This window comes from Rhea pennata, chromosome 16, assembly GCF_028389875.1.
Source record: "Rhea pennata isolate bPtePen1 chromosome 16, bPtePen1.pri, whole genome shotgun sequence".
NCBI classification, from domain to species: Eukaryota; Metazoa; Chordata; class Aves; order Rheiformes; family Rheidae; genus Rhea; species Rhea pennata.
In genome coordinates this window covers 1,284,235-1,528,027 of record NC_084678.1, presented here as the reverse complement: position 1 = coordinate 1,528,027, position 243,793 = coordinate 1,284,235, and the positions used below count along the sequence as shown (strand labels likewise).

General features: G+C 41.4%; 4 protein-coding genes across 21 annotated transcripts; 2 read left to right on the top strand and 2 right to left on the bottom strand.

Moving 5' to 3' along the window:
- Positions 1-717: 717 nt before the first annotated feature.
- Positions 718-74,545, top strand: PHF20 (PHD finger protein 20). Of its 12 annotated transcripts, XM_062588959.1 has the most exons (22): positions 718-822; positions 3,116-3,154; positions 7,516-7,570; positions 9,225-9,326; positions 13,981-14,095; positions 21,082-21,253; positions 21,481-21,565; positions 22,930-23,009; positions 27,656-28,043; positions 28,466-28,573; positions 29,546-29,725; positions 30,537-30,710; positions 38,719-38,994; positions 48,419-48,604; positions 51,632-51,730; positions 53,978-54,139; positions 56,136-56,305; positions 60,959-61,058; positions 64,379-64,574; positions 67,485-67,884; positions 69,376-69,559; positions 71,716-74,545. In XM_062588959.1, the coding sequence occupies exons 5-22, from the start codon at positions 14,013-14,015 to the stop codon at positions 71,856-71,858; spliced, it is 3,186 nt and encodes a 1,061-aa protein (XP_062444943.1). In that variant the 5' UTR covers positions 718-822; positions 3,116-3,154; positions 7,516-7,570; positions 9,225-9,326; positions 13,981-14,012; the 3' UTR covers positions 71,859-74,545. The 12 variants fall into 12 exon arrangements, with proteins under 12 accessions (XP_062444943.1, XP_062444946.1, XP_062444940.1 ...); XM_062588962.1 differs by lacking the exon at positions 3,116-3,154 and having other exon boundaries at positions 51,635-51,730; XM_062588956.1 differs by lacking the exon at positions 3,116-3,154.
- A 7,194-nt stretch (positions 74,546-81,739) lies between these two features.
- Positions 81,740-83,676, bottom strand: SLA2 (Src like adaptor 2). The gene is made up of 7 exons (XM_062589363.1): positions 83,595-83,676; positions 83,362-83,461; positions 83,178-83,264; positions 82,852-82,955; positions 82,371-82,520; positions 82,097-82,229; positions 81,740-81,985 (listed from the first exon to the last, which is right to left on the bottom strand). Exons 1-7 carry the CDS (start codon positions 83,674-83,676, stop codon positions 81,829-81,831), a joined length of 813 nt encoding a protein of 270 aa, XP_062445347.1. The 3' UTR covers positions 81,740-81,828.
- Positions 83,677-86,886: 3,210 nt separating this feature from the next.
- NDRG3 (NDRG family member 3) lies at positions 86,887-152,055 on the bottom strand. Of its 2 annotated transcripts, none has more exons than XM_062589585.1 (16): positions 152,009-152,055; positions 120,991-121,096; positions 117,564-117,599; positions 102,951-103,056; positions 100,952-101,072; positions 100,368-100,430; positions 99,978-100,038; positions 97,819-97,905; positions 97,197-97,253; positions 95,620-95,723; positions 95,083-95,148; positions 93,253-93,304; positions 91,760-91,807; positions 91,048-91,083; positions 90,908-90,959; positions 86,887-88,474 (listed from the first exon to the last, which is right to left on the bottom strand). In XM_062589585.1, the coding sequence occupies exons 2-16, from the start codon at positions 121,045-121,047 to the stop codon at positions 88,296-88,298; spliced, it is 1,125 nt and encodes a 374-aa protein (XP_062445569.1). In that variant the 5' UTR covers positions 121,048-121,096; positions 152,009-152,055; the 3' UTR covers positions 86,887-88,295. The 2 variants fall into 2 exon arrangements, with proteins under 2 accessions (XP_062445569.1, XP_062445570.1); XM_062589586.1 differs by lacking the exon at positions 152,009-152,055 and adding an exon at positions 136,811-136,861.
- Positions 152,056-164,148: 12,093 nt separating this feature from the next.
- RALGAPB (Ral GTPase activating protein non-catalytic subunit beta) lies at positions 164,149-233,526 on the top strand. 6 transcript variants are annotated; one of them, XM_062589126.1, is made up of 30 exons: positions 164,149-164,259; positions 171,564-171,776; positions 172,414-172,616; positions 177,857-178,020; positions 178,727-178,913; positions 182,336-182,467; positions 183,556-183,734; positions 187,521-187,669; positions 187,780-187,996; positions 196,197-196,398; positions 197,852-198,019; positions 199,129-199,243; positions 199,573-199,720; positions 201,825-201,889; positions 202,077-202,209; positions 204,284-204,405; positions 206,823-207,005; positions 208,081-208,232; positions 209,713-209,900; positions 211,732-211,838; positions 213,511-213,663; positions 214,288-214,497; positions 215,507-215,665; positions 218,556-218,721; positions 221,187-221,309; positions 222,505-222,641; positions 223,945-224,053; positions 226,300-226,378; positions 226,929-227,077; positions 229,133-233,526. In XM_062589126.1, the coding sequence occupies exons 2-30, from the start codon at positions 171,594-171,596 to the stop codon at positions 229,324-229,326; spliced, it is 4,476 nt and encodes a 1,491-aa protein (XP_062445110.1). In that variant the 5' UTR covers positions 164,149-164,259; positions 171,564-171,593; the 3' UTR covers positions 229,327-233,526. The 6 variants fall into 6 exon arrangements, with proteins under 6 accessions (XP_062445110.1, XP_062445109.1, XP_062445111.1 ...); XM_062589125.1 differs by having other exon boundaries at positions 204,272-204,405; XM_062589127.1 differs by lacking the exons at positions 226,929-227,077; positions 229,133-233,526 and adding an exon at positions 222,726-222,852 and having other exon boundaries at positions 204,272-204,405.
- Positions 233,527-243,793: the final 10,267 nt, after the last annotated feature.

Below are 243,793 nucleotides of genomic sequence, written 5' to 3'. Positions count from 1 at the left end.
TGAACCAGCAATCTGAGCAATGAAGTTCATGGTGGACCAAAACTGTCAGTCTGCTTTCATTTTTTGCTCATATTTCTTTCTTTCTTTCTTTTTTGAAGATTAAAGTGTTTTCCTTTACACTTTATCTGAAAGGAAGAGCCTGTTACACTTCCAGTCCTGTGTGTGAGCAGCTCAAATTGCTCCCTCAAAGCCTGCGTCTGGGTTCAGCGAGCACAGCAGCTCTCGGGCTCAGCCCCTCTGAAATGCTGCCTGCGTCCACAAACGCTAAGCCTCTGCAACGTGGCCTAGCGCTTTCTGATACAGCAGTATGGATATTTTCCTTCCATTTTTCCCTGTTTTAGCCAACAAGACCAAGCTTCTGGCCCTCTCGCGTGCAAGAGAAGCTTGCAAAGGGGAGCTGCAGAGCCACTTCGGGGCTTTGGGCCCGTCTGTGACCAGCGCCACAGCGGGAGAGGCACCAGGTCACCCCCGCTGAGGGAGTCGGAGGCCAGGCCTCAGGTCAAGAAGGCACCGTTCCCACGGCGAATCTAAATTTGCCGGGCAGCGGCGGCTCCCGCCGCTGCCGCCTCACGGCGCAGCCCCCACAGCGCGCCTCGCTCGCTTGCGAAACTGCCGCCGCCGCCGCCGCCGCGCGGGGCCCCTGAGCCCCGCCCCGGCCGCCCGCGAGGCCCCGCCCCTCCCTCGCGGCGGCTGGCGGCGCCGCAGCCGTGGCGGCCATTTTGTGGCGCTGCTCGGTCGGTGGCGCTGGGCTCGGCGCGCGGAGCGGGGTCCGGGCGGCGGTTTAGCTTCTTTCTAACCCCTTTTTCCCGTACAGATTCCTCGGTAAGCGAGCAGCAGCGTCCGGGCGGGCCGGGGCCGGCCGGTCCCGCACCGCCTGCCCCGCGCTGCGAGCCCTGCGGCGGGGCGAGGGGAGGGAGGCCGGGCGCGGCGCGGCGCGGCGCGGCTGGCACGCGTCCCCGCGCACAAAGGGCCGCGCCGCGCCGGAGCGGGCGGCTCCTCCCGCGCGGTCCCGCCGCGCTCGGCGCCCGATGGCGGCCGCCGGCGTCGGTGGGCAGGCGCCGCTGCCGCCTCGCCGCGGCCTGGCGCGCTGAGGCCGGGGGCGCTGCGCCGCGGGCTGCGGCTCCGCCCGCGGCCGGCGCCCGCGGAGCTGCGCGGCGCGGGCAGGTGAGTATGTGCGCGGCGAGGGGCCCGGCCGGCGGGGGCGCCGCGTGACCTTGCCGCGGGGCCGTGGCGGCGGCGGCCGTGGCTGGGCGGCGCCGCGGTGGGCCGCGGCCCGGAGCGGCGGCGAGCGGCCTTGCGGCGCGGGTGGGGGCGCGGCGGCGCCCGGCGGGGGCGTTGGCGGCGCCTCGGCCCGGTGGCGCGGCAGGAAGCGGCGCGGGGCGCTCCCGGCGCCGGCGGCCACCTCTCGCTGGGCCCCCGGGCATGAAGCAGGAAAAACCTTGCACGGGGCAAGATACCGGCCCTGCAAAGTGTTTATCGTCACCGGTGTTGATTTCCGTAGGTCGTACAGTTTGCTAGAATCTTACTGTGTCTGCTGCAGGATACAGTGCATCTCCATCCTTGTGCTTTCTGTCGCTTTCGGAAAGCCTTTAAAGAAGGGAAGACATCTTGCAGTGGTCCAAAAGTTACCTCGTGTTACAGCTGTTTAGCATGCATGATGGGGAGGCACTGTATTCTTTTTGCCAGCAGGCATGAGTTCTGCTACGGTTTATTGCTCCCCAAATGGATTATTGGACCAGTTGGCTTGCAACATACCTGTGTACTGTAGTGGTATTAGGACTAGATTAGTTGACAGCCTCCTTCAATGCAATTTTGGGAAACTTTTAAATCTTTACTTGAAGTCTTCCCAGTGCCAGAAATGCTTCTGTGATCTCAGGCTAGTGTTTCTAGTTTAAACTTGTGAAAACAGATCGAAAGGGATGTTTGAGTGTGGTTGAGTCCAAACTTTAAAATTCTTGACATCTGTCAGTGTACGTAGTTTAATAGTGTATGGTGTAACAGATGAAACCCGTCTTACTATGCTAAAAAGTAACTTGAAACAACTTCTTGTAGGTGTCTGCAGAGTCTTGTAACTGAGAAACTCTATGACAGAAATAATTTTGATCTGGGTTTGTTTGTCTGTAGGTGAGCAAAGAATGCTAAGAATGCTTTACAGGACCTATTTCCGAAAAGTCAGCTGAGAAGAGCTACAACAAAGATCATACGTAGTATGATTCTCTTGTAAATTTTCTTATCTCTTAATAGTTCTGTAGTTGAAGATTTGGAGGAATACTTGTTATTTGACTTAAGTCAGTTTGTGGGAGAGTTCAGTTTACGTTCTGACTGACTTTGTTAGTATTTCCTAAATGGAAATAAAATTTTACTTGAGTATTCTGAGAGTAAAATCAGTTTGCCTGCAGTCCAGGGTGATTGATTAAGGTCAGGTTGAGAATGAGCCTGGAATATTAATCGCTTGTAACAGCGCACATGTCTTGGTTGAAATATAAGTAGCATATAATTAATTCTTACCTTTAATTGGATAAGTTCTCTGAAGCCGCTTCTTTTGCTCTTGTAGTTCCTGGATAACGTAGGCAATGATATTGACCTAAATTCTTCCCCTTGTTCAGGAAAGGGTGCAATCTCTAATTTATTAGTAGGGGATGTTAAATTCTGTTTAACTGCATCTTTGATATAAAACTGCATCTCTGGAAACTAAATGCTGTCTGTGGTTGTAATTTGTCAGACCTTGACGTAAGCTGACATTGTCACTATAGAAAAGCCATACTGTCACTTCTGTTCTAATTTCTGTCCATATGGCACTGTTCTGTGCAGATGTGAGCACTTGGGCTACAACATTGTGAGCTGAGCTAAAGAATGTGTGTGGGGGAGGGCTTATTGTTTGGCCCTGCAAGTAGTTGTCCTCAGTCAGTATATAAACTGCGTTCTTGATTCTTGCCTAATTGTGTGGGTGCATTTTTTTTAATTGCAGATATTTTCAATTTACTGTTACATTTATATGGAGAAGTCTTGTGAAGCGTCTGTAGCAGTTCGGTTAACAGTTGCACAAGTCTACTCTCCTTTTTCTACTTTTTTATTACTTACCATTTTCAAACTTTTCTTCCTTGTTTGCCCACAGGATTATTTTGTGCTTCCTGTAGGAAGAGACTTTCTTCAGGTACGAAATAGTGACCTTAGTGCTGTCGTTTTGTGCTTACTGTCAAAATACTAGTGTCTACATGGCCTATGTTTTCCAAAAAGTTTTTGGCACTGCTGACTTTTCAGGCAGTGTTCTTGTAAAAAGCATTTATTTTGTGTATGCATGCACCAAATTTAAGTGATCATTTGTGTATAGATGTATAATGTGGCTATTCTTACTGCAGGTACATGTGGCTGAAAATAGTGCATGTTAGTGTGCAACACAAATTGTTTTTTGAGGGCTGTAAATTTGGCGACATGCCTTTTTTCAGTCTTTTACCAGACTTGAGTACTTCTGGCCAGCCTTGTTTGAATACAGCCTGCCTTGTCTGTCCTAGTACTGCATTACTATTTGATTTACAAAATTGGTCAGAAGAAAATAGCACTATCTCAGTCTTTAAAGTGTGGTGTGTTTTTGTGTGTTGTTTGTTTGTTTTGATGAAGTCAGCACCAGAGAGCTTTCCTGTTCTTCTTGCTGAGATTAAAACACTAATTTCAAAACAATTTTCTCCTATGACTTCTCTCCCAAGGAAATGGAAACTGTTCCGTAGCTCCAAATAGTGTAGTAGTTCTGCTCTTTCTGTAGGAAAAATTATCTCAAGCATCTTTACTGCTCCAACTATAGAACTGGGTATCTTTAGCTGATAGGCCTAAAAGGCATTGCAGTTGTTTAAGTGAGGATTTTTAGTTAGCCTTAAAGCTGAAATCTAGACTGCTTGTGTAACGTAGTAGAGATTCCAAATGCACTAGACATTTAATGATTCCTCACCATAGTGAAAAATGCTAATGACTTGATTCATAGTATTTATATAAGTCCTCTGCCAAGATTGCAGCTCTCTCCTGTCAGTATTGCTGTCATCAGCCTTGAAAATCATGCACTGCTTTCTCTGCTGTCTTTTCCATCTCTAAGCTACAAGATGAGTCTAGAAGCAGCCTGTAAGTGTACCCCTTTCCTTCCTTTCTGAAAAAACCTGCAGAATTGCCTCTTTCTTGCAGTGTGGAACACATTCTATCTGCTTCATGTCTGTCTTAAACGAAGAGCTGATTTTTTTTGTTGAACCTTATAGCAGTGGAACTTGCACTGTTTCCATTTAACTGAAGGTCAGTGTTCATCAACAAAATACCAAGTCCTTTATCAAGAAGTAGGGTAGCTTTGATCCTGCCCACTCAGGAAGCATTCAGGTAATGAAACTGAGACTCCCATATCTGATTGTTAGGACAGTAGATACTGTCTGGCTGTAAACAGTGGCTGAATGGATTTGCAGCAGCCGGTATCTCAGGTGATATAAATTATCTGTGGAAAATGGTTCTCAAACTTTCTATAGACTTTTTTTTCAGACAGACTTTTAAGAGTCAGAAGTCCAGTTACAGCTGCAGTTACTGTTATTAGATCATTTTTGTGCTTTCCTACTCAGTTCTTACATTTTCAATCTTGGTCTTTTCCTCTGATAGCTAAAATACATGTTGATGCTTACTGATGAGAAAAATCTTAGGTTCAACAATTTGCTACAAACGTATGGGTGTACTGTTTGAACATCCAGAACAACTTCAAAGCCAGGGATAGGGCATCTGGTCCAAATTGAAGAGTTTGCTGGCCATTAGATACTTAAGTATTTAATTTAATTTAGTATTTAATTTCTTAATACTAAATTTCTGTGCTATTGCAAACATCTTCTGTCGGTTTATTGAAACTTGGAAACAATGCAGTAAATGTCATGATTCAGTAAAACTGTGGTCATCTGGAATCTCTTAAAAATGGGCTTTTCTAGAATGTCTAGGTGCTCCTTCCAGAAATGACATAGATGATAATACTTAAATGTCACTTAATAATGAAATATTTGTACTAAATTTAAAGCTTTGACACCAATTGAAAAATGGTATTAGACTCAGTAATCTAAGGGTTGTGACCAAACAGAAAGTAGTTAGGTAAATTGATTCCTCCTTTTTTTTAAAGGGTATGCTCTTTTAAGAAAAAATCTGCTGTCTTTACAATTTTGTGAGTTTGTCTTGTCAGTTTTGAGCACAAGCTCACATGTCTTGCAAGGCCACTCTCTTAGCAGCTAGCAGCTTGTCTATTCAACAGAGTCAACCTAAATAAAATACTTTAATGTGGTCCCAGTATAAGAAAGTTTATCCTAGGATAGGTCAGGAATGCAAATCTGTCCACTTCTTTCTTTCTCTGTTTTCATTCTTTTTTTTTACAAAAAGGTCATAGGACCATTGGGCAGGGCAACAGGGTCTTTTTGAAGTCAGTAATACTTAGTACGTTTGGCATCAGGCAGTGTTTTTAGCCAATGCTAATACACTTTTTCAGTTCAGGTAGACTATCAGGAAGAACTGTGTTGGGGTGCCTGATCTGCAGGCTAAATCAGGCCTCTCAGAACATTTCAGGTGGTCTATAGCCTGTTTTCTGATGTTCTCCTGAAGTCTGCAGGAGCCTTACATATAGCGAATGGAATGGCTTTGTGGGTGAAGAAACTGTTCTGAACAAATTAAAAGCTTACGTGACCAAAAAGCGAATCCCTCTGTAGTGTGATGGATGTAGTTCCTGCAGCTGAGGATGTCTCAGTTGATGGAGGAGGAGTGCATTTTGGCAGTTGTTGGTTCACATGGCTGGATGGGCATGGTATGCTCATTGCAACATGGATTGATATGATGAACTTTGTCACAGTTTGCAGACCATGACCGCTGAGTGCTCTGTAAGAAATTATGAAGATTGGTAGAGCAGTCTGCAGGTTTTTTCATTTGTTACACATTTTAACTCCTTATTTCCTTGAGAGGATTCTTACTGTTTAAGATGTTAACTTACACCTCAGAGTATGCCTCACACTGAGTTTGTTCCTCCTTAATCAAGAAGTTCTAAAACTGTAGGTGTAGTAGGGATCTAAAATTGCCAGAAAATTTTCAATAAAAGAATTTCAGTTCATCTTAATTTTTTCCTGTTTTTCCTCAGGCTACTATTTGTTGCAGTTGGAATTATTTCTAAATGCAAGATTGTTTCTGTGTCTCTTAATCATTAAAAAGGATAGACTTTTTTAAAATATATCTTGAAAAGCCATGCTTACTAAATTAGAGCATATCTGTAATTTGAACTTTTTGAAGGCACTGTGACTAAATACATCAGCTTAGGTTTTTGTTTTTAAACTTTCCTAATAAGTCATCTTTTAGTACAGATTATTTATCTTAACCGTGATGATATCACAGCAGAAGTCCACTAGTATGAGTAGAAACTGTATGTTGCAGCAGAAATGATGACTTCAGTTTTGTGAATCCCAGTCTCTTGTAATTAGTTTGCAGAAGAAATTTGTGCTTCCAAATCTAGAATACTCAAGCATTTTGACATTTTGGTGCAGAGTAGGTGCTCTTGTTTTTGTTTATGGCTGGATTGCTTGTACTTGGATATTAGAGAATTGAAATTTCCTCTTTTAAAGCTTCTGTCCTCTGAATTAAAGTATGTTTGCATGATAGGAATATAATTGATGCAATGACATTTGTGTGGGTTTTTCAGTAGCAGTTCTCATTAAACTCATAGGAGGAGGAGATGGTATTAGATTCATCACAGAGTAGTTGCAATTAAGAATTGGTGACTGTTTCAGATGTATTTGCTTGAAAATCTTTTATGCCAAATAGTGGTGGATTGAAAAGTTGGGAAAGGAGTTAAGAATTTTTATAACTTGGAGAAACAGAGGAAGGGAAATTAAAAAAAAAAGAGAGAGAAAAGAAAAACAAGAAACATCAGGAGCTCTTGTTCTCCATTGGAAGAGAAGTTGAACACATGTGCTTGCACATTTGTGATTGCTGGATCTTTAGTCAGTTATTTTATTCTAGGACCCCTATGTTTTCAGTAATTTACAAGGTAAAACTGCCTACAGTCTGTAACTTCTTTAAGTACAGTTTGGTCTATGCGATAGGTTTGACATGTCAGTAGTTCTTTCTACTCCACATATCTGCGGACAGTACCTCAAATTTCGAGTTACTCACGTACACAAGGTTTGGTAGTGAAATTGTCTGCTTGCTTAGCTTGTTCTGAGGTATCTGGTGTGCCAAAGTAGGAGTAGCTAGCTGTAAACTTCCTGATGGCTTATGTTTGGCAAGGGATAAGTAAATGAGGGAAAAAAATTGATGAGGTTATGAAAACAGGCGTGGGGGGGGGGGCTCTATTTCTAATTTGGATGGTAGTAGCCTGCTGACAGTCAGTATTGAAATACTTACAGAGAATTTGACCTTTTAGAGTGGTCAGTGTATGCTAAAGTATTGACTATTGAGTGGGTGTTTTTCTAAACTCTAAAATACCTACCTTTGTCTCAGAATTCATATGACTTTTTTTTTTCTTCCCTGTAGTTGTACATAAATACTTGGAATGCCTGCACCTTTATAAGCAACGAGTTTCTTCTTGGTGAGTATAAGTGCAGATACTCAATTTTGTTAATTGTAGCTCTGCTTTCTTTAATCTGTTGAGGTTGTTTGCAAAAATTAGAAAAACCCTGACATTTAAAGTCACCATGGAAAATATTTCTCTAAATTTAATCTTTATATTCTTAGAACAGAGCTTGCAGATTCTTAATTGGAGAAAATACGACAGTTTGATTAAAGTAGATATTCTTGAAAATAATATATGTCATTTAGGAAACAAATGTCTTATTTCATATGACTTTAAACAAAACAGAAAAACTTCCCAAATCTATTTGCTTGCTCAGTATTTTAGAGTGTCTTTATCATTACAGTGTGTTACGAAAAAACAGACGAAACTAGAACAGCCAAATGAGATGATCAAATGACTGAAAAAAAAGAATGCTCACTTCTTTAATTGCACTTGGTAATAGATTTTATTATAGAAGATTGCTTTTTCTCTGTTCTGTTGAATTACCTATGTTTATAATTTCTGCTTCTATGTTGGTCTGTCCCAGTCTCCACACGACCACACAGTTGTGTGGGATATTGTTGAGAGGATGCAAATGACATTCTCAAAATGCCCTTTAATCTAGGAGAGAGTATGAAGCTCTTGATCTAGAGAGGTGTAACTTACGTCTGCTGATAGCTCTTCACGTTTGTTGCTAAATGCTTTAAGTCTTAGTTTCTGCCTACAGAGGAGAGCAGATGTAGCTTTTCATGATGTTACAGCTTTGCTGGTCTGCTTATGTAAACTGGAGGAAACTATGGGTCTGAAATGAGATGATAAGCCTTGTGCTCTGAGTAAATATTTTAGCCTTAAGGAGTTACCTATACAGTATTCTTGTTAGAAATTCTTGTTAATTATAAGCATTAATTCAGGATCCAATTTCCAGTGTTGTGTTGTTCAGTGAAGAATTTACTTCCTATGCTGTGGATGATTGTCTTGGAAACTTGTAAAGAAAGGAGTAGTGTTGGTTAAGATCTAGTTGAGGATCCTGCGTAGTGCAGATAAGAACAACTGCATGCAATCCATTGTCTTGTTTGGAATGTGTTCTTTGGATATAAGTGTGGAGGAGCTGCATTATTCCTGGAAGTTTGTTGCAATGTCTAATTGTTGTCTTGTCCGTTTGGAATTTTTGCTGTTTCTGTTCCTATTGCATTAGAAGACTTGATTGAAGGTCTGAAGCATTGCGGTTGAAATACCAGTGATAAGGACGTGTGTGAATTATGGTTGTGTCCTGAAAACTTTCTAATTTTACTATGAAATGGTATGCATAAGCAAAACATGAGGCAGAAGTAGAGAAATCCTTAGGTTAATAGTATAGAAACAATTCCTTAGTTATATATAACTGACGTGTTTTAGTCATGCTTTTTTAATATGTAGGGTAAAATACAGTGAGGCATACTTCATGGTGGCAGTGATACTGTAGCCAAAATCTGGTAGGCAGAGCACAGGCAGATGTTTTTGTCTGTGGAGAATAGTCTGTTCTAATCAGCCTCCTAAGTCAATGCCAAAGCAATTTAAAAAAAAAATAGTACTTAAATATTTGTGAGAATTATACTGTTTTCATAAGATGCCATTGGGATTGTATAATGTAATGGTGTCTGTAAATACTGTTTTGCAGTCTGACATAGCCATTACCTTTTCTCATCTGCAGGTGTGTGGTTTCAGCACAGCATGGCTGTGGTCATCCACTTGCAAGGTCTTCCGATTGTGGTGGGGACAATGGACTTCTCTGGAGTGACCATTCCTGATGGGGGTGCGCATATTGTAGGGGGTGAACTGGGTGAGGCTTTCATTGTTTTACCCACAGATGAAGATGAAAGGCTTGGTATGATGTAAGCCAGTGGTGTAAGTGAAAGGTCAAAAGTAGCTATTGCTGAGCAATAAGAACTTACCTTTAAAACATGATTGGACTCAGTCCTTGACAGTTCCAAAATGTGCACTTATATATGACGGCAATTTTGGAACGCTCTCTAGTGCTGGAGTGAATGGTAGAGTCAGCTTATGTTTTATGGAATCTGCTGTTACCTGTCCTGGCATAGTAACTGCTTATACTGCTCTATATTAAGAAAACAAAATATACCTGTTTCTTTTATTACCTGTATAGGAACTAAATTTCAAATCTTGGGGTTACCTTTAGTAGACCAGTATTCAGCTATACCCGTGCAGCATCACCTGTGAAAACAGGGCTATCTATTGCTAGTTCTTTTACTCTGGCAGTGTTGTCAGTGCTTTTATTAACCCAGCACCTGTACTACCCACCTTACCTCCTGTTCTTTGTAGTCCTCCTAAATCACCAGTGATGTGGAATGACTCTTAGGAATCTGACAGCACACTTACCATGCTGAGTGAATTTAATGCGGTTTTCCTCCAAATAGTTATATATTTTTAATTTCTGTTTGCATAAACTATCGGAGTGTTACCATGCTATTTTATCAGTCCAGAAAACTAAGGTTATTCATAAAGTACCTTTTTGCAGTATTTGGCTCTGGGGATTTCTCCCCCCCCCCCCATAGATATGTTAAAGAATGAAGGAGATGAGGCTGAATTGTGGAAGTGAATTTGCTTTCTTGTGAGCTGCTTATGAAGTACTGAGTTGAAACAGTACTGAGTTTGGAAGTGAAACTGATACCAAGGCAGAGTTTTTCTTGACAGAGTCAATGTGTAGAGAATGGTTTGATTGTTCTTTCCAATGCTTTAGAAAGCACTGTTTGCAAACGTAGACCAGAGTTTGAAAAAGATAGTGGTCACACTCACTTGCTCCCAGAGGGAAAATAAGAGACCATTATTACTGAATGAGAAGGTTTGCCAAAACTGCCTGCCTATACCCTATATGGTAATATGAAAGACTCTTCAGTTTTTAGAGGAACAGGCTTCTATGGAAACTGATATACCAGGCTTAGGGATAAACACTGATAGAGCTTAAAACAGAAAAGCATAGGAACTGGTACAGATTAAGGTATGCAAGATCTGTGCTCTTAACAGAAAATTTGTTTTAAAAGACAAAAATCATTGATCCCCAAAGGGATCAATATTAATGTACGCATATTCTTCTTTGCATTTTCCCTGTTATAAATACTTCTTCCTGATTGGTACCTTTAAGTTGTTGAATAATCTTCTAAATCTTATTTGCTTCATAGTGACTTTTATTGGGAAGAAAATGTTCTTTTTAACAATAGAACTGTGTAGCTTTAGTGACACAGACTTGGAAATCCTTTTGGTTGGAAGTAGTGACTTGTCTAAATCCGAAAGTTTAGTTCCTGAAACAGGCCTAATCCTTGTAGTTAAATAATAAGTTTTAGAGAGTTGGCTTACAACTTTGGGAGCAAGCCTAATAACCACCCCTTATGGTAATTGTGATCTTGAGGACTTAAGAAACATGGATTCTTAAAGTTACCAAAGTGAAAAAAAGCCTGCCTAAGTTTGGTTTTAGTTACTAACTTAGTCCAAATTTATTTTCTGCTGAATAACATTTTTGAAGAGATGTTTGGATAAAGTTTTCTTATTTCCAAGTCATAGCTATTATTGTCTCTCACTAGCCTGGAGTTGTTTGTTAGAAATCTGTTTTGATATAACTTAAGGTTTTTAAAGTAGTCCTTGCAAGGAAGCGCAAAGGAGCTGAAACTTAAAATCACAAAGCAGGGGCAAGGCCCTGTCTTGCGGTTCCCCCTTTGTGAGAAATGAAATATTCTGTATGCTTGAGGTCATGCTGGTGCAACATGGATGGGTTTGAGAATTGCCTATTAGCCTTCCTTGGGAAGAGGTAGATATGTGATGGCTGCCAGTGGTTTCAGTCTTGCTTTAAGGCTGTATATTTACAGGTAAAATTGCTGAGTTCCTCTGTTGAATAACTCATCTATCATCTCTAGTAATGTACTGCCAAGTAGTATGTATCTGCTTGAGAAAGCTCTTTCTGAAATTAGCTGCAAATGAGGAAGGCAGCCTGGCTGGACATATTAAGTATGGAGACTGCTGGATCAAGTTAAGCAAATGAGATAGTTGGAAGAGTGAGAACCCAGAGGAGCCCAAGTTTAGTAACTCAGGGTGGGGGAGGAAGGAAGGATTTGGGAGAGGGGACAGAAATGAGAAACATTTTCCTCTTCTCGCCCAACTTTTTCATCAGTCATCAGCTGTAACAAGTTTGGCATACTTAGTGTAAGTATAGTATATGTGTGTTTTTAAAAAATGCTGATATTCAGCTGACTTTCCAGCTAGAAATTGGAAAGAGTTCAGATTTTTCACAGAATCTACAGCCTAACTGCTGTAACTGTTTCCTTTTCCTTGTGATGCTCTTAATAATTTTCAGATATTCAACTGAAAATATAGTAATGCCTTCCTCATCAGCGTTGATGTGGTTTCATGTGTCCTCAGAAGCCCTATTTTATGAGATATTGCTACTGAAGTCAGGAGACGTGTCGTATGCTCCTCTTGCAGCCTCATGTACTTGAACTAAAAGGCTTCAGGATTAATGCGATTCATGAAGGGGACTAGTGCAGATGGCTTAATTATGTACCTCCTGTAACATCTTCAGGATTGTTTTGTCTCTACCTGTCCATATTCAGTGAGAAAGAAAAATAACTTTAGTAGAGCAAGAGTAAACTTGCGCTTACATTTTCTTTTACACTAGAATTATAAACCAGAATGTGTTTCTATTATATATTTGGAGGCATGGAATTCTAGTGCTGGTGCTGGAAAGAGATATTCTATTGATGTAAATATGTGGAGAAAAATAATGTTTGTTTGGGGTATAAGTGGATAAGCTGTTTAAAAAAGGAAAAAGTAGCTTTGTGCTTGATTCATGGATTTTAAGAGAGATGGTCCTTGAATATTTACTGTTGATTATTATAATTTTTTAATTAGAACATAAAACCCCAGACATCATAAACTTCTCTTAAAAATTTCTTCCTTTTTCTCAGTTGAGTTATGGAGTTGAAACTTAAACAACAGACACCTTCCCCCCCCAAAAAAAAAAAAAAAAAAAAAAGCCAAAAAACAAAAACAAAACCCGACCAATTTTTGCCATTTTAAAAGACTGTGGTTACTTGGCTGATGCAGAACCACACTAGGTTGAACCCCATATTTTGTTATCAGATAGTATAGAAAAGTAAATTGCAATGTTTCTGAATTCCCAGGTGGTTACAATGTTTTCTAGTTAGTGTGAAACTCTGTATAGTGAATTGAGCTTACTGAGAATAGCATTTTTTTCACCTAATCTTGGCAGGCTTTTTTTTTTTTTTTTTTTTTTTTTTTAATAGAGAAGATGAGTTTTGACCCTCCCTTGGCAAATGGCCTGGTTTAGATGATGTGAGTGGAGTAGTTTTTGCCTCTGTAGAAAGCAAAAAGATCCTGAAGATCTTTGATTTCTAAACCACGTTGGAACACTGAATGGTTATTCATAAAAATAATCCTTTCCTACATACTGTTTAGCTGATGATGTCATTCAGTGTCTGAAACTGATCAAAATAAAATGCTGCTTATTTCTCTGTTGCATATCTCCTTATTCCTCTACTATGAGGTTAGAAGTTTTTAAAAGTAAATTAATATGTGTCCATTTTTGTACATCTTTAATTGAGTCTTCAAGATGTAATCCTACTGAAAGGAAGACTGTTGGAACAAAATATGTTTCAAATTTTTGGATTTTGTGAGCTTAAAGATTACAGGAATGGATCATAATTTTTGTTTGTGTGAAAGAGTTGATACAAATTCAGGAAAAATATCTCCTGATCAGGTTTTCTACTGAATGTGCTTTGAGAATGATACTGTTTTGGCAAGATTTCTTAAAATATTTATATAACTATTAGAAACTTGTTCCGGAGAATGCTATTTTTACTTTCTGATTAAAATGGAGAAGTGGAAAGAAAGCAATGCAAATACAGAGACAGTATAGGCAGTTGATCTAAAATTGCTTAAATAACTCCATATTTTCTGATGTCTTTAATCTCTGTCACATTTGTAGTGAAGAGGTAACATAGTGTTCTTGGGTATTATATTAACATGATAGCTTTTTGAAAGGTTGATACTGTGTATGTTTCTGCCCACCTCCTGTTTACTGAATTCCTCTTTTCATCAAAACCCGGAAGGGGTGGGGGAAAATAATATGAAACTTTTATCTCAGTCATGAATAAACATTGGATTGCAAAGAATTCTTCATTGACCTGGAATTTGGGCCAGTGGCCAAAGATTGAGCCTCAGTCTTTTATTGACTAGTAGCTATGGTTTTTGAACATATTTTTGAAATTATCCTGCACGCTGTCACTTGGGGACCATTTTATAAGTAGTGATTGCCCCTGTTACTTCCTGCAAGCAAGAAATAATGAGTTCCCTTAATATCTAGCTTTTGGGGTTTATGGTGCATAAGCTTATTTTGTGTGTGTCTTGATTAGTGATTGATATTTAATTGCATTTTTCAGGGGAATAAAATCAGCAGTGTTGATATTACAAAATGACAAAACATCCACCGAATAGAAGAGGGATCAACTTTGAGGTGGGAGCCCAGTTGGAAGCCCGTGACAGATTAAAAAACTGGTATTTTTTAAAAAATTCATATTATATTAACGCTAAGTCTTTAATATCTTAAAAACATTTTACTTTGATACCGTATTTAGAGTCCTGGTCATTGGTTTATAGGAAACTAGTTAATTTCTAAATGTTTATATACCAGTGGTTGAAATGGGCAATAAATGCTGTTATATTGTGCTGGCCCTTACAAAGAAGTGTACCAGTGCTGTCTACATCTGGGAAATAGAACTAAACCTAAATGTAGTGGAACTTCGGACTTGAGTACTTTTGAATTCACATTTTAAATTCTGTGCTATACACAGCTTACAGAGCAGTCTATGAAGGGATAAGTCCTTTACAGCCAAGAATACCCAAGGTAGTTCCTCACTACTTCATTTTCCATCACTGTTAAGAATTCATAGGCTTAAAAGGTCTGATTGAAATTGTTGTGGCCTGTGCTCTTTTGTAAAGGTAGTCAAATAAGGATTTGAAGATTTGAAAGGGGGAACACATTCCAAACCAAGGTGTTTGTTTTGGAGTCTTTCTTGAAGACCTCATGTATGAGAGAGGATTTTTTTTTGACTAGCTACAGTGGTAGGAGAGAAAAGAAAAGGAATCTTCTAACTGTGTCTGTTCTGAGAAGTCAGCTTACAAATTAGCATTTAATAATGCTCAGTGAGCGGGACACAAGATTGAAAACTGCTAGAGTCGAGGATTTCTTAAATACAAGTGTTAATTGGACATTGTCAGTTGAAAACCATGTAGGCATCCCAGGAGGATGGAGTACTTTCTTATTGATGTACAGGACTAGTCCTGAAATGTCTCAGCTGCATCCCATATGTTTTTTTCCTTATTCAAGTAGAAGGGAAATGTAAAGGGAATTGTAAAAATGAATAAACAGAGCTCTTCAGAAGAAAAATACAAACGTTAAGTTCTACTTGTATTTTATGTTGACTTTCCTGTGTGAAACAAGAACTGCTTAGGTAGGGCTTCAGTCTGAAATGGCGTGCATCTTTTGCATCCTTGAGCTTTATTTATGCAAGAAAAATTGGGCAAGCTTGCAGCAATGAGATTTCTAAACCTATCTGTACTATACATGTAGTGTAGGCTTATTAGAGGTACAGTTTAGTCTAGGTTTTATTTCAGCAAGGCAGATAACTGGCTCGTGACCCGTCTGACATGTTCGGAGAAAAACAGTGCCTAAAAAAAACCAGATACGTAGCTCTTGAATGGTAAAATTTACAAAAAAAAAAAAAAAAAAAAAAAAAAAAAAAAGTCAATACCTGCTGCTTCTTGCATATCTCTTGGCTTAAACTAGAATTTTGGGCATGTTGCAGGTTCTCAGAAACTCTAGATTTCAAATGATGTGTCTTCTGTACAGTGTTTTGCAACTCTTTAGTCTCAGGGCTTAGTTATTAACTCTCCAGTTTTGAAAGTTCTTTTTGCTTGCTGGACTTCTGAAACCTGGGTCAGAAAGTCTATGTTTCCATGTTTCCTTAACTAGTCATCTATATATATAATTTCTGTTTTCAAGAGTTGTGAACTAAAAGCTATCAGTGCTGGAGGTGTATTTTCTCTCAGCAATATATGTAGTGACAGAGTGAGGCCCACCACTCTCGGAAGGTGTGGGTTTGTGGATGATGGCAGAATTTTGCTATCTCCCCCACAGTTACTTTCACCTGCCACAGTGTGAACAGGAACACTCCTTGGTGTGGCTGTGATACACTTCTTACATGCATACAAAACATTTTTGGTGATAATTGCTTTTCTCAGTGCTATACCTTCAGAGGTCTAAGTGTTCCTTGTGTGCGGCTTTGTTATCTTGGCACTTAAAAGGTAGGCAGAAGTCTGTTTGAAGTGAGCTGGTTTTCATTTCTGTGCTCAGTACTCACTGGTCAACTAGAGGGCCACTATTGCTTCTGAAATGGTAATAGTGTTTTGATGAGAAGTATTTAATCTTGGAGCCCAGTTCATGTGCCTTTCATGGCAGGGGCTCATGTCTTAGATCGTTAGTCAAGGACTTCTTGGGTGTTTGGATCTAATACCAATCTCACAGCTCTGTTGAAGAGAAGAAGGCTTTGTATACCAACAGAGTAGTCAGCACAGAGGCAGACTGTGCAAAGTGAACTTGACTGTTGCATCTTTAGGTCTCTTATCAAAGGTTGCTTAGTTGACTCTTGGAATATAACATAATGAATGTGCACTTCAGTTCCTGCTGTTCTCTGTGTCATTAGTTAGACTCAAACTCCAGAGAGTGTAGTGAGTCCTTGTTTGTTGTTGCTTGGCTTAGTCTTTGGGGCTTGGTTGACACAAAACTATCATGAAAAGCTTCTGATAATAATCTGCTGACTTAATGGCATCAAAGTGGGAAAGAGTCCTGTCCATTCAGTGCCTCTGTGCATGCCAAAAGTCCTTTTGGTACACAGAGCTGAGTTCCAGAAGATGTGGTAGTGGGACTGGTCCAATAGTGCAGACCTTTGTCCTAAATTGGGAGATCACAGAGAGACCAGCTACATCCATTTACACACATATACTGTCCCTGCTGAATTGAGTTCTTGGAATTTTTTGCATTGGATCACTTTAACTTCTTGGCACTGGAAATCAGCAAACACTGTATTTTAACAAAAAGAGGGTGACTGCTGAATGCTTGTAGAAGGCAAATGATGAGCTGTTTGCTGTAATGACACCTTTCAATTTCTTCTACATGATATGCAAGTAAAATGGAGATGAAAAGACTTCTGATTCTAGTCAAAGGTCTTCTGCATTGAGCTCAAGATCAGGATTGTAAAGAGTATTGTGCTACCCTGTTAAGGGTAGAAATTGTCAGTCCTGAGAGTTTTAATTGCTAATACTGTCAGGACTTTGTTCCAGTACTGAAAAGATTGAACCCACATTTGTTCTTCATAGTACCTGTCCTCCAAGGTGTCTCTATTCCTCTTGGCATTCCTTTGAATACAGTAAGATAGTCTAGGAGAAAGGGATTTTACAGCAATTATGTTCTGGTATGCAGGAAAGGAGAAGGGAGACAAACCAATCTTGAACTCAGAGATCAACTACTTTGGTCAGCACTCTGAATTTGAATTTTCAGATATTCCTGTCTTCACAGCAAGGGATGGGTTTGCACTTCTACCTAAAAGAAAACTATTTTCATATTTACTCTGCTCTGACAGCAGTAGTCTGTGAAGCTGCCACTTGTTGATAGCCCTTGTCTCTTCAGAGTTCTGCTGTTTGAGCTTTTGACCATTCCTTGGGGTTTTGGTAAAACTAATCCCAACAGTTTGTGCATCTCAGTTCTCTCTCTTTCACTCTCTAGCCATCTCATTTTTCGTAAGGCCTTGAAAGGTACAAAGGTACAAGCTAGTCATTCCCTTTGAATTTATCTGGAAGACCACTTATTTTGGTGTCCTGATAAATTGCCCGAAGTTGTATGGAATTTCAGCTTGTTTTTACAATGTGGTAGAACAGTATTCAAATCAGTATCATTTGGGAGATTTCTTACTCGGGATCAATTAACTGCCTTGAAAGTCTATGGCAGTGAGCCAAATGCCTCCTTCATAGTTTGGAGGAGGAGCTGTTTGACCATACCGGGACATGTGGCAGCCTGTACTGTTCTCATGCCCTAGGCCAGGTTTAAGCTTTTGGTGTTTCGCTTTGTTTATTATCCAGTAGTGTACTTTCTTGATTAAACAGGAGTGCATTTCTTCAGTTGCCTCTGCCCTGGAGTATGTAAAGGCTCCTTAGCCTGTGTGTATGAGTAAGCTGTAATACTTCTTTTCTGTGTAAGTCTGTGGCAATGCATGTCTCCTGATGTGGCACTCTTGCTCCACACTTCCAAGGTTAGGGGACAGGTGCTGGAGGAACGAAGCTTGCGTTGTCAGTTTATGGAGCTCGGACCTGTTAAGAATCTGTGACTCCTTCTCCTTTGCCTTGAAGTTGCTAGGTGTTAGGCCACAACATAGTATTTGTGTGTCCAAAAGGAAGGTAGTACTGGGGGACATCCAAGTTTGTGAATGCATCTAGCATAGTGTCTCATAGACTTAGTGTTTCAGTGGAGCACTGAACAAACTAGTAGATGATGGCTACTTTAGAAAGGAAAGATTTGTTCAGACTTTTCAGTATGTTACTGAGAAGCTGGCTGAGAGCTCAGGTTCGTCTCCATTTGCTCTAATCAGGCTGAAATTTGGTCTCATTCTCAGGTATCTTCTTACTGTTCTTGCAGATAGATCAGTATTTTTCCCTATTGGGAAGCCTTTACAAGGTGAGGTGGGATAGACATGGGTGAGGATGCTGGTGCGTGGTTCTCGAATGAAGGTTCTTATGGTGAAGAATGCTGTTTCTCCTTTAACTGTGTATGAAGCAGGGGGCAGTCTTGCATCGTGTAGTTTGTTTGGCCGTTATCACTTGAGCATACATCTCCCAAAAGAGGCAGACAGACAAGATGTCCTAAATGAAACAGATGTTTGGCATAATGTTGAGCCAATTCTCAATCATCTTTATCAGCTTCCCTCTGGATCTTTGATAATCTGGATGAACCCTAGACCCATTGCAGTCCTGATGGAAAAGACTTTTTTTCTGCTAGCCTCTCACTGAAAGTATGTGGGAATTCTTACCTCCATTTTTGCTGGGCTGTGCAGGGAACTGGATACTCTCAAATGAAAATGAAATACATGGCATCAAGGGGTTTTTTTTGTGTGTGTGTGTGGTTTTTTTTAAGACTTGAGTTGCCCGATGACTGCCTTAACTTTCTGCAAAAGTGGCATTTTTGGTTGCTGTTGTACCTGCAGACAAAGTGAGATTTCAGCCTTAAAGACTGGCAAATCTTGCCTGGTGTTTTTTCTTCTCACAGAGTATCCCTCCAGACCTGTCCTGATTTATCTCCATACTCTCTCACTTTTGTCTGAACTAGGAGATTAATGCATTTTTTCTTCTGGAATGTGTTTCCAGAATAGAACTTACTCAGCACACTGGAGGCCAAGAGGATCTTCTCTTTCTGAATCTTTTAGATTAAGTCTTTAGAAGGTTTTGAAAGAAATTTCCTTTGGGTTAGACATCTGTGCATAGTGCTGTTTTTGTGTGAGTGCTATTTAGGTGGCTGCTGTAGTGTATTAGAACAAGTTAAGAGCCGAGTGATATGAAGTGCCATTGTTGGTTGGAATCCGTCCTGCCAAAGCTTGCAGTTTTGCTCAGAAATACCTTCGTTTACCGAGATCAACAAGGCCAACGTATGAAGTTCTTGTCGTTACCTGTACCAAGCACTGTGCAGCTAGTAAGCTGTCCAAGAATAAGCCACATTTAATAGAAATGTGTTAAGATGGTTGTTTGTGGAACGACTTAGCGTCTTTCCTTCTCATGAAACTATGCAAGGTGCTGCTGCTTGGGGTTACCTAAATATGAAATGATTTGTGGGTCATAACACACAACGAAGGAAATCACTTGCTGGTAATAGGTTACAGACATCTTTAGCATCGGTATCTCGCATCTGCCCTGCTCTTCTCCATTGCCTTTGCTGCGCGTGTTTTGATAGCGTACTGGGCTGAACTAAGGGCATAACTAAAGGTGTCTGTGGCTCCCAGCTTTAGGCAGGGCCTTAGTGTGTGGCTGCAGTGTGAGTCTTGGGCACGAAGCACTTGTGGCTCTCCTTTGAACAAGATGTAGGCCAGAACTGCTGAGGAACTTCAGTTGCAAGTAGACAGCCTTTCTTTTCATCAGTTCATGTCTGTAAAATGATACATTTAAAACATTAAAACATTGCACTTAAGGCTCAGTTCTGCTGAGTTTGGGTTTATTTTTAGTACCAGGCTTGATCCACATTTTCTAGTGCTCTTATTGCAGTGGGATGAACCTTAATTTATTTGTGATGTTATCTACAGCTGTGATAGTGCTGACTGAAGTATTTACTGAGGTCTACAAATTACCAATGCAATTAAAGAAATGCATAGTTTATAAGGTCTTTGTGGTTGGAAGTTACTTTATTTGATCCTTCTCTGGTTCTCATACTAATATATTGACATATTCTATTTAAAAGTCCTGGGACTTTGAAGATGGGATTTAATTTTGAGAATTTAAAACTTAAATTAGATTTAGTGGGCCTGCTAGACTTTAACCTTTATGCTGAGAGGTATCTTCAGAAAGTGATTGATGACACATGTTGATGAATATCTTTAAGAGAACCTGGAGACCTCCAGGTGTTGATCTTGATAAGAGAGAGCTGAAGTCACTGGCTTGTTACCTTAATTGAGTAAATGTTTTATTTGTGGAAAGTTGAGATTATTAAGTAGAGGTAATAGCTTCTCCCAAATCGACTGGCATACTTGAAGTATTAAGCTTTAGAAACAGCTCTTCAGATCTGATTGTATGCTGCAAATTTAAGTTTGTTTCTTTTTTTCAGCTGTAGTGTTTGGTCTAGCAAAAGTGTATTTCTAAACTGGTCTATAAACAATTGCAACTATAACAGAGTACTTAAAAATTACATCCATTACAAATGTCAGTATGCTTGCATATAACAACATACTCATATGAAATAACTCTTGTTCCCACTGACTTCATCTTTGAGGCTCTCCTACCTGTCTTCCCTCCCTCCTTAATGTAGCTATCAGTTGTGAGCATCTCCCCTAGATATAGGGAAGTCTTTTTTTCTGACTTCTTAGCTGGGGGATGGAACGGGGAGAAATGTAGCTAGAGATAAGAGCCCCTCAGTTGCCTCCCCTTCCTGCAACTAGCCTTTGCCTTCATGCTATGCAGTTTGGGGATGATTCTATGCTGGGCTTTTAAATCATTTTTAATATCTTTATTGCTCATACAAGTGATATGTGAAATAATATTAAGACTGTAGAAACTAAATTTTGTTAAGTATACTAACTTGGGTCCCTGTGACAGCTGATCAAGTCGTCTTCAGATACTTTGCTTTTGATAGTTCAGAAGGCCACCTATGTGTAATGCTTTGCACTGTAGCTGGAGTAACTGTTTGAGACATTTATTCTTACTTGAAATATTTTAATCTATTCTTTTTCCAGGTATCCAGCTCACATTGAAGAAATTGATTATGAGGAAGGAAAAGTACTTATCCATTTCAAACGTTGGAACCATAGATACGATGAATGGTTTTGTTGGGACAGTCCTTATTTGCGTCCCTTAGAGAAAATACAGTTAAGAAAAGAAGGATTGCATGAGGAAGAAGGATGTTCAGTAAGTAGCAAATACAGGACATTTGAGTGTGTACCAGTTTAATGTGCAGTTAGATGAATTATGACCACTCAAATGCATTATAATGCTTCATTTTTGCTGCATTGCCTGCCATATGGGTTCTATGGCTTATATTTTAAATAATGGAAAACTAATCATTTTGATATTTTAATGAAGCTGTATGTTTTAGTATATCTTAGATGAAAACACTTTTAAATACTGTCTTTTAGGGATTTCATATAAATGATCAGGTACTGGCATGCTGGTCTGACTGTCGCTTCTATCCAGCCAAAGTTACTTCTGTTAACAAAGATGGTAAGGAGTCAGTTTTACTTTTGTCATGCTTGTTAGTAATGTATTTTTAATTGTATTCTAAGCTTTTTGCTTAGATGGAGAGATAATACAGCAGACAAAACAGCTGTGAGAAGTGTTTGATTACATATTTTAGCCTACTAGTAACTTTTTTTAACCTAACCTTTTATCTTTTTGTAAGAGGCCGCCTTAGTCAATGAAAGAACTTTCCGCTGAGATCCACAAAAGGTGAAACCAGTAATGTGACTAAATTTTAGGAGGCATTGGCTAAATAAAATAAGTAGTCCTTTCTGCAGCAAACTGAAAATCATACTTTATCCAATAGACTAAGACTGCTAGAGGAGCTCAGCCAATTTTGGAATTAAAGAATCTACCGAAGAGCAGGGCCTGAACTGCAGGGCCTGCATGCTTTCTTGTTCCAGTCCTTTTAACTATTCATACTATTCTCCAAAATGTAGTCCTTTGATTGTTAAAGGAGTTATGCTTATACTGATTTCCCTCCTCCCTCCCCCCCGCTTTACCTCCTGTTTCAAGAACTTGAGCCTTCTGCCTGTTACGTAGGAAACTATCCAGTATGTTTGAAGTTAAGGGGCATGTAAAAGATATATGCACATGTCAGGATTGCAGAGTGCCTATATAAGTGATATTTCCTCAGGGAAGAAGGCAGAAAACCTTTAAGATACAAGTTGTGGCTGGAGAGGTTCTGACCAGACATCCCCCCCCGAATTTCCCCCTGGTAGGATGTCACTGAAACAGGTTGCCTAGAGCGTGGGGTGTAGCACCTCTGTTTTTGGAGGTTCTCATGACTAAGCTAGGTACAGCTGCAGTTACCCTGATTTAGTGTTGGCTATCTAGAGATCCCTTCCAACCATAATTTATATGATTCTGGGAAAAGCCTAGACACTTATATTTTTAATCTGTAAAAGGGTATTCGGTGTACTTCTATATTCTTGATAGTGAATTTTGATCCCTTATTAAATATCCAGTTATAATTCACATAGTTGTGTTAAATCTCCCTTAATTTGTTTTGCAGAAACTGATAGACTTTTGTTTTATGGAAACATTTTTCTAGTGATCCCATTTGGTTATTTTTAAAGCTTTTTGGAACCCTTAGAGAGTATTTATTCCTTTGTTTTATTTATTATGTCTCAGGAACAGCTCTACCCTCAGACATGTACTTGTATTGTGCATGTACCATAATTTTAGTAACTTCACTATTGCTCCCTTACCTGGCCTGTGGAGAGAGACCTCTACTGTTCAAGTCTTTGAACAAGATTGATAAGGCAGCTTTTATTTAGAGCTTAATATTGGAACTGTAGCCAGTAGCTTTTATCTTTAAACTGTTATGCTTTGTTTTCAAATTTTAGGTACATATACTGTGAAATTTTATGATGGTGTAGTTCAGACTGTCAAAAACATTCATGTCAAAGCTTTTTCCAAAGACCAGGTAAGTAATGTGTTTACACTGCTAGCATAAAATGGGCAGTCCAAGTTGACTGGGTTTGCTTAATTGTAAAAGTATGAAATGAATGTTTAATTTTCTTGCTACTGACATGCAGTATTTTTGAGATGCAAGCCATTAAAGATGATGCAACTGATGGCATGACTTACAAAGTTTTCAGTTTCATGTTACTGTGAATGCACTTCTTGAAGTAAAATCAGTGTAAGATTCAGAATTTACATACTAGAAGTAGTGATAGGATATTGAAACACACTTCAGTTGCTTTAGCTATTAAAGATTAGTTTAAAAATATGTTTATCAAAAATTAAGTGGGGCACTGTGAAGTAAAGAAGAGACTAGCCTTTCTGAAAGTTGGTTATCCTGAGCCCTTTAAGGAGGTTGTCCAATAATCTTTCAGTTCACAGCTTGGAGATGATAGCACTGTTTTTCTCTTGGCATGTTCTGTTTCCATTGTTTCCATGATTTGGCTGCTTTACCACTCATCACCTGCAATGACTTCAACCTTCAGCTAGTGATGGAAAGTGAGTTGTTTTTTTTTTAAAGCCTGATAGGGAAGAAATGTTTTTGTGCATGGACACGTTGTAGGAAAGGCGGACAGGTTTTTGTCTTGCATGGCCTGAGGAAAGCTTTCTAAGTATTCAGTGTGTGCTTTTGGATAACTTTCATTACAGGAATGATTCTTGCCACACGCATTCCTGTGGTATATCTGTAGTCTGTTTTTTCAGGCATGATTTCTGCTTTTACTTTTCTGCAAATGTAAGTTTGAACACAGAATCAGACCTCCTTCCAAACAAAAGCCTTAAATATTGATTCCAGTAATTAATAAGTACAATTTAAATCTGTCACTGTCTTGAAGAGGCATGCCATTCCTTGGAGGTCTGTAGATTGTGTATCTGTCAGACTGAGGGAATTAAATACATTTAAATACATTAACTCAATCTTAAGAAATATGCTGCAAAAGAAAGACAAAATATTTTGTCTCCTTTAGAGATTTTATGAGCTTTCCATTTCCCTTTGGATAGATTTTGAAAGGAATTCAAGTTTTCTTTTCAGTACAACCACTGGCTGGACAATTTGTCTTAGCTTGAGAAATGAGTTATACTACAATGTTTCATACTGTCCTTTGACATAAAAAGCATAAAGGGAGAAATTACTTTTGTTAGTAAACAAAACTCACTAGGAAATTAAAAATATTTCAGCCACTTGAGAACTCAGGATTCTGTAGTGAAAGTAAGTGAATTAAGGTATAGATTCAGATACAGTGCTAATGTAGCAGCTTATGCCACTTGAAGGATTTTAGAAGGGAATAGAATGAACTGACTGACTTCAGTGACAGTTTTGCTCTGCTGTTTCACAGAGGAAATAATTTGTATTGGGCAGAGATGGTAAAATGCTTATCGCTTGCACAATGTGAATGTTTTTATTCAAGGACAGCTTTTAAGAGTCCATAACATCAACTGGTAATTCAGGCTTAGTGTGTTCACTATTCATTTTTTTTGAGTATGATTTGATTAAGACATTTCATGTATGTTCTGATGCCTCATTTTATTCACATCAGATTGTTCTGTGAGCAGCACAGCTTCTCAGAGACACAACATCTGAGGGTTTTTTGAGGTTTTTGATTAATGTGTAAGCTCCCAAGTTTGATTTTTAAAGGAGTTCTTCCTTTTAAAGGAAAAGAAAAAGTCATTTCATGCTTCCTCTCTGCCAAATATGGTTAAAATCATCTCGTGGAAGGTGGAGCAGATGTGCATATTAAACATTTTATTGCATCAAGCTTATTTCTTGGGCCTGTGGCCTAGAAACTGCAGTCTTACAGTACCTCAGTTTATGAATCCACATACTGATAGGAAGATAGTGATGAGAAGAGGTGAGATTGTACAGAAACTGATGAGACTTAAGTGTGTACTCAGAATTTTGTGCAAATTAAATCAGATGCTCCAGTTTCTTTCCCAAGAGGTACTTAGCCTTTCTAGTCCTGTGATCCTTGTCCAAAGTCTTTTTCACTTGCCTATTTTATGCTTGTTGTGCCTAGCAGTACTGTGGCAGGAAGGGAGCCTGGTTGCTCATTAATGCTTCAAGTTATTGGGCAACAGGAAGAGGGAGGTTAGTTAAACTAAAGCCAGTGTTAACGCAAGACCAAACATAGACAAATAATTGAGACTCAAAATCAGAAGGAAGATTCTGTTTGTTGGAGCAGTGAAGTTCTGGGACAACCTGCAGTCGGGTTGCTGAAATGAGGGGAAAATACTAAGCAAACCTGACTTTGCCCACTGTGAGCTAGTAGAACAGATCTGATCAGCTAGTGGAATGCCTCCGTGACATTCCCTGGCAGTGAACTGTTTCATACAGGGATGTTCTTCCTGGTTCTGTTTTATAAAAAATACGGTAAAATGGAATTATAGTTGAATGATGCATCAGTAACTTGTTGGACAGGGTCAGCTAAGGATTTTGATGTTCTCTCAAGCTGAACACAAATTCCAGAAAATTGAAATTTAAGGTTTTCTCTCTCTCTCTCTCTCTTTTTTTTTTTTTTTTTTTTTCCCTAGAAACAACAAGTGTTTTGTATATAACAGCATCCTACAGTTGCTGATTAAGTTAGTGATTGCGGTTACTTTACATGACTCTTCAGCTACTGTATGATTCAGTAACAAACTAACCTTTAGCATGTAATTTTGACAGAGACTTCTGAAAGGAAGAAACCTGTTTCTGTATCCTAGTTAGTGATTGTGCTGTTTGCCCTTTTCAGTGCTGTGACTTTCATTTGTCTTCCAGTGTTACAAGTAGGATTTAAGTAGTACTGCGCAAGCTAGTGTGCAAATATGGGATTTGATTACTGGACTTAATTTGCACATGAGAACTAAGGCATAGCAAGTCTCTTATTCCATGAGTTATTCTGTCTTAATGCAGGAATTTGGCTGATTCTTGACCTTGTTTGTGTCTTAATCTGCATTATAAAGTTATTTTTTTGTTTTCATTCTTAACCTTTTCAAATACAGCAAAAGACTTCTGATAACTCTAATCATAAGGAAAACTTGAAAAAGGCTACGGTGCCCTGTTAATATTCTTCAGGGCACAGAAGAGAGTAGGGCAGTAAGCTTACAGTACACAGTTTTTGATTGTATGCTAACAAACTTGTAAAGGAATTTATAAAGTAACCTAAAATTGATTTCTAATAACTGTTTTAAAATAGTTCAGTAGGTTTTTCAGAAAGTAGTTAAAATTTTCAGCTGGAACCCAGAGCTTTGTTTGATCTACTGGCCTGAGGAGGTGGGGAGGGATTTTGCAAGCTTTCGTCCAATGATACTTTTGGGAAGACTCAAATAAGTGGCTAGATAGTGTTTTTTAAATATTACTATGTGATACAGCGAACAATTTTCCATACATCTTCACAATTTTAAAAAGTTTCTGTCTTTTAGATCTGTGTGTTGGGGGTTTCTTTAAATAGTAAAGATTTTGCGCAAACTTAGAGCTATTTCAGATAGTGTAGAAGGCTTGAAAATATTTCCTAAGCTACTTGTCAGTTATGTGTTCAGGATAAGGTAGTTCCTTCAGGCTGGCCTGTGAAAATAAATAAAAAATAATGAAAACCAGTGTATGCCCCTCAAATTGGACAAGCTTTGAGGAAAAAACTGAGGGTTCTCTTAGGTTTTCAGGTATTGCTCCAGGAGTAAGAACGTAGGTAACCAGACCAGCCTTTTCAGAGCTGCTCTGCATTGGTGACTTATGTTTGCTTATCATGCATCCTCCACAGTCTTTTGACCTATTAGCAAGCCTTAAATAAGCACCAAAAGCTAGAGTTTGTGAATCCATCTGGGATCTGCTTGTGAGCTTGCTTGTGCGTTTTTGTTACGCGAGTCTGTTAATGAAAGGGTATGACAGTAAAATCTGAGGCTAGAGTTAAGTTCTTAACCTGTATTTTGTTTTGCTTTTACTTTTTTTCATTGATAAATAAAATTTAAAAGGGTAAAAAAAAAAAAAAAAAAAAAGTAATGGCCACCTGTCTATCTTGCGTACTATTAAGAGACTTCTGAGTCTGTTCCTAAACTGAAGGATAAATTTTGAGACTAATGAATAAAATGAGTTCGTTGAGTGAAGCCTTTTCTGTGTATCTTCATTTGATATTCTTTGTCAGCCTTTTTCTTCTGTGAAGATAGCTCTTGCCTCTTCTGTCTTAGTACAAACTTTAGGCTCTGAAGGCAACCTTGTTATAATTTTGACTCAGGTTTACAATATAAATGTTTGTATTTGACTTCCTCTTCATTGTCTTACTGTGTATCTGGAGTTTTGTTAATGCTAGTGGTGACTAAATTAATTCTTAGACAAAGGACTGAAGTTTTAATTATATTGGAACATAGAATGTGTAACTTCATTTGGAATTTTAGTAAATATGAGAAACCATTTCATATTTAATTCTCAAAAAGTACTACCTGTGTGTCTGCTCTGTAGGTCTTTGAACAGTTCAAGTGCCTCGAAGTTCTAATGTGTGGGTTGCAATAGAATGATACGCACCTTTTTTCTTTGAAAACTGGACAAAAATGCAGGAGTCTGCTAAGTACAAAGCTGGGGTAGGGAGGAGGACTTTCAGATTGCAAGAAGTTAGTTTTCATGTCACACTCTCTTCATTCTAGAATATCGTGGGTAATGCTAAGCCTAAAGAAAGAGGTAATGAAATTCCGTCATCTCCTGAAAAGCGGGAGAAATTTAAAGAACAGAGGAAAGCAACAGATAATGCAAAGAAAGACAAGGATGAAAAGACACTAAAGACTGAGAAAAGGGTTAAGCAGCCTGATAAAGAGGGAAAATTGATAGTAATCTCAGAAAAAGGCAAGGTCTCAGAGAAGAATATATCTAAGAATGGAAAAGAAGATAAAGAGAATATATCAGAGAATGATATGGAATATTCAGTAGATACACAAATTGAGAAGAAGCCTGAGAATGACAACGTAAAGAGTCCACAGGAAAGCGTAAAAGAAACTAAACGAAAACGTGGAAGGCCACCAATAACGCCTCCAACAGGTATGTAGTTGAACATAAATTGTTTAGGCCTTATTCTAGAAGCCCTTATAGACTTACCTAAGAAAATGAAAAGTGTTTGCTGTTCTGTTTGCAGCCTCGGAATCTCTAGAAGTTTAGACTTTTTAAACTCATCTGTGTTCAAGTTTAGTTAGGAAAGCTAAGAGCGTACCTGATATTCGGGTTTAGAGGTTTTTAATGGTTAGATCAGACTAGGCTTAGGCAAATAATCTTCATGTATAACTATAAAATACACCATCAGTAGGATTCAGTTCTAATACGTAGACGTAGGAAAGCCAGGTGAAATTAGGTCCAATTACTTATTCCTTTATAAAAAGGATAAACTGTGAGACTTACGAACTTATTTTAGTGAGTCTTCCAGCTTCACATTCAGTTAACTTTTTATTTTCTATGTAAACATGTAGAGCAAAGTTCTCAAACACTGCAGCCCATAACCTTAGAGTTAAGACGTCGGAAAATACCTAAAGGAGGTGAAGTTCCGTCAAAGCGTCCCAGGATTGAAAAAAGCTTGTGTGAGTATTTTTGGTATTTAGCTATCACGGTACTTGTACAAATAAGTTCCTGAAGCTTAAGTGGAATTTTAAAAAGTCTGTAATATTAACCATAAAATGTGATACAAAAAATGTCTTAAAGACAGCACCTGCTTTTTTTTTTTTTTTTTTTAAACTGGCCATTCATATATAGCATCATTAGGCTGAAATTCTTTTCCAGATTTTGAAAGTTGGATTGGATAGAGGAGCTGTGAGCTGACAGTTTTTGTGCAGAAATTCACAGGATTTGGGGGAAAGAGTGGTTATACTGATTATATTCTCTCCAATATTTAGACAGTCAAAAAAGCCTTTTCCTAACTAGCTATCTGTTTTTGCTTTTTATATGGAGAATCTACCACATTGCTTGCTTTAAAAAAAACTTGCTAAGATTTGATACATGTTCATGTCATTGCAATCTAATAGCTTCTACTTTATCTTGATATACTGTATAGTGATGTTGAATAACTTCGGAGTGTTCATCAAGAAAGAAAATTATTGTCTGTGGTAGTTTCACGAACAGAGATGAGGAAGATCTAAAGAAGTTTTTCTCTCTACCCCTTTCAGAGGACCTTAAAACCTAAAAATTGCAGTTTGTACATTATCCAGCATAGGGTCAAAGCTGTTGGTGTATCTGAGCTGTCTTATTTAACGTCTCATATTACAAATGTCTGTGGGAGCATTACTGTTCAAAGCAATGATTTATCAGTAAGATACCTGTGTTCTAATTTAAAATCTCATACTAATAAAATATCTGAAATCATTAAGAAAACTGTATGAGAAGCTTTAGCTTGTACTAACATAAATTTGTTGATGTGATTGTAGCTTCTGCAGAGTCCTAATTACCAGAGCTGTTTAACTCTTACTATTAAACTCAATCCTTAGAACACAGCTTCGAGGGAAATCTTTCAAATGCTTGTGTGAGCTAAATAATACCATCAGATTTCTGTTTTCTAGCTCAGGAAAAATTGAAAAGCTCTTCAGATAACCATGAGAGAGACCAGATTAGGAGGCGATCTTCAAGACTCTCATCTAGTGTTGGCCATGAGATTGTAAATACGGATCACATCACAACAACTTCAACAGAAATTCTGCCTTTGAAAGATACGGTATCTAACCCAAAGGAACTTGAGAAGGGTAAGTAGCTTCCTGGTATAGCCTGAACATATGATGGTATGGAAGGCTTTTAGTTGTTACAAGCACCATATTTTCACTTGCATAACCTGCAGATTGTATATCTGCAATTAAAACAAACCTGACTTCAGCAGCAGTGCAGAGTAAACCCAAGGAAAACTTATCTCAGTCTTTGCTGCTCTGATTGCCCTTCCTTTGCTTTTGATTTCCTCTACATCAGCAAGTCTAGCGTTTCCCTTGTGTAGTAGGGAGCTTTTGCCAATAGACGAATAACTAGCTGGATCCTCAGGTGCCTTGCAAGGAGAGCTCTGCTGGTTTCCGGAAGACTTAAAGGAACTGTGTTTAAAGAGATGCAGGTTACGCTTGTGGAAATGAAGTAATTGATATTTAATATTCTTTTGATTTGGGAAGTAGTTTAAAAGTTAAATTTACAATTTAATCCGCTTGTTGAACATTAAAACAAACAAGAGGACTCTTTTTCTATACTAGACTGTGTAGAAATAACTTTTTCTACCTCCTGCTTCACTGCTTTTTCTTCACAGGGAACTCTTGTAAGGTTTGAGTAGATCTGTTCTATATTGGGCTATAGTGAACTAGCAGCCTGTACAAATTTACGTAGCTGAAAATTCAGAGGATTGCTACAAGTGGCTGTGACATTTAAAAAATTATCTTTATGCTAATATAACAGCAAAAAAATTTGACAATAAAGGGATATTTGTCTCCACTGTAATGTGATGAACATACACATGGGTGTTTTGGTATATGCTTTTGTGTACGTTTTACTCAATCAAAATTATTTTTTGCTCCCTTCTAGTTCAGTTAGAAATTCCTGTTGAAACTGACCAAAATTTCAGTGAAAAAGCATCTTCTGGGGATGGATTACATACTACAGGACTCAGTGCAGATGCTGGCTTAAAAGAAGAAAAAGTTGAAGACGCTGAGCCTTCCTCTGTTACTGACGGAACTGAAGAACCGCCTGCTGCTACAGGTCCAAATTTTGATTTCACATTTAACAGATTATTTTTTTTAAGGCAGCCATTAGCAGGCACTTCATGCTTTTAAAAGTATAATTAACAAAAATCAAGCATTCTTTTAATGTTAACTAAGGAGAGAAGTGCTTATTTTGAGCCCTGATGCACTCAATTTTGCTGTTATATGTGAACTTTGGCTTAATATAGCAATCTTCCAAAAGGTGAAGATCATAATTTTTAAATGAGGAGTGTAATATTTTTAGTAAGTAACAGGTAAAATTAACAGAAAAAATTGTTTTCTGGATTTAATTTAAAGTTTGCAATTCTGGATTAGGTCAGACTAACCTCTTAAAATCATCAAATAAGCTGATTTTATCTGTGCTGCGGACCCATGGTAGCATTGATATTCTTTGGGAATCCTGATTTTGCATTTCTGTATCCTACTGTTTTGGCTATTGTTAAAAGTAAGTCCTAGAATATTCAGTGTACTGAGTGCAAATTTATGGAATAGTTGAAACATCCCATGTCTGTCGTAATGGATGTTTTCTCTTAGACAAGGGAGTGTACTTACCTCCCTATTTTCGAATTAAAGTTTCATATACAAAGAGTAGGCTAAGTCTAAATATAATGCTGCCCTGGGATTGTTCCTTAATAACTTAAATATTTATATCCCTAGTTAATTGGAGAAGTTTGTACAAAGAATTACCCAATTTGTTTGACCAAGAAAGCTTCAAATTATGTGGGACAGAGCAGTTAAAAGGATTTAGTAGTTCAGCATTGCTGGTGAACTCTGTACCTCTGTACATGCTAGCTGTCATTCTGTGTGTTCATTCTTTCAAATCTTCCCTCCAACTTGCCCATGTCCTGTCTCACCCGCTCTGCAGTGTAACTCTGTTCATCAAGTGCTCTGTCATTTTGCCACTGATAACATTTGCATGTGCATCTATAGTACAGGAAGGAATTTACCTCTTTCCTTTCATTTGCTTAGGATGATGTATAAATAGTCTTACAGTACTTTTTAAGTCTTAAAAAAAAAAAAAAAAAAAAAAAAAAAAAAACAACCACTTGTCGTTCTTCCTAACAAAAAACAAAGACTTTTGATAATACATTGATCTGTATTCTAACTGTGGTATATCCAGAATCTTTTAAACTGTTATATTGGGCCTATGCATTTTCCTTCTTACATTCTGGCAGAGAACTCAAAGTATGGAATGGCTCTAAGCTCTTCTTGCTAGCCAAATTGTTTGGTCCTCTCTGCCTGTAAAGCTACTACTTTATAGTAGTAGTAGTAAATGAGCTACTGACTGCCTCTGTGCAAATCTTTGAAGTGAAGGAAGGATGTAAAAAATGTTGATCTTTCCAGCAGCTATTGATGTTTCTCCTCTTTAGCAGGTAGAACCAGCTTAATGTATATTTTAAACTTCAGATTGAATACTTTTACTGAGTAATTATGATATAAGATCACTTTACTTTTAGGATGTGGGAGTTCTTGCAGGTACAGGCATAGCTCCAAACAGGTATGGCTAACTGAATTATTTTGGGGTGAGGTAGGTTGCGTGCAGGGTTCACACCAAAAAACTGACCCTCTTCGAAGAGCATGTGTTTTGTAACTGAAGTGTTTGGTGTAGGATGCTAGGCTTTTTAAACAATTTCACAGTGTCTTAGTTTTACATCTTGTAATTATGGGATATCTTAAATTTGTATCGGTATATGTTAACAGAGGTTGCAGACGTAGCTGTCCAATCATCTTCAAAAATGCTTCTTCCCTTTATGTACGTTTTGGAATCTGAGTTCAAGGTTATACTTTAGTGAGAGTTAGTGTATACTTGACAGCTGTATGTGTTGGGGAAGGGGAGGAGACAAACCAACCACTTCTAAGAACTGTGAAAATACACATAGACAAAATAGGCTTTATTTGATTTGCCTTGTAAAAATGCCTTCTCTCTGTGTATTTATTACTGACTGGGGAAACTTCCCTTTACAGGAAATGTTATGGAGTTGATTGGCAGCTTTAAGAATTTAAGTCAAACTAAAATAGCAGCTGATTTTCTTACTTGACTTGCATGCTTGTGTTCAGTTTGAGATTACAGATGCATTTTACAATTCCTTTGATGCATTTGTCCTCTTCAACTTGTGTTTTATGTTGGACTGAGATACAATATTTTTTAGTGGAGAGAGTGAGAAAGGGAATTCAGTCGAATGCTTGAAACTTTTAAGATAGTGTTTCTTGGTTTTGCAGTTTTATCATTTGGGGATCATAACTGGCTGCGATTAAATCAGGTAGGACACTAGTATAATGCTAGTGTGCAATTGAACCATCCAGAGTTCAAGCAACTGTGATCCTTTTGGCTATCGCTTGGCACTGTTTTCACTTCTCTCTGATTTTTGTAATGAATATGCTGCTGAGCGTGTGTAATTTGAGCGTAAACTGGTGTGAATTCCAGTTGAACGTATACCACCTTTAAAAAAAAAGTGTAGTTTAATTCTCACTGGTGTGATTTACAGGATACAGAGATTTCCCAAACTAATTTAACTGAGTACAAGGAGTGAAGCTGTGGCAGCATAAAATTCGGTTGACTTAAGTACTGAAAGCCTCTGGGATAGTTTGTGGGGTCTTGGCATAAACCCTTCCATCAGTACGTGTGTGAGTTGGATTAAAATTAATTCAAAAATGTGCTCCTACTGAATTCTGGCCTGGAAGTCTGGACTATGTTGTTGTCTGGAAATTGCTTTTGGGTGTGGATTTTGTTTCATTTAATCATCTCGTTGATCATAAAAATTCCAGACCTGTATATGCCATATCCAGATATGGTAAATAAGTGCTTTTAATTGGAAATGTGGAGTAAGAATTGTAGAGGGTTTTCCTTGAATGAATGCCTGTTGCAAGGCAATATAACATTGCTTGATGAAGTGAAGGAAGTAAATTCCTTTTTAAAACATTCAGCAAAATTAATTGCTGAAGTTAATATGTACCGGAAGATAAAAGCCATATTCTGCTGTGTTTTGATTTAGACTCCTCTAATGTTTAGGGTTAAGAACTGGTGGTTAGGATATAGCTAAATTGAGTTTCAAATAGGGAGATTGCAGCCTGCTGGTAAGTTCTTACACAAAACAGAATGTTATCCAGCTGTATCTGCAAATAGGCTTAGAAGCACTCTACAGCTGTTCGTGTGGCTTTACTCTTACAAACTGATTTGACTTTAAAGGTGAGCTGCCTTTGTTTTCCACAGATCCACTACGGTGTTGGTAGTTCTGTTTCCCAGAACTTTAAGACATTAAAATTTGCATAGACGTGCATCACATACTCCATTTGCCTTTATGCTTACAATGTGGTTTTCTAATTTTGTCGCTTTTGGCTTTGAGTTTCGGTAAGGAGAAGCAGAAAGCCCTTATGCCCTATTTTAGGGAACAGCTGCATATCCTGCAGCTTACCTAGGTGGGCTTCGATTCCTTCAAGGTATCATGAAAGTTATTCTTGAGCCTGAAGATGTAGTGATGCCCCATCCTACTTTGCTAACTTAAAAGTTCTTATGACTAGTGACCACGATCTACAAATAATGTTTTATAGCTCTTTACGTAAAGTTCTGAGAAAAACATACTGCTACTAGTGCGAATGGGAAGAAATCAGTTATAACTCTTGGTGTGCAGATAAAGGCTTCAAATCTGCTCAGCTACCAGCCCTTTCTGAAAGGCGCATAGAGGTTGGAGCAGTTACAAATTCAGTGCCAGCACAGGGAGAAAATGGCAGGTGAAGAATTAATCAAATTAGTGTCTTGAGTATTTCTTAAAACATCAAATAATCTTTCAAGCCCAAAGATCGGAACTTTGAACAGTTAGGATTATTGAAAATGCATGAGCTTCTGTTTGTTTTGTTGTTGTTTTACAGCATGTATCTACTTCTTGTAGTTCAGTGGATTTTGGATGCAATTGAGATGCTTGAATGTTGTTCTTATCTAAAATAGTTTGAGGAGATCAGTTAGACCGGATGGTTTTTTTTTCATTTCACAGGTTAAGTCTTGAAAGACTGAGGTTTTGGAAAACTAAGAAAGCAACATTGGTTGCTAAAATGATGAACAGAAACACTTGCTGAGCTGAGGAAAAACAACTAAATTGAAATTTTCAGATGAGATAAACCCAAAGAAATAGGTGATTCATGAGGAAGCTAGCCTTGCTAGCAGTGTGGTGTGATCCAAAGGATAAGGTGTAAGGAGTGTCACTTGGGCACGCTATAAGGTTGTGTTTAAAACGTGAACTGTTCTGGAAATACATGTATTCCAAAGCAAGCACTGGCTCCAAAATGCTTTTTTAGGATGCTGGGACAGACTCTGAACAGGTAGCATTAGGCCCCACAGGCCAACTTTGCATTTCTTTGAATAGATGAAAACGTCATCTAGGAGCTTTTTTCATCACTGTGCAGAATGGTGCAGTGGCTTCCAGAATACATTTTATTTTATTTTACTTTATTTAAGTTGGCAGTTCAGGAAAGATGGTGGTAACAAATAAGAGTTTTGAAAATAATATGGATGGGTGCGCTGGAATGGATATATTGTAGTGAGAGACTGCGTCTTGTTTAGTAAGAGGTGAAGGAATAATTTAATCTACTAATGCTTCTGTGGAGAGCAGAAAATAAGCTGCATAACAAAGTCTAAAGGCTTGAAACTGAAGCAGGACAAACTTTTATTTGGGGGAGGAAGGAAGTGCAAAGAACTGAGTGCACTATTTGCATTCTGGAATGGCTTAGTGTGTTACAGAGGGTGCCTCAGGACTGGCAGACTTTAAATCAAGTTTTTATGCCTCTGAGGAACATGTTAGTTGCAGCAAGAATAAAATTAAAAAATAATTTCTAAAAAAGAAAAAAAGAAATCAGTACTCTGCGAATCCCCAAGAGATGGTTATAACCAATCTTCTGTGTTGTGACATGTTGATGTTAAATGTAGTCTTACCCAGGGGCTTGTCCTTTGCATTACATAGAGCAATAAAGTGGGAATAGGTTATTGAATTGGAGAGAATGGTTGGCAGCGAAAGTTAAAGGAGATGCTGTTGTTGACCTTGCGTCTGTGTGATCAGTATTGTAAGTTAATTGTATGCAAGGCAAGGATTTTAAATCTTGGCTATGAGTGTTCAAGAAATAGTAGATGGTAGCTCTATCAGTAGCTTATGTCAGTACTCAGAGAAAACATGGTATGTTCGGCTTGCCCAGCTAGCTCCTCTGAAAAGGCAGAGTGCCTGAAAATTTGAAACTGTGTAACAATAAAGCAAAAAATACTTACTTTCCATAGAAATTGGTAGTTTTTAGTACCGTGTTTGGTGAGCAAAAATTGCATGCAAGTTTTGCCTTTAAAAGTCTTTAACTAGTTGGCCACAGAGCATGTTTTGGTGGATGTTCATGCACTTCAGAGCTGCTTTGGGGTGGTAGAGTTGCACATCAGCTTTGTGCGATTTCCTGGCAGCAGGGAATTCTATTGTGTTACTTGTAGAGAAGGAAAACACCCCCCCAAATGTGGTTGTAATGGTAACAATTTGTCTTGTTCTGAACCTTGGGTGATTGTGTTTTTATGACTCTAATCTGAATAACTTCCTTTGGATGTTGCAGTAAGTTTTCCTCCTCTCTACTTCCCCCTTCCCTATGTCTTTGTTTCCTCTTGGTTTCTAAACTCTAGCTCATTCAGTCCTGTACTCTCCTAACTTTTAGCTGATCAGTTAGAAGCTATTCCCTGTGTCTTCTCAAGGATTTGTCCATCCCAATGGAAGGAAAATGCTTGGAGCTTGGATACAGAACTCATGACAAGGCCTCATCCTGACAGTTGTATCATGGTATAATAGTTTCCCTTGTCATCTTTATATTTGTGTAATAAATCTTCAGACCCTGTTGCCCCTTTTTGCTGCAGCTGAAGAATGTTTTTTCATCTTCATATTACTAGTAAATTGAAACAAATTCTCTTTCATTGTCAGGAGTTCTGGTTTTTAGCATTAGGGTCAAGAGTACCTTTCCGCACCGGCTTACGTTAAACCAACAAACCACTTCATTGACCATTTCTGAAATATTTCTTTCTTTATGACCTAATTTTCGATGATGTACATATACTTATATTTGGTATTAGTGGATTGTCATTTTGCTAGCATGATTCAGTCATCTAGGGTTGTTGCAATCTTATTACCAAAATTGCTTGAAGCAGGTTCCCTGTTAGTATGCTCTTAATACAGTGGTACCAAAACCTCCTCCCTTTTTTCCCTGTCATTATACCTGTGAGCCACCCAAAGCAATGTCTTCATTTTTAGATTTTTTTCTCAAACGTAACTGCAGATAGTCTTTTAACCAGCCTGGTGTGCATAATACGGCCTCTGCATCCTTCGGTGTATATCAGCTTCTGTAATAACTTTACTTTTTTTTTGGGGGGGGGGGGTGTTTAGTTTTTTTTTTTTTTTTTTTTTTTTTGCTCTTTGAGTGACTTAGTTTTGTTTCTTTAACATAGTAGTTAAAGAAACTACTTTGGGTACAGTTTGTTAGAATGCTTTACTTCTCTATGACACTACCTTTGAATATGCATCTCAATAGAATTTACCAATTTTGTTGCTATGTGCTAAAAATTTCTGAACAAGCTGTCCCGTGATCTTAAACCGAAATTGTCTTGACACTGTCTTTAACTCTCACATTTATTCTATTCCTACATATATAAACTTGCAGAAAATCTCTGCTGCAATTGTTTGTAATGTTTCTGGGTCCTTTTCTGTTCTTTGTTTACAGCTACTCCTAATTTAATATCTACTTTTCATTAATGTGCCACATACTTTCAGTTTTGCATCGATGTTGCTAAGTCTGGGTCTTTCCATTAAATGCTTTCTCTTTTTTAATCCTCCAATTTTGATAATGCTCATAAAACTGAAGATAACACTTTAGTTCTGGCAGAGCAAATAAAAAGATAATACTTGGAACCTTTCATATGACTCTGTTTTTCTCTGGTAATTTATTTATTTTGGAGGAATGTAGGGTAAGCTGAGTGTGTATTAGTGATGGGTAATTGTCTAGATCTCTCTTATAATTGGGATATATCTGTGTTTTCAAACTTAGGCCTCTCCCCAGTTGCATCAGCTATAGATACTGGCGACAATAGTATCTGATTTACTCCTAGGTCAAAATGTTTCTTTTGTGTATTTCTTAGCAAAAACACAAATAAAAGTTGTGGAAATGCTGGAAGAGGGAATGGGAACTTACCAGATCAAGTTTAGGTATTGTGCTGGCTTGCACTGCAATACTCTAAAATAAATGCTTTAACTTTGTTCCATTTGAGTCTGAAGATGTTTTTGCCACTTTTGTTCAGAAACTACCTAATTACAAAATCTCTCCTATGAGGTTTAACAGTTGCAAGCAATTTTCCTTTTGCTTAATTTTCCTCTTTTATTGCTACTTGAAAATTGCAATTGATTTTAATTTTATTTGGAAAAGGTAGTTCTGACATACTTGTCTAATAGTCCATTATTCTTGAAGTAATCAGCCTTTAATAATGGGACAAGGCATCCAGAAAGCAGATAATAAAATAGTTATAAGCAAAGGAGCAAAGCTGGTTTTCTTGAAAAATGTTCTCATCAAAGATGTAAATAGTTAAAAATACTTAATAGAATATAATCTTCAGTCAATGTATAGACTGAAGTACAAATCTTTATGTAATTCACAGTCTCAGTACTATGGGGTAGCACTATAGCTGGTCATGTTGGATGTTGGTCAGAAAGCTTGACAAAGCAAAATGTTGTCTTTTGATAGTAACTCATTCATACGAAACATATCAAGAAACACTGACATCTCAGCAAAAATTTTGCAGTAGTATACTAGGACAGGGTTTTCCTGTACCTGAGCTATTTACCTTAAAGGTAGATATAGCATTAGAATTTTATTTTTAGAATTTCGTAGCTAACTTATGTTTTAATGCCTGTCTGTTTCTTTATTTTATTTATTTTTTTTTAAGTTTAGGTAACCATTTGATAAATATAGCAAATGCATGGGGGAATTTATCTGTTTTGTTCTTACAGTAACAAAACCTTTTAGGAGAGCAGATTTTCTTGCATCAAAAGCTGCAACTGTTGATCAAGATCACAAGTTTAGATGCAAGTTCTTGGACTGTTCAAAATCCTTCCGCAAAGCCAAGTTATTGCATTATCACATGAAATATTTTCATGGAGTGGAGAAGGCTACAGAATCACAGCAGAACCCAGTAAAAAGAAATATTCAAACCAGAGGTTCTTTGGCTTCTGAAAGAGCTAATCAAGAAAGATCAAAAAGAGGACGGACTGCGACTGGTTCAATGTGTAAGTATGTTGCTGATCTGTTCATTTTTTAAACATCAGTAGGTAGGAGCAACAGAAAGAGCAGCGATCAATTCTCTTCTGATGCATGTTAGGGAAAGGAGTCTCTCTAGGGCTCCATCTTCCATATTTCTTCCATGTATCTTCCATACTTCTTCACAGAGAAGGAAAAACATAATGATATGTTTAAACATTGTTTTAGAAAAGGTAAAATTTGAGAGATTCCATTGTCTAGAAATACAAATCGTGTTCTGTATTGGACTGACTATGCAGCTTCTCTTACACCCTTTTAACAACTTCAGTGTTAAACCTAAATAGTACTGTTAGTATAGAAAAAGGACAGAGGAAGTCATTTAAATAATCTATCTGGGTAACTCCATTTCTGTCTTATTTCTTACTTGGTCTTCACATTTCATGGTTTGATTTCAGTGATATTCAGTTAGAAATCTAGTACCAACAGTTCTTGTTGCTGAACCTCTGTTCGGAGAGAAAAAAAAAACAAAAAAAACCCCTAGTATTATCAAGTACAGCAGTAGCAATTTGTTGAAAGAGCCTCATGCAACTAAAGGGTAGAGGAAAAAAAATCTCAATGGTTTATTTAAAAAAAAAAAAAAATTCTTAAGTTTATCTGCTTTGCAACCTTCAAAATCATGTTGGTTAACTTCTCAGTTTTATTCTCTGAAGTGCATTCTTTCTTGGTGTCTTAATAACATCCGGGTGACAATGTGGACTTACTTGTGAACTAAGCATCGTTGCTGGTAACTCATATCCATACTTTGGTCCTGTGGACTAGTTTTTGTTTTTTGTTTGTTTGTTTTGTACTGGAGCTCCATATGAGTTGTCACACCTCTTTTCTCTTCTAACTGAGCCCATTTTACAAAATCTAACTGCTTCTTTGCTGAATTCCTCCCCCTTCTTTTTTTTTCTTAATGTGTTTGCGTTTGATCTTTCATTAATATTCTATGTAATTACTTAGGAACTTCAAAATCTTGTAAGTCATTCACTGCACTGTAGGTCAGTATAGTAAAATATATCTAACCTTACTTTGCTTCATGTCTGATCTCTTCCTAACCTGTCCAACAAATACTGCTTTTCGTTTGAGATGCTCCTGCCTGTTTCTAACAGGATAGAATAACTTAGTATCCTACTACTGCATGTAAACTTCTATATACCAGACACCTCTATAACTTTTAAGTAGTGCAAATGCCTAAAATTTGGTTAAGCAGAGGCATATTTTCTTTAAATGTGTCAGGATGTGTGAACTTGTGTGCAGTGTACTTTGCATGCAGCTTAAATGAAATTTAAGTACTGCACAGGGGAACTCACCTGAGCCCGGCAGGTTTACGAAGAATGGCTGTTAATGCTGTGCAGTGATCAAAATAGGCTTCTTGCCTGTTATATACTTTTCCTTAACAGATTTCTAATCTGCTTTTTGTGACACTGCTTAATTATTTCAGTTTGAGAATTTATTTTCCTGTGATTCAGTCTTGTATGAACTGACTAGTGATTCAAGATCTTGACCCTTTCATCTACCCTTTTCCCCAAGTGCACACTACTGATTTGACGTCATCACCTTGACTGCATTGGCAGGTAACTGTTTATGGTGTTGAGTTGTAATTGCATTTCCTTGTATGCTTTCCTCCCACTGCCTTTCTTCCCCAATTTGTGAATGGTTGCTTTTAACTTGGACTGTTTCAGTGCTGTACGTTGTTGCGTACCCCTGCAAACAGGCCCTTGGTTGTACTGAAAGCCATCAAACAGTGAATTGAGGGGGGAAGGTGGACCATAAGGTTTGCAGGTTGCCTTTGTTGTCAAAGCCTGCTGTTGTGGAGCTAGTGTAAGGTTTTCTGTGATGAGGAAAGGTGATGTCATTGTAAATCACTGTTAATCATGCATCTTTGATGTTAAGAGCTATTTCTGTCCATGCTTACTGGGCATTTTTGTGTTAGCTTTTTAAAAAGATATTTCAGGGTATACTGCTTAGTAAGAGTACAGGCTTTCAAATACATAATAAAGTATGGTACATGTTGGGTTTACTTTTTATATTTGCAATTTTTTGTGATTCAGACAAAAAAATAGTCCTGTTCAACTTGTACATAATAAAAGCATTATGTGTTTTTATGCAGACGTCTATTAAAATATTTTGCTACAAGGTACATTTCAGTGCTTAAGAAAAGTTAGCAGAAATTTCCAAATGACAAGAGAGTAGAAATGAGTCTTCCTCCCCCCACCCCCAGAAAAAAAAAAAAAAAAAAAAAAAAAAAAAAAAAAACTTGGAGATACTCTGGCTTAAGTCTCTTATCTCGCAAGTTTGTTTTGGAGTTTTAGAACTCTACTGCTTCTTCTACATTAAAAAAAAATAAAAAAAGTGCGAGAAGGGCACTATTGACCAGACCTAAAATGCAAACACTTGGTTTTCCTAAAGTTGTAGGAAATTATGCAGCACTGAAAATTTGAACTTTTTTTTTTAACTATTTGAAAATAAAGTTCTGAGAGATTGGAGAGAAGTAGTTGTAAGTGGTCTTCATTGACTGTGTTATGACAGGCAAGAAGGAACAGAAATTGAGATATAGTTACCCTGTCCTAGAGTGGAGACTCTGAAGATGCAGTATATGAACAGTTACAAATTTTACCACTTACTATTGCCCTCAACACTTTGAGCTACCAGGGTTCGTTTGGAACCAATTTGCCCTGTCTCTCTTCTGTTTCCAAGGCAGTCTCTATCTTTAGCAATGATAAATTTGACTTGCGTCTTCCTAAATTCTATTTTTTTATTTTATTGTTATTATTTTTTTTAATGAAGAGAGGGGAAAGGAATTACCATCGCTTAGTTTGTAGTTTAGAGATCCCTTACTTGTCTGAATAGAGTGCTGCAGACTTAAATGCCTGCATCTATCCAGTAGGCAGTACCTTCTTTCCCTAATTTGTGGAGGAATACTTTAAGCAGAATACCATTATGATGAAACAGCACTTTTATTGTCTTTTCTCCCATACCCAGTTTGGCAGTACTAATCTCCATGAAGATTGCTGCTTTTTGGCCTTTCCTAACAGACCTGTGTTCTGTAAAGAATAAGGGAATTGATTTTGTGTCCTCTTGGGAAGCAGAAGATGCAGGCACTTCTACTCTTAACTCTTAGGTTGCTTTGCACCACAACAAGTGCATTATAGGGCCATCTGCACCCTCTCTGTTTAAGAGGAGAATCATGATCTGTATAGATGTGGATCCATGAGCTTAAAACAATTTTTTGAAGATAAGCTGCAGATGGCTTCTCAAGTGCGTCTTACAGCAAGGAGTTTTTCAGGTTTTCGACAATTCATATTAAGATGTTATCTCAAATTGATCACCTGAAAATTGTGTGACTAAGCTCTCCCTTAAAATTTTTAGCAAAGTTAACTTGGTGTTGTAGTGAAAGAAAGGAGTATTCCCACAGTTTGCATTAACATGCTAACAATAAAACAGGTTTTTTCTTTCTGTGGCCCTTGTTTTGTCTGCACAATCACTTAGTTTAAGTATGTTTTCCCTTGCCCTGACTGCCCTACAAACACTTACTCTAAATAATTTTCTGTAAAGATGACTTTTCTTTAGATATATCGCTCCATCCTATTGTATGTGAAGTGCCTGCCTAGGAATGTTTTTAATAGTAATGCTTGTTGTGGTCTTGAGTTAGACCTTTCCAAGGGCATGAAGCATGGAATAGCTGTAAAGCTTCTTCATTTTATTCTCTCTAGCTACTTCTCATAACTCGGTGAACATCTAAAGTATGACTCTTTCTTGAGTTTGCATTATTGGAATTGGTGGTTTTCACTTCCTCAATTTAGTAAAATCTTTTAATTTGGAGATTCAACAAAATTTAGTTCGTGTCCTCTGCATCTGGCCATGATAAGTGTGGGTTGAACCACTTTTCTAAAATTTGAAAGTCAAAGACCTTGTGGCTGACTTCAGTGTTTGAACAGATGATGCAGCTTACCTCAAACCTTGTTGAGGCCTCATACTTTATAGATGCTGAAGATTCCTCAGAAAATCATAATCTGATCAAATGTGGACAGTGACAAGTAGGGGTGTGTGCAGGAATCCCATCAAAACGTTTGCTAAGGTAGTTGATGTACCTTGCGTTAATAACCATTCAGTAACGCTGACAGAGTTGCTACTGGCCTTCAAGTAACTGTTGTAATGGCAGGTACTTCATCAATTGATATATTTGCGCTCTCGGACATAGCTCAATTCTTCTGAGGAGTCTTGCTCTAATTAAAGTTAGAACTGATTTTGAGAATTCAAAAATGTCTTGCAGCATTGGACTGGTTTTGGCATGTGAGTATATAATGGCAGCCTTAGACTGGCAAGATACTACCTGCTTTAGGTCTGTCCTTCTCCATGCTGCAAGGAAGAAAAACAGTACCTCTGGGATATGTAGTTTAGAGACTGTAGAAATTCTGTCCCCTGCTTCTGAGGAGATCACAAAAGGTACTTAAAGAAGAAACATGTCTTCTGTCAGATATAAATTTTTATATGTGAATTTTTGTAGTCATTAGAAAACTGTCTACTCAGCATTAATATGGCATATTATAGCTGAAGTGTCCTAGTAGCAGGAATATATGTAAACGAGGAGACTGATAGATGCCTCTTTGCTAAGAGGGAGAATGTGCATAGTTGACCTACAGACACAGAGATCCTACTTTCTGAATAGGCGAAGATCAGCATTAATGTCCTCAGTGTCAATGTTCTGCAGAGCTTGCCAGTCATATTTGTGCCTTATCTCAAGATGCTGTGTTTTGGTTGTGGAGGACGACAGTGTCAAGTTCAGTAGCTGTAAGTCAGGATTACTACAGTATTATCACTGCTTCTGGAATGGCTCTTCATATGGCAGAGGATGCTTTCCTGAGCTTTGGAAAATCAGACCTCACAATGTATAGAAGGTGGCTATGAGCAGTTAAGGAACAAGTTTGTTTTTCTCTGCTTCAGGATATTATCAGTAGAGAGCATTTCACACTACCATCTGGTCAAATGTGCTGTTTATGGCAGAGTATAGAGTGAGGCTTCTGATGCTTGGATTGTCAGTTGAGATGTCCAGGAAAAAGACTTATTTTCTGGAGTTGAGCCAGAATTATCTTCTGGTAAGGATCTTGTTTCCACATGGGAAGGAGTGTTCTCCTAGTGCTTGTGTGTCCAGGAGACACAAGTGTCTCCACTGTTGTCTTCTCAGTCTTTCTGTGAAGACAATCTTTGTTGCAAAGGTGCAACAGTTGAGTTGTCTTACCACATTTTACTTAGGCAAGCTTTTATTTATTTATTTTGATCATGTGTCACGTTCCTGTTCATGATATTTAGCTTCATCTGAGCCAGAAATTAATCTGCTGTTTCATCCTAACATCATTGATTTAAAAACAGTGAGACTTTTCTGTGCCCTGGGTGTCGGGAGGAATTTTGCTTTCTTTTTGAGGAGACTTGTATGATTCTTATGATCAGTTCACATTGGGAGATTAAAAGGTACTAATATCTATCTAGATTTTGACTGAGATAGATTTGGTAACCAGATTTTGTCCTGTCTCAGGAATATCTCAGTTAAACAGCTGCAAGTGTCTTCATGGGATACATAGGCAGGCTTTAGGAAAAGTTGTGTAGTTGCTGAAGCTCCTAGTAGGAGTTCTTGAGGCTAGTTTTTTTGCTCTTCAGCACAGACGTCCGGTACAGACTGGACTTGTTTCCTGGGAGTCTCGGTAGAATGCTTGCTTAGAGAAGTAATTGCAAGAGAAGTTAGTCACAGCAGTGCCGAAAGTTCAGACTGTCATCCATGCAAATGTTGTGTGCTCTGTGTCTGCTTTTCTCGAAACTCTACAAAATCGGGAGCTCGGTAATTTGAGAGGAAACAGAAGAGAACGAAGGTTGGCCTAGGGAATAAGGATAAAAGCAGTGTGCCCCCTCCATAGGTAGTGCTAACGTAGAAAGTCAGAGTTTGGGGAATTTGCAAGTTGAAATGGCATGTACCAAAATACTGATGATCGGTTTTGGTTGTTAAGTCATTGTTTTCCCTTTTTTGGGAGGTGGCATGTGTCTAACTTATAAATAGCCCTGTCATTTTCACAGAATTATTTGAAAGGGTTGTATTGAGAGGAGACAGTATGAATGTACAGGGAGCAAGTTTGAACTTTTTGCATTTCCTCCAAAGTTTAGAATGAATAATTTTCCAGTTTTTTAATCTCATCTTCCTTTTAAATTCAGTCTCAACTCCTGAAAAATACTTGAATGCTCAGTGATCTCTTAGATCCTCTAAACTTTCCTGTCAATGGTACAAAAAATATTTCAAAACTTAACATCTCTCAAGATTATTGTTTGTCAGTTACCAAATAAAATACATCTGGCATATGATAGAGTACCTTTCAACTCTGTAAGAAAATGTTAATGGTGGTTGAAAAATCAGTGTCGTGAAAGATGCAACATATTTTTGATTAAAAAAAACAAAATAAAAAACAAAAAAAACCACTCCTTAAACTTCAATCTTGCAAAGCTAAGAAGCCTAATGGCTGCAAAGTATGGTTTTGTTATATCAAGAGACTATATGTGCAAAATCCTGATGTCTTGTGCTCTGTGGCAGATCAGCACAATCAAGGTGGCCACGGGGTTCTGACTTCATTAAATTTCATTAAATCAAACATTAGTTTATGACATTAACTGGGGAGAGGCAAAAGTTAGGAGGCCTAAATAAAGGTTGTTTGATTTGTATGGATTTCTTTTTAGTGCAATTATTAGATTCCCTGAGGAGTTCTTGGTTTTGGAAGTTACAACAGGCAGAATGGTAGATAACTGAGAGAGTTTTTTTGACTAGTCCATATGAGTTCTCACTCTTTACTGCCACAGAAGTTTTTACTTCACCAGAAAGTTCGATGGGACATTAGTGTTCCCAAGCTTGTTATGTATTACTTAAATCTTAGTTTACAATTTCTCATGTACCGTGGGAAGATGTTTTGTCTCAGTTTGAACTGATAATTGTTCAATACACTGATCTTGGAAGTCCAGAGACAAGCTCAAAAAATAAACTCCCCCTGTAAAAACAAAGAAACCCCCACAACTCTGTTTGCTTCTTCCTGCAGGGACAGGAGCTGGTCCTGCTGAAAAGGAAAAGCCTTATGGTATCTAACGAAGGAGTACGTTCAGGTTTTGAATGTTCTCAGTAGAGAAATCTTGCTATTTAAGTCTTTCGGCTTTCTTGAATTAAATAAAGAACTTTCCCAATGTGCTTAATTTGCTACAATTCAGAATATAGTTATTCTTTCACCTATTTTTTTTGGCTCAGTCTTCAAAATGTTAGCTTCCAAACCTCAGTGAGGTGGACTTACAAGAACTACTTCAGACAAGGAGATGATGATTGTCATCAGCCAGTGCTACTAAGAAGTGTTGTCCTTTCATTTGGACTGATTACAGAGTTCAGATTGGGGCCTACAAGATGGAATATATTCATATCCACCTCTGGGAACTTGCACAGAAGTGTAACTTAATGCTCAGCAGAGAAGTTGCTTCCCTACATGTCGTGATACAGGAATAAATGAGAAATCAAACTGGGATTCAGCTCGTGTTTTGTTTTTCCACGTGGATTTTGCTAGGTCCTACAACGTCTTTTAGGAAGACAGTGAAAGGCTTTGACAGGTCAAACCTTCAGATTAAGATTAGGTTTCCAGTCTCTGGATATGACATTGGTTGTATGTTTGACTTTTTTTTTTTTTTTTTTTTTTTTTTTGGAGAAACTCTTGCAAAGCAATAGCTTAATGCATAAACCTAGGTTACTGGATTGAATTCTCATGTGATAATATTCCTACCTATTTGCAGGTGATCAGAGGTCTATCAGATGGATACTTCAAGAGAATGTCTTCAAACAGAGCTCAGTTTTCAGCCAGCTCACCAAACTAATTCTCACGGCTAAGAGTACATAAAATGACTTTCTGGGTTTTAAAGACTTTAAGGGAAGAAAACCAGCCTATGAAGCCACATTTGTGATGCTAAAAACTTTCTATTTATTCAAAGGAAAAGATAACCAATAGAGATGTTGACACAGTGTGGCTGCAATGAGTTGGCTGACTGGAAAAAAACTACCTTCATCAGAGAGGCTCATTTCTGTGGAAATAGACTTTGGTAAAAATTCTCTCTCCTACTGTGGCTGCTGAAAAGCACTGGGGCAAGTGACTAGGGGCAACCAGTCAGTTACTAAAATCATTATGAAGGGCTCATTTTCTTTTCCCAAGGTTCTGGTAGAACTCGAGTGGGAGAGAACTAGGGAGAAAATTATCTGGTGGCCTTTAGATTTCTGGATTTTTGAGCTTCTTTTGCCTGGAGAGATTCTCTTGGTTCTAAAAGTTCACTACTGAGACACCTTGAAATTTCAGCTTGAAATTTTTGTTAGGCCAGAGCACGTGATTCCATTTCTTGCCTGAACTATGCTGTCTAGGACTCTTTCCTTCTGTTTTCAGTTGTCTTTAGCTGCTGCTCAGGGTGTTGCAGTTAGAGGTGTCCAAATGAAAATTCTGTGAGTACTTAGGTCTTCAGACAGGGGAAAAGTCTTTTCAGTGGCCTTTAGTATCAACTGAACTTACTGAAAATTGGAAGATGTCAGCTTGGCTTTTGGGTCTGATTAACCAAGATACTTGATGCCATATTCCAGAATGGCAAGGTTCTTCCCCCATTTAGTCTGGCTGTCCTACATATCATGCAACCTTAGCTTCTGTCGCCTTTAGCTGTGTTTTCCCCTGTCCAGGAGTAATGATATGGGAAAGAGTTGCTAGCTGCTTTAAGACCATTTTAAGAAGTTGATAATTATTTGGCTTAACTTTAGTTAGATGGTAAATAGTGTCTCAGATGAAGCTAGGTCTGTGTATTGCATAATTTAAAAAAAAATAGCTAATAATCCTGAACTCTTGTATCTCAATCTGAGTTGAAGAAGTGTTGTTTCATCTGTATGCATTTGAAAACCTGCCTTTCCTTAAATGTCCAGGGCTGCTGTAGGCCACTTGAATTAGCTTCATTAAAAGCGCACTTCTGAGAACAGGCTGTGGTTTCTGCTCACTAGTTAAGAAAAAAGAAACTAGGCTCTGTTGATTTATAAAATAAGAAAGTCTGAACGTGTTTCTGCCAAACTGAACTGTTTCTCTTTTCCTCTTATGTGAAACCTACATTATGTCCGGAGGAACAAAGTTTCTGGGGAGTGCGTTTATATCCTCTTTTGTGTGTGTTTGTTTATTTATTTATTTTAAAAAGGATTTTAGATGATCTTCAAATCTGCTATTGCTTAAACTTTTCCATGGTCAAGTTGCTGGGATTTTGAATTGAGCAGTATATCTCCTCAGAGGCACTCCATACAGGCAACAAGAACTGCTGCTGGCAAAGTAGTCTTACATTTTGAAAGTATCTAAAGTTTGGACCTCATCTGTATTCTCTTTGTAGATGCTCCTCTACACATAGCCTTAAGACGTACCCCATATAGAGATGAAAAAATAGAAAAGAGAAGAACTTCAACTCCTTCTGTAAATGCATTAAATAATCATCGACATTCTGTTAGAGAACAAACCAAGGAGAAGCACATAGAGAAGGTGCTCCGGAAACCTCAAGAAAAAGAAAGAGTTGAAAATGGTAGGCCTTCTTAGTTTTCAATGAGCTCTTGGAAAGTCTTAAGCATTGTAAGGAGCCTGTCTGCATTGATACAAAGCATTCTGCTTCTTTCAGAGACTTCAATTTTTCATGACTGTACAATATAAAATTTTAAGGCATGCTTTTCACTGTTTCTTTACAATTGTTTCAAATGAAGAATCAATGTAGTGAATTTTAAATTTTCTTGCTATAATTGGTTCAGTGTTAATTTTACCTGTTATAGTGTATAGTATTTTTAAGATTTAAAAAGTACTAAAATATATAAAATGGGTAAGAATCTTTCCCTGCCCTTTTGCTTGATACATGTGTCTTAATTCTCTCAGTTCTTCAGTTGTCCATGGTTCTACCAGCATTAAAATAAGGCCTAGTTTCTATCCCCTAGATTCTGTACCTCTTCTGATGTTTTTAATAGCATTTTACTTTTCTGGTAGTTGATATCCCTTGCTACTGAAATCTTTGAATTAGTTTGACTGATGACTGTATCAGTGCTTCAGTGTAAACAGGGTCACACTGTACTACAGAGACTATGTAATATAGGAGGATAACTGCCATACAGACATATATAAACATGATTTTAATTACTACTTCCTACATTACTGTTTTTCTTCAGATAGCTGGTGAGAATTTGAGCCGTGATGATGAGGAAAATGTAAAAAAAAACATCTGTAGTTATTAAAGAGATGATCTCTATTCTAGAGAATCTCTCAAGGACATCATCTTTCTTATCTGTCGCTTAATGGTTCTGTCGGTCAAAGCAATCAGCCAACGCTTCTTGGGCATCCCTAGCCACCTTCCTTTGTGGGAAGGTACAAATGCGAATGAGATCCATTGGTATGTTTTCGCTGGTCTGAAACAGTGAGAGCGGGGCGTAGAGATAAGAATAAACTTCCACTTTTTGGCAAGGGGTTAAAGGGGAATAGGGAACCGAGTCTGCATCCTGATTCTCGTTAGTCTTTCTGCACTGTTCAAGAAAAACATGAGGGCTTGGGTTTTTCGTGATTTTGGCAAAAAATCCTTTTTAAAAAGCGTAGTTGTGAGCGGGCACGATTGTGATGCATTTGTAGGATTGGGTAAGGGAGTTTCTCTTTGATCACGTGAATCAGTGAGGCTCTCCTCACCAGGCAGCTTCCTTGTCTGCTCTCCTTTTGGTGAGAACTCACTGGGCTTAAGGGTGTTCACAAGAAACAGCTGAGGACAGAAAGCTGCTGCTGTATGGAGTTTTTGGAAGATCTGCTTTGTGTAATACTCTGTGTTTTTTTTTTTTCTCTCTCTCGCTCTCTCGCCTTTTTTTTTTTTTTTTTTTAACGGGGGAAATTGCTTTGATGACACTCTGCAGTTACACTAAAATTTGACAAAAGCAAGTTTTTATCATGTTTGTGGCAGATATTTTGATAGTGGTTGATATTATAGTGATTACAGTAGCATATTCTGCACTCTCAGATATATCTCAGATGATCTAAGGAGGCAAAATGAAAAGATTCAAAATTTTCCCATCCACGTTGTTCTCAAATATTCTCCATTTGCCCTTCTGCTGGAAGAATAAAATGCCAAAACTTATTTGTATCACTGCATCTGAGCACGAAGAAGAAAACCTTATCCAGAGGCTCCTACCCCCACTGGGAGACTAGGAATCTATTTTATTTATATATTATTATTATATTTATGTATTATTTATCTTCTCCCCTCTCCCCTTTTCTTCAGTCAACTGCCTCTTTTGGGAGGGGGGCTGTTGGTCTTGGACTATTGCTCGTGTTGCCTTTGAAGGACTTGTGATTTTGTAAAGCAGGCTGTAGTCAGTGTCAGCAGTTAATATGGCTGCTGGCAGTGCAGAGTTTTAGCAGGCCTCGTTGCCATTTATGTTTCTCTTTGTACGTGTCAGGAGATGTACAAGGACAGGAAGGAGGGATACAGAGCTGAAGCTGTCTTGAGGCACAGGTTTTGAATCAAGTAGGTTACGAATAGTGTATTGTTGGAAGTTAAAGTGAAAATGTGCAGGTATTGCTATTTTGTTTCCTGAATGTATTAGCAGTTACAGATTATTTAGGGTTTTTAGATGGTTTGAGTAGGAGGGGATTTGTCACAGTATAGTGTCTCTAGATTGTTACCTTTAAGCTAATAATCAGAAAATGAAATAGCCTTTTAAATGGCATTGCGAGTGGCTTAATCAGCTACGCACTCCAAGTGAAAAGCCCTTCTCAGATGCAAGGCTTCCTACGGTAATGCATTTTTTGGTTGTACCTCGTATTCTTAGCTGAGTCAGGATAATTTTTTTTTAAGGTACAGTACAAGTATCTAGGATTTCAGCTGCAGGGAATTAAATCTGAAAGACGAGTTGTAAGCAAGTGACAGGAGGTGGAAAGTAAGGGTTTGGGCATATAAACTGACAGTCAGGTGATACTTTGCGATAAATGTTCTAGAAGCATGCTTTGAGGATGGACTTGATTTTAAAAATATTGCTGTATCAATCAAAAATGATGAAGATGTATGTTTTCTATTCCTGAGAAATAGATGGAGAGAGAATAACAGGTATTGCCAACTTAAAACTGTTGTTTTCATGTTACTTCATTTTAGATTAAAGAAAACATCCTGATGACTGAAGGACTGGGCTAGCATTTGGGAGGCTGGGGTTTGGGTTTTTTGTCAGGCTCACGTCACAGCACTAATGAAATTCAGCCAGATTTCAGTTATCTGCTTAGAAGACACAGATAAGAAATCCCTCAGTATTTTTTTTTAAATAATCTCTTACGGCTGGAACTCTCCTACCACGTAAGTATCAAGTGGGGCAAAGGACCGCTGATGTCAGTTGGTTTTGCCTGCATACTATTGTAATTTAGTTACAGGATGTTCAAATTAGCACTTAAACAAAAAAGACCATTGCAATTAATTGGGTTTGGATTTTTTGTTTTTTTGGTTTTCTTTTTGGTAGTGTGTTATCCAGAAGTTTTAAAGAAAATTAGAAGATAAATAGATTTACATATATCTTTAAATTGAAATGTCTTCCTATTTCAGCAGGTAAAGAACAGGAGAAGAGCAAAGAGAGAAAATCCAAAGACTACGGAAGGTCAAAGTCAAAGAAAAAGAAAAAAAAGAAAAAGAAAATTAAGCCTGGTAAAGCCCCCTTTTTTTCATTCTCTGGAGGAAAATGGCTTTATTATTTTGTTTTGCTTGTTACCCAATTCCAAACTCTAAGAGTAGGCATTGCAGATAAGGCTATTTCCTGCAGCTAATCTGTTAGTTCTGATCTTGTTAAGTGGTTAAGATTAAATTGTGGTTGGCAAGATAATTTCCTCTTAGCTGAGATGCTTTACTGATGCTGGATGCCTGCTGATGATAGTACTTCTAATGGCACAGAGTAAGTTTAACCACAGAATGGACGTCACAGAAGCACAGAATGGTTGAGGGGGACCTCTGGAGATCAACTAATCCAACCCCCTTGTTCAAGCAGAGTCATCTAGAGCACGTTGCCCAAGACCTTGTCCAGACAACTTTTGAATGCCCCTTGTCCTGTCACTGGGCACCACTGAAAAGCAATCTTTAAGTCTGGCTTTTCATTAACAAATATGCTTCTTTTATGTAACTGTTACTGAGTTAAAGAGGGTGCAGATCCCCACGACTTGTCACCGAGAACCCTGTGTAGCAGATGCTCCCAATATATGAGGTAGTATTATGGTCCGATTTCACTGTTGTCCTGTGTGATCTGTAAACTTTCAACTATGTAGAAAACTTGCAGAATCAATTGACTTTTTTTTGGAAGTTAAGACTCAAATAACCATTCTGAGCTTATATGTGAGATTCAAAGTGCAAACTATCCTGAGAAAAGATTCCCACGTTCAACTGAGGCTTAGCTTTGGAGTTACCTTTACTTAGCAGTGTGGATCACAAGTCCAGATTCCTGCTTTTGGACTTTTCAAGGAAACTGCATCTTTACAAAGACATTGACATGGGTTTCCTTTGAAGTGACGGGCTGGTAATTTTTAATTTTTAACCAAAACATCTGAAAGAGAATTGTATTTCTTACAGTGCTAGTGAATTCTGCTGTAGTTATTCTGAACATCCTGGATTCATTGAATCCTGGAAGATCGTAGGCAATGATGCCTAGTTTTCACCTAGCAGTACTTTTAAATTGAAAACGTTTCTGAATATCTCACCAGAGAAGGAAAGGGTTAATATACCCTTCCTGTAGGAATAAAAGTAGGTGAGAAAATAGTTTTCAAGGTGAAATCAGGACAACATACTCATACTGCTGCCCCAGCCTGTGTCTCAGGCTATTTTGTTTTTTCTTGTGTAATAATCAACAGTGATGATTGGACAACTTTTGGGGGACAAATTATACCAGACAGGCTTTTATCCTTGAATTCAGACTTGCAGCTCTTTTGCTATTGACAAATCTTCTTTAATGTGCGTCAGGCTAGTATTGGAAAAATCTCAATTCCCGAACTTCAGTTGCGAAGAAGCTCGGTGATTCTTGGGGCTGGAAATGGTTTTCTTCCTCTTAAATACATTCTTTACTAATAGCATGCTGTTTACCAGGACAATCTGAAATGCCTGTGGGCAAGTACAGCTAGATCAGCATTTTGTCTTTTGCCTGTGTTCTGGGTAGATTACTTGAATTTCTGTTCCATGGAATTTATTTGCTATTTTGGCCCTGTGTTTTTGCATCAGAGTTTTGATGTTGCCCTTGTGGAGGTGATCATTTAGTCTAGGCTAAACTTTGAAGATTTCCCCCTGATCCCCAATTTGCACTGCTTATAATTGAAGACAATATGAATTTGCATACAGTCAAGAACACAAATAACAGAATCAAAGGCAAAAAGTTCCTTCATAGAGGAACTCGTACAGGTGCTGCTCCACATGCTCGTAATCAGGGCTTTTCTTTTTTTTTCCTAGTGCATATACAAAACATGATCCTTTGGAAAGACAAGATGCTTCTATTTTGTAGTCTGAGATTAGTGAATGTGTTATGACTTTGTGAATAATAATGAGGTGTGAGAGAGGTCTTCCAGCTAACAGTGTTCATGTAGAATGCCTGTATTGCAAATGTGTTTGTAAACGTACTTATTCTAAAGCACAGTTAAATTTAAGTGACTACTCTTTTAAGCCTTTCTCACCCATGTTAGTAGTGCAGGATGGCCACAGTGCATAAGAGTTTTTTGAGTCGGACAATAAATTTCCTCTAGAGAGTTTACAAAAGTCTTTTCAGCAGCATAGTGAACTCCTAGAGTCTTTGCATGTTGAAGCGGAGATTACCTCAGCAAATTAAACATGCCTGTTGTGTGCATGCCTGATGCTATTTTTTTTCTTCTGTCTTTCCTTGATCACAAGCTTTCAATAATAACACTTCTTACAATTTTGCAGAATATTCTGGAAGTGAAGAAAACACAGATGTTTCACAGGAGCTTTCTCCAGAAAAAATGGTTGTCACAAAATACAGTTCTTCAAATAAATCGCCTGCCCACCCAAGCACACTGCTGCAGTGTTCTGATTCTGGACAGCACAGAGGAAAATCAAAAACAAATGGTAAGATGATTCTCTCTTCTTTTTTGCTAGTTCTGCATTTCATTACCAGTAAATGTGCGAGCTGTACTATTATGGTAGCAAATACATATAAACTGATACTTAGGAAGCGAATTTGGCTGTTCTTATGCAGGACTGTTTCCGTTTCCATTCCCATACCTGAAGAAGCTGAACCAAGTTCATATGCTGGAACAAGATGTTGCTGCTTTTTTACTGTTTGCTTTAGCTTTACATCCACAGAATTTTTAAGAATTTGTTTCCCGTATATCAGAGTTGAAACTCACTTTGCACCTTTTGCAGCTTCTCATTAACTGTATAGTAACAATGTTCAGACTTCAGTAGTTACGTTCAGTCTTATTTCCTAAGGTTTACTTTGAAGTAGGAATATATTCAGAGTTAAAAATAGATGTTATACATATTTTATACAGAATGTGTGTTGTGTTTGAGACACCACTGGATGTGGTTACATGTAATTGTATAGGTACAGATTTTACATGGGTATAATAATGGGCTTTCTGAGCTTAATAATGATCAGAAGCTGTTGAGTAGCCATTTTTTATTTCTTCATAATATTTCATAACTCCTCACATAAAATGTGGCTACTGTGTTCCAGCCTTCATAATGTTTTAACGTTAAGTTCACAAATTTGAGTTAAAACATTTGCCAAGTCTGTAGGTCAGTGGTCAGTTGTGTGATTTGGAGCATACAGACTGTGGAACATACAGCTTGGCGCCAAGTTAAATGAGACTTGGTATGAGTATTAGTGAAACGTTTGCATTATATGAAAGTACAGCATGATTAACCTTTTGCCTCCAGCAAGCTTCTGGAAAAAATGCTGTATCTCACAGGTGGAATAAAACTTTTAATAGAAAATTCTACAACAGTCTCATGAACTTTCAGGTGTGTGTTTTTAATTTCAGGAAGGAAATGTTCTGGATGAATGCATCATATTTCCAGTGCTGTACTGTAGAATTGTTATACACAGCCTGAGCTTGCGAGCTCTATTGAAAACATTGAGTTTTTCTGCTGACTTCTCACAGCTTCCTAGATGATTTTTCAATTTAGCAAGAAAGCTTTAGCTTCTTGGTACTGATTCTTGGCACATGCATTTAGAGTTTGTGCCATGTTAAACACAAAGATCAACTGCTGTGTTGAATTTGCAGTCCTTGAAATGTATTGAGAGCAGAGGTGTCTCAAAGATCTAGTCAGTACCACAAACCTGTTGCTGTTTTTCCATAGTCTTGTTTTAGGGGCTAAATGATCAAAATAGTACTACCCAGTACAAGTCAGAGACCATAGTCTAGTCGAGTGATTAATAGGCATGAGAAGAATGGAAGGTAAAAAATGTTAAATTACTTCCCAAGTAATTAAACATTACATTAATATTATGAAGGTGTACATGTTGTTCAGCAAGTATTTTTTGACAGTGATAGTGAATCCACAGAGGTTCCCCCTGGATGTTTTAAGTGTGGGGAGTATTCTTATAGGAGAGCTTGGGCAGTGCAGTGCTCCTGCACTGATAAATGTACCCTAAACAGGGATCTAAAGGAGAAGTAATCATTTCTGAACCAGGTTTAAGTTCGGTGTTACTCTTCACTGTTTCTGTTATAGAGACTTCAGAAAGTGCCATCTTAATTCTATACAGATTGCAAAACTCAGCCTGTATTAAAAACAAAGAAAAATCCTGACTGAAGTTACAAATCTGATTGCTTTTTATACTTGACTAAAGAGACTTTTTACCTTTGTTTTGAGGCACTGTATGTTGAGATTAGAATTCTAGTGACAAAAACTGTTAAGTCAGAGTATTTTGAAGGAGCTATCAGTGAGCATATAAGATTTCATTATGTAGTAACATTCAATAAACAGTAAGCCACTGTTATGATGTTTCTTAATCAGAGTGAACTGGCACTTTTAGAAGTGATGTGCACAACACTCAGAGTGGAAATCTTGAGTTATTTGACCTTCTTGTTTGGATTTTATCTGACTACTTCTTGTACAGAGGAAGACACCCTGAGTGAATCATCAACGGATAGCTTGCTTTGGAGTGATGATGACTGCAGTCAGGATATTGATGTAACCACTAACCCTGACGAAGAAGTTGAAGAAAGTGATTTTGAGATTGTTCGGTGTATTTGTGAAGTAGAAGAAGAAAATGACTTCATGATTCAGGTATGAATGAAATGGAGTACGAATGTACAGCAAAGTGAATCTTAATATGGTGAAAACTGCTGTAGAAATATGGATAGCTACCTTCTGTATACAGAGTAAACTGTAGTCTCCTGAAAGCTTAAAATACTGGGAAGATTACCTGTCAGAGTGAACAGCTGCTATGATAGGTAACTTTTTTTGATACAATTTGTGAAAATCCTTGGTTACTTGAATTAAAGGAAGGTAGATAAGGAGGGAGAATTCTCCATGTAGTCATTGATGGTTGGCTTTCACCTGTAGATTTGCATTTTTCTAAAAACTAGAACATTGGTAGATATAGAGAATAAACATTTGAAACTAGTGTTTTTTTCATCTATCTCCTTTTTATGTTCTGAGCAGGTTCAGAATATTGCCGTGAGATAGTAATACCTTCCTATGTTTCCATCCTGGCAAGAAGAAGCACACAATCCTTTATGTAGCCTGTAAAGTAGGATGAAGAGAAAAATACGAATTGAGTTGGTTTTGTTTTGAAGTAGACTTACCTTCTTCCATGTTGCAGCTTCTTTTATAGTTTGCAGCTTTAGAATTCTGACTGCACAGAGTTCATCAGTCCATTCACAGCAGATACGCTTTTTAACCTAGTTTACTGAGAGCTATTTCCAGCTAGAACAGTGGATATTACCTCTACCACTTAAATATATTGTTAAAAGTCTCTTTGGAACTGTACTGCCTGTATGCTTTGCCTTTGAGATGTTTCTAAGTTATTGTGAAACCATTTCACATGCAACTGCTGTGAACCATTCTGCCCAATTCCTATTCATTTTGAACACTGAAGAAGTACTTTATTAAGTATATAATTGATTTTGGCATTTGTTGCTCCAGGTCATTTTGCCACTGTGTCTTTTGCAAGCTGCATGATCCACTTTAGTAATTTCCCGTAAATCTTAGAAAATGCAGAGAAAAGTCATTTGCAGGGGCTCAGGCATGTGGTATATACGAAACTAGAGCATCAGCTTTCCATAGTCTCCCTTTTTAAAGAAATGGGCATGGTTTTGGTGTGTGAGGTTCTGCCCCCTATCTGCAAATCAGGAATCCCCAATCCTTCCTAGATAATTTCGTACTTCTTGTGGGGCCCCAGTTTGAAGTGACAGCAGTGCAACTTGGTGGATGTGCTCATTGCAGATTTTAAAGTAATTACTGCTTTCTTTTGAAGAGGTTGTATATTTGTGAAAAGATGATGTGGCATGACAGTGACTAATGCCTGGGTTGCCCATCTTTTGGGATTGCTTAGTTGCTGCGTTGGTTCTTGTCATGCGTACCCCAAGATGTTTTTAGATGCTTACTCACAGATGAGCATTTTGACTCTCTATCAATAACGGTAGAGTTCTGCAGAGCATTGTAGAAGTTCACTAGGTTATCACTATATTAAAGTCTTTGGATAAGTGTGTATGTAATGGCTGGCTGGCAGGGAGAATGCAGTGTTCTGGAGTCAATAAAAGCCACTGTCCTCTAAAGCGTTGCCTCAAGAGTGCCTTGATTCTCAGGTTTTCCAGGCAGATACTTCAGATGCTCAGTTAGAGGTATGGGAATGCTTTCTGAGAGCTGTTCAGACAGGACATGATGACAGCAGTAGTTGCCTGATGCCCAGCTGCTGCCTAAAAGATCTATGAAGTTTGCCCTGTTCTCTTTACAATGGTCCAAATCCTTGGTGCTGTCAATTTTGTCCTTTAAGTCAGACTTGTCTGTATGAGCCAAAGCTTACTTAAAATGAACATCAACAATGCTGGAGGTTTTTCATGGCAGCTATATCAAAGGTGCTTTTCTGGCGGAGGAAGCCCAGCCCCACTTGCAGTTTTTATGTTGATTCTTCACAATTCCAGCTATTCTGTTGCTAATTTTCATGAGGTTTGAATCCAGCTTTACAGGACTCTGGCTGATATAGTTGTTGCTGTGTTACAGTGAACTGTGTTTCTCTTCTCTTTTAGTACTGGGAGGTAAAAACACAAAAACTAGCACTACCTACCTTCATAGCCTCTACTAATTTTTGTTGCCCTAATTGCTTAAATGGGGGCAAAAGCCTGTTGGGGATGGCAGCTGCTTAGATTATAGCATGAGAAATTCTTTGCTTTGCAGCAGTGCTGTAGTGAAACATCTGTTTTGCACAGTGTCAGTAGTCTGTCTTTTCCAAATTTGTTTAATGTGGCTAATGCAGCTGTGTTTAGTTTTGTCCTCAACAGTCAAATTTAACAGGTTGCCTTACTGCATACTTCTGTCCGTCCTTGCGTTCTATTTTAGGGATGAGTCACTCCTGTAGGTATGATGGTTTTGCTTAGTTTTAATTCCCTCTAATGCACGCTTTTGTGTTAGTGTAGAGTCTTAACATAGGCTTGAAGATGCATTGTGTGCTGGTAGAGAGTATACTGGTGGGCAGAAGACATGGCTCTGTGAAGAAAAGTGAAGACATCCTGGAGTATAATTTTTGGCAAAAATAGTAGAACTCAATAAATTCAGCTTAGATTTTTTGCAAAAGGCTTCATGTACTTTGAACTTGAACTCAATTGTTTGTGTCTATAGTGATTTGTGCATAAGAAATGTCATTACTCAGGGCTACAGAAACGTGTTTTGCATTTCAGGTAGATGCTTCAGTTAATAGAAGTTAAAACTGGAACAAAAGTGTAAAAACTAATTTATTTCATTTTTCACTATTGTTTCATTCCAATTTCCATAACTTTCTAGGGAGATACCAGATTTCATAAATGAAAATAAAGAGGAAGCAATTCAACTTTGCCTTACGTTAGTACTTAGGACACAGAACTCCTATGGGAGTATCTTTAGGACAAGGCTTGGGCCCCCAAAAGTCCAAATAAAATGACATTCTCCCTTACTTTGTGTCTTTTATACCTAAACACTTGTGAATTTTTGTGTGACACAGAGAATTCTGGGGCTGGATTTTGGTGGCTTTGGAGGTGATTGGGTGTAGATGGAGCAGTGTATTTTTGTTCTAGTAGATGAAAAGCTGCTTTAAATACATGTCCATTGGGGTTTGGTTACCTCTTTCACACTTCAAGTTGAATATTTTATTGTTGCCTATCTTTTTGCATCCCTCCCACCCCAAAATCTCTTATTTGACTTGCTCGTTCCTGCTATTGCCTGGTGCAGGGATGGTGGTGACTTATACTTAGCATGCATCCAGAGCAATAGACCTGTAGCCTGGCCAGACAAACTGAAATGTAACATGCAGACAAAAGGAAGGTCCTGAGTCCTGATGCAGATATTTGAATACGCTCAATTATATTACCTACCCTCCCCCCTCCCCCCCAAAAAAATAGTTTGGGACACTTCATTGGAGCCCAGGGTAAACTGGTCTAGTTACTAAGTGTAGCTTTAGACCATAAAGCATCATTTATAGGGTACAACTATAAGTAGGTTCAGGAGCTCTCTTCTTATTTTTAGCACACACAGTCCACTTTTTTGATCTGTTTTGTTCCTTTGGCCACTATATTTGGAAAGATATTTTTTCCTCGCCTCTTTTTCCAGGAGGGCAGGGATTTTTTTCTTCCAGTTAGGACATACTTTTTGGCTCCTACTAATCATCTTGATGAGAAGAGAGATGGTCTCTTAACCATTTTTTGAAAGCCTCACCTTACTGCTTTAGGATTGTTTTTCCATTTTGCAAAGCCAAAGCTTGTTGTTAATCACACCTTTCAGGGAAATCTGCTTATCTTACCTTTTTACATCTTGCATTTCCTATACTATTATTTCCTCCACACCTAGACTGCTGAAGTTAACGTAATACTCGAAAACTGGTGGTGCCATGCTTTCTGCTCCTAACTGTAGAAAAATTAGGAGAAAAGCACTAATAAAAATGGTGTCCAGCATACATGAGATGTTTCTTGAGTTCATATCTTTGTAGATCGATGAAGAGCATCTAAGATCATTTGAAGTTGTCATTTGTATTTGTTTTAGCACATTTGAAAACCTTTGCCAGTGTTGATAGGGTGTCTGCAGTAAGCTTTTTGGCTTGTGCTCCACGAAAGTAAAAATTATGATCTGTTGTGCCTCACTGGAATAAGCTCTGGTCAATGTGGAAGGATAAATGCCAAAAGAAGGGGGTTTTAAAGGCCAGTACAACTGCATCCACCCTTTCATTTTAAATTAGTAGAACTACCTTTGTTGAAGTAGATAATATATTAGAGATGCAGTAAAACACTATATAGACTAGTTCTATAAAAGGTAAATATCTCTTAGGTTTTATATTTGAATATGTCCATTTATTATTTGAGAGTAAAAACCTTTAATTCAGAAAATATGAGATACGTTGATAGGGGAAACTTAATTGCATGCTGTTTTCTGTCCTTGATTACATGTACACTCATATCCTGAAAGATTTTTATCTCCAATGGGAATATTTTGGCATCATGTTTACGGATCTCTACTTCCCACTTCATATTTGTTGTCGTTCTCCATAAATCCATGTGAAAAATGTGTGAGGAGGATTGGAATTTCATTGCAGTTGGATTCTTTAATGTATTTGTATGTTTAGCTGGAGTGGGTGTATTAGTACATCTTTTTTTATTTAAAGTATGTAGATGATGTAACTTCTTAATTGAGGTAATTGTATTGAGCTGCTGCAGGCTTCATTTTTATTGATGTGCACTTCTTGACTTTAAACAGTGTGAAGAGTGTCTATGCTGGCAGCATGGAGTCTGTATGGGTTTACTGGAAGATAACGTACCTGAGAAATATACCTGCTATATTTGCCAAGATCCTCCAGGTACAAAATTTAAGGTTACAGAGCCTTCTTATATATGTAATAACTTTATTAGCTTTTTGTGTAAGTTGCAAAGATTAAACTTTGTTTTTACTCTGTTAGCTATGTCTACCTTCATAGGAAATTGGGTTCAGTTACGGAAAGTTTAATTTATGTTAATGTACAGATGAGTCAATATTTGTATTTTTATGGAATTGCAGCTGGATAGGAATGAAAACAAATGTTTACAGCTGTATGAGGACCATTCATGCTGCATATTTGTCAGTAATGTGTATTTAATAGTACTCTGTCTGGCTGTGCAAAACAAATTTAGGAACACTAGGGAAAGTTAACCAAAGAATCCTTGTAACTTCCAGTACTGGCACACCTTAGGGGATGTGACTGCCACAAGACCAAGCCACTTTTACACTTTTTAAAATAAGCCAGCAAGAAGTTTGCTGTTTCTCAACAGCTATGACTTGCTTGACTCATTTTGTGAGGACACTCGCAATCCACGCACATGAATGCGAAATAAAGTACCTTGGGTAATGCAGTAAGAGTTGATCAAGCAATATGTTCTCTGCTCCTGACTACAATGCTGAATACTGCAGCTAAAACTTCACTTACCACACACATCTTTTCTGATTTCATGAATTATGAAACCTTACTGGATTGGGACTGGATGAGGTTCAGGGCTTGTGTCTGTGAATTATGAAAAAATGGCATGTCTGCTTGCCTAATCACCAAACCCGCTTGGTGTCTGTGCACATTTGGGTTCTGATCTCTGCTTTTTGTGGTTATTTAAAAATACCAGCCCTTTGGTAACTTAATTCATTGATTTGTTACTAAGTGTGGTTCATATAGGAGCATTGTTTATACTTGTAATGGCTTACATGCAGTTGTCAAAGCAGTTACATAGTTTATGTAACGTTTCCTTAAGTTTTTATTTTACAGTGCTTAACAGCCAGGATTTTAACCCTTTGTTTATGTCAAACTGAGTTAAAATTTTAATGCATGTGCAGACTGAATTTATTGTACTTGTAAAAATACTACTTGTATTTAGTAAGAAACTGCATAAAAATGTTTTGCAGTAAAAACTATTTCCAACTTTCAATATGTTTAATCAGTTTAATATGTCTACTTACTGTTGCTGAAAGATCCTGAAACTTTTTCAGTTTCTCGTTTGGACTTATATCTCTTTCTTGTCTTGGAAAAGGAAAATTTATTCCAACTTTCTCAGTGTAAAAGTGATTTCTCAAATTCTGTTAACCCGTCATTGGCATGAAGTGAGCTGCGTAAAACTTACGAACCTGCAGAGAGGTTGCTTTTAAAATTGGGCATAGCATTTCCATAAACTGTTATTCAGGAACTTTCCATAGTTCAATGTTGTGGCTTTCTTACAGCACCTTTCATAATATCTGAAATTAAAGTAAGTTTAGTGTAGCTATGCCTAAAATTGTACCAACTGCTATTTTAAACAGATTTATTTTTATTGAATCAAGTGAGATTTTTAAGTGATTTCTTCTTAAATGCTATTCACCCTTACTTAAACATAGTCAAGATACTACTTTTCAAGTAACAGATTTATTCTTCAGGCCGTAGAAAATATACATTGGTAGATACTGTCTTGCATCTTCTCTTAGGTGTATTCACCTGAAAAAGGAGACAATTTTTTGGCTTCAGGTACACTGCTAAGTAAATGATAGCACAAATAGGCTTTAGTTGAATAATCTTAGTGCTGTCCAGATAATCACTGAGTTCTAAAATTCTGGGATTTGTTCCTGTCAGCTGAACTTCATTTTCTGTCCTAGATGGTAGCTTTTCTAGCAGATAAAACAAATTGGGTAGTGGTTAATACAGGTGTGCGGGGACCTACTCCAGAGTGCTTCTAGCTGTACCTAGCAGATCTTTCACTTGATGCAGTATGTCTGCCTGAAGCTGTTAATCAAGCTGTTACAAACCTTAAGAATTTGTTCTTCCATGTGATGCTTCCTGTTTGAAAGTGAGACCTTTTTCAAATTATTGCCTCAAAACATTAACTGTTACTTTACTTGGCTTAATGATTGAATGTGCTTATAGACATATTCTTCTCCTTTGGTTGTGATGACGTGTGCTAGTGTTGAATTCAAGTTTGAAAGCATCCATTGCATCCATGGATGTTCATATTGGGCATGGAGTGAAAATCATTTTTCTGTTATTCTATAATTACCATCTAAAAGCAATATAAGCTCATGTTAACAAGGTCTGCTAATTTCTTGGTATGGCTTTCGAAGAATTTTTTTTTTTTTTTTTTTTTTTTGCTTCATTGTGCCAAAGCCAATAGTATGGCTGGAGATATTAGGTACTGCAGGCTTAGAGCAATCCCTTCTTATCCTACTGCCTACTAACTCTTTATATTTTAACCTGTTCCTGATTACTGAATCTTCTAATGAATATTAAACTGCCTATATTGGAGACTGTGAATATCATTTTGAGTCAGTGCTCAAATATCTCTGATTTTGTAGGTTTGCAGACTGGGAGATATGTGTGTATATGTATATACACACACACATATAAATATATATATATATATATATACACACATACATGGGTGGGGGAAGATTGCATTTTAGCAAGTATTTCAAGTTTTATCCTTTCCTGCTAATACTGTTTTGCTTGAGTTCTTAATCTATTACTACTATTGTATTTATCACATCTAACGTAATTTCATTTCAGCTTTTGATATCCTAAGCTCTTAGCTACAATTAGCATTATTAATAATCTAATTTAAGCTGATTCTCTAGCTAAACCTCATCACCAATTCTTTAAAACTTTTATATTTGAAAGACTCAATTCATGCCTGCTGCTGTTAAAATAAGACTGCAGAGAAGGGAAGGTGCTGCATTCATGCTTTTATTTATCCCTGCCTTTTGTTGCATTTGTCTATTTGCAGAGAGCTATATTCAAACTTTAGCTTTAGTTTTAACAGTGGTAACAGTGATTAATAGCAAGTGTGTTACCCTGCTAAAAACCTTTGTCTATCGCCTGCAAATGTTTGTCATAGATGTCTTCTGATCGAATTTGGGGTCCACTGAGCGTTCCTGGCTTTTACAATTGAGTAGAGGTGGTTTTTGTGTGGTGCTTTTTTGTGTTGTTCTTTTCTGTTGTTTGGTTTTGTTTTTGACTGAAGTGGTTTCTTGCTTCCATTTTAGAAGTTCTTCGTGTCTTCAGAGGTTTGTCCGCTATCATAGGTACTATTGATAGGTGATAATAAGCTGTTGCAAGATAATCGGAACTGCTACTGGTAATGTTAACATGCCACAAGTTAATGCTTTGTTTTAACACACACATTACTGTTGCTTTAGGTCAGAGGTCCAGCTTAAAGTACTGGTATGAAAAGGAGTGGTTAAGTAATGGTCACATGCATGGCTTAGCATTTTTGGAAGAAAATTATTCCCACCAGAATGCCAAGAAGATAGTAGCCACTCACCAGCTTCTTGGCGATGTGCAGAGAGTCATAGAAGTACTGCATGGACTGCAGCTGAAGATGAGCATATTACAGTAAGCAGTATTTAAGTATCAGTTGGCATATTTTAGATGTGAATTAGATTTCAAATAGTAGAAAAATAACTGGAAATGCGGATTTATTTTTATGCTTCTCTGGATATATAAGAATGTACTTTGAATTGCTGATGTGATTTTGAAAAAGAATATGGCTTCCTAAAAATCATGCGAGTGTATTGAAGCATATAAACTGACCCTGGGTGAAGAAGGGTTGGGAAGGTACAAAGAAGAGGGAGAAAACAAAGGATAAAAACTTCTCCTAAAACATCGAAACACAGTAAGAGCAAGTGGAAGGATAGGTGGGTAATCTGTGGCCAGTGTTCTTAGAGATTTGCCAGCTCCATTCCAGTAATTCCAGATCATAATTGTTTTTCCAGCAGAAACTGTATTTTTCTGTTCAGCATAATGTGTTATTCTGTTGTAGTGGGAGAGCTATTGGACCTCCAGCAACCTGTAGCAGCTGGTTTCTGTGCAGAGTTTTACTTGATTATTACTTAGACCTTTAAAAAAAACCCCATAGTTCATATATAATTTTCTGCATTTTTCCCCTCTGTTCATAGCCATCCTTCGGTTCTGATGACTGAAAAAATCTTTCTCCAATTCAAATCCATCAGTTTTAAATTGATTTAAATATTTATAATTTATTAGTTGATAAATTGCAAAGCAGCAGCCATTTGGAAAGAAAACATGTAGTGTTTCCAGCTTTCTTTAGAATTTTTTCCCTTAAAATTTAGTCTGTGGTGCTCCCCCAGGGCCACTGACAATACTTGAGATGCTTGAACAATGGAATAATGCATTAAGAGGAGAAGCAGTTTTAGCAGTAGGCTTTGCTTTTCCATTTTGGTATCCTTTAGTCAGATATGTAATTTTTATTTATTTATTTCTCCCCTGAGAGAGTGGAGCCTGAATGTCCTAAGATAAAAGAAATTTAAAAGGCCTGTTTCTTAGCCCTTTTCTTCTCAAAGAGCCAGAGTTTAGATTGGGACTCAGCTGTAGAGTCAATTGAGAGTTGTGTAGAGTTAAGATGTGGAGCACTGGGTAGGTATGTGATGCTTGTTACATACTGTTCATTTTGTCTCCCATTCTGATCTTGTTGTAGAGGCCTAGTTTAATTAAAGACAGGATGTAGTCTTGATGAAAGCCACAGCCCCAGTTTTTATCATGACATAAAGCAAAAAAAACAATTTTTTTTAAATTTCACAATTGGAAAAATGATTATATTTCTGATGTGTATCTACCATCTGGGGAAAAAGAGGAGACCTCAGCTATCTGCACTTGGAGGGTGATGGTCAGCATTTCAAAGACATGGCTAGAGGATCAGGAGTGACAGATTTGGTGCAGGGGGAAGAGAGCCAGTTAACAGGGTGCCTTGAGTGTTCATCATTCAAATTTTTATCCTTATGTAGCTGACTTGTGATCTTTTGATTTTCTGTCTTCTGTAAAGTTATCCTTTGAACTTTGAGGATCAATATAGTGCTGTTTAGGTGTTGGGTATATGCAGAGGTGGAGTGGAAAGCTTTGGTAAACGAACACTTGGCTTTCAGTGTTCAAGAAGTGCCTTCATGCTTACTCACTAAAGCCATAATAAACTTTTAATTGCTGGAGGGGTGCTTATATGGAATGATTTCCAAGCAAGTTTTTGGTAGTTTTACTAAGACTTTAATTTCCTATGATACACATTAAAGAAACCGTAACCACGGTAGAACGCATTAGAAGGCAGTTACTTTGGAGGTAAAGTTGTCATGTTTTAGTGAATGGCTGGTTAACAGCTCGAAAAGGTGGGTCTGGTTGGTGGAGCAATTCTAGCTGCCCCTGTATCCAGGGAAACACAGGACAGGTTTTTGGGCAGACCTCCCTTCCTATGCAGCTGAATGTAGATGCTTTAGGGTCAGTGTTGCCTTCTGCTGTGTCCTTGAAGCCTAACAGAAAGGCTGCTTCCCCTTTGAGGACAACCAGAGTGGCTCTGCTTTGCTCTCCTTTTGTATAGCTATTTTTAACATCTGATGGACAAGGGGAAGAACAGTACTGGTTACAATGCTCACTCTAAATTTTGTCTTGATTCGTTACATCCATGTAAGAATCTGATACCTATACTTGTCTCTGCTGCTGGAATAAATAACTTCGAGCGATATTCCTTATTAGTCAGTGTGGAAAAAAAGTAAAGCTTTCTAGGAAGCAGATGGAGGGATTATAGCATGTTGGTATCCTAGACAGTGTAGAGTTGGCTCAACATCTTATGTTTTAAGGGAAAGGTTTTAAAAATAAAGTACTACCACCTTCCCTTCCCCCCACAGGTACCTGCTGTTATTATTAGAGGGTTATAGAAGATGAGTGTGTTAAATTTTTAAAGTTTCTTTTTGAGGAATTGCAGGTTAAAGCTTGATGTTGAGTGGCTGGGGAGGAATCTTACTGCTGTACTTTAAAATTGTTGACAACTGTATTTATGTAAGTGAATAAATCTTTAAGCTTAGCTTTAATATACTTGATTAAAACATTACAAAAAATATCTTCATGAAAATGGGTTAATGCCTCTAACAAGCATTCATTCAAACGTTCAAATACTGAAGCAAAATGTTGCCATTGAAGGAATAATCTGTCTTGGTGAAAAAATTATATGCATCTACTTAAAACTTATTCTTAAATTTTTTTCTAATGCCAACACATGGCTTATATGCTATGTTATAGAAATGAAAATAGTGAACCTAACACAGCCATATAGGAAGACACACAATTGAGGTCAGTGAAATTATCTTATTTCAGAATATTTGGGGATACTTACTGGTTATGATGATGACTAAAGCATGTAGTAATTTGTTCTTACTTAATTTCTTTACATAACAGGAAAGTGTGCTCAGCTATTCTAAAGCTTAAATTTAGTGGATGCTGTACCTTTTTATATTTGAACAGAAATAAAGAACATCCTGACTTACAGCTGTGGTGTCATCCATGGAAGCACATTACAGTGGATGAAAAGATTCATACAAAACACATCATTCACATTGAAGAGAACTGTTGCAAAGAGGAGACGGCAAGTTACAGAACGTGGAATGGGACGGTTGAGAAACCCGCAACCATTCCTTCTATGGAGGAATCTTATATTACAAGTGAACACTGTTACCAAAAACCACGGGCATACTATCCTGCTATAGAGCAGAGATTGGTTGTGGAAACAAGAGGTTCAGCCATGGATGATGGAGTAAACAGAATAAGGGAAAATGGGGATGATGTCCTGTCAGAGAGACTTGGTTGGAATCTGGACCGAGAAATATGCAAGATGGAAAATGAATCCAAACACAATTACTCCAAGGTACTTGTATTAAAACGGCGTTCTCTGCATAGAAAATGCAAACAGCCTGGCTGAATACAAAACTCTGATCAGCCCTTTTTTAGACTGTTTAGTTTACTCATTTGTCATTAGGGTGTTGGGTTTTTTTGTTTCTTTCTCCTTGTTCATCCGGTTGAATTTAGATTGCTAATGTAAATTAAAAAGATAGACATGATCACCTCCCCTGTTTTACAAAGACAGGATAATTTAGTTTGTGCCTCAAATCATTTGCGTAGCCTATGGAGGATGCATTTGGATCAGCTGGCAGTTCATTGCTCCTTACTTGTATCACTAGCACCAGTAGAGGGAGAAAACGGGACAAACATACAATACCGTCAGACACGCTGATCTTCCAGCTTTTTAGCTATTTCCAGCTTGCTCTAGTGTTTCTTCCAATAGATATTCTTAACTGATTCCATATTCTTCAGATAGCACATCAGGTGAAAAAGTGAACTGAACTGATAGTTAAGAGCTACCATCATTGAACAGTTCTGTGTTTTTCCTACTGAAGCACTCTAGCTTTATCTTTGCTCACTATCAGGTGGTATTTTCCGCTCTGTCAGGTGTAGCAAACTTAGCAGAGGCCTATCTTTCTACATTCCAATGCAAAAATCTTACTTCTAATAAGTAATACTAAGTCTTATGAGATACAATCTGACAAATGTTTAAAAAGCTGGATTGATTCATCAGAGATATACTCTGTGTTCTAGATGAAAAAATTGTTTAGTTTTTTAAGCTGTAATTTATTTATTTATTTTTAACTGCTTTATCAGATAAATTGAGATTTCTTTACATTTCCTGGAAAGACATATATTTTGGTTCTTTAATCTTTAGGAGCTTTTTTCTAAATCCTGACTTATTTCAGAAGAATGATTAAGAAACTATGGGAAGTAGAATCTGTTGACACAGTATAGTCAGGTTTTGTTAAGAAGTGGTGATTTTCTTTCTTTCTAGATGCTTGATAAAAACATCTAGATGCCTTTATCAATGGATATCAGACTGCTACAGCACCACATTAAGAATCCCTCCTTACTGCACAATGATTTACTCTTCAGTTGGTTACTGTCATGTCAAAAATGTCTTGAAAATTACCTAAAATGCATAGACTAAGTGGAGAGTCTTCCAGTCGGAAGTTTGCAGGGAGCTAGCTACATGTATATGCAGGTCAATGTTGGCTTTCTAAAATCAGATCCTTGCAGAGTTGCAAGGATTACAGTGTTGCTTATGTCATCTCTTACGCTGTTTTTTAAGGGATCTGCGATCTGTATTTGAATCCTGCTGTCTATACCGGCATATGATCTTTTTCCATGTTTCTTTCTGTCTTCCTCTAGCCTTTTTTTTTTTTTTTTTTTTAATTTGTTGATTTTTGTTGATCTGTTGAGCAATTAGCTTCAGTAGCATTAAGGACCCAGGCAGCCTGCCTCAGTAATTCCATTTCACTGTAATAAATATTAATTTATGTATTCCTGCTAGGTAAGAGAGTCTGTGTCTAAGAAAGTATCTTCAGAGGAAGCTGTTGACATGAAATTGCTGGAGAAGGACAAAGAAGGAGTTGTGAACTCACAGCTGCAGTGGCAGCTTAATCTCTTAGCTCATGTAGAATCCCTACAAGATGAAGTTATACACAGAATGGACTTCATTGAGAAGGAACTAGATGGTAAGTAACACTTCTCTATTAAAAGAGTTAACTGTATTTTGTCCCACTCAGTGGTGCCTGACTGAAATGTGTTGACCTGAATTTTACTTCTGCAGACCTACGAAGAGAGGTGAGCGTTGCTGTATCAGATGTACTGCATTTAATAACAGAAAATGAACACTCATCTGGTGTTTTGGGAGGTGGGAGGAAATTACAAAACAAAATCAAAAATGAAAATTAAGTTGAGTAGAGTTTTATAGAAAAAGTTGTAGTTGGATTATCTTTTAATACGTACCTCAGATAAGTTTTTATTCAACTATACTCAAACTAGAGCTGTTAATGAATACTTTTCAGAATTTTGCATGAGTGCTCATATTTTGAGTAGTGTGTTTTATCCAACGGTGTGAGTGTTTTGTGTAGAAGGGCAAGTCTAACACTCACAGATTGATAAATTAGTTGCCTTTGTTTGGCAGCTTTGCACGTGAGTTATCCATAATGGATGATGGATGTTAGCATGCACAAAAATCCAGAGATCTGTGTTTGTGAGAAACATTAGAAAGGGATCTGAATGTCTTCAGCTCTTTGGTTCTTTTTGACCTTTTTGGCTCATGATGGTGCATGCTTTTCTGGCTGTGTCAACTGTATTTTTGCAAGACATGGTAGAATATCTTCCATATCTAGTTTTACATTCAAGTTTTCATAATTGCCATATTACTATGTATGTATCTGAACTTCCCTGTTCTTGAGAGTTTTGATGGCTCTTCTTGTTCTGTGCCTATTCAAAGTGGCCTCTAGTACACAAGGCTCTGTTACCTTTTCCTGTATGTCTTCCAAATTTTTGTCCTAAATGTGTGTGTGTGTGTTTATTCTAGTTCTTATTGGAAACTTCTTTATCTATTAATGTATAAAGGATATAAATTTTATATCTATAAATATATTAAAGTCAATGAAGCTTAGATTGTTTAATGAAAATATATAAAGGATATATTCATTAAACAATCCAGGCTTCACTGATTTTAATTTCAAAGCAACTGCTTCGGAAAACAATCCAAAATAGGACTTTTTAACAACTTCGCCTGATCTTTGGTTGTGCAATGGTTAAAACAGGAGCTTTTCTTGCAGGGATTTTGGAAATCTAATCTTTGCTGGAGTAAAAGTTCTCTCCTCAGAGTTCAGTAAGAAACTGAAATGTTGGCAGAACTAAAGGAATATTTTAGGTAATGAAAATTAAGCATGTAATCGTAACATCCATTTCATAAATGAACAGGCTCCAGTTTGGGAAAATCAGGATTTTTATCTTTACTGTTGAGTGGTGATAAGCTGCTCAGTGTTGCTACTTTGAGGAATTTTCTTATTTCAAGCTTGTGTGTATTGATGGTTAAGTAATGCTCATCTGTTCTTTTACAGACATTGCCACTAACCAGACAACAGGCTAACTAAACTTAAGGACAATGTCCACTGCTTGTTCTCTTGATAGATATATCTGTCTTCCACCTTGTTAAGGAAGTGGGAGGGTTTCCTTAAGTGATACTGTCCCATCCTCTGAAGTCATTGTAGGATTATCATCCTTGTGGTCATATTGGAATATTGCCTGAGTTATCCTGCAGTCAGCTAATAGGTCCAGTTCTTGTTTGCAGCAGAGATGCTTAAAGGAGCAACTTTTTTTCTCTTTATGCATTAGTCTGCTGTCTCTGGTTTTGGATTACATACACATTTTCTGTTATCCAGTTCTTAACTGTCTGGACAGTCATCTTTTTTATATACCTCAAAATTATTTCATTAATATAGTCCTGTTGCTTAGATTCTTCAGTGAAAATACTGTGTAGTTGCATCTAGTGCTTGTCTCAGAGGTATTCTGATGATAGTCTTCTACACAGCTGTGCACTTGCTTTGGAACTGACACAGATCAGGACTAGATAGTGTGAAATCTAGTCCTAAATCTCCTGATTTTCCTCCCCTGCTTTCTCTCAGGCATATCTGCTATTCTGTATTTGCCCTTTAAATGTGAATTAAACTGTCATGTGTTATCAAGAGAGCTGTTTGTAATGGTTTTCTGATTTCTCAGAAAATGTGTGTTAAAAATGCACAACACTTTCAAATTTCACGAACGATTTTGTGACTTGAGATGGTCTGCCTGCTGAGACCTGGAATAGTGACAAGTCTGTTTTTCCTTGCAGTTTTGGAGAGTTGGCTGGATTATACAGGAGAGCTGGAACCACCAGAACCACTAGCTCGACTTCCACAACTCAAACATTGTATAAAGCAGCTTATCACGGACCTAGGCAAAGTGCAGCAGATTGCACTTTGCTGCTCAACATGAGACTAGAAAATATTGGAAATTGCTATCGAGTGTGAAGTTGGAGCATCTGACATGAACAGCTCTGTATATTTAAATGAAATTAGCATGCTGGTTGCATGTAATGCAGATTGACTTCAGGGATTTGTGAAGAAGTGCTGTTCAAAGAACAGCAAGGTTATTTTATCTCATCATAATTTGGGGTTTATTAAACAATTATAACAATATGGAAGGGGTTATAATGTTCTCTTCAAAGTTTGGGCATTGGCTGATAAATTACACTTAAACTTTCCCACCTTACAAGTTATTCATTGAAACGGTAGACTTTTTCATAATTAAATTGACTAAGAATTGTGCCACTGAAGAACAGAGTTCTAAGAGCCAAAAATGTTTAGTTGACAGAGGTTGTAAATAACTTTCCATAGATAAGTGACTTGTGTCATGTTTTATTCCTTCTGGTTTATGCATAATAGCACACAGTATTTAATCATTAGGAAACATTACAACAGTTTTCAGTCTTAGTAAAGTATGAATGTCCAGCTCTTACTGTAAACTGTTACGTGGAGGTTTGCAAGTAACACTGGTCTAAACCCCACCTCTATTATGTTAAATAATGTAGCAGAAGGTCACAGGTGGATTGCACTTACTTTCAGAATAAATGATTGTTTTTCCATATTTATCCTGTCACTATCACATGACTTGGTACTGGGGAAGACCCATTAACGTTGTGTTTATGTGCATTCTTGAACTCTTTTAACTATGGCCATAGTGTGCCTCCTGAACTAGTGCTAGTGGGACACCCTGGTGGCAGTATATAATACTGCCATGGAAAGCCTGGAGATGTGCTTGGAGTTCCAGACTTAAACCAGATCTGTAACAGACATTGTGTAGTTTTCTACCCATTTGTTAATAATTGCCATTCCGGTTATATTTTGAAACGTAGACTTTTTTCGATACTCTGAACGTGTTCATTGTAAAGACTTACTCTGAATGTGTGGTTTTGGGAATCAGTTTATTTTATATTTGTGTAAATAAAGCCTCAAGATCTATGCATGAGGTGCTGTCCTCGCAGACAGTGAGTGGGTTATTATCTTAAACAGTGTATGTTCAAAAAGTCCCTTTTTATACCTTAAGTTTTAATTTTCTGGTTTGTATTATTTTGTGAGAGCAAGGTGAAAATGCTGCTTTTGTTCAAGATACATTATACAGTACCTTTTGAAACGTTGTTGTGTTGTAAGTATTTGAGATGGTAAAAGCCATTCAGCTGCAGATCTTAGCTCCATAAATAATGGCTGTGATTTTAGTTTTCCTTCCCAAATGTTGCTGAGTGAAGTTCACTGTGGAAGATGGTAAGCTGTTTTTGCATTGAGGGGATGTCCTGAAAAAGCTGGATTTACCTGGATTTTTTTTTTCACATGATCATACCACCAAAGGTTAAAATTTAAGCACAGTTGTGATTGAGAGGCCCATAACTGTACAAGTTTAAATTATGGATATGAATCTGTAATGTTTATATGCTGCAAAAAATAATGATTTACTATGTAAACTTGAAATAGGCGATGTTATTGTAGGAGTAACAATATCTACACAGCAAATATTTTAATCAATTCCTTCAGAACAGAACATAATTAGGCTGCTCTAGGTAGTAACTAAGGCTTTTGTGCCAAGACTCATTTCAGGGAATAATTTGTCTCACAGTTTTATAGTGCTAATTGGTATATAGTGAATACAACGTATGTACAGCAGAAAAATAAACTTATTTTTCTGTAACACAGTTGAAATAAAGCTTACATGATATTTAAATGTCACTTCACTCTCTAAAGATGAAAGCAATGCTTATGCTGTGTCTCATTCCTGTTAATGACACCTGAATATACATATACTGTGTAGCTTGAAAGCAGACAGCAGGAACCAAAAGCTTAGAAGAGCATCAGAAGGAAGGTTGTAAGGTTGGTTTTGGTTTCAGGTGAGATTGACCTGCACATTAATCTCTGCTTGAAATCTGTAAAGAAAGAACTTGGACTGGGAGGCCCTGGAGAAGAACATAGCTGTTACCAGGTTAGCTGTGCTTACAGTTTAAGGGAGTGAAAACAGTTAAGCTCCGGAATAGGCTTTTTTCCCCCTTCCGAGTAGAACTTCTTCTTTCCAATTAATTGCTTTTTGTGCATTCACTTCAAGATTTTACTTTGCCAGTTTATTTTTGCTCAGGGTAGTACTTGAGTTTTGGAGGAAAAGACAGTTCTGGTGGGTGAATCAAATGGCAAATACTGGAGACTTGTTTTCCTTAGGTAGAGCAATAGGGAAGCCCTTGCAGATAAAGACTGAAAATATTTATTTAAAATAGACTAGCGTTTCTCATGTTTGGGAAAGGTTCTTTATTGTGCTCTACCTGGATTCATTTTGTCCCTGTTTGCAAGTTTCCACACTGTTATTTTTTAGTTTGGACCAGCTGTTTGGTCTGGCAGGTCATTTTTTTTCTTCTTTTTTTTTTGTTTTTTCTTTAAATCACTGGTAAGTGAATGCAACGTGGAGCCTTGATGAAATGAGCAAACATTGCACTGTGGATACATAAGTATATTTGTCTTTGTTTTATGCACTATTAGAACTGAGGGCGCTGTATATAGAATTTTGCTTTGGAGCAATATTTGCAAAACTTGAAAACTTCTGTATCTTGGTGTTTGGAATAAATAAATAGGTTTTTGTTGGTTTAAGTCTTTAGTAAAGTCTTTGTTTCAATTAATGATCATTCAATAAAACAATTTTGGAATTTCTGTCTTCACATGGCATTGAAATGTAGGTACTGTAGCTTGACAGGAATATTGATCTTAATTGATCTTAAAGTATCTGAAGTGATTGTTTTTCAGGTCTCATAAATATGCCTAATAGGTGGACTGTTTACTCTGCAGTGTATTGCTTGGGGGGAACTTGAATGTTTTATTCTAAAATGCTTCAGATATAATCCAGCCCTAATTTCTATTCATATTTCAATGAATAGCCTATGAAGGGGGCAGCTAGTTTACACCTCTAATAACTCAGTTCACAAAAAAACAAGGTGTTCCAGCTAGGAAGCTGCTCTGATGAGAGCAGCAAAGTTACTGAACCACCTCACTGCAGTGCCTGGTAGTGTGTGCATGAGGCTTCCCCACTGGGAGGTGGGCATGAGTCCAGGATACTCATTCCACGATTGCAGAGACCTGAGGACACAGTTGCACCTCATGGCTTCCCTGAGCAATATGTGAGTCCAGGTGAATTAGTAGCAGTGGTGTCAACTGTGTGGTATCAACTGAGTGGAGAAAAAACTCTAGATACTGTTTGCAGGTGGAAGTGTGTTCTGCCCATATAGCAGTGGGCTAAAGGTTGAGTTTCAGATAGACTTGGGAGGGCTGAGCTGAAGGGAGTGACATGTAGATGTGGCACCTGGGACTTTCTTCTGAAAGCTGCTAATTGTGGTTCTGAGCAGCAGCAACAAGCTTGGCACAAAAGCCACACGTTTGCAGTGTGAAGGAGTGTTGTTTTTACCACAGATACAAAGGAAGGCGCTTTTGAGGTATTTGAACAAACTGCGTGAAACAAAAGAATGGAGAAAATACACAGGAGACACGGGACAGGGAAAAGTTTTCTAACCAACAAAGAAGCGGTTAGAGGTATGAAGATTGGGGGCAGCCTTGGCTGCAGTGACCACAAGATGGTGGAGTTCAGGATCCTGCACAGAAGAAGCAGGGTAATAAGCAGGATTGCAACCCTGGGCTTCAGGAGAGCAGACTTTGGCCTCTTCAGGGACCTAGCTGGAGAATCCTATTGGTTAAGGCCATAGAAGGAAGGGGAGTCCAGGACAGCTGGTTAGTATTCAAGCATCATTTCGTCGCTGCATCTCAGGGAGAAAGAAGCCCAGCAAAGGGGGCAGGAGACCTGCGTTGATGAGCAAGGAGCTCCTGGCAAAACTACAGAGGAACTTGCACAGAATGTGGAAGAGGGGACAGGCTGCTTGGGAGGATTATAAAAATGTTGTCAGAGTATGTAGAGATGTGACGAGGAAGGCTAAGGCCCAGTTGGAATGAAGTCTGGCAGGGGATGTCAAGGACAACAAGAAGGGATTCTTCAAATACATCAATAGCAAGAGGAAGACTGGAAAACGTGGGCCCACTACTGAACGGGGCGGGGCCCTGGTGACGAAGGCTACAGAGAAGGCAGAATTACTGAATGCCTCCTTTGGTTCAGTCCTCACTGCTGAGGGCAGCCCTCAAGAATCCCAGAGCCTGGAGATGAGAGTGAAAGTCTGGAGAAAGGCAGACTTTCCTTTGGTCAAGGAGGATAGGATTAGAGATCTGGGCAACCTTGACATCCACAGATCCATGGGCCTGGGTGGAATGCAGCCATGAGTACTGAGGGAGCTGGTGGATGTTCTTGCCAGGCCACTCTGTCATCTTTGAAAGATCGTGGAGAACTGGAGAGGTGCCTGAGGACTGGAAGAAAGCCAGTGTTGCTCCAGCCTTCAAAAAGGGCAAGAAGGAGGACCCAAGCAACTGTAGGCTGGTCAGCCTCACCTTCATCCGTGGTAAGGTGATGGAACAGCTCATTCTGGATGTCATCTGCAGACATGTGAAGGAAAAGAAGGTGACCAGGAATAGTTAGCATGGATTCCCCAAGGGGAAATCCTGCCTAACCAATCTGATAGCCTTCTATGATGGAGTGACTGGCTGGGTAGATGAGGGGAAAGCAGTGAACATTGTGTACCTTGACTTCAGCAAGGCTTTGGACACTGTCTTCCATAACATCCTCCTAGATAAGCTCAGGAAGTGTGGGTTAGACGAGTGGACAGCGAGGGGGATCAAGAACTGGCTGAATGGCAGAGCTCAGAGGGTTGTCATCAGTGGTGCAGAGTCTAGCTGGAGGTCTGTGGCTAGTGGAGTCCCCCAGGGCTCAGCAGTGGGTCCCATCCTCTTCAACTTCTTCATCAATGACCTGGATGAGGGGACAGAGCGCATCCTCAGCAAGTTTGCTGATGATACCAAGCTGGGAGGAGTGGCTGACACACCTGAGGGCTGTGCTGCCATTCAGAGAGATCTGGACAGGCTGGAGAGCTGGGCGGAGAGGAAACTCATGAGGTTCTCATGAGGGCAAATGCGGAGTCCTGCACTTAGGGAAAAATAACCCTAGGCACCAGTACAAGTTGGGGGCTGACCTGCTGCAAAGCAGCTCTGCAGAGAAGGACCTGGGAGTGCTGGTGGACAACAAGTTGACCATGAGCCAGCAATGTGCCCTTGTGGCCAAGAAGGCCAATGGTCTCCTGGGGTGCATTAGGAAGACTCCAGCAGGTGGAGGGAGGTGATCCTGCCCCTCTACTCAGCCCTGGTGAGGCCTCTTCTCAAGTACTGTGTCCACTTCTGGGCTCCCCAGGACAAGAGAAACATGGAGCTACTGGAGAGAGTCCAGCTACAAAGATGATCAGAAGGCTGGAGCACCTGCCCTCTGAGGAACGGCTGCGAGAGCTGGGCCTGTTTAGCCTGGGGAGGAGAAGACTGAGGGGGGATCTTACCAATGTGTATGAGTACCTGAAGGGAGGGTGTCAAGGGGACAGGGACAAACTCTTTTCAGTTGTCCCATGTGACAGGCCAAGAGGCAAAGGGCACAAACTGAACCACAGGAAGTTCAGCCTGAACGTGAGGGGGAATTTCTTTGCTGTGAGAGTGACAGAGCACTGGAACAGGCTGCCCAGAGAGGTGGTGGAGTCTCCTTCTCTGGAGATACTCAAAACCCACCTGAATGCAATCCTGTCATGCTCTAGGTGACCCTACTTGAGCAGGGGGGGTTGGACTAGATGATTTCCAGAGGTCCCTTCCAACCTTACCAATTTTGTGAAGTTATGGAGTACTGGAGAGAGATGCGCACCCTGCACAGTGCACCCCTGAAAGGGGGAAGGCATTGCTAGGCCTTCAGGTACACTTCTGGTCCCATCCCTTCCCTGCTCACTCTGTTCTAACAAGTTTGTCTGCTTAACTTCATTCTCAGTGTATTATTTTCATAAAACTTGTGCCTTTTAGGGATGTACAAGGGTATATCACTGTGCTTGAGGCTGACTTGTGAAGCCTGGAGAAGTTCTGACCTCTGCTGCCAGATCCAGGCCCGGTTCCATTAGAATTGCATCTTGTAGATGAAATCTTCAGAATATCAGTTCTGAAGTTTAAGTGATGGGCAGCTTGGAATAACTTGCTGAAGTGTGTGCAGTGGCTAGTCATGTTACTGAGAACTTTGTACTTTCTAATCTGAGCCTGTCTGGCTTCAGGCTTTGCTTGGTTTTAATTCCCTTATGGAAGGAGGATGTCTATCACTTGAGGAAGCTGTTGCTAAATCATCATGTGGGTAACTTTTTGCCTTGAAGTTTTGCAGCTTGCCTAAGAAATCTTTCTGACATAGCCATTTTAACACTCCTACTGTCATTTGGCCAAAATACTTAATTATAATGACCTGTCATCGTGCAGTCCTTAGATCTCATTCTAACCTGGTCTGATGCTAAAGTGGGTCTGTTTTTTTTTATGGAAATCTTAACTTTTGCAATTTTTCAGAATTCCTTAAAATCTTGAAAAAAAATACACAGAGCGTTTCCATTTATGTCTTGAGAATGCCATTCGTAAAGGTACGCTACTACCTTTTTTCCCTGTTGCTCCAGCACTAGGATTTCCAGCATTTCCTTAGATCGGGGGTTGAAGGTTCATTATCCTGCTGAAAAATTAATTACTTGTGCAAAGTTTGGTAACAAGAAAACGTTTTCATGTGGATTGCAAAAGCGTTAGATTTGTGGCATTTGATCTGTTTTTTTTTAAATGTCAGTATTAAACACTTAAAATTATTACTGTTGTTGAGAAGGATCTGTAGTTTTTCTGAGCTAATCCTTCAATATTTGCACAGCAGCTCTCCTCTCTTTTGAAGGGAAAAATACCTAGACCTCTCATCTGGTCAATACCTGCTACAGCTAATGTTATATATAAAATATTATATAGATAGAATATTCTATGTTAAAATAGGTAGATTATTAAAACCTGGGAAAAGACGGATGACTTTTTTTCCCCCGTCAGAATGTAATGCAGACAGCAAAACTGCAAACCTAACGCAGAGGTTTCTAGACGAGAGGATGAATGTCTACGTAACAGGATCGTAGTGGGAGAGCCTAGAAAAATTAATTGGCTTCCTAAAAGTAGCTGGGATTCATGATTTGAGCTCTGCATGGCATCTTTCCTGCGAGTGCCATCCAAGCTTGTGGTCACTAATGGCTGAAGGGTGATTGCTTCCGCCTGCTTCCTGGCAGGCTTTTAGGGGTAGCGAGGAGTGTGCACCTCACGAATGTTCCAGCTGGTTACTTTAAGATAGGCAAGCTGAGCGCATGCACGCGCTGCTGCGAGGAGCTCCGTGGGCAGTGCCTGTTCCTTCGGGGTGGGGGGCTGCGTCGCAGCGTGAAGATCAGAGTGCTGGTTTGCTGAATGCAGTCTTGTCATTTCTGCAGTCTACAGATTAAGTATCTTCTGAATCGAGGACTGGAGCTGCTTGGGCTACTTCAACTATTTTGCAGCTTGTCTGAATACCTTCAGCGGTCTGTTTGATTGCGGAGAACGCGTGGTCACCTTCTGTTCGTACCACAGGCTGCAGAGGAGGTGCTCAAACAGTTTGGCATCTTAAAGGGGGGGGGGGAACACATCAGCCCTCTCAGTCCCTGAACTCGGCCGCAGAGAATCAGCTCCTCTTCCTGAGAGCATCCGTGTTTCCAGCTGCTCCCAGAGCGTTTGCTCTGCTTTTCTGACAGCCTGCAAAGATGCTTCCCTTCACCTCTGCATCTCGGGAGCTGCCTGCCCTTGGGTGGGGGAGGAAGCTGTGCAGACCCCAGCTTCCAGCTGGTGGGGTCACTGCTGCTCTTACGTTGGAGGATCTTCCACGCGCTTGTCCGCTGGGTTTTCTGTCTGTGTGCAGCCCTTCCAGCCGTGTTCGTGCACACTGACTGACCTACCTCTGCCTGGGGAAACAGGCCCTCAGGCTCTGCCCTCCTTTGGGCGTTGCTGTCCTGTACTAGAGCTAACCACTGGGAGGAGATGTTGGGAGCAGCTGGCTGCCTTTGCTCAGCTAATAAAAACCTGGGTTGGGATCTTGATTTGTGTCTGAGGTTCGCTAGTGATTGCAGTGGGTTTTTGACAGTGCTGTTGCTTTCGAGGCTGCAGCTGCCAACCCCCAGGGCCTCGCTGCGTGCCTTACGTAGCGTCAGCGCTCGCGACGGGCAGGAAGCGGCCAGCGTCAGCTCGCTGGGGCCAAGGTGCTGTGCTCCAGGCACTCAGCAGCCTCTGCTGTCCATAGCTGCTCTGCTTTGATGGCCTCGTGAAGTTGTTTTCCAGCAGGCCTGAAGTCTGTCCGGAAAGAGGAACCTTGGACAAGCACTAGAGAAGTGTTTTCTTGCCACTGGTTCCTCCCAGTAACTGAACTAGTTCCTGGCTAGTGTTTAAGAAGCAACGTGCACAAGTCTGAGAGGAACCGTAACCGCAGCGCGAGCGGGTCCCAGAACCTGCGGGGCGGGAGGATGGCCAAAGCGCAATGCTCTGTTAGAAAGCTAGATTTCATTAACACAAAATGGGCCCTAAGGGTAAAAGTAAAGGAAGCAAAGTCCTCTGAGCTGGCGCAGGTGCTGCTGAGGGGAGACCGCAGCAGTCTCAGCCGGGCGCGGGGCAAGCTAGAGGCTGAGGAGTAACCCTTGAGGGGAGGGCAATCCCTGCCCGAAAGACAGACACCTGCGGGTTAGAAAGCTGGGTTTGAGTCAAACAGCTCGAGTAGGCATGTAAAATTAGACTGAGCAAGTGGAAGGAAATGAGAAAGCTATGATGGATTTGCAGAAACAAAATTAGTGAGACATGAAAATTAAGAGGAGATTCGAGCATGTCGAAGGCATAATTGGGGTCTTGCTGCACCAACATCTGAGAGCCCAAAAAAGGAAGGAAAAGATGTTACAAAGCGGCTGATGCTTCTGCATCAGTTTTTACCACAGCGGAAGTTTAAGGCACTTTCCCCAGACCTTTCTTCGCTAGTAAGGGGGCTGTTGAAAGCTAAGCCTTAGAAATCTTACTGTTTTGATCATTTATATTGCTTTTAAATAAGTCACTTAGCCTGCCTGATGTAGCCAAGAGAATCACAGATCTGAGGTGGATGTGAGTATTTGCATGCTTCCTTTTCTCACTGAAAAAAAGGAAAGATCAGCTAACCCTTCCGTGCTGGGTGCATTTCTTCTGCTATCTATCTGCTGGAATAGCAGTAAACGTATTGCGTTGCCATAATGCATTAATGTAACGTTAAAAATTTCTCAGCCTGCAGAGCAGAATAACCTGCCCTTGGTAAGTGATGTCGCGGGAGCTGCCCAAGGCCCGTTCGCTGTCAGCTTTCGCTGCGCTGGGGAAAGCTGGCAGCGGTCCCTGGGGGCAGAGCCAGCCAGCAGCGGGCAGCCAGGCTGGTGGCGGTGGCCTAGGGAAACCTGCACCATGCTTCCCCTTGGCGGCTCCTGCCGTACCACTCAAACCTGAGCCGTGAAGGAGGCAGCCTTTAAGGAAGGTGCTGTAAACTGTTTATTGCTGGATGTCCGACAGGATCCTGACCGCTTTAGGAACCCTAAACCCAGTCCAATCCCATCCTCATGTCTTTGAATGTTTAAAAGTCAGCTACTTGAGAGAAAATGAAAGGATAGTTTCTTCCTCCGCCTCCTTGTCCCCTTCCTCCATGCTCCTCTCCTGGGCAGGGGCTGCCAAAGCGCTCGCATCTGGCACGGCCGGCCTTTCGCTGGAGGCCTTTTCCCTGCAGCATTGGTGCTGCTGCCTGTGCCGTCCTCACCCCCTGGCCTGTGGCCGGGGAGGCAGTGCGAGGTGCCTGGCTCCCTTGGCTGTCATGGGTTATCTCGGTGAAGCACCTGGCGAGCGTTTTCCGGAGGGCAGGAAGGTTGTTCCAGAGCTTGTGGCAGAGCAGGGCCCTGCGCTCAGCTGCTCTTCCCACGCTTCCCCTTCTCGGCAGGGCCGCTGTCCGGCGGCGCCTCGTCCGTCAGGAGGAGGTAGGAGCTGAGGGCCTCCCGCAGGCCCAGGCTGATGGGCGAATCTTCCTCCGGCAGGGCTGTGGCCTCCGAGAACAAGACGGAGCTGTGAGCAGAAAGAAGAAGGGGCCATGAGTGGGCGGCTCGTCTGGAGCCCTGCGCGTCCCCCACGACGGCAGGAGACACTGAACACACCCCCATGCCCGGCTGCCCCTACCCGTCCACCTTGTCCCAGTTGAGAGCTGGCTTCTGGACGACTACCGGCGGAGGCAGGCCCAGGGCTGGTGCTTGTCTTGCCCCTTCCAGGTAGCAGGGCTCCTTGAGGAGGCAGCAGAGCCCATCCCCACATTCTGGACAGGAAGCCAAGAGCATTGGGATGGTTCCCCGCCAGCTCCAGCCCCTGTGGCATCTGGAGCCAGACGCGAACCCATGGACGACAACGCCTTCGCTCCCGGCGTGGCCGCAGAGCGGAAGGTGGCCGGAGACCTTACCAGAGTAGTAGTCCACCAGGTCATGCAGGCTGGGGAAGGTGAGCCGGGGCGAGATGTAGAGCCAGCCGTTCTCCAGGCGGTGGATGCGGTAGTGTTTGACCGAGTCCCAGGAGGCGCGCTCAGTGCGCCGCACCGACAACGAGTAGCAGTCTGCAAGGGTGGGTGCATGGCCGCAGCCATCAGGCCCCCAGTGGTGCTTAGTGCGCCATGGGGCCACCCTGGGGCCCCTGCTGTGTGTCGGGGGCCATCCGGGACAGAGCTGCTCCCCCGCCAGGAGCCCCTGCGGGGCTCCTGGTGCCTCCATCCTGGGGGCCGTGCTCTTGGGCCGCCCTGAGCCCTCCGGCGGCTGCGGCGCCCACAGCAGTGGCCGTGGGGCTTGGCTGGCTGAGCAGAGGCCCTCAGGGTGATAAGGGGCCGGCGCAGCCCCTGGTGCAGCCCCTTCCTCCCCCCGCCTGCGGTTGCCGCCGCGCAGGGCCCTCACCTTTCCTCGTCTGGCTCGCTCTTACCAGGAAGGAGCCGCTGTGGTTGCAAGGCCGGAGGAGCAGCTTCTCCGCCTGCTCCCGGCTGATGCCCTCGTACAGCCACCTGCGAAAGGTGGCAGGGTCTGGGCAGGCGGCGCAGCATCTCCCCGCTATGGGGGGACACGTGGCTGCACGGGGCCCGTTGGGCGCCCCGGGTTGGGAGCCGAAGGCCAGAGCTGCCCGAGCGGGGCTGCAGTGGCCATGTGCCCTGAGCAAGCCCCGTGGCGCAGGGCTGGCACGACGCCCCAGCCCAAACGCGCCTTCAGGCCAGGTGCCTGGCACCTACCTGTGCCAGACTTTGGCCACGCAGCTGCTGGGAATGTGACACTCCCGGCCGGATGCCATGGACACCACCAGCCACCACTCGCCGTCCCTGTGGGAAAGGAGGCCGGGACGTCCCGCGGTGGCTGGGGTGCCACAAAGGCGCTGCCGGTGGCGGCAGGAGACGGGGCTGGGGCCAAGGGACTTACTCAGAGAGGACGCGCAGCTGCTCCCCCATCCTCACGACGGCCACTGCCTCCCCACCAGCGGGGAAGTCGCACGTGGCCAGTGCCAGGAAGCTGCCTGGAGCTGCAGAAAGCGTCGGAGGCTTCAGCGCTGGCCCTCCGAGACCCCCCCCCCCCTGCCCCCCCGCCCCAACGTCTCGCAGGGAGGCAGCGGTGAGACGCCCTGCCATGGTGCCAACCAGGCCGGCAGCACTTACCTGCCTGCTGGGGCTGCGCAGGGCCCGCTGCTGCTGCCGGCAGGCTGCGGGGCTGCTTCTCCCGGCTGGGCAGGCTGCCCATTCGTGGCGGCGCTGGCGGGGCTCAGCGCCCGCCACTGGCCTCCGGCCGGCACGGGCTGTGGGGCACAGCAAGGGTCACGCACGGCCCAGGGCTGCGCCTGGCTGGCGGTCGCCCGCTTGGCTGCTCCCGGGGGCCAGCAGGGCCCCTGCGGCTGCTGAGCGGCTCCCTGGGGAGCCCATTGAGGAAACCACCCGGGGCCGCTGCCTCCGGGGACTGGCACTGGCGGCCCGACGGCCTGCAGAGCGGTGCTTTCCCTCCCCCCCCCCCCGGGCCAGGGCTGTTCCTGCCCGGGCCACCAGCGCCGGGGGCCACGGTCCCCACCTCCTCCTGCAGCAGCCCCACTTCAGCCCCTGCCCGTGGCCCCGGCACTAGCAGAGGAGCAACCAGAGCAACACATGGCTGTGCCCCAAGCACCCATGCCAGCAGTGGGACTCAGGTCCTGCCTCCCCCTACCCCCCCCAACCCATGCCCTCCAGCCCCACTGCTGTCCTTGATGGGGCAAACCCCACTTACGTGCTGCTTGGTGCAGTTAGCATCATGCAGGAGCCCTCAGAGCTAGGCAGGCATCGGCCGGGCTGGGCTGCAGTGGTTTGCTGTGGTGTTTTTTTTTTTTTTTTTCTCTCTCTTTTTCTTTTTCTTTTTTTTTTTTTTGGGGGGGGGGGGGGTGGGGGGGCTCCTGCTGTACAGAGTCCCCTGGGTGCAGCAGGTCTTCCTAGAGATGGCCGATCTCCCTGGGTGCAGCAGGTCCTCCTGGGCACAGCACAGTCTCCTGAGCGCAGTGTGTCTCCCTGGGCGCAGCAGGTCCCCCTGGGTGCAGCGGGTCTTCCCAGATGCTGTGGGCCTCCCCCCCGGGCACAGCAGGTCTCCCTGGACACAGTGGAGCTCCCTGGCTGCAGCGGGTCTCCCCAGGTGCAGTGAGTATCTCCAGTGCAGCAGGGCCCCCAATGGAGTAGGGCTCCCTAGTACAGTGCAATCTCCCCTCTGGCTCCTACCAGCTGCTTCCTCCACCCTCTCCTTAAGGCTTGGGCATTTTCAGGTGCTGGAGCGGGTGCTGCTATGAGCAGCGCGAGAGCTGGCGCCTGGTGCTCTCTTAAGCCACAAGCACCGAGCGTTTCCTGTGACGTGAACAGCCGCCGCACTGATGGTTTTCTTCTTTTACTACTCACCACAACAGCATGGGCTTGGCTGGGCCCCGATAAGTGATGTGGGCATGAGGCTGCCAGCTGTTAAAAACAAACAAACAAACAAAAAAAACCCACCACCAACAATAAAAAGTCCTGAGGGTGCTGAAGCAACGCCAAGCAGCTGTTGCTGGAGAGCGCCCCCCCCCCCCCCCCCCCCCCCTCTCTCTCTCTCTCTCTCTCTCTCTCTCTCTCTCTCTCTCTCTCTCTCTCTCTCTCTCTCTCTCTCTCTCTCTCTCTCTCTCTCTCTTTTTCTCTCTCTCTCTCTCTCTCTCTCTCTCTCTCTCTCTCTCTCTCTCTCTCTCTCTCTCTCTCTCTCTCTCTCTTTTTCTCTCTTTTTCTCTCTTTTTCTCTCTCTCTCTCTCTCTCTTTCTCTCTTTTCTCTTCTTCTCTCTTTTCTCTCTTTTTCTCTCTTTCTCTCTCTCTCTCTCTTTTTCTCTCTTTTTCTCTCTCTTTTCTCCTCTTTTTCTCTCTTTTCTCTCTTTTCTCTCTTTTTCTCTTTCTCTCACACTCACTTACTCACTCACTCATTTTAAGGGCCTGGATGGCAACTTTTAGCTTCCACCACGGTTTCACAAGGGTGGCTCAGCTCCCTCCTCGAGTTCTCAAGGGCGCGTGATTACTGCTGCCTCCTCCTTGCCCCAGCTCCACATGCCGCCAAGCGCTCCAACCCCTTAGCCAGCCCCCAGCCCCCGAGCAGCCACGCGGCAGCACCCTCAGCCCGCAGCAGCACGGACCGCGGTGTTTCCATCAGCACATCATCAGCATCAGGATCTGGTGAACGTGCATCATCCCTTTTGGGGCTATTACTTCCTCTAACTCCTTTTATTGTCATTTCATTATCGTGCTTACTTTTCCTTTGGGTTGTTTCTGTATTTGCCTACGGGAATTTGGGCAAGAAGCCTGTGTATATTTATGTCCAGCTGCTTCTTTGTGTAGTTAACTGGCAATAAAACACTGCTGTACATACAGGGTTGAGGGTTTTTTTGCATATGTGGCTTCTTTGCATTCAGCAACATCAAATTTAATGTGGTATTTGATGGTCTGGTCTCTTTGACGTGTCCTCTAGGGATTCCTGTCTTCTATAGAACTTACTTACTTACTTACTTTTACATTTTTTGTTCAATTAATAATTTTGTGACTTTGCTACTCATTTATACAATTGGCCAATATTTCCTACTCTTTCTCCACCTCCTTTCCTGAAACGACATTTCTTGCACAGAACTTTGTGAAAGGTCTTTAGGAAGCCCAAGGCATGAGGCTGCCGGAGTCCAGCCTTGGGGGGTCTGACAGCAGAACTGGGGTTCATTTACGACCAACAGCTTAACCCTTCTTAAATCCCAAGCAGCTTACTGTGAGCCTAAGGGGACCGACATCTGAAACTTGAAAGCAAAAACTGGACCTGAAAAGCAGAAGCTAAAGAAACCGTTATATTGAAGAACTTGCCGCACAGCATTACTCTGTCTGCATCTGGCTGGCACACACCAGGAAACCTGTGACCCACAGCGGACATGGAGGCAGCAGCAGGCCAGAGCCGTTACAGGGATTTAAGTCCTGCCACAGAAGCACTCACGCTCAGCAGCTTATGCTGATTTCCAAACTACCCTCCGTATTTTCACGTCACAACTGCCTTCTCACAGGGTTTACATGTTAACTTTGTAGTTACATCAGTAACGCATGCTGTTCACCGGGAAGACAACCCTTAGTACACTTGTTTGTTTGAAGGCAATTCTTGGCAGTGTCTCCATTTTGTGGCAAACTTTCCATGCCGTCAAACAGCAAAAGTTGGCATTTTAGCAGAATCCAACTCTCCAACACCATTGAACAGCCTCTTCCGAGGGATACCATATCACCTGGACAGCCTGACCACATCTGATTCCTCATGTCTGCAAAGGAGCCTCTGGGAAGAGGTGGCCAATGTTACTCCTTCCATGGAAAATAGTTCACTTTTCCCAGCAGGAGACACCAAAACTGATGAAACCCGCAGCAGTGCCAGGTCCTCCCAGTAGAAACAACGCAAGCAGACAGGTTAACAATGAAACTCAGTTATAGCTTTATTTAATAACTGGTACAAAGTCCCCCTCAGGCAGAGCCTCCCAGTCCCATTCCCTACCTGAAATGGAGCAGAACTTAAGTGTGACCCTTGGAGGAGCTGGCTCCCACTGAGTCAGGACTGCTCAACAGTTAAGAAAGGATGTCTTGCTTGTCTTTCAAGAGACCTATATTAGCCTGGCCACTTATCCCTTTTCTCCCATTTAACAGCTAGACCCTGGCACACAGCAGGCATTTGCCTCTGATCCAGCCAGATGCAAAAAGGCAGCAGAACTGTGAATTTGATGAAGACAATAACCAGTACCTGCAGTAGACATTCACTGCTCACACTTCTGGCTTGTGTAAGAGACGTGCGTCTGGTAAGAGTCATTTACATTCACTGGTATTTCTTCAGGCTCATTTAATAGCCTGTGCAGACACCCTGCCCGGGGATAGCAGCAGTGGGAAGCAGAGCTGGCAGTGCAGGAGATCTCTGGATCTCCCCCTGCAAGGGGGCATTGCTGCCCATTTCACAACTTAGTTGAAGCTAACTCCTGCTTCCTGCACCAGGGAAGATGGTCTAATAACCAGAAATAGTGACTAAGGGTTATCTTATCTGCATCTGGCCCTCCTGCAAAAACTGCTGCAGGAGAGTTCTGGTGGGTCAGCAGAGGCAGTCTGGAAGCCAGGGCTGCTGTCGTTTAATCCCTTGTACTCTGTTGAAAAGTGCACCTTGGTTAGTGTAAGTTAACTTGTTAATTGCTTTGCCCTTTCAGGAGGCTCAGGTAAGAAATCATCCTACTCCTTCTTAACACACATACAGAGATGAGACCAAGACAGTATTTCTGACCATTTGTTCTCCCCAGGACTGCTCGGCATGCCAAGAGTCTGGGGAATCCAAAGACCCTCTGGTGGGTTCTGCCCTCCAGGTACAGCTCTGCAGGAGAGCACTGCCCACCTCTGATGGCTGGAGTTTCACACCATCATAGTCTTGCTTTCCTGCATCCCACAGACATCATACAAACTGCACCACAAGGGTCCTTTAGCAGAAGCACAACTAGAAAGCAATTCTAAACCTCACAAAGCCACAGAAATTATATTTAAATGAAAGGGGGAGACAATGGCTGTCATCTGGATTGATATACAGCACAGACAGGAGGTGGTATCAGCATGTACAGTAACATGACTTACTAAGACTGCGGAATGGTAATGAGTTTTAAAGAGGCTCTGATGCCAAGGGAATACAGAAAGGACCAAAGTAATGCCAAGTACAGACTACCAAGGAGGTGGCAGCTCAGATGGGCATGCACAAGTTAGAGAGAACAGTTAATGCCATGTTGGATGAAATGCTGAGTGGGTTCACTGGAGGCAAGTGGAGTTGTCTGAATCCAGAAGAGAGTCTCCCGCTTAACAGGATACTTCCATAGTTTGAGGTGCTTCCTGGAGATCAATCGCTTCTGGGGTTCCAACACTTCCTTCACCATGGTTGCTGGTATGAGACCGGCTGCGGACACTCTCCCCAGAGCCCACACTAGAGGAGGAGTGAGTACGCGAGCGGATCAGCCTGGTCATACTAGCTGCTGGCACTGCAAGAAAGAACAAAAGGGGGACTTATAAAAGGAGGAAGTTCTTAGGTGCAGAGCAAGAATCAGTCACTCAAATATGTATCACTGGGTAAGCACAAGAAGAGCTATACCCTCAGGAAGAAAACTCACTATTCACTGCCAAAATTTAGTTTTTGCATGTCTAAAGCAAGATGTTTAAGGCCCAATTTCAAAAGGTCCCAAGTGAGCAAATGCCAGAAGCATAACTGAACATTTGCAAGTGCAGTCATGGTGAGTGTCTGTGCAAATCAAGGCAGCTGTTGTACAGATGACCTTTTGAAAGTTAGTCTCTTCGCTCTAAAAACCCACAGAGCTGAAATCATGCACAATCAACAAAATACAAATGAAAGGTGAAAAACCATAGCATACACATTGTACAACGGATCAGCCTAGCCCATAGCAGGCCAGCAGGACATGCTGAGACAGAGCAATGCACCCGAAAAATCATTCAATTCAGTACACAGATTTGGGTCGAGCCGGATGCACAGTTCAAGGTACCTGACTCAGTGCTTAGGTGGTTGAGCTGCACATAAGGGACTGGAAACAACATGAGACAAGGAAAGGGATGAATACAGGAAAGAGCCAATTAGTTGCAGGGCGTGACTAGTACCTGCACTGCTCCTGGGATCCCCAGCTACCTTTCCTTCTGTTCCCAGCTCACACATTGCACTGAGAGCTCCCAGCACTAGTGAAAATAGCTGCTAATAATAAGCATCTCAGGGCAATGCCAAGTTGCCTCAAAAATCTGATTAGGGCCAGATCTAATCAATGCCTTACTGGCTAAAAACTGCAATGTATCTGGTGACTCTACCTCCCCACTGTATACACCACGAGTCAACAGAGATGCTATTTTGTTAAGGCAGGGAAACTGAGGCATACTCTGCAGTTCCAGACACTGAACAAATTTTTTAGAGTCTTTCCTTGAGTTGACCGCATCAGATTTCTGCTACAGGTCTGCTACAAGGCATTTCCTTCTACCTGCAGCAGCCACATAACAGGTCCAGCTGCTGTAGTTGACATGCAGAAGTAACCAGAATAGTCCTTGGGGAAGTGGTTTCTGCCTTTCTAGAAGTAGCAAGCAAGACTTTTTTCTCTCGTTCCCCTCCTCTGAGAAAGGAGGCCTTGCTGGCCCACACTCAGTGGCCCTAACAATCTTTCCCACCAAAGTCAGGAAAACAGATCTCTCTGAGACTGGTTACTAATTCTGAAAGTAGAAAATGACCCTTCTTCTCCCCTCAGCACTGCACATCCAGTTGGCAAAAATTCTGAATCCCAAAGTCCTGCTGAAGTCCTTGATCTGATGACAGTACTGGTCAAATCTAACACCAGAGACAACAATCAGACCTAACCATGGAAATGCTCTCAGCCTGTGAGGCTGAGGGAGCCCTCCTCATCCAGCATCCTCCTCTGCAGGATCAGGCTCTTCTGGCCAGCAGCAGCCTTGTGTTCATGTCAACTACATCTAGCTCTAGGGGAAAGGACAATTTCTTCCGAGCCCTGAAGCTCATGATTTAGCAAAGCACCTCCACTCAGGGGAAGACCAGTGAGCTTGGGGAATGTCACAGCTCCCACAGTGGTCATGCTTAGCTATTACCCAGCCACATGAACTGACCCCTCCCATAATTCCAGATTTTGAAGGTTCATCCATCAGAAGGGAACTCCTAGCCCTGTCCCCTGGCAGACAAGACGGAGAGCTGTGCCAAAGTGCCTGCAATGGAGACAGAGTTGATTTAGTCCACTACGAAGTTCTTCTTGTGAAGTCTGCCAATCTCTGGAGTACTGATGTTACAGGAACTAAACAGCTCTCAGCCTGACACACTCAGAAAACAGTCTTCTGACTCCAAGTACAAGGAGGAAGCAGGGCATGGACTAGATCAAAGCACAGCTCCATTTGGGCTTGCAGAGTATCTCAGAAGGCACACACTTATTCTGCAATTAGAGGATTCCAATTTGAGGATATCGCTGTCCCTCAGTGCAGTGAAAATCTAAAACAAATAGGTATGTCTGAGAAGGAAGAAAAGAGCTCTCACGTACCTATCACAATTGTGATGCTTTACTGCTAATTCCTTCTCCTCTAGAGAAGGTACGTAGCCAGCAAAGAAGATTTATTGTCTTCAGTAGCATGCTTTTCCTGACTGGGACAAACAAGGACTTGCAATGTTTTACCAACACCAGCAACCAAAAAGGGGGTCACCACTTTGGCCTCAGTGTGGATTAAATGCACATCACAGAGCAGCATCGGTTTTCTAAAACTTCTTAGCACGCTAGTTAATTTTCTAGTGTAGATGAATCTCCTGACAACCATACTAACTCACAGGTGGGGACACAGATGTCAATGGGCTCAGATGGACCAGAAGGGTTCAGTTCCCCCAAAACAACCCTGCTTCGAAACAGAAAATCGTATTTGTCACTTACTGTAGCCCATTCCCTGCACAAAGTACTTGAAAGCTTCAGTCAGCTTCCCAGGCTGTGGACACAGAAGATGAGGTTTTAGTGTAAGCAGAGCAAGACTGTTTATACAAAGCAATTTCAGAGGGAGAGCTAGTGTTTCTTACCTGAACAACCTGGGGCAGGCCCCCACAGTCTGCCATCTGCAACAAGGAATAAAAGGGAGGTTGAACCATTCTTCCCATCTGATAATCCTCATCCTGGAAGTGCAGCAGCACTGCCCCCGCACTGGGTTTGAGGGAGCAGACTGCACAGCCACGAGGCACACTTCTGCCACCTCAACTCTAAAGCCAAAGCAAGACCTAAGGATATATCTTATTGGTGGCTGCTGCTGAAGGCATCTTGGGGGCTGCATTGCCAAGCAATCTCAGGTCACATTGTAGGAACCCAAGAATAACCCTCCACCTTCCTAGATCATCCAGTCACTCTTCCCAAAACTGTCATTTCACACTTCTGTACAGCAGCTGCTTGGTCCACTTCCGCAGTGACAGCTGAGGATGGTGGACTAGTACGAAGTTAGAAATGTAGTTAGAAATGTGGTGTTTTTGCTGACAGATAGCAGGGTGGGGGCAGAGTACCTCTGCCAGTTCACAACAGGTCTTTCCTGCCATTTGCCAGTTGAAGACAACAGAGAATTGGTCTTAAAGTAGGGAATCAGGGATCCTTTCACAAAAAAACTCTGAGTCTGTCTCCATACAGTAGAGGACATAGCCCAGAAGGAGTGTCCAGAAACCTCTTAAAGCTAAATGTATGAAGGGCCAGTACCTAAATAGAGGTGGCCTCAGAAGCAGACTGGAATGATTTTGGAATGGCACTTACTTTCAGAAGGGTAGTCTTGGTTGGGTCGAGCCGTGAATTACATTCAACCTAAAATTAAAGGAGGAAAGAGGGACATGGCATCACACAGACAACCTGAAAAGTCAGACACAAGATGTTAGGAAGCTGCTCCAATGGAGGCAATGATTGCCCTCACCAAGGGGCACTTCTCTGAAGCCAGGAAGAACTTAGCAAGAAAGCTGGCACCATGTAGGAAGAGAACAATGAATGAAAGACACAAGGAGGAATGGCAGGTGTTCCCATCCAAAGGGATCTTGCAGTGACATAATGTCACAGTTCTGAGAGATGGCACTGTGATCTCAAAGGGAAATGTCCACAGGTTTTGGATAACAGATTACGTTGCACTGTGAAACACTGGAGCATCCCCAGGGCTCTGACAGTTTGGACTCCGAGGGAAGACTTTTGTGCAATGCAGCACAGAGGAATATCATTTAGTCCCCCAGCCAGGCAAGGTGGCACAGTCACCTCTTCTCTGTAGGCCCACTGCACTCAGGGAATCTGTCAGGGCCAGGGCCTCATAGGAAAAGCAGCCTCAGCAGGGAAAATTATCATGGGCTGGAAACATAGGCAATCAGAGAGGCGAGCCAGGGTCCAGAAAGCCAAATCCCTTCTCCCAACTGTGGGCTGGGAAGCGACAAGAATCCTCAGGGATATTATGCCAGCAAAATCAGAACTTGATAGGCTCCTCAGACTTCCAGATTTTCCAGTGTGAACAAAAGACTGATGGAAAAGTAATGAGCCATGATTAGGAAAAGCCCTGCAGCAGTTCTCCATGTACAACTCCTAGGTCCAAGCTGTTCCTCTGGGAGTCTCCTACACTCTTCCAAGGTTTCTAAGGAAATTCCTCTTGTTCACAAAAATCTAATCACCCCACACCCAGTGACTGAAGGGCAGGAGAAACATCCACCCCAACCACTCTGCACTGGCCAATGTTACATTTGTAACTGTGCTGGGAGGAAAGTAGGAAGTTGTCTGCAGAGACTATAACAGGAAGGAGATGCTATTGAGCGTTGCCTTCCCTATGAGGCTCTACCTTTGTAGAGCTCTTATTACCCACCACAGGGGTTGGAGTTACCCTGCTTTTTTTAAACCTTGGGTAGCCTCAGCAAGTGAACAGTAATTCATGACTTGAAAATTGAACTCCAAGCAGTAGCCTGGCACATCTCAGGGAAAGACACGGGGTTCTGAAAGGGGGCCTTTGTGGTACCACTACCTGAGCAAGATGTTTGGGCACAAGGACTCTTATTGAGATCCTACTCATTTCATCTTAGAGATGCCCTGCAGAGCCAACTGGGTGCCTCTCCCACCAACAGCTGATGGTTTTTAATTGTTAGGAGACTAGAGAGGAACTTTGGACAAAGAGCCACTTTTTGTGGCTAGTTTTGGGCAAGATCAAAGCACCCCTGGGTAAGGCAGGTCTGCTAAAGGCTTTCTGGAGCTAATGTCATGCAAGGAAAGAGTCCGTATATACATACCACTGCTTCCACTGCAGGTGAGCTGTCACCAACTACTAGCAAGGCAGGGCACCTGGCCAAAAGCCAAAGACGACATGTTACTCTCAGTGCCTCTACAGGACTTCCAAAGGAGGCTGAGCTTTGTACGCCTTACGTACACCTTATGTATGCCTTTGTATGCCTTATCAAAGGTTAATAATGCTACGCACAAGTCTTACCCGCTACCACATCATGGCATTTTGTTATACCAAAACCTCCTCCAAGGTACAGATGCACGTGTATCTATCTATACCATCCCTCTCACGCACACCAACTACCACTACCATTGCACAAGTGAGGTAAAAGATATGGTTAGAGCTGGAAGAAGCACCATCCTGGGTTGCAACAGGGAACACGTTCCCAGGACTGAATGTCTGTATGTTGGGAATTTAAGAATAACCACATCCAATGGTGTTTAATGCCTCTGAGACAGGCTACTGGCCAGCACTTTATTTCAACTTGAATTTTAGAAAGAAATACAAACTATGTCAGGAGTATATTGAAAAATGTCATGATATTAAAGCCTCTAGTGGAAAAGTTAACATTCAACCTGTAAAACATACACAGAAGGCCACTGGCCAAGTGGCTGTGAATTTAGAGTATTTATTTACAGGTAAAGGTAAGAAAGGATCATACTAGAGACCGCACTTTGGTGTGCTGATCAAATGGCAAAAATTATACTAGAGAGTCTGTGAGGCACAGACCACAGAGCCAGTGGACTAGCCCTAAGAACTGGGAGACTGAGAGGCAAGTCTATTGGCACAGAGGTCCAAACTTCTACAGAAATTATTTTAAGGATTGACAGATTCCTTTGAATCACTTCAGTGAAGTGCTCTGCAGCTTACAGCTGCTTGCAAGACAGAGAGCAGCAGTTTAGGTGCTGTTATGTGCCAGAGAGATTGCTCTGCCTGGAGACCAAGCAGGATTTGAATGATAGATTTTCCTTGTGCTCAGAGCAGAGGAAAATCCACCTCTTTCAGTTTAGCAGCATCTAGAGTGTTCTGCTGTGGATACCTAAAACATTTCATGGGACTGGCAGGAGCAGAAGTGCATACAATTGCCAAGAAGTCAACAGCAGAGTCTGCGCAGCAGCCTCTAGCCCAGCCCAGGCATCCTGCCTCAGCACTGCAATTCCCAGTCTCCATGTGCTTTACAGGCTTGAGATGGTTTGTCCCTTTTGATCTCTTGCTTGAAACTTAGAAATTTATTTATTTTTTTTACTTCCTCTGTGCTGATCATCACTGAATCGTCTGTTCCTTCTCAGGTATACCCTGCTCTCTCCATAGACTATCCCCTCTCAGATAAAAGAGTCACTACTAAAATGGGAGCTATCACATGCTCCCCAACCCTGCATTACTGTCTCTGGGAGGTTTGCAAATAATATTTGGGGGTGGAGTAGAAGGTGGTCTGAGGCAAAAAACAAAATCCCGCATCCCTAAAAATAATAATAAAAAATCATTTTAATTGATCTAAGAACATTTTTGGTTGTTACACAGCAACATGAAATAGGTTACTGAAAAACACTGAACAATTAAATGAACCGATAGCTCAGCACATTACAGTGTGGTGACTGCTAGCAGGACATACTTACTCCTCTGATCCTGCTTTCAGAAGAACCCCAACACACTCTTAATAAAAGCGCTTCCAGACACCTCCCCGCCCCACTTAGCTGACAGCACTGCATCAAAGCCTGGGACTGTATGAATAGCCTTCCCAGTGCTGGTGCAGAGGTTTTTGCTGAGAAGCTGCAGTCCTTCTGCAAAAGAAACTTCATAGTATGGAACTGATACAGGTCGATTCACAGTAACTTACTTGAGTGTTTTTGCCGTATTTTCATTGATGCCAAGAACTGGTCTCTCAATTTCCAGGTCTCTACGGCTAGAAGACAAAGTAGAACAATTTTTCCATCAAACCAACAGAGGAAATTGATTAGAGTGGGAACATTCAAAATCTAACTGTGTGCTGGCTCTGGCACCCAGGCAGCAGGCTACCGCTCCCTGTGTTATGCCATGAGCAGAAACTGCTCAGGAGCTGCAGTAGTCACCATCAGAAAATAGGATCCATGCACTGATTACAAGTCTGCTGAGTGTTTAGAGAAAAGATCCACTGAATTCTCAAAGGTGCATCCAGGCATGAGGCTGAGCTTGGCTCAGGAGAATGGCTGAGGATTAAGCTTAAGACAGAAGCTCACATAGCATAAGATTCTTTACAATAATATACAGTTCGCAAAACTACTGAGTAGCTTCTCTCCTGCTCCCTCTTGCTGTTTGTGTACTTGTCCTTGGCACTCAGTGGCAGGGAGGGTATGGGAGTAAATCTGAATCAAACAGGTAAAAAAATGTCCTGTACCTGTTGTATGAGGTGAGAAACAGCTGAAGGTTATCTTGGTTAATGTCCTGCGCAATATGGAGCCTGTATGTCTGGATCAAATCTAGATTTGCCTGCAGTTCTTCCTGTACAGAAACAGAAGAATTGAAAGACAATGTACATTATCTTTTTTTACATGCAAAAATAACCTGTAAGAAATGATCTTCATAAAAATACTGAGCCATGAACTGGCTCCATATACATCATTCACTCTGGTGAACAATAATGCACAGGGCAACAATCCCAAACCACATTAGTACCCAGGCTACACTATCGCTATATGTATCTGCAACATTACTGTTTAAGTGCAGTACAGAATAATCATAGAATCATAGAATCAGTAAGGTTGGAAGGGACCTCTGGAGATCATCTAGTCCAACCTCCCTGCTCAGCAGGGTCACCTAGAGCATCTTAGACAGGGTTGCATCCAGGCGGGCCTTGAAGATCTCCAGAGAAGGAGACTCCACCACCTCTCTGGGCAGCCTGTTCCAGTGCTCCGTCACTCTCACAGCGAAGAAATTCCTCCTCACGTTCAGGCAGAACTTCCTGTGGTTCAGTTTGTGCCCTTTGCCTCTTGGCCTGTCACATGGGACAACTGAAAAGAGTTTGTCCCTGTCCCCTTGACACCCTCCCTTCAGGTACTCATACACATTGGTAAGATTCCCCCTCAGTCTTCTCCTCCCCAGGCTAAACAGGCCCAGCTCTCACAGCCGTTCCTCAGAGGGCAGGTGCTCCAGCCCTCTGATCATCTTTGTAGCCCTATGCTGGACTCTCTCCAGTAGCTCCACGTCTCTCTTGTCCTGGGGAGCCCAGAACTGGACACAGCACTTTAGAAGAGGCCTCACCAGGCAGCTATACCTTTACAAACAGTAGCACATATGATACTGCGGGGGTATAAAGGTATCTTTGGGATGGGGGTCAGCTGACTCCTGAACCTCACTAATGCTTACATGGGTAAAATTCTTTCTGTTATACAAAAGTTCTCCACTTAGAATTAGCATTAAAGAAGCAAAGCTTTATAGGTAAACCCCAAGACCAGGGAAAAATCGCATTCCATCACCCAGTTCTACAAAGAAATTGCATTCTGATTAAAGAGAGAGAAAAGGAAATGCAAGGAAGCACTATATATAATGAAGAGGTCCCAAAGTAGGTCGAGAACAGTGTGTGCTCAAAGTAGGAGGAAGCTAAGTGACCCTCCCCCTCCACCTTCCGGTGCTGATGTTTGATGTTACAGGAAGGCTTCAGGTCAGGGACTGATCTGCTGCAAATCACATACTATGCGCATGTGGCACAAACCCTATCAGTTGCTCCATGAGCTTGCTGGATGTCAGCTAACAAATTCCAAACAGAAGGCTTGTTGTAGCAAAGTTCTCAGGAAGCACTGGTTTGCCTCTACTGAAACCAAATGTGAAGTGCTGATGCAAGTTTGCCCAGCACAAATGGCACTATCTGTAGCAGCCCTTATTTGGTGGATTAGAGCTATTTCAGAGCATGTGCATAAAAAAGTACAGTTCCATGTACAGTAGCCTGGGCAACATAAACAGCTGCTGGTTACTTACATGGCCAAAATGGTGTGCCAAGACAATATCCACTATGTTGGTTGTCCAGCCTGAAAACTGAAGAGGAACCATGAATAAGGAGGAGGGAGAGGAACTGAAAAATACTGTTTCATTACAAATTCCAAAGCAACACCTCAGATTAATGACAATAACAAGGAAAACTATTATAAAATAAATGCCTGAAGCTTTTTCTTTCGGTGGGGGTGGGGGGAAGGGAGGATGGGTGTGCAACTCTTCAAAGGAGCCCATGCAAGCTCTCCAGAAACCTGAAACCCTTAATAACTGTAAGTGGTCAGAATAACAAAATGACTAAAAGACTCATTCAACCTCAGCCAAATGGAGTCCATAAGCACAGCTACTAAGTCAGAGGAAAGCTGAATACTCAGTAGCCGCTCATCTCCAGGGAGTTTACCAGGATTTCTCATCTACACGTGATCACATCCACTCCTGCTCCTACTGTGAAAGTTGTACTACCCCCAGACTGTAGCAGAGATGGAGATAAGATTGTGCAGTTTTGGCCATAAACTGACAAATTCCTGTACTCTGTCCTTTTTCTTCTTCCTCTACACACTGTTCATTAAGCACTGCAGAGAGGAGATGCACAACGAAAGGAAAATCTCACCTTGGATGCTGCCCAGTCAATCCAGCCCTTTGCACATGGATCAATGTTAATCAGCACAAGTCCTTCCACCAAGTCTGGGTGATTGAGCTGTGGGGAGAGACACAGGCACACTGAGAAGGACGATACAACCCTTGGAAACACAAAATGCTCAATGGCAGGCACCACAGCCGGAATGCTTTTTGCAAACGGAAGAGTAAAATGAAGACTAAAGCAGTGAGCTCCCACTGGGATGGACTGCCAATGGCCTCTTCAGAGTCCAGCACAAGGAAGGCCTCCAGCCAGGCCCTGCTCTCTGGGACAACTGCCATTGGCACAGAGGAAGGGACTTCTCACACAGCACCTGCAGCTTGAGGAAGCCTCAGTAGTGTCTTCTGGTGATCCAAGCATCTAATGCAGCCAAAGAGTCCCAGATCCTGCTCAGGCTTCATGTATTATAGGACTGTAAGCAGTGGCTTTCTCTGCTCCAATTTGGCATCCCCAGCTCCAGGCAGTACCTAGACAACTCCTGTGCCCTGAAAGCACTTCCTTCCATACCCTGAGGAGAAGGCTCAGTGGAGATCTCTGCACTCCTGGGACAGAAATGTGGAGAAAGGGATCAGTCCCATTTCTAAAGCATCTTAGTAGCACTAGGCCACAGCACACTTTCGGCACCTCAAAATCCCACAAAAGGCTTTCTGATACAACACCTTGATTCATATTCTTTTCATGGTTAAGCCACCAACGGAAGGGCTGAAACAGGTCTGAACATTGTCCAAAGAAAAAAAGGCAGCACACTTGCCCTATGTTGCCTTCCAGTTCCCCATCCATTTGGGGTGACCACAGCAATATCAAAAGCTCCTGAGAAGTCATTCTGACACCTTCTGGGCCCCACCCAGCATGGATCCCTAAACTATTTGGATAACAAGTTGCTGAGGCTGTTGTATTTCTAGGCACTAAATTCAGAGACTGAATTAAATATAAAGCTTTACACCAGCAGTGGATATCAGTACTGACCGCAGGAAAATTCTAGAGCAGGGATCTCCATTGAGAGACTGCCTCCTCAGGGTGAAGAGAAACCCGTCCCCGTGGCCCATGAGTTGGTGCTGAGGTCCCCAGAATACCTGCAGCCTGACCAGAAGTCTGGGGAGCTCCAGCTGCACCAGATGCTGGGGCAGTGGAAGGCACCTGTGAGGCCTGCTCACGCTGCAGGCATCCACTTCCTCCGCTCACATCCCCAGCATCCTGCAATTTACTTTGGACTAGGGTAAGGGGGAGCACAGGCCCAAAATACTTTGAGAATTACCTGTGATCATGAAAATGGAAACTGAGCACACCTGGAGAACTTCAAGCGCTAGGCTCACTCAAAGGCTGAAATTTTATTACAGCTCCTCTATTCTCTATTCCACTGCATAGATTAGCACTGGTTAAGTAGAAGGAAGCAATAAAGTCCACAGCAGGAAACTGTCTGCAATTCAGGTAGCATTGCAAGGGCTCACTGCCAGTTCACTGAGCTGAAGCTAAAGGCTTATTTAGTGATCTTCTCTTTAGCAAGACTGGAAATTACACAAGATGCACATGACAAGGAACAGAGCAAACACCAGTGCCGGGGACTGCCCTAGGCTCTTTCCCCTGACACAACATTGTTTGGAAGAAATGGGAACCAGAGAACTTTTTGTAGGAAGAGCAGCTACATGATAAAGTGGCTACAAGATGCGTCAGTGGCTATCAGCAACTCTCTGCACTCAACAACTTGAAATAAATTTTATTGAGAACATTAGAGTTCTGTACCTTTTTTTAACACTACCCCTGAAATATTCAGGCAGGTTGCTGGCAGCTAAACCACGCTCACTGATTTCACATGCTTATATACACTCTGCCAGAGAGAAATGTATAATTAAATAACAATATAAAGCTATCACTCTCCTCTCTAAGGGCATCCTAGCAGCCAGGATGGAGCTCTGCTGATTCAAAGACATTGCTTTCAAATTTTCCATGTCTGGCATAGCTTCAGAGTCTCTCTGGCTGCTCCAGTTTGGCCATCTGGATGTGAAGTAGCTCTTACTGGATCCCTACATGCCTGCTGTAATTAATGCTACTTTGCCCATGCCCCACAGATGGCCTGTTTGATCAGTGGGAGACCACAGCTCATATAGGTCACAATGGAATGAAAAGACACTTACCGCAAATCTGCTGAGGACATAAGCACCAGCTCCCAGGCCAATCCCAATGATGCTCCTCAGGCTGAAATATAGGCATTTCACAATCAGCAAGGCTATCTTAAGCTCACAGCCGAAGCATCCCTAGAGGCAAAACCTTTCCCCTCTCTGCATCCAGCTGTTCACTTATGGTTCATTTTGAAAACAATCCAGCAACGATGCAGCAGCCATAAATTGTCTCATGTGGCAGACAATGTTCCCAGCATAAGAACCAGACAGGGTTTCAGGGGTTAGGAGATGCTCAAGCCTCTTGAGACAACTCAGTGAGCATATCAGATGTTGCAAGCAGAGATACAGGGAGATGCAGGAATGGCTGTAACCAGTTGCTCACCCTGTTTCATTTCAGAGACTTACTTTAGGTGTGTCAGAACAGCAGGGAGCATTTCAGCCAGTTCATCCATACTGGGATACTGGTACCTGAAAATCAAGCAAGGCTGAAATTAAAGCACCTCCAAATAGAGCTCATCAGGGGTTACTTCCCAGTTCTACCCCAGGGCATGACAGACAAGGAATATCTGACAGGCATATGCATGGGTAATTTTTTTGCAACAATACTGTAGTCCAGTCTGCAGAATGAATCCGATCCCTTGGAGCATGACTAACACAGAGCTGTGTTTGGACAGCCAGACTTCTGTGGGAAGATGGACAGAGCAAGCAAGGAATGCCAGCTAGACTGCAGTGTGCTGGGCTCATGCCTAAGCCACAACGCTGGTGCCAGCCCTAACCACTATCAAGAGCCTTATCGAGGTCTCAGTGACAAAAAGAGTTCTCTGCATGCCCCAGGAAGCCTTCTCACCTTCTCACTTCCTCTGCTCTGAAAGGTGCCTCCCACCTGGCTCAGCCTAGGTGTCCCAGTTGGATTAAACAGCACCCAAGGGCAGACAGACTGCAACCGCTACAAGGGTCTGGAACTACAAGGGTCTCTCTGGAGATCTTACCCAGATGGGAATGGGGGGGCTCCTTCCTGTTGGCCTGGCGCATCCACATGGCACACAGCAAAATGCTGAGTGATCTCTTGCATGTCCTCAAAGTTAAAAAATGCATTGAAACAGGATTTGTCTGCAACAAAAAAAAAATAAGAATTGAGACATTTACTGAAATGTTTATTGTGATCCACTCTCCAAGCATCAGGGCATATGTTTGCATGAACTCAACACTCACGCTGAGTCTGTAGCACAGTGGATGTTGGGTGATGTACACTGCAGTGCCCCATGAACTCCAGTGCAGCAATGAGTCTTAGCAAAGTAACCACCACGACCAGAGGCCACCATAACCGGAGGGCAGGTAGATCAGATAAATGACACCCCAGACCCAGCAAAATAGAGCCTTGTAGTGCCTGAGTACCTCCCATAACATCCTCCTAGATAAGCTCAGGAAGTGTGGGTTAGACGAGTGGACAGCGAGGTGGATCAAGAACTAACTGAAAGGCAAAGCTCAGAGGGTTGTCATCAGTGGTGCAGAGTCTAGCTGGAGGTCTGTGGCTAGTGGAGTCCCCCAGGGCTCAGCAGTGGGTCCCATCCTCTTCAACTTCTTCATCAATGACCTGGATGAGGGGACAGAGTGCATCCTCAGCAAGTTTGCTGATGATACCAAGCTGGGAGGAGTGGCTGACACACCTGAGGGCTGTGCTGCCATTCAGAGAGACCTGGACAGGCTGGAGAGCTGGGCGGAGAGGAATCTCATGAGGTTCAACAAGGGCAAGTGCAGAGTCCTGCACTTAGGGAGGAATAACTCCATGCACTAGTGCAGGCAGGGGGCTGACCTTCTGGAGAGCAGCTCTGCAGAGAAGGACCTGGGAGTGCTGGTGGATGACAGATTCACCATGAGCCAGCAATGTGCCCTTGTGGCCAAGAAAGCCAACGGTCTCCTGGGGTGCATTAGGAAGACTCCAGCAGGTGGAGGGAGGTGATTCTGCCCCTCTACTCAGCCCTGGTGAGGCCTCTTCTCGAGTACTGTTCTGGGCTCCCAAGGACAAGAGAGACATGGAGCTACTGGAGAGAGTCCAGCATAGGGCTACAAAGATGATCAGAGGGCTGGAGCACCTGCCCTCTGAGGAACGGCTGTGAGAGCTGGGCCTGTTTAGCCTGGGGAGGAGAAGACTGAGGGGGGATCTTACCAATGTGTATGAGTACCTGAAGGGAGGGTGTCAAGGGGACAGGGACAATCTCTTTTCAGTTGTCCCGTTTGACAGGCCAAGAGGCAAAGGGCACAAACTGAACCACAGGAAGTTCTGCCTGAACGTGAGGAGGAATTTCTTCGCTGTGAGAGTGACGGAGCACTGGAACAGGCTGCCCAGAGAGGTGGTGGAGTCTCCTTCTCTGGAGATCTTCAAGGCCCGCCTGGATGCAACCCTGTCTAAGATGCTCTAGGTGACCCTGCTGAGCAGGGAGGTTGGACTAGATGATCTCCAGAGGTCCCTTCCAACCTTACTGATTCTATGATTCATACTGAGGAGCACCTGTATAAGCATAACAGTACACGTGGGGTGGGAAGACATGTGGAAAGACCAATTGAGAAGACAGTCCACTACAAACACTACATTAGCTTTGTAACCTTATAGAAGGGATTTCTCACCTTCCTAGCTTCCGTGGGAACAGATGTTTTGTGGCAACGCAGGCTGATAGCTCTGTCAAATAGTGCAACAAGTCAGCTAAAGCCCTGTAGTGTGGTGGGTGGATCCATTTCCACCCAGGCCCTACTTTTGAGGGCTGTTGGAACAGACAGGGGCATGCCACACTCTCTCTTGAGCAGACCTTTATCTTTTTACCCCTAAATGACCTGCCTCATCTCAGCTCCAGGCCAGGCCAACTGGTCCCCACACTTGAATGAAGATACTGTGAACAACCACTTCTTCAGAATCTTGTTTAAAAGACTTTCACACATTTTGCAAGAAGGCTTGGGTAAGGATTCACGGGTCCTGGGAATTCAAGGGCTTACGGTTGAGGCCGATGTCATGGTATGTGAGGATGACAGGTCTGTTCCCCTTCGGTATGCCCCGCATGGTGACGTGGACCACTCCAAAAGCTGTCTCAATGTCATGTTCCTACAGAGAGAGAAGGAGGAGTATCACTGCTATGGGTGCTGGCTGGGCTACAGGGAACCCTAGCCAAGAGCCAGCAGCAATTGCCCCCCATATTTTAAATTTGCACTCCTAACCCCAACTGGTGGCTCAGCACAGCTGCTCCAAGAGTCCAGAGTTACAACTGCTACAAGTTCACTCCCACTCTCTGCCATGATCACAGCTGATCACAGATTTCCTTCTCAAACACCCATGTGGTCCTCTGCAGCCTCCTGGCAGACAAGCCAGCAAAACCCCTCAGGCCTGGGAACATCTGACAGCTGACTTCACTTCATTTTTACAGACTGCAGACCTGCCCTCTTGTGCTGTCTACCTAGTGCAGCCTTACCTGTTCATCTTCCAGCAGAGCTTGCCATTTGGCCAAGAGCCCACCAGGTTTTGGCCACACTGCTACACTAATGTTCACCATAGCTTGTCTGCAAACCCTGACCTGCTGTGCCAGGGAACTTTTGAGTCAGTGTCTTAAACCACAGATGATTCTTCTGCTGCTGCCAGATTTGGTATCATGACAGTAAAATACCCCTAGGCCCCTCCTGCACCTGGCATAGATACAGGTTACATTGGTTTCCAGTGAGAGATCTACGGAGCAGCATGTAAAAATAATGGGAAGTGATGTATTTCACAGACACTTGCTGCAAATTGTGTGCTTTTCCCCAAACAATATACCGAGGGCTCTTTGCATAGTGCCTAGTACAAGGGATCAAGAGGACTGTGAAACCTTTAAGTACAGCTTGTATACACATCCAATACATAAAATAGAAGACACAATCTCAGAATGATGAAAACAGGAAATGCTCATGAGTGCATGAGTTCAACTTAATTAGCTTGCAGTCACATTTAGACAACACTAAACTAGGATAACTACAGACTTTGGAAAAGCTGCAGAGATGGCAGTATGGCTGCCTACCTAACATCCCTTTAAGTCCTTTCCTTAATCTATAGAAATCCAAGGAGAGAAATGTTCTGATTTATGGATCTTGATACTCCCCCCTCCAAATTATTTTCTTAATATTTAAAATAAAAATCTATTTAGGGAATTTGCTCTTGGTTGACACTTAAGATAGAACACTGCAACCTCAAAATACTTCTTATTAGATTATACCAAGTGTGCAAAGTTTTAAAACATTAGTTTCCAAAAACTTGTGTTTAGGCCAATATAGAACAGGTTAAAGCACCTGGCTTGCAGCACATTAGAAATTAATCTCACCCCCTTTTCTGGGTATTCCCAGGGGTTCACGGCGGGTCAGATGGATTTAGCTCTTCTACTGATAGATCTTCCTCTCTCCTTTCTTTCTGGGGGCTCCAAAGCCTCTCTCCTTCCCCTCAGAAGTGTTGTGATGGGAGCAAGTTAGCAGGCATTAATGAGTTCTTTAACAAAACTATCAACTTTTGGAGAAGGCTGAGAAACCCAAGGGGTGGTGATCTTCAGAGCGTGCTGCTAAAATAGTGAAGTCCAGCAAGCTCACAGAAGAGTTTGCCACCTCAGCTGCAGTTGCATATCCGTCTAAGCTAACCAGATGGCTTGTTACCATTAAAAGCGGGTCTCTCTGCCAGTTCCAGGAGTTGCTAGTCCCTTCCATAAGCATCTTTAACTCACTGACCTGGCAGGAAACTATCCAGCTTCCCCAGTGGCCCTCCCCACACACTTTTTTTTTAAGCTTTGTTAGATTTCTGCCAGGTCACTGAGTTAAGAAGCTCACAGAGAGGTCTCGCAAATGCTGGTTCTGGCTCAAAGCCAGATGGAAGTGCATAGGGTGGTGGAAGTAATAACCCTACCTGAGCACGAGGCTCAGCTGAAGTGACTCACGTGTCTCATAAAACTGCACCTCCAGAGGACTGGAGAAGGTTTTATAAACAGCAGCAAAAGGTCAATTATCAGATAGAAGCACAAAACTCAAACAGAGTGAACAGCAAGAAAAGCACAGAAATCAACAAAAGAGCTGATGGCATATTAAAAAGAATATCAGCGGTACACTGTCTTTTCTGGAATTATCTTCCAACTGACTGCTAGTGTAAACATGCACTTCCACTAGGAGGAAGACAAGGTACTACAGACAGAAACACCCACCTCTCTTCAGATGGTCTATTCAAGCACCTCAGTGTACTTTATATTACTTTGCTACACTCTGCATTTTTTTGTAGTTTTAAAAGCTGAGCTTGGGGTTTTTCTTAGCCCTCTACTGGGGAAGAAAAAGAGTCTCCTTGAGCTAAGAATCATTCATTTCTCTCCTGCTTACTTTGACTTTACCTACGGCTTAAACAGAGATTCTGGGAAATCAGAGTTTATTGAGAAGATGTTTTTCAAGTCACCAGAAAGCCCCAGCCCTGTCTGAATGGTATGCATCCAGCTAATCCTTCAATTATAATGGTACTTCTCGAGATACTGAACACAGCGCAACTGTATGCTCACTTCCTTATCTTATTTCTCATTCTTTCATACTTTACCTCCAGTTAGCAACACCCACCCTTCCCTTGATTCCACTTCACAGTCACGTCAGGGCAATACCCAATTAAGTCAAATCTCATCAGCAAAAGTTACACAATTTCATACAAACTTCCATTTAAACCAAGAGAAGCCTTACCATAGTTTAAACCTATTCCATCCTGAATTTGGCTAAGCTCAAATAAATCATTCAAATAAAGTCAACAGAAGATAAAATACAACTTCAAAAATCTCACCTCCCACAGACCTTAGAAGATGGTCCTGAGCACCGCAGACCTTAGCAAGCAATACTTTGAAAGATTTAAGATGCTAAATGAGCAAACTTCTTATTCTGCCCTGCATAACAGTTCCCTTCTTCTGTAGTGATAAAGCCCTTGACCTGGGAGTCTCAGGTCACTTCTTTTTTGTCTTGTTAGTTCCCAGGCAAGCTGGGAATCCTCCTCCGGAGAAGCAACTTCCCTCTGCTTTCTCTGATTAGAACCTTTAACTTTTTAAAAGGGGGTTTCCAAGCTCTAGAAAGCAAGTAGCAGACTCTGCAATTAGAAGTAAGAGTCTCTACATTCATTTTTTTTTAGCCATCCACTACAACATCACGCTGATCTCCTTTTCAAAGTTACTTAGATAGGACTCAGTTTTACTCTTCTGGTATTTCAATGTCCTTTTCTCCAATGAACTCCATTTCCTCTGCAACTTTGCCCTGTAGCTTTAGTTCTTTTATCTTCATCCATGATGGCAAAGGACAAAGATGTTTTCAGACATCACACAATTACAGCATACATGACTTCCCTGTCACCTACTTTTCTCCAGAACAGCTCTCCTACACATCAAAGCTGAAGGCTAGCACAAGGCATGCTTAATATAGAGTTTAGCCATTAGGGTTAAGATGGCAACAGCGATCCTATATCCTTGTAAGATGCAATCACTACCTTAAATTGGCCAGGAAAAGCAGAGAAGGCTATTACTTCATTACTAGGTTATTACATTTGCAAACATGGAGCAGAGTAACACAGCTAGATCTGAGTTTTAGGTGAGCGAAAAGCATCTGGAGGCACAAGGCAGCAGTCTCACAGACTGCATTCTCTGCTCCTGCAGGAACATCCACTCTTTGCATTCCCCTGGCACATACTCCTTCCCCTGCCAATGACTCAGGGATATCTCCTACCTCAGCCCATTTGCAATTCTATAAGCTGCTATTGCCATTGCTCATGTAGAAATGTAGTGTTGGAAAGCATCAGAGACTAGTCATGGTTTCACAGACACTGTATTCTCTGTTTCCATTCAGGCTTTGACATGTTGCACCAGCGTAGCTTGAACGGAAATTCAAGGCTTGTTACCCTGCTGCTGTCTAACTGCAGTTATGGTCTGAATAGTGATCAGGTTTGTGGTGAAGGAAGGAGTGATGGAAGAAGGAAGGTGAGAAATATGCCCAGGAGGTAGTCAGATTTTAACAAATGTGTGTTCTGCAAAATAAGCAAGGTGAGCACAAGAGAAGATGATGATTTACTCTTCTGAGATGCTTGATAATTTTCACCGGAGGACGGAAACTTTATCAGAGGCTTCTCAAAGAGATTTTACCTTTTACACTTGGTGTACAATAGGTAAAAAAATAAACAGCAGCTGCAGACAATTTGCTGTAAATAGAAACTCAGATAGCAGAGGCAGCTTCATTCTCAGCAGCCTGCTCTTGCTGGCTGCAGGCACAAAGCCTGTGACGCTCATATGCCAAACAGCAGCGTACTGCTGGAGAGACAGAGCAGAGACACAAGTCCTGTACAAGCAGGTACTATTGATCAACTTAAATCAGACTTGGAAACCACTGCTTCAAAAATTAGCAATTCCCTTGGGGCACACATGAGAACGGAAATGATGGTGGAGGACCAGGAGGCATGCAGTCCTGTAGAATAGTTGGTTAGAGCAAAGGACCATCTAGTCCAGTATTCTGACTTTGAGAGTGATGGTTTATGGAGTAATAAAATAGAGCAAATACGTAGCGATACTTCCTCGAACTGCTGCATCTAGTAACCATTTCCCCTAATTCATTTTCCAACCTGCAACCATTTGCAGGTCAAAAGGGACTTCCTGAGTCAGAGGCATGGCCCTCACCTTTATTAGTCACCGTGACAGTCTTCTATGAACTGCACTGTCACACCTTGCCACATACACTCTTGGCATTTACATCACCTCTGACCAGAAAATTCAAAGTTTAATAACGTGCAGCATGAGGAACGACAACCTATTTTGCCTCACCTTACACCTGTTTGTTTTATCTGAGATCCCCAAGTCCTTGGTTTGGAACACAGGGAAAAATCCACTCCCATTTCCCTGATCCATAGCAGTGACAGCCTGACAATCTGTTACAATTCCCCCTGGTGCATCTGGGCTGATGTGTTCTGGCCTATCGGGCTAGTCCTGTTAGAGAAGCTTTTGTTCCTCCGTATTTTTGTTCTCCAAACCTCTCCCAGTAGTGCTCTGTCCTTTCTGAGACGAGGGGGCTGGCAGAATGTCAAACACACGTGGGCATGCTATGGATTTATACAGTAGCACAATGAGGTTGCTTTGTTCTCTGTTCCTGATTCACAAGAATTGATTTTCTTTGTTGAAACCTCTGAGCCCATAGTTGACATTTTTTACTCCTCTCTCATCACTTTAAGGTCTTATTCCTTTGGCTTATGATCAGCGCTGAGCTCCCCATTTTATATACCATCATAGGATTGTTTTACTCAATGTGTATACTTTACACTTATTCAAAGGCAGATAAATTATGCAATTCCACTTTTTCCAAACTTTTTCCAGGCCATTGAAGACAGGTTAAAGCAGCACACGCCACAGTACAGATCTCTAAGGTACTCCACTAATGATTAACTACTCTGAAAATGATTACCGTTGTTTTTATTATTTTTTTTAACCACTATTTTATCTGTGAAAAACATCCCCTCTTGTCTCAAGACCACCTAAGTCCTTTAAGAGCTTTTTGGTAAGGGTCTTGTCTTCTGGAAATCCAAATAGGCTGCATCAACTGAACTGCCTTTATTAATATGGTTACTGATTACCTAAAGCAAACTGCCACTGTCACTTTGCTGCAGTGGAAGATGCACAGATTCCTCAGGTCAGCTCCCCCTTTTCTTAGTGATGCAGTGGCTAGAGCTATTCTTACTGTGATTTATTTTCTCATCTTTGCCAGTGTCTTGGCAAAGGTGGAAAACAATTCCAGCATGCTCCTAGGGACAAACTCTCACAGCTATTGACTAGAAAGATTAAAGCAGAGATCAGATCATCTTGCTCTTTGCAAGAGCTGCCCTCCAATCCCTGTGCAATGCTAAAGCAACACCACAAACAATGGCTATAAGCTAAGGGAAAAAAAATGTAAGACTGTGAAACATTACCACCCGGTAACTCTCAGCATTACAGTACCACAGACCTTAACACAGTCAGTATCTAAGTGCTTACCACCTCCTCTCTGTGCAAAATTATTTTTGAACTAGTGGGGCTGAAGGAGACGGCTGCGTGGGAAGCAAGTCTAAATCAGATTTAAAGCAACATCTTGAACTAAATTATTCATTTCCATACAGAGCAGAAATTTATTAATAGAAAACACAACATGATCTATGCAAGCAAGCAATGGTTTCTAGTACTTTGTGTAATTGGATTAAGTCTTAAATTAGAGAAATGCTGGGTGAGAACCAAGAGCAGCCAGAGAATGAGGTGTGTAATCTGGTTACATAAACACAAATGTATCAGGGGACAAAGGTGCTGCTGGGTTATCCCCAACCTATTACTTTATATAAAAACATTTGTGTGTTGCTATTCCAAAGGCACGTGATGTTGAAGGATTTAGAGTGCATCTTTAACCCTTTCTTAGTGTTCTGTGTCAGCCCAGAGAGTAATGGAAAGTCACCTTGAAAACACAGGTCTGCTACAGAACAGTTCGTGGCTCTGCAGTGAAGTGAACTGAAATCAAGTGACCTACAACATAAGCATATCTGACAGGTTAGGTTTGCTCTCCCAAATCTGAGAACCCAAATTCCTAAAAACAGGTCAGTAAGACCAACAGAAATGAAGTAATTAATACTAACACCTACATGTTGAAGAGGGAGCAATGGCAGGGCTATGCTTCCCTGATCTGCCCTACTCATACGTTACAAGCAGCAGCTAAAGCCACAGCTTTCTTGTATTCCAATAAGGTATACAAAATCATGAGCAAGGCAGCCAGCGTGGCCTTAAGCATAATGTGGTGATTCTTACTGCTGCCTTCAGCATGAACCCCACTCTCCCCTTCCTCAGTTTATGTGGGAAATTGGAACTACCTAGATCTATAATGGTTCAGGGTGAATTAAACCTCACAGAGATCAGTTCTCATGTGCCCAAGTTCGGCAGTGAGTCAGTTTTTGCCTGCACTCTGCACCATTATTTTGAGCCTGTAGATTTTCAGCTTTCAGCCTTCCTCACAGGCTGCAAGTAAGTAAAGTCAATGCCTACAGCCCACTTCCATCACTGAAACTGTATGCTCAAGGTGCAACATCCTGTGGACACAAGGCCAACCCATCGTTCTGAAGAAGCTACCAGTCAACCCTTTTTCCCCTAACACTGCCTTCTAGCAAATCTCCCTTCTTCAACACACCAAAAGCACCCTTACCTCACCTGACTGCCTCCTCTTCGTTTACTACAAAAAGAGGATCAAAACCCCACTCTGAAGGAACAACCACTGCATGATGCTGCCTAGCTCCCCTCTCTTGAAAGGTCAAGACGTCTGTCTTCTTCCTCCCCAACCTACTAGAATACAGTCTCCTGAGCCTAACCCCTTCCTACTTTTATCCAACAAACTACAGAGGGAATGCTTTAAAAACATGGTTGTAAACCTCAACCCTACACAAAGAGAATCTGAATATGCTAATACACAAGCAAATCTAAACTGGTTTTGTATGTCTGCTTGAGTCCAGATCACCTTAAATTCCTACATGCAACCTGGAAGATAAGCCAGGGGCGACACTTCCCTTCCACAGCCAATGACATTCCTCTGACTTTATCCTGCTGAAGAGTAGGAGCACCTTAAAATCTGAAGAAAAGGCAGGGTCATGTTCTGCTTCTCCAGACATTCATTGTCCCTGGAAACTAGAACTGAGTCTAACTGCATTTAGTTATAACTAGTGTTGCACTTACTTATTACCTGCTCCGAAATACCATTAATGGGTGTTGCGTAACAGATGGAAACAGCTCAGTCACTATTACTAAAAAGGCACTATTCATTTTCTGAAGACAGGAAGGAGGCAGGAAGGCCCTTCCTCAACCTAAGTGACATACCTTTGCTTTGCTGTAAGAATTCAATGGCTAGAACAAAAAGCACAGGACTTTCAAATATCAAATCTGCATAAGCAGCCTTTTTAGTACACAGTTGTCACAAGTGTACAGAAAGCAAAGCTAATGTTTAAGTAAACCCCACGGGAGAATTTTGTTCATATGTAATAGATCAAAACATAATTTTAATTGTAAGCCCTGCTAGCTAAGGCTGTCCAGAACTCAACACTGTAATTTTACAGAAAATGAGAGTTTTTAGATAAAAAGACAGTGGTGGTGGTGATCAGAAGAAATGCTTCCGAAGTAATAACAATTATGAAAAAAAATGTTTCAAAATTAAATTTGATTTTTATAAATTTTTTAGCTTCACATTTTTTGCTGCTGCCATGGCAGTAATTGTGAAAAACATTCCTTTAATGATGTGACATACTAGTTTTAAAAAGATTAGGAGCAGCTCTCAATTTATTAGACATTAAAAAATACTGCTGTCTGGATCAAAACATCATCTGCGTTGTAATTAATTTCACTTGGGCACTTTGAACAAGAGAACTCAATGTACAAATCGTAAGAGTGGTCTTCAATAGACAAAAAGTACGGAGAAAGCAAACCCTTCCTAAAAGGGCTGAAGTTTCATATTGTTTGGTGGTTAAAAAAAGATGCTTTAAAGCATCTTATATTCAAGGCCACCATGCCTTGAATCACAAGCCATGCTTAATGATTTTGTTAAAAAAAGACAAACACAATTTTGATTCTGTCAATGAGATCAGACAATGCACATAATGCGATACTTCCAATATCACCTCCATAGCAAAATACCATCTCCTATTGCACAGCAAGCAAAAATAAAGCGAAAAGATCACAAAATTATAAGCACACTTAAAAATCCAAATTAAAAAGTATGCAACATATGTAAATCAGTAAAAACATCTATTTACTGAAAAATTATACTTTCAATGGAAAAATATGGCAAAAAAATTCTTCAGTAAGCTCTATGGTAAACTCTTCAAACATTTTATTCTCCTTTACTCTGGGTATAGATGACACCAAGTACCTCCACCTTTTCAATTAATCCCAGTAGCGCATTGTAAAATAGCAAGTTTTCGTACAGAGAAGCTTTCATTTCTTTCCTCCATGGCTTCATCATCTCTTGTCTTTTCTGTTTCAGCTGAACTCTACATGCCTTGAACTTGCTCCTTCCCACTCTTTCCAAGGCTTGTGAGCTTTCTGAAGACATCCTGCCAAATCCCCAAACCACCTCCATATCCCAGGTCCTCTTCTGCGTGGAGTATACGGGACAGCACAATACTTCTCTCCCTCCAGGTGAGTGGGAGGCAGCAGAGAGGCAGTACTAGTGAGGGATCAGATTAAATACTAGCTTATGCCACACTGAGACTATAACTTAGCAGTATTTGGATAGTTTTACAAATGTATCAGCATACGCCTTCATTGGCGTTTAAAGTAAACGCCTGGAAAAGGGGGAGAGATTTAGGCTAACACAGAACACTTACTTCTCAAGCAGCCAAAAATAGTCTACAGATAAGAATAAAAGCACAAGCACAGCTCTATTAACCACGCAGGTCACCACACCATCTGTCCATCAGCCACCCAGACCATTTAATCCACCATCTGTTTGCTAACATAAGAAGCCAAGCCTAGATTTCATTAGGGTTTACACAGCTTTCAAGTAAAATGTAGGTCTCAGATTTAGGTTAATACATTTTATTTCTGAGAATTACTTAGATTAATATTTATAAAGACCCCTAACCCACCATACTATTCATCCCTTTTATTTTCATTATAAAAGGTTATCAGATTACATGGGAGTTGTTTTAACTGATGACCAGGCAATCTGTCATTTATCAGGGTTAATTGCACTTACTTGTAGATAAGTGGTATATGAAAAACAGGACACCATTATCTGCAAGTCAGCTGTGATGCAGACAGGCTAACAGCTTCTTCACACTACATTAACCCACAGTAACAAATTTGGGGAGCAAAAGGATGTGTTTGCAATGTTGACTTTGTCCAGGTCTGGTTCTGGCAAGTTATTTAAAATCACTGGAAAAATAAATGGAAGTTCACAAAGGCATCACCCATTCCGTCCCAAAGGAAGGAAACATCCTGCAAAACTTAAACCAGGATGTTACCTCAAACAATAATACATTCTGAAGCTTTAGAGAAAACAGCTGCCTGGTGCTACACAATTCACAGAAGTGGCTCACTTGAATTAGATTCCTAATGATGTGCTCACGAGTTGGGATAACATTCATCCCAGTTATGAACATAAATCAGCTAAGGTCTTGCCCCATCAAGTTTTGAGCATCTTCAAGGATGGAGATTCCATAACCTTTCTGGGTCTGTTTCAAAGTTTGGCCAACTTCAGTTGGAGAGAATTTTTCTTAATATCAAAGCAGAATCTTCCTTTTTGCAACATGTCTCTTTTGCCTCTTGTCCTATCACTGTGCACCTCCAAGAACAGTCTGGATCTGTCTTCTCTATAGCCTCCCAGTAGGCAGCTGTACACCCTTCTTTGTCTTCTCCATGGCTGAACATAGCCAACTCTCTCAGCCTCTCCTCGTACACGCTGTGCTATAGCATCGGCCATCTTGGTAGCATCTGTTGGACTTGGTCAAGTATGTCACTGTCTGTCTTATCCTGGGCACTCAAACTGGACCCAGCACTGCAGATGGGGTCTCACCAGTGCTGAATAGAAGGAATCCCTTCCCTTGTCCTTCTGGCTGCACTCTTGCTAATGCAGAAAGCAGTCATCCTTTACTGCGGGGGTGCACTGCTCATTCCTGCTTACCTTCTTGTCTGCCAGTATCCTCAGGGCATCTTCTGCAAAGCTGCTTTCTAGGCAGTTGCCCCCAGTGTGTCCTGCTGCAGGGGTTCACTCTCTTCAAGGGGCAGGACTGTGCATTTGCTTCCACTGAAGCCTACGAGGTTTCCACAAGCCCATTTCTTCAGTCTGTTGAGGTTCCTCTTAACATCAGTCCTGCCCCCTTGTGTATCAAACACTCCCAACTGTTTGGTATCATCTAAAAACCTGCTGAGGGTGCACTCTATTGCATCAGATACATCTTTAATAAAGATGTTGAACAGCACTGGCCCCACTGTTAACAACCCTGAGGGATGCCACCAACGGGCTCACAGCTGGACTTCGTACCACTACTGATCCCCACCTGTTGAGACTGCTGGTCCTAATTAACAGCATATCCATTGATGCTGCTCCATCAGCTTCTATCTTTCTGTATTTGTTCATTTGGAAAAGGCAAAAATTTAAAGACCAACATTTTTAATGTTATAAGATCAAAATTGTTCTCTAAAATAACTCCATTAAAAATGAACGTGCGTAACAGCAGCCCTATTCACCACAACATTTTGTGGGGAACATTTTCATCTATATAATGAATAGGTTCCAAATTATTAAAGTAGCTATAAACTCATGCATAGTCATAGCATTACTTACACTTTTCAAAGTTTTTTGAACTTTATTAGAAACATAAAAAGGTCTGGAAGGAAGCTCTTACATCACTGACACTACGCTCTCATACCCCATCCCACAACTCCCTAAATCCCATCCTAAAACTAGTTAGGTTCCTTTAAGCTGCTATTCTTGTTGGAAGCTGATCCAGAATTCCACTTTACAGTAACTGAAAACCATCCTATAATTATCAGCCTTCAAGTATTTGCGGTCAGTTTATACCTCTTCTTGTAAAATTCATATTCTACCTAAGGTTCTTCCTCTCTGTGGATTCAGGACAAATCATGCCCTCACCCCAAGCCAAGTGTTTTTCAATTTCTTTCCATACAACAAGAGCTCCATTCTTCTGAAAGTCCTAGTAACCTTCCTCACATGGATACCACTTGGAATTACCTCTTCTCAAACCCGGGTGAGCAGAATCATACTAATTTTGCAGAGATCTGAATATGGCAGCTGGTGGTGCCATTACCAAGTTAAAAAGCAGCAGTAGTTTTCACACAGGACAACACAAAAGCTCATCTTTCAACTTTTAACTACTGTTCCTTGTATTAACAGCTGAATCAAAAAGCAAAAGAAAATCCAAGGAGCCCAACTGACTATCTGCTCTAAGAGACCTCAGACTGAGATTTAATCCAGCCCTTCTTGAGACCTTCCAGGTAAGGTGGGCTGGCCAAGCCAGGCAGGCCCTGAAACCACACACTGAAAGAGAGGTGTCAGAAGAAGGTGAGGCTGAGATGTTTACAGACACAAGAGACACTGTGCAACTTGGTGTTAAAAAAAAAAAAAAAAAATTAACAAGAGCACTCCTGGAAGGAACATCTTGTCTCCTGCTCAACTGTTGCCATGGTCACCAGTTCACTGCTGATCTAAATCAAAGCACACAGAGAAGCAACAAGTACATCCTTCCCCTGGCCCACTGCTGCTGTCCTGAGAGCCCCTCTCCCGTGCCACATGGCTGCTCAGCTGCTCTTCCTGCACTTCAGCCACAGGGCCACCTCAGGAGCTAAGACAACGGCAAGCGCACGCATAGCTGAGTGCCTGTGTGTCTGCAGCTGCTGCACCTGACACCCCAGACCTCATGCTGAGCATATCTAACACAGCTTTGAATTCAAGGTGTTCTCTAAAGAAGAGTGTAGATATGCTTTGCTGGTAGAAGGAAAATGGAGAAAAAAGCCACAGCAATGCATGCCTCTGTGGCAGGGACACCTTCCTACCTCTCCACTCCACTCCCAAGACCATGCTGCTTGTAGACAGGTATGCATGGACAAACTCAGAGCTGCTGTGGCACATCAGAGAATTGGCAGTGAAGACTAATGTGATCGTACTCTCACACAATATTATTTATATTCTTTTCAATAATGGCAGATAGGCCCCTAGCAGGCATTGCCGGTGCTCCCTAATGCTCTCACTCAGAAGCATTGCTCCTATTTTTACCTGTTCCTCCAACCTAGATGGAAGCACGCTTTACCTGTGGCAGAGCTGATGAAGTTGCAAAAGGAAAGACAGAGACAAGATAGTACAGTGAGTGTTTTAAAACCACTATCTATCTTTATTAAAAGAGGTGAAATAAATCTCTAACACTGTTGCCACTTCTGAGACTGGACATAAAAGCTACAGCACTGTAGGATTTATATATATATTTATATATATGTGTGTATATATATATATATATATGTATACATTTATTTAACAGACTTAAAGATAACATTAAAATCCACAAGGAATCAAGCTACTGCCATGCAGTGACACACGCCTGCCCAGATGGGGTGTGCTTTCAGTCTCCTATCTCAAGAGATGGAAAAATACAGACTCCTCTTTATGACTGCATTGATTGTATTCCTGCTCTGCACAGGCCTGCAGAAGGTTTTCTGGAATCATTTGCATTGACAGACCTTTATTAAACTATCACATGAAGCAGGGAGAAGACTGTTGACAGCTCTACCCCTTAGCCATACCACTAGCGCAATACAGCAAAGAGAGCCTATGCTGTGCCAAGCAACCCCCCCACCCCCCAGAAACAGCAGCCTCCTGCAGCTGAAGAGAAAGAAAAGCCACTGGCTGCCAATCGGCTGGCATGTCAAGTGGCAGGTCAGCAAGGTAATCCAGCGTGGTAAGTGGAGCCTGTGTTCTACAAATTCCCCCTGCAATACTAGGGTTGTGTTCTGCTTGGCAAAGAGCGTCCCCCACATCTTGAGTACAATCGCGCCTCTAAAAGCATTATTCCTCTAGCAACCAGAGAGACCAGGCTCATCTCTGCCCTACTCAGGCATATGAATAACTTCACAGAGAATGACCACTGCTTGGTCATGACCCTGGCCCAGCAAAGGTGGTGCCATATCTGGGGCAGCAGTAATGCTTGGTGCTTTCCATCTCTTCTCACCATAAACAGACAGGACAGGTAGGCTCCTTCTTTCCTAGCAAGTGTCTTAAGACTGAACTAGATGGGACATGACAGAGCTGCAGCTCTTCGGCATATTGCACGTGTCCAAAAAAACTGCCTTTCAGGACACCAATCACCCTGCAAGCCTGTTGTGAAGCCTCAGCACAATTGTGCAGGTTGGCAACTCAGAGCACAAAATAACCAGCTTGCAGAGCAGTCCTGTCTAGTCAGAGTCAAGCTCCCTACTAAAAGTAGCATACAGCCTTTCTACAGCAACTGCCACTAGGAAATCTGAGCAATTAAGCATCACAACCAAACTTCTGAAATGGGACATGGCAGTGTTGGGGGAAAAGCTTGCTGAAGCTTACTAAAAATCTTCAGCAGAATCAGAACTAGTGTTTCCTAAATCCTGACCTCTGCTGCGCGTGCAGCTGAACCTATTGGTCTACAGAACCATCGCTTCTACGCTTCTCTGTCCTTAGCCTGAAAGCTTGGGTAGCCTGCAGGGTATACACTCTAAATCCACTCAGCTGGGCTACCATTTTTTCTTCTTCTTCTTCCCTCTTTTTAGGGGAAACTGTTTGTCAGTTCACTGGTATGCCATTTATTTTGACACCACAACCCAAGAAGCTGTTCACCAATGAAAATGCTGATACTGGATAGAAATATTCCTGTTAAAACTGTATATAACTGCTGAAGAACTGGGAATAGTGAAGAACAATTTCTGTCAACTGGCTTACACAAGTTCTCCTTGATTAAGCTTTCAAATGAGTTAAAAAGTAAAGATAATGAGCTTTTTTATGTCTCTCCCAGCATTTCTGATTGGCCATGTGGAGGCTGCCACGTCCGCTCAGCTCGTGGACATGTCTTACCTGACAGTCGAAGTCCTGGAAGTTACGAGCAGCATTCTGTTAACAAACAAACAAAAAACAGAAGAAAGAGTTCAGCATGGTACCCCAAAACACAGACCAACAGCAACATAAAGGGTCACCTCAGAAACCTCTGCTTCAGTATGGTCTAGCCTAACTGCAGACAGGACAGCAGTTAAATAGAGGATCCCTACAAGAAAATCCCATGCAAGTTCTGACCGTTACTATACAGGGAGTTGTGTGAGGGCTGTCCCAAGGCTTCTGATTACAGAGAACATCCACGGACACAGCTCAGAGTAGAAATCATTTGAGGCGAGACGGATACAATGCAGGAAGGACCCTGACCAAAGGCAGGCGGGTTAGAAGGTTTTGGTCTTGTCCTGGTGACCATTATAAATTTTAATGAAAAATTCTTTAAAGGACTATCACTAGGATTTAAGGAAATAAGCAGAAGAACACCATGCAGTCAGCTACTCTGCAGTAACAGCAGTATGCATAATGTTGTTCTATGGTAAATGCAATGAACTGAAAGACACTAAAATCACATGGCATGGAAACTAGGATAAGCAATTCACAACTGACATTTTCTTCCCCTGGGGTGAGACCACTCATTACCAGCGGGTATGGTACACATTTGGCATGCTGCAAGCTCAAAATTCTGCAGTAACTCGTCCATATGCCCACATGCTTTGGGAGACTCAGGCTCTTGCCACAGGGTAGATTTATGCAGTGTGCAAGAGCGCTTGTCAAATGTTGGACAAGGCTGGGCAAATCCTGAATCAGCATTCCAGCTTACATGTTTTAGGCACAGCCTACATCTTAGTGCTAAAATTACAACTAGGACCATATATGAGTAAGACAAGTACCCCAAACTCTTCTTCTGGCTGGGCATGCCAAATCCTCTCCATATGTAAACAACAAGCCCTGCTTTCCTTCCTGCAGGCTTTGCCACATCAGTTAACAACCTGTGTTCTTGCTGTGTACTTCACAGTTTGAGATGTTCAAGTTGAGATAGCTGCAAAGCTGGTCTAAGAATCACTGAGCATTAAGTACTGAACTATGTCAATGTTCTGAACATAAAGTGGCACAAAGCACCAAATCCTCAGGGTGGGGGGATGAGAAAATAAAAAGCAGCTGTCTGGATTCCAGTTTGAGATCCTCAAATCAGCTGAGATGTCCAAAAACCTCATCCACGCCTTTCTCTTTCTTCTATTAAATGTAGACAGTAAAGTCTCCTCATCTACCAAGACTTTAAAAAAATAAATTCAGTCATAAAATGTCAAGGTGAATAAAGACTATAAAAAAGCCTAAGAGGAAATAACTTCTCAGCATGGGATGTAAATGAAGCACAGTAAGTAAAGGCTGATCTGAATTTGTACTGAGAAAAGCAGGATTCTCTGGGGGGCCAGGGAAAAAAATATCAAATAGTGAAAGTCCGCAGTTGTACTGTTTGTTATCAGAGTAGACTAAACTACACAAGCAGCCTTAGTGCTGACATGTCCTGACTCCTGGATACTTGATTTTAACACACCAAAAATCTGACTTTAAAGCATTAATCTATTTAGTTTCTTAAATTTATGAAGTCTAAGATTAAGGCAGGTTTTCCAGTCTGATGGAGATGTGATGGCTGCATTTCAAAGGCAAACAGCTAGATAGGATTATCCAATCCAGCCTAAGGGCTGTTCAGTCAATGTCCTGAACTAAGCTGTTGCATTTCAATCACTTTTCACTGGGGCTATTTTAACAGGAGTCAAAAGTGTCAGAATAGGGATTAATCAGAAGTATTATCAAAGTTTTGAATGAAAATTGATATACTGCAGCATTCTTGATTTTGTTTTGTAAACTATCTTTCCTGAACTGTTGTTACGACTATAACTGTTAGCCTGAAGGCACAGGGACTGCTGTCTTAGATTTAAGACAAAACAAAACCAGGGCTTAATGGTCCCTAGTTGCATTTCCTCTAGTTCAGGCAAGAAGTGAACAGCTGTGACCCATTTCAATTTCCCAGTCAATTCCACCGTTTTAACAGTCTGAGTGTTAACATGCTGGAGTTCCTTTTCCCTGTACAGCAGCCTTAATATCTGAAGAGCTCATGAGCACTCATCCATTAGCACCTTAAGAGTTTTACTGTACTATTTCTGGCCATTAATCCACATTGGCTCATAAATTCTTACTATTAAAGGCGGGTTGCTCCATGAAAGTCTTATCGAACTGCAAGCTCAATACTTTTGGATTCTGATGCACTGCACAAAAGCGCATGTTATGACACCACACCCATATGATCCATTAGCTTTATCTAAAAAGCATGTGCATGTTATTCCAAGCTTGTAAGCACTAATGTGGGCTAGACTTTGGAGGTGGTATTTTATTGAGGCATTTTAGAAGAAAATGTATAAAGTAGAGCCACAGCAAGCACACTTCTCATCTCTGTGCAGTGTCGGTCATGGTTCTGAGCCACACTGTGTTTCTTCCTGAAGAACTAGGAATACACTAAAACATAACAGAATTTCAGATATTTCACCCATTTGGGGATTTGGTACAGAGTCTTCTGCAGGCACATACCGAGCAACTAAAATAGCATTTTCACTCAGAAATCACATCTTGCAATCAGCAGAACAAGCTGAGTCTTGATGTCAGTCAGTAAACAGCAAAGCATTGGGAACTGCTTCACATTCCATTAGACCCTTTGAGTTTGCTCTTAGACATGGAAAGTGATCAAAAATCACTGCTCACAATCACAATTTGCAGGTGCAAGATGTACCTTGGGAAGGTCAATCACATGCATGACTTTGGCAAGAGCACCAGATCACAGCACAATCAAGTAGGGCTAGGGCTTTCCTAAAGCTCAGGTGGCTCTCCTCCAGAAGACAGAAAAAAAGGATTAAACAGTGGCTGCAACACAATAGATTTTCCAAAGTTTCAGTACTGCATGAGTCTTGACTGCTCCAGGTAGATTCTACAGATAGTAATAGAAACAGCTCTCCATTACTCAATCCAGGGAGACAGGCTGTTCTTGGAGACAAAAAACAAGTAGATAATTTAGAAGATGAAAGATTTTTTTAAAAAGTCAAAAACATAGATATGATAGAAGCACTGGTTTCTCTAATAAGCGTGAATTTATCAGTTTCTACAGCTCAAACATGTCAGGAAGGGTATCACCATTCCACTTCCTCCTCTGCCTTTGGAAATCTTTAACACACTGTCCTAGCTGGGACTCCAAACTTAACTGAACTGCTCCTTGGTGGTCTTTCTTTCCCTAACACTTAGGAAGAGCGCACATGGTAGTGGATTATCAGAACAGGGAAGCAGCTGGTTTTTTTAGTATTTAAGATACTTCAAGCTGTACATAGATTCTAGCAATCGCAGCTTCTTGCTGGACACAAAGTCAGCCAGAGCACACCAGTGAGAGTGACAGAGCAGCAAGCATTACCTTGTCATTCAGAAGGGGTTTGATCTCTGTCAGCTGAACATCCTGTAGTTCATCCATGGTGGCGTAAGTGGAGTCAACTAACCTTCAGAGCAGCAAATCACTGATTCTGAAACAAAAGCATAAGGTTAGAAATGGTATTACAAAAGATATTAGCCAAAGAAAGCTTTAAGATTTTTCATTACAGTCCTACACACTCAAACTGAAACCCAAGAATCTGAAAGATGCTGGTTCTCCACGCAATATGAAATATCTGCAACAGGAGAATGCAAGCAGCTATGTTTGCACTCAGTGCATTGCCATGTCATTCCTCATACTGCACATTGCCTTGCCCATTGAAAACTCTCTCTGAAAGCTTAGGACTTTCTACTCACAAAGTCTGGATTCACGTCCATATATTGCTGATCTTCCAGGAAGAACTGGAAATGACTGAATCAGCAGAGTTTAAATTGTGCTTAATATGCAGGAACACTGCAATCTCCTGAGTGTTTGAAAGGGGCTGTTGTTTCTTCACTGGTAAGAGTGGGACTCACACTGCCATTGCCTTAACCTCTATTGCTTCTTCTGTGCCTTTCCTAGAGCAGCTTTCCCAATGTCAGTTCCACCAACGTACAACCCTAGTGTCACTGGCAATGCTCAACACACACTAACTGCACCATTCAGTCACTGAACATGGGTGTGCTTGTGTCCCGCAGATGTACAACTGCCTCTGGATTTGCATGAGGCACAAAGGTGTACACTGTTGGCAGGAATATAAAACAGCCCAGAATTCAAAGCAGCCCTCACTTTACAAGTTGGAACACAAAAATTGCCCCCCCCGATAGTCCTGGTCCAGTTGAACATGTGCAGGATAACCCTGTTCATTGTGGAGGGCTGTGTTCATAGCCCAGACGGTCATTTTCCGTCAGCTGGTACACAGTCCTCCAAGGAAAAAACAAACCAACCAAATCAAACCAAACCCCACAGTACATGAGGTTACACACATCTGTGAAAAATCACTGCTGCCACAGAATCGGAGAAGAATCTTCTGGTGCAAATACTGTGACCAGGGTAGAGGAAAAATTATGGCAGAATTTACCATGGATTTAATTTTTTGTTCTAGAAGCTAAACCTGTGTTTACGGCGAAGGGAATTTCTAGAGCAGGCAGTTATGCAGGAATATGAAGAAAGTCCTGGCAACAGGAGATGATCGTACCTGACTATGCAGATTCTTCAGTTATACAGGAAAATTATAGACATTTCTGTGGATGAAATAATAATAATAAAAAAAAAGTCATGGACCTAAGTAGGGACAGGAACAGGCATGTGGTGGGCTTCCTGGAGGTTAGCTGAGTGTGAATGGAAGAGAGACTCTTGGATGATATCACAAATTAAAATTGTACAAAATAATATATTGATGTTAATCCTGGAAGAAAAAAGTGGAAAAAAAGAGTACAGTCTCTGTGCACTTTAAATCAACATAAACATACATTGCCACGGGAAAGAGAAACTCCTCTCTCACCAAAAGCTAGTATTCTCCATTCCCATTTGTGCTGGGACTGACATCAGTGTGGCTAAAACCAAAAAAAGAAGAAAAAAAACATTCATAATGTCTTTCCCCTCTGAAAATCCACCACCCTTCTCTTTTAGTTTCTTCATGTTGGCAAACTTTATTTTTCTTTTTCAGAATATTTGCTGTAAAACAGATCTGTTGTGCAGGTCAAGAAACCAGTTCATTTACAGGTAACATCCTTCCTACCACAGAATGATTTTTTACTCTGAAGAGCACTACGAAGCATTATGTGGATGCACGACAAGCCATGGAGGAAGAGCTAGTTATTGTAACTCTTTTAAGGAGTTATGAGGACCAAAAAATATTTTATACTAATGGACTAAAACTTCCATGTACACTAGAAGAGCTCATTATCTACCTGGTTCTCTCCAAACCCAAGAGCAAGGATCCCATGAGGTTAGACACCAAAGCAGTTGCAAACAAGCAGCACCAGAAGTTTATTAGCAGCAGAAGACAAACAGTTCTAGACCAACCACCTAATTATCCAGAGAGTTTATTCCTCTCTCATGCTCCTTTGAGAAGCCAACTACCAGATCTGATGGCAGGCAGGAAGCAATTTTATACCTGGAAACACCCACGCTGCTATAACCCAGCTCCTCAGTCCTTTCTCTGCCTGCCAGCTGGACAAGGATCAAGAGCTGCCTTGCCTCTGTTTGCCTGCACCCAAGCAAGTAGGTCAGCTGGTATGAAGAGGACTTCCGTAAGAGACTGCACCCAAAGGAAATTTAAAATATGTCCACACACCATTTGCTGATTTCTCCAAATTCTTCTACTCCAAGATGGGTTATGCTTGTTTTGTGGCTCATAAGTCTTAGGCTCAAATACTTCACACATTTGCCTAAAGCAAAGTCTACAGTGAAGCACAGCATTTGACGATCACTCCCAAATCCTCTGGCAGTGCTTTGACAGACCACCTCTCTTCCCATGAGCTATATAAAGAACAACAACTCCCTGGGAGCTGAAGGGTACAATCTGCATAAACTTGCCCTGGAACATATTTTGCAGCTGATACAAGCCTACCAGGCCATGAAGCACAGAAGGTCTAGAGAGAAAGAAGCATTTTGTATATCACATGGACTACTTTGTTAAGCATTTGTAATATGAGAATAATAAAGATTAAGCAGGTGCTCAAAGCAGGAATTATTAAATGCTTTTATCTCATCAATCTCAATTTCGTATTTGGTCTCTAGACGCTTTTGCAGTGCACATCATAAAGAGCACTACACTGAAATTAATCTCATGCTTATCTTCCTAGGCTGCTATTGCTCCAAAAACTGTTTGGGGAGAGGGGGTGGTGTCTCAAGCAGCTAAGGCAACAGAGTGCTGTGCTCCTTCACTGTCCATTACACCTGCACAGTGAGTTCTTCCTTTGTGAAAACAAGCTGGGCAGCAAAATGAAAGGCTGCCATTTTGGCCAAAACTCTCAGAGTTGTGTGAAACTTCCTTCAGAGAGGAGAGCTCGCTTTCCCTGACACCACCGAGGCTCACGGAACCAGAAAAACTTCTGTAGGGGAGCAGGATGGAAGAGATGCTCCTTGCATCGAGCCTGCAACGCAGATCAGCCTGGGAGGCTTCAGCTTGGAGCAGACTCTCACCTAAGGAGAGAAACCTCAGGAAGTCCCCTAAGGAGACTCCAAACGCAGGGGTCACCCACGAAGCAACAGAAAACTGCTCAGCCGGAAGCAAAATCAAAGATTCAATGTGCACAGCCATAAATGGAAAGAGGGTGGATTTACTCTTCTAAATATTTTTAATTGAATCTGTTCATCCAGCAAATCTGACTTTCCTCTATTTCAAGTGCTGTCTTGTTGCAGACACTCAAAGGTTTTAGATGCTTTTTTGCAAGAAAAGGGTGCATAGGGTCCCTATTGCTGTTTGCAAGCTCTTTTTTTTTTTTTTTTTTTTTTTAAGATTGCCAAACCATCTCTTCACAATCCACTTCACTTAGAGGTTCTCTGGGTAATGGTTGCTAGACCCTCAGGACTCCATGTGAATTCATGATCAGAGCATACTTTATAAGTAGATGCATGCTTTCTCTCTCCAAGCTCTTAGCAAGGTGAATGTGATTGCTCTGATCCAAACCTGGGTAACATATTACAGCACTACATCTAAGCGACTCTTCATGGTTACTCACCAGACCTGCACCTTATTACCATGTTGTGTCAACAGCTACATGGCTTTTTGTTTGAACACGGCAGGGTACGCATTTGTCCAGAAGTGATTTCTCAAAAGACCATGCTCTGTAGCAGAGGGACTTAGTAAAGCACATTTACAACTGCAAAGGCAAAGGGAAGTAGAGGGTATTGGAGAGTTGTGCTATCCTCTGTTCCAAGCAGGTTAAAGACACCTCGTAAAAAAAATCTGCAGACATGGCTGCCCAGGAAGCAATCAATTCTCTCCCTCCCCTCCTCTTCTTACTTAAAGGAACAAACATGACATTTCATAAGCTGAAAGCTAGTCTAAAATACCACAACAAAGCAGCATAAATATTCATAAAAACCAGAAGAGCTCTGCATAAGACAGGCTATAGATAAAGCAAAAGGCTTGTCTGGAATAATCCATATATAAATCATACATTTTTCTATATATGTCCCAGGATGACAGCTTTCCAAGTACTCCTCTTGCCTCCATTTACGTATGGCTATAAATATAGTCAAATACCCCAGTTTAAACCATGCATCCCTTTCCAAAGGTTTCCCAGAGGCTGGAATAAATCTACGCTGCTTTTAAAAAAAACAGTAAGATAAGAATTGAGGAAAGACATTTGGTGAATAATTAACAAAGAGATTAGAAGTCAGAGTAGGGCACAGAAAGCTGTAGCAAACCAAGGCAGGTGAGCCTCAAAAAGAAAGCATCTACATATAAGATGTGAAATGCGCTTGCACGCTTACTCCAAGATAAGAGTGCTCTAAATCTCCATCATTTCAACAGATAAAGAAAGACTTTGGGGTAAAGTAAGTCCAGTACATCAAGAGCATCAGTAACTACAGACTTGTACCCACCTGGCTAGCAGTGAGTGCAAGCTGCAGGGCTTTCAGGTGCTTCGGTTTCCGTTTCTATTCGGCAAAGCTCTGGAAGTGCTGTTCCTCAGAGGGCCACAAGTCTGCAAGAGCTGGACTCTGCTGCTGGGCACCTCCTTGAATATTCTGTTTTATTACGGAAATGTAATCTTTCTGTCCCCTCCGTGGAGTACAAAACAAACAGCCTCTAGGAATCTGCCATGCAACAAAACTTTGTATTCAGAGGCTGAAATTCCCTGTTTGTTCATCTTAACTAGACTATAGCTTCTAAGTTAACTCTGTAACCTGCTATATTCCTGCATTCCATGCTGTGTTAGACCAACCACACAGAGGGAGAGTTACACAAGACAGTTACCAACCTATGCTACAAAACATGATATTAAATACAGCAAGATGTATGCTCTCTTTGGCTGGCAGCCCAGCAGAGACTGGCTGAAAAAGTGTCCTCTCTAGGGAGTGACTAGGCTTAAAGCCATGACAAATTGAATTAGGTTTCCAAGAACTGCTTGCAGACACTTCTCCGACGCTTATGAACTTCAGCTACCTGGTTCGTACAGGACAGAGAAGGAACTTGTACTCCAGTACAGAATCACAGCAAACTACTGTGTCTCAGTAGACAAATGTCTCATACAGCTGGATGTGTGGGCTCCTCAGTTTGATCAGGTAGATCGTAGTTGAGGCATATTCATCTTCTTAAATAAGATTAATTTATGCCCTTTGAGACCCTTTGATGCCCTCTTCTGCCTCAGTCTCATGTAAGCCTCTTGATAGCAACTTACTTCCCAATCACCTGCACAGACTACTCTGCTGAAAAGCTAAAATACACTAAAAACGCTGGCAGACATTGTAAACTTTCAGCAAAACAGGCAAAGGCTCCAAATTCACTTTCAAACTACTTTCCTAGCTTGCTTCCTTTCTGCGTTCCAGTTCATATATTTTGGGGAATGCATCATGTGCCGCTCCACCTCAAAGACAAGCCAGCAATCTTCTCAGATTACCTTCCGTTTAACTGCTCCATTACCAATTACTACATAAGCCATTACACCAAGCCATTTTTCCAGTTCTATAGTGATGGACGCCACAAACGAGGAGGAACTTGGGAAGGACCAAAGGGATCTGTTCAGAGAGGCTTTTCCTGCTGCCCAGCCACCCACTTCCCCAACAGCCCTACGACATCCCACTCAGGCATGGGCGAGAGCTCTTGAAGGCTCTGCCCTACTGACACTTGCCACAGTTGAAATATTCCTAGGTTCCCCATCAAAACTACCACTGCATTAACCCCAGCCTCTCACCATGCTATCTCTTCTATCCACCCCATACCACCACCATCAAGCTCTCACCGTACTGAGCCAACACACGTAGCTTAACTTGATTGCTCTCCAAGCACATACGCACCACTGGAAGGTAGGCAGGGAAATCGGCCTATTCAGCAGCAGCTTATGCTTAAAAAGCTCGTGATCAAGTGTGGCGGCTTTCCACTAGATCCTTTAGGTCCTTTTGTAGATTTACTTGCAACCTTGTTTCTGCTTCATTTCAACTGTGCTTCTTGCTAAGTGATCGTGTGTTTTCACATTTCACATGAAAAAAAGTTGAGGATGTATTCCTCCGAGCACAAAAAGTGATCCACAGCAAGATGGATTGAGAATCTGTTTAAAATGAGACGTTAACAATGATTTCTACCATCAAGCAGTACACTTCGATTTTCTGAAATTTAACACTGTTCTTTCATTTTACTTATCTTCTTGCAAAAGTTTCATTTTCACTGGCTGCCAAACATTGAATTATGTTGATAAATATAGCCTTTACACCTAACTATGCTGTCTTGCTGTGTGGGAGGAATCATCATTTAAGTTGCAACATAGCTAAACAAACATTTAGTCAGACCTTGGATTTTACACTTTCTAACATTATTGTGATTTGAGTTTTTTTTAAGTAATTTGTGTTACATGCTATTGGGATGGAAAAAAAACAGTTTAACTGCATAAAAAGCATTTTTGAAGTCATTTTCATTTTAAATCTAAAACAAATTTTTCATGTTCATTCATCCACATAAATTTTAAAACCTAAAACTTATCAAATAAAATATACACAGCAGTGAAGAAATCGAGCTGATTAGTTTTGGTATCATCTCAAACCCTTAGTATGTGCAGTGTAATACAGTGCAGCCTGCAAAAACCTGACTTAATATGGATGAGGAAATCAGAGATATGTGCAGACCTTAGGAAGACCTAACATATTCCGCTCTTCAGTCGACAACACAACTGCTTCGGGTATCTGAGCTAATTCAATATTATTAGGAATATTTCAACTGTGGCAAGTGTCAGTAGGGCAGAGCCTCCAACGCATTGCACTGTATAGCTTACACATCTAGATCAGCTCTACTAGTATCTTTACAGAGGAAAAACAACCTTTTCTTTCTACTTCATCCAAATCTGGTTAAGTGGAAGCTGGGTCATCAGGAAAAAAAAAAAAAAAAGCGTACACTTGCAGTTAAAAGTTGGTCAAACATTTCAACATCCGATTCCAAATTTTCTGCTAGACATGAGATTCAAAATCCTTGAGGTTTTGGCAGCACACCCATACTGCTTAATATTAAATGATGATCTATACTGAATATAAGAATTCGGATGTACTTAGATGACAGATTTAAGCCTCAGGATGCAGTTTCACTGCTCTTTTAATCTGCTGTAATTACAGGCTGCTGGCAAGAGGGACATTCAGCCCTCCCTTCTACCACAGGCCTCACAGGACTGTCATAAGTTTTAAGAACACATATACATTATATGGAAAATAAATTGCTATAAAATAGCTTTTTAATTTATGCTTCCCCCTCCCCCTTCTTCGTCAGATTGATTAAATTCTTCTTTCTCTTCCCCCACATTGCTCCCTGGAGCTCCCAGAACAAGTTCTTCCAGTTTGACTTGTTGCCCATTCTGCAACCATCTCTTCTCCAGATTAGTGGTATTACTCCAAAACTATCAGAACAGTCCATCATTTCCAGCCTACATTCTCAAGCAGAAGACATGCTTCCGTATATCAGGTTGATTTTTAAAGTCCTGCCCTTTCTCGGGCAGCTAGCCAGTGCAGGAGAGGCAACTCAAATTAACTAGTTAAAGTAACTTAGATTAAACCAGTAATGGATACGAGGCAACTCAGGAATAAATTCTGGATGTAGTGTCATTATATGCTTAATACAATCTAATTGTTGGTAGCCACCAAAAGGGATGTTCCTGCTCTCCCTCCCTAATCCAGCCAGAAATTCCTCCTTTTTCCCTTGCTCCAGGTCAACAATTGTGCAGTAATTTGGCAAGTCACATCCATTTATTGATCTATTAAAAACACATATTTTTACAGGACTAGTTACCACTGTATTAGGGAGTTGACTCATCAAAAGCCTTCTTCAGCTCCTTGTGTACTACTGTTTTCCTGAATCTTTCTAGTACAAGAGCTTGTTTTGAGACTTAAGTATACAAAAATGTGGTGTTTGGTAGGGTTAGTTCTTCGGTTGAGTCACTGAACTGATAAGATGCGTGTTTGCAGCATCACCAGAAGAAACACAGGAGAAGAGAACAGTATGATTACTTTTCTGGCAGGAGGCTGCACTTAGTTTCAAGATATGCTAAAACTGATGAATTTAGATAAAGCGTACAGAGCATATAACACAGCTTGCTAATCTGAGATGCCTTGTTGTAGGGTATTATTTCAGGATACAGATGAATCAAATTTTCATCTTACAGCTCCTGAAAAGGGATATTGGACAATTCAGCTTTCTTTCCTGTCACCCAGAACACGCTTCCTTCCTGCCCTGCTCCTCAATTCCCTTGCAGCAGTAACCCAAATCTTGTCTTAGGTAGGGTCTAGTGTGCCTGACTGCAAAGTGAGCGGACCTAATACCGTCTTTTTGCCAGCTTTCTACTATTTTAGTGAACTCAATGAGCCCGTGAGGCGATCAGATGAACATCAGGGCGAGCCCAAGGTATGTGGCAAGAACGAAGGGAAACTGCAGAAGACATGCTCCACCTTTCAGGAAAATTATTAATACAGCCCAAGCCATATTGTGAAACTACACCCTTAGTTGACATTTCAATCCAAGTTGGGTAATGTTAGTTAAGAAAACACATTTTTAACAATGGAGGAAAAGCTTCAGATTCAGAACTTGGTTCTCTGGTTTGTTTTGTTGTTTTCTTTTTAAAAAATGACTAAAATGCTGAGAGGAATTAATGAAAATCTCAAAGTTATAGGGGCTACAAAAATACGTATAACCAATATAAGTCTACTCTGATACTTCAGTAAAGCAGTTACAGGGATGCTCATTCACACGGATGTGTAACAAGCTTTGGAGCCAGCTCCAGAGTTCACAGTCTAAGTTAAGGAACATATACAACATAAGTAGTAGTCAAACACAAAAATATAATAGTTAATTCACTACAGTCATTGTAGTGCTCCCTGTTACACAAGTAACCAGGGCTATAAATTAGCATCTAACACACACCAGCCCAGGTATTCATGTTATAATTTCCTGAAATAGATGGAAATCCTTTGAGAAAACAGGCAGTAATGTTTTGTTTCGGTGATGGTTGGAAGAGGTATGGGATGTAGCAATCAACCAAGTCTTCTTCCAGCTGCGGTGAACATCCTTGCTCATGATCGACTTAAGGGAGCAATTAGCAAATGCTTGCATGTATATAATGGAGACGTACAGTGGAAAACAGCAGCCACTAAGATGTTCAGTGCTAAATCCAGATAGCTCAGCGTGCCTGAAGGTATGAGCACCCTATCAGGTACATTTGCCCAGGTACTGAGAAGTTAACCCTATAGACTTCTACTGGGACATACCTGAAAGATTTGCTTTACAACAGAAAACACAATTAGACTTAATGGTGTAGTGTGAGAAAGCCAGCAAATCCAGCATACACATACTCAGTTTAAAGAAAAGGAACAATGTAACGGTGGACTAACTTGTTAAAACAAAACACAAAGCAAGAAAAAGCAATAGAATACAGGAATGCTACAAGGAGCCCGGAGACTTAAAAAATAATAATAAAAAAACCTGCATGGGAATCCCTGGTAAACTGGGTGCGCTATTCCAGCATAAAGATGGAGTCACCTTACCAAAACTCTGCATGGCTCAACAGGGAAGTTAAGAAAGCTACTGTGGGAAAGGTTGGAGTTTAAAAAAAGTGGACAGTTTGTCCACATGAGGAAAACAGGAAATCCCATAAATCATGGCAAAACAAGTGCAAAAGGGAAATTCAGGTGGCTAAAAGAAAGAATTTTATGAGTGTCTTGGCAAAGGATGCCCAAATTGACAGGAAAAAGTTACTTAAACATGTCAAAAGCAGGAAGCCTGCTACAGAATAGGTGAGAGCACGTGATGACCAAGGTGTAAAAGGGGCACTGGGGAATGACAAAACCACAGTAGATCTTCAGCTCTGCTGCATGATACAACTCAGGGTCCCTAAGGTGCATGCCATGTTTATTATTGTGTCTATTATCATATTGTACAGATGTTGTTACATCTCACACATAAATTCAGGTTTTGGGGTGTGGTGCATGGTGCAAGAGCTGAAGATCGAAAGGAACCTAAGAACAGCCCTTACTCTAGGCAGTAAAAGGACAGCCACAAAAAAATACATGTAGTTCCTCCAGTTCAAGTTAAAAAAAAACCCTAAAAGTACAGCTTAAGAATCAACCTTTGTTACTGGTAGCTGGGAAAATGCTTAGTACCATGCACCACTGAAAATACCACTGAAAAACACAGGAAGAGCATTTCCAGTTGTCACCACCTTCTGATATCACTTAAAACAAACATTGTGACAGTTTAATTTAGGGAGCTTAGAAAGTTGTAGCCCTGACAAAGAACGATGAGACTTTCAGCATATCAGAAGCATTTTCTGAGAGCAAGAATGCACAACAGTGACAGCGTGTGTGTGTGTGGGGGGGGGGGTGTTTCCCATTTATTCTTAAGTATTCTGACTTTTCTGCAAAAGAGAAAGAAACCCATCCACACTGCATGACCTGGAATTTTAAGGAGACCAGCAACTCAGTACTCAGAGCTGTATTTCTCAGCTGTAGGATACAACTGGTAACAACTGCTTACAAACACAAGACCATGTCCCTCCAGCAATAAAACCAAGGTTTCCCAGCTAATCAAGAACAGTGGCATGCTATCACTAGGAAGCTACTCAGTAACTCTGCCACTAGTGTTAACTGCAAGCATGTGGGCCTGTCCCTTCACCTTTGGGAAACTAGTGGGTCTGTAAATGATACAGCACAATTCAATTCTGTGTCATGTCTATAGAATTATTTTCTCACCAGCATCAAGCCTATTTTGACTGGGCCTGGATTCAATCAGATACTCTTCAACTGTGAAAAAAACATCATCTGAGCACTAAGCACCCACCAGGCTACCGGTATGAGTGTATACAGAAAGAGCACAGTTTTCTGACAGCTGAGACTATCATCAGATTAAATCACCAAGTGCAGTATGTAGAAGTAAGGGATGCACTTCATGGTCAGCTGTACCAAGAGCCCAAAAGTGGATGCCTGCCCTCTCTCCAGAGCCAGTAAAAGCCACCCATCAATAACAAATCATTTAAAACCTATGCCCAGGAACAGATTCACACAGTACCAGCTCTAGGATGGGGTTAGGTATGCCTGACCCCTGGATAAATTCGTTAAGCTTGATCAAAATGGGAGCCTTGACACTGGCTGGCAGCTGTCGAGAAATAGCGTATTTCTTGTGGGTTTCCTCAGTGTTAGTCACATCATCAGACCATACTTGAACAAAGAGAGAGAGAAAAAAAAAATGTTTCCTGCAAAATGCATTAACTGTTTCAATCAGTAATGGCACTAGTTGCTCATGAGCTTTCCAGCAGCAGGGCAGGCTGAAAGCCTAAACTCCCAGGTCCTCGGTCAGCATGGCCGCAGAGCTCTGCCTGGTGTATGCACCAAACTTGCATGGGCAGAAGGTGCATTTTTCTCAAAGACAGAAAGGAGCTCCCACCAATGACAAGCCTGAGCTCTGCTGACAGTTGCCATTTTTGGCTGCTGAAATAATTTGTCACCCTTAACAGGACCATGAAGTAGTACATAAGAATTTCAACAGTCTTAGTGCCTTGATTCCCAGCCAATGATAACTGACTTCAAATCACTACTCACAAGAACAAGTTCTGCTTGAAGTCAAATATAAATCTACTTACAAAGTAAGAAGATACCCAAAATATCTTCTGAGAAAAAGTGATATTTTCAGTCAAGTTAGGAAGGTCTTATGGCCTTTCTGAAGGTATCTGGAGATAACAGGATGATGGCACTATGCACCAAATATGCCTTCTGAAATTTGTAGTTTGACAGATAAGGCCTAAGGAAGAAACTCTGACCTACAGGTGTTTACACATCCCCCGTAAAGCACTCTGTAGGTGCTTCCTGCCCTGGTGAGATCTCATTTCACAAAGCCATTTCCAGGTAGGAAGGAATCCCTACTTCCTTTCTTTCTCTGCCCTTTTCCTCCTCCTCTCTCTTCTCATTCCTCTCTCCACCAATTTGTGTGTTTGCAGTTTTGTTGCGTCCCTGTCCCCAGTCCCCATCTACAGTGTTCCTCAGCAGCAGGGAATCTCTCTAGAAACATGCACTTGACTGAAGAGCTCCTGTATTTCACTGGTTTTATGCACTTGTGTGAACACTTACCCTACATGTCCCATCTCCAGGTCCCTCTCCAGTTGATATTGCTGCTTAGGGATTTCAAGCAGTTGAAGTGTAGAAGCACTTACTAAGAACACATTAAAGTTTGTTGTGGTCAAAGTTAGAAGCTGAAGCTATCTAGTGACTGAGCTGGACAAGGTAAACAACTTGCACTGAGAAAAGAACAGTTTTTACAGACCTATATTGAGTCTGTTTTTGCTGCTGATATTATCTCAGATAATATCAGATATCTCGTCCCTTCCAAATCTCCAAGTCAAAGTCCACGTTGAATACCAACTCAAGAGTTTAGTCTCCATTAAGAAACACTATTGCAAGTTAAAGGATTGCTATTAAGTGAAATTCAGTCTCTATATCTGGGAAATAAAACTTGTCAACAGAGAAGACAGATATAGCAAAAACATTCACAAGCAACAGCACTTCAAAGAGGGTTTCCTATTATGTATCACATTAGTGCATGAAAAAATAAACCTTCCTCAAAACAGAAATTATTTTAAATATTATGGTACATGATATGACCACAAAAAAAAAAAATCCACTAAGAAACATGAAGAAATTTGGACTGAAAATCTGTGATACCGTGGACACTCCATCTAGGACATCTAATTACTGTAAACACAGCCCTGAAAGCATTAAAATGCATTAAAAATTTGATTTTTCAAAAATACCTGAAGATCAATATAAGTGATTTTGTTTCAATGCCATGGGTTCTGAACAAACTCGAGTCATCAGATGGGATTCGCATGTAACGCCCTTGTCAATACAAAGAGTTGCTTACAACAAATTCCTAGTTTCAAACCCCAGAGATCAGCATGAGAGCAGGAGGATGCACTGTACCAAGAAGGCAATGAAGGTTAAAGCTAATGAAATGAAAGCCTAAAGCTACTTTCTAGAGTAAAAGGCATGAACAGGGAGTTTCTCAGAAGTCCATTCACAGATTCTTCTGCAAGCAAAAATGGCAAAACAGTGACTTTGCAAGGTTCTCATTTTTGGGACTTGCATGGAATCACAGTATCATTTAGGCTGCAAGGGACCTCTGAAGGTCATCTGGTACAACCTCCCCCTCCAAGCAAGCCTAATCTCAAGTTAGATCAGGTTGCTCAGGACCTTGCCCAGCTAAATTCAGAAAATCTCTAAGGATGCACCTTTCAGTACAACAGGCCACTTGCGGAAATTCTTTTCCTTGTATCTAATGCGAATTTACCTTGCTGCAGCTTGTGACTCCTGTCCTTTCACTGTGAACCTGTAAGAGGAGACTAGGTTCACTGTCTCTATAACTCTCTTTTATTTAGTGGAAGATAGATGCACAGAGAGATTTCTGACCTGAAAATACAGCAATCCAGAAGTAAAGTTAAAACAAAACAACAAAAAATAAAGAAAAAGGAAAATGCAAAAGTAATGACTGTTACTGCCATTCATTAGCCTTATTTAGAAATTCCCTTTCTAAACCTGATTAATAATTGATAAGGAATCAACTCAGATACTTCACAATAGGGACATCAGATGCAACAGAAATGACATTTTTCAGGGCAGATGTTAATATGTCAAAATAACAGGTTTAAGGTTAAATTGAGCCCCTCCCCATTCCCAAACACACATTCTGAATAATATTCAATAGTTTCCAGAATAAGAACAGATGAAGAACTGCACTGGGTATGCACAGTACAAGATCCAGTCTCTGATACGGTTCAAGAACAGATGCCTAGGAAAGAACAGAAGAACAGCACCTAGTGGTATTTCCTCTTTGCTAGTATATCAAAGTAAATTTTAGGGAAATGTAATTTCTCTCAGGTCCTATTGAAGCTTCTTCCTTAGTACACAGAAATGGTGATGTTCTTTCTGAATACAGAGGTTATTCTCAGGCTCAGTGCTGCAGAAAAGAGTTTAGGGCAGCCTTATCCATGAAAGTTAGTTTGTGGCATCTCTCCTTCCCTAACAGTCAAAGACATTATGAATGTTTTTACCTATTCAATACAGAATGCTCCTTCATCCTAACATGTCAACGTCCAAACCCAATATTCAGTCCAAGGTAAGATTCTAGTGCCACATCAACAACTAAATCTCTTCCTATGAGCTATGGTAACAGCTCTGAGCAACCAGAGCTTTACAAAGTCAGTGTGTGTTGTGAAGAGAAGGACTTTTTCAACGCAAGGCCCTTAGCAGAATGACAAGCATTAGAATGCCAGTCCTGACATCACAAAGGTTTTTCGTAATACCTTCCCTAAAGACAGGAGAGCTTGCTTGCACTTACCTGGAGAGAAATTATCAAATATTTACCAGGTTTGAATGTTTAATTCCTATAAGATTACATAAACACTTCTCCCACATTAACCTTTAGGTAGAATTGAGTTTGAAGACACTGCTGATTCAATTATCTCAAGTAGTAAAATGAGACTCCTCGGTACTTCTGCACTTTTTTAAAACAAAAACAAAAACAAAAACACTTGCATATTACCTTCCCTCTCCCTCCCTGCCAAGCTGCACTGCCTCATCTTTTGGAGAAACACTATATATATTTACCTATACTGTGTCCAGTATTGCAGTACACTGGCCATAAATTCTGAAGAAATCTTATGGACCCAAGAGATTTAAAGTGTTCTAAAGAAGGGTACTGTCATACCATCGGATGTAATTAAAATACTATTAGTTAGATGAATTGGAGTAGTAACGGATGCCAAACCCAATTGTAAAGAATAACATAATAGTTTAAGTCAACTTCATGGAAACAAAATGTAGACTCTTTTGAGCCTCCTTCACAGTAATTTAAGCTAATGGGTTTTGGCTGACAGGTAGAGAGCACACACAGAACATAACACAATTAGTTATCTGTTAAACCCCAGTAATCCAGTTACTCTGGATCACATGTTATACTTTAAAAGTAAAATGATAATAACCCTCCTTACTACAGAATCTTCCCTTGTTATCTCAGGAGTGAGTGGGTCTTAAGCACAGCAATATCTGATCTGAAGTGAGGCAGACATCGGCTTCTCTTAGATAGGGAATGGGGGGGCAGGTTTAGCTCAGTTGGTTAGAGCATGGTGCTGCTAATGCCAACATCGCAGGTTCAATCCCCATACGGGCTATGCTGAGGGTTGGATTAGATGATCTCCAGAGGCCCCTTCCAACCTTACCATTCTATGATTCTATGATTTCCTTGAAGTCACAGGCTCCCACTGCAGCTCCACAAATGCTAAAGCAGCTACAATGCAGAGGTTATATAGGAAACACCAACAGACCCCACCACCCTTATCTCTGCTCTTTCAGCCACTGAATATTTCAGAGGTAAGACTTGTAGATTGAGATAGCATCTTTCATCTATCCAGCTGAAAAAAAAAGACAAGCTTTTGAGACTATGAGTCCTTCTCCAGCTCAGGAACAGATGTTAACCTGAAATACAGCTCTAAGTACAATTCAGGTGAGTAGTCTCTGAGTCCCAGAGACGAGAGGAGAAGTCTGGAACAATGAAGACTTACCGTTGGTAGAAGAGGATCAGGATAGGAAACACTTAGACAAGCTGGACACACACAAGCCCATGAGCCCTGACCAGATGTACCTGTGAGTGCTGAGGCAGCTGGCCAATGTCATTGCGAAGCCACTCTTGACTATCTTTGAAAGGTCATGTCAATTAGGAGGGGTTCCTGAGGTCCGGAAGAAAGCAAATGTCACTCCTATCTTCAAAAAGGGCGAGGAGGAGGATCCAGGCAACTACAAGCCACTCAGCCTCACCTCAATCCCTAGGAAGAGACGGAGCAAGTAATCCTAGACACTGCTTTCAGACATGTCAAAGACAAGAAGATTATTGGGAATAGTCAGCACAGATTTACAAAGGAGAAATCATATTTAACCAACTTGATAGCTTTCTAATATGATATAACAAGCCTGGTGGATGAAAGGAGAGTAGCTGATGTTATTTTGACTTTAGCAAGGCTTTTGACACTGTCTCCTATAATATCCTCATAGATAAGCTGATGAAGTGCAGGCTAGGTAAGTGGTGAGTAAGGTAAATTGAAAACTGGCTGAACTGCTGGGCTCAGAGGGTTGTGATTAGCAGCCTGAAGTTCAGCTGATGACCAGTCACTAATGGTGTCCTGCAGGGATCAGTACTGGAGCCAATATTGTTTATCATCGTTAATATCCTGGATGATGGGATCAAATGCACACTAAGCAAGTTCACAGATGATACAAAACTGCGAGTAGTGGGTGATAAGCCAAACAGTTGCACTGCTATTTAGAGAGACCTCGACAGGCTATGGAAATAGGCAGAGAGGAATCTCATGAAGTTCAACAAAGGGAAGCTGAAAGTCCTGCACTTGGGAAGGAGTAACTATCTGCATCAGTTCAGGCTGGTGGCCAACTAGCTTGAGAACAGCTTTGCAGGGAAGAGCCTAAAGGTCCTGGTAAACACCTAGCTGACCTTCAGCCAGCAACACACCCTCACGGCAAAGGCAGCCAACAGCATCCTGGCTGTATTAGAAAGAGCATTGCCAACAGGTTGAAGGAGGCGATTCTTCCCTTCTATTCAGCACTGGTGGGGCAATATCTGGAGTGCTGTGCCCAACCCCAGGACAAGAGGGGCATAAATTTACTGGAGCAAGTCCAGTGAAAGTCCACAAAGATAATTTAGGACCTGGAGCATCTCTCATACAAAGAGAGGCTGAGAGAGCTAGCATAGCTTAGTGTGGAGAAGAGAAGGCTGAGGAGGATCTTATCAACGTACATAAATATCTGATGGGAAGAAAGAAGAAAAAGCCAGACTCTTCTCAGCAGTGCCCAGTGACAGGACAATAGGCAGTGGGCACAAACAGAAACACAGAAAATTCTGCTGTAACACAAGAAAACACTTGCTGTCTCTGAGAGCGGTTAAATACTGGAGTAGGTTGCCCAGTGATGTTGTGGAGTCTCCACCCTTGGAAATATTCAAAATCTGATTGGATACAATCCTGGATAACCTGCTCTAGGTGCTCCTGCTTAAGTAGTGCAGTTGGCCCAAATGATCTTCAGAAGTCCCTTTCAATCCCAACTATTCCATGATTCTGTTTGAGAGTTTAAGGATGTATAGTAAGAGGTATTTTTCTCTGCAAGTAAGTGTAGTGATGTTTAGTAAGCTGCTCTGAATGAGTTTAAATTGGCAACAAATTAATTCTGTCAGTACACAACAAACCACAGGTCAAATAAATAGCACTTGAACATTGGACCATGTCCTGGTTAAAACGGCTGGTGTCTTAGAGATGAGTCACGGCAAAAAGCAGAACGAAGGACATTATTTCCGCCATTCAGGAAAAACTTCCACGAATCCAAAACATTTTCCTTCAGCGTCTTATTTTCCAAAACCCATGGACCAACCCCAAAATAACACTACAGCTGCTGGTTGGTATTTTACTATTGTATTATTTTTCTAGTAGTTCAAGATGGAACTAACTATGAGAATTGTAAGTATATACCATCATCCCAACTCACTTTTATCAGACAATGAGGATATATTTGCTTTTGCTGTCACAGAAGTTTTAACACTCCGATCAAAATACTGACTTATGCTCAGAAGCCTAAACTGTATCTCATTATCTGAATGGACTGTATTCAAGGTCACTATTTTCACCAAAGTACTTATTTAGAAGTTGCATTGATTTTGTCCAATGAAAACTGATCAGAGGGAGTATTTTAGCTGCCAGGCCTCAAAATTAAGCTCTGACATTCAAAAGGATTTCTCTTACAAAAAGAGTGCTAGAGCTAAGCTTTAAAAGCACTGTGAACAATGTTCTGATGAAGTGAACTGCAAAATAAATCAGCCTAAATCCAGGGAGTTGCTCCAACAGATGAAAACCTCAATGCCAAAGAGAAAGGAGAAAGTCCTGTTCCCACTTTATAAATAACTCACTTTATTTGTTTTGAGCTTGCCACCTGCTCTTTCCATTTGATCTTAGTCCTTGTATTAGAAGAGATGGTGAAAAGTTAGTTCGTTTTCAGTCCTTGCTGCTAAGACTTTATGCACTTCCATCACATCCCCTTCAAAGACACCTTTTCCAGAATGAAGAGATCTCATCTATTTATCATTCCTTACATGGGACCCATTTCATTCTTGTCAACCTTTTTAGGACCTCTCTCAGTTTTACTAGATTTTTTTCTTTTTTTAAAGAGGGATGAGACCAGTGCTCATGCAGCATTTGTAATGCAGATGCACTATGGACTTATATAGTAGTATGTTTCCTGTTTTGGTCACTGTTATTTTTCCATGAGCGTCTAGCCTTCAATTTAATTTTCCAACCACTGGGATAATATTTTCATAGAACTGCCTACTATCACTCCCAAATTTCATCTACGACTGAAGAGTCATTTCAGAGCTCATCACTGTATACATACAGCTGGGGACCATTCTCCATGTGCATTACTTCATTAGATTGAATTTAAAATGCTATTTTAGCACTTGATCCTGTAAGATTTTTCAGCATTTCTTCACAGCTCACTCTTCTTTTTACCATCATAAATAATTTAGTTTCATCAACAAACACTGTCACCTCTGTCACCTATTCTCCATTTGCTTTTCTAACTCTGACTTCTCTGTGCTTTCGGCCTCCGCATCTTCCTGCGGCAATGGATAACATTGTGGAAACACTGTGTAAAATCAATCTTCCCTCTGCCCAATTTACAGATAAAGTTTTATTAGATGCCCCAGCAGTTCTCATGTTCTCAAAAATGCTGATCAGTCTTTACTAACCTTCTCAGCGCCATTCTTGCTTTCATAAAACTCAGTTACTTTGCCTCCTTCTCCAAGTGCCTCCTTTCCAAGGTGAGGCGTCCTAATCTATTTAACATCTCCTCAAATCACTTCCCATTCCATGTTTCTGCTCTTTCTTGTCACCTTTTGCCGTTTTTTAGCCTTCTTATACTCCACATCAACAAAATCTGAGTAATTATGCTACAATCAGCACCGGTGTAGGCTATGTTTAAGATGTTATTGCACTACAAAATCACTTTTTTCATACTTCCTCAGGGAGATGTTTCAGAGTTTCTCTTTAGAATTTTATTAAAAATCTTTTTCATGAAAAATTATAAATCTAAAAATTCAAGTATTTATTTACTCATTCTCCTTCCCCTTGCTCTCAAGTTGATTTTTTTTATTTTAACTTTTTATTTTTTTAAGTTAAATTATAATTTAATGTTAGTTATCATTTTTATATACATCTTCTGCATTGGTGTATGAAGTAGCACTGTGCTCCTGTTAAACAGTCACCTCAATTACAGCTTAAATAATATTGAAGTCTCCTTCTTTACACTGGATTTTATTGAAGTCTCCAAAATAGACCTTTGTCAGAAGCTCCCCACATTCAGATACCTCAAGTGATACAGTACCTGTTTCAACCCCCTCCTTGGTACATTAAGCTGCTTAGACTCAATGCATCTTTTCTAGGTAGCTAATCATTCTTGAAACTTCTCTCAAAAATCATCCCTGTTTCTTCATAGCAATTTCACTTCTTACTCCAAAAGTCATTTTTTTCCCCTCAAATGAAGCCCTAACTGAGGAAGAAACAGGGAAAAAGGACTGCTAATGACTCTACCCAGAGTAGTCCTTGCCACAGACTGAAGGTTAAAACATTAAAACAAGACTCATCTGCTAATGACTCTCCCTAAAGTAAATCAGAGATTCCCTCCCTCCTCACTGCTGTCTTGCAGACACATTGCAAACTGTTCTCTGCTTTTTTATTACCTAATCACCAGTAATAAAACTTGCTGCCGGGAAAGCATAACGGCGCTGCCTGACCAGCCTTACTAGGCCTGCAGTGATGGCAACCACTAAACCGCCTTAATGCAGGTGCCAAGGTGAAGAAGCAGAAGCTGTCACTTTTCTGAGATTTAATGGCTTACCCCTTAAAAATGAATATACAAATATACCTGCAGAAGAGGACTGGTTTCTGCTGGCTGCACAGGAATCACTGCTTGCTTTGACTGTCTGCAGACTGCCCAAGTGAGATTTCCCCTTTCCTGCTGCAACGCCGTCGCAGGAATGCAGTGATATACCAGAGCTCCAGATCCATCAGCTAAGACAACATGGCACCTCTTCTCTCCTTCACACGCACAAAAGTCAACCAAACAACCTGCCTCATCCCCAAAAACTCCATCCTCCCACCACCACCCAACTCTCTTTCTTCCTGTATGTTTTATTCACGCAGATGCTTGAACTGTGCTGCAAGGAAGCAGAGGCCAAGACTGTGGGACAACTCACTCAGTTTACAGCGGCGTCGGTCTTGAAATCTAAAAATCTAAGGACCTAGTTTACAAAAAGTAGTCTGGAATTATTAGTGCTGGGAAGACTCTGGGATTAAAAAAAATGCAAAAAAAGAGACACCAGTGCTGTATATAATTGGATAAAAATATTAGAGCCTTCACTAAAAGGAAACGTTTCAACATTTTAAGTTGATCTCTGAGTTCTTTCTTACTGAAAGCTTTGACACTATTAAGACTCAGTTTCCTTAAATCATTTTCAGGCCAGCAAGATGACTGATGATGGCTTCTACATATGCAGTTCATTTTCATGTGGAAACATGATAAAAATAGAAGCCTAAGTGCCAAGTTTACAATCATTCCACAGACCAGAGTGGCGTGTGAAGGCTAGAGATCTGAGACAACGTTAACGCATCACATCAAAGAAATCAAACTACAGGAAAAGCAAGATACCCAAACTGTCACACTTCTCAGTGCAGACAATTAATGCTTAGGCCACAAATCAGGCTTTCTGCTGCATATATTTCAGACTATTTTAATCTACTACCTACCAAACAATCATAGAAGGTGTAATCAGAGATTTACATTTGAGCGCTGCATAAAGGCTCAATAATACTTCTGCCTAAATGATCCTTATTTTATGAAAATGAAATATTGACAATATTTCTCCTGCCTTTACATAAAATAAGTCTTAAATTCACATCCCTATTTTACTATGAATTTCTTCAAAGGTACTGAATCATATGTTTAAGTATATTCATTTCTTATCTTTATTTTTAGATAGTGTAAGCTTCTGTGGCTAACTTATTTATCGCTTTTGTTGTTAAGAAACTGCTGCCTTTAACAGAGGAGTATGAAGCTATTAAATAAACCAAAAGCAAACAAAAACTTTAGCTTGTGAAAGTGAAAGGCAAAAGAAAAACTTAAAGTACCCCTCACCTACAGGACAGGACTGCTGACAAGGACTTTAATGTTCAGTGAATTCTTCCCTCATCTCTCAGAGAGATACTGTGCAATGCAATTTTAAAAGCAAGCATTTCAAGGCTTTACTTTTGCAACCTAAATAAAAAAAAATATTAAAAAAATGAAGTTTTTTCAGACCATGACTGCTGCTTCTCAGGATACCTGAGACGATGGGTTCAGGCCTTAGCGCTGCAGTGGCTCCAGGCACACTGCTTCCACTGGAGCTGCAGCTGCCTGCTGCGAGGCCAGCACAGCAGTCCATGTCCCCTCCAAAGGGATGTGCTGCTCTGCCTAGGGAGTTACACAAAGATATCCAGTGTTACTCATCTGCCAATTCTTTACTATTAAAGTTGAAGTATCCCCCTGAAATTCTGCTCCCTGTTTGCCATCACAATCCACAAAAAAAGTAGGATCATAAGCTTTTAAAAGCTTGGGGGGCTGCTGCATTACCAAGAAAAGCTGTGTAATCAGTGAAAGAAGAAAAAAAAAAGAAAAAAAAAATCACTTTCTGACTAACAATAACGCCAGAAGAAGTGGAATGTATTTGTGGGGAACATGCACAAGACCCCTCCCCATTCCCCTCAAATAACCAAGTGGTGAGATTAGCAAATTGTTTTAAAAACCTTTTTATAGTGCTGAGAGCAGTAGCATACATATAATTATACTGGTATCAAATTACCCTTGAAAACACTTCATTTAGGCAATTACTACATAGCATACCAATAGAAGTCCTTTTGCACAGTGTAAACTGCACCTCTATCAGAAGGGCTTGATGGACTCATTACATTAGTGAAGCTTCTGTAGTATACACACAATCAAGCAACTCTGGCACTGAAGCTCTATCTTCCCAGATTTTAAAAGACTACTGAAATAGACGGATACAGGAAATGTTATGAAGTCACAAGAATCCTCTGTTAATCCTGTTACAGCAACTGCCACGCTACCTAAAATTTGGGAATCATTGCTGAGATTCCCTATGCTGTTGCAAAGAATTCATGATGAAGACAGCAAAGGAGTACACATCACACGGAACATATCCATCCATATTCAACATGCATGAGCAGGAAGCAAAAGCAAAAAATCAAAAAGCATTTGGCAAGAAAGGGACCAGTAAGTGTCCATCACTGTCTTGCTCTGACCACACTGAGACAGGTAGACACAGACAAACAGTGTGCATATGTTTTCGCACCCAGTCAGGTCATCTTTATTTTAAAAAACTATCCTTTGCTGACTGGAAGATTTATTTCAGAAGGGAAGAATTTTTCATCTGGAAATGGTGTTTCTTATCCCTGCATCTTCCCCACCTATGCTCTCTAGCCTGCTTCCTGCAGAAGTTCAGAACTAGGCTATCCCACAAGATAATCATGTTAACAAAGGTCTCTGACTTGTGAGTTTGGGTTGGAAATCTTCCAGGATGTAGCCAGACTACTTAAATGATAGGGAGCGCAGGGACATCAACCATTCTTAAGGCAAGTACAGTTCTGAGCAGGGCCCCGGAGCAAGAACTGCATGACTGAGACAACTCCTTCTGCTGAGCACTTCCACAGGAAAAAAATTAATCAGCAGCTATTGCACAAAGTATTTTGGACACATATCCTATAATAAGTGTGATATATCCATAAAAGTGAATATTTAAATGCACTGAATAACTTGAGCTAATGAACAATAAAATCAACTCAGTTTTAAGCTCCATTAGCCCAGATGAATCCTTTCTCAGGAAGTAGTTGCCAAATTCAAGTATCACACTTGGAAGTCGTGCACATAAAATCTTTCTGGATGTGGAAACTGGGTGAAATATCAATGCTTTATGCTGTCTAAAATAAAGAACTCTGCTGAAAAAAACAGAGAGACGACCTCTGTGAGCCAGAAATGATCGTACAAGCACTTGGTGTTTCCTGAAGCTTGACTGTGCAAAACATAGACTTGCTGTTTTCTGTGTCATTTTAGTAAAAGTTTTACCAAACTCTGTGATCCTGGAATCATTAGTCAGCTTGTATCAGCTCCTGCTACATACGGCCAACCTCACAACCAACTCCAGCAGCAGAACAGTCATAAGCTCCAAGACTATTTAAAAACAGTTTACAAGCACATTAATTAAATGTTCAAAAGGTAACAAGTATTTAGGTGCTGCCTAGCCCAGTGCAGTCTTTCTGCTCAATGTGGTCAAAGGAACGTTTTAACCCTTAGTCTTACGGCAAGACCCTATGCACTGCAATGTTCTCGGGCTGGGATACAGCCGGGGCGCTTAGGCCCACAGACCATATCACCACTCCTCTCCGGGGACGGAGGCTTGACTTCTTTCTTTCTTTCTGTCTTTCAACATTTTACTGAAATAAAACACATTTAACCTTCCAAAAACCCAAATTGACTTGATTTTTCTCTTGGAGGCAGAGATGATCTGAACTTCTTCATTAACTCCTTTGTATGGAGACGTTTATAACTGTCTCTGTGCTTTTCTTTTCATTCTGCTGGAAAATTCTTGCCCTTTTTGCAATTTAGACATCTGGGTAAAAATCTTCATGATGAGCCACTAACTGAAACATTGCAGTTGATTGTCCTAGATTGGTCCATGCTGACTTCTCAGCCATAATCATTCAATTATAAGGCACACTAATAAGAAAGGCATACAGTCAAATACTACAAAATGACAAACTGCGACTGTAACCATGCAGATAATATTACAACATTGCATTCACAGACTGATACAGGCATGTGCAATGTGTCATAAACCATCCTGATGGACGGTTTCTTCTAAACAACCTCCATTTTTCACTCATTCCAACACCTTTACAGCAGCTATAGTATTTGCTTATAAAGAGAGCATACTGTGGAAAATGCTCAAAAATAGTTTACCTTCCTTTAAAGTTTTCTACTTGATACAAATCAGAAATCAGCAACTCCTGGTAATCTTGCAGTTCAGTCCAAAAATTCCAAGGTATTTTCCCAACTCTTAATGTGTCAAGATCTCGCAGTAGTGCTCACACGCTCTCACTGACATTCTCCCGTACAGATCTGCAAGGTCATTATCTATCAGATGTGATCTGGCAAAGTTATTTACTAGCAAAACATAGATTAGTTGGAATATCATCTGGGTCTAATGTTTAGTCCTAGAAGTCACCAAAAATGTTTTGTAATTGGGCATAGGAGCTCCTTATTACTTTATCATTATTTATAATTAATTTTTCTAATTTATCTTATTTATCTTGAAAGTATCATTTTACAGCACGGCTCTGCTAATCCGTGTGTAGACTTCCACCAAGTCTCAAGCTCTTTTCTCTGTCAGTCCATAGATGGACATGGACAACTGTACTGTAAAATGAAGAAAAAAAAATCTTACCCATTTTTCCTAAGGACCAGAATAAATACATTCGGAAAAACTTCTCACCTTAGCTGAAGGAACAGAGGAGCTGAAGTTGTAACAAAGACTTCTGTTCCAACCAAAATAATGTCAAATTGAAATAAGTTAGCAGAACAACAAAGGTAGAATTTCACAGACCAGATAAAAAGGCCTCTTTTTCGAGCAATAAATATATGCTTGCATGGCACTCTCAAAACTGTTTAATTAATTCTCCAGTCATTTGCAAGACAGAACATACAGTATCTGAACTGACAGCACAAGTAGACTTCTAATAAATAAATAAATTAAATAAGTAAAGTACCAACATATGCAACCTCAGTTCACCTGAAGTTACTTGTACCTTGCACTGGAAAAATTTCACAAATTCAAAAAATCTGACAGAATCTCTTATGGTAGAAAATGTACATATGACTTGCTATATTTAAAAAAAAGACTTGCGTAAACACCTACTTGAAGGTAACTACACCTACAAACACACAAACTGAAAAAAAAATCCTTATTGGCTAAATAATACATTTCAAATCTACCACTGTCAGAAGAAACTCCTAACAATGTAAACATCTAATTTTAATTCTTCATACAGAAACACAGACAGGGAACACCTCAGCAGAATGCTGTTATTATATGACAACAGAACTGCTGAATCTGTGTATTAGTGTTCAGGAATACACTTCAAAAGCCTGTTTAGTGATCAGTAATTTCACTGAAGAACTACATTGTTTGTATCTAGGATAACAGTGTTAATCAAAATGTACACAAAACCAGAAAAATTCTGCAGTTTACAAAACACTGCAAGTGCATCAATGGCGATATTTGTGAATTCAGTTACATATTTTTGAAGTATTTATGATGCAAATGTTCCTAATGAATTAGGGCAAAGTCTATATGCAGGATATATATGCATATATATAGGATATATATGATATGCAGTAACATCAGTTGCCTAGTAATTTACATAAATGCATTAAAAAAAAAAAAGTTGTTCACTGTCTTTAAGAAATTGCAGGTATCAACACACAGAGATAGATTCTTTTCTGCCTCAGCATAATGAAAAAGTCCAAGAAGCATTCACAAACATCAATTAAATTAGTACTTAGGTCTGATTCATACATCGAGTCATACTGATCTAACTACAGCAACAAATTAATGCTAATTTAATATAAAGACTGCTGATCTGTACACGGACACTTACCATGCCTTCAAGTCTAGACTATTTCATTTGAGCATGCAGGTTTACAGTTTTAATCAGCAGCTCTAACTATAGAATTAATTTAGGTAGGTTTGTGCAAACTTTCTAATTAAATCCACACACTTGTGTGCTAGCTATAGACCAATATTAATTTGGCTGAAAACTAATTAATTTATTTGTTGGGTTCATTTGCAGCTAGATCTGCTCTTGGATTCAATTACTTGCAGGGTAGCAGGAGTGCAGGTGGGGAGTATCAAGGAGGGCTGGGAGGACAGGCAAAACCCCTCTGTTCACAGGAACGCACACTTAACCTCTGCTCAAAGCAATGAGTATGAAACTAATACAAAATAACACTCAGATAGTTACTGAACTTTGATAGTTATGCAGCTAGAGGATAAATGGGAAAGCTCTCACCTTGGCTAATAACTAGTTGGAAAACAGAAGACAGAGCAGGAATAAACAGTCAATTTTCACAGGGAATGGAGACTGCCAAGAGCTTTTTGCTGAGCTCCGTGTTGTATGCTATATTCATAAACAATCTGGGAGAAGAGGACAACGAGTGAAGTGACAAAATCTGCTGAGGATATAAGCTGTTCAGAATAGTAAAGATAAGGGTTGACACAAGAACTGTAGAAAAAAAAAATCTGTGAGACCGAATAAACAGGAGATAAAATAACAGATGAAATTCAGTGCAGATAAATATAAAGGAGCACACAGAAAAAAAAACAATCCTAACTTCACCTAAAAAGTGATGTGCTCCAAGCTGATCATTAGCATTCTGAAAGTCAGGACAGACTGTTTGATAAAAAGCATCAGCTCAAGGCCATGCAACAACCAAAAAATAAATCTGATATAAAGAAATGATTAGGAAAGGAATGGAATTAAGTCGTCTTATAAAGCTACAGTTTGTCTGCATCTTAAACCCTGAGCGCACTTGCCTCCATTTCAAGAAGATAAAACAGAAGCGGAAAATATTTTTTCAAAAAAGGTAACAAGGTTTGAAAAGTCTTACAGCAAGGAATGATTGATTGGGCTAGGATTCTTCTGCCTGGAAACAGAGATGACTACAGCGACGTCTGACAGAAGCCTATAAAATCATCCACTGCATGGAGAAGACAAACAGGGATCAGTTGTTCACTGCTTCTGCCAGTACAAAATCTAAGATACATGAAATGAAGCTAGCAGCTGTCAGGTTCAAAAATTAATAGTAATTAGTTCCCAGAATATTATTTTATGCTCTGAAAGTCCTCTCCTGGGATGCTATCAGTACTGCAGATTTAAATGGACTTTAGTGGAGACATGGGCAAGTTCACTGAAGAAAAATACATTAAATGTTAACTAAAATGGAAGCAACGAGTACCTCTTGACAGCAGATAAGAGAGGTTTCAGACAAAGGTGTAAATACGTTAGCCCTGCTCTTCTCTAGATATGAATGAACTAGTCAATCGAGCAGCTTAAGGTGTAACAGCAGCTTCACCACCAAAGTACAGATGAAATCCTTTTCAAGAAGCAGATTGTCTACATCCTCTGCTCAAACACACAGAGAAAAGCCACAGTTCCAGCACTTGTGAAAAAAATGGTTAATAACACATTTTTAATTCACCTGACAATTATGAATAAAATCATCAATCTAGTTAACCCACAACTGAATAGTAATGGTTACTATAAAATTAAATGTTGGCTCTATAACTTCCAAAGCAATTGTGTTACATAAAACAAGGGACACCTCTCAGTGAACAAAAACCCCTTGTAAGCACAGAAATGTAGTCACGTGCAGTAAGGACAACAGCCAAATTAAAATAAAGTTATTCCTTTTCATGCTTCCCACAGCATCGATTTGACCTCTACACTAAACAGTGCTACATCAGTCAGAAAAGTCGAAGGGACAGGAGCAGACAGAATATGGTGAATGATCAATAGGAATATATTATTAAAAATCCAGCAAGTCTCATTTACAATTCAGAATTTGCAAAAGAAGTGAAGGCCAAGTGAGATTATTAAAATCAACCACCAACTCTGATTTGCACAGCAGAGGGCACAACCTCACCAGTCACTCTCACATCAGGACCAAATAGCAACTACTTTGCTTAATAATCAACCTGATCTGGCCAAAACACTGAGTCTTCCCAGGGAGGAATATAGAATTTTATTATTACCTCCAAACTACATTAATATGAAAAAAATGAGACCATCAAGATGAATTAAAACACGTATCAGATAACTTTCCTTCAATATCACATAGAGGAATGGAAGCAAAAAAATGCCTCTCTATCCTCTTTAACTATCACTGACTAAATGATAATGATTAAACGGTAACAATTACAGATAGAAATAGCATTAACTGACACTGCACATTTGTCCAACACTAGGCTTAACAGTAGTAAGCAGTGGAGGTATATGTACTTATATCCAAGATAAAGCCGACAGATTATGAGTACAAGATAAAGCCTGGTCATGGAAGGTTGTGGTGTCAGCACTGACTAAAGCTACAGAAATAGAACCCACTGAGCATTTGGCTTATGGTTTTTCAGTAAAAGATAGTGGTGGCAGTCCACATGAGCTATTATTTGAGAAAAATAACAAGTTAAAAAAGAAAATCCATATTCTGTTATATGTGAAAAATCAAACATGAGAAAATCAGGACAAAGCAAATCAGCTTTTAAAACTATCTTGTTTACTTTTGTGCTTAGACGATATGACTATTATGATCTTCAGTTTCTTATCGAAAGTACTATACTTATACACTAGAACTTAGCTATAATGTTTATACTGAGCACACAACAGAAGAATATTTAAGATCAGAAACTGTCTTAGTAGCATCTTCCACAAAATTTTATAGTACTTCTTCAAGAGACCAAAACATACGCTTTATGCAACAATCTTCTGAAATTTAAACGCATTACTACAGTTAAATTTTCCATTCAAAAACATTAAAGATCCTGTCATGTATGACCAATGACTAGAAGACCAAGGAGTATATAAGCTGCAAACAATTCCCTCGTCTAAGGGTGACTTAAGATTAGGAAAACAGGAATTAAATATGTTTGCTAGTTTCAATTAGTAATCAGGAATATAATTAGGATTTCTAATAACACTGGTTTCAGCAGTAGCTTAATTTTCATTTTATGAAGTTTCCAGCCTCTGTATTTGCAAAGATAAGCCAAGTGTAGCCCACACAAAGTTATTGCCCTCCAGACAGCCAGTTTCAATGCCTACTGTGTCACACAAGCTAAGTTTTAAAGTTCCAAATAATTAACTGAAACTGCAAATTTCATTGTTGGTCCTGAGCCTTCTCCACAATCCTGGTGCCGTACAATGACCAGTAATCCAGACGTCTAGCGATTGCTTAGGTTATTCAGGAGCCAACCTCTAACACTTACTACTGAAATTCCAGTTGCAGTGACAGAAAGACATTTGGTCAGTTCTGCTCCCCTGCTGCGACACAAAAGCTCCAAGTTGATTTTAAACCCAGCTTTTATACTTTATAGTATCTAACTGGCCTTCTACCTTAGGGCTAAACACAGTTTGACAGGCTCCAGAGTTTGGAAGGTGACTGCCCACTTGTTTCTATGGAAAAGGACAGGCAGATTCTGAAGTAACGAGCTCGCAAGTCCTATCCGAATAGAGGAGGCCATCATGAACGTACCTGACATAGGAAGCTGAAGTAGATTCTTCTCCATATCTAACCTCCATCTTTTCATCATTTCAGAATTTAACCACAGAAGCTCTTGCAGGTTCCCCAGATGCAACACCCTAAACACCTACCAAACCTCTCCTGGTCCCTGTGGCAACCACGCATGTGATCCGCAAGCCCCATTCTACAAACTTCAACCAGGATTCATCAGCAGGGCTCACACTCTATCATAAACATCATTGCACACCAGTCTCAGATTCATCAAACTTGAGAGGAGGAAAAAAAATCCCACAAGCTTCTTACTTGGCAATTGCAGCATCCCAATGCATTGCACAAGGCCAGCTGACAGCACTCCCAACACCTCCCAAGAAGCAAGAGACAGCACTATGCTACACATAATGTTTGTCTTATAAAACTAGGATCTTCTGCATAGGACTTTATGATTTTTATGGTAATGGAAGCACTTGACTTCACAACACATTTAAAATTACTCCCTGTGACTTGCATTAATAAACATATATTAACATAAGAGATACTGCAAATCAACTGCAAATTTTTACAATCTATTCCTTTCCCCATTCATCTAGTTACAAAACCCTCCAGAATTAAAGAAAAATAAAACCGTTTTCATTGTCCAAAATAAATAATTACAACTGAAAATTTTAAGACCTGAATACTCAGAAAACAAAGCTATTCATCACAGTAAGCATTCCAGTCCAGTGGTTAAATAAAAAAAAAACTCTACAAGAAATGAGATGTGAGTTTTGAAGATGTGTATATATATGTGTGCGCGTGTATATATATATAGATAGATAGATACATATATATGCATAATTTTTTTAAAAAATAAAAGTCAATATGAAGAAGGATTACTTTCTAAAACCAGCTCCGTGTCAGAGCGGTACTTTCCTCCGCCAAGCACAAGCAGAAGGCTGCAATTCCCCCCGAGGCAGCCCTTCCGCGGGGGAGGCCTCTGGCGGGGCGCGAGGGCAGGCGGCGGCCGGGGCAGCTCCCCCGCTAACGGCCGCCTCAGCCCGCCGCCGGCGACCGTTAACCGGGGACGCGGCGAGGCCAGGCAGCAGCCCCCGGGGGCGCGCGGCTCGGCTCGGCTTCCCTGTACAGCTGGTGCCCCGGCCGCCAGCTGCCGCCCAGCCGCGCCGCCCCGCTCCCGCCAGCGCCGGACTCTGGGCCGCCGCGCTGCCGCCGCAAGGCTCGCTGCGGAGCCGCCGTGCCGCGCCGCACCTGCTGCCGAGCGGCCGCCCAACGCCTCAACCCGCCGCGGCGGCGGAGCTGGAGCCGCGGCGACCCCACCCCGAGCTGCCGCGGAAGAGCTGGCTCCCAAGCCCCGGACCCCGCCGCCGCCGCGGGCCGTGGCTACAGCCGCGCTCACCTGAACAGCAGGTACCTCCGCCGCTCCAACCGCCAGCGGCATGTGGGGCCGCTGTGCGCGTGCGCGCTGCGCCGCGGGCCGCGCCGCGGAGCCCGCGCGTGCGCACGAGCTGCCTCGCGCTCGGGACTACAAGGAAGATGGCGGCCGCCTCGTGAGCCAAGGGGAGGCGCCATCTTGGGAGTAGTTCGTTTCGCATCGGCTTCAGCTCGGAGCTCTACGGCCCCGACCCCATGTTCTCCTTCCCCTTTCGGCTTGTAGCGCCCTGCCTGCGCGGGAGCTGACCGACCGCAGCGGTGTGGCACGCGGCAAACGTGGAGGGGCGTTAGGGGAGTCTCTCCCACGCATCCTCCACGTCGGAGCCTCAGCACCGACCCCGTAACCACCCTGAGTGTGGCAGGGCCTTGGCCCGTTGAAGTGGGCCCAGTCCTCTGCTCATTGAATGACGAATGACGAAGAATTGGGGTCCTGAATGACCTCCTGGCTCGGCAGTGGCTCAGCGGGTGCAGCTGTAGCCAGCAGCCTGCATTTTTCATAAGCATTAATAAGAGGGTCTGTTTTTTCCTCGCATCTGAGGTTCAGTGATGAAGAGAAAGTACAGTGAGAGCTTAAAACATGCTTGACCGGGACAGTGTCAAACCTTACCTGCTCTTGGCTCCAGCAGCTGTACAACAAGGTAAAACAGTTGCTGAGTCCCTTCATTTCGATGAGAAGATGGCTCTTGAGAGAAACTAAATGTTTCTCTGTATCATATCTGTAATGAAGGGATTTGAGAATTTCTGCTGTTTGGAAAAATTGCAAGGCCTGCAAATAAAGACAGCCTTTTTTTCTTCTCAACTGCAGTCTTTGTTCAGCAACTAGCAGGCTCCTCCGGCCCATGTTGGAGGTCTCAGTTCACTGTTCCTGCTCAGTCCAGGTCCACTCCTTCCTCACGCTCCCCTGTAGTCTCTTCTTTCTGTATTCCTTTCACTCTGATACAGAGAAACTTTTTGAAAACGCAGAACATTAGAAAACCTCTTTGTCCAGCTCCATGTGCTGCCATGTCACCAGTGAAAAATTCACCACTTGCAGTCCCAACTACATGCTTATCTAGGTACAGTGGTAAAGCAAACAAGGTTAGAACTGCAAAAGAATAACTTATGCCGTTCCAGCAGAGCATGATACCAACGCCCCAGTTTAAACCAGTACAGTAAAGTATGGGAATTTCAGACTGCAATCACAAGCATGGGGATAGTTGCGGAGTTTGAGACTCAAGAGTTATCAGCCTCAGAAATGGGCTACACAAACAGTGTGCCCAGAGCATTCCTGGCTGGCGTTCCAAAACCTGCTCCTGCAACAGAGTTCTGGGATTTTTTCAGAGGTAGAACTTAGGCTAAATAGTTGCTAGTTTGAATATATTTACTCATTTCTTTCAACGCACGGTGCCAGAACCTTGAACAAGCATCAGGGTTGGGGGAGGGGAGGCAATGCACCCTTCAGGCTGTAGTTGTTCTTCTACCTTCTGCTTCTTCACTACCAAACTCTCTGATACCATGTCCTTTGGGGGAATATTATGAAAGTAAGTAATCTAAATGCAGTAAGTTCTGTGCGAAACTTGGTGTTTGCAATTGCAGTCTTAAGAGTGCTTTTGCTATCTCTACCTATTGCCACCTACGCTCCCTTTCAGGAGTGCCTTGGTGAAAATATTTGGCCCCCAGGATAGTGGCACCCTCAGCTTCTCTCACCTTACCTTTGGTATCAATCAACCCAAACAATGGTATCAATGTCCCAAACAACTAAAAAAAACACAGCTCCCAAACTTAATCCATGTTCTGGTTTCTGGTGCCACCCAGTGGCCTTACTTAAGAAATTCTTAAATACTTTAAGAACTTAAATGAATAGCATTTTGGCTAATTCACACCCCTGTTAAGAATAACAGTCCACATGGACAAGTTGATTTCTCTGCCCTTACCAGCTGCATGATACTTTCTCAGATTGTGGGCTGTTGGCAGCAAGCTGGAGTATGTTCATTACCTCGCTGGTGCCTGCAGCTAGAGTGAGCCTGGCTCTTGCTTGGAGAGTCAGGTCTCTGAGCTGGACTAGATCTAGTCTTACTCTGCAAATCTGGACAATCTACCTTGGTGGTCCAGTGGCTGATCCCAGCACTAAAGGCCGAGTTAAGTCTGCTCCCTAGTTACTGAGAGTCAGGTTCACTTCAGCACTGTGGTGTTACAGATTCATTCACTAGTCTGTAAGCATTTGGTGCTCCATTTTTCCAGCCAATACTGGTGCTATCCTCCCAACAAACCCATTTGGTGCACCATCATCTGGCTTTACCAGGATTATATACTGAAACTCAGGGGGTTGTGGTCACCACCCCTCCCATAAATTTCCCAATTCAATCCAAACTCCCTTCCTTTCTTTTAACAGGACACCAAAAACAATCAGGGATGCAAGATGAGTACGCACCTATCAGGGAGCAGCAAGGGCCAGCTGCTCCCTAAGGAAGTAAGGAGCTGGGAGATGAACACAATAATGCAACCAGCAGGGCCAGCAAGGTGGCAGCCTCCCAACTGAGGCCCTGACCTCCATTACTTGAGCAGAGCAGACCCAAAGATAGTTTCCAGGTTCAACCAAGAGCTTAGATCATCAGACAGGCTTGTGGTGATAAGGGAAGTTCAAGGTCAAGATGGGAAAGTAGTCTGCAGGTCAGAGTCAAGTCTGTTGAAGCTAATCAGATACAGCCCAGTGACTGGGCAAGTCTGTAATGGTGAAATGAGACAAGGTCAAGCTGGGAAGCCAGTCAGGGTCAATGTGGTCTATGGTCAGGAGTAGGAATAGGTGAGCTAAAGACTAGTACTCTTGCAACACAGCTTAAGTAAGGACTGAAGGCTCTGGGCTGAGCTTAAATAAGATTGCCAAGCCCAAGGGCAGAGGTGTGGGTGGAGGTCCCATCTGAGGTAGATGAGCAGTCTGAAAAATATCCAGAATAACCAAATCAAAGCTATACATGTACACATATAATTATGTGTATACATTATATAGACACCATGAACTAATGCACTATAGATATACAATGAAACAAATGTGTAGTCCTGGAGGCTGAGTGGTTTGGAGCTTTGGATTGGATATATGTTTAATGTGTGGAAAATAATCAGCCAATTAAAACTGATAGAAGAGACAAATAGTTAAAAAAAAATACATGGTGCAGTGTAAAAAGGAACTGATGAAATGTTTATAAAAGCACACGGCATAATATTTGCTTGCCTACCTAACAAAGAAAAATGTGTGACAAATGAAGCATCAAATCAAACTGAGCAGAAATAGTGCAGTTCCTCAGGAGGTTAGGAGCTGACTTGGAAGCAGACTTTTATGGTCAGTGGCAGCTTTGGGCACACAGGGTGAGTTAGGGCTCCTGAGCTTTGTGCAGAGCTGGGTACCAAGAGTGGGCAATGGGAGAGGCAAATCCTGGGAGGAACAGGTGGACATAAACATAGACTTTTTAAAAAGTATTAATGAGGTCTGAGTTTAAGATGACCCTCATGTCTCTGTTCACGGTCTAAATAGCACAGAGGTTCATGCAGAAACTTAAAGGTTTTGAAGAAGAGAACTCAAGTCTGCAATGCTATTTAGTACAGCACAGCTTAAGGATATTTCCATGGTAAGATTTTTCTTTATGGAGAATGAGTCAGCCAGAAGATTTGCTTCAAACTGAAGTTAGTAGAAGAGATTTTAAGATGGATAATAAGATTAAATTGCTAGGATGAGATCATATTCACCTGTGAGTTCTAGACTAAACATAGAATTAGTCACTACATACTTACATAACCATAACATAAAATGCCCTTGATATGATAGGAATGGAGCATGGCAAATGATACCATTTTTTAAAGGACTCTAAAGGGATTTGGGGAACTGCAGGCAGTTGAGTTTAATGTCTTTATCAGGCAAGTGTATAAAAACTATAAAAAACCTATAATCAATAGATATATGGAAAATATGGTAAAATAGTGATGACTCATCGTGATTTTATAGATGGAGGCTCTTCTTCACCAACATCGCTGAGATCTACAGACTGCCTCAACATGTATGAGGGCAAGGACTGTCCTTCAGGAGGGCCACCCAGCAAAGTCAGCACCCAAAACACAAAGCAGAATGCAAGACAAGGGCTAAGCCAAGTCTCACTCTTCCTAGCTGGATTTCTGTTCCCTGGAGGCCATGTTCATGGCCTGCTTAATAAAAGTAATTGGACAAATGGGTGGTAATATCTGAGGTGCCCTGGTTGAGCTGCTGAGGTGAATCTTGAGCTGGCTGAGAACAGAGGTAAAGGCAAGAAGATCAGAATGACCTCTACATAATCTACAGTCACTGGACAAGGAGAAACATGTGACTCCAGACCAAACTGATTTAGCAGGTGAGAATTGGAAACGAGCCATGATTTTTGAATGAAGCTCTTCAGAGGAGGAGTTAAACTGCATTTTTACTTCCCCTTTCTTAGTTAGGTTTAAGTAGTATATCTAAGTTATTGCTACATATGATGTAAACCATAACAGTACTTCTCTGAGAATATGATTTGTTGACTGGTGTTAATATCACAATAAGTGACTAGATGACATTCTCTGACCTGCAAAAAGGCCTTAAATTTAAAACAAGCCTTTTTCTTTGAACACCAATGTCCTTTCTTTGACTGTTGTCCTTTTTTGAATGTTGCAGTTCCAAACAGGAATGAAAACTGTTAATTGAACAATGTTGTCTTCTACCTGATCAGCCAGGTTTATGTTATGAAAGCATGCTATAAAATCCTTATTGACTGAAGGACAGGAAAACGCAGACAGCATAAGCCCATACTCTCTAAAGATATTACAAGCAGCTGTAAAGTCAGCTTACATCTGAGTTGGTCATTTGTTGGTGCACAAGGGTCTTCCATTAATGGTGGTTTACTTAAGCATATCCATTTGGTGGAAGCCTGTTCTTGGCATTCTTGAATATCAATTGGCACAATATGTTTTGGATTAGAGGGGTCTGTCCAAGGCAAAATCAAAGCAGCCTTTCTGCTAAAATAATGGGGAGAATGATCCCTGACACATTTAGGTCCGGGTAGGCCTGTCAATCTACTGGACACACAAGATGGCTGTTGCACTGGCTACGAAGACTTTACTTTGTATTACTCAGCCTATAGAAGTGTTAGGCAATTTTAAGAATGTGGCAGTACTAGGCTAGTGATGCTCTTCACAAATTAACTATTCTTCTTTCATAACAAGTAATGTGGCTAATTGCATACTTTGACATGTGGAAGCTACACTACTATTACATAGGCCAGATACTACTGCATGTACTCAGGCCACCATGACCTCCCATGTTCTCTGAACTACTTATGTTGTCATGGATCAGCCCTGTACAATTCTACAGTAGCAGACACTTATAGTAACCTTATCAGCTATGCCACCAACTGATCCACAAGCTGTAGCTGGGTCTGAAAGGCTTGGATATCTATGGTATTCAAAGCTGCTCCCCCCAGCCTTAACATTCCAGGTAAAACCTATTTACTTCTGTGAATTACATTCTGGGTAGACTGCCAGTTGTAACTCTTGGGTATATGTGGTACATGAGATGTTATAAGTGCTAATACTCTAGTCCCATGAAATACGATATTCTCATTCTCTTTGGGGACTCTCCCATGTAAACAAAGCGGCTGTGCAATTACAAAGACCATGAATGGTTTGGGCCTGGTATAGATACTCCAACGTATCCTAAACTGTATCCACTTTCAATTAAGATCCGCACAAGCGTAATTGTAGCTAATATCAGTACTAATGTAAATAGTGGTTGTGCTACAAAATGTGTGGTCCATGCAAGAGTAATTTAGGGTTATCACTTCTGAAGTTTGAGTGTGCCTGATATGCCCTTGCACTTGATTATCATTACATTTTAAAGTTCGGTTTCCATATACAGTCCAGTTGCCAGTTACCCCATTTCCCACTTGGTGTAGCATGAGACTATTGACCTGCATCCCTGTGGACATGGAGCTCCACCACTAGTCCCATACCCTGTAACACAACGCTGATGCAAATGCCACCAAACAATCCAGCTGTCTGTGTGAAGTGGTAGACAAGGAGGATCTTTGATGTGGCTGGAGGGCATGGGTGTCTGGCACCTCTCTGATACTGTGGGTGACATAAGAGTCAACAAGTTAAAACCACAAGTTCGAATTCACACATTTCTTGGCCATTTGCTCGTTAAATCTTGACCTCCCGCCAAAGGTTCCCTATGTATTGTCCAGTTGTCCACTTGCCACTTACTAACCCATATGGTTAATTGCTTATGCACTGGCAATGAGTCAATATATAGGTATAACTTGGGAGTGGGGGTCTCCTCTAGTATCATGAACACAGCCATTAGTTCTGCATACTGACTGCTACCTCCCTTGCCTGGATAGGTCAAAGAGATTTGCTTAATGGGATTTAGCAAATCGCATTGGGCCTTCCACCACTTCTCCTCCTTAATATATTTCACAGATCCACCTTTGAACCAGGGACACTTGCTGCTCGGGGAGAGCTGTTCATATGATGGGGCCCCCTGAGACCAAGCCAGAGGTAGCAGCTCCATAGTAGTTTGAATCACATCTGTCAAGCCTACCTGGGCTATTTTTTCCCGCAAGGCACTGATTTTGTGAGTACCTGCCATTGCCCACCTAGAAATCTACCATTTCCATTTTACCATGCTGGATTGTTGGGCTTTTCTGATTCTGTAGCTTATGTCACTGGACAAGACCCACTGAACAAGACTCATTGCAATATAGGCAAGCCAAAGATTCCAATCTCCCCTCTCCTCCAGTTATTCATTTGCTTTCTACCAAAGCCCAGTATGCAGCCAGTAATTGACTTCAAAAGGCACCTAGTCCTGTGCAGGAAGAGGGATATGACATGAGCAAGAAACTAGTGGGATTCATATCCTTTCACCTCTTTGCCACAAATTCTTATGTGCCTTGTCACCTGAAACTAGGACTCCCCATACAAAAGTTTGTGAGGTTGCCTGGGACCTAATGCAATAATATGGGAAACAGCATGTTTAACCTGTTCAAAAGCTTCTCCTCATACAAACTGATCCTTCTTTTTTGCTATCTTATACAGAGGTCTTAAAATCTGTTCTAAATGTGGGGTAATTGCTACTCTAGAAGTCCCACAAAGTGCCGCACATCAGCTTTATTTTGCGGCTCAGCTGTATGAAGTATCGTCTGTTTTGCAGCTTCAGGCGTAATCCGGCCTTGTCAGATGATGCCTAAAATCTTTACTTCAGTTGTTGGCCCTTGTACTTCCTGTGGATTAACTTCCAGCCATGCTCTCTCCTAGCACCCATGACACTACTCTGCCTCCCTGACATCCTGTTCAGGAGGTCCAGTCAGCAGGATGTTGCCAAAGTAATGAGAGAGCTCACATATCTGGAGATAAATTACACTCTCCCAAATGCTGAGCCACGATTCTGTGATAAATTGTGCGCTTAGGCAGGTATCCATGAAGCAGCACCGTAAATGTATGCTACTAATCTTCCCAGGAAAAGGCAAACTGTTTCTGCCTTTCTTTAGTAGCAGGGATACTGAAGAAGGCGATCTCCAAATATGCATCACAGCTGCATTCAGAAGCCAATCATCTACCATGCCAGGATCCATTTGGTTTCTTTATAGGCCAATGAGGTTCATTAAAAGGTGAATGTGTCGACTGGATAACCCCTGCTTCTAGCAACTGTTCAGTGGTCTGAGAAGTTTCAGCATGCCCACAAGCAGAGGTATTGCTTTGCTGCCACAGGCTTGGGGTGGGGAAGAATAGCACAACAGGATTGTCCACAATTCTATTGTCCACAAATGCCCAGGCCTGGACTGACTGGACGTCAAAGGAATATTTCCCTTAGTGGTTTCAGAAGTCTTTCCTGCTAACAAATCATGGCTTATGACATATTCATTCACTCTCAGAATCCACCCTTGAGCTGGAAATGCGGGGGAGTTTTCTAGTTACAAGGTTACAGAAGCTTCCTGAGTCAGCTGCGTCCCCCCTTCTCCTTATATTAATAGTCATCACTCTGTTCCTAGGGGAACGAGATGGGTTTCTGAAAATTAGGGTTATCTCTGCCCCAGCATCTAGAAAAGCCCTAACCCATTGCTTATTATGTGCCAGCTCCAGTGTATTACAGAGGGGCAACAGTTCCCCCAGCTAGCTCCCTTTATTAGCCATGCTGGAGAGCAACCATCTGTTTGCAAGTGTTATTCCCAAATGCTGTTCACAATGGGGCAGATCAGCATAGGGGGAGCAATTAGAGACATATTTTCAGTGTCAGCACAGGGGGGTGCAGGCAGGACTAATGCTTCCAACTCCTCCTTTGCCCCTTCCCCTTTGTTTGGGTTGTTTATACAAGCCTCATAAGTAAGGGGTTGGTTTGCCATCTATTCTGCCTGCATTAGTGCAGGAAATATCTCTTTCCAAGTAGTCTGTCTCTTTGGCCTTTGTGCTCGTAACACCCAAAGCCTCCTTTCCTCTCCTTCAGCCTGATGATTGCCAAGCTGCCTCAGTGGTAACACCCCCATGGCTTTTCCAGATGCAGCCCTTTACAAGCAAGTTGCCTGTCCTATCCAAGCAAATGAGGCACCTGCTAATAGACAGGTTCTAGGCATGGTGGGTGTGAAAGGTTTCCTATCAAGGCTTAAAAATGCACATGAATACATGCCTAGCTGTGTGCCTAGTTCCCATAAACACCAACCAGCCTCAACTGTACTTTTCCAAGATGCTGATTTTTCATCCCAGTTGAAAAGCAAGGGATACTGAAATGTCAAGGCTTCCTGGAGCCATATCCACAGGAAGTGACGTTCATTACCCTTTGCTTTTCTCAGCCGCTGCATAATCATAAGAGTTTTGTGGCATGGCATCCAAACATATTAATTCTTGAGGATTTAAATGGACACTATCTCATCCAAGGTCCAATATTCCCAACAACCACTATTCCAGCCTTTCTCTCAGCTTTTGCCAAGATGTTTCTGCCAAATTTTGTAACTGTGTGTAATCTGAGGTACGCTGAAGCACCATTGGGTGCCCTTTGCTTTGTTAACCACTAATGGCCAGAAAGCAATACTGTTACCCTTCTCATCCTCTCACCCCTCTGTCTGCTCCTCATCCTTGGAGTCCCAGAGACTCTCCTCCACCAGTGGCCAGCCTGGTGAGTGGCTGGGACCAGAACATTTCCTGCTGGGCTCCTCTACATGCCCTTTTGTACTGCCTGCACCAGCCCTACTGTTTGCTGCTCCAGGCCTTCCATATGCTGCTGTATTTGCAGGTCACGAAGTCCTTTTCACCTCAGATCTAAACATTCCCATGTGCATTTCAAGAATGTCAGCAACAACCAAACACAAATCTTGCTGAGTTTTTCCTTTCTTCACCCCTTGTTTTTGGAGACAAGTTAATATTTCAGCTGGGGTGAAACTCCTTGTCACCAGGGAGGTTTGGAGGTTTGGAGCTGGGCCAAACACTGTGCGACTCATCCCTGCACCTGCGTGCGGGGCCAACTAGCAAATTTGTGGATTGTTCAGTGTTAGAGTCCCTTCTCCAGACCTTTTGTGAAGGACAAGAAACCATTCTGTTTCTGTACTGCTCTACTTCTTCAGCCTGGAGAAGAAAACACAGGACCTTTTCTTGTGGTATACAAACTTCAAGAATGAGAATTCAGGGAGCCATCAGGCACTAAGTGTGTTTGCAGAGCACCTGCACGTCACTTAGCAATGTTTTTGATTGCTGTATTGAACAGTAGGCACACTGGGGGACCTGGCCAATCATCTCTTCTAGACTCAAAGGAGAAACATCAAAGAGTTTTAATTACTGCTTCAGCAGTCATAAATGATGGTGCAATATATCTTGCATACCTCAAAGCACAGGGAATCCCTAATGACAAAACTTTACCTGAAGGAAGCTGCCCTTCTGGGATTATTGCTGCCTGCTGATACTGCGCAACCTTCGTAAAGTTAAGAGTGAATTCGTAGTTCCTGGCTGGCGGCATGATGTTGATTGTTTTTTCCTGATTTTGAACCAAGGGACTAAAGGGCTATAAGAGTCTCCTGAGAGTCTGCTGCAGGAGATGCTTTCAGAGTACTCCAGAAAGAGTCCCTCTGTAGCACTTTTTTGCAGAGGGAACATCTGTGCAGGTGTACAGTTTCCAGTGCAGAGGGAAACAGGACTGATGACTTTTTTTATGTGTTAATAGAGATAGCATGAAACTGGTAAAGTGCATGAATCCTGTGAGAACAGATAGAGAATTGAAACACGGCAAAGTACATTGACCTGACAAGACAAAGCAGAGGCAGTGGCAGACAGCCCTGAAGCAATTAACAGTAGTTTTGAAAACCATATACAGTGAGTGCAAAGGAGAAGAGCAGAAAGATGGTTTGCCACAGGCTGCTGTAGATGAACTGCAAGTTCTCCTTTCTCTGCAGCTATGGAACATAATGCAAACGAGAATGGAGGGAGCGTTTGCCCCTCTGATACAGCAGGTAGGGGGACAAAGGCTCAGTAAGCAAATTGTGACTGTGTACTGGATTGGGGGGAGCTGTGGGGTCTGTCAGTTAGGTCTGCACTGTTTCTTTTAGTTGCATAATATCCATGTACTTGTGTTGTTTGCTTCACTGAGCTGTTGCTTGTGCATTGTGTTCTCTTTTCACTCTGGGCATTCCCAGTCCCTACTGCACATACACTTCAGTAACCTTGCTAATGCTTTCTCTCCAATGCACTTTTTTTTTTTTTTTTTTTAGATACCAGAGGTTCATGCTACTATGAAGGATTGAGTCCCTCAAGGCTGCCCCTGCCTTTGAGTGTGTGAGGGGGAATTACATAAAACCGGGATTTAAAGTAAAAGCACTGGGCAAATCCTTATCAGGAAAACTCTCCACCTGCTGCCAGCCAGCCTCCTGAGCACAAGGACGCACAGGATAAGTAAAAGAACTGAGTTCTTGTTCCAGGACACTGGCACAGTTGGCATGGGAAATAATGGTGTTTCTTCCAGGGATGGCAATAAAAGGAGTTAAAAATGTCTTTGCAGGCTGCTGTTTGTTTTGGCTGACATTTTCCTGCTGCACTGACCAAGGAGTGGAGTAGGTAAATGCTTCGTGACTGCAGAAAGTGCTGGCAGACCTTGTACCCTCCTGCTCTGTGCAAAATGACGTCACATCGTGGTGGGAACGGGTACTGCTCTGTGCAGAGGGCTTTATGCTTTTTCTACTAGCTGTCTTTTAATCAAATACGACTTAACACTACTGGGTCAGTTCTTTCTGAAACTGAAAAGGTCTTTAATCAAAACCAAGGGCCAGGGAAGGCAGGAAATGAGACTGGGAATAAAGAAAGCTGGTGGGGAGGGATCTGGTATGTAGTCCTCGGAAAGGGGAGCTAGAGCTGCCTTTCCTCATCCCAGCTGGCCTCTGGTTTCAGACAGCAGGCATCCACCTGGGAAGAGGCCCGTGGCCAGCCAGGATGTCGGTGCGTTGCTGGCGTCGGCAGCTCTGCTCCGAGCCTCCACCTCGGCGCCCGGCTGACGAGCCATCACTGTCAGCAGCTGGTGGCAGAGCACAAGAAGAGCAAGGTGCAAGGGAGGCTGGAGGTGCGGTTCTCACCGTGGCGCCAGTTGGGGGCCCTGGCCCCACGCTGCCCTGCCTGCTCCCCAGGGACCTCGCTCACGCTAAGGCCCGGCTCTTGCTCCTGGCGACCCCGGTAGACCACAAGGCTCTAAGGGCCGCAGCCCGCGGTGGAGGTCAGTAAGGTCCGAGGCAAAGCCCTGTAGGGCCCCGCTCGCTGGGGTCGCCGCCGCTCTCGCTGCGGGCCCTCGCCAGAAGGCGGCGTGAGGAACGTCGTGGAGAAGGGCGGCAACGTGGGGGCGGGGAGCGCGGCCATGGCGCGCTGCCCCTTTAAGAGGAAGAGCAAGACGGAGACGAAAGGCGCTGGCGAGGTTGGCTCACGCACGCGCACACGGCCTGCTCCGCGACTTATTCGGCGCTGTCTGCATGGGGGGCGGGGGGTCTGGCTTGAGGATGGGCGGTCGTGCTGCAGGCGGCTGTGCGCATGCGCCCGGCTCCCAGCCGTGAGTTTTCTGGCGCTGCCGGAAGTGGCCGCGGGGAGCGGAGTTGAGCGGAGCAGGGCGGCGCGGCGTCTCCCCCTGTGTCGCCTCGGCCGCCGCGGGCGCCATGGAGCCGGCGGCCTGAGGGCGCAGCGGCCGGCGCTGCCCCGACATGCCCGCCGGGCCCTTCGGCGCAGGTAAGGCGGCCCGGGCCCGGCCCGCTCCTGCCGCCGGCGGGGCCTGTGGCGGCGGGCGCCGCCCGCGAGGCTCCCCACTGACCTCTGCGCTGCCCGCCGGGGGCACCTGCCCGTGGGCGGCGGCGGCGGGGCCGGAGCGGCGCGTTTCCGCGGCTCGTTTCCGCGGCGGCCTGCGGGTAGCGCGGCCGGTGGGAGCGGCCTCCGCGGGCCCCCGCCCGGTGGCGGCGGCGTCCCTCGGCCCAGGCCCTTCGCCGGGTGGCAGCGAGCGGCTCCGCGCGCGCCGGAGTCCCTCGAAGGCCCGTGCGGTGCCGCTTGCAGCTGGTGAACGTCCCTCCCCGGCGTGTCCGAGTCCTGCAAGCAGGAGAACGGTCGTGTGGGGGGGGGGGGAGTTGTCGTTACAGTTTCTCTCCCGACTGTGGATAATTTTGTGTTAGTGGCTGTAGTCCTATTGTACTGAGCGTTGTGATGTATCTAGCGTGATGTCTGGTTTTCCTTATTTGTTTTTCTTCCCATCTGGTAGTTGGAACCTGTGGGCTAGCAGCTCTGGTGGTGTGGAAGTGGTGGACAGTGGGAGAAACGCAGCAGACTTGCTGCTCAGGGGCCATCGGCTTCAGGAAAGCGCTTCCTAGTGGGACCAATGTGATTTGTAGAGTTACAGTAGGATCTGGACTGAGAAAGAAGTGCAAGTGTAAAAATAAATGATTGGGTCAAAGTTGTTTTCAGTCAAGATAAACGATCTGTGTCACAGTGGAGTTCATAAAGCAGTTTTTGGTGTAAATGAGAACTAGAACTCCTGAAAGTACCCAGCAGGCAGGTCATCTGACGACTTGCTCAGCATAGCTCTCAAAGATGAGGCTGACAGGAAGAAACAAGGTAGTAGTGATGTCTGAGTAGTAAACCTTGAAAACAAAGTAATATTCAAAACATGAAATTAATTGTTGTTCTTTATATCTTATAGCTCTGTTAATCTTCAGATTTTACAGTATCCAATTTCTAAGTAGCCTTCTTGAAGGTAGATACCGATGCTTTTTGCTTTGGGGAGACTGGTGTCTAATGGTGTTTTTGGAGACCAGAGTTGTGATAGGGTCTCTGAAGCTGATCAGTAGGGAGTGCCAGGGAGACTCAGACCCTCTTGTTCAGATGGCACTTTGATTGAGACCCAGCTTTTCATGCGTCAGACTCCTGTACCAGTTTCTGCTACAGTTAAGTGGTAACACTTCCTCCCTGGGTAAGGAGGGCTGTGATGCTCTTCACTTCTGCTCGGGAGCCATGTGGTTGAGTGGCTCACTTAGCCTGATCTAACAGAAGGCTTTGAATCAACGCTGCTTCTTCAGTATCTTGACCAGTAACTCCGTGGATATCCTGACATGGGTCTCCATTTCTTCTTTTGTGCTTAACAATGCTGACTTTTAGAAGAGCAGGGCTTGGAGTCTTGATCTCTGTGAATCTTCTGTCTGTCTGTTGCCTTATTTTATTTTTTTTACCTCCTATTCTGCTTGTTGTCTTTAGAATGTAACGTGTGCCTAGGTCACAGCGTACTTATTGCTTGGGCTCCAAAGGTGAGTTGCCTGGAGGAGTGTGCACTTCTTCAGTCCTCGTGGGCTTAATCTGGGAAAAGTGCCAAGTTATTTAGTCTTGGTAAGGTCTAAACAGCTCTCTGTGTACCCTCCAGCAGAAAATTGGAGGGTGAAGGGGCAGCTGTGCAAAGGTGAGGCAAGTGTCTGTGTTCAAAATGTAAGCCTCAGCTGGACTGAAAATTAATCATAAATATTTTGATACTGTTTGTGGCAAGATGGTTCTTTGGATGATGTGTCCCTTCTGACAGTAATCCTAGCATTTAGGGAGCAGATGTCAATACTGTTGGTGTGGTGGAGGTAGTATTGGTGAGAGGAACTGCTTGTTTTCCATGGAATGCTTCTAAAATGTATCTAATATTGTGGAACTTTATTGTGTAGACCCTTTGGATTGCTGCCAGTCTGAATTAGGTCCTATTGTCTTTAGTGAAGTCTTCCTTGGGCACCTCTCTGCTGCTTTGCATCTGCTGTGGTACTATTTAATAATATTAATGTCTCTGTGGAATGAGTCTGTGGGTGGGGTTGTGGGTTTCTTGTGGTATATGGGCTTTTTTTTTTTTTTTTTTTTATTTATTTATTTATTTGTCCTGATGAAATCCATACAGCTTCCATTTTGGGAGCATTTTTTTTTCCTTGTACTCCTAACCCTTTAGTGTTGTAGGCAAACAAAGCTGTTGAGCATAAAAGGCTGGATGTTCGAGTTCGGAGGGTCTTCCCCTATCCCTTCTCCTATCTGCTTTCTGCACAAACATTGGTTCTTTACTACCCCTGCTCCAAAAAAATCCACCTCTACATTAAGTTCTTTATTTGCTTCAAAAATATATACAGAATGTGGGTCTATTACTTAGATAATTCTCACCTTCTTACTTTACTGATCCAGATATATTTTGGCTGTAGTTTCCATCTGAAGTCTTTGGGGACTGGAAATAAAACTTAAATATGTTGATTTTGGGGGGAATTTTATAAGTTCATTAGTAACTTCTTCTATGTGTACCAACTTGTAGTGTCTTTATGTGCTTTTTCCAAACTGTCATCTTCCTGGTTTGAGGCAGAAGTCACATGTGCTCTTCTGATATCAAGTTAATCAGAGCAGTAATAGCCTGCAGAAAGGCTGAAATATCCATCTTCAGTAGTTTGTAAGGTGGTAGTTACTAAAATGACAACGTTGAAGTGAATCTGGAAGGAATATATTGAAATCCAAAGTATTTACCATACTAAGAAATATTGAAAGTATACTTGGTTTCATCAAAGATGACAAATATTTTATCTTCTCATCTATCAGCTGTTCTACCAGTGTTAATATTTACAACCTCTTTCCTGATCCCTCTGTTCATAAAAGAAAAGGGGGGAGGGAACTCAGCTTTTTATTTATTTAGCACAGCTTTCAGGAATAAAACTCATCCTGTTTCTGAATTTGAATATGTAAAATCACTTGGAAAACTTCAGAATTTTTATATTAACATCTATTCCTCCCCCAGTGTAGGTAGTCTGTAATTCTGAGTCCTTAGTGATTTTTAACCTCAAGAAAACATGTCTATGGAATAAATAGTCTCCTAAACTTTGTGCAGCTGATGTAATTTGAGCCAGGCAAAGTGCTTTTTGAAGCTGACATGCAGAAGCATGACAAAATCTGAAGTAAAATTAAGGTGCAGATTATATGTGATGTGGAAGTTGCATCTCTATCTTTTCGTTTGCCCTAGCTATTTAAGTAACTTGATAACTACAGTGTCTTCCAAGGGAGTAAGTCCTGCATCTGTAGGTAATGTATTACATATCTTTTGTCTAAAGGTTTTTCAAACTGCAGTAGTACTGTCTTTATGTTGAATCTGAAAACTGAATATTGTACAAGCATATAATTGCGCGGGGAGATTTACCAGCATTTTTAACCTTTTAAGTTATGTCCAGCTTTTATGAAACTGAAGTGTAGATGGCTTGAGATACAGTGAAATCCTAAGAAATAGTAAGAATTTTCAATTCAAATGATAGACAAAATGGAGTATAGGATGAAAAATAACGTTTCGGTCTTGCAAATAAATATTTACTGCTAAATGTATGAGGTGACTCAATCAGTGGCTTGGGAAATTACATCTCAGGAATTTTACATCTGAAGCATCTACTTGTGTTTTAATATTTTTTATGTACTGATAAGACTAACAGAAGATTTCTTATATGGTAGGATCAAAGGTAGACTTAAATATTAATAAGATACAGATGTGGGCATTAAAGTTGCATATGGAGGTCAGGCAGGAGGCTGTGAGTATGTGGCACCAGAGGCTTTGGTGACCCCTTCCTTGCGTCCAAATGTGCCTTATGAAAGGCATGTTCTCTGATTTCTGTTACAAATGTTCCTTGACCCCGAAGTTGGGAAGGATCTGATGGCGGAGCTTTGCGTCTTTGCTTAGCGCGGCTGGAAGCTGCGAGAAGGCAGGCGGTCACATCCTTTGCACTAGAAGAATGCAGGATTTTCACAGTGCATTGGAACTTGGGAGATCTTTTCTTCCCTGATCACTACATGAGAGCTTCTATCTGGGGGGGGGGGGGGCACCTATAATTTATCTCCATGGTGCAATACTTTGATGCTTCTGGGAATGCTGTTCTGGTGTAAAGGCAGAGTAAGTGTGCTTGCAGTTACTGATGCACTAATTTCTGCCATTAGCTGTTAGTTACCGCCTCTTCAGCTGAAGCTTGGCAATGGAAAGTGTGCACAGCTTGATCAGCTAAGGTAGTCTTATTTAAACCAGCGCTCCTCAAATGGTGTTATGCACTTCCCTAATGGACTGCTCCATGCCTGGTGTGAGGGATGGAGACTGCCTTTGCTGCTCCTCACAGAGGGAAGGGCAGGGGGAGGAAAGGGGTGCTGGTCTTGGGGAGAGGTGGTGCTGCAGGCCTGAGAGGGGAAGGAACAAGTGGGAGTAAGAAGTGCTAAGAGGGAGTTTGCAGAGTGGATTCTAGTTTACTTCTGCCTCTCTTGCTATCACTGCAAGCACACTGGAGATGAAGGCGATGTTCAGGTGGAGCAGAAGGAGGGGAAGGTGAAGAAGAGGCCATATGGGTTTAAGGGCATGAAGAAGAGGAAAAGATAGCAAGAGGGAAACCTATCCAAAGAAGTTAACCAGTGACTGAAGCCATTGCTAAGGCTGATGTTTTAGTTGAGGTTGTAAGTCCATCTTCACTTGACTTTTTAATATATTGTCTCTTTTCAGTGTCCCAAGAGCTAATGTCTTGGAATTGCTCTTTTCCCCTCTGAGCCTGAGGATAATGACTGCAATGCAATGCATGTCGCCCCTGCCACTGCTCCCAGAGGAGAAGAAACATCTAAAAGATGTAGAGGTTATACTTCCTGCAGGCTGTGACTGCTCTGATTAACTTGATATCAAATGAGCACATGTGACTTCTGCCTCAAACCAGGAAGGAGATAGTTTGGAAAACCAAGTTTTGAGGAGGAAGGGCAGCAGCAAGAAGGGAATCAACAGGCTTTTTACATAGCTTTTTGGAATAAATCAGCACTGAGGGGCTTAGATGGTGGTTTGTCCTTAGGAAAGAGTGTTTCCAGGCTCAGCTTCTTGTTTGGTTTTGGACCAAGAAGTGTTTAAGGGAGGTATTCTAAACATTCCTTGTATAGCTGCCTCCTGTAATGTGCTGGCTAAGTGTAGTGGACAAGCAATACTCAGCATGCCATTCATGACAGCTCGAGCTGATTGAAGTTGAGGCTGTTGAATACTCATGCCTGCTCTCCTGTGCCAAGCTTGGTTTTCTTGTTTTTATTGTTTGTGGTCAGCTTGCTCAGATAAGTGATCTGAAGACTGACAGCGTTGATGTGGGAGCAGAGAAAGAACAGATAGTACAGTCTCTCTTCTGCTTGCTTAGACTGCTGTGGTACCACCAGCTTAAGCAGTGGTTTTGATGTTGCTCTGATCTGGTACAAATGCTGACTATTGCCAGAAGGGATGTTCCTACCACCCCTTCTGGACGTGTGTTCTCATTGCTCCTTTGGCGCTGGTGTTCGTCTAACCTAAGTTGGATCAGATCCCAATACAGCTAGAAACTGTCCCAGCAGACAACTTTTGTGCTGCCTTAGCGCTTGCTGATGTGGTGGCATGTGGCAGACCTCCTTGTACTGCCCAGTGTGGCTGGACAGCAGTCCTGCGTCAAGCTGCTGGGCTAGTTGCACAGCATGCTGCCTCCTGGTCACCCAGTGCTGCTTGCTCTGGCCAGGCTCTGAAGCTTCTGCAAAGTTGCGTGTGTACTCATGCTGCAGCGTGGGGGCCAGGTTTAGCTCACGTGGTTAGAGCATGGTGCTGGTAATGTCAAGGTCACGGTTTCAATCCCCGTATGGCCTATGCTGAGCGTTGGACTAGATAATCTCCAGAGGTCCCTTCCAACCTTACTTCTATGATTCCATGGCTCTTGCGGCAGAAAGGCATTCCTGCCATACTTGATTTAGACCAACTGTGGGATGATACTTTTACTTTTGCTCCTTCAAACATACCTTATTAGGTTGTGACTTCATGACAAAGCAAAAAAAATGCTGTAAAAGCTAATACTGCCCAGAAGCAATTAGTTTATGGTCAGCTTAGCTCCTTGAACTGGCTCATTCTGTGACAGGTGAATACATCCAGCTGCAGTTGTGCTGGGGAGGTTGGAAGGGTGGCTCTATGCTTTTCTTATCTAGGTCTGCTAGACCTAATCTTGGAAACTTTTTTTTATCCTGGATCTATAAGGCAAATGTAGGTTAGGGAGTGCCTATGTGTGTTGACATCAGCTGACCTAAAGGAGCAGTAACTCTGTGTGCAGAGATGGAAGCCTTTGAATCTCTTTACCTTATTTCAACCGTAGCCAGTGCATGTCACTTCAGCCTCTTCCTAGGAACAGGATCTTTTACCAGGAGTTCTACCGGTTGTAGATAAACTTTCTCATAAACTGATAAAACCAGAATGGTATGACAATTGTGGTGTTAATTTTGACAAGTTATTTAGAATAAGTTATTGTAGGAGTCCAGTATGTCTCAGCTGAGTTAGATATGCAGATGTATTCATATGGCAAAAAGATTAGATTAGTGTGAAGACCAACCCTGTTCAACTTCAAGACTTAGATTTTTAAATGCTGTAGGGTTTACACAAATGTCTCAAATTTGGTAGCGATATGTGAGTTCATAGTAAAACTTTGAATCTCTGTTTAAAAAAGAATTAGCCTCCTGACAGTGATGATGTAGGGATTAGCTGAGATTTGGTGGATTCCTTCAGCACAGCTATACTTCTCTGTATGTGTCAGAATTTTCAGCCATCACTTTTGAGTAGTGCATGTGGTAAGAAGAGACTTAGGCATTTTGGAAGACAAAACTCAAGACTTTCCTGAAAGCTTACTGATACGCATTTCTAACTACTGTTGAGCTGAAGCAATGACTTTTTGTGCGTGTGTGTGTTCCCTTTCTATGTGAATGAAATACTTGTAGAACTGTTATCTTCTGTAAGAGCATTCTCCCTGCTTGTTCCACCCCTGCAGGGGCAGTGTGAAATGAAGTTATTTCTCCTAGATTCTTATGTGTCTCAAGCAGGTTGCTACTCTGTGTATTCAAGTTTTCAATTGAAACTTACTGTGATTTCTGGTTCGATACATCTGTTTGCATCTTGAACTTATGAGAGGCACACAGCCTCAGTTTTAGTAACTTAATGTCATAGACATTTCTACTAATTCTGTTTATTTTTGTCTTTTAAATGCCTTGTACCCCAGGTATTGCTTGGTTTGTAGCATAGAGGCACTATGTACTCGGAGTGGAGATCCTTGCATCTAGTCATTCAAAATGATCAGGGTAATACGAGTGTACTTCACAGCTATCCTGAAAATGTGGGGAGAGAAGTGGCAAATGCAGTGGTACGTCCTCTTGGGCAAGCTTTAATTACATCATCAGTTGGAAGTGAGAGTTTACTGAAAACAGACAAAGAAGTAAGTGCATTTTCTTAGAGAACACTTTCTTCATGCTAGATTGGCTACTTAATGATTTTCTGTGGACTTAAAGATTTTTTCTTAATAGTTTAACCCTTTGAAGTGTACTGTATTAGGTTAGTAATCCATATAAGTAACAGTGGACTTTATGGCCAAATAATAAGTGGTGTGCAGTGTTTATCTGAGCTCTTATATGAGCAAATTTGACCTGATGTTTTTTTATTAAAAAAAAAAAAAAATCCAAGAAATTTAGTGGTTAGCATATGAAAGTCTTTTTGGAGTGAGCTCATCATTGTTGAAACAACAAGTATGTGGGCTTTTAAAAAAGTCTCTATGTAGTAGCACTGGGTATGTGTAACTGTTGTCCTGAATTTAAAACTTTCCTGTTAATAACACTGTTGCGTGTTACCCAGTACTTGCATGCTCAGAGTTGTCTGTCTACGGTTAGACTAAGATTCAGGGCTTAGAGTAGTTTATTTGTAATTTTCAGATTTTTTTTAATGCAGTATCAAGGCCTTATGAAGTCATTAACTCATGTATGTGTCAAATGGAATTGGTTCTAATGTAATAACTATTAACTATTTTATGTGGTAAAAGCAATGTGTGCTAACAACATCTTGCTTTGTGTTTTGTTTAGGTGAAATGGACTATGGAGGTGGTTTGTTATGGACTGACTCTTCCTCTGGATGGCGATACTGTGAAATACTGTGTCGATGTATATACGGATTGGATTATGGCCCTTGTATTACCTAAGGACTCCATTCCTTTACCAGTTATTAAGGAACCAAACCTTTATGTTCAAAGCATTCTCAAACATCTCCAAAATCTCTTTGTACCAAGGTGAGTATCAGGTCAGCAGTGCTAGTGGTGGGGAAAGAGGTTCAGGAATTTAATGCTGTAGTCAGCAGGTAGCATCTGTCAGAGAGGTCTGAGTGAATGATGGAGGCTCTTTATTAAAATAAGAGTGCAGCTGTTGCAAGCCACAGTTAAGTTTGAAGTTAGGAGGTAGGCGTCCTCTCCAAACATGTTTTATAGTTTTCAGTAGTATGGCTGTTGCTGCAGTGTTTAGGTAACTACTTAAAGATCACTCATAGACTCGAATGTTTGCTGATCTGAGAACTTTGGTCATCTAATGGAGATTGTTCTCAGGGCTCGGGGAGGGAAATGTGTTTGGTACTGCTTAAAGCTGAAAACTAAAAGTGCATCTTGGCTATCTCATGCTCCTTTTACTTAAAGGGGGGCTGCATTTCTGATGTGATCCCGCAGTAAGGTGGCTTACTTCTCCATGCTTGCTGCCTGTTAAGTAACTTTCAAAGGACTCCACAGAGAAGTGCTTGCTCTCTAACACCCAGATATTATAAAGAACATCAACAGATAATAGTTTTGAAGATACATATGCTTCTAGATCTTGGACAAGAAGTTTTGTTGTTAGAGTGCTCTTGGTAGCATCATATTTGATTGATATTTTGACAAGATTACTTGCTGCTGTGGAGCACATAGATACCAGATAAGGAAAAGGAGACTGCCCTTTGAAATAGTAATTAAATATGACCAGTGTAATCACTGAAATCACTTAAAATCAATGTTTAGTACAAATGTATAAAGAACTATACCATCTGCCTTAAAGAAACTTTAATTTTGTATCACTGTAAGTGACCTTTAGAATGCTCTGCTGCACCTGGATCACTTAACATCACCTGACGGCAGTGTTTAATGAAGAATTCTGAATAGTAATTCGTACAAATTCGGACCAGGTGGTCACTGCTCTTTATTCACATATCTAACAGTTTACCCACTAACCTTAGTTTTTACCCGTTTTTGAACTTGTAGTAAAGGAGCCTTTTTATTTCTATTAAAAGATGGTCAGGGGAACTAGCAGAGGACATAAATTAGAGAAGGGCATGCTTCTGGATTAGACTTATACAGAAGGCTGCTTCTGACTGTCAGTTGCTTCTTGGTTATCTGGGTTTGGGAAGTCAAGGAAATGCAGGTGAACCTAGTTAGCTGCTTCCTAGTCATTAATTAGACTATGCCTGACTAGTGCCTTGACTGGGCTTGGGTGACCTCCTGAGGCTTGTCGTGGAACTCTCACTATAAGAATGAAGTCAGAATTAAACATCCGTAAAGCCTGCCACGAGAACAAAACACAAACCTGTGGCAAAGGAGAGCAGGAGTAATAGTGGTATCTCCGTGCCCCTGTATTTCTGCCTCTAGCTTTGAGCCACAGCAATGAGAATGCATTTAGGGCTGAGTCTCAAAGGTATTTATACAGTTAATATAAGTCTTTTCAGATGCCTGAGTATCTTTGTGGACCTTACCCTTAATATGATCCTGTCTTCTGGCTTTTTGTTCAGCTTCTGTTATGCTACTAATTTTTTTTGTCTGAGATCAAGTTCTCTTTGTGGTATGACAGCTCTAAGTCACTGTCTGAAATTTATCTGCAATAAATGATATGGAGACCTGGAAAACAGAGGTATCCAAGTGTGTGTGTGTGTGTGTGTATTCTTCTTTCCAGCTAAAACAAAAGTTAGGGAATGGAGAAGCCTTGAGTGTCAACTGGAGTAAACTTAAGGGCCTCTTGCTGTGCACATGTCAGTCTTTGGGCTCATTTTCCCACATGTATAATCAGTCTTGCACAAAGTGTTGGTACACAGTGAGAATGAGCCTGAATTCTTTTAGTCATTGATTGTAGGCACCAGCTACTACACTTGTTTTAAACACAAGATTGTTTCCGTACAGGTATTCAATATTTTACAATGCAGTAATTTTACAAAGAGGCCACTGGTGATGGCTATTTGTCAGTGTAAAGCTGTAGTTCAGAGAAATCTTAAAAGAAGGCTGAAGTAGAAGTTCCAGGTCCCAATTAAAGACTATTTTCATATCTAGTACATGCACATTTATCAATAGCCTATGTTTAGATTGCTAAAGAAATCTCTGCAGAATGACTGGCCTGCTTAACAATGCAGAATTAAGTCTACTGCCTAGAAAACTTTACACCTTCGGTGCACTGGAGAATAAACTCGCTAGTGCATTAAATAATTCTTACTGTGATCCCTTGACTTCTTCCCTGGCAGAGGCCACGTTAGCAGGCAGTTAAGAAGTCTTGGCAGAAGCTAGTGTTCTACCTTTCTTTCTCAAACTTCCATTTATTGAAGTTGATGCAGGATAGTAGACTGAACTTAATGGCTTTTGAATGAAGTAATTAACATCCAGGCACAGGGAGGCTGGAAACACACAATGATACCTTAAAGTATAACAGTCTTCTACTCTTCTTCCAAAAGCCCCTGTTACTTACCTGAGATGCTGTTTTTCATGGCTGTTGCATGCCATACTTGATGTTCAAGCCTCTACTCCCTTTTCAAGGAAGAACTACAAAGTTTCTCTTCCATGTTCCTGTGTTCAGAATTTAGTTCAGAACTCCAGCAAGAGGAAAGCAGACTATAAATGCAGAACTGAACTGTGCCCTCCCTTTCTTGCGGGGGGGGGGGGGGGGGAGATGCTTGTTTATGCACCTGTGGAAGGAAAGGGGTAGAAATACTTTTATTTTACATAACTGATCCCATAGGAGGTTCCTGCAAGAGCTGCCGTGCAAGTATTCTTTTTGGGCAGCTCTTGCAGCAACCTCCTTCTAGGCATCTCCTGGATAAGTGTCTCTTGTTAGTGTGCTTAAAATATTAAGCATTTATTAGAAGGCTATTTAATATAGGAGTTTGTGATTAAAATAGCTTCATTCCTCATCCTGTTTCCCTAGAAATGATGCGGCTGTTAGTGTCTCATCCTTTAAAAGTGGTGGTCTAAAGTTGCAGTGAGAGTTTCAAACCCTAAGGATGTACAAATGAGTGGTTTCAAATGGGGTCAAAAAGCCTCAAGTGAGCGGTTCAAACTCAAATAGTGTCAGAAAAACATGTATTCACCAAATAGATTGCTCTCTAATTCACAGTAGTTTGAATGCTCAGCTAAAGCAACAGTTTGTAGGCGCAGTCCTTGAAAAAGGTGTGCTGCTGAAAAACAAGAAACTGAAAAATAAGTGAGTCAAGTTTCCTTTTTTTCTGTTTACCTCATGGACTAGAGGGAGGGTGCCTGTATCCTCCTCTCCACCCATGAGGTAATGAACACCTTTTTCATAGTGGAGTTGAGTGGTCCTCAAGCAGCCCCCAGGCTGTCTGTCTCTCACCACCCTATGATAATCGGAAAACCTTGCTGCTTGCTTGATTAATGATGGTGGTTATTGCTGTCAGATACGACTTCAGTGCAAATAGATGTTTGTTTGAAACATGGAAAATGTGAACACTCCCCTATACATACAAAACTCCACAAACAGAATAGGGAGATCAAGGCATAGACTTGGCATCTGGCTAGTGGGTGCAACTGATACATCTGGAATCTCTTGAGACACCATGTAGATAAATACAAGGCTGTCCAAACATAGTAAACACTTTTGGTAAGAACTTCTGGGCTAAATACAACACCCTGAAACTATTCCTATTGCTTAAGCGTGTGGGAACCAAAAGATCAAGTTCTGTAGAAATCTTAAAACATGCCTGCAAAATGCTGCAAACTAAGTTGCTGTTCAGTTGATTTTGTAGAAGAGAGTTACTAGTAGGTAAATGGAGAGTTCAAAGTTGTTTTCCCCAGGTTCGTTCAGAAGCAACTCGTTGGTCATCTTGTGTATGGAGCTCCTTAAATGTATGCCTCTTCCATAAGTTTCACTAAATTATTAGGGAAATAAGTTGTGAGACAGCTTTGGAACTTCAAGAGAATAAAAATTAAGAATATCCTTTGATAAAGTATTTGCCTTGTTTCTCTGGGAAAAAAAAAGTACTAAAACCAAGGCAGAGCTTTTTATCCCAAGCTTTTGACTGTCTGTTAGGTTGTAGCGTTTGCACTGAGCAACCCACTGAAATCCAGAACTGCGATTAGGAGTCTGAAATTTTGGATTAGATATTAAGTGTCTTGTCTCTCTGTCATCTTGTTTCCAGTATTGCAATAAAACCTTTATTCTGTTAAGATAAGAGTTAAAATAGCATTTGTACTGCTTGTCTGTCCGTAAGCAACCTCAGTGTGAGCTACAGTGTTTCTAAGAAAAGCAGGCATTTATCTAGTGGTTCATCATATTCTTGCAATGCTTATCCCATAACACGAGTTGTGCCCTATACCACATTGAAGGATTGGAATCTGGTAATGCTACTTCGTAGTGCAGCAGAGAGAAATATTTTCATGTTTTTTTTTTCCATCCTTTCAGTAAGTGGCAGGGATGAGAAAACAGCTTGTGTCTTGAGAAAAATGCACACATATATTGCACACCTTAGTCTGTAATCCACTCTGAATTTTTCTCTGTAAACTTTCTGGCTGCCTCAGCTCTGTTTGCCACAGTCCTCAGACACGTCTCAGAATATTTCACGCTAATATTTAGCACTTAAGTCTGCCTTGTCTGAGCTAACTGTTTGGGTGAAAGCCTGCTGCTCTTGTGCATGGAAGACTTTACGCAGAGTGACTCAGCAGTGATAAAGTATATGTAATGGTTACTAGAGAAATCTTGACGCTGTCAAGTCATTTCCTTCCTTTCTTCCTTGTCCCCCTTCTTCTAATTTGATTTTCCTATTTAATGACCCTTTTCTGCCTTGCTTTATGCAAGGAATTTGGGGTAGGGGTTGGGTCTATGTTTGGAAGTGAAAAGAGAACTGGGCAGAAGTTAAACTAGTTTACTAACAGCATTTTTCTTCTAACTTCAGCACTTTCTTCTGACTTGTGTATGTTATAATTAGTGATGTCTCAACAAAATTTGAATTTAACTTTTTTTGATCTAAAATATATCTCTTTGTGATAATGTGTTGTAGTTTCTCCAGTTAAAATGTTCATTTTACACTGTTGTGTGTAATGTAATAAATGTTACAGTATATCTCATACTTACTACGGCAGAATTAGGATGCATACAAGCATTTTAGCTCATGTTCTTCACTCTTGTTCAATAATACTGATATTTTCTCTTGTAACTGCTCGAAGTCCAGATTGTTGTATGTATTGCTTTGTGGTGCTTTGATTTGTTTAGAGGCTCACGTAGTGTTGTTCTTCTCTTGTAGGCCAGACCCTGCATCTAGTCAGATTAGGCTGTGCTTGCAGGTTTTGAAAGCTGTCCAGAAACTGGCTCGTGAATCAACAATTATGGCAAGAGAAACCTGGGAGGTTTTGTTATTATTTCTTCTCCAGATTAACGACACTCTTCTAGCAGCTCCAACTGTACAAGGTTTGTGTTCAACTTTCGTTTGGTTCTATTACTGGGAAAATCTTTGGCTCTGCTTGCTGTTCAGCTGCCTGGTGGGGGAAACCTGTTAAATGCTCTTAGTAGCCACAAGAGTGCAATAACTTGTTCCTAATTCTGCTACTCTACTCTGAAATAAAGCACTACCAGAAAAGATTGAATGGTTTGGAACTGAGTCTGTTCTCCAAAATGTGTTTCAGTAAAGCAGTGAACTGTGTACACTGACAGGTCACAGAAACGAGTTTCAGATGACATTGTTTCCTGACTGTTTCTCTGAAACACATGTGCCTTGGTGTTTGGCGTGACTGTTGGAAAATAACATTGCCAGTATATACCCATCTGTAAATAAATAAATATGGCATCAAGTATACTGTGCAAGAGTACAGTTTAATTAATGTTAGTTGTTGTATTCACAATATCCCTTAGTGACACACATATATGGTTGAGCTTTAAATAAAATTTTGATCTTGTAAAAAGCTTAATTGACTATAGGAAGTAATTAGGAGTCACTCTTGAAAATGAAGACAAATTTAAGAATATTTTTGCAATTATCACTTAAATTGAATCCTAAATATATGAGATATAATCATGACGACTGAGACTTCTACAAGATCAAAAGGATCCTTGGAGAGATGACTGAAGTCCTTTAGATTGACTACATACTAAAGGCATGCTTTGTTTCTGCTATAAGGTGGCATTGCTGAGAGTCTGGCTGAAAAACTGATTGGCGTGCTGTTTGAGGTGTGGTTACTAGCTTGTACGCGGTGCTTTCCAACACCACCTTACTGGAAAACTGCCAAAGAGATGGTGGCCAACTGGCGACATCACCCTGCTGTAGTTGAGCAGTGGAGCAAGGTTATCTGTGCCCTCACTTCCAGGTAGGAGAAATCCCATGGAAATAAAGGTGCACCTACTGAGACCATCAGTTATACTTGTTTTCTATGGTATTTGCTTATTTGTGGAATGCATTGTGGTCCAAAGTGAGTTTAGCAAAACAAGTACATAATCAGAGAGACTACACTAGCATTCTTGGCTTCTACTTTTCACGCATATATGACTTCATTTCACAAGTGAACAGCTAAAATGTTTTGTTTTTGTATAATCTCAGCATCTCTCTAATATTTAGCACTTTACAGCATGAGTGTATTACTCTCCATCATTGTTAACTTTTTTCTGATGCACAGAAGGGATGGATGAACTATAATTTGGTGCTATTATAGTACTATTATAGTCTATATGTTTAATGCCGGTTACCACCAAAATTATTAAGTGCTGTTACTACCGTGTAATATCTGCATAGTGTTATGTTTGAGGCAACTCTAGAATTCTCCATCTACTTTTCTCTAAAGCTGAGGTAATGTTTATATGTGTCTGGCTCTTGCCCCTTGGCAGCAGGGATGTAGGAGGGCCAGAAGCAGGCTACAGTCTCCTCGTTCTGAGCAGTGGTGGTGGTCCTCAAGTGAGTGTCTGAGTACAGCTGTACCAAACCACCTGAAGCATGGGGTTGGTGAGGATCTGTGGGCTGCTTGACAGGTTAAATAGGAGGTACTGAACAATGAGGAGAGTCTCAGTGCTGTTAAAACTGTGGTCCTCATGGTGTAGAGTCTTTGTGGAACAAAGCTAGTCCTTTCCCCCAACAGGATCAGATTAGTTGGTAAAGAGAGGAGTGGAGGGACTGTACCTCTTTTTCCCAACTCTCCTGAGACTTTAGTAATCATCTGTCTGAAAGGCTGAAGATGTATTAAATCATCTGCATTCTGAAGAGCTCAAATAGTATCATCCTTTCCGCTCATAGGGGTTTATTTTAACTCAGTGAAAACTTTTACTTTTGAGGTACTTGTTAAAGTATCAAGTGTGGATGGATTTTCCACCTCATGTAGCTACTTGATAAACCTATGGGGAAATAAGGCTGCAACACAAGTTCTGTGCCTTTCCCACGCTATTTCTGTAGCTATTTTTAGCTCATTAGATGTAGCATTGCATAACAGAAAATATTTATGATTCACTGATCTGAAAAGAACAGATCTGCTCCATGCACTTCATGCCCATGTTTTATCTCCCACTGTTGACTAACAGTTTTAGTTCTGTTGATGCATAGTAACCTACAAGTTTTCTACGATGTTTCCTTAGTCTGCATTTCTGCTGCATAGTAATGTTCTTTTTACATTATATATATATATATATATATATATAAATGGGACTCCTTTGATGTTAACTTTTTTAGCGCTATTTGAAGCTGCATACTTAGTACCTCAGTGGAACTCCAAATTCAAAAAGTTGAAGTGTTGTTTTAGTAAACCATTTTCTGAACGGGGTTATTAGCAATAAGCTGAAAGTAAGCTCCTCAACTTAAAACCATATAGAAGTTCTTTATTTGGGAACTGGTACACTTTCTGAAGTGTTAAAATCTATATCCATGTGGATGCGACTTCACAGAAAAATGAAACCAAGGTCTTACTCCTGAGTTTACCAATAGATACTTCTTTTACCCCTGTTGGGTTCTTTACATCTACTCTAAGTCATTGTGGTGCATGTGTGGATTACCATTTATTTCTGCGCTCAGTCGTTATGGAAAATGTTCTGGTTTTCAATTAGGATGCAAATCACATTCCCTGAACTGTTTTCTTCCAGCTTGTAAAGGGAGAAATGGAAAGTGGTGCAGTTTACTGTAGTCCAGAGATGAGAGGCTACTGCTTAAGTTCTAATAGGGGACACTCAAGCCTGTCCTCAATGAAAAGACAGCAACTCCAGCATGACTTGGCATGGTGGATGCCCAGCTAATGCTAGGCTCTACTAGATTAGTCAGAACTTGTTCATTACGGAGCAAAAACATAGTATTCAATGGTTCCTCGAGAGCACGACATAAAAATGTGTGCACAGCATACTGGAAAGCAGCTTCTGCCCAGCATGGGTCTGGGGATTTCTGTTTTGGTCCTGAAGGAGGCATCGTGTCCTAGGGCTCTTCTCTCTTTTCTGTCCAAACTACTCGTGTCACAGATTGGTTCCCTACGCACTTTGGGTGCCTTTAGCATTAATTGGGTAGCAGTTGCTGTAGTGCCCGATGTGGCAGGGGAGTAAATTTCCAAGAGAGGATAAACAGTAATTCAACCTATACAAGTTTTGATTTAGGAATCGGCTATAGGCTTCTGTTCTCCCCTTTCTCTCATTTGTAATGACTTTAGCTCTGTAAAACATGTAGGTTGGACAAAGCTCTGTAAATGGGCATTGACAAATGGGCCATTTCTTATCTGGTACAGGCAGCTCTCAGTTTAGAAAAAAAGATGTGATTATAAGTGACAAATAATGCTGAAAGTGAGTTTAGGCTAGGGAAAGATGAAAACTAGTTTCTATGGGTGTGAGAAGCCTGCGACAGCACAGCTTGCATCTCTTGGAGAATATCAAGATAATGCTGATCAGGGAAATTGGTCCGTAACTTTGCAAAATTGAGGATGAAATAGGGGTTACATAAGACAACAATGGCTCAGAGCAGCCTATAAGTGACTGGTCAGGTAGTTATAGCACTTTTAATGAAGGATCTTAGTTCATTTATCTTAAGCCATTATCATGACGATAATCGTGATATCATGATCGCATTGCTGTGAAGTCCTCTTTGGGTGCTCTAAGTGACCCTGCTAGAGTACAGGGGTTGGACTAGATGATCTCCAGAGGTCACTTCCAACCTCAACCCTTCTGTGTTGCTGTGGTCTGCTCTTCCCTGCTGTGCAGCACCTAGCTCCTGAGAAATGCAGTGCCTCTCTTCTGAAGAGCTTGCTGGTTTTTACATTGCTTCTCCTGTGCTTGTTCTAGGATTGCATTGAGTGCTGCTCATGTGCTGGTGTAAATTGTAAGTCACCGGTAATTTGGGATTTAGGCCTAAAACTTCCAAGTATTTGTGTATATGGCCTGCTGGTGTTGTTGGATACTAGCTAAAGACCTTTGAGGATATAAGCTAAGTTCTTTAAAGTTTTTCACTCTGTATGTAATATCTTGTCAGTTATATATGTAACTATATTAATTGGTAATCATTCTGGCTAAACCGACAGGAGAGCTGCTATAGAATGCTATACCTTAGCAACTCTGGTTTGGTTTGACCTCTGGTCACACTCCAAGGGATTTATTTTTCAAAATTTTTTGATGAATAAAAATTTGTATAAAACAGAGCTCTCTAGGAAAACTTAGAATGATGAATGTGTTGCTTTTATGCTCACTGGTGGACTGCTGATTTCTTCCAGGCTCAAATGTATAGTTAAATTTTGAGGTATATTCATTGAATGACAGGTCTATCTAACTTGCTTCCTAGGTTGCTACGTTTTACATACGGGCCTTCGTTTCCTCCATTTAAAATTCCTGATGAAGATGCAGGTCTGATTCCTCCTGAAATGGATAATGAGTGCGTTGCACAAACTTGGTTTCGCTTTTTACATATGCTAAGGTATTGTAATTACAGCCATATATTGTTCATGTTCTTGAATCTTTTTATGAACTTGCATTATAAATGAAAAAAATTTCTGGAGATTGGTGATGTTAAGTACTGAAATAGAAAAGCGCATGAGAGACTTGTTGGAATAGTGCCCTGAAGTAGTACAATGCAAGGTTGTGAGTGGGAAGTGTTCAACTCTAAACTCATCGACTCTTTCAGAAGCTAAACTGGTTTATTTAATTTAAAAAAATAAGTTTGTAGCTATTAAGCCTTTTGGAAGATCTTAAAAATAAGACTTCAATACAATTCTGTTTCTTTGAGATAGCAAACAGGAAAAGCAGAACAATAGCACTGAGATATGTATGCTGCTTCCATTTTATTTTCCATTCCATTTTATTTTCCATTCCATTTTATTTTCCATTCCATTTATGCACATAAAGCATATTTTAGTCATGAAAGTTAAGTAAGTGTTAAACGATTTAAAGTCTACTTTTAACTAGTTAAAAATCTGTTTTTTTTCTCTATTTGTGATAATGATGTCACAAGTCTTGTACTCTCCAAATCTGGACTTACAGTTATAGGACTTGTATCAGACAGAAACAAGATCTCAAGATTTTATAGCCCCTGCTCTTATACCTTGTTGTCATTATTTACTGATGATATTTAATTAATTGCTAACCCTTTTAGAAGAAACAATTTTAACGATTTCTGGACCTCTTGAAAACTAAGTTCAGAAGACCTCTTATGTTGTTAGTATTACTGTAACTGCAGGATTATTCTATGGAGTTTATGCTTTGGTTCAATGGGTTGATTAATAAAATTATTAAGCCTATTTGGATAATGTTTGAAATGAAGGCAATGAAGTCCTGCCAACCCAAAAAATCAACTTTGTCGTTTGTGATGAAGTAATAGATTAAAAAGACCAAATACAAAACATGCTAGTACAAGACCCCTCTTTTGCAGTTACAGTATATTAGATACTCTCTTTTGTTGCTGTTTGTTTAAATATGTCTAAGATTAATCCATCTTCAAGCATTCTTAAAATTCTAACAGCTATTTTTAAACTGACTCAAATATATTTTGTTCTCTTCTGTGTGCAGTAATCCTGTGGATTTGAGTAACCCAGCCATTATTAGCTCAACCCCCAAATTTCAGGAGCAGTTTTTGAATGTGAGTGGAATGACTCAAGAACTGAATCAGTACCCCTGCCTTAAACATCTGCCTCAAATATTCTTTCGTGCCATGCGTGGGATCAGCTGTTTAGTGGATGCATTCCTAGGTAACATTTTTTGTCTTGTCTGTGAATAGTTAGGGCTAGTAACCTAATCTTTATTTTATTCTTTTAAAATCTGGATTCTTCAGCAACACTGGTGTAACAGTCTAATTTGTCACTTGCAAGTATATCCTGAGATTGACAGGGAAAGAATGTAAAATCACTTTTGAATGGCCATAATTTTAAATAAATGCCTGTTTAAAAAAAAGTCTAAAATAAAACTGGACGTCCTTCTTCCTCAAATGACTTTTTTTTTTTTCTGTCTACACCACAGCGCAAGTTTTTTTTAACATGTTGTCAGCACTGACAACTTTGTCTATAAACTTGGTGGCAAAAGTTGTGTGCAGCACTTGTTTTTATAAGGTATTGATTCTTGAGTGGCATCTTTAGATATTTATGCTACAAGTACCAGTTTCACTTAGTTTAGGATTAATGAGTGACGAGTGCTACTGAGAGGAGAAGATGTGTTACTTTGTGTCTATGGTAATTGGGTAGTTTAAATTTCAGTAAAAGGTAAAGTAGATGTAAGCACTAGCTGCTAATTTTTAAATAATACTATATAGTGCTGGAAATCTAAGGTTGTATTCTGAGTATGCTTCACGTTTATTGAAAATTCTTTAGAGATAATATATTCTTGAAAATTCTAAAGAACTGTCTCCTGCTGCTTTTTTGATTAATTATATGCAAACAAATGTTATCATCTGCCAGAAGTGTGAATTAATATGAGCCTGCAGAATGCTTGAGCAGATATGTAAACTGAGTTCAGAAAAAGGTTGGCTGCTGAATTAGACTGTTAGATTTTACATGCTGTTTTTTTGTTTTGTTTTTTGAAAAACCTGAGTGGTTCAGTCCCTTTAAACAAAGCATCTCAAGACCCTCCTGTCTCACTGAACTGTAAAATTGTAAGATACTTTTTATTGGAAATACATGCTATGTTGCTGTAAAAATACTGCAAGGAAAAAGAATTATTGATATTTTTTTCCGTATTGCAAAAAAATTGTGGTTGTCCAGGACATACTGAAATTATTGGTTAGACTGTGATACTGAATTTTGAAGCCTGTTGCATCCACTGAACTTCTTCCAGATGTCTTGCCACCAATTTTAAAGACTTGAATGATTATTCTTTACTACTACCAGATGTGAAATTTTAAAGCATTCTGAAGTGTGTCTGATAAATAACCGTGTGGTTTGTGAAAGGAAGGTGGTATGGTAGTCTTAGTGACTTGAAAGTTATTTTACTTGAAGGGGCTAAAATGGAAAACTTTTTTTGTGAACAAATCATTGAAGCATCCCCTCCATCACAGATAGATACGCAGCATATTATATTGTGTTTGCTTCATTTTATGCAGTAGCAACTGCATATCCCTCTATTTAGGTTCAGGTTCTAACTGACCTCTGTTTTTAATTAAACTACTAAGAACATAAAAATAGTAATACTAACAAAGGCAATATTAAGACTAAAATGTGAGTTTCTTAAAAAGGGATAAGCTCTTACACATGTATGAGAGGAAGAAGTGACTGAAGATTACAGAGATGCTTCCTTCTCAGATTCCTGGTCTCCTCGGTCTGGAGTGCCTTCCAGGGAAAAGCTGTGTCCCTTTGGGACTGACTGTACAAAACCACAGTCATAATGCAAGCCTCCTCTTAATTTAATTAAAACCAATATTATGTAATTTAATTGAATGTAGGCTAAAATGTAGAATAGAAGCTTCCATAGTGGCGTGAACGAAAGGTGTTTGGTTTTTGAAAAAAGGGGAAGTGTCTGTGTTCTTCCTTGAGGATTTCTTATATTCCTAACTGTACTCTTGATCCTTTGGTCTGATGTGTCAAAGCGTAGACCACAGCAGTTTTAAGTGCTGGAATACTTTTTCCCTCCAGCAAAATGGCAGAAGGAGTAATAGCAATCTGTATCTCCTTCCTTAGGTCAGTCACCTGGAAAGATCTTCTGTGTTCGTTTTTTTTCTCTCTCAAAAACTCCTTGTAGTCATTAGTTGTGGGTTGACTGAAACTTGAGTCTGTATTTTGCAATGTACAGAGCATGGCTGCTCATTCTTACCTCCAAAGTGACCTAAGAGCCAGATGAGTCAGGTATTAAAAGTAATCTCAAAATAAACCTGAGCAATGTATGGCCTGACTTCATTAGAAAGATCTCCTTGACTTGCTCTGTCAAACTCTGCCAAATCCTATTGTCGCAGGTGGAAAATGTGCTGCACTGGAACAAGATAAAATGTCTAACTGAAGATTACTATAGGGTGTTCCTGTGGGGAATCCTTTACTGGCCGAGTAAGTTGAGTTTTAAAAAGCTGTTAAATACAGCATGTACTGAGGAGAAGCATACTATATCCAAGTCTCTGTGAAAGTGTCATTGGTAATTAGCACTTACTGTCAATGGAGAAAGTGGTTTATAATGGAAGGCTTGTGAGGAGCATGCCTTGCAGTGGAGGCAGAGGAAAAATCAGGCTGTTCGCTTTGCACAGTGCTTGTACCTCTCCTGGGATGTCTGTTTATGGTCAGTTCCTCTTGTACCTTAGAAATAGGCTGCGATTCTTTTTTGATATTTTTAGTACTAATGTTTGTAAATAGTCCTTTCTGTAGTTTCCGTTTGCACTTGAGTAGTGGTGACCTGTCCTCACTTACTCATGTACACAGCTTCTTGTCTAGATAATAGTGGTGAGGAGCATATGTAGCTATATCTGGAACCGAGGTCTTCTGCGCCAGTGAGATGCACAGTGCTGCCGTGTGCGCCTTGTCAGCACAGACTCAACTGTAAGCACATTGGGACTGTTGCTTTCTACATGAGCTTTCGATAGGACATTGAACCAGAGACCTCAGACTTCTCAAGATCTAGTGTAGTTTGGACCCAGAGTATTTGAGAACCCATCTGGAGTTCAAAGATGAAGACTACAGGCTATGATGATGCACTCAGCACAGCAGAGCTCTTGGTGAAACTGCGTTCAAGCTGTATGCGTGCACGAGAGGATGTTCTCGGACAGACTTTAGAATTGCGATGTAGGCTCCTTCAGCAACAGGAGGCTGATGCAAATCTCATTGCCTTTTACATCAAGTGCCATAGCACGTGGTTTTTTTTTTTATTATTTTGCCTTCTCTGATACGTACTTACATAATGTGTGTGTTTGGCAAATTATTACAACGTACTCAAAAATATTTAACGGAAGCAATGCATTTCATGGCGCGCACTCTACTGTGGCGGGGGGGTATAAGACAAACAGTTTACCATGAGTTAGCTCTTTCATCATGTGCTGTGGAAAGTACTTGGATACTTTGATAAGCAGAATCTAAAAATCTGAATCAGATTGATCTTCAAGCACACTACAATTTCCCATTTAGTTTCCTAGTGTGGCGACAATGCTGATGTTCATTAAAATGGGATAGAATTGGGATAGATTGCTTCTGATTCAGTGACTAGGAAGAGCAGCTTTTCGTACATCACAAGTGTTTCCCTGAGGTTCAGTTTCAGAAGATGACAACTGATCTAATGTGTTGCTGCTGCCGTAAAATTATGGCTTGCTCTGCTTTCTTACGCCATCCCTTGTAGCGACTTTTGTACTGGACGATTCAGTGATCTGATTCAGCTTGCTCAAATGTCAGAAAACAGTTGGGTTTCCTTTTAATAATAAAAGTAGAAAGATGTTTTCCGTAATAGAGCTCTTTTGGCGACTGGGGAGAGGTGAAAGAGCTTATCTATTTACAGAAGGCCCAAATATAACTCTGTTGCTGTGTATGAGCTTATGGAAGTCTTGCTTTAAGTTTGTTTTATTTCTTAATCTACAGGCATTTCACGACCCCGGTCAGATAGTGCACCCCCCACACCGGTAAACAGGCTGAGCATGCCCCAGAACACTGCTATCAACACAACTCCACCGCATAATCGAAGGCATCGGGCCGTGACTGTGAATAAAGCAACAATGAAAACCAGCACTGTAAGATTTCATGCTCTGTTTTGAAGTGCTTGGCGCTTTTGATGGTTTTTTGATTAGAGAATGTAGCTTTCCTTGCTTCTAGTATCTAACTTGTTCTTCTGTTCAAATAGGTAACTACTGCACATACTTCGAAAGTGCAGCACCAGCCCTCCTCTACTTCTCCACTCTCTAGCCCGAACCAGACAAGTTCTGAGCCACGGCCACTACCAGCTCCACGCAGGCCAAAGGTTAACAGCATCTTGAACCTATTTGGATCATGGTTATTTGATGCAGCATTTGTTCACTGTAAACTTCATAATGGAGTAAATAGAGACAGCAGCATGACTGGTAAATATTGCTGAACAGATATCTGTAAATATTTTTCCTTGTTTTACTGACATTTCCTACCTGCAAGATTAACATATGCATAATCAAAAAAACCCAATCTAATAAAGTCCTATATTGTGGTTAACCCCTCCCAGCTGAGCCAGCACCTGATCCTAGCCAAGAAGGTGTTTGGGACTTCAAAACTTTAAAATTAAAAAATCACTTTTTGCTATTAAATACTCTGTTGTTCTAACAAACATAGCAGTCTCAATTATGCTAGCAGAGAAAACATCAAGCGAAGAAAATAACGTGGTGAAGGAGTTAATTTCCAAGTTTAAAATATCTCTTTGAGTAATAGCAACTTTTTATAAAGGCTCTTTAATGTTCAAAAATTTTAACATCAGTCCCAGATACTGCATGAAGTGGCACTTCCCCTTGTTCTTGTAGAATGATGTAAAAGCAGAAATCCTTAAAATCTCTAGTAAAGTTGCTGCCTTCCAGTGATGGCTGCTGCATGTTTCCATGCATGGCTTGATCCAGGTTGTCTTCAGTCCTAAACTGCTGGGTTTATTTCATCTCCTATGGTTTGCTTTGCTTTAGAGCTTAGATGTTTTGAGACACGATAGCAGAGGTAGCGCTCTCTGCTCAGAGGCTTCTTAGCACTCTCCTTCCTTTGGTGATAAGTATTCAGAAAAGAGTAAACATTACCAATCCTCTTTCTCCCCACTCTGTTCTTTATTTAGTATGTCAGATGTCCATGAAAATTTGCCAAGAAATCTATGTCAAAAGCTCACTGGCCTAAGAAAAATAAAGGAAGAGGAGGCCTGTTGCAGGAAGTTGGGTTTATAGGTAGGATTTGATAGCAGTAGTTAAACTAACTAGCTTCGTTGTTCGTTGCGTCACAAATCCAGTTCTCCCCCTGCATGGAAACTGTGAGTTTGGAAGTTGGGGTCCGTTAAAGGTAACCTTAGATATGCAGCGTGTAGTTTTTGGAAGTGGCCAGTCACAGATTTCTGTGATAGGAAGTTCAAGTCCCTCTGGAAAAGACCTGTGATGTGTGAATGGAGAAATAAATAGTTGAGTTTCGGAAGGAGCAAAAAATAATTTGAGGGTATATTCAGTTGTATATTCAGGTAATACATTTTTGTATTTAAGTGTAACTACTTTTCAGATGGATCTGTTGGCTTGAATTTTGATTTAAGCTGTATCTTGAGCAGTTTTAAGGTAGTGTTCAACCTGAAAAGGACATCGGATGAGATGTTGACCTTTTTTAGAAACATGTTATGACTTCTTAGTTTATAAGCTATATTACTTGCTTATGAAACAAAATTTCTGCTGTAAACACAGATATTGTGATTGCAATGGAAGTATTCAGTCATTCAAAACCGAAATGATTGACTTGCTTTAAGGAGTTCTGAGGCCTTTCGATAGCCTAAGCAATGTCCTGCATCTTCTAGCAGCAGCCAGAATTGTCTTATTTCTATCCTTACAGAAGGATTTACCAACTATTACTTCAGTTCTCCTGTTCCTAGAAACTATGAACACTTGTTTGATTTAATTGAAATAGGAAGATACCTAGAGTTTTGCAGCAAATATTTATCCCTTGTCCTTTTCCACTCATGACAGAATGAGTAAAAAACGCTCAATTCTGTTCCCCCTCTGTGCTCTCCAGAGCCATCCATAACGAGACCAGTACTAACATGTCACACGTTCTGCCATTTAGTAGCAGCAAATAGTCTCCTGGAAGAGTGACAGTGATGGAGACCCAGAAAACCAGTTGTGTTCTGTCCAGTTTTACTAGCAATTTGAGAGATGGAATTTAAGCTTTGTGCCAGTAAAATCCCTCTGAACTCACTTGGTTCTCACTTGTGGCACTCACTTGGTTCCAGTTACTGCACATCATTAAAGAGTAATGCCTAGTATATTGCTCTGTGTCTCAAGGAGATTGCTGTGACTGTACTCTGGAATAAGTATCCTCTTGCGTTCTTCTGTTGATATAAGCCCCCAGCAGCTGAGAGTCTTGCATTTTGTAACCCAGAGAAGACATGCCTTTGTCTCCTCAGTTAGTGCTTGCCCAATTTAGGACTACTTAGGGTGAGAACTGCATGTAGTATCTCCTCCATCAGAAAAGGAATTAGATCCATAGCAAACGCTTTTGAAAAGCATCTAGTTCTGGGTCCTTTTGCAGACTTTGTGCTAGTCTTGGTGCCTTTGAAATCAGCTCAGGGGAGAGAATGGTACTCTTGCAAAAAACACTTTCTTTGTCTAGTTCTCCAGTAGATCTTCCTTAACTCACTTGCCTTGGTTCCTTTCTTTATTTGATACAATTTGCATCTTTAGCCTTACAAAACAGGCTGAATTAATCTTTTGCTTTTGTTACCTTCAGGCGTTTGCATTTGACCTGCCTGGAGCCTGAGGTTAGTAAAAATTCTGTGCTCAGTATACTGTCCTCTGAAAGACACATCCTGCTCCAAAAGTCGGGAAATCAGCCTGATTTCTAGCCTGCTCCTGCGCTTCCAGGATGTCATGAGTACCTGTTACCACTATTTAAAGTACTGTCACAAAAACGTTGTGACAGGCTGTCAGAATGAGAGCAAACTGGACATACAGAAGATGGACCCATACTGCCAAAACTATCTTTGTAGAGAGGTACTAAAATCTGATTGCCTGACTGTCCTGCAGGTCTCAAGGTCATCTACTAAGCCTCTATCTGAAGTGGGAGAAATGTTACAAGACTTCTAAAGTGTTAGGCTACTGTAGTTTCTGTTGACTTGAAGCATTAGCATCTTTTAAAACTGGGATTATGTCCAAATTGAAGAGTTTCTGTTCTGGCACTCTGTGGAGCTTGATGCTTCCAGGTAAAGTCTTTCCCTCCTTGAACTGGGTAAGGCAAGAGGGATCATGCTGGACTGAGGTGGACCAAATGAGGGCTGTGTCCTCTCATCTCTCCCTGTCATTTAAGCTGGGCACGTTGGTAATGTAATTGGATCTGCAGGTTGAGACCATCCACCTGCCTTTGCTCAGGCTACCCAATGTAGGCATGCTTTGAGGAAAGACGGCAGCAGAGAAGGGATCTCGAGTTGCTGGAATCCATGCTCATAGGAAAGAGGGCATAAAGGAATCTTCTGCTCATTGTGTAACTTCTTTATGGCTGTAGACTGGTTATGCCTGTATATAGCAGTCCATCTCTTATCTTCAGTAGTCTGATACAGTACATGCTTTTGATACTAGCTGGATATTCTTGCCATGTTTGGCACTGCTATTGATAGCCTTTTGCATTAGCCTTAGGAAGTGCTATTAATCTATTTTTAAATGAATGCTTCAGATAAAATTCTATAATTTGTAAGTGTCTGCATTTATGATCAGATTTGGTATGTAATATTGTCTTCTGCTGGTCCAGGCACATACTGTTTTTCTTTTCAGTCTGAGACTGCATTCCTCCTCTCTTAGCTCTCTGATACAGTTTCTCTGCTTGTCATTGCCTGCAGATGGGAGGACTGAAGACTACTTTGTAGTATAAGAGAAAGAGGTGAAATACCTTGATTCAGGATTCTGCCTGGTCCTGTAGGGAGAGATCTCCTGCCCTGGAACACTTTTTTTCTAAATTGTTTTCCTTATTGCTCTTCCTGTTGCATGGCACATTTCAACACACAGACATTACGTCTAGACTGATACTTGTGAGCTAAATGAGATCTTGTAACAAATGACCACATGGGATGAGATGTAGTCCTGTGTTCTGCTTCAGAATTCAGTTCCATTCTTTTAAAAGAACTCTGCTAATTCAAACTGAGTAAAGTCTCATCCTCCCTCCCTTGCAGTAGGTCCTTTTGTGCATTATGGAGCAAACAGCAGTTGATGAAAGTTGATGTGAATGAGTAACTATGTACCCTTACTTCTCCCCTTGTTCTGGAGCCTTATGTCTCAGCTGTGAATATGTCTAACACTTTTGCCTGCAAAACTGAAGTCAAGAAGAGTAAGAATAATGTGCCTGTTGGGGAGGAGAAAACATGCAACTTCTTATAGGTTCTGAGATGAAAAATACCTGGATGCAGGGAAGGGTAACCTTGTTAAGGTACGAGGAAAAATATTCTCACCTGACACTTTCTCAGTTAAAAAAGGTGTGCCTTAAAAGGGTTATGAGCTGATTTTCTAAGCCCCCTGCCTCTTCAACATGGCATGGCTTTTCTCCCTGTGAAGCCAGCTAATACATGTATTTCCTCGCTGAAGTGAGACTTTTGAGGTTGAGTGACAAATGACTTTATCGTGGCAACTTGCAAGGTTCTTATCAACATAATGATGGTTTTTGATTTCCATGTTGTTGAAGAATCAAAGCAGTAGGAGTACAATTTGAAATACAAGAAATTCCATTTAAACATAAGGAAAAAAACTTTTTCACAGTGAAGGGTGGTCAAGCACTGGATCTCTCTGAAGATACTCAAAACCTGATTGGACAGCAACCTGCTGCAGTTTTCCTTGCAGGGATCTTGGACTAGATGATCTCTGGAAGTCTTTCCAGTCTCAACTATTTTGTAACTATAGTTACTACCCCTCTGTTGTTCAAGTTTATTGTCTCCTTGGGAGAACTTGTTGTAGTAGCCCTTGCACAATTCAGGATAGTCTGCAGTATTTTCAGTTGCTTCAGTTATGTTTTTTATCTGTTACTCTTTAAGAAGAGAGAGACTACAGAATCATTTTTCTCCTGCATGAGATTACCTGGGGGTAATTTGTGTACAGTGAATGTTCATCCTTTTCACCATCTGGAGCACTTTCCTCCTGTTTTCTCTTTGAGCCCTGTCCTTCAAGATAATCTTGTATCGTTACTTGGATTCTGATGTGAAGCAGTGATCTTACCATCTTCAGTACTAAAGCTGGTACCAAGCTCTTGTGCTTTGTGCATCCTAGATTAGGGTTTTAGTTTCTACACTGAGACCTTGATGGAGATGCTTTATAGCAGGCAGCTATTGAACATTTTTCTGTATCATGATGAGAGAGGAGAAATGATCTGTTCTAAAACTGGATAGTTGGTTTTGAAAGGAATTAGATTTTTCTGCTGTGGTCTTTAGAAGTAGATGGCTGCAGGAAGCTTCCCCTTTGGAGAAATAGTTGTTTCATTATTCTGATGTCCAGTATATGATATTCATTCAGCCAAGTGTAGTATAAGCAGTTCCCCATGGTTGCTGCCTTGAGAGAAGTTTTTCGTAAGAAATGCATTATGAAGACATTAAGAAGTCATTCCTAATTACGACAGTTATTCCTAATTATGGTGTGTTTGTGTGTATTTGAGCTTAGCCTCCCTGGCATGATGTGTATCAATTGACCGCTCAGTATATGCTGCTACTACTTGTTCTTCAAGAAGTTCTAAGAATTGGGAGAAACTCATTAATCCCTTGGGCCAACATTTCAGGAAATGAATCCAGCAATCTGTTGTGCTTGTTCTTAATCTTCATACCTAAAGAAGTAAGCCACAAGTTTGACCACTGTTTATTTTAAAGCGCTTGTGTGGGAATTTTACCTAAGGTGGTTGTTGGGATTACTCAGGTACTGTTGGTCAGCAAGGGAATTCTAGAGTATAGTTTTGCTCATCTTTTTTAGCCCTTCTCTGTCCCTAAGATGTTGTCCCAAAGGCTATTTCTGAGGATATAGGAACCAACCATAAGAAACATTGATTAGGGAAGTATTGAGTATTGCAGAGAGGCTTGCTCATGGGTCTTGATCTGACCCAGCACATTCAAAGAAACAATTCTTACAAAGTAGGTAGTTTTCTCTTTAGGTAGCTGGCTACTGGGGTCTTTCATCTTTCCTTTTGCTTGAAATTGTTTTTGAAATGTTGACCTTTCTAGTAGTATTCTGCCTTTCATTTCTGCTTTGGAAGATTCTTGTCTGAGCTGGAGGTTAGGGTAGGCATGCTCATCTGACCTGGGGTCTGTTAAGGGTTATTAGCCACTTTGCTAATCAAGGATGGAGCTGCAATACTGTTGGCAACTTATGGCTGTGGAAGCAGGAATATTGTTGGGAGAAGATTGTAGGTAAGTAATCTTCCCCTTAGGAGCCTACCCCCAAGTCATACAAGCCGTATTATAGCCTAGCATATACTTCATATACAGTATAATGTAGGGAAATGTACTTGAGCTGGGAAGGGTTAATAACATTCATTTAAAGAACTGATGTACATTGATATGAACAGATTTGAATCTTATTAGTATTTTGTAACTTTCTTTGTTCATTGTTTTGCATGGTATTTTCAAAGCCATAATTTTGGACCTTAATACCAATTTCCTATGTGTTTAACGAGCTTGCTGTATCATAAAGCTTTTAATCTATTTTTTAAAAAAGCTAAAAGCTTCTTAACTTATATTACAATTTCACCATCTTTAAAGTATTTTATAACTACTGCTGTCCTTTGATTTGTTTCCATTTTATTTCTATTATCTTGCAGCATCTTTTATCCAAATTCTTCTTTCTTATAAATCTTGTAAGTAGGAACCAGTAGCTTTTCCTTAATTGCGGTCATGCTTTTCTTTTTCCATAACCCCATATTTTATTTGTAAATTCATTCTCATTGTCTCTTGTAGCTTTTGCACTTTTACTTGAAAAAAAAAAAAAAAGACAAGTGATTTTTTTGTGTGTGTTCTTTGAATGGGGAGGATTGTTGGCAAAAGCAAATTAATCTGCCTGAATCAGTCCCATCTTTTCTGTACTTTAGTCTGTGATCATGTCATGAATTTCAGGACTTTGCACTAACCATGTTTTTTTTACTTAAAGCTTATTTTACAGACCTAGTGTTTGATTTGTATGCATTGTGCATGTAGTGTTTTTTTCCAACTATAGTAAATTGCTGGATAGCTTATTTAGGACAAAAAATGGCTCATGGGAAGACGCATAAAGATTTGTGCTGATTTACTACTTATGGCCTGAAAATTGATAAAGTACCAGTAGGTTACACCAGGAGTTTAAACACAAAAATTAAGAGTAGAGACTTTTCTATGGGAAGTTTCTAAAAATACTTACCAATAAAATTAACAAGTATTGCAACTATCCAGATGTTAATGGGCCTTTGCATGACTGTGATTGTGAATCTAATATTCTAGGTTTTTGAGATACAGAACAAGTTTTCTGGTTCTGGCAGAAATATGTTGACTTTGGTTAGGAGCACATATTCTCTGTTCTGGTTTTTAGCTTGTAAATTTTCTGAAAGTTGATATTGGCATGTGAAGCCTTAGCTAAATAAGGAACATGCTCTTTCTGCTGCTGGTAATCCAAGAGTGAAATTGCTCTCTCATTGCCCAAGGGAAAAAAACAATACCTTTCTTGGTTGTTGTTCGTGGAGGGATGATGAAGCTAGCAAAATGAGGAGCCTCTTGCATGCTATGTTCCTCATACTAATGCAGGAAAGGCAGTTAGAGATTTTAAAAATACATGACTTCAATTAGCTTGGATTATTTACAGAACCATTCTACAGGAAGAGAGCTCAAATCTAGGGAAAACCAAGTCCAATTTAGATATAGTGGGCTCTCCTGAGGCTTTTTGAGGCATGTACTGTGGAGTATATGTTAGCGACTAGGAGAGTGCCTATCTTCCCGGTAGCTGTCACCTGGACTATCTAACTTCTAAAATTTCTTGGGTAGTTGCAGGAAACCTGTGAAGGAGAGAAGGACCAAATCAGAAGAGTGGTTTTCCGCAAATTTCTCTTTCTGATATAAGTCCTTAGAGTTTTGGGATTTTGTTTTTCTTTAGGAGTTTTCTGTTTACACAGCAAAGTTGGATGAAAACAACTTGGTGTTCAGATCACCAGAAAGTAATTAGTTGGCCAGTTTTGTAATTAAGCCCTTGGAGGTGACAGGAGTATGATCTAAAAGTTTTGGGGTATTTTAAGGGGTATATAACCAAGGAAAGTTTATTCTTTGTTTTATTTATTTAAAGAAGAGAACTAGATGAGGAAGATCTTTTGGCTTCCAGACTCGGTAGGAAGATAATATTGGATATAAGTGTGCTCTTTGCGCCATAAAGTTGGAATTTGCTTTAGAATTTGAAAGTCAGGTGTTGCCATCCTTATGAGGAGGAAAAGTTAGTTACCCCTCAAATAATCAGAGACACTGACTCAAATACAGTGAACTAACAGCTTCATAACTACTAAATTTGACTTGATCTTTGTGTCCAGGATCCCATGAGCCTATTTTATGTGCTAACAAATACAGTGAAACGCTGTTTTTTCTCTTCCCAGCTATAGCCACTCAAGCTAGTGTGGAGTTTCGCCGAAAAGGATCACAAATGTCCACAGACACAATGGCTTCCAACCCTATGTTTGATGCAAGTGAATTCCCAGACAACTATGAAGCGGGAAGGGCAGAGGCATGCGGGACACTCTGTAGGATATTTTGTAGCAAGAAGACTGGGGAGGAAATATTGCCAGCTTACTTATCCCGGTACTAACCTATCTTCCAGTTGCTTTCTTGGTGTAATTCTATGGGGCGGATGAATTTGCAGTGACTGGCTTGCAGTTACGGGCTGAATCCTGTGTTGCCAACCTTGAAAGCCTGGTTAGCCTTAAAATGCTGTAGGTAGAGTTCCCCATCTAAATTAAGTCTTGATTTCCTTTCTAATTTCTCTGATCTCTGTTTTCAGTCCGTTTTCTTTTAAGTTCCAGTAGAAGAGAAGTCCCATAAATTGCCAACCAGCCGAAGGACACATACTGTCTTTATAATCACTTTCTTGGCCTCTTTTTTTTTTTCTTTTTTTCCCTTGAATTTTGTTAAAAGGGAAAAAGAATAGAATGGGCAGACATAAGAATACTTAAGCTTTATAGACCATAAAAGGTCTTACATTATCAAACACAACAGTACAATGAAATGTGATTTAGATGTAGAAACCCAGTGGGTTTAACGCTCCAGTATTTAAAACAGTCAGTTTTGTTTTAAGTTAGGCAATTCTGCTTATCAGTATTTTCTTTTTCTTTTTTTTTTCTTATTTTTATTCTCTTTTACCAAAAATCACTATGTTGTAGTGCAATAGCAAATCTCAGAGGCGGAGAGCTGAATTTCAAAATCGTGGCTCTGAATTGTTCACCTGCTTTGGTCATAGATTTCCTCTAAACTGCTGAAAGATCAGAATCATCTACTGGTTTAGTTCATGCATGTTGCTGTATTGTGTGTATCGTCTCTGTTTCTCTGACCTAGCCAGTGATTTTCTATGTTTTTTGTAAAGCTTTCTCAAAATTATAAAGGAGGTTGTAGTTCATTTTAAGGAATACTAATACAAGTTCATATCTGCTTTAGGACAGTAGTCAGATAAATTATAAGGTGGTTCAAAAAAACAAAAACAAACAAAAAATATTTTTTTTTGTCCTTAGGTTGTTTGACATTATTCCCCTGCCTGCCCCCATCACCTCGTGTTGTCATTTGACGTAGTTGTGATAGATAAAAGTTTGGTCTAATTTTCCAAATATTGGAGTCTCTAATCAGAGGATTTTTTTTTCTCTTGAAAGATTTCACACTATTTTTTCTTCTGCACTGGGGGATTAAAGTCAGGGTCTCATTTACATCCTTACATGGGGGAGAAGAGGGAGTACCTTCCAAGTGCTGCTGGTGGACATCTAGGCTGTATTTGCAACAGCTCCCGGTGCATTCTTGCAATAAGTCAGGTGTTTCAACACATCTGTGCCGCACTGGGTTTTTGCATGAAATAAATAGGACTTATTTTTCTTAAAAGCTAGGTGGGTGTGTTTACCTGCCTTAAAATAACTTAGGGGGATGCTCCCATAAGCTTTTCTTAGCTCTGCTTTATATGGAAAAGATCGAATAGTTGCTGTGCATTCTTTAATCATGTGGGAGGATGATGATTTTTATGTGCAAGTAATTTAATCTTGTCTTTCTTTGTCAGATTTTACATGCTTTTAATTCAGGGTTTGCAGATAGCAGATTTCGTGTGCCACCCTGTTCTTGCCAGTGTTATTCTAAACTCCCCTCCTTTGTTCTGCTGTGACCTGAAGGGGATTGATGTCGTGGTTCCTTATTTCATTTCGGCTCTTGAAACTATTTTACCTGACAGGTAAAATGCCATTTCCCTGGAGATATCATCATAGTGTGGGGAGGTATTTATCATCTCGGGTCGCTGTCATTCCTAAATAGTTTTCACAGGAGGGTTTGGGTCCAGTTTGCCATATACTGTGTAGTATCAGTAATGCCCTTTGATAATGCTAATAGCAGCATTTCATAAGCTCTAATTTTCATTTGATTTAATGTGATTATCTTTAAAAGCAGTAATAATACTTTTTTAAAAAAGAAAAGAAAGAAAACTTGTTATCTATATATTCATTGCTAAAAAGTATCATCTGCAAGAATAGGTAAAAGGAATGATTTAGCTTAAATAGATTTAAGGCCTACTTATTTTTAAGTAAAATTTTACTTGATGTTCATTAGCATCTGTTGCTGCTGTGAATTCATGAAGAGAGTAATTTTACATGTCATTAATTGAAAAATAGAGAATTTAGACAATGTTTTAAGTTACGGTAGTTTTTCGCACTAGAATATATAACTCTACCATTAGAATTTTGGAAACTTCTGGATATTTTGCTAAATAATTTAAGGCGCTTGATAGTGTGTGCCTTTTGCACCGTATATTCTATCTGTTGACACTGTTTATTTTTGTGTTCTTCATGAACTAGTATCTGTATTCTGGGTTTAAAGTTGAGTCGCTGTTTATTTTGGATAGGTCTTATAAGTGGAAGGATTTACTAGACTACTGAAAAAAATTAATCTATTTGCTAAGCAATTTGTGTTTTATGTATTATGCACATGAGCAAATTGCGTGGATCTCTGGTAATATTGAGATGATTATGAGCAGTAACAAGCGGGTAACGGCTTGTGACTGAAGCTTCCTGCTTCGAAGATGTAGTGTATGAATAATAATTTCATCAGCTTATTGCTTTTATCTCCAGTTCAAAACCCTTAGTAGATTGGTTCCTCATCCGTAACCAATGTTAATTATTGTTCTGCTGCTGTTACAAAATGAAGTTCAGAAATCTAGAAACAAATACCTACATTGTAGACTGTAAATTATATAAGACCACTGGGTTCCTGTATTTAATTTGCACTGAATTGTTTGGTTCCAAATTCCTGTAAAAAAGTTGATTAACTTTATGATGCTTTGATTTGCAGAGAACTCTCAAAGTTTAAAATCTATGTAAACCCCACAGAGTTAAGAAGAGCTTCTATTAATATCTTGCTGTCTTTGTTGCCTCTCCCTCATCATTTTGGAACCGTAAAGTCTGAGGTAATAATGTTATGAGTTTATCTTCTGTGAGAGTTCATTTATAAGTGTTAACTTTTTTCTAAGTGGCTACGTTACTAAGTGGTGGTGTCCCCTCACCCCGTGATTAATCCTCACCATCACTGAGTAGGCAGGGACAGGACTGATCTTTGTCTGCTACCTGGAAGCAGTGGGTGGGATACCTTAAAGTGTCAGAAAAAAGCAAAGCATATTTGTGTGCTTTTGAAGTCAAATTTCTTAAATTGAAGAAAGAAACTCCACGCTGGAGTGCTTAATGTGAGTATGAAATTGATCTCTTAACTGATACTAAAATAAATGTATTTTTCCTTCAGGTTGTCCTAGAAGGAAAATTCAGCAATGATGACAGCTCAACGTATGACAAGCCAGTAACCTTCCTTTCCTTGAAGCTGAGGCTAGTGAATATACTCATAGGAGCTTTGCAAACTGAAACAGATCCTAACAACACTCAAATGATACTAGGTTATTTCAACTTTCTTTTCATTAATTGTTTCACGGAAGTGTGTCTTAACTAATCTTAAATGTAAGAGTTGAACAATGTGGGCAATTAGTTATATGTTGCTTTGCAAGAATAAGGAGATGAAATTCCCAGCAGGTCGTCTTCTGTGCAAAACCTTTTGTATAATCTCCTTCACACTGTGGAAAAAGCTTTAAAAAGCCTCACATTTTTGTTAAAGTAATATTTCTCTCCTCTTTTTACAAATGATTCTCTCCTCTTTTTACAAATGAGGAATAAAACTTGAAAAGTAGAGCTAGACATAAAGCACATTCTAGCAGGAAAAGTAAGTGATAACTAAGAATGGAAAAACAGAAATGTTTTTTAATATTGGGAAAAATTCTTGACTAAAGACAGGGAACACTTCAGTTTTTAGCATGAGTGAGCTTAGATAAAAGGCAACAAGTTTGTTAACCATTGCTCCAGCATTGGTGGAATACAGATGATATTTGCGTAGCACTGTGTAAGCTGTCAGACAAAAGCCTTGGGATAAAATCTGGAGATGGATAGTACTTTGGCAAGAAGCTGTTCCTTGAGACAGAAGATGCATTAACATCTAAATACTCAGAAGATAGAAGCAGAAGACTTGAGCTTGCATTATCTGTTAAGCTGGGTGTATTTTCAGACAAGTAAAACATTCAGTTGCTTCACCTACCATCTTTTTTTCTGTTTTCCTCTATTTAGAAGTACATTTTTCCACATATTAAGATTACATTTTCCTCCAAAATAATTGCAATACCTTTACCCTTTTGACGGTTAAAAAGGAAAACAAAGTTGCAGTCAGGAGGCCTTCTGGAAGGCAGAGAGCCTATCTGATTATTAAGAGAGGGAGAAAAGGGCCATGACCAGTGAAGTGGAGGTAAAGAAATCCAGTCTGTAAAGTCTTTTGAAAGCTTCCTTTCAGTGGCTGGAACAGTTCCTTTACTGCTAGAAGACCAGGGGAGGATAATTTGGAAGAAAGATTTACAGCCAGTTGTGGTGCAGAGAGGAGGATGTTTGCCGTTTCACAGTGCTCCCCTAAGCGAGACCCACGGAGCGTTGGTGGGTTGCACCACCTTAAACTGTCTGAACCTTTCTTTTAAACAATATCCAGGCGTTCCTGTGCTCCTGTGGTGTGAGTTGGTGGTTGCACCCAAGGAGAAAGATGCTTTGACCTCATCCGCCTAGGATGAGTTTTAGCATGACGTGGTTTTTCTGCCATGTCACGTACCCCATGTGCTGCTGCGCTCATACTGCTAAGCTCAGCTTTCCATATGTGATGTTATGTCCTGCCTGTTTGGCTTGAAGGTGATTCGTGAATCTCCAAGGTGGCTAGACTCCCCTTACTCCTGCCACCAGCTTCTCAGCGAAACGAGTGTTTGTTGCCAGCCCCTCACTAAGCGTTTTACAGGCTGCTCTGTTTGTCTTCATATAGCAACTGGTGGTTTCGTGAAGGTTCATCACTGCAGAAATAAATTTTTAATGCCACCCAGTGGCTGCAGTGAGTGCTTCGTAGTACCAGTCTGATTTGTGTCCTTGCTGCTTCTTGCCTTGTCTCCTGGGGATGATGGTGCCCCGCATGTACAGACTGGTCATGCTTGTTAACCCAGGGTACCAGAATGCAGCAGCAAGTTTAATTTAACCTAGCATCTTATCCTTGTATGTAGTCATCTTTCTCAAGGCGAGTATTTCTATTTACCTGCTGACTAATTTCAGTGCGGTGTGGTTGGTTAGTCCTGCGCATGGAATTTTAGCTTTTTCAATATAGTATTTTGGGTAATAATAGGAAGCATGAGGCCAGGTATCCCTTCTTGGTAAAGAAAACTTCAACATGTCCCACCTCAGGTTATGTGCCAGCCTTGTGATTTAGGAAATTAAAGTTGTGCATTTTGGCTAAATTTGAATGTAATGACTTTTTATTTTGGCAAACTCCTTGTGCCCAGGCCGGGACTGTGTAAATCCTTGAGTTGGTGTCAGAGGATGCAGAACTGTCTTAACTATCCAACAGAAACATTCTTTCTTTGTAACTTTTAGCAATGAATTTTCTACTGTCATTTTTAAGCAGTTGTCTTTTTGTATCTGATTCTTCAGGTGCAATGTTAAATATTGTTCAAGATTCAGCACTGTTAGAAGCCATCGGCTGTCAGATGGAAACGGTAAGATTTTTTTTGGGGGGGGGTTATAAAGTTTTTACTGTTTCAGAAAGAAACTGTGTTATTCATTTTATCTGCTGCTGTAAGATGTGCAGTTGTTTGCTCTAGGTTTGATCTTATTTTTCCACTGTATCTGTGAGCGCTACTTGGAAAATCTTGTCATCACTTAAAAGTGACTTTCAACTTGCAGAATGGTGGCGAAAATGACCTCTTTAAAAGCCACAGTCGTACCAACAGCGGCATCAGTACTGCGAGCGGAGGCAGTACAGAGCCAACAACTCCAGATAGTGAGAGACCAGCACAAGCCCTTTTAAGGGATTATGGTAAGGAACTGCCTGTTTCTGAGAACCTGTCATTATATCCCTGGTTGATGTGTTGATTTTCTCCCCTTCCTGTGTAGGTTTTGGCTAAAATGTCAGTGTACACAGGTGTTTTGAAACCCAGGTGGTGTTTCCTGGGTTGTTACTGAGTTGTACTCACTTGTGCCCTTTAGTTGGTTAGTTTTTAATCCTACTAAGGGACTGTTAATGTTTTTAAAGAAGAACTTAAAAGCTTATGAAAAAGGAGGCATTAGCAAATTGTTTGACTTTATCATGTTTTCAAGATGTTTAATTTTTGTGAATGATACTGAGATAAGCCTACAGCAAGTGTAAAGTGATTGCTTCATTTATTTTGGTAGCCTTCCAGATGCTTACCTGACTTTTGTAGCACCTTTTCTTAAACTATCTTCAGAAAGCATTTGGGGAAATTCCTGGGGTTTTTTCTTTTCTTAATAGAAAAGCAGAATGTTTGCATTTGTCACTTGCTATAGTGTGAGAATGTTTTTTATTAACTGTAGTTTGCCATGTTCTGTACTGTGCGTTTTTGAACCCTTATAATAAAATCTATGTTTTACTAAATCTGTGTGGTAAGCTGGCTTAAATTTGGAGATCCTGGAATCTTACTTGCTTCTTTGATCTCCAGTCATTTAATTAATATTAAGTACCTGCTTAATGCAGAACATACCACTGTTTGTTGTATTGTAGGTATAGTTTGAAAATTCAGTTCTTGCCAACCAAAAATGGATTTTTCCCTTTAGCTTTCAAAGTAATGGAATGAAGATGATCAGCAGGAAAGATTTAGTATATTCTAGGAATTCATATAAATGTTAGTGCTGTCCCTGCAAGATTTATTTGTTTGAAAAAGTTAAAATGCTGGTTTTCAGCACACCATTTGACTTGCGTGTTTAATTCATTTGAGTTATCATAGGCAATGCTTTTGGCATATCTCTTGATGTAAAATACCCATTTTTAATGTTCAAAATGATCTTTTATATATTTGAGTTATTGACTCTTTAAAAAAACTGTGATATAACTTGAAGGTTTAATTTTGTAACACACTGATCATGTACTAGTGAGATGTTGATTCATTTTACTGGACATTTTTTTTTTTAATTTTCTGTTCACACAAGGTAAGGGTATAAGAAATTTATGAAAGCAATTTCTACATTTCTGCTGGATGCTTGAAGAGAAAATTGAAAAATAAAATAATCTGTTTTTACTGGTTAACTCTAGCTGACATTCGAATCTGCTGCTAGCGTAATACTTTGTTCCTTGGTGTTAAATATGATGATTTAAGTTTTAACACGGACAACGCTTAGTACTAATAGTTGATTTTATAATTAGGGAGTCATTCAGCAGTTTGTCTCTAAAACTGGTTAATTTGCCTACTTCTAGTCTTTGAGTATAAAGTTCCAAATATTTTGAAACTAAGAACCATAGATACTAAAAAAAAGTGTTTTCTATTTTTAATTTTGAACTTTAGAGGTGCAGGAAAATTAGATGTTGAGAAATAATTGTATCTTTTTCTCCAGGATTGATTCTTTCCGTACCTACATTTATATACCTAATATTCTTTCTATAGCTAGTATTTATGAAGAATTATGGGTACCTTCTGACATAGCTATTTGAAGTTATGTATACTCCATTCATACATTGCTAATACTTAAATTCTTCTGGGATTGCAAGATGTTACAGAAATTTAAGTACAATAGCAAAACGTTAAGTTAGTTCTGTTGCTGAAATGCAGCAGTGCTATGACTAAAATGTCTTTTAGAGTAATAATTCAACCAAGTACAAATAGCAAATCCAGCGAAATGTTTTTCATCATTAAAAAAAAATCATTTTGAGATAAGAAGCCAGCCTGAATGTAGGTGTATAATATGATGGTATTGCATATCAGAGAATTAGCCTGTGCAAAAAGTGACCAGATTTCTAGCTTCCAGGATGTGTGTAATTTTATGTGCTTTTTGTGGCTGCTTTGGCTTGTGCCTGTGCTTTGCTTATTGTTACTAATACTTAGTTATTTTCCCTCCCTGTGGTATTTGGTATTGGGGTTATATCCTAGCTCTTAATACAGATACAGCGGCTGGACTACTGATTCGCAGTATTCACCTGGTAACCCAAAGACTCAACTCACAGTGGAGGCAGGACATGAGTATCTCACTAGCTGCGTTAGAGCTTCTGTCTGGATTGGCAAAGGTGAGAGAAGAAGTTTTGTGTGCTCTGGCTTTTTTTCAAAGGGTAATTACAGTCCAGGGTAGGTGAGTCACGCCACCAAACAGATGTCTGCCTTGAGGTTGTCAGCAAATATTCTATTTGGACACAGAAGAAAACGAAAAACAAACAAAGACCCTAGGCCTTTTGTTAGGAGCACTTCATCTCTTTCTAATGTAGATGTTAAATAGCTCAGGTGATGCGTGCCCTGTAAATGCCTATTGACTATGAAGTGAAGTATAGGGTGGCTTGCTCAGATAAAAGTGGCTCTGTTGGGTGTTGCTGGAGTCAGACAAGCCAGATAAGGCAGGTCTTTTTAATAAATAAATAAATAAATAAATAAAAACCTCGGCACCGAGCCACCGTGGTTTGGAATAAGGAGCTGAGGTTGGTTTTGTTGAGCTAGACTGATCCTAATCTTTCTCAGATTCCCATGCACATTGAATCTTTATTTATTTACTTACTCATTTATTTTATTTCTTAATGCTATAGGGGATGCATTTGGCATATTGGGTTGCCTACTTGGAGAGGGGAAAACATACCGTTAAGTTTCCAGTGGGCAGTGCCTGAGCTTGGACCATTACAGTCTTTTGACTCCACTGTGAACCACATATCATGGTTTTCTTGGTGAGCTAGTCAGGCAGTCTGCTCAGTGTGTAATACAGACCAGACTTTCTGCTGCTGTTAGTTCACAGACTAGAAACGTTCCAGGGCAGCAAACAACTTAATTGCCCTTTTTGTAAGTGTTATACCTGCTGGGTTTTGGTGAAAAGTAAAATGCCCTTTCCTGCTTGTGGGCTCTTGTTCTAGCTGTATTCTAGTGTGTTTACAGCAGCCATGATGAATTGGCACGAGAATTCAGCATTTCCTGCCATATGCCCTTGGGGACTCTTTAGACCTCTTAGCATCTGTGCCTCAGGTGCCTTTTCCTTTTTTTTAAAAAAAAAAAAAGAGAGAGAAAAGAAAAAGCATGGAGTCAGCAGTGAGCAGGGCATTCTGTAGTACGAGTCAAAATACGATTATTGGATCTTACAGAGCCCAGTACAAAATCAGGGTTTCCCACAGCTTGCAGGGGAAAATTTTATGCTGCAACTTTTGAGCCAGGATAGCTTAATTTTTTTTTCTTAGTTTGCAATTAGAGATGGCAATGCGAAAAGATCCTGTCTTTTCAAATGCCTACCAAAGATAACACTAAACATTGTAATTTTTGTATAATTATCATATGCCTGAAATAATTCTTCCTTTGGGATCTCTAGGATAGTCCCCTTTCCTCTTAAGTAGCAAACAAAATAGGAAAAGGGATCATCTCTTACTGCATAGCTACAGAGTAGAGATCTGATTCTGCTGGGGACCTTTGGATACTACAATTTTCAAAGCCCCCTTTAGGTTAGGGGCTGCCCTGTGCTGTGTCTTTACAACACCAGGTCATTCCTGGGATTTAGTAAATTCAAAAATCCTGTTTCCCACAGGAGTACTGGGTCACCAACCTACATTTCCTAAGCTATTTCTGGAGGGTTGCTTTATTTTACTGATTTTTTGGGGGGCCATAGATACTTTCCTTTGAAAGGGAATGCTGCCTTCATCCTGGGGCTCCAAAATGTTGTCCTTCCCTCCCTGTTGGGTATAGCTGACCGGTGCTGGCATCATCAAGGGCAAGAGCCTCCGACTGCCTGCCCTTGATACTGAGGGCTGCCCTTCAGCGTTGGATGAGGCTTTACAGGGCATGGAGCAGAAAAATAAAGGTTTAATTGACCGTTCCTGTGTCAGTTCAGAAGCTGGGAAGAAAAGAGCAAAGCAGTTCTTCAGCTAAGCTGTCTGCATGCCCTGCTGAGCTGGAGAGAGGCTGAGGGTTTTTTTTTTTTTTTTGGCCAAACTACTTAAAAGATCTTGTCTGAAGACTCTTTCTTCCACTCTTTTGTGCTGACAGAAGTTACTGTGCTGACAAAATAACACCTAACGGAAAAATATGCAGGCAGAACACGGCGCTATGGAAGGGAGACTTGTAGCGAGGGGGTTCTCAGCGGGGCCAAGTGGAGATGAGTGGGTTGCTCTAGCTGAAGGAGAGGCATTTCTGAAAATAAAAGTTTCAAATAGGAATTTATTCATTTTGCAGTTAGGTACGTATCACACCATGCCAGTACTGCCCTTGCTCTTAGAAACCTTGCCGTGCAATTCGGTGGCATCTTTTATTGTAGCAGTTCTTTCATTCTAGCTTTTGAGTTTCAGTAGCTGTCACTGTTAAATTTTAGCCATATCTTTACACTGTAATCGCAAAAGAGCTCAACTGTTTATTCTTGTTTCTTAAAGCGGCCTTTAGAAATGCTTTAGAAATGTGTTTCTTCTCTGAAAGATTTCCTGTAGGCGTTCTCACCTGATGGTTGTCTCCTGCTTGCTTTACCCAGGTGAAGGTGGCTGTCGATTCGTCTGATCGAAAGAGAGCCATAAGTTCGGTGTGCAGTTATATAGTGTACCAGTGCAGCCGGCCAGCCCCCCTCCACTCACGTGACCTCCACTCCATGATAGTGGCGGCTTTCCAGTGCCTCTGTGTCTGGCTCACCGAGCATCCCGATATGCTCGACGAGAAGGTAAGAATCTCTGGCGCACGTGTTCGGAGCGCTCCGAAAGGCCGCGCCGTTCATGCCCAACTGTTCTTGGTCCTTCAAAAAATCATTATTTTTGTAGTTTTCAAAAGGGTGCTAGTTTCAAACCTGGTTTCTTTGTAAAATAGTTTTCAATTTTGGTTTCGGCTCTTGTTTCAATTAGAATATTTTTGGCTTTACAGTAGTCTTTTGTGCTTATTAAAAAAAAAAGAAAGAAAATGAGAAGAAAAATTGAAATGGAGAAAAAATGAAATTGAAAAGAATATTGAAAGGAATGGTATACCTGCTGTAGATGAACCTGAGTAGAGGCCTTTTGTTTTCTCATTTCTCAGGTCTTACCTGACTAAAGCAGGTCATGTAGACTTAACAGTGGCCCTAATTTTTTGATACTCAGTTTGTTACTTCACCAAGAAGAAACTGAACAAGGTTCAGCTCCATCCAGGATAAAATTTTCTTGGGAAGTTTGAAAAGAACAGGAAATGATAGATACATATTTCTAACAGCCTTATGTCCTACTCTTGCTAGAAATACGTATTTTTTTCGTATGTGTGCCTATTTTTATAGTTGGTTTCCTTTTGTTTGTGTGTGTAGTGATCTCTGCTGGCAGTTGAAAGGTTTGGAAATTTTCTAGCAGCTTTCAAGATGAGATTTTTTCCTTAATATACTTAGAATGTAGTTAAAAGTTCTGCATATAATCTCTGAAATGCATTTATTTTTAAATACATTTTTTCAGTTGCACTCTTAATAATCCTCTAGGCCATATGTACGTATGTAGTGGTATATATTGTGTATAGCTTCATTAAGAGCACTTTTTAGCATTAGATATAGAGGCATACAAAGGTAACTAGATATCTTCTGTATATATAGAAAATACAATTCCGATGCCAAATGTGATCTTAACTCCAACTCTTTCTGTAAAAATAATCTTTGGCCTTTGTTTCAAAGCTCGTATTACTGGCAGCACTTTATTTTAATTGATGGTATATCATTGTCTCACTAGGTCTTAAAGAGACTTTTGTCAGAGTGCTTCTGTTTTACAATAGTTCCTCTTGTGTTTTAGGATTGCTTGAAAGAGGTACTGGAGATTGTGGAGTTGGGCATTTCAGGAAGTAAATCCAAAACCAGTGAACAAGAAGTCAAATACAAAGGAGATAAAGAACCAAACCCTGCATCCATGAGAGTGAAGGATGCTGCTGAAGCCACATTAACATGGTATGAAATTTGTCAAAGCATCTTCGCTATTTAGTGTAAAACATGTCTGAGAATCTTTTAATTAGGGGTTCCCACCTGGTGAGATCCTAGTGATGGAACAAGAGCATGTGAAAAGTTTAGCCAGAGGCTTTGACCACCCAACCTCTGGGCCAGGTTGTCATGTGCTTGGTCTTGGCAGTCTCCCTGCTCTCATTCAGGAGTTCAACACCTGGGATTGTCATCCTCCTGTCCTGCCTGTTCTCTGCAGACAGCAGTTGCCAGTATCTCCCACTTGACCTAGTCACACTGTCCTACTGTTCCCCCTTATCCACAGCATGAGAAGACACACTATCCCTGCACTGATCGGGAAACTGATAGACGCTTTCTCATGTGTAACGCAACGAGGAACTGCACAGGTAGCGGGTACCCCATCAGCACAGGGTGGAATGTCGTTCTGCCCGCAGAATCGGGCTAGTTTAACATATTTGAGAGATTCTGTAGGAATTGGAATTGCAGATAATGTGTGGGTTGGGGAAGGTGGGCAAAGAGAACAAAGAGATGAAAATTGGGATTTACTCCCAGGAGATTGAAAAGCACTATTTTATTGGATGAATAGGATGATGGTGGACAGGACAAGTAGAGAATAGGTAGGATAAGTGCTTTGCAAAAGGCAATACTTGCTTGCTTTTTTGTTCTGCTCTGCAGTCAAATTGTTATAAGCTTTACTGTTCATAAAAAGAACTGTGTAGTTCCCAGGATAAAAATAGTTGCTGCAACTTGTGGGTAAAACTTTATTGTTGTCTAAAAGTGCCTCTCTTCACAAACCAGATAGTTTCATCCCTCTATTGAGTAGGTAAAGTTGAAGGTGGGAGAGGAGGACTTCAGTAAACTTCTGATCCAAGTAGTGTTGTTAAGAGTAAGTTCATGAGTTAGATCATACGATCTTTAGTCACAGACAGTGAACTGAGATCTTGACTCTAATTGCCAGTTCCCACTGTGGAAAATTTTAACTGAATATTAAGTAAATGAAACAGCTCAGATTTCTTGGTAATCGGTATTCAAGGAAAGCTAAGACAATAGCTGGCACATGTATCATGTCTGCCTTGCTTGTTGATAAGAATTAAAGTATGGATGATTATCTCTGTTATGAGAAATAACATTTAAAAAGCTGTAGAAGGGTAGTCTGGTTTTTTTTTTGTGCTTTAAAGCATGCCTTAATAACCTCAGTCCCTATGTTATAAAGAAACTTGTTCTGTGGACAAACTGCTTTCCTTGTTGAATTTCATGATTTTTTCTGAAATTACTGGTTCTGATTTAAGACGGGCTTTTGCGAACGTGCAGGTAACTGGTTCACCTTGACGGGGCAATTTCTTTGTCCAAATACAAATGAACACTATAAGTGAAGGTCCATCCTTAGGTGGAATAGTTAATCTTCTTACTCTGTCATGAACTCTCTCTCTCTCTTTCTTTTTTTTTTTTTTTTTTTTTCTCTTACTTGCAGTATTATGCAGTTACTTGGAGCATTTCCTTCTCCTAGTGGCCCTGCTTCTCCTTGCAGCTTGGTGAATGAAACCACCTTAATTAAATATTCTCGTCTACCTACCATAAACAAGCATAGCTTCCGTTACTTTGTTTTGGATAATAGTGTCATCCTTGCGATGTTGGAGCAGCCTCTAGGGAATGAACAGAGTAAGTTCAACATTTCCTACTTCCTTGTTCCTCTAGCTAAAACCCTGTAGATAGCTACAAAATGAAGGTGCTTCATCAAGCACATTTCTTCTTTTCATGTTTCAGGGGCTTACGTGTCCTACGGATAGGCAATTGTGCAGGGTGTTGCTCTGCATGAAGTTGTAAGAATAACTTTCATGTCACTCATAGTCAGACATGTACAAGCTCATCCAAGTAGTTCATGCAGTTGTCTCTCACCAGTGAGATCAAATTACTTGTATTTGGCTGCCATCTAAATTAGCAGATGGAGAAAAGCACTGGCATTACATTTTTGAAAACATCTTTGTTTATAAAAGGATGAAAATTCAAAAAATATAGGAGGTTCGGTGGAAACTCCTGCTCAACAAATATTTGGTTCCTTTATGGTTGCACAAAAGTTTTTACTTGATTTACGTCTCTGTTACTGAATGTTTCTGTGGGTGCTTTTGGCTTAAATGGTTATAGTTGCTTAGGAGCTGTCACAGCTTTCCTATATGCCATCCTGTTCTGTCAATGACACCTACTGAAAAGGAGATCTCCTACAGAGTATTGGCTTTCACAGCTGAATTTTCCTTTCTAACTGTTGCCTAAGTGTCATGTGCTTTGATCAAGGAGGAAATGATATTTAATAAAAACCTAATGGTATTTGCATGATGCCTTGAACTGAATAACCCATCACCCTATGAATCTTCAGGCATCAAGATACCACCTAAGAGAATGGACGAAAATTCTCTTGTATGCTAGCTGTGTCGAAGACTTAATGTTAGATCTGCTAATCTTGCACGGATATGTTTTCCTCATCTACGGGCAGGAAGGAGTCTAGATGCTAGTCTTGAAACTGGAGCTTGTGCCGAACAACTAGCGTTGTGAACTCTTATGTCCGTTGATACCGACTAAGAGAAGAGTAGTGGTTCTGAGTTGCGGTCCAGAATGCTCCCAGCCTCACTGAAAATCTTATAACTAGACCTTGCAGGAAGTGCTGATACTGGGAGCCATCACAGTGCATCCTCCTGCAGTCTGTATTTGAGCAAAAACATTCCTGACTAGAATGGATCAGTGAATGCTAGAACAGCCGAGCAATTCTCAATCTTCTGCTAAATGCATTACTGAGGAATCCTGTAAAGCTATTATATTCTGAAATTAGATTAGCTTTTCTTGCTATACAGAACTTGCTCACAAATGCTCTTTAAATTAGAAGCTTAATCACAGTAATGCGTAAGTATATCAGATCACTTTTGGGACAGATCACTAAGTAGGTAATTTGGGGGGTGGTGGTGTTTCGGTTTGCATAAATGTATGCTTATGTACCTGTGCTGCACTTCTACATTCTGGTAGGCTGCACATGAAGCACTGTGGAAGGAATATGTATCTGCTAGGTACCTGATAATGTCAATTTATGATTTACGTACCCAAAAGATAGACGTGACTTTAAAAAAAATAGCTGTGGAGATATAATGATCCCTTTCCTAAGATGGCAAGCATCAGTGGCCTTTAAATTTTGAAGGAAAACTTAAATCCCTGCAGTGTTAGAGAATCATGCAAGTTGAAAGGGACCTCAAGAGGTCTGTAGTGTAACCTCCTGCGATGACCTGGTGGTTCTTAATCTCTGAAGAAGGAAGTTCGACAGCCTCTCTGGAGCCTGGTTCCAGTGCTTGATGCCTAGTGGTGAGTTCTCTTTGAATGGAAGAGAACAAAGTAGACTGGTACTTCCAGTGGCAGAGAGGAAAGTTAAGTGTTTGAAACTTAAGATGATATATTAGTTGACCTTTTTAAAAATTTTATTTATTTATTTATAAACTCATATGCTTTGCAGATGACTCTTTCCCGTCTGTCACGATTTTGATCCGTGGGACATCTGGAAGATTTGCATGGGCGCAGCAACTCTGTCTTTTACCAAGAGGAGCTAAAGCAAATCAAAAGGTCTCTATCAAAGCCCATAAAGAAATCTTTAACTTAGAGATGTTCAGCAGAAATTCCACTAATGTGAGACAGCCCCACAGAACTGGTGATTATACATTAAAGCTGAGCCACGGGGCCTTTAGCTGTAGGTAATGTGACACATCTCTGGTGACTCTTTATGAATTGTGATAATATTCAGTCTAGGTTGTAAAAGTGCTGTTAACTTTTAGATTTTTTTTTTCTTAGGGTGGTGGGAAAAATCTCTTTTCAAAGTATCTTCTGAGGTAATGGGGCAATGGAGTATTTAGCATGTAGGCATGACTATACTGGTGGCAGCATCATGCTGACTGTGGGATGTCAGGTAAAGTGCTTGCTGCAGAAGGAGCAGTATCTTGAGATGTAGTATGAGGTGCTGCAGAGAGAACACCTGTTAAAGCTAAAAAGCCCTATGCCAAAAAAATGGCTGTAAACTGCCTGAAAAATGGACAAATCCCACCTATCAGATCGTGGATTTTGGAATGGCTCTGGACAGGAAAAATAAGACAATATGGCTCTCAAGTAAAACCTTCTATTGCAGTTGATTAGTGGAGTAAAACCTTCTCTGCTGTCAAAATTTCTTTGTTTGTGAACTTCTCTAAGTTTTCAAACTCTGCATGCTTCTCTCAACACAATGAGGGAAATAAGAATGTAGTTGGAGTGGGGCCTGTCAGTCTTGGCCATCGCTCGTGCTTGGCACGAGCCAAGCTTGGCATCGTTTAGGCAGACGTGGTCTTGGTAAAGCAGGCTTTAGGAAGACACTGCACTTTAATGCCTTTGGAGCTATGTTGTCACTGAATGTGAACTGCTTTGCTAAATAGTGTCGAAGTGTTTTGCCTCCCACACCAAGGGAAAAAGTAATGTATGGCTGGTGACCTTCTTAACAGTTTTAAGGGGACTCTTCCAACTTAAAGGCATTATCTAACTTCAGTGTTAACTGTTTTGCCCTTCTGAAATTTATTTGATGGTGGAGAAATTCATAAAGCAGCACTCAACAAGCAGTTAAAATTCTTGTCTTGCCTATTTGGGCCTTGTGCAAACCTGCACCTAGATCTTTATTTTGTTGCTGTCTTTGGCAACTTCAGCTCTTGGGTTACTAACTGATAGTACTGTCTAGAGCATGAGATAGGAGCAATGTCAAAATTCTATTAAGATAGATGAGGCAAACCCTTTCCTTACTCCATCAGTGCATCTCACTGCTGATGCATGACGCTGCTACTTTCTTGTTCGAGGATTTGTCAGCTTAGCTTGCTGAGATCGTTAAAGTTAGTAGGGTTAAAATGAAGGCTTCTCAAGCAGTTGTTAGCTTTATCTAAACATTCAGTTAGAATAGACTTTATCCTAAAAATAAGATGTTGCTGTATAAGCTTGCCATTTTTTATTGGAATTTGCAACTGCCCAGAAGTTCATAGATTCCATGACTGCAACCACCAAAGTTGGTAGAACTGCCTCTTCTGTTAAAAAAAAGTGATTGTAAATTTTAAACAAGTCTATACGAATTTAAATTATTTACTGAATAATTTGTGATGATAACTCTCAATAATGGATTAATAACTTTGTGGTGATAGTGGGGAAGGGAACACTTTCCATTTATAATAACAATATGTTGTCTCATGGCAAAGCTTTGGATATAAAATTATCTCTCTTTTTTCATCAGACTTTTATACCGGAACCCCGACCAGCTCCTAAAAATGATGTTGGATTGAAATACAGTGTGAAACATCGCCCGTTTCCCGAAGAAGTGGACAAAATTCCATTTGTGAAAGCTGACTTAAGCATTCCCGATTTACATGAAATTGTGAATGTGGAAGTAAGTAGTTTTCATTCTTTGACTTCATTTTGCTCTTGTCTTTTTTTGCCTGTTCATGAATCACACACTAATTCCTTACTGTAAAAAAGTTAGTCTTCAGCCTGACTAATTCATATTAATAGAGCAATAAACTCTGCAAACTAATGAAATCTGTGCACTAGCTGTGGAAGATGGCAATACCTAGAACATGGTTTTGGGGAGCACTGCTCAACATCTTTTATTTGAGATCCTAACACCTCTGTATAGCTGTGAATAAGCCACTAGCATGTGCTATTTTGTTGCTTCTTCTGGGGGAAATAGGGTGTTTGTGAGCACTCTTGTAGACTCTTTTTAATCTGACAGTGCCAAATGTGCTTTAGTTCCTGTTCATTGAAAAAGGAGAGATTATAGCTGATTTGGGGTACATGAATTTGCAGCAGCTCTCCCATGCAAATAATGTGTTCAGATGTGCATTCTGCAGCAGTGTGGGATCTCGCTGATAGTGCTTCAGTCAGCATCCTGGCGGTGGAGTTTCAGCAGCTGCTGCCCTTGTGGCTTACAGCTTTGTTAAAGGGGGGAGCTGCTGTCAGGGCTTTAAGAGATCTTTGTGCAGAGCTGGAAAGCTGACTCCACTATGTTTTTCAGCTGGAAGAGCGACACGAGAAGCTGAGGAACGGCATGGCCCAGCAGATTATTTTTGAGACTTCCATAGATCAGCAAAGTGAAGAGGAGTGGCGCAAGAAAAGCTTTCCTGATCCGATCACGGAGTGTAAGCCTCCACCACCTGCACAGGAGTTCCAGACAGCTCGCCTGTTCCTCTCTCACTTTGGGTTTCTCTCCCTAGAGGCATTGAAGGTGACCTCATGCTTCTTAATGCTAAACAAATGGCCCCATTACCCATTTAGTCTGGCAAAAGAGGAAGACTGAAGTTTAGCTAGTGGAAGATCTTATGTGTGCTGCCAGCTGCCGTTACACTGTAGTCTGCTTAGAAAAGGTGCTGAATTTCGAAGTTTTCCAGAATTGTGATCTGAGTGGTAACAGACTTAAGCCTCAAGCTGAACATGCTCTGAATAGGTGTCTGCATCTATGAGTTTTGCAGTAGATACGTAAGCTGACACCGGTCATGTATTTATACTTGAAATTATTCCTCCAACTTGAATTAGGCTTAGGGGTCCATTTCTGAAATATTGCTGCATTAGATGTTCTGCTTCAGAGACTATTGTACTGAAATGATGCTTCTACTATGTAAATACTTAGGGTTCTGTATAGACTGTAGAGTTTTTTTCTCTTTAAAGTCAAGTAAGTTTGTAGAGACCATCTGCATTCTTAAATTTAAATTCTACCCCTTACTTGTGCATTCTCCCTTTTATCTGTAGCATTTCTTCCATAAGATGTGAACAATAATAGAAAATGAAGTTTTGCAAAAATAAGAAGTCTACAAGTGCTTAGTGGTTTATATATAAAATTTATAAGTCATATTAATAAATATGAAATTAGTTGCAATATGACTGTAAGAAGTCATATAGCATTTTCAAAATCTGCTTGTTTTGCTATGGGAGAGAATGTTCTCTTTGAGCAAACTGTCAGTATTGTTTTACTTGCAAAATACCTATTTTCTTATTTAATGAAGATAGTAGAATGCAACAAATACAAGTTTTCAAAACATGTTACCTTTGCTGTTGCAAACTTACAGCAACAAGGATTATGTTATATCAGAAATCTGTGTATTACTTCAAACTTTTTTTTAAAAAAAAGTGTTACTATTTTTGTGGATCATTTTTAAAGTCATGAGAACCTTTTCCAATGGAAAAGGTTTTTTTGTTGTTTTTTTGTTTTTAATTACTGAACTCTGTTTATTCAATAGGAACCTGCTAACAGTCGTCTACCTCCTCACCTGATTGCACTTGACTCTGCTCTTCCTGGGTTTTTTGATGACCTTGGCTACTTGGATTTATTACCATGTCGTCCTTTTGATACAGTTTTCATTTTCTACATGAAGGCAGGCCAGAAAACAAGCCAGGAAGTAAGTGAAAGTGTAGAGTGCTAATTAGTATATATTGTATATATTCTCCATTTCTAATAATTCTCAAATGAACAAAGCATCACTGCTAATGGCTAAAGCAGCATGCTGGAACTTGCGATTTTGGACTCTGCTTACTACATAAAATGTAATAAGTCACTTTTTTTTTTTTTAATCTATAGCATAAAGTATGCTATTACATTTAGAATTGCTGTGAGGTCTTGATAAAGCATTATAGGTGTGTGTGTGTGTGTATATATGTGTGTGTGTGTATATATATGGAAAAATTGCAGTTTGTTTTAGCTATGTGCACTGTCCTAGTAGCTTGCTTTGATTCCTGTTTTAAACATATCAACGAACTGAAAAAATTTCTGCTAGAGAGTATTAATGCTTTCTAAATCTTTATGTTATACTACTTTCTTTCAAATGTGAATAGGTTAATCAGATTAATTTGTCCAAATCTAAGCTATGATTTCTTTAAACTGTGACCTGGAAAATCACCAAGTTAAGATGACTTATGGATTCATTAGAAAGCAATGTTTCTGGAGTACCTTCTCATTCCATACGTAATTCTCATAGTAAAGTGTAAAAGCCTAGCTCCTAAAATAAACTACTCATTTTGTTGCAAACATACAATTGACAGAACATAGCAACACTTTCCGCTTTGGAGTGGAATGCAGTAATTCTTGAAGCCAGGATCATGCAGTCTAAGTTTTCAGGTAGAGAAGTGTGGGGAAGCCAGTAGGTAGTCTTCCAGTCTCCAAAGTCAGCCTTGTAACAGGACATACAATGCTGCTGCGTTCTGGCTAAAATGCTGTGTTTTTGCTGAACTAGCCAAATGTATTTTTCTCCTGGTGCTTATACGCTATTATGTAATAATAGTGTATGCTAGCATAGCATTTAGACAGATGAGATTTATTTGCATGGGGCAACCAGTTAGCAGTCTGTACATGTGGGTTTTGGCACCTTTCATGTCTGAGAGGTTCTGGACACATTTTGTCCGACAGTATAAAGTTCATGCTCCTGCTTGAAATCCCTAAACCATCATGCTATGATTCTTAGCCTTTTCCAGTTGCACAAAGTCACAGTGGCATAGTTAAGTTAATAATTTATTTGTATCTGTCTCTGCAGACCTGAGCATAGTGAGAAACAGATACGCCTTCCATGTTTGAAAAGAGCTGTCACTTGCTTCTGTCACGTTTTGTTTTCAATATTAACAATATTGCATCAAGTGAAGATGTTCTGTAATGTTGCTTGCTTAGGACAGCCGTGAGCAACTGAACACGGTCAAGAGAGGAGCCAGATCCTGATACTGTTTCTGCTCTGAGCAGGGAAGGCTGCCTATTTTTATGTATATGTGAGAGAGACTGTTCCTGCAACTTTAACTCAGGACCTCATTCTGTTTTAAGATGGGGATCTCACTCTTTTCACAAGGAGCGGCAGCTATTTTTTTCTGACACTGTGCAGTCCAGAACAGTTTTTCTAACCTGAATGTTACTATAGTGATACTGTTTCTCCAATAGACATCTTCCCTTATGGTTTAGAAGGGTCTTACGGGATTTATTTATCCACGCTAATAAACTCTCCATATGTTTACGCTGTTATACTTCCATAACATTAAATGCTATTTAAAAATACTCTCTCATTCTTACTTTACTGAAAATTCATTTTGGTGTGGCTCAGATATGAAACCACGCCGTTTCGTAAAGCTGGAGCTTGCATGTTTTCCTGAATTTGTCTCCTAATCTACTTTTATCTCAATTCATTCTGAAACCTAACTTTTGTTTTATTAATTATTATTATTTCCATTATTAAGTGTATTTGTAATAGTTCTGCACAGTGTGAGTAGTCACTGTTGAATATTGTACAGGGTGTTAGGACGGTGGGGCAGAACTGTGTGGGTATCAGCAGCATCTCGTCTGAAAGTTTTTCTTTTCACGATATATCAGATTGAACAGTTTCTGTCCCACTGGAGTCTATTTCCTAGATTACAGTTAAGTTTTACTTCCCCCACACAAATAAATACCAAAGACTCTCCCGCTATCAAACTGAAACTCCCACGTGATCCAAAAACAGAAGGAAGGATCCATTATACAACCTTGACTACTCCACAAATCCCAGCAGTTCAGGTACACGAAAATCCCTGTGTGGCAGCTTTCACTCAACCTGATGGGATAAGAATGGCATTTGGAGGTGGAAATATCCCAAAACTTTATAAGAAATGGGATTAAGGTTCAAAATGAATGGCGCAGTGTGTTGTTTGATTAAAGTTGTGTGTTCAGTCTTGCTCAAAAGTCTTTACAAAATCTCCTTCATAATTTCATCTAGTGTGTTTTGAGGCCTGCCTTCTAAATAATTGTTTGTATGTCATGTACAGGTTTGTATTAATTTAATTACTTTCTTTAAATTTTAAATTACTTTCTTTTTAAATTATTCTCTCCTAAAATCCTTCTAAAATTTTACCGCTGTGTAACAGTGATAGCTGTCCAGAAAATTCTCATGTTAATATGGTTGGTGTTAATGTGGATTCTGCGCTGAACAGTTTTGTGATTTAGCCCTGGTAAGTGGGTAAATCTCAGAATTGCCATTTGTAGCCATGTCATTAACTGTTTTACGGGCTTCAGCAATGGTGGCTAAAAGAGACAATTTGACTGAACAGGACATTGCTGGACAGGATAGAGGATGCTGGGCAGCAGAGCCTGGTGTCTGTGTAGTTAGCTGTGGCAGAAAAGTTTGTAGTTCCAAACTTTCAGACCTGGATATATTTGGGCAAAAACAAACTGGTGACATAGTTAAAAATATGTATATCTATATCTATCTATCTCTATATATCTCAAGGAGAGCTGCTGCTTGGAGTCTCATGTATATACCATGGCACTGCCCTTCGTTTCAGATCCTGAAGAACATGGAGTCTTCCAGAATTGTTCAGCCGCACTTCCTGGAGTTCTTATTGTCTCTTGGCTGGTCGGTTGATATAGGGAAGCACCCAGGTTGGACTGGGCACGTCTCGACAAGCTGGTCGATCAATAGTTGCAGTGATGAAGAAGGATCTGAACAAGGTAAGACAGTTCATATAGTAACCCTAAATTACCTAAATTACAGTGTTTAGGCTCCATTAGGAGACGATTAATTAACTTTTCTTGCTTCTGGGTACCTCTTCGAGTGCTTGCGCTTTTTTTGGATACATTTACTAGAAAGAAATATTAAATATAAGCCTTAGATTAAGCTTCAGGTGAGAAAATGTCTGTGCATCTTGTTGAAAGGAAGCAGTCTCAGCAGCAAACTTCTATATTCCATGTTTTTAGCTGTCTTGGGGAATCTAGTACATAATCCAAAACCAGTATTAAGGTGATATCCTGAGTACACATTGTACTGTCTGCCATATCAGCAGACAGGCTTGAAATATTTTATGATTTTTAGTATTCTGTAAGTAGGTTAAAATGAGACGGACAAATATGTTAGTCTTGTCATCACGCTTGTTAATAAGCACTGAAAACAAATTGCTGTTTGTAGGTCATCGTGGTTGGAGTGCGCACACGACCCTCCTCCCTTCCTGCTTAATTTACTCTCGTTTTTTTCTACCTAAGCAATTCTTCTTGTGAACCTGTCTTATACTATCCTTTCCTTGTTCTGCCAACCAAAATGATCCTCAGGATAGTATTCTTCAAGCTGCTATTCTAGCGTGGCAAGCAGAAATTCATAGCAGTTTCTGCACTGAAAAATGATGTAATCAGGTTATCCACAGGTTCTGCTAGTGCCCATTGGTTTGAGTTCAGTATGGTTCATGTCTGGAAGCCTTTTCACTGCCCAAAGGGCCAGAAAACTTTTCATGGTGATCTTCATAGCTTCTGCCTTCTCATATGGCCCACACAAATGCATCCAACAGACTAGATCAGCTGGTGTGATGATGTTGAACATCTTTGATTTTGAACTCCGATGGGGTGTAACACCATTGGTGCTGCAGTTTAAGCAGTGCCGTCACCCGGCTCTCCTTTGGCTGGCCCTTAGGAGCGCTCTGACTAACCTTCTTCTGTAACTTAGAACAACTAAAGGATTTCCTGAAGTTCTACAAAAGACAGGAGGTTTGAAATTATTGGGAGAGATTAAGAGAACGGAGGCATGTCTTTCTCTGAACAGCTCAGGAGAGGTAACAAAATGACCAGAGTGTGGATTAGTTTTTCTTGGAGCACAGTACCAGATCATGATCTACTTTGAGGCAGAGCCATCTCCATTCCTTTTGCAGCTTGTGGTCCTCTCAGCAGTGTCAATATGGCTGTGTGGAAGATAGTGGAACAGAAAAAGCAGTTAGGAATGGACTTTTTTTTTTTTTTTTTTTTTTTTCCTTGGAAGCTTCTTTTAACCTGGCTTTTTTGGAAGAATCCTGCAGTGAAACCACAGCCTTAGCAAGCAAAGAAAGGGTAGATTTTAAGAACACTTGGACAAACTTGTGAAGATTGCTCACTTTATTTATTTCACCCCCCTAGTCTTGTCTGTGGCTTAAACTGTCTGTTTTGCTAATGCAATTGCTCTTTATGGATGACTCTGGTTTAAAAAAAAATCCATTTCAGGCATGTAGAAGAGTTTTTTATAATGAGGTCTGATTGGGGATGGGGGAATCAAAAGCAGGTATGTATCCTTTTACCCTCTGAAAAGCAAAGAAGTTCTTAAGCAATTTGGTCATGGTTGAGGTGCTACTTCCTGAAAGATGTGGGCTTGAGATGTTTAGGAATGCTTCCCCGGTGGTAAAGCATCCTTCGGCAGTTCCTGCATGCCTCTGGCCACTTCTTCCTGTCTATGTGCTGAATTTCACAGTTCTACTGGTTCTGCTGAGGCAGCTAATCCTGGGATCCCGCTGTAAGCTGAATCAGAGAAATAATTCAGCTTAAAGCTGTTGCTCTTCTTGCTGGAATTGGGGTATGAGGAAGGAAAAGGAGGCGTTTTTGATAAGTGACCGGCAGCTTGGCTCCATCAGAGTTGCTTGCTCTCTGCTGCAATGGTCTGATGTACTGTTCTGGTCTACTGCGCTGCGCGAATAAATGGTACTGGGAAGTAGGACTTCCTATGTTAGCTTGGATTCAGGAGGTAGCCTGTCTCTAACTAGACATCTAAAAGGTAATCTGTAGAAACTGTCGTAAATTCCAGAACAGTATCAGGTTGAAACTATGTATGCAAGAGGCCTTTGAAAATTTAATGACAAACAGCTGAATGAGGATGCCTCTGTCAGAAGGAATGGATAGAAATAGCTTCTGGATGGTTTCTTATATTGGACAATCTTACTGGGCTACTCAGTCTGAGGTGAATGCGTTTGGAATAAATCCTCTTTCCAACCCAGAATACTATTTTCTTCAATATATCAACCAAGATTTTTGAGAATGGTCATTAGCAATGAGACTTGACTGAAACCTTAACGTTTTAAAAGAATTAGCATAACTTCTTCTAATTGAAAGTCTTCTCCTGAGAAAAATGCATAAAGTAGGAGCTAAAACTTCCTTTTGATTTAACCTTACTTTTGTCTCCCTTTCAGATGATGTAGTTATTTCAGAAGACATTGGTGCGAGTATCTTCAACGGGCAGAAGAAAGTGCTGTATTATGCTGATGCCTTGACGGAAATAGCTTTTGTCGTCCCATCACCAGTGGAGTCCCTAAGTAAGATCACTGTGTGTGCATACTGTTAAAAAAAAAAAAAAAAAAAAGAAAATTTTGTTCTTTTTCTTTTTCTTTTCTTTTTTGTTTGCTTGTTAGAGAACCCAAACAAGCTAACTAACAGTGTGGACAGCAGGATCCTTGTTGGAAAATCACTAATGCTCAAATTAAAGCATCGTAATCCTTAGACTGCTTCCTAAGGTCGTATCTGTTGTGGGCCCCTTTGTTTTTTCAGTCTAAGCCTGAGCATTTAGGTTTGTGTGGCAGTACTGATGTTTGCCTGGGTACTTTACATTGGGCTTGTAGATGGCTGTGGTCTGCAGGTGTGATTTAGAAGTTTGTTCATCCCAGCTGTGGAATTCGGAGCAGCTCAGCTGGTGATGCAGGTTTTCTCTCGCCCTTCTCAATGACATGCTTCTGCAACACATTGGAGGAGCATGTGCTTACTTGCTGGGTAGGTGAGCAATAGCATTCATTACGTCTTTGGAAGCAGTGTGAAAATTTCTCCAGAATAAAGTGGTTGTGAGGCGATGATATTCTTAGAAATAATCCATCTGGTTTCAGGTTTCCTATGCAATACAGTCTCTCCCTTCCTAACTCCATACAGAGCTGTTTAAATGCAGCCAGTTTCTGGAATAACTGGCAGATGTCCACTGCTGAAACCTCTTCCTGCTTTTGAGCAGTATATCTACTTGACCTTAAAAGCTTCCAAGGAAGCAGGAGGATTACTGGGAAGTCTTTCTAAATCATGTGCTTGGATCACATATTGGACTGAGATGATGCTGAGACTGTATAAATATGAGTAGCGGATTGTATCCTCATGAAGGGATTAGAGCTGCTTTTTCCATGTGAACACTTGGTGGTATTGGTGGTGTGAATATTTGGTGCTGCTGACTGTTTTATGACACTTACTTGGGTTGCTGGGATAAGTGAAGGACACGTGAATTTGAAAGCTGTATGAAAGGCAAGTGCTTCATTGAAACAGACTTCAATAGTCTCTCTTCCCACTTTCCCTTAGCACTGTAACATTCAGAAACTTTTCCTCCCAGCTCCTTTTTACTGCTGTGTGTGGTTTTGTGCACTTTGGATGAATCCAAGTATGTTTTGTTTCCGAACCTTATGTATCTTAACTTATTTTTTGGCAGAAGAGAAGACAAAACCTACCTTTTTTTTTTTTTTTTTTTTTTTTGCCTTCCAGCTGATTCACTGGAAAGCAATGTCTCTGACCAAGAAAGTGACTCCAACATGGATCTACTACCAGGGATACTGAAGCAGCCATCGCTGACACTTGAACTTTTCCCCAATCATACAGACAATCTTCATCCCTCTCAGCGGGTAAGGCAAAATTTGCACTGAAAAATGGCATTCACATGTGTGTGTATATATATATATATATATATATGTATGTTTTTTTTGCAGGAAACATTGGCAATGCTACAGCATTTTCTGGTAGTATATGATTCAGTTTCTTCGTATTTGGAGCCACTCATTCCTGGCCATTACTCCCTACCAGCAGCTTCTGGTCTTGCCAACGTTTGCATGTGCAGTAGGAGACTGCAAGATTACGTTAATTGAGTATAAAATTTTAATATGCAAAGCAGTAATATTTGGCATCCTACAATCTTGGAATGTACAAAGGAAAAAATATATGAAGTTTTTACAAAATGATTTGTAAATTGTTTTGTAATCCATGCTTCGGAAATGTAGGGTGGATAAACTGGGAGACATTTCATACCTATCCAGTTTAAAATCCCATATTACTGGCTGCCCATGTGTCAGCTATACCTGAATATCAAGCATGAAGTACCTTTACTGTAGTAGCAAATTTGCAAAAGCAGAAAATCAGGAACTCTATGACTGTTAGTTAACGATTTTAACTGCACATTTCTTGAATGAAGTTCTCTCCAAATGTACATTTAGTTACTGATTTAGGATCTTTGAGAATATTAACAAAAGCTTGAACAGGTTTTTAAGATAAATATTACATTAGTCAATAAATGTAATTTAAATGCTTGTTGTTGCCTAGATGCATTTTTATTTGAGCTGATGCAGAAAATAAATGCTTGTATCAACACAGTAAAACTGGGGCAAATAAATTAGTGTAAGGTAAAAACCACCCCAGTCAGGTTAGATCATTGTATCAGGTGGGGAGGTTAACAAGGAAAGTATATTATTTTGGGCAGTGATTAAATTTGCTCTGAAATATTGAAATGAGATCACTGTAAAGTATTCTTCAGAGTGGTAACGTGACGGATGCGCGGTGCTTCCACAAAAGCGTGGAAAAGTAGTCCTCATGCACGTGCCCTGGAATATGTTCAGCATACTGAATTGTTTGTGACTTGGATATATGCAACAAAGCCAGGCAACAAAGAACAGTTGACGCGTTTTTTTTAACGTCAAAAGAAATAGGAGGCTTTTCTCTCATTTATATTGAATCCAAGTATCAGGGAGTTCCAAATTATAGATTCTGATTGGGTAGCTCTACTGCAGCTGTCCCATCTTAATAATCAGCAGAGGTTACACTAGTCTGAGACCTGAAAGACTACAGAGTCACTGTGGAGATGGTGGAGGCACTTGCTAGACGCGTTACTGGACTTGTCATTTTGCAAATGCTGCTCTTCCCTTTTTTTCAAAACAGCTCAGTCCTACTTCCAGATCCAAGAGGGTACCTCAGGGCCGGACCATTCCACCGATGGGACCTGAAACCAAAGTGTATGTGGTCTGGGTTGAACGTTATGATGATATAGGTGTGTAGAACTTTTTATTTTTCACTACTATAGCAGCAGACTGGAAACAGAGTGTAAAGTCAGTTCCATTTCTTTATAAAAGAATGCTAAATTCTTATTTATTTCTGTAACTGATACTTAAAGATTTTAAAACAGTTCTTTGATATTCAAATGATGGTCCATGAGATGTGAGTGAACCACTAGCATGTAGGTCTGAAGACTTAGTCTTTTAGCTCTGGCAGTATGTATGAAATGTCCTCATGCATCTTCTCCTCAAGCTTAACACACAAAGCTATCATGTACCCCAGGTGAGTTCCTCATAGATGCTGTCTCCTCCAAATGGAGGTGTTTTTCCTTCAGAAAAAATGCTTTCTGTTGCTTGTTTTATCTTTGCTCAACAAATTCTTTGCTGAAGGAATCCTCTTTTTTGGTTTGATGCCTTTGAAACTTTCTATATTGTTCCGTCTCATGGGAGAGCTCGTTTGTTCGGTACTCAGGGTGCCCATTTGTTTAGATGGTGCTGTGCAGTTTTGTTCAGGCAGCATCAGCCTTGTTATGCTAACTTAATGCTTGCCTTAGTTTGGTGTTTGTGTCTTGACTTTGAATACTGAAAAACCTAGGAGGGATCCAGCTTTGCCCATCATGTTATAGCCATACCGTGGACCGTGAGCAGTTGTCTTTCCAGGCTTGAGGAGTTCTTCACTCCCGGGAGTTCCTTTCTTGCACATGTGTTCTAAACCATGTGCCTAGGTTTAACTTCATGTGAGAGAGTGTCTATTTTGGCCTAGGCCAGCAGTATCTAAAATACCGGCCAATAGCAGATACTTTTTTCTGACTTTAATTTCTAATCCTGGTGCTGTGGTATTAAGAATGAACCTTAATTAAGCCCTTAGCTCCTCCCTGAGGAAAGCAACCAAGAGGAGGAGAGATTAGAGGAAGCTTCCCATAAACTCTAGATCTAGATTCTTCTTCCGCACCCAGGACTGGCACAAAGACCTTCTTATCCACAGCACATACTATAGAGGTTTGCCTTCTCCAAACTCTGGGCCACAGGATGTTACTCTCAGCCCTGGGAGGTTCCCTCAGCCACTTTCGTCCCTGAGCTGATATCTTTACCCCACATCTCTTGGGTGAAGCCCAAGAGATGGCTGGCTAAAGCCAGCTTGCTGTAGAGGCAGTGACTGTGTTTCATATGCATATTTCTGCCTGGCAGCTGCTGCTTGCAGCAGTGGTGGGAATCTCCCAGAACCATGGGCGTGAAGCTGAAGAAATGAGTCCATGAGCTGGCTGGTTGGATTTTTTGAGAACTCCTGAAAGTAGCTTCCAGCCCAGCAGGAACGGGTCTCGTTTCTGCCTTTGTACTCTTGGTGCGTTTGAGTGTGAACAGCGGAAAAACTGTTGCTCTAGAGCCTAGGCTCACACCCCTGGACCGAGTGCCTGCCCTGGTGCTCCTCTGTCTTGAAACATTTGCAGAGTCCTCCGTGCTCTCCTTCTGCTAGATTCAAGTTTCATGTACACTCAGCACCCCTCTTCTGATGGCTGAAGGTGTTTTCAGGCTATACACTCTCTCCTCTGCTGGAAGAGGCATTGGAGCTATCTGGCCAGCTGAATTGCACTTGTGAATGATACGTAACATCTTTCTCAGCTCCTGCCCCTAAACAAGTGGATGGGATCTTCCAGGGATCCGAGTTCTTATTTATTCTTCCTGCACCTTCATTATCTAGTCACTTGTCACAAAGTGCAGAGCTGCAGAGTTGTAGGTTATGCTAAGGATTTGCAGAGAGTGGATTCAAGGATTGATGCAGTATTTGCCCCGGTAAATTGTTGCTCCTTTGAGAGACTCAAGTAACTGTAGATGTGGGCAGCAGTAATGTCTGGAATGCCCTTTCTGGGACTGACTACTTGCAGATAGGAAAGGGAGTTAATAATAATTTGAAAGCTTTTTTGTGTGTGTGAAATACCTCACCTTCTTCCTGCTTTTGCTGTCTTTTGGAGTCCATCTGGAGATTGTGACCTTTGGGATTGAGAGAATTGAGGGTCTGGAACACGTTACCTAAACTGTCAGGCACAGGATGCTTGAAGTCTATGCACTCCACATACTGCTTAAGCTAAAAGAGACTTCAGCTTTGATCACTAGGGGTGTGAGAACATTCATGGTATGAATGCTCGAGGACTGCTGTTTTAACTGGTGATAAAGAATCTTTTTTGGTACAACAAAGAAAAACTGGGGGTAGTTGAACTTTATTCTGCATATCATCTTCTTTCAGAAAACTTTCCCCTGCCTGATCTGGTATCTGAAACTAGCACTGGTGTAGAAACTACAGCAAATAGTAGCACTTCCCTAAGGTAAGACTACTGTTCTCCTTTCTCTTGGTTTTTGCAAACAACAGTTTATGCTGCAAACTTAGAAGAAATCATGATTGAGCTTATTTTCGTTCTTCAGCTTGCATAGGCAGTTGTCCCAAAAACTCTAGTTATTCTTGTAAGGAAGATGTATGATTTTCTTTATTAGACTTTTTTTTTCCCAGTGGAAAAATGAAAGGACTTTCTGTATCACTGTGATTTTAAACATAGATGGAGGAATAGCAAACATGTAGTTTTTATTTGGAGTTTGTGACCAGCCTCTCTCCTGATTTACTGCCTTGTGAGGTGGTTAATACTGCGTACATGTTCCTGTCATCAGAACTTTGAAATTCTGTGGTGATAGAGGACAATTAAAAACATTATAATTGACATAACTATTCTTCAGTCCAGTGGATGCACACAGGAATCCTGCTCATTTAGCCACAAGACTTCTTTTTTAGATCCTTAAACATTTAAAGTGGCCATTTTTCATGCATAGGTTGAAACGCTACTTTAAAACTGATTTAACAACCATGGGTTTTTTTCTCTTAAGATCTACCACTCCTGAGAAAGAAGTTCCTGTGATCTTCATCCATCCTTTAAACACTGGCTTATTCAGAATAAAACTGCAAGGAGCTACTGGGAAATTCAATATGGTTATCCCACTGGTGGATGGAATGATAGTCAGTAGGCGAGCTCTTGGTAAGTTAAAGATTTTTTTAGGAACACCCATGTCCATTCTTTTTCCTCTCTCCCCTTCTCCTTGAAGATGGTTCAGTGATTAGTCTGATCCTACCCATGTGGTTTTGCTAGCTCTGGCTCACAGAGCGCTGCAGATAGTCTGCCAGCAACATTCCTGCCTCTATTCTTGCACCAAAAAGTAAACTGAAATCAGCACTCCTTTTGGACTTTGTCAGTGCTATGTGCTTCCATTTTCTGTTACATTATTACAGTGGAATCTGGCTAATCTCCCCAGTTTAATGGAGACTAGTGTGAAGGAAAGCTCCTATGATTGCAGTGTGCAGGTAATAATATATCTGAAAAATATATGGTCTGGAACTCTTCATTGAAGAGAATTATTGGGCCTGCCAGAACAGAATAAAGACATGCTTTTTGCAGCAACTATGGAAGCAGGAACAGCAGAGGGAGCAACTTGTTAGCATTTAGCTGACAGCATTGCTCAGGTGACTGAGTGGTGGTTTGTCAGAGCTCCACTGTAATTGTAGTAGGAGTCAGGTAGAGGGGTGGAAAGAAAAGACTGCTATTTAGGTAGAAAGAGAGATCAAAAATGTGACCTAATGTTTATGATTGTGAGAGCCCAAGATGCTAGTGTTACTTGACTACCAAGGGTAGTGCTGAATTTCTGGACTGTGCTGGCCCACTTTTCTTTGTTCCTTGTGTTTTAGAAGTAGGATAGTGGTTGAAAGCTGCAGGCATTGAGGATTTTCTTTAATGTAGTCATTAAGTATTTAACCTAATGTGCAGGCAAGTGTTGCCATGTGTTAGCAGGTATGTGTGTGGTACCCAGCTTTTCCTGGGCTCCTGGATGGGTTAATGTCTTTATCTTGGGTATCTCTGCTATTAGAAGTTCAGTAACTGGAAATCTCACTCCAGTGAGAGCAATTTAGAAACAGAGTAAAATGAATAAGCAGACATAAGAGTACTTCCCTGTAACTATAGAACTAATGTTGTAGGGACCTACTGGGGTGACTTTGAGTTCTGATTTTGCATGTTTAATTGGGTGATGAGGAAATTGAAACCAGACTGGACTTTTAAATAACACCTGATTCAGCTGATGATAATGGGCTGTACTAAAAAAGAATCAGGTGCATTTCGCTAGGCTTGTTTTGTTTTTTCCATTACATTAAGATTAAAACATGCTGAAATTCATTCTCTCTCCGAGTTCAGCACATGAGGTTTGCATGTGGTCAGGAATCAAGTTGCCTAAATGAGGAAGATAATTTGTTTCTGCCTGTAAAAGTGCTTGGGGAACAGCAAAGGTGTTAGTGGACATTTATTTCGTTACAAAGATGCATATAAATTTAATTTCAGAGTGAAAAAGGAGAAATTCTAGTGCCAGCTTTGACTAAATGTGTTTGCTGCTTTGATTCTGAACTTGCCTCCCCCATACACATCAGTGCATGGTACGGAAAGGCAAAAAGCGGCAGCAAAGCAGTGAGGGGGAGGGAAGCCTCTGTTCCTAGCCACAACCTATAAAGTTTTTCCTGTTCCCCTGTTCAAAGGTTGAATGGCTCTGTCATCGCTGCGATACATTTGTTTTTCTTCCTGTTAGCAGTGCTCTGAAGGCTCCCCTGGCTTTACTCATTGCCACCCCAGACCTAGCCCGAGCTCTGCAAGTTTTCCTGTAGCGTGGCCTCGGGCTGTACTACTGCAATTCTGGTATTGGCGAGTGAGAGCTGGCATGGGTTGTTCTCCCTCTTGGTGCTCGGGGAGCTTCCCTGGGAAGGCAGAGAGATCTTCCTTCTACTGCAGCCCATTGAGGGTACCACTGACTCTGTCCCTTTTCTTATTTGTGTTTCACAGCAAAAAAAAAAATGGCCTTACAGTTCTGGAGACTGTGACTATCTGCTATTGACTACTCATGACCAAAAGCTCTCGATTTGGTGGTGCTGGCTGTTTTTTCCCTAGATTTCCGATGAGGGCAGAACTCTAAAACCAGCTACAAAACCTGCTATAAAACCAGCAAAGGGGCGTAGAACTGGATTTGCTTAAATTTGATTCCAATTTTTTTTCCAGGTTTTTTAGTGCGGCAGACAGTAATAAATATTTGTCGGAGAAAGAGGTTGGAAAGTGATTCATACAACCCCCCGCATGTCCGCCGAAAACAGAAAATAGCAGACATTGTCAATAAATACCGGAACAGGCAGCTGGAGCCAGAATTTTATACCTCACTTTTCCAGGAGGTTGGGCTCAAGAACTGCAACCCCTAGGCCGTTATCCTTCCAGGACAATTAGATCAGAGCTTGGTGGCTACAGTAATGAAAACAGTTAAATAACGATGACCAATTTCTTCAGCCCTTCAGGATTCAGGAAATCATTCTAGCACAAGTCAGCAGATTCCGTGTGGGAGCAATGAGAAATGAATCCAAAACATAGCAGTCGGGATACTGACTTCATTCACCTGTCCTCAAAAGATTACTTAATTCCAGTCTTCCTGGATGCTAGCAACCTAATCTCTTCACCAAATCGTCTATTCCGCACTAATTAGAAATAATAAGCATCTCATTCCGTGAGAAGAATGCAATCAAAATGAAAGCATCTCTGCATATAATGATGGAAAATAAAATGCAAGCGAACCTGCCTTCAGACATCTCGCTACACCTATCCGTTAAAGGAGAGAGGAACAGGATCTCTTCTTTAAGCTTGCTATCGAGGAGAGAGTCTGTTGCAGAGCATTAACTATCATCTACAAAGACTTAAGGAGAAATTTTTGACACCCCCGCCCCCCTTCAGAGTTCAGCAGAAGAATCTACTTCACTGCCTGTAGCCAATCTGTACCAAAAGAAAAAGAGGAGGAAAATTGCTCAAAAACATCAGGTCATGCAATTCATAGCCAAGGTGCTGAATTTTACGGTTCCCTCCATGGCTAGGAGTGATTCCATCTGCATACAAGCTTTCTGTCATGTTGAGAATAAACAGAACAGCTGAAATTACCTGACTTTAAAGAATAAGTTTTTACTAAATAAGTGTTCTTGGTTATGTATAAACAAGGTCATGACTTCCAGATCTGTTGCAAAATGTCACACTTAATTTTAGTAACTTGATTTTTATGCAACTAGTTAATTTATTTTGAAGTGTCTGTATCACCTACTCACCATTTCCATAAAAAGTGTAAACATCCCTTGCTTCCCTTCCACTGAATTGAAATTTGAGATTCTAGGGCTGCCTCCTGCCTGATATTTATAGCATAAGCAGTTTTTGTAGCTTCTGCAGCACTTTTCAGAAGCTCCTATTAAATGGACTAAAACAATTTGAAAACAATTCAAGACCTCTTCTTTTTCCATTAACTTGCCATTCCAGGAAAGCCCATTAGGAATTATAATCCACCAGAAAATTAATTTGAAGCTGCTGTGCGTGTTTCTCACTTTCAGCAGCGGCGATTCCCTTTTATCATAGGTTGGACAGTTTCCTCCAAGCTGGTGGTGGCTCCCTCAGGTGTGTTCAGGTAGATATATGAATTGTTGGCTTTCACACCAGGTAATATGAGCCAGCGTGGATTTTGTACTCTTTAATCATTGACAGGTTTCCATTCAAACTCTCTACGTCCTTCGTGGCTGGGATCCTGTCTGCGGGGTTCACAGTCTACAAGCTGTCCCTCAGGAATCTGTCTTTAAAATGAGGATGCAGATTTTTTTTTTTTTAACCACTTTTCACATATGGATGAAGGACTGAGGGATATGTGGGGAGAAGCTGTTTACAACTACAAATTTAATGGAAATATAAAAGTAGCTGCTGTGGGCATTGACAGTCTTGGGGGTGCTTTCATGCTCCGAACACTCTCTTTGCTTGTGTTGCAGTAATGAATCATCACTGGATACTTCCATGTAGATGCAGTTTGTGATCATTGGTGGTAATGTGTTCTTCTCCTTCCAAAAAATAGGTAATATAAGAGTATGGATTTAAGTAGGAGTTTGGGGAGCTCCTCAGAGGAGGGAGTTTTTACAGAGGCTCTTTAATACAAATCACCGTAATGCCTGACATTCGTTTAGTTTTGATACTTCAGAGTTATTTTTTGCAACAGCTCTGACTTGAAAGGGTCTTAATTGTCTCATTACAACTAACCTACCAAGGACAGATACCCCGCCCCTATCTTTTCATGTTTTTTTTTCCCCCCATAAAGAATTAATGGAAACGTTGAGCCCCTAAAAATCTGTATGAAAGGACTTCCAGGATGTGAACCAAAGGGGTTTTAGGTGGTAGATGTGCTTGTTGCAGGGGGCAAGCATACTAACCTCTAACCTCGGGAGCTCTGGATTTACATCCAGATGAGTCACAAACGGAAAAATGAAACCACATAATGGAAACTGTTGTAGAAGCAAGCATGAGGGCTGGCCCGTGCTTACGGGATGCTCAGGTTTCAAATGGCAGGAGGGGCTGCAAATCAGTCCTGGGGTATATTGGCAAAGCTGTGCAGGATAATTTATGCAGCTTCATTTCCCTGCTAAACTCTTGCCAATATAAATTTAATGCACGGACACTAAATTTACCCATGTTTTTAATGTACCTATTGGATCTAATTAATGGCCAAACACACTTTAGTCCACTTATTTAAAAGGCATGTTCAATGCATGTGTAAACAATAAACATACTGAGCAATCAAGTGTCTGCACATGTTCAATAACTTAAACAACACATACCATAGCTATGAGTGTATATGTTATATGCAAGTCATTGGTTTATATACTAACGAGCAGCAAAAGATACTTCTTTCAGGTATTCAGATACCAAGTCTATAACATAAAGACATCTATACTGAGAGGAACCGTAGATATTTTCCACAAAGTCCACAGTAGCCAAATGGATTGCCTGGAAATTTTACTTTTTAAAAAGACCTACACTTGGATGAAGAATAGTTCTTAGATGTATTTCCATATTTCATATCAAAACATACATAAGGCACCCACTTGAGTAGTAATAATATTGAAAATAATGCAACTTTTCAGAAATTCCAAAAGAAGTTAACTTCTGTGCACGTTGTTGCTATGTCTATCTCATAGCCTGAGGTGAGGAATAGGGCTTTATAACTTGCTTAATATAGCCTTAATTTGATTTTTAAAATCAGCTGTTTAACATGTTGCACATTAGTGGTATGACCTGGCTATTAGTTGCATTTTTTTTGCTGCCTAGGAAGGTGAACATTCAAGAAAGTCGCAGTTTAGTATAAAAAACGTCTTGATCCTGAAATGTCTTGCCATCCCATTTGGTTTGGATGAAAGTTGTGATCGTGAGCGCCTGTCTTGGCAGAAACATGCCATGAGAGTGTATCTGCAAGGAGTGTTCCTTATTCTCCAGCATGCAGAGAGATGTTTGATTTCTTAATGAAAAGGAAAACGTAGTTTGAGATTGGACTCCTTGCCCTGTCAAAGTTAGTGGCCAAACTCCTCTGGCTTCAGTCAGTCCAAGACACAACCTTGAGCTGTTTCCCAAAAGGATTAGAGCAAATAAGAGATTTCTTAGTCAGCATCACAAGAACACTTTACAGTCAAGAATCCAGACTCTTTCCTATTTTTTTTTTTTTTTTTTTTTTTTTTGGTACAACAGACTGATGTATTGAATTTTCAACTTTAGAACTTCTATGGCTTGTTTTTGCATTTTCATTCATCCAAGATGATGAATATTGACCACTTTCTTTGTGTGTAATGTGGTATTAGTTACACTGTGGCACATAACACGGTGCTACAAAATCTGAGTTACAAATATTACATAACTAAACTGAGACTTTCTTTTTTTTTTCCTTTTCTTTCTTTTTTTTCACATAATAAGGACGTTCTGTTTGGATTCATAATTCTGTTTTAAATGGCAGCATCCTTTTAATGGTGCATTAAACCATGGTGGGGGGTAATGTCACCTTGTTAAACACAGTATTGAAATTACAGAAATTTTAGTACCTTAATAAAGACTCTTTTTTAAAAAGCATCTTTCTTAAAGGTACCCTAAAACAGGCTTTGCAAATTTACAGCAAACACTAGATGGATCCATGGGAAATAAGGTGTCTCCATGGATAACGACATGTGCGTGAAGGCTGTAGGGAAGAGCTAGCTGCTCGCCGCTTGACTGACTACGTGTACTGGTTTCTCAATAGGTGACTGCATTTGTTTCATGCAAGGTTCTGCGTGCCTAGCCCGGAAGGACGATAGAACTAAATTTCAATCTAATAGAGACAGTTAGACGTGATTTAATGATTGCATAATTGAGTGATGTCTTTGAAGGAAAACATGTAGACATTTTCCACATGGATTTTAGCAGGAGCAATTTGAAATGAGGATGCCAGATATCATGTGCTTCAAATCATGTACAATTTGTATGAATTTCTGTATGTTGCCAAGACATGATCTTTTTGTTCTTACTGTATTTTTCTGTAAATATTCCTGGCGCTAAGTTGTAAAGTAAAGGCAAAATGTAAATATGAAGATGTGAACTATGTTCCCTTGTCTCTAGTACTTTATCTCTTATTTGTTTAGGGAAGGCACAGAAAGGCTTGTTTGTATTTATGCCAATTCTTTGTCCAGGAGAAACACATCAAATATTGAATGTAACACAGTTAGTCCAATAAATTTTAAAGATTCTTATCTAGTAACTTTGTAGTTATCAGTTCTTAATATTTTTCAGTTCTTTTTTGACTGAAATTCTCAAAACAATATAGATGTTTCCCAGGGAAGGAGCAGTCTGGTGTAGTAAGTTTGCACTCTTTACTGCAGAAATTAGTTATGGCTACAGTGCATGAACATATATTTAAGAAATCGAGTTTCATCTTGGTTGAGGGGCTCCTGCAATACAAATATTCTCCATCTACTCTATGCCCGGGTTGCTATCGCTGGTGTAGGTTTACCTGCTTTACAGCAGGCCCTTTGGATTTACATTGCTAGCAGGTCTTGGAAAGTTGATACAACAAAATAGTCACATTTACAGTGTAGAGCAGAATCCTGCACTGCATTTGGTTTGCAAATATTACAGAGAGAGCTTTTATTTTTGTGCAAATTGAGGGTAAAGAATTTGACATCTCAGTTACTTGGATCTGGACAGAAGTTACCTGGCAGGTTGGTTGAGAGCAGGTTACAGCAGCTCTGCTGAGAAGAGTCCTGTATCCTTACAGCGATGTGATGGCCTGCAAAGGCAATGCATGCAATAAGCAATTAGGAATTAGAAAAAAGCTTCAGGAAGCCATTGACAGAAAGTAGGGTTTGTTGTTGTTCCTTCAGACTCAGAGCAGGGAGCCAAAGCGATGCCGATCAACCGCGGTTAGAATCTTCCCTTGGGAACTAATAAAATACAGCATGAGCTCTGGTTTACCTCGGGTACCCTGAACGTCAGGGCTGTTGTGTTCACTCTGGCAGAAACCTATCTGCATGTTTCAGTGCTTTTCTACGGGCTTTTTTTCTTACTAGGTTGACATATCTGGTAATAAATGTTCTCTGCTGTAAGTGAAATATCACACAAATAGCAGCTCTCAATACAAAATGCTGTATTTGAGACTTTGCCCTTTCATGAATTGCCCACAACTGGACTTACTTAAGGGCTAGAACAAAATATCAAAATGGCCCTTCCAGAAGCCTCCAAAGTGTAAACAAAAAAAACTTCTTCTGCCAGATCTGTTTGTGATAAGCAGATGGTACAAAACTGGGAGCTGTAGCTGATACCCCAGCGGATTGCACTGCCGTACAGAGGGGCCTCAACAGGCTGGAGATGTGGGCAGAGAGGAACCTCGTGAAGTTCAATAAAGGCAAGTATGGAGTCCTAGGGAGGAATAACCCCACGCACCAGTACAGGCTGGGGGCTGACCTGCTGGGAAGCAGCTCTGCAGAGAAGGACCTGGGAGTGCTGGTGGATGACAAGTTGACCATGAGCCAGCAATGTGCCCTGTGGCCAAGAAGGCCAATGGTCTCCTGGGGTGCATTAGGAAGAGTGTTGCCAGCAGGTCGAGGGAGGTGATCCTGCCCCTCTACTGAGCACTGCTGAGTTCACATCTTAAGCACTGTATCCAGTTCTGGGCTACCCAGGACAAGAGAGACATGGATTTATTGGAGCAAGTCCAGTGACATGCTGCAAAGGTGGTAAAAGGACTGGAGATTCTCTCATACAAAGAAAGGCTGAGAGAGCTGGGATAGTTCAGTCTGGAAAGGAGAAGGCTCAGGGGTGATCTTATCAATGCGTATAAATATCTGATGAGAAGATGCAAAGAAAATGGACCCAGACTCTTCTCAGTGGTGCCCAATGACAGGATGAGAGGAAATGATGTCTGAACGCAAGAAAACACTTCTTTACCGAGAGGATGGTCAAACATGGGAACAGGTGGCAGTGGTTGAACAGGCTGCCCAGCATAGAGTGGAGTGGCATGGACTCTCCATCCATGGAGATATTCAAAAGCCATCTGGATATGGCCCTGGGCCACTTGCTCTAGGTGACCTTGTTCAAGTTGGGGTGGGGGTAGACTAGCTGATCTCCAGAGGTCCCCAACTATTCTATGATTTGGTGGTAACCTTAGAAGGCCCTTCCCTGCCCTTGGGACCTCTGCCCAAGTTCCTTATCAAATCACTTCCAGGAAAGGCTGCGGAGGGTCCCATGCTGATTTCTGAAGAACCATGGAAATGAGCATTATGTAGGTCATTTGCAGTCCAAAAGCGTAGAGTCAGTAGCAGAGAGATGATTTTCTGTGGCCATTTTGAAGATCTGATGCTTTCTCACTCCCAGCAAGTAAAGGAAAAGGTACTAGGCAGAACGGTCTGTCCCTCTCCCACGTGGCTGAGGAACTTTTGTTGTCCTTGCTGCACTCTCTTCCCTCCTTCTCCCAGCTGGCCATTGACCAGTTCTCTTGGGGACCTCTTCAGATTGCTTCCCTGTTGGGTTTTCCCACTTTTTATTTTTATTTTTTTTCCCCCAGCATGCAGTTTCTGGCCAGCGTGTGACGCTGGCTGCTAGAGCAGGTGTTGGCAGCGGTTACACACTTGAGGCTGCAGTTTCTAGGTGAAGGACAGATGCAGGAGGGTTTGTGTCCCACAGTCACAAATGCACACACACAGCCTGGGAGCCTGTCAGCACCTTGTGCCTTCCTCACTGGACACGTTCACCTCGCATAGGTGCACACGTCACACGCTTTGATCATCACAACTTTGATAAACCAGATGTACTAATCTTCTTAAGCTATTCTCTAACAAAACTTTTGATTCTTCATGCTATTCTATTTCCTAGTATTTTAGCAGTTATTTAACGCATGACCACAAAACTAGCTCTTATTCTACTTGTTATCTTATGTTTCTAAGGGCAAATGTAGAACTGCTCAGTGCTAGCATACATTAGCTGTGTGCTGCCATGCCAGGCGCTGCTGTTCAGCTGGATGGCTGCTCTGCTTCAAAAAATCATTTCCTTTGCTGTTTTCTTAATAGAGATTTTTCAGCCCAAAGTTTCCTACATTCTTTGTTCCTGAATATACGAACTTCCATTTGGCTGCATTGAAATTCAGGTAGTTTAGATGACAGCTTACCAAATGATCCAAAAAAACTCCTAAAAGTGCTTTATCTGTAGTGGTATCTACTAATCCAGCACCAGTATTTGTCAGCCTAAACCACTGACAGCACTCTTCTCCCTTCCCCTCTCCCCCCGCTATATTGATAAATCTGTTGATAACCTTGGGCTAGGTATTGAATTCAAAGCTCGTTGGTAGTTTTACTGGGAAGATGGAGGTGGCTTAGATGTATCTTCAAACTGTAAGCTCTGCTGAGGGTTCTCTCCAGGCCTGGGGCTCAGGAAGACTTTGGAAAAAGGGTGTTGGGAAGAAATCTGGAGCTAGTGAACTGCTTTGGGAAGCTGGGAATCTTGTTCATGGGGCTGTGGATGCCACTGCCTTTTCATCACTGGACCTCATGGAAATGGGAGGCATTTTGTGTGCAGGGGTTGATCTATTCAGGTTTGAATTGACAATCAAACCTCAGCTTTGAACGAACCCAGAAGCTCAAAGGAAATTCAGATGAACCTGCCAAGCCCTGCTAGGTGTTGCAGCTGCATTTCTGAGTCCATAGCATTGGGGCCAGCTCTATCGTGACTCACGTGGCACCCAGGTCCTAAGCCTAGACCTGTAGCTGTGAAGCATGCTGGCCATTTGACTTCCTCGGGGCACTAAAGCCTGCCTCAGAAGAGCAGCAGGCACCTCTTAGAGTGGTAATTTTTTTTATTAGAGCTCCTACTGTGTGTTGAAGATATTCAACACCGAGGCAGTAAACACAGCCATAAAACTGCTTTAGTATGTCAAATCATCATTTTGGATGCACCACATGGCAATTGCTGTAAAACCGTGAGTAAGAAATTTTGAGGAGGAGACAGGAGTGACCACACGGCACAGTGCTGCAGGAACTTTGGCCTCATCCTCTGCCTGCTGCAGCTCATCGCTGTGCCTGCTCAAGCAGAACAGGGCAGTAATCCCTGTCCTGACTGCAGTGGTTGGGCTGAGTTAGTGAAGTGGTCAAGAGGGTCCACAGTACCTGGCACCCCACGAGACTGAGGCCAGGGATATGCCAACATGAGACTGGCTGTGCCCCCGAGGGATGTGATACTATGGCCCTTCCAGCTGCTTCAGCTCTTCAGCAAGGGCCAGGGACACTGCAGGCTTCACTGACACCATCTTGAGCTGAGCAGGGAGCAAGCGGTTTGTGGGCCCTGCCTAGGAGCAGCACTGGTCCGGCGAGATACCTTGAGAATCCCCTGCGGAGCAGGCAGGGGCCTGAGCCCAGGCACCCACTCAAGATCCAGGCTCTGCAGCCCCCATGGATGGGTGGTTTTAGTCTCCTGCCTTTCTTTTGGACCCACTCCCCACCCCCAGCCTCCTGGCTTCAGCAGGGTGGGGATGCCTGGGACAGCTTGGTTGGCTCATTTAGGGCCTAGGTTTGCCAGTGAAGGTGGCGGAAGTGGGTGCTCTCCCCTTAGAGCCAGCCCATCCTCTCCTCAGCTCTTCACTGAGTGCCAAGACAGTGTGGCCAGTGTAGCTCAAGGGAGTGGACAGTGCTGGTGGCAGCTGTGCAGGTTCTTGGTGGCTGTGGGTGGATCTTGTGGCAGAGGGTAGTGAGGGGGTTTCTGGGCTCCCCCTCAGAGGCACTGGATCCAAACTATGATCCTTGGGAATGGACCAGGTTAGGGGCAAAGTGCCATGCCCAGCCATGCAGAGGGCTTGGATACCCACTAGGATGCATCTCAGCAGCTCCCATCATGAGTTTTCCCTCCTGGGGCCCAGTTTGCCCTGTGCTCCCACAGACACTGTTACACACAGGACTTGCTGAGATGAAATCTGAGACCTTGTGTTCCTGCCCATCCCTGCCGGGGGCTCGGCACTCTCCCAACTGCTGTCATAGCGGCGCTGGGGAGAGCTGAGCTTTCCCCACACCCAACAGGGTGTCCACAGGACTGGTTCAACAGCGTCAGAGAGCCAAAGGACCCCCAACCCTTCAGCCAGGCCAAAACGGAGCCATTCTGCAGGGTTTCCCATGCCTCTGCCAGGCTGTTGGGTACAATGTGCCTGGCAGGGGCCCTACAATGGCTCAGTCCTACCAGTAGGGACAGATTGAGGCCCAGAGATGGGACTGAATGGCTTCAGGTGCAAGGAGCAGTAAGTGATGGAGGGAAGCTGTCATAAGTAGCAGACCCATGGGCCCACATTCCCCACCCCAAGGTGATACCATGGAACCAGAGTAGGGGATGGCTGGGGAATGATGGTTCCATGGCATTTGTCCAAGTACCATACCCTGTGCTCCTCCAGTGCCTTTCCTCAGCTGTGTTGCATCACCCGGACATGTTCTGGCACCACGGCACCTCTGAGGTTCAAAGGATCATCAGCAGGCTGCATACAAACTAACAAGGTGCTTTGCCACCGACTTAATACAGTAATACTTCAAAGTAACAACTCAGTAATTTCTAACTCCTTGTAGGTTAATCTTTGCAGCACTCAGGAATCTGAACGGGCTCTTGGCCCATGCAAGCAGGTGATGCTCTCTATGCATCATCTGGGTATCTCGCTCACCACCAGTCTGGTCAAGATGAGCATGAAGTCCTGTAGGGCCCACGCTGCTCTTTGGGTAGGCAGCTCCAGCCTTCTTTTCTCTCCAGTTCTTAAACATTGTATTGATCTATGACTTCCTATTTATACCCAGAGTATAAATACTCTGGGCAAACACACCCAGAGTACCGCTTTAAACTGAGAAAATATTATACAGGTATCATCACTGCAAATACATATACATTTATATATGTTTTAAGTATGCATGGGAATTATACTGCCAGAATATATCCACTGGCATACGGAGATGTTGGGCATTGCACTGACTGTTTCCTGGGATCATCTGCACAGCAGGAGGTTGGCAGCAAACTGAGCTATTGGTGATATCACTATGCTGTGAGCCTGGATGTGCCTCTGCTTCCTTCTTCCTGGTCTCCGGTGACACCAAACCTTTGTGGAGGTGCACAAAGGAGGAGGGCGGACATCTGAGCATTGAGGGTCTGTCAGCCTGTCTCTCCTCTGCTGGCTTGCTGCCCTTGACTGACCCTCTGGCTGGCAGCTGGCTGGCGTCAGCGTGCTTGCTGGAGCCATTCCTCACGCTGGCTGTCCAAAGCAAATCTAACCAAACCCCCCTCTCACAGCAGCTATGCCAGTTCCCATCCTCCTGCATCCATCTGGGACAACCAGCAGCCAGACAGCAACCCCAGTGGCTAGGCAGTGAAGCCCGGGGTGAGCAGGAAGGGTCCAAGCCACGTACAGACATCCAGGTTTCAGAGGGGAAAGGGAAAAGAAGGCAGTTCCCTTTGCAGCACAGGATCACGCTGCTGCCGGGCATGGAAATAACCTGCACGGAGGGGCTTTGGGGGTCGGGGGGCTGGAATAAGGGCAAGTTTCTATTTTTTAAGAGCCTCATATAGTGTTTTGGAATGAGGGAACTGAAAATGTATCGATAAACAGCATGTACCACAGGGCCACAGAGTGAGCAATAAAGCAGGCAGCAGCTCTAAGAGCTTTGCCATTGAGGACTTGAAAGATACCTTTAGTTCCCAATGTCCTAAGGAATTTATTTCTTAACAGTTAGTATCTATTAAGTCAGGGAACAGAATCAGAAGAAATGCCACTCCATGACTCCCAATATACTGTTTTTTTGTGCTGTTGTGTGCCTCTCACAGCAAACACACCCAGAGTACTGCTTTAAACTGAGAAAATATAATACGGGTATCATCACTGCAAATACAGCCATCAAAAATAAAAGTAAGATAGTGCAATGCTGGATCTGCTATCACTTAGGAAGCAGCTGGAAAAACAATGGATGACAGAGGAAAAATCAGTCATTTCCGCACTTCTGTCTTCCCAAGAGAGGTCAGCTGTGAGTAGCACCTTAAGGGGGGGGACTGGTGCGTGCACCCCGAGTTGTAAATGCCCGAACACCGACAGTATCTAATAACCATTTAAATGGCCGGTGCAGGGGAGGCCAGAACCCTGGATCCGCCCGGTGCCTGTGCGGAGTGGTGTCGGTGCCGGCAGCGCCCTGGGCAGGGGGCGCCGCCGGGCTGCGGCTCGCAGCGGGGTCGAGGGGACGCCGGACGCCCCCGCGCCTCCTCAGCGCCCCCGCGCCCCCTCAGCGCCTCCGCCTCGCCAGCGGCAACCGCCGAGCCGCGCGGGGGCCGCTGGGATGTGGCCGCGGAAGGGAGAGGGGAGGCGCGCGGGTGCTGCCGGGACGTCGCCGTGGCAACGCGGGCGGGCGGGGAGCCCAAGGCCGCGTTGCCTGGCAACCAGGAAAATCCCGCCGGCGCCGGCTGCGCCGCGGAGCCGGCTCGCGCCTGGGGGCTGCGCTCGGTTGCTTGAGCTCGCTTTGGGGCGAAACCCCCCTGTTCCGGCACTTCTCTGGAAGCAGTGTGGGGCAGTGGGGAGCGAGGGTGCTTGGAGGGTGCCGTGGAAAGCGCTGCTGCAGCCTGTGGGAGTTAGATGGAGAATAACCTGGGTGCATCCAAGATTTACATTTGTTTTCTGCTCCCCGTGAGAGCCATAAGGCTTTCTGCTGAATTATGTATGGCATTGTCCGGTTGCTGCATGCAGCCTGCCCTTTTGGGGTGCCAGGCGCTGCTGTCAAGGCCCACCATGGCTCCAGGGCTGATACAGGGGGCCGCACGCATTCCTGTATCCCACGAGCTGGGAGCTCGTCGCTTTGGCACGGCCGCCGGTGCCGATGTGCTCCAGGCTTGCTGGGGGCTGCCCATGCCCGTGAGCAGGAGAGTGTGCAGGCTCGTGGCAAGTAGATTTTCTCATGCAGCCCTGGGGTTTACAGCACAAATATCTGCCAGGTTTTCCTTTCCTTTTCAGTCGGAGTGATAACGGCTGCCCCTGGCACTGGGCAGGGGCCCACACTGCAGACCTCACGTGAGCTAATCTTTTGGCAAATTTATCTTGAGCTCTGAGGGGTAAAAGCTTGCTTGGCCTTCCTTGTAACAGGGAAGCAGTGAGATATGTCGGCAATGGCTGTCTTGGGAATACCAAGGAAATTACAGCTTCGGGCTGAGGTTTGGATAAGGCCTCGGCCTGTGCTTGCAATGAGAATGAGAAGGTTGGCTCAGTTCCCGAGCACGGGCCAGCCCCGGGGCCCGCAGCAGACGGCCCATGGCCGTGCGGTCGCAGCCATGCAGCCCCGCTCTGGCACGGGCTGAATTTGACGGGCTCAGGACGTGCTCTCAGTTCGTGCGCACAGCCAAGCTGTGCTGCTGGCTGCTCTCCTCTGAGCAGTCAGAGCATCTCCCAGCTTGGCTGGGCAGATATCTGCACCCACCGTGTGGCTGAGCTCCTGTGCGCAGATGCCCCCCATTCAGTGAGGTGATCTAACCCTTCCCACATGGGGCCTGTCTGGTTCCCCTGTTACATATGGGTGCCGAGTGTGCCTGGGGGGAGGACACATGTTCTCAGAGCAGTAACTGCACAGGGGAGGGCCATCTGCCAGACCTCCAAGGAGTGCAGTGACCTGCTGTGCCACAACGTGGTCAATGGATCACACCTCTGCTGACCCCAATCACTCTGCACCCAGCTAGACACAGGAGCGAATGGGCAGTGAGCTGCCAGGCTCAGCGTGGGGCATTCCCCAGCGTGGGGCACCTGGGGCAAGTGCAGATGCTGAAAGCCCCCTGGGAGGAGGAAGGCCTGGAGTGTTGTCCCTGTGGCACCAGCCACATGGGCGGTGACAGGCAGTCATGGGGCGATGCACTGTGGGAGAGAGGGATGCCGGGCGTGCAGCCACCTTGCAGGTAAGCAGTACTCGCCAGCAGGCTGCTCATGGCTGTATGCCGGGGAGAGCTGCTCATTGGCCCTGCTTTCCAGCCTGTGCCACCCTCCATCTATTTCTCGAACCACTGTAAAAAGAAAATAAAACAGGCTTTGAGAGAGGACTTATCCCAATTTATCTTCCAGGGGCATCAGACTTGGCACAGCCCAGGTGCCATCCAGCCAGCAGCCCATACATGTTGGCAATGGGAAGCTTTCACCCCTGTTCCCCTGCTACACACACACTTCCCAGCAAGGAGCTCAAGGTGGCTGCAAAGACTCTGGCTGCCTATTTCCAGTACATGATCCTCTCCTTTCCCTGCCCTGCCACAATGCTTAGGATAGCCCAGCATTACCAAGCCTGATCCTACCTGCTCCAGCTATACAGTATTTAAATAAATTTAAATGAGATTTGTGTCTCTCCAGCCAGCCCCTGCATTCAGTACCAAGGTGGGCACTGGAGACATCTCAGCTCTGGCCAAAGGATGAGCCTTGCAGCCTGTCACCTGCAGCCTCCACTGGCTTACTCGCCCCCGTTGCAGCACAGTTAGCTGCTGTCTACCCATCAGTTGGATACCCATGTTACACCTCCTTGCAGTCCTCCTTCCCCAGTTTAACCAATCAGCTCATCATTTCTACTGTGCCACATTTTTGGGAATCAGAGAACCAGTTTTACTTGTTTGGCAACTCTGTTATCTTAGCAGAGACTACATCACTTTTTTCTCCCATTTCCTACTTAAATCCTTGCATCTTTAACTACCCTTTTGCTCATGATGTTTCCTGCCTTACATCAGCTTCCTATCCAGCTGTTGTAGCTCAAAGCTCCTTACTGAATGATGCTGCGTGTGGGTGACAGCTCTGAATCTGCAAAATCCAGTCCCAAATTTTGGCAGACTATGTGGAGGCCTTGCTGGACTTGGCAGGAGGTTGTGAGCTCTTTGCACTACTAACAGCCCATTCCCAATCCACCCTCCCGTCCCAAGCATCACCTACATAGCTGCAGCAGGGTTAGCAGTGGTGTTGCTGCAGGTTGCACAGCTGTTGCTGGTGTGCCATCTGCCTTGACATTGGCTCTCTGCTTTATCCTCAGGATTTTTTTGTGAACATTGTGGCTGTCTTCCACTCTCCCAGCTCCCTGCCTCTCCTGCCCAATGGCAACTGTAGGCCCTCTGGGTTCCTCTCTGGAATACAGCAGCTAATCCAGCTTCAAAAGGAGCTCCCAGGCCCATGGCCCTGCTATGACCGGATGGGGGTGCCTGTTACTTCCCCCCCAGCACCTCTTCCTTTTGCCTTTCACTGAGAAACCCCCCAAGGCACCCTCACGCCTCTCTGGGTCCCAGCTCTTGCCACAGTATTTTACCCATTGGCTTTTCCTTCTCTTCTTTTCACCAGGCATCTACTGCCTCCTTTCC

What these genes read in the sequence shown, in the direction of transcription:
- NDRG3 (XM_062589585.1), bottom strand. Translation starts at nt 121,047, where the DNA reads ATGGATGAACTACAGGATGTTCAGCTGACAGAGATCAAACCCCTTCTG. An exon ending in AACCCCTTCTGAATGACAAG is followed by an intron (nt 117,600 to 120,990) that starts GTAATGCTTGCT and finishes GTTTGTTAACAG; the next exon opens with AATGCTGCTCGTAACTTCCA. An exon ending in TTTCTCACCTCATACAACAG is followed by an intron (nt 95,149 to 95,619) that starts GTACAGGACATT and finishes TTTGTCTTCTAG; the next exon opens with CCGTAGAGACCTGGAAATTG.
- RALGAPB (XM_062589125.1), top strand. Translation starts at nt 171,594, where the DNA reads ATGTACTCGGAGTGGAGATCCTTGCATCTAGTCATTCAAAATGATCAG. An exon ending in TTGCCAGCTTACTTATCCCG is followed by an intron (nt 196,399 to 197,851) that starts GTACTAACCTAT and finishes TTTCTTTGTCAG; the next exon opens with ATTTTACATGCTTTTAATTC. An exon ending in ATCTTCATCCCTCTCAGCGG is followed by an intron (nt 222,642 to 223,944) that starts GTAAGGCAAAAT and finishes TTTTCAAAACAG; the next exon opens with CTCAGTCCTACTTCCAGATC.
- SLA2 (XM_062589363.1), bottom strand. Translation starts at nt 83,676, where the DNA reads ATGGGCAGCCTGCCCAGCCGGGAGAAGCAGCCCCGCAGCCTGCCGGCA. An exon ending in GTGGCCAAAGTCTGGCACAG is followed by an intron (nt 82,956 to 83,177) that starts GTAGGTGCCAGG and finishes CACCTTTCGCAG; the next exon opens with GTGGCTGTACGAGGGCATCA. An exon ending in AACTGGGACAAGGTGGACGG is followed by an intron (nt 81,986 to 82,096) that starts GTAGGGGCAGCC and finishes TTCTGCTCACAG; the next exon opens with CTCCGTCTTGTTCTCGGAGG.
- PHF20 (XM_062588958.1), top strand. Translation starts at nt 14,013, where the DNA reads ATGACAAAACATCCACCGAATAGAAGAGGGATCAACTTTGAGGTGGGA. An exon ending in ACCAATAACGCCTCCAACAG is followed by an intron (nt 28,044 to 28,465) that starts GTATGTAGTTGA and finishes GTAAACATGTAG; the next exon opens with AGCAAAGTTCTCAAACACTG. An exon ending in CATTGAGAAGGAACTAGATG is followed by an intron (nt 69,560 to 71,715) that starts GTAAGTAACACT and finishes TTTTCCTTGCAG; the next exon opens with TTTTGGAGAGTTGGCTGGAT.